General features: G+C 34.4%; 1 protein-coding gene and 1 long non-coding RNA gene across 2 annotated transcripts; both read right to left on the bottom strand.

Annotated features, from left to right (window-relative positions):
• Window positions 1–129,218: 129,218 nt before the first annotated feature.
• On the bottom strand, window positions 129,219–129,843 carry LOC149536177 (uncharacterized). The gene is made up of 2 exons (XR_016357819.1): window positions 129,678–129,843; window positions 129,219–129,551 (listed from the first exon to the last, which is right to left on the bottom strand). It is a non-coding gene; the product is annotated as an uncharacterized LOC149536177 (long non-coding RNA).
• A 976-nt stretch (window positions 129,844–130,819) lies between these two features.
• LOC149536176 (small ribosomal subunit protein eS8-like) lies at window positions 130,820–136,597 on the bottom strand. Its single transcript, XM_089806699.1, has 5 exons — window positions 136,532–136,597; window positions 136,330–136,402; window positions 135,874–136,207; window positions 131,171–131,334; window positions 130,820–131,076 (listed from the first exon to the last, which is right to left on the bottom strand). The coding sequence occupies exons 1-5, from the start codon at window positions 136,533–136,535 to the stop codon at window positions 130,992–130,994; spliced, it is 660 nt and encodes a 219-aa protein (XP_089662825.1). The 5' UTR covers window positions 136,536–136,597; the 3' UTR covers window positions 130,820–130,991.
• Window positions 136,598–288,358: the final 151,761 nt, after the last annotated feature.

Genomic DNA, 288,358 nt, shown 5'->3' with positions numbered 1-288,358 from the left:
CCATTATTTCCCATCTTTATTTCAGACTTGAAGATCTTTTCAATGAAAGAGAATAAAATTTTATTACCACTCATGTGGTTGCTACAACCATTGTCTAGGTACCATACATCAAGGTTGCCTACTTCTCTAATGTTACACATGATGAAGGTTGTGGGATTGTCTTCATTTCTAATGTTCACGTCAGCCACATTTGCATTCTACTTTAACTGATCACCCTATTTCTTCCAGTGTTCACTAGCATAATACCCAAAGATATGACAGTAGTAGCATTTTGCATTGCTCTTATTGGAGTTTTAATTCTTCTTACATCCTCTAGAGTTGTTTTGAGAGGTGCTTGCTCCCTCTTGGTTGTTTTCTTATCCTAAGCTTTCTACACCAACTTTCCTTTGACCTTTCCTTCCATGACCTCTACTTCTTGACTACTAGAGCCATTTCTTCCTCTCCTCTACCTCTTGAATTCTCTTGAGCCTTGAAAGACTGCTCTTGGAAAGTTGTTGATCTATTGATCTGGTGCTCATGGGTTTAAAGAGTTCCCATCAACTCATCCATGGTCAATGTGGTGAGGTCCTTTTCTTCCTCAATGATCATCACAAGGTTGTCATATTTTTGAGATAAACTCCTCAATATCTTTTTCACAATCCTTTCCTCTTCATAATCTTCTCTATTTGATTTGAGCTAATTTATCAAGATGGAGATTCGTAAGTTGAACTCTGCAATAGGTTCATTGTCCTTTATTTGAAGGTTCTCAAACTCTCTTCTAATCATCTATAGCTTCACTACTCTAACCTTATAAGCCCCCTTAAAGTTAATCTCAAGGATATCCCATGCTTCTTTTGGGTAATTTACTACTGCAATCTTGGAAAAGATAGTCTCTGTCATTATTGCCTCAATTAGACTTAATGCTTTCACATCCTTTCTCCTTGACTCTTTCAACTAAGTCTTTTGTGGGTTTTTGAGGGCATCATACGTTGATAGGATGGTAACATCATTAAACCCATTGATCAAAAACTCCTAAAAATCATTAGTTTCTATTATGGCTTTCATCTTCTTTGCCCATGTATCATAATTTTATTCATTAAAGGATGGTGGTTGCTGCCATATCTTTCCTGCATCTTTTACCATGTCAAATATACCTAGAAAACAAATACCCTAACTCATTATGGATGTGGGGCCTCAAATCTCTAATACCATGTAAAGAATTCAACTTCACAACTTCAAATTTCACTCAGCATAAGAGAATGTCAAGTAATAGCTTTGTTCAACACAAGAGGGTGTTGGGTGATAGGAAAATGGTGTCAAGTAACTCAACACATGAAGAAGTCAAGTGAGCTTGGTAGTGAGCTCAGTATTGTGTATGTCAAGTGAGCTTGGTCACCAAAGGGAGGTGGAGCTTAGCTGACACAACACACAACCAACACCTAGCCAGATTGAACTTGATCAACAAAGACACCGAGTGAACTCGATAGGAACAATAGATAGAATCTTGGTGGACTTGGTAGAAACAACCAATCTTATACAAATTGAGTTAACAAAGGAAGAGTTTGGTTAAGGAGTGAACTATATGAATTATCTATAGACTTACAATGTAAAATTTTGCACCATTAAAACACAAAGAAGACAATAATAAAATTTCCAAGTATAAACTTCTCAAATACTAAACATGTAATAAAGAATAGAAGGGAGACAACAATGAGCCAAGTATGCCTACTTGCTTGGTTTCTATTCAATTAGGTTAAAACTATTACAAAATCTAGGAACATTTGGCTTCAACCAAAAACTAAAAAAACCTCAACTGATAAAACTTAAACTTATAACACTAAAGGTTGCATACAATATGCCTAGAGAAATCACTGCTTCTCAAGAAAACCAAAATAAACTTACAGAATAATAGAGAGATTCAACACGTGTTGTGATACTAAACCTTCCTTCTATTTTCTGAACTGATATGTTGATCTTCTTTCTTCTCTACTCTATGCTCTACACTTCTCATCTATCTTCTAACTTCTTGCTTCTCTAATTGAATGAATGAAATTCATCCATTTTTATCTGGCTTCAAAAATGTTCCCCTCTCTTTTCAAAATTCAAACTCACCTACCAAGTTAATGAGCATTAGGCAAGTAGGTGAGTATTTGGCTCTAGGGGCAATAGACCATGTCACCTTAAATTTTTGACAATTCTCCAATAATTTAAAAATATAGTGATCATGAAATCTACTTGTACAAGGAAGCTTCTTGTCTTTTCCTTCATTTGATTCCATCTCTTCCTTACAAGTTGAGCAATAGTGATCATCCTTTGGATTACCATGTCCACTATTAAAATTCACCATGAGGTTGTTGATCTCAATGATGGATATTAGTGGTACTGATGAGGTGTGTCCCAATAAGTGGAAGAGAAAATGGTAGTAAGAGGCACATGTATAGCAATATATTTGAGTTGAAGTTATTGTATTTTTTTAACCCTTTGCCAAAACTTTTTATAGGTGTGCAAAAAGAGGAGATGAGAGTATTTATTCTACTTTTGCTAATCCTTCTAGTGATATTTTTCTACCACCATCATCATGATTGTGTCCATTTCTCTCTTTGAAAAGATCTTGTTTCTTTACTTCATTAGCACTTTTCATTTTCTCCTATTGGAGCTTATAAAATTATCCTTCTTTATATATTCTTGTGAGAGGAGTGTATGTGCATATTACTAGGATAGGCTAATCTCTAGACAAAATACACTAAAAAAAAAACAAAGTCAAACTTTTTTTTTCCAAATTCATGAAAACATTGTATTTTTTTCCAATTTTTTTGTTGTTTTCAACTACAAACTATGCAGATCATGAAAATCAAATGTTAGAATTTTCACGAAACTCCATGATGTTTTCAATTTTTTGAAAATTGGTCAACTGTATAGTTTATAGAGATGATAGCCACATCCTATTATTTACAAGGCCATCTATAAACTATACCATATTATTTTTTGCCTTTTAAATCCTTTATATCTTATTTTCCCCTCCAATGGTTATTTTTTTGCCTCATTAATAGTTCTTTAATCTATTCTGAAATGTGCAACCATCAATTAAATATCTTGCCGAATTATATGCCCAACAAATTTTAGGTTATTTTTGTAATATTCCTTTTCAGTGTCATTTCATACATGACTTGATTTAGCCAAAGGAATAAGATAATCTCAAGATAATCCAAGTAAAGGCAATGATAGGTAGGTAGGTATTTATTCTTTACAGTTGATGCCAACTATATCTATACTTCTTGCTAATATACCATCCATTATTTTGGTTTGTCGATTGTTATATTTTGAATAATTCCCTTCTCTTCTGCTATTTTGTGATTCAAAAATTAAAATAAGATTCATCAGATTGTATGAATGGTGCATGTGATGATGTTGGGATGCATATCCTCTAACTATTAGCCACCAATTTTTAGATCTTTTTGATATGATTTGATTGTTGGAAATATTCAATATATGATAAGTTACTGAGAAGGGAGGGGTGAATCAGTAACTTTAATCTTTCTTTTCAATTTACCACACATCCATTACTACATACATTAGTACTGAAAGATAAAACATTCATCACACAAAAGAACACAATAATTTGGTGACCCAAGTACCTTCCAAATAGAAAGTAAAACTGGGGTGGGGATGATACCCACAAAAATTCAATACTAAAACATAAAGTTGGCCTATTAAGGCTTATATTGACCACTTCTAGTGATATACCATGTTAGGAGTACAAAGGACTACTACGTCCACCTTTGTTAGGATTTGTAAACTTAAAATGAAGTATGCACTCGGTTAAGAGATTTGTACAAAGACTGTTAAATCTACCTTGTTAGAGGATTTAGAAATTGATTCACCTATTAAGATGAAGTAGTGGATCTACTTACAACTAATTGCCGATAAGATCCTTTATGCATTGATCACCTTATGTGATGGATATAACCTTTCTGCCTCTGTAATGACCTTGTTGTATTCCTTGAACTGCTACTGATAATCCTTCGCAGGTACTTCACAAAATTACTTCACTATTGCTTCATACATATGATATTTTACAATAAACCTTACATATATACCTTTCAAATTTACAAAACTACAAGGTTAGCCAAAACACAAGTGAACAACATATTACAAAGTCGGTCAAATAGTAAATAACTCAAGTTCACTGAACTGACTTGGTGACCTTCTGATACATGGCATCCACTGCATTACTCGGCATCATTATGCACTTGGTAGAAGTGAAGGTTCAGTCTATACTAATCACTATATGTAGTTCTGAACTTGGTGACCACTGGTGACTCAGTAGATGTAGTGTCACTCGATAGATACTGCACATTGAGTTTACCTTGCTTCACTTGGTAAACACTACTTCTTCCAATGCTCGGTTTACACTAAATCTTCATGACACAAAATTACTACTCGATAGACACTGCTGATCTTCACATTGCCTAAATTCACCCAATAGCCACTGTCTGCTCAGTGTAAACTACTGAACTCTTCAAAGTTTGGTTAACACTAGAATGCTCGGTGAGTGTAGAAAATTAAGTGTTGAGCTCGGTAGCTATGCTAATATGGATAAGTGTTGTCACTAATGGCAATACTAACTTAATGCCAACAATATCCCCCTTTGGCATTAGTGAAAAACACTTATAAGCCAAAACATGTGTACATAAATTGACTCACTGAATTTTGGTTTTTCAAAATTGATCTTTGTAAAGCTGCTGCATATACATTTTTACATATATTCTCCTTGATGACACATAATGTATATACAAAGATACTTATGTACATAGCTATACACATATACATGCTGAATCTATTGAGTGCTATCTCCCCCTTTCACTTATAGTGATATCTCTCTTTATATATAGAATTTCCCCTTTTCCTTATACTAATATCTCTCCCCCTTTTTGATAGTAATGCCAAAGGGCTACATATACTACCTATATAGTTACACCAAAATGAGAGAAAAATTCTTGATGTACCTTAAGAATGAGGGTGAATGAGGTATCCCAACTCTCTTGCAAAATTTGATAGGTGGAGAGAGAAATCTAAACTTCTACTGATAATTTGATCATGTGATCAGCCACTGAGAAGTTATGATCCTAGACCAATGTTTTGCAATGAGCAATATGTTTCTGCATTGTATCCATTATTGGCAAGATCATGTTCTAAATATCAATCAATGTTTCTCTTATTCTTGCTTCTTCTCTTAGAAGTTCTGCTTGCACTTCTACTAGATATTTCACCTTGGTGTGATGAGAGGAGCTAGAAGAGGGGTCAGCCTGCAACTTTCATGCACTATATTTTATGTCAGCATCAATCTTATTTAGCTTCTCCTTTATTCCATTGGTAAAACTAGACATATCACAAAGTTTGGCAAAAATTTATGCTGCATTATTAAAAGAATTTTCAAAATCACCCAAAAATGTGGACAACTCCACTTCTTTGATTGCAATCTACTGAGCAATATGCTCTAGCACCTTGTTATCATACTTCCTTTTAGCCTTCTCAATTAGTTTCTCTTGTCTAGAGGAATCTTTATTATATTTCTGTACAACCTCTTCTAACTGAATCAAAATATGTTGAGTGGAGTCCACTTCAATACCTATAGCATCTATAATTACATTCTTGGCATTTTCAATTATTTTGTACTCCTTATCCCTTTCAAACCTTAGTTGCTTCTACGTAGCTTTCTTCTCTATGAGTTGACTGGCTAACCTCATTTCTTTAATAGTAGTAGTCTCATAGTCAATCTTAGGTATTATTATCTATGTGTTTAAGTCAATGTCTTCTTCAATTTCTTTTTCAATGAATAGAAGTTTTAATGGTTGCTTTTTTTTTACTTTAGTGATTACAGGTTTGATCTTTGGAACTGACACAATAGTAGAGATAGAAGGGCTAGCAGTGAAAAATGGAATAGGGCTTAAGGATTGAATGCTAATAGAAGTACTAACTGGATAAAAAATTGAAACACTTCCCAAAAATGGTGCCACACTCGATAGAATACTCATAGAAGTGTCTGAACTTACTAGAATCAAAGTATATGCAAACAATGCTAATGAAAACAAAACTATAGAGCTTTCTGGAATTGATGAAGACAAAATTGTAGAACTTACTGATGCACTAACTGAAGATGCATAAGTAGAGGGAGCTAACTCGGTAGCTGAAGAAGTAACAGTCAACTCAGTAGATGAAGTGCTTGACACTTCCATTGCAAACACTTGGAGCTGGGAGGTGGCTAGTGAAGATTGAGCAATTGATGTTGCTATTGTGCTTACAATCTCACTAGTAGAAGTCATCTCCATAGATGTGACAGTATGTGGTGGAGTGTGAGGAAGAGATGAAATTGCTTCTATTGTAATTCTGACCAGATCATCTTTATCCTTTTCTTCTTCTTCTGCTTCTTCCTCCTTTCCTTCTTCATCCATTTCTTCTACTTCCTTCTCCTCTTCTTCCTTTTCCTCCATTAGAGCATGCAACTCTCCTGCAGTAACTGAGATGGAAGGAGTGTTGTCATCATCATCATCATCACTATCATCATCTTTAATTATAACAGTTTCATCTGATGGCTTGTTGAGATGATATACATCTCTCTAGACATCTGAGGCATGCTTAACCATTGATTCTATGTTATTCTTTAATATAAAACATAAGTTAAGCTTTAGAATCATTCTATCTTCATGCTCTTTTATTGCCTTCTTTAATTTTGCATTAGTCAGATTAGGTACTAACTGTCCCTTTTGACTTGGATTTTGGCAAAAAGATCTACATGGATTTGAGGTTGAATTTGAGCAGGGGAGCATTTCCAAATACTCATCTTCTCCATGACTAAGTCCTCAATTTCTTTCTGCTTAGCTGGAGTTCAAGTCTCATATTTGAGAACTTTGAAGTTACATATTACTACTCCAACTCTTAGCTATTTCGTCATTTTCTCAAATGTAGTATCCATTTCTTATGTTGTTAATTAGGAGTGCCTTAGGCAGGATCTGCGATTGAGCTCTATAAGGATCAAGTGATTCAGCAATGGTCAGAATAATTTTGAAGTTTGGTGCTTTCCATTTGATGCCCTTAACCAACATTTTAGAACCCTTCTTTTTTTTAGTACTACTTCCACTGGTAGACGTCATTGCTTCTTGGTAGATGATGAAATTCATGAAGATCTCACTACTAAATCAATCAAAAACACTACAATTCTCTTTCAAATTGCTCTGCTCTTTGAATGTTGTGAATGCGATGAAAAATGAAGTCAAAATTGCCCCTTTTGTTGAGAAATTTTTTATAAATGCTCGGTGCCATTATGACATAATGCATGATAGACTATCATCCACTGACCTAACTTAGAAAGAGTATCAACTCAGTGAATAAACCAAGTTTCATTTACTCCTGACCTTGCTCGGTAAGGTCTTCAACCAACTTTCCTTGGTGGAGTCTGATGCAACTCAGTGAAGGATAACCTTTTTGTGATTCTTATGTATCTGAAATACTGATTAGATCATTTGCATTCCTCATATTTCTTGGAACTGCTTATGATTTTCTTGTTGAGTATAGCTCCAATACATTCTTAGGATTTTAGTTTGAGGGGATGGAGTCACCCACTTCTTGAGTGACTTCACTACCATGATTCAAGCTTGTATCCTCAGTAGATTTAGGAATCCATTGCTGCCTCATGTATTTCCTTATATTGTTAGCCCTTGCTTTCATTTCATCTTCAACTTTGCCTATATTCATACAATTTTTAGCTATATGACCAATTTCACTGCATGTGTAACACCTTATAGTAGTATCTTTCTTTCTTAGGTGATGCCTTGCACAATTTATGGTAGTGTGTCCATATTCTCCACAATAATGACATCTACACTAGGTATTGTAGTCCCATCTGAATATTACCTTTACAAATTGTTCAGCTGGATTGAATGATTTGGATCTTCATTGAGATGCCTTGTGACCATGCTTTTTTCATTTATGACATTTACCTTCAAATTTTGGTTTCTCCTTGCATTCATTGGCTTTGTGACCATGCTGATTACAGTTGTAGCACTTCCCATTGAATTTTGCTTTTCCATTGCTCCAGCATTTGTTTGATGTATGACCAATTTTCTCACAATGATTGCATGAGGGTTTTTTATTTCCTTTTTGCACCTTGCTTGGAAGATTCACCTTGTTCTTCATTGTATCCAAGTCTTGCTTTACCTTTTTGCCTATGAAGATTATGCTCATTTTGCTGAACCAATTAATTCATGTCTTCTTGAGATTTCAACATTTAGGTCATTCTTCAATTTTTCAACGATTTTCTTTTCACATCTCAATTCTTTCACTATTCTTTCATTGATTTCCCTTTCATAATTTAGATTAGTTCTTATTCTTTCATTCAATGCTTTGAGAATCCTGATTTCTTCATTTGCTTCAGTGATTTGATCAATAAGGTCTTCATGATGATTGGATTGATTTTTTTTCTTCATTGTTTCTTGCCTCCAAGTCTTCATTTTCATTATTCCTTTATTCCAAAATTTCACATAGCCTAATTGATTGGAATTCTTGTACTCTTTTGAGTTTCCTTACTTCTTCTTGTAGAGAGCCATTCTTTGCTAGGAGTTCCTTGATTACCTCATTAGCTTCATCTGATCTGCTTGATGGAAAAAACTCTTCAATCTTTTCTTCAAAATACTGATAGTCATCCATTTGTCTTGCAAGTTCCTTCTTTTTAGGGATTGGGAAAGATTCTCCTTTGCTTCTTTGAGTTGAGCTATGGCCATCTCTAGATCTAGCTTTTCATTTTCAATTGCCTTGTCAAGTCTAAATATCTCCATTTGTCCTTAGATCTTTGCTCAAGCTGTCAAACTTTTATCCTGAGAACCACAAAGCTCTGATACCAATTGTTGGAAATATTCAATATATGATAAGTTACTGAGAGGGGAGGGGTGAATCAGTAACTTTAAATCTTTCTTTTCAATTTACCACACACTCATTACTACATACATTAGTATTGAAAGATAAAACATTCATCACACAAAAGAACACAATGATTTGGTGACCCGGAAACTTTCCAAATAGAAAGTAAAACTGAGGTGGGGATGATACCCACAAAACTTCAATACTACAACATAAAGTTGGCCTATTAAAGCTTACATTGACCACTTCTAGTGATCTACCCTATTAGGAGCACAAAAGACTACTAGGTCTACCTTGTTAGAGGATTTACAAACATACAATGAAGTATGCACTCGGTTAAGAGATTTGTACAAAGACTGTTAAGTCTACCTTGTTAGAGGATTTAGAAATTGATTGACCTATTAAGATGAAGTAGTGGATCTACTTACAACTAATTGTTGATAAGATCATTTATGTATTGATAACCTTATGTGATGGATATAACCTTTCTACCTATATAATGACCTTGTTGTATTCCTTGAACTGCTGCTGATAATCCTTCGCAGGTACTCTACAAAATTACTTCACTATTGCTTCATATATATGATATCTTAAAATACACCATATATATATATATATATATATATATATATATATATATATATATATATATATATATATATATATATATATATATATATATATATATATATATATATATATATATATATATATATATATATATATATATATATATATATATATATATATATATATATATATATATATATATATATATATATATATATATACACATTTCAAATTTACAAAACTACAAGGTCAGCCAAAACACAAATGAACAACATATTACAAAGTCAGCCCAATAGTAAATAACTCAGGTTCACTGAACTGACTCAGTGACCTTTTGATACACGACATCCATTGCATTACTCGGCACCATCATGCACTTGGTAGAAGTGAAGGCTCGGTCCATACTAATCAATTGATGTAGTTATGAACTCGGTGACCACTGGTGACTCGGTAGATGTAGTGTCACTCGGTAGATACTGCACACTGAGTTTACCTTACTTCACTCGATAAACACTACTTCTTCCAACACTCGGTTAACACTGAATCTTCATGACACAAACTTACTACTTGATAGACACTATGAAGCTTGGTAGACACCGCTGATCTTCACATTGCCTAAATTCACTCAGTAGCCACTATCTACTCAGTATAAACTGTTGAACTCTTCAAAGCTTGGTTAACACTAGAATGCTTAGTGATTGTAGAAAATTAAGTGTTGAGCTACATAGCTATGATAATATGGATAAGGTTTGTCACTAATGGCAATACTAACTTAATGCCAACATTGATGATAGTTAAAATAGAGAAACTCTCATTGTTTCCCAAGCATAATTAAAGGATAATATTTCCTCGAATATTAGACACCAATTTTTAGATCTTTTTGATATGATTTGATGATAGTAAAAATAGAGAAAGCCTCAATGTTTTCCAAGCATAATTGAAGGATAACATGAGTATTATATGTTGTGTGTTGATATGTTATTATGGGTTGACTATATGTAGATATGCCAAATTGATTATGTATTTTGTAATAAACTCCATTACTAATCTCATAGATTATGAATTGCCTTTTCAACTCCTAAACCTTATATCTATATAGTACAATAACTCCAAGGATTTCAATTGTGTATATAGTTCATGTAGTTATCTATTGATCTATAAATAATTAGATCAAGTCTTTTATGTTCTTTATTTTTTTTCTTTAAAATTTTGATACTTCATAAGATGGCAAGAAAATATTACTGCTAGCATTTGTAATGTTCCCTATCAGGACACTAAATTATTTAATATAAACTTTTCACTTTAATCTTTTACAAACCAAGAATTTATAATTCGTCATATATGATTGATTATCTCTCAATTGGAAAAATTCTATATATATAGTTTTTATTCAAAGAGTAGTGTCTTTTCATATATTATGATACAATATGTATTATAATTTATATTTTTATCATCATATGATTACATAATTTATTTTCATAACTATGTTATATATTTCTTATTTTGGCAAGGATATCACATATGAGCTTGTCATCTCTATAAACATTGATAGTTTTGCTAAGAACCTATGATATTAGAATGAAGAGGAAAGGTGATATGGTGTCTCCTTATCTAAGACCTCTAGAGGGGGAAAAGAAACCCTTACGACTTCCATTTACTAGGATAGAGAATTTTTGGGTAGCTATACATTCGTAGATCAAATTAATTACAAATTTTATGAAGCCAATGGATTCCAAACACTTGCAAAGAAATCTCCAATCCACCTTGTCATATGAATTACTAATATCCAATTTAATTACCATACCAGGTGAAGTACATTTTGTAGAGAGTGGATAGTCTCTTAAGAGCTATAATAATACCATCATGGATGGATCTACCTTGGACAAATCCAGACTGCTCCTTGGTAAATAGGAGGAGAGAAGCTTTTGTCAGAGATGGTTTGCAAGAGCTTTGGAGAGCAACTTATATAGAATATTACACAAGGCAATGTGCCCAGAGCCTTTGTAGCCCACTATTGTTTTAGATTTCAGAATGAGAGCCTAGAGGGTATGATTACTTTCTTTGACAAAACTTTGAGAATTCCTAGCCCCTTCAACTGCTTCAAAAATTTCATCCCCGATAAAAGACCAACATTTCTAGAAAAAGCATATCAGGAAACCATCTAGACTCAGAGATTTATTAATATGCATTTTGAAGAGGGAAGCAATCACTTCCTTTACTGTAAATTTCAAAGTTAGGATCTTATTATGTTCCTTTGAGATTATCTCAGGAATGTCACATAGGAGGGAGTGTTGATCATATAATATTGGATTATTAATAATACTATATAATATTATTATTATATTCTATTATCATACTATATTACTAAAACTTTTATAAAACATATATGCAAATATCATGTATCCGATAAGGATCAGATACCAAAAAAATGGGATACATAATCTCTATAACATTTGAAGCCTAAACCATGGGCATAGTTATCATTTTATGCATTAGTAAATGAATTTAATTTTTTTTTGGCTTTTAGATGCACAATATATATCAAGTATAGGACCAATTTCTCTTAAATTCCCTCACTAATATGCTAGTTTTTTAATATTTTTTTATTTTTTAAAGTTTCAATATGTTAGTTTTTCTTCATTTCACTATATTTAAAATAAATTTCCTATTTTTTTGCTTAAAAATTGGATTTATATTCAATTAATTTAAAATATTTTAAAAATTTAATTGTAGTTGTATTTTTTTCATGTAACCAGATATGACTAACTCAAACCAGCCATAAAACCCTCCTATGTCAAATAATGAATATTGTTGAGTTGTTATTTAGAATGATGGGAATGGCAGAAATGCTTTTTAATCTCTCTCTTGAAAAGTTTATCAATGACCAACTCCAAGGTTTTGGATGGTTATTTCTCAACCTATTGGGTAACTCAATTGAAGATAAATATGTCTATTCACAAGGAGGCTTTTGCTAGTACCAACCAATCTTCACACCTATTGCTGAAATGTAACCACAAAAAAGATATATTTTTTGTATTTTTTATTTTACAATGAATATATGGATTCCTATTTTAATTAAGTGTTTGAAAATAAACTAATAGAGATAGAGTAACAAGATATTTTAAAGCAAATAACTAAAAGGGAACATCGTAGCAAATATAAGTCAAAGTAACAATGATGAAGGCACAACCCAAGATGAAAATGAATGCAATAGGAAAAGGGGAATATTATTATCAGAAGTGATCTACTACTACATTTAGTACTATGAAAATAGACCCAAATATGTGCCCTATAGGCTTACAATGTTGTATGATCCTGGAGAAAAACCCTCCTCTAGTATCTTCTCGTGAACTCCACCAAAAATTGCCTTTACAATGCCACAAATGTCCTTAAGTAAACAAAATTAGGTTTAGGGTTTGGAATACATTTTACAATATGCCATTTGGAATCCACCTCCAAAATAGAATGGTCTAGAAGACACGTCAAAAGTTGGTGTAAAATTAGAAGAATTCAAAAATTGTAGTGCAACTTCTGGGAGGCATAACTTTTGATCTGGGACTCCAATTGACAAACTGTTTACATTTCTAGAAAGCTCCAATCACTCTATAGTCCTATGGACTATATTTTCTCATTCCACATTTTTTGGGCCTACATAAGGTTGTTTAGTTCCTCAAATCTGACTTTGAAGTGATCTTAGGAGGTCTCCAAGCAACTTAAAATTCTAATAACTTTCAAACCGTAAAGCCTTTTGACCTAATTCTTTTTCTACAGTGCTTTAAATTACAAGTATAATCATCCATCCAACTTACACCATCTAACTAATTATAATTATGGTTCAATTACAAAATAACCTATTTTTTACATTGGCACATATCCCAAGGTACTCAAAAACTCTAACCTAGAAAACCAATAGTGGAGCTATGAGAGTTGGAATTTTATTTGACCCAAATGGGTATCTAGGAATGAAAACACTTTAAATAGAAACCAATACTAAGCATATTTTTGGGTGATACAAGATTTCCCTTACACCACTAGATGGTCCTGCATCAGACACCTAGGGTAGATTGAAAAGTGACCCTATCACTTTATAGCTGGCAAAGGAAAACCCAAATGGGAAACCTTTGTTGTGGATATCCAAGTTGAGTCTTCTATTAGTCGTCCTTTCCATTTCACCAAGTATTCTTCATATTGTCTGTTTCTGGTACTCCAACCCACATAACTATCTAGAATTTCTTCAATCTCTTCCTTCGTAGAAGGAATTGGACATGGCTCCAACATCAACTCCTCATCTACACCATCATCATGATATTCTATTAAATATACAATATTGAAAATAGGAGAAATGTGAATCCCATTTGGTAACTCCACCTCATATGCATTCCCTAAATCATGTTTCTTCAAATTTTTGTAGCGGCCAAATTTCTTCATCTTCAGCTTGTTGTAGGTACCCACTAGAAATCATTCCATCCTCAAATATACCATAACCTAATCTCCAACTTGGAACTCCTTATGCCTCCTCTTTTGATTTTTCCTAGCCTTATACTATAGGTTCATCTTGGTAATATGTGTTCACCCCTCCTCATGTAGGTTCTTGACATGTTCAACAAAGTCTTCTCCCTCAACACTTGTAAGAAAATTCTTCTTGTGGTAGAATCAAATCCCATCCCTTGGGTTTATCTCCTATTAAACACCTCAAAAAATTGCCCAGACTTCTATTTGCTACTATTTGTCCATCAGTCTGCAGATGATGTATAGAACTGAACTTCAATTTTGTCTTTAACTTCTTCCACAAAGTCTTCCAAAAATACCTCACAAATTTAGTATCTCTATCAGAAACAATACTTTTTGGGAGACCATGTTGCCTCACCACCTCTCTGAAAAACAAATTTGCAATATGTACTGCATCATGAGTCTTATAGCATGAAATGAAATGTGCCATCTTGGAGAATCTATCAACCATCACAAATATTGATGCATTACCCCTTTGTGTCCTTGGCAATCCACTAACAAAGTCCATACTCATGTCCTCTCAAGGCTTTGATGGAATAGGTAATGGCTGATAGAGTCCAATATTTTGACTAAATCCTTTGGCTATTTGACATACTTGAAAACTCTACACAAAATTCTTCACATCCTGTGACAATTGAGGCCAAAAATAATATTCTCTAATAATGGAAATGGTCTTATCTTAACCAAAGTGTCCTACCCTCACTCCACTTTACTTCTCCTTGATGAAGTTCTCCCTCATGGAACTCCTTGGAATATACAATTGACTTCTCTTGAACAACATACCATCTTGAATCATGTAATCTAGCCACTTGGTCTTGTCTAGAGTAATAGGTTCTTTCCAAGCCTTCCAAGCCTCTGCAAAGTTAGGATCCTTAGGGTAAAACTTCTTGAGTTCATCAAATGCAACCACTTCAACCTAAATTATTGTGAGCAACAACTATCTCCTACTTAATGCATCTGCAACCCTATTAGACCTTCTGCTTCTATGTTTTAATACAAATGTATAGCTTTGCATGAACTCTACCCATTTCAAATGTCTCTAATTTAATTTACCTTGGCTATTTAGGTACTGCAATGCCTAGTGATCAGTATACAAAACAAATTATTTGGGAAACAAATAATGCCTCCATTTCTTTAAGGCTTGAAATATTGCATAGAACTCCTAATCATAAATAGAATACTTCTTTGCATCATTTAATTTTCACTAAAATAGGCAATAGATTTACCTTCTTGGCTCAACACGGCCCCAATAGCACTACTACTAGAATCACAATCCACCTAGAATACTTTTTTGAAATCAGGAAGTGGCAATACAGGTTCCTCTGCCACCTTCTTCTTCAACAATTCAAAACTCCTTGCAGCTCTTGTAGTCCAGTTGAACTCTTTTCTATCCCCCCTCACTATTTCAGTTAGGGGCGCACATATACTACTAAAATTTCTAATGAACTTCCTATAAAGACTAGACAAACCATGGAATGACCTCATTTTAGTGGCAAACCTTGAAGTAGGCCATTCCAAGATGACCTTCACCTTCTCTGGGTCCATTTGAGACCCTTAGCTAATACAAAAGACCCCAAATAGACTAACTCCCTTTTGACAAAGCTGCAATTCTTCAAATTAATCAACAATTTCTCTTCCCTCAACCTTTCAAAGACACTATGAATGTGAAATAAATGTTTATCCAAAGACTTACTAAAAATCAAAATATCATCCAGATAGACAATAACAAATTTTCCCAAAAAATTATCTAGTACCTCATTCATAAGTTGCATGAAGGTGCTTGGCACATTGGTCAGTCCAAAGGGCATGACTAACCACTCATATAGACCCTCCTTGGTCTTGAATGTAGTCTTCCACTCATCTCCCTCTTGTATCCATATCTAGTGATAACCACTCTTGAGATCTATCTTTGTGAAGTATTGAGCTCCACTCAAATAGTCCATAAGATCATCTATTCTTGGCAAAGGTAACTGATACTTGATGGTTATTCTATTTACGGTTCAAGAATTTGTACACATTATCCACTCTCCATCCTTCTTTGGTGCTAAACTATAGGTACTACACATGGACTTAGGCTCTCTCAAATCAAACCTTTCCTCAATAGCTCCTTAACTTGTCTATTTATCTCCTTAGTCTCATTAGAAGTCATCCTATGAGTAGCCTCATTAGGAAAACTAGCTCCAAGGACTAAATCTATTTGATGACTAATTTTCCATATTGGTGGTAACTCTTCTAGAACATTATCAGAGATGACATCTCCACACTCACTTAATAGACCTGAAACTTCAAGTGGAATTTCACTACTACCTTCCTTATCTTTTCTAGGAATTAAACCATAACACATATGTTGATGTTTCATGCCATCTAGAAATTTCCATCCATCAACAAGACATACCCAAGAACTATTGCATACCTTTTCACCCTCCTTTATCAAGGGCCACAATTTGTGGCAAACCCCATCCTTCGTCAGAGAGTATGTATTTACATGACCATCATGTAAAGCATGCTAATAAAACTACCATGGCCTTCCCAACAATAAATAACAAACATCCATTGGAATGATGTCACAAAGAGCCTCATCATGGTAACTTGAACTTTACCAAACATTTCTCACTAACCAGGACCTTATGATCATCCTGCACCCAAGCAATCTGATAGGGTTGGGGGTGTTTCTCTCTCTTGAGTTTTAGCTTTGATACCATCTCCTTTGACACCAAGTTGTTAGTGCTTCCACCATCAACAATCACATCACAACATTTACCCTTGTACTTGCACCTAGTATGAACCAAACTCCTCCTTTGTCTAGGTTTAGTCTCACTACTCAATAAGACCATTTTATTAACTACGATCTCTCCTCTTTCTGCATCCTCTAAATGTGATGATTGTGCATCATCATCCACATGAGCAACCCTTGCTTGACCATCAGCTCTCCTATCTATCCTTCTTTGGAATTGAGGGCACTCAAAGGCATGATGACCTTCTTAATTACAACAAAAATAGGTACCATAGAAGCTTCCTCTTCCTAAACCTTGTCAATGTCCTCTACCTCTTCCTCTCTAATCTCCAAAGTTTTGATCACAGGAGCGGTTGAAACCCTCATTCCTCTAATTTCAGCTAGTACCCACATCTTCATTTTTCTTCAGGTTCTCATTTTGGCTTCCAAATGACCTACCACCACCCCTTCCTCCTTGGTTGTTCCCTCTTTTCCCTCCATTAAATTTTTTGTTTAGCTTCTCCTCAACTTGTATGGAAAATTGGTATGCCTCTTCAATGCTAGTCATTCTAACTAGACTTAACTCCTCCTAAATGCTGGGTCTTAACCCACTTAGGTAATAGGAAACCTTCTCCTTGTTTACTTCTACATGCCTTGCCCTAATAAGGACTCAATAAAATTCCTATGTGTATTCCTGGATAGATTTTCTTTCTTTCTTTAACCCTTGCATCTTTTTGAACAAATCAAGCTCATAATCAATAGGAATGAGCTACTTCTTTAGTTTGTCCTCCATGCGATCCCATCTTGTGATTTTCTCCTTTCCTCTTCTATTTCTTTCCAACTAAATCTCTTGCCACCAAATTTTGGAATGGCCTTTCATTTTTTCCTTCACAAACTTAACCCTATTAGGGTCCCCGATATCCTCACACTCAAAATATTCCTCTAGCTCATTGATTTAGTCGATCAACTCATTCGAGTTTAGATTTCCTAAAACATGTCGACGTTAATTTTAGGTCTTTTTTCAAGCTTGGAAATGGACCTAAAATGCTTCTCCTCTACCTAGTTTAGGAATTCTCTATCTCCTTAACCTTCCTACCCAATATTTCCTTCTTCTTCATTTCCTTCCTCACTTTCGTCACCTATGACAACATTCATCCTTCTACGGATCTCCTCCTGCAATGCCTGGACTAGTCTCTAGAGGGCTCTAACCTTAGGAGTATCAACTCCAACCCTTTACCACACTCCCTTCATGGAGGTATTTTCCTTTTATCAAAACCCACAACCACACAGTTGTAGTGCAAACTACCTCACTATCGGTGCTTTGTCTACACACTCAGGAAAGCCTACTCTAATACCACTTGATAAAGACACAACCCAAGACAAAAATGAATGCAATACGAAAAGGGAAATATTATTATTAGAAGTTATATAATACCACATTTAGTATAATGAAAATAGACCCAAAGATGTGTCATATAAGCTTACAATGTTGTATGATCCTGGAGAAAAACCCTCCTCCAGTACCTTCTCCCAAACTCCACCAAAAATTGCCTTTACAATGTTAGAAATGTCCTTAAGTAAACCAAATTAGGTTTAGGGTTACGAATAAATTTTAGAATATGCAATTTGGCATCAACCTCCAAAATAGAAGGTTCTAGAAAACACATCAGAAGTTGGTGTAAAATTAGAAGAATCCAAAAATGGTAGTCCAACTTCTGGGAGGTATAACTTTTGATCCAGGACTCTGATTGACAAACCATTTACATTTCCAAAAATCTCTCTAAGATCTCTATAGTAAAAAATTTATTGTACCCATTTTTTGGGCTTATATGAGGCCATTTAGTGCCTCAAACCTAACTTTGAAGTGCTCTTAAGAGATCTTTAGGCAACTTAAAATTGTAATAACTTTCAAACCGTAAAGCCTTTTGACATTATTCTTTTTTTAGAGTGCTTTAAATTACAAGCATAATCATCCCTCCAACTTAGATCCTCTAACTCATTACAATTATGGATTTATTATAAAATAACCTATTTTCTACATTGACATGTATCCCAAGGTGCTAAAAAACTCTAACCTAGAAAACCAATAGTGGAGCTATGAGAGTTGGAATCTTTATTTTAAGCAAATGGGTATCTAGAAATGAAAATACTTTAAACAGAAACTAACACTAAGCATATTTTTGGGTGATACAAGATTACCCTTACACCACTGGATGCTCTTGCATCAAACAACACATCTATGAATTAAAATATTAAAAGGATCTAGTAGGAAACTAATAAAATTAGAAGTAGCACTTCCTCAACTCTAGTGATGCAATCTTCAATGGGAACTTCAATAATAATTGAAAGATGTTTCACATTTCATCAAATTATGAGGCTGCAAAAAGTGAACACACGAGACAAAACACTTTGTAATAATAAGATTTTCCTTTCTCTAATTCATCACAACGATAGAATTTGTTAACATAAGGAAAACACCAGAACTAAAAGATCACACAATCATAACAACATAATAAAAATGTTGGCTTCGTTATTATTCATGAACATGCATTCACAAAAATAACTACACTCAGAATGGGAGCACCAATATAATATATTATTGTATCAAAATAATAGCCTAGAATATATATTATATCCATGTATTTAAAGAAATCATCTCATCCCTTTGCGTTAGGAGTAAGAGCTCTTTTAAAGCAAACTCATGTTTAAAAAACTAATAAAAAAAGGTAATTATATACAAGTTGACTCTCTAAATGGTGCTAAGTAGGTCGCCTCCTTGTTTATATCAATTAATGGGTGCATGAGCCTTTACATGACATAAAAGAATAAAATAATGAGAAGATAAGAAGATAAAAGTGATGAGATGATCTAGGAGTCTCTAGGAGCTCTAAAAATGGAAGCCTTCCCTGCTCTACATGTATGTAGGAGTTAAACTATCGTCAAAATGTGTTTTTGATGCATGGAATGGTCCAAAATAGAAAATGAAAGTTAATTTTTGGCACACTTCAAAATTTTCAGTGCACCTCTGAGAAAAGCACACCTTCGCACTTGCACACCTTGCTAATAGGACCCAAAAATTTGAAAAATGTTTTAAGTTTTAAAACTGAATTTCCAACATTTGGGTTTTCTTCCCCTTTATACCAAAATGATGTTTGGATGTTTTCTCTTGAACTTATCTATTATCTCTACTACTTCACTAGCCTCTATTAAATATAATGAATCATGTTTATTCTTAACTACTTATTGGTAGTTGCTTACTTCTATTCTGGTATTTGAAAAATCCCCAAGCTTGGTGTCTAGTTTCAACAACACTTATTCAGTTTTGAATGTTTTTCATACATCATCTTTTGACAAATAATTTTTTAATGTATCTCTAAATTTTTAAACCACTCATCTTAAAAAATCTCAAGATTAGCGGTGTCATAGTGCTTATCCGCTTTAAAAAATTGCTTTTGAGCTTTATTCTTTATTTGTTTAATAGCTTCATGTAGTCCCTCCATAATTTTTTTCCCTAGAGATATTTTCTCTGTCTAATTATCTAATTTTCATAGCTCCTCTACTGAATATATCTCCATCAACTTCTAGTAGCTTTGCCCCTTTATTGATCTAAGTGCTTGCAGATTGTTAGCCCACATACGCACTTTATCCATTAGCCCAAAATCTTGGTTTATAATGGAGGCTAACTTGTCAGCACTAGTTTGGATGTTGTGTAATGGGTTCAAATTTTCTTGTATATTTGCACTCGCCTCTCCTCAAATTTATGATGATATTGCTAACATGCATCCAAAAATGAATCCATATGTGGCCCTCCCTATTTATTTTCCAATGTAGCTCCAAGAGTGATCTTAGGATTACCTAAGTCTATGGATCCCACCACATCTCTTAGGTAGCTTCTTGATGGTTCATTCTTATTTCACAACATTATCTCCTCTAACTCATCTTCATCCATCTATTTGAACAATTGTTTGAGGCCTATAGTGATCGACACTTTTTCTCTATCCACCGTGAGCTTTTCCAATATGATCTCCTTCATCTGATAGTATTTTCAAGTAAATTTTTTGGTGTCGACATGAGTAGGAGGAGGAATATCAATATGTTTAGAAGGTCTTGATCTTGATTCTTCATAATGGAGGTCAGTCTACTAGCACCACCCTTAGGTGGTTCAGGCCTCTTTATTTCTTTTTTCAATTATGCCATTACCTCCTCTTATGTCAGTTACATCTACTTCTTTTGTTAAAACATGACCTCCTTCTTAAGCCATGATGGTGTAGTCTTCATTGGTGACATATATTTCACTGAAGAAGTTGGTTTTGAATCAGGATATTTTCTCGTATTACTCCTCTCTAGAGTCTTTTCATGTCAAAGATGATCTTTAGAGGAATTTTTTGTGTTATGTTGGGATAAGAATATGGCCTTTGTATCTATTGTGGTTTCACAATGCGCAACCTATTTCAGCTAGAAAAGGGGGGCCCCTAATTTTTTTTTTAGCTTTCCAGATTCCTAGTCCAAGGTCCAAGTCTTTTTAAGGATTTTGTCTAGTGTTTTTGGTCAAATCTAGGTCTCGATTTAAAAATGTAGATTCCAAAAATCATCATCTGAGAGGCTAAGTCATCTTTTGCAAAGGAAAATGTGCACCTAGTGCACCTCCTTAGGTGCACTAGTGATCTAAAATAGTAAAGTGGAAGGCATTTTAAATGCTGAAAGGTGCACAGCTATGCACCTATCTAGGTGCATGGTTGCGCACACTTTTTCTATGCAAAACCTTTAAAAAAAGAAAAACCTCTTATTATGGTGTGTAGTAGCACACCTAATTAGGTGCACTATTGAGCACCCTAAATAAGTTCTCAACACTTTTCACTTAAAATTTAGAGGGTGCACATCAACACACCCCACACTTTTTTGACGGTAGAGTTAGGCGCCCGTAGCATACCTTCGAGGTGTGCCAAGTGTGCCCTTTTTTGCATATAAGGGTCATAAAATAAGGTTTTTTGATGTTTTGGGAAAGATTAGGGTTTTCTTAGGTGAGTTTTAGGGTTTGATTTAATCATTTATTTTAGAAACTTTGGGTTAATGTTTGCTTCTTTATGTAGATAAAAAGGGCATCCTTAAACTTGTCAGGGTCATAACTTTTGATTAGAGCTCAGAATTAAAAATTGTTTATACCATTGGAAAGAAGAACTAAAAATCTAATTTTAGTCCCTAAAATAGCAAGCCTTTATCTACCCAATTTTAGGGACCAATGAAAGTTTCAACTTAAAATTTTGAGTAGAAGACCTTCAAAAAAGTCAATTAAAAATGCCTAGAAAATCTTGTGAAAAGTTTCAAACATTTGATCACTTTGGATAATTTGAATCACCTAGTCTCTAACCTAGAAGGATTAGATAGTTGGAGAGAAGAAAAAGATTAAAGATATAGAGATTGGACACATAACCAGAAAAGGTTCCTCATCTTACACAAATATTAATGACAAGATTCAACACAAGTTCCTTGGAATTTTAAATAGAAGAAGCAGAAGGAGTTCAAATGTATGAAAGATTTTGGCTATAAACAAGGTATACATCATCAAAAGGGGAAAAATAAGTACACTAAAGTGATCTAAAACCCCATTTGAGCAAAACCCAAAAACCATTTTCAAAACTAAGAACTTTGATTTTTTGGTGAATTGAGCTTCTGACGTGCATTGCTACACTGTTGCACTTTTTGGCTACAAAGTGTTGGAAGAATTTTGAAAAATTTAGAGGTGTGTAGGTGTGTTGATGCATTTCTTTCGAGGTGCACTTTTCCAGAGGTGTGCTTTATGTTGACTACTAGTGCTAAAAATAGAGCTTTTCATGCATCGAAAATGCATTTTGATAGTAGTTTAACTTCAATAGACGCCCAGTGAAGGATTAGCTTCTATTTTTGACACTTTCAAACACTTCCACATTGATTGAATGATTTCTCCTTCTTCTTCTTTCATAATTTTTTTTTTAATGACATGTAAAGGCTCATGCATCCAATTAATGATATAAAAATGGATGAAGTCCTACTAAGCACCAGTTAGATGGTTAGTTTGTATATAATTAGTTTGTTTTATTAAATTAAGCATATGATTCCATGAATATATCTCTCACTCTCAACACAAATTGAGGAGATGATTTCTTATAAATATGGGATTGTAATATGTAATTAGGGCCATCGTTATTTTGCAATAATATATGTTGTTGGTGCTTGCATTTGGAGTGTAGTGATTCTTGCCTAAGTGTGTCATATTTTTGTGAATGTATGTTCATGGAATTGTGATTGAGCCAAAAGTTTATTAAGTTATTTCTAGTTGTGTGATCTTTTAATTGTAGTGTTTGCTACACGTTTACAAATTTTGCTGATGTACTTAGTTCGAGAAGAGATCATCAATTGTTCTTGCATAGCTTTTTGTCTCACATGAGCACACTTTCTGTGGCCTTGCAATTTGATGAAAAGTGAAATATCTTATGGTTACTAAATTCTCATCAATGATTGCATTAGTGGAATTAAGGAAGCATTGCTCCCATTTTCATTGGTTACCTACCGATCTTTTCAAAAGCTTAACTTGTGTTGTTTTTGTAGTTTATGTTCGTTAGGATTTACTTTCATGTTATTTACTTAAATTCCTTCTCACCTTATCTTTGTTATATTCTTTTCTAACCTTTGGTTAATTTAGGAATTTAAATAGTTGCATTGTTAGATTGCATTCCTTCAAAAATTAGAAAATACTAAAAACATATCTCTTTTGTGGTTAATTTTGAAACAACAAGTAGATTGATCATTTGATTTGAAATTGGTTTGAACCAGCAAAGGCCTTCTCATGAACAAACACATTTATCTTCAATTGAGTGGATTCTAGTAGGTTGCAAGATCATTTGAAACATTGGAGTTGATCTTAGATTAGCTTTTCAAGAGAGAAGTTTGAAAGGATTCCTGTCGTTAAACATCGTGCAAAATGACAACTCAAAAAAAGTGGCGCTAGAAGGAGGGCCTAGAAATTATTTGGCTTGAAAAACCCAAGTTACTATTTGAAAATTCTACAATTTTCAAAAAAAAACTAAATCTATGAAATTTTAGGAGGTGCACTAATGCGCAGGTGTATGCACCCAAAAATGGTCGCCTAGACTATGGGCCCCCATTATTCAATTTATCAATTTATCAAATTTTCTAAATCAATGGTTTGTAATATTTTATTAAATCAATTCAAATCAATTTCCTTGATCAAATTCGATTTATTTCATTTCTAAGATTGATCATTTTATTCCAAGTCTTATTTAATTAAAAGAAAATCTTCTCTTTTAATTAAATAAAATAAAATCCCCATTTAATTAAAAGAAAACCTCTCTTTTAATTAAACAGTTCATCCACATTTAATTAATTAAGAGAAAAACCTCTCTTTTAATTTAATTAAATATCTTCTATTTAATTAAAAAGAACTTGCTCCCTTTTAATTAAATAAAAATCCCACTTAAATATCTCTTTTGATGAAAAAAGAAAATAAAATAAATTCTTTTTATTTAATTTCTCTACACTTAAAAATGTGATCTAAGTGAGATTTATCTTTCTACTTTCTCCTCAATCACTCCTCTTTTCTAATTGGTGGAATCTTGTCTCACATGGATCACCACTTTCTTCTCAACCACTCCTCTTTTCTCATTGGTGGAATTGTGTCTCACATGGATCAAGCTCTATTATCCCATATTGGTTGTGAGAAGCCTCTCACCTCCATAATTTTTTTTATGAGGGAGAGCCCTCTCCTTATGTTAGACACTCATGATTATGCTATCGTTATGCTGCAGGTTTGAAGACCAATTTTTGAAAGAGTTTGAATACAAAAGCTTTTTGTGGAGGACTTCTATTTTCTTGTCTTTTTCTCTCTTGCAGCCATCATGGGCTTATAGCTTAGATCTTGCATTTACAGATTAGATTTTGATTTCATAGATTAGATCTTATTTTCATGCATATTTGAAGATCATGGAGACTAGCATTCTTGCTTTTCCTCTTTGAATCTCTCATCTCATGGTGTACTTGCATGAGCACAAAAATAGGTCAAACTGAGGGCCTCCATTGCAAACCCTTGCACTCTATGGGTAGAGAGCTATGGATCGATTTGTGAGGGCTCATTCTTGAGTTTTCTTACATGTAATGATTCATAGAAGTGTGACAACATTTTAGCACACATTTTTTGCGCCCACTGTGGGGCTTGAATCAAGTTTCTAGCTCCATTTGATTTTATTTTTCATATCTAGTTTTTTACAGTAGCATATTGGATCTAATCAAGTGCTCTTATAAATTTTTCACTTTGGTTTTAAGGCCAACCCATATATAGATTGGTTTGCAGGCAAAAAATCTAGTTGATTTAAAGATTCAATAATATCTTTTAAACCACTTAGAGTTTGATTCTAAAATTTTTTTTGTGGATTGGGTATGTGCCCAATATGTCCCAGTTCAATTTTTAGAGCATTTTGACATTATTTTCGTAAGTTATGAATTTCTCTTTATTTTTCATAAAAAGTCATTTCTGATCGCAAATCAGCGTATTTTTTGGAAAAATTTATATTTTCAGAAATATTTTTGAATTCTAAGGGGGGTTCTTTCTTTTTGTTTTTAATTTTTAGGCCGTATTAAGGATCACAAACTCGATTTGATAAATCTAGCCTATTTTGAAAAATTGGGTCCCTAGGGCACAAATAAAGAAATTTTTTTGAATTTCTTACATTTTTGGAAATCTCTTTAGTTTTTAGTAGGGGTCTCTTCTTTTCATTTCTATTATTGGGTTCGAAATCATAGCAAAAAAAAGGTCTAATCATGTTGACTAGGTTATTCATTTTTTTTTTTTGCAGGGATTTTCGTGTTTTTCTGGTTTTTTTCTGCTAACTGCTCACTGTTTTGGGTTTTTCTGTGTTTTCTGATTTTTTTGGAAAAGCATAGCAGCAAGTTGTGATTTCATTGAAAAAATGTGCTAAAGTTGTTAAAAATAGGTAAGATCTACTAAGCGCGTTGCGAGGACTTCAGGTATTCTTCTTTGGCTGATAACACTTTGATTTGGAACCTTAAAATGAACCTCTCATGTGTCTAGCTTGTGTGTTTTGCTTATGCTTTTATTTTTCAAACACATGCATGATTGATACTAGGTTGTAATCTCCATTGATTTTTATTTAGCAAGCTTGATTATTAGTGATAGATTTAGATAGCTATATTGGGTTATTGGACTCGTTGAATCTGCCGGCCCCTCATTCCACCCCGTGGTTGCAAGATCAGCGCCACATTAAAGGGGAGGGGTCTACAGGATAGAAGCGTTAAGTGCTCCACTTGGCAACCCTCTTGTTCTTTCTAGAACTCACTAATCTTTGAGTTGTAGACTCATTTTGGCTTGTGTGAGGGGTTAAGTGTTCCACATCTTTGGACTCACCTTGCATTAGTTAAAGCGTTAAGTGTACCACCTTGTGCTTTTTGATTATTCTTGGATAGATTTGCTTTTGGGAAATTAACATCTGTACACACATAGTAATTAGGCCCCATGAATACTATTCATGGATCTTGAGGGAGTAAGTTCCTAGTGAAACTCCTCTCAAAGGCGGATTCCTTGTAGGTGGGGAGGATACTTTGAGAATCTCTTAGATAGATGGATCTTCAACTTGGTGATTGAGGCATCCTTTCTCCAGAGAGGTTGATAGATCACTAGGGGTTGATATCATAGATCTTGAGATAATCTTAGTTAGCGTGTCAGATTAATCTGCTTGCTTTGATTGGGCTAAAAGTGAAAAGGTGTCAAAACCTTGGATCTGAAAGCTAAGTCCCCATGTGGTCCACTATTGTGAGTCGGTCACCTTTAGAGAGGGTTAACCATAGCAGATATCCCTATACAGGGCAAACTGTGGACGGAACCTCAAGCGGTAATAGCCACTTCTGTCATGGTTGCAACAATCGCTATATAAATGTCCTCGTGGAAGAAATCTCCATGGGGTATGGTTCATTGTGGGTTGTCAGATCTCCCTAGCAGCTTTTGAAGATTGAGTTCTCAGACTGTGTCAAAACCTCGGTGTGCCGGGATTGGAGGTCACCCCTGTGAATCATAAAAGTTGTAGAGTCAAACCATTACTAAAAACCTTAGAGAGGCCAATTTTTATTTTCTAGGGATGTATGCAATGATTGTGAAACTCTTTGAGAACATACACAATTAGCTCTCCTAGGGATTAGCATAAACTAAGTCACTTGATTGCTCATGCACAAGGTTGCTTTGCCCCTTATTCATTGTTTGAAGACTGTTTGTTTGAAATCCCTATTTTCTATCTTGTGTGCTTGGTTTATGATAAAGAATCTATTGATACATCTAGTTGGATATTTAAAATGAACAAAATCTGAGTTCTTGAGTTGAGACTTTATGATCGAATAACTTTGTTATCCCATTATTTCTAGTCTCCCTAGGTTGGTCCTATTTGGATTAGGCTACTTTTCTCATTGTTAAAAGCCTTTTTGCACCATGGGTTATTGTGCTTTGACCTCTTGAATTAGTAATCATTGATTTCATAAGAGACCTTGTTTGGAGTTGGTAAGTTAGAAACCGTCCTCATTGAGAAAGATATACACTTGGATCCTTTGATATTACACTTGGAGAGTCTTAGTAATCTCTTGTCCATTCACTTTCATCAAAATTCAATTTTAATTAATTAAAATTTGGGTCAATCATCCTCCTGGTCCATATGTGCTAGGGTATTCACCCAAAGTTGTGAGCACCTCTGTGGCAGTGTTGGTTTACACCTATTGCAAAATTCTATCTTATCACATCTATTTTGGACAAGTGAGAGCTTTTACTATCCTAGTTTGGTACCAACATTTCTTAGGGTTATCCTATCAACTAGTACCTTTTCTTTCATGTTGATTACAAGTGCTATTACATGTTGCTCAACATTCAAATGATCTCAAATGGTATCAAATTTCTCAAAATGACTCTTGCTCTTCTTTCTTCTTCATCTTCCATGTCTTTCTAGTCTCTCATTTCCGTTATTCCTCTTCTTCATGTCTTCTTGATTATTTTCCTCCTATTATCATATAGTCTACCTTCTTCTATTCATTCTTTCTCTTCTTCCATACTTGATTCTTCTTCTTCTAGAACCATGGATCTTGGATATCTTTTTAGGGATCCTCATTTGAGCTCAAATGAAATCCACCTCCTTCTTGAATTTGAAAAGTGTTGTCGCTCCAATGGATACATGGATGCTAACGTTACAACAAAAATGATTAAAAAAATGGATAAATCAGACACCTTTGCTAGGATCATGTGCAAGATCAAATCACAATATCCTTCTTCCAAATATTTCCCATCTTCCAAGTCTTATCATGATTCTTCTAAATATCATACAGATTTTCCATCTTCCAAGTCTTATCATGATTCTTCTAAATATCATACAGATTCTTCATCCTCCAAGTCTTATCATGATTCTTCTAAATATCGTTCGAATTCCTTATCTTCCAAGTCTTATCATGATTCTTCTAAATATCCTTCATATTCTTCATCTTCTAAGTCTTACGATAATTCTTCTAAATATCATTCACATACTTCATCTTCTAAATCTTACCATGACTCTTCTAGATATCATCCATCTAGGTCTTCACCTACCTCTTTTTCACGATATCATTCTTCTTCTACTTCTACCAAGAGTCTTATTCCTCTTATTAAGACATATGATAATGAACAACATGAAAAGTCTTGTGATATGCCTATCTATAATTCTTCTAGTGACAATGATTATGATGGTGATGATTATTACATTCCAACAGTTCCTAAAAGTTCTCCTAGTACTATGCTTGTGCTTAAAGGGGATGATTCACGAAAAGATATTGATGGTAATTCACATGAATCAAATCTTGAAAACAACATTGATAAATTTTGTGAACAATACCTAAATGATAAATCTGCATTTTTTGATGAAGAGAAAGCATTTTTTTGTGCTGAAATACAACATCAATGGGATAAGAGTTCCTCTTCTAAGAACCCTCATGCTGAAAATAAAGATTACACTCTTGAGCAAGATCATGTTAATGTTGAACCTTTGTCTTCTGATGCTCCCCTTCCATCTTCTACTTCCTCCACTATCCATACATCTCTTAAAGATTCAGAGTCTTTCAAATCTCCTACCAATCCTTCATCCAAAAAAGATCCTAATGCTTTTCATGCAGTTCCCTATAGTTATCCTCAAGGGCTACCTCTTAAAGAAACTCAAGCTAACCTTTACTTGGCTGCAAATATTTTTGATAATGCTAAACCTAAAGAACCTAAGCCTTCATGCACTATAATGCCCACTTTAGCTAGTCCTTCACAATCTCCTCCAAAGTCTTCCATACAATTCCAACATGCTTCCTTCTCCTTCGGAGTGGCTTCATGTCAAGAGGACTCTAAAAATGATAAAGAAAAGAATATAAAGAAAGATCAAGATCAAGAACCTTCCATGTCATCCAATTATTTTCACAATGTCTCTGGTCCATTTCATGGTTCTTTTGATCCCCTACACCCTTCCTCATTCATTCCACCATGTCTTAAGTCTTCTCCTAAGCAAGATCAAGATACTACTTACACTACTGAGCTTATTGGCAATCAAAATGACCTTAATATAGTTGCACCTTCCAAAGATGATACTTCCATTAAGGTTATTAAAAATAGTGTTGTTACTTACATTGTTGAGCCTATTGAAAATCAAGAGAGAAACTCTACACTTATGCTATCCAAAGATTCTTGTCAAGATCAAAGTATTCCATCTTCTTGTTCTACCACTCCATGTTCCCTTCCACTTTCTACTCTTCCTAAGTCTTCTCAAGCTTTAAGTTCTCCTATCAAAGAAGTTTCTCCTATTAAAGATGATTATGTTCCTATTGAAAATTCTGATGCTCACTCTAAAGATGTTGATGTCCTTGATTGTGAAATGGATGTTGATGAACATATTGATTACCCTTTTGCATCTTCTACATCCATCCTTGGACCTCCCCCACCAATACTAAATCCTTCACATTTTCCTTCCATCTTGGGTCCTTATGTCCCTTCACTTTCCCCTCCCAATTCTCCTAGTTCTTCATCCAATTTGGGTCCTTATGTCCCTCCCTCTCCTATCTTTCCTCAAGATCAACATAGATGCATATCCTTGAATCCTTTTCATCCACCCACTCACCTAAACCATTCATATCATCCTTCTTCTTCCACAAGTCCTAATTATTTTGGAAGTAACTTGAATGTTCAATACAAGAAAAAGAAGCAATTCAAGAATCCATATAAAAAACACCACCATGTCTCCTCTAATCAACATGGGGGCATAAAGTCAAAAGAGATATCTAAGAAAAAAATTATAAGACAAGTATGGGTTTCAAAATCCATCATTGAATATATTATCTCTAAATCATCAAAAAGAAATGAAAAGAAGCCTAAGGCTATATGGATTCCAAAATCTATCTTGAGAGAGTCTAATGTTGAACAACAATTAAATTTGACATTCAAGCTTCCAAAGAATTCCGCTTCATCTTCTTCCAAAAGCATTCTTCCATTCCATGTGCCTAAACTGCAACCTTTTCTATCCACTCACCATATTCCTTCACATATTCCTTCATTCACATTTTCTCCATCCTTTCGCCACCCTTCAAGGTGTGTGTTGATGTTGATCTTGCCTTCATTTCCATTTTTCAATCTCACTCACTTCGCATAAAGCCATATCCTCCATTTTTGTCTCCCATCTTCCTTTCCTTATTAGCATCTTTGAGCATATCATTTGAATTCCTTTTTATATCATGGTTTAAACATTCAAAGAGCATTATCTCAAAAGCTTGACTTCTTCGAAAAAAAAATTGAAAAATATTGAAAAAAAATAAAAAATTTAAAAAATAAAAAATTTGAAAATGTGCCTTGGTGAAAACCTGGTAATCAGGCACCTTGGTAGCAAAAGTAAAGAGAAATAAATTCATCCTATGGTGAAAACCACTCCCTTGTGGTGCCTTGGATAAGTACCATGATGAAAACCTAACAAATAGGCATCATGCGTAGTTCTTCTACATCTTTCATTCATTTCATCTTCTCTCTTTGATCTTGACAGTGTTGACCTATAGACAAACATTTGGCTATCTTGTGAGATATCTTATGATGATCTTGTTTTCATTCCTTTCATGTTTAGCCTTCATATCTATTTTCCTCCATTCATTCTAGTCTTTTGCTACCCTTTTCCCATTTACCCATTTGGTCTTGATCTAATAAAATAGAGTAAAATATGATGCTATAAAGTCTCTTGACATGTCTACTTCTTTGGATTGCATCTTTCCCACTTTTACATTATGCTTTCTTGAATTATCCTATACTGGCCTTTCATTTCTTGTCCAAATGTTCTTTACATGACAAATTTTCCCTAGCTTGGGTACTCTTGAGGAGTCAACCTTTGAAGATCACTTTCACTTGCTTCATACACTCCTTGCTTATCCATAATATCCATTAGCTTATTGCTTCATCATGTCCTCCACCTTGTTAGACATTGACACTACACGATGTGATCTTGCTTAAGAGTTTAATGCCCATTCTGTCTAGGGGCATCTTTGTACATATTTATTGATCCTGAAAAAAATCCAAAAAAATTGATATATTTTAAAAAATCCAAAAAAATTGATATATTTTTAAAAAATCCAAAAAAATGATATATTGTAAAAAATCTAAAAATTGAAAATGTCCTGAAAAAATGATCTTAGTGACAACCTAGCAAAAGGCACTTTGATGTATCTTCAAAAAAATTATATATTCCAAAAAAAATAAAAAATAAAAAATAAAAAATAAAAAAATAAAAAAATAAAAATAAAAAAATTCCAAGTGGTGAAAACTTGGAAACGGGCGCTACTTGAGGCCTTTCCACCCCTGTTTCTTAGCACATATCCTCGACACTTAGCCTTTCTCCACCATGCCTTGTCCTTGTTACCTTGGTTTGGAATTGGTCTTTATCTAGGGGGCATAACTATGTTATCTTTGGTTTCTTAGATGTGTGAGTCTTTAGGACACCTTGCAAATGGTGTTTTTTGACACCCATTGACATCGAGTGTTTTTCAACACTTATTGGTTTGGTCTTACCCAGTATCATCATGTGATCTTACCTTCCTACAAGCATTTGATCCTTGTCCTCAGAACTCAGTATCAGTTAACACACTTAAATTTTTTAACGCAACACTTAATGCTTGACTTATGTCATGATCTTTTCTTTGTGTGTTGACTGTTATTGATTTTTGTTGAGTGTCCTTGTCTGATAAGTCTCTTTGGGATGCATCGCTAGAGGACTTGGGGCATGGGACATGTTTTTATTTGTTTTTTTTTGCTTGTGGGTGTGGTCTTGAACTCTAGAGTGTCTTTTGTTGTCCCCTTGAAACACTTTGGAGATTTGAGACATCATCCTTGATTGTTTTTGCACATCCATTCTTATAGTCATCTTGGCATCTATGCCTTGATGCGAGCATAGTTCTTCTATATTAAATTGGGTAAGCTAACATCGAAGTCATCTTGACCTTTATGTCTTTGATGCTTATGTTAGAATCTTTCCACATTTCAATCCAATATAAATCGCATTCATATCTTCATAGTTACATTTGTAACTAGTGATGATTGTGTAATTTTTCGATGTCCGTTAATAATTGCCCAATGATGAAAATAAGTTCTTTTACATTCTCTAATGAATGATGAACACAAAATCCTATGTTACAATTGCTCTTTTGCAAGTACACCATTGCATTTCATGTAGCTTGCATTATTAGACTTCATGTTAGTTTGCATTTTTAGGCTGCATTATGAGTTTGAGAGGGTTCTCCTTTCATCTTTATTGTGGACATTTAATCAATTGTGGTCACATTTTGATCTTCATTTCCTTATTTTCTTTCATGATCTCAATCAAAATTTCTATCTTAAATAGTTGATTGATTTTTGAAGCATTTTCTTTTCTTATTTCTATTTCTTTCCATATCTTTCAAACTTCTATCTTCCATATTCTTTTTCCCCACTTCTTTTCTTCTAAATCACCTTTGGGGCATAATATTTCATGCTTGATGATCTACCTTGGTTCTATGATTCTTATATCTTTCATCTTACATCAAGAACCTTATCTTTTGTTCGATTTGATCAAATTTATCAATTTGTTGTTTCTCCTCTATCTCATTTTGATTTTGATCACGAGGGGGCAGTAATTATCAATTTCAATCCTTGATTCAGTTTTATCAATTTTATCCTCGACTTTTTCAAGTTAAAATTTATTTTTATTCTTTGTCCTGATGTGTTCCCGAGTCGACCACACATCTGGGTTGTTTTGTGATCCCAAATTGACCTCACACTTCAATTTCTTTCTTTGACTACATGTGTTCCTGAATTGATCACACATTAGTCAAAGAGGGGCAAATGTATGCACCCAAAAATGGTCGCCTAGACTATGGGCCCCCATTATTCAATTTATCAATTTATCAAATTTTTTGAATCAATGGTTTGTAATATTATATTAAATCAATTCAAATCAATTTCCTTGATCAAATTCAATTTATTTCATTTCTAAGATTGATCATTTTATTCCAAGTCTTATTTAATTAAAATAAAATCTTCTCTTTTAATTAAATAAAATAAAATCCCCATTTAATTAAAAGAAAACCTCTCTTTTAATTAAACAGTTCATCCACATTTAATTAATTAAGAGAAAAACCTCTCTTTTAATTTAATTAAATATCTTCTATTTAATTAAAAAGAACTTTCTCCCTTTTAATTAAATAAAAATCCCACTTAAATATCTCTTTTGATGAAAAAAGGAAATAAAATAAATTCTTTTTATTTAATTTCTCTACACTTAAAAATGTGATCTAAGTGGGATTTATCTTTCCACTTTCTCCTCAACCACTCCTCTTTTCTAATTGGTGGAATCTTGTCTCACATGGATCACCACTTTCTTCTCAACCACTCCTCTTTTCTCATTGGTGGAATTGTGTCTCACATGGATCAAGCTCTATTATCCCATATTGGTTGTGAGAAGCCTCTCACCTCCATAATTTCCTTTATAAGGGAGAGCCCTCTCCTTATGTTAGACACCCATGATTATGCTATCGTTATGCTGCAAGTTTGAAGACCAATTTTTGAAGGAGTTTGAATACAAAAGCTTTTTGTGGAGGACTTCTATTTTCTTGTCTTTTTCTCTCTTGCAGCCATCATGGGCTTTTAGCTTAGATCTTGCATTTACAGATTAGATTTTGATTTCATAGATTAGATCTTATTTTCATGCATATTTGAAGATCATGGAGACTAGCATTCTTGCTTTTCCTCTTTGAATCTCTCATCTCATGGTGTACTTGCATGGGCACAAAAATAGGTCAAACTGAGGGCCTCCATTGCAAACCCTTGCACTCTATGGGTAGAGAGCTATGGATCGATTTGTGAGGGCTCATTCTTGAGTTTTCTTACATGTAATGATTCATAGAAGTGTGACAACATTTTAGGGCACTGGTGCACGAGGGCACTGGTGTGCTATTTTGAGAAAGTGTTCTTCTTCAGAGGTGCACTTTTCCAGAATAAACACAAGTTCCTAAAACTCGGTCACTTTCACAAGCATCATAGTGATAAAGAGATTCCAAGAACTCCACCCATTCACATTACACATTACATCATCATTGTTCACTTTACATTCTACTTCACACATTCCCATCATTATGCACCATGTCTTTCTTCAATGCCCAAAGTTCACATTTGAACCTAACTGGACCATTACATGACTTGTCAAAAAATCCTAAAAATTTTTGCACACGATTCATCTATGGAGAATCGATAACAATAGATCATTTTAAAATTTTCAAAGAGATCTGTAATCAAAACTAGATTTAGCATATGGACATGGTATTCTGCCTTTTTCCTTACACTTTGGGGGAAATGGAGTTCAATTGGTACCTCAATTCACCACCAACATCAATAAGTGATTGGAACTCTTTTGAGATCAAGTTTCTAGAACAATTTAACATCTATATTGATCTAGCTATCCTACATCATCAGTTCATCTCAATTAAGAGGGATCCTCACGAGACTATTTCATAGTTTAATCATTGCTTCTATAGGATGTATCAAAGAATGGATTTCCTTACATTGTACCACAAGAGGCTATCATCCAAGTCTATTTTGGAACAATGGATTTATTAACTTCTATTTTTCTAAGAAGGCTTCCACCCACAGACATTGATACTATTGAGAATGTCTTCAAAAAGGCTATTGCATTCACAAAGCAAGTTACTTCTACTCCAATGCCAACAATTACATATTTAGGGCATTAGACCCAAAAGATTTCTTTTTTTTAATAGAAGCTAGTTGCATCCACTGAAGAAGAAAACAATATGTCTAGAGAATTTAAGGCCATTAAGGAGACGATGTCTCTTTTATCCAATGAACTCATCAAAATTGTTAGATTGTAGTGACTAATCAAGGAAGTACTGTACATACTTCATAATTACTAGCCAATCATTTTGGTACTATTTGCCATTTGTAGATTCGCCACTAAAGTTATGGCTAATTATGGCCGACATGTTATAACCCTAAAGTGGTTTAATACTTGTATAAAATGGTTTAGGGTTGGGTATTTTTCATTATGTTGTGATGCGAAATTGGTTTTTGAGGTGGTATTGAGCTATAAGGGATTGCAGATTGTAATTAGGTTGTAATCACTGGATTGTAATAAGATCGGACTTGTTGTTTGGTGGATGTAGCCCAGGGATTAGGTGAACCAAGTTAAATCTTCGTGTCTTGTGTTCATTTCTATGTGATCTATTATTTTCTATTATTGGTTATATTTGCATGTAGTTTTTACTTCTATCCATGGTTTATCCTAACAAATGGTATTAGAGTGAGGTTATCTTTCATTTATCCTCTGCAAGAAAGTCTCATGGTTAAGTGGGAGTCTCATGATTGAGTGGGAGTGATGGAAGATAAGGGTAAGCTGAGGGTTGACAGGTTTAATGGGTAGAACTTCCAGTTATGGAAGATGCAAATGGAAGACTATCTATATCAGAAGGATTTATGGAAGTCGTTGGAAGGCAAAGCCAAGAATCAAGGAACTATGTCAGAGGCTGACTAGGATCTTTTAGACAGAAAGGCACTCAGAAGCATTCGATTATGCTTGGCACCATCAGTGGCATTTAATATTACAAAAGTAAAGATGACAGAAGATTTGATGAAAACCCTAGCGACACTGTATGAAAAGCCCTCCGCTTCAAACAAGGTATTTCTCATAAAGAATTTATTTAATATGAAAATGGTAGAAGGTGGATCTATTGCAGATTATTTAAATGAGTTTAATACTATTACTAGTCAGTTATCTTCTATGGGTATCAATTTTGATGAAGAAATTAGGGCTCTCTTGATTTTTTGTTCTTTGCCTGAAAGCTGGAATGGCTTGGTAATGGTGGTGAGTAGAAAAAGGTGTGAAACTAGGCACCTTATATCTTTGTATAGGTCATATTGTTCCTACTACTTTGATTATTTCAAAGAAAAATGAATTTTTAGGAACAATTGCTACAGTTGAGCAGGGAGAACAAATAGTTGTTGTAGATTCTGATACAGCACTGTGGCACAATAGACTTGGGCACATGAGTGAGAAAGGTATGAAAGTACTTCATTCAAAGAAAGTTTTACCAGGTCTAAAATGTGTTAATATGGATTTATGTGAAAGTTGTGTGTATGGAAAATAAAAGAGAGTGAGTTTTGTAAAGACTGGAAAGGAAAACAAAAAGGAGAAATTAGAGCTTGTGCATATAGATGTATGGGGACCAACTCAGGTATCTTCCCTTGGTGCCTCTCATTATTATGTTATATTTATTGATGATGCAACTAGAAAAGTATGGGTTTATTTTCTTAGATAGAAATCTGATGTATTTCAAACTTTTAAGAAATGGAAATGCTTGGTTGAAAATGAGACTGGTAAGAAATTAAAATGTCTCAGATCTGATAATGGTGGTGAGTATTGCAGTCATGAATTTGAAGATTATTGCTCCACTAATGGTATTCATAGATAGAAAATTGTTCCAAGGACTCCACAGGAAAATGGAGTGGCTGAACGCATGAACAAGACTATAATGGAACGCGCAAGGAACATGAGGTTGCATGTTGGCTTGCCCTTACACATGTGGGTGGAGGCTGTCAATACTATAGTATATTTGATTAATAGAGGTCCCTCTACTCCTTTGGGTTGTGGTATTCTAGAGGAAGCATGGACTGGTAAGAAGGTGAGTTATTCTTTTCTCAAGACCTTCGGTTGTGAAGCTTTTGCTCATATAGACTCTGAAAATAGAACCAAGCTAGAAGCTAAATCAAAAAAATGTATCTTTGTTAGATATGGAATTAATGAATTTGGTTATAGGCTTTGGGATTTTGAAAATTTTAAAATTTTTAGAAGTCAGGATGTCATATTCAATGAGAAAGTGTTGTACAAAGATCTGTTGCAACAACATGAGAAGAAAGAAGATGATTATGTAGTGCTGGATGATACTCCAAAAGTGGATGTTCTAGCCATTCCTCATGATGTGCAACAATTGCAACAACAAATACCACACGCACCAGTGAATGTTAGATAGTCAACAAGGAAAATTAGACCTCCACAAAGATTTTCTCCCTCTTTGTATTCTATTTTACGTACTGATGCTGGTGAACCTAAAAGTTATGATGAAGTTGTGTAGGTGGATACTAAGATTCAGTGGGAGTCTGCAATGAAAGATGAAATGGACTCTTTGCCTGCAGGTAAAAAGGCTTTACAAAATAAGTGGGTTTACAAGTTGAAAGAAGAGGAAGGAGGTAAGAAAAGATTTAAGGCCAGGTTAGTTGTAAAAGGATTTGCACAGACAAAGGGAATTGATTTTGATGAGATATTTTCTCCTGTTGTTAAAATGACTTCTACCCGTACTATTTTAAGTCTTGTGGCTACTGAAGATTTGCATTTAGAGTAGTTGGATGTTAAAACAACCTTTCTTCATGGTGATTTGGATGAAGAAATATATATGGCCCAGCCATGAGGATTTGAGGTCAAAGGTAAGGAGAACTTAGTGTGCAAATTGAAGAAAAGTTTATATGGCTTGAAGCAAGCACCTCAGCAATGGTATTTAAAATTTGATAGGTTTATGCATGAGCATGGCTATAACAGGTGTCATTTAGATTATTGTGTTTATTTTAAGAGGTTAGATGATGATAGCTACATTGTTTTATGTCTATATGTTGATGATATGCTTGTAGTTGGGTCTAACATGGATCATATTAAGGGGTTGAAATGCTAGTTAGCACATGCATTTTCTATGAAGGGTTTGGGGGCAGAAAAACAAATCCTTGGTATGAAGATTTGCAGAGATAGGAAGAACAAAACATTGATGCTATCTCAAGCTAATTATGTTGAGAAGGTGTTGTAACATTTCTCTATGGAGAATGCTAAAGCTATTAGCACACCTTTACCTGGTCATTTGAAATTGACTAAGGAGATGTGTCCCAAGACACAGCAAGAGGAGGATAAGATGTCCAAGGTACCCTATGCTTCAGTTGTAGGAAGCTTGATGTATGCTATGGTATGCACTAGGCTAGATATTGCACATGCAGTGGGAGTCGTTAGCAGGTTTATGAGTCATCCAAGATTCGAGCATTGGAATGCTGTCAAGTGGATTCTTCGATATTTTAGAGGAACATCCAATAAGTGTTTACACTTTGGTGGTTCTACTACTAATTTATAGGGCTATGTTGACCCATATTTGGCAGGGGTATTGATACCAGGCGGAATACTACAAGTTATGTCTTTACTATTGGTGGGGCAGCTGTGAGCTGAGATTCTAGGTTATAAAAAATTAATGCTCTATCCACTACAAAGGCAGAGTATGTTGTTGCTACAGAGGTAGACAAGGAGATGATATGGATTTATTTCTTCTTGGAAGAATTGGGACATCCTCAGAAGGATAATTATTTGTTCACAGATAGTCAGAGTGCCATTCATCTTGCTAAGAATTCAGCTCTACATTCTAAGACCAAACACATATAGTTGCGGTACCATTTCATTCAGTAAGTTTTGGAGGATGGATAGTTAAAGTTGGAGAAGATACATACCAATGACAATCCAGCAAATATGTTGACAAAGGTTGTAACAAGGGAGAAGTTGAACTCCTCTTTAGCTTCGGTTGGTCTTTTAGGCTGAACATGAATAAAAGAATAGCAGATTCCAGGGTGCTTTGATCCAATGGGAGCCCCATTTGGTAGTGGTATTTCTACAGGATCAATCTTCAAGTGGGAGAGTGTTGTTTAGTTTGGAGCCTGATCAGTCCCCAAGTGGGAGATTGTTTAATTGTGGTGACTGATCAGGAAAGTACTGTACATACTTCATAATTAGAAAAAAATTTAATACTATTCGCCAATCATTTTGGTACTATTTTCCATTCGTAGATTCACCACTAAATTTATGGCTAATTATGACCGACTTGTTATAACCCTAAAGTGATTTAATACTTGTATAAAATGGTTTAGGGTTGGGTATTTTTCATTATGTTGTGATGAAAAATTGGTTCTTGCAGTGGTATTGAGCTATAAGGGATTATGGATTGTAATTAGGTTGTAATCATAGGATTGTAATAAGATCGGACTTGCTGTTTGGTGGACATAGCCCAGGGATTGGGTGAACCACGTTAAATCTTGGTGTCTTGTGTTCATTTCTGTGTGATCTATTATTTTTTGTTATTGGTTATATTTGCATGTAGTTTTTATTTATGTCTGTGGTTTATCCTAACAAAAATAAGGTTGAGTTCTTCAAGAAACCAAGGAAATCATCCCAAACAACTTGTTGCCCAAGATAGTTATTCTCAAAATCAAAGCAGAAAACAATATGGCCCCTATGATAACATCATCAATGAGAATAATGGAATTATAGGTATGAGTCCAAGTGAAAATGGGCATGGGCACAATGATGTTTCAGATTAGCCTCCCCATATCATGGAGGAACAACCTTTGGAGTTTAGTGCAAGGATGTTTGGATCATATGATAAATCTAGAGGACAAAATGATGAAGTTCAAGAGGAGTTTTTGTTCCCATTCAATGAAGAAATTCTTCAAATTTTTTATGTTTCAATAAGTGTGGACATGCCAAGAAATTTTGAGGATACAAAAAACTTTGAAGTTCCAAAACTCCATAAATTTGCAAAAAGTGATGGAAATGCAGAAGATTCTAAGGTTGGTGACATTTTTGAATCATAAAGTCATCAAGAAGAAGATGCCAATTCTTCCCACTATGATATTGATTCCTCGTTGGATAATGATAAGATACCTCCTCAAAACAAGATATGTCATTAGAAAGAGATGGATAGAATGCTCAATTTGGTCTCAAGCTTGACTAAGGAAATGTCTATTTGTGGGTATTCTACACATATATGAAACCATGCAATAACTAAGTCATGTAGAATCCATCCATTTGGGTTCCATTCAGAAGAAATTTGTCCTAATTTCTTGTTAGCTTGGGAGATTGCAATGGAGGGAAAGTATGTTTTTGAACAGGCTTCTTTGGGATACGATGCAAAAAACATCTTGATCAATGATATCAATGAATCCTATAGTTTGAAAGGAGGGTTGATGATTTATTTTTCTAGTTCAAAGGAACCTAAAGTGTTTCCATGTGTGTGTGATGTTGTGTACCATGAGATAAGACCACTAGAAGGAGAGATTACAATGTGTGAGTGTACTCCTATGGTGGGAGACTCAATAGATCAAGTGATATATTTCCATTATCCCTCTTAGTTTGATGATTTTCAATTTGAATGTGATGTTAAAGGTAAGAGAACTTGTTTATGGATTAATCATGGTCATCAAGAGTAACCACAACTTCTAATTTTGTATGATTTATGCTCAAAATCTAAAATAAGATCATCCAAATTTTATTTTTCTAAGTACAAAGACAAATCAGCTTTTCTTAGGACTATATGGGGTGGTTCATTAGTATTGCACATCTTGAGAAATCTATTGACAAGCACCCTACTTTCTTATTATTCAAGGTTTTTTGTAGATAAGTTTTTGCTTTTGTTTTTTGTTTTTTGTTTTTATTTTTATTAGTCTTTTTTAGTCTTTCTAGTTAGGTGTTAGTTTTTGTTGAGTCAAGTCTTTTTGTTTGGTTTTTATTTCTTTTTGTTTCTTTTTCTCTTTTAGTTGTGTCAATCCATGGATTTGGTGCAATAAAGACTCATTTTTTATGCATTTTATAAATCACTCCTTATAGTTTTGACTTTTAGGAAGAGCTATTTCTTTGTCAAAATATTTTAATGATTTTTTTTCTTATACCAATTGAGGAATGGATGTTACTTGTAGTAATAGGGGACTTTTAGTCTTGAATTTAGAATCACAAGTCAACAAGTTTTCAACACTTTGCAAATTTAAAGATCAACTATCTTAGGTGTTTTCAAAACAAGGATGAAAGCAACAACGGATAGTCCAAACCCTATTGTTTCAAACAAAAGGATATTCTTGAAGGAATTGCTAAGATCATTGCTTGGCATCAGAGTTTCTAAAAAGTTCTTAAAAGAGGAATGTAAGGGATGTTCACTAAAGATTGAATCTAAGAAATGACACCAATGTCTTGGCCACATAGTCTAACCATAGTTAGGATACAGAAAGAAAATAAAAAAGAAAGAAAGGTATTAGGAATGAAAGATTCTACAAAGTCTAAGAAAGGCAATCTAATTATTGTTGGAAATGATTGAAGAGATCATGAATGAAGAATAATGGAACTGGTAAAGAATGTTTTCAATCATTGTTTTGTCATTGATGTCAAACTTGCTACTTGCAAGAATGACAATCACTTTAGTGATCCAAATACTATCAATTGGTTGATTGACAAGGAGGTGGCAATCAATAAGATGTAACTAGAACACCTAGAGAAAGGTTGAAGTTATGATATTGTAATGAAGTACAAGGATCAGCTAAGCCATTGATGAAATAGTGTATTGATGACATATTCTAAGACATAGAGAATGGACACACTTAAAAACATCAAAGATGTAAAGGTTTAGTGAAGTCATTTGTAAAGCCTAACTAAGTTCATAAGAGAGTGTCGAGTAAGCTAGTTAGTGCTAAACAGATTCTTAGTTGAAGCCGAGCAAGTTCACCTTTAGAGTATGGCGAGTGATCTTTAAGTGTCGAGTAAATATCAAGTGCTGAGTGATCTTCAAGTGCTGAGTAAATATCAAGTGCCGAGTAATCTTCAAGTGTCGATTAAATATCAAGTGCCGAGTGAAGATCAGGTGCCGAGCAAAGATTAGATGCTGAGCAGAATACAGGAGCCGAGTAATATAGAGGGTGTCAAGCATTAGTAAACCAATAGTGTCGAGATGCTGTATTATTTTGAGAGTCAAAGATTTGCCAGATCTAAGCTGACAAGGTTGTTATATAGAATTTTGTGAATCAAATAGAAGATAAGAATGATGAGCTGATGGCATAGAACTCTATGTAAAACATTTTCTATTTGAAGATGAGATATGGGACAGATACATTGTATCCTACCTAATCTATTGAAACCCTAAATATGGAGAGGGAGAATCTAGCGGGAAAGGTATTCCAAATTTCTATTTAAGGAGTCATAAGGTCATGAAACAAGTAGTTGGTCAAGCATGAAAGCATGAAGTGCTGAAGAAGGTGCTAAGGAGAAAGAAAGCATAGAAACTCTATTTTGATAGATGACCACAAGGATGATTGCATTGGTATAATGAGAAAGAAGACTCAAGGAGACAAAGCTTGAAAAGAAGACAAGCTATCAAGAGTCATAGTAATTAAAGCCAACAAAAGGATTGGACTGAAGTGTGATCTATAATCTACAAGATATGTTGTAAGTTATATCAGATCAAAAGTCATTATTGTTACTCTCTAGCAATTGTAATAGTTAGTCTAAATCCTATGGACTTATGTTGGCTTAATAGCCATGTTATAAATCCTTTAACAGGGTGACATTCTAAGTGAATGTTCCAAAGTCCTTTGACCAAGCCCATTCCTAACAGTATGGTAAAATCCTCTAACAAGGTCATATTTAACAATGTGTTGTAAGCCTTTAACAAGGCATCACTTTAGAAGAGTGAGAATTGAGTAGCATGTTACTAGTGGTTTTTCTCAAATTGGGTTTCCACGTAAATCATTGTGTCATGTGTTAATCTTGCATGTTTTATTCCTGCATGTTGATTTACTGTAACTTGCTGAGATGGATGTTTTAAGCTTGGATGGATGAGTAGTTCAATGGGCTCACTATAATTTGAGAAAAAGTACTATTAAGGCATTTAGACCTTGGATAACTGATTCAGCCCCCCCCCCTCTTAGTTATTCTAAAGAATTCTAACAATTGGTATTAGAGGTTGTTGCTGATTTAATTTAAAGGGACTAGAAGCAAAAAAGATCACAATGCCTAAGAGAAGAGTTCTCAAGCTCAACAAAGACAACTTTGTTACATGGAAAAGCTTGATGAAGCTACATCTTGGATCCATAGGAGATTATGCTCAAAATTAAATTGTTACTGAATATGTTGATCCAACTGGTACTCTTACTGCAAAAGATTTGAAAAATAAATAGGAACACAATCAGACAATGCTGGAAATTGCTTCTGCACTCAACTATGCTGAATTTGATGATATCAAAGGATGTGACACTACATTCAAGATGTGGAAAGCCTTATCTGACATTTATGGAGGAGATCAAAATGTCTAAAGAGAAAAAAGAGAAAGCCTCAAAGGAAAGTTCGATGATATGAAAATGGAAGAAAGTGAGAATGTTGCTCAGTATGCCTCTAGAATAAAGGAAGTGGTAAGTGCAATAAGATGTTTGAGTGGTCAATTGGATGAAGATACTATTAATAGTAAGTTCTTAAGAACCTTGCTCCCTATATATGCTATTAGAGTATTTTCTATACAAGAGCTAAGATGTATATCGGGAAACAATCTAAGTTTTGAAAGAATAATGGGTAGACTCACTGCATTTGAGTTATCTAACTTTGACAATTACAGACCTGAGAATGTTGAATCTGCTTTCAAGGCCAAGCTATCACTGAAAGATGTTGAATAGGTGAAATCAAAGAAGGGAAGAAAGATAAAATATGTATCCAGTGATAGTAGCACCGATGAGGAAGATGTGAAACAATTGGAAGCATTACTAGCAAGAAGATTTCACAGAGGCAAAGGAAAATTCAAAGGTAAGTTGCCTATCATTTGTTTCAATTGCAATGAAGTAGGACATATTGCTGCAAGGTGTACACAGAAAAAGGAATACAAGTAAGGTAACAAGTACGAATACAGAAGAGAAGATGATAAGAGAGATTACAAAGAAAAAGGCAAGAAGTGCTATATTGTTGAAGAGGATTCTGATGATAATGATGATGAAGTTGTTTATGTAGCCATGAAGGACCAATCTGATGAAGAAGAATCTACAGCACTGGTAACATGTATGAACAAGAATGATAGATGGATCATAGACATTGGATGCTCACATCACATGACAAGAGACAAAAGTAAGTTTGTTAACCTTACTCAGTATGATGGAAATAGTGTTAGATTTGGAAATATGCTCCATGTCAAATCAAAGGAAAAGGCTCCATTAAACTTATAGAGAAAATTTCATATGACAATGCATACTATGTTGAAGGCCTAAACTACAATTTTCTAAGTGTCTCACAGTTAGGCAATGTAGGATGCAAAGTAGAATTTGGAAACAAAACTGTAAAAATCTATGATACTGATGGTAAATTGATAGGAAAAGGAGATCAAACAAGAATTAATCTATTTTACCTTGATATGGAAAATACTTCTTGTCTTGTTGCAAAATTTGATGATGTATGGTTATGGCATAAAAGGCTATGTCATGTCAACTTTGATAATCTGGTCAATATCAGTAAAATGAAGAAAGTCAAAGGTTTACCTAAACTGAAGAAACCTGACAATACCATGTGCAAACAGTGTTAGCTAGGAAAGATGACCAAGTCAAGTTTCAAGAGTAAAAACTATTCATCTAAAGAAGTACTTGAGTTAGTCCATACTGACTTATGTGGTCCAATAGAAGTACAAAGCTACAAAGAAGATAAATATATAATGTTGTTTGTTGATGACTATTCCAGAATGATGACTGTTATGTTCTTAAAACAAAAATTTGATGCTTTTCAAATGTTTAAGTGGTATGTGGCTAGAGTTGAAAAGGAAATAGGAAAGAGTTTGAAATGCCTAAGATCAGATAGAGGTGGTGAATTCACATCAAATAAATTTGAGATATTTTGCAAAGATAAAGGAATTAAGAGACAAACATCAACCCCTAGAACTCCCCCACAAAATGAAATTGCTGAGAGAATAAATAGATCTATGATTGACTGTGCCAGAACTCTAATGATGGAAAAGACTGTTGCTCTAAAATATTGGAGAGAAGTTGTAAGTGTGGTTGTTCATACAATGAACCAAGTACAAGTCAAGAAAGGTACAAGTGCAACACCTTTTGAATTTTGGTATGGTCACTCACCCAATGTAAAGCATTTCAAAGTATTTGGCTGCAAATGTTTTATCCTTAAAGATGCTAGAAATGGAAAATTTTATGCAAAAAGTGATGAAGGTATATTCCTTGGTTAGTCCACTAGAAGTAAAGCTTATAAGTGTTTAAATACTAACACTAAAAAAATTATGGAAAGTGCAAATGTAAACTTTGATGAGCATATAGAAGTCCAAGTTGAAGAACCAAAGAGAATGGATGAATACAAAACCTTTATGTATTCTTATGAAGGAATGCCTGTTGAAGAGATTGTTGTCAATCAAATTGTGATTCAACAGCAAGTTTCAATTTTAGCCAAATCACAACCAGTGAATGTCAAGTTGCATTCAGAAGCTGAGTTGCAGAATGAAGAAAATGCACATTTTTGGCTCTGAAGCCAATACACATGAAAGAGATGTAGAACTACCTAACAATGAAGTACATAGTGACCCTGAATCTGAAAGATCAAACATGGAAACAAGGACATAACCAAGATTATCCAAATATGTGAAGAGACATCACCCAGCTAAATAGATAATTGGTGACAAAGATGCAAGACCAATGACAAGGAATATACTAAGAAATGGATCATGTCTGTTAAGCAAAATTGAACCTAAGATAGTTTTGATGTGTTGCAAGATGGTGACTGATATAAAGCTATAGAAGAAGAGATTGATCAAATAAAGAAGAACAAAACCTAGAGTTTAGTTCCCAGACTAGCTGAGAAGAATGTAATTGGCACTAAGTGGGTATTTAGAAACAAGCTAGATGAGAATGGTGAGATTACTAGAAACAAAGCTAGACTAGTATGTAAGGGTTATGCTCAAGAAGAAGGATTAGACTATGGAGAAACATTTTCCCCTATTGCAAGAATGGAAGAAGTGAGAACTTTACTTGCATATGCTACATATAAAGGTTTTAAAGTCTATCAGATGGATGTAAAGTCTGCTTTTCTGAATGGTAAATTGGAAGAGAAAGTTTATATTGAAAAACCAGAGGGATTTGTTGATGAGAACAATAGGGATATGGTTTGTAAACTACATAAAGCACTCTATGGTCTAAAACAAGCACCTAGAGCATGGTATGAAAGACTTCACAAGTATCTAGTGCAAATAGAATTTGAAAGAACTGATGATAATAGCAATATGTACATCAAATCAAAAGAAGGTAAGGATATTATTGTATCTAAAATCTTTGCGGATGACATAGTTTTTGGAGGTAAGGAAGTGCTTTGCAAACGTTTTTCTGACAAAATGAAACATGAGTTTGAGATGTCTATGTTTGGAGAAATCAAGTTTTTTGTTGGATTGCAAGTACATCAACTAAAACATGGTATATTTGTGACACAATCAAAGTACATCAAAGAGATACTTAAAACATTTGGATTGGAGGAATCCAAACCAGTCAGCACACCAATGGCAACAAGACATAAGCTATCCAAAAATGATGTATCAGCTAAAGTTAATCAAAAAATGTACAGATCCATGATTGGAAAACTACAATATGTTGTACATAGTAGACCAAACATAGCATTAGTAGTTGGAATAGTGGCTAGATTCTCTACTAATCCTAAAGAGAAGCATCTCATAGAAGTAAAAAGAATAATGAGATATATCAAAGGAACTGATGATTTTGGCCTATATTATTAAAAGAATAAAAAGTTTGAGCTCAATGCATATACAGATGCAGATTGGGAAGACAACATTGATGACAGAAAAAGCACAAGTGGAGATGCATTATTTTTAGGTAAAAGACTAGTTACTTGGACTAGCAAGAAGCAAACATGCACATCTCAGTCCACTGTAGAATCAGAATATGTGGTAGTAGCAATCAATTACAAAAACATTGTGTGGCTCACACATCTATTGAAAAGAATGAAAGAAGAGGTAACCAAACCTATGATATTGTATTGTGATAATACAATTGCTATAAACATATCCAAGAATCCAGTAATGCATGCAAAAACTAAGCATATTGCAATCAAATATCACAATGTCAGAGAATTGGTAGAAGACAAACAAGTGAAGATGGAGTACATTCCCACAAAGGAACAAACTGTAGATATCTTCACCAAACCATTTCCCAAGGATGCTTATGAATATCTAAGAGGAAAGTTGGGGGTAATGCCCCTAACTCAAGAAATTTAAAGCAACAAAGAAGTTGTCCTGCATCTATAGGAACAAATCAATGAAATATCATACGAATGATGCAGAGGATGACAGTAGGAGCAAGAACTCCAAATCAGTCACAAGCATGGTGACAGAGGGAGAAAACATGAGATGCAAAGCTTATATTTTGCATGTTAAAGATGTTACATCTTTGGCATTTATGTCAAAGAGGGAGACATATGCAAAAAATTGATCAATAAAAAGCAAGAGGGAGATATATATGAAAGAGAGAGATATATGAGATCAGTAGTAAGGATGCAGTAGTAAAGAGGGAGAAGCAGAAAGTAGCAAAAAATGTATGTAATTTTGGTGGTAACTAAGTTGATCACTTGATCAGTTTGGTTTCCCATCAATGCCAAAGAGGGAGATTGTTGGAAATGATTTAAAAGATCATGAATGAAGAATAATGGAACTGGTAAAGAATGTTTTCAATCATTATTTTGTCATTGATGTCAAACTTGCTACCTGCAGGAATGACAATAGCTTTAGTGATCCAAATACTATCAATTGGTTGATTGACAAGGAGGTGGCAATCAATAAGATGTAACTAGAACACCTAGAGAAAGGTTGAAGTTATGATATTGTAATGAAGTACAAGGATCAGCTAAGCCATTGATGAAATAGTGTATTAATGACATATTCTAAGACACAGAGAATGGACACACTTAAACACATCAAAGATGTAAAGGTTTAGCGAAGTCATTTGTAAAGCCTAACTAAGTTCATAAGAGAGTGTCGAGCAAGCTAGTTAGTGCCGAACAGATTCTTAGTTGAACCCAAGCAAGTTCACCTTTAGAGTGTGCCAAGTAAATATCAAGTGCCGAGTGATCTTCAAGTGCTAAGTAAATATCAAGTGTCGAGTAATCTTCAAATGTCAAGTAAATATCAAGTGCTAAGTGAAGATCAGGTGCCGAGCAAAGATTAGATGTCGAGCAGAATATAGGAGCCGAGTAATATAGAGGGTGTCGAGCATTAGTAAACCAATAGTGCCGAGGTGCTGCATTATTTTGAGAGTCAAAGATTCACCAGATCTGAGCTGACAAGGTTGTTATATAGAATTTTGCGAATCAAATAGAAGATAAGAATGATGAGCTAGTGGCACAGAACTCTATGTAAAACATTTTCTAGATGAAGATGAGATATAGGACAGATACATTGTATCCTACCTAATCTATTGAAACCTTAAAGATGGAGAGGGAGAATCGAGTGGGAAAGGTATTCTAGATTTCTATTTAAGGAATCATAAGGTCATGAAACAAGTAGTTGGTCAAGCATGAAAGCATGAAGTGCTGAAGAAGGTGCTAAGGAGAAAGAAAGCATAGAAACTCTATTTCAATAGATGACCACAAGGATGATTGCATTGGTATAATGAGAAAGAAGACTCAATGAGACAAAGCTTGAAAGGAAGACAAGCTGTCAAGAGCCGTAGTGATTAAAGCCAAGCAAAGGATTGAACTAAAGTGTGATCTGTAATCTGCAAGATATGTTGTAAGTTGTATCAGATCAAAAGTCATTATTTTTACTCTCTAGCAATTGTAACAGTTAGTCTAAATCTTATGGACTTAGGTTGGTTTAATAGCCATGTTATAAATCCTTTAACAGGGTGACATTCCAAGTGAATGTTTCAAAGTCCTTTGACCAGGCCCATTCCTAACAGTATGGTAAAATCCTCTAACAAGGTCATATTTAACAGTGTGTTGTAAGCCTTTAACAGGGCATCACTTCAGAAGAGTGAGAATTGAGTAGCATGTTACTGGTGGTTTTTCCCAAATTGGGTTTCCATGTAAATCATTGTGTCATGTGTTAATCTTGCATGTTTTATTCTCGCATGTTGATTTACTGTAACTTGCTAAGATGGATGTTTTAAGGTTGGATGGATGAGTAGTTCAATGGGCTCACTATAATTTGAGAAAAAGTACTATTAGTACATTTAGACCTTGGATAATTGATTCACCCCCCCCCCCCAGTTATTGTAAAGAATTCTAACAATTATAAGGATATGCATTCCAAATAAGCTATCCAGTATTAAAACAATTACTTTATTGAAGAAAATCAAATGGCAACATTGTGAGCTACATGAGACAAATATTCAAAAGATTACGCAAGACTTCAAATGAAAAGTGACGACCCACTAAGAGCCCTCAGAACTAATTCTCTCATCTAGTTAGACAAATGATTGATAAATTGCTTTTGTAAAGATTCCCAACGAATAGATTGGAAGGGGTGGAAGATTATTTCAAAGTTGTTAAAAAAATTTGATAGATTGCATTCTCAGATGTTGAAGGAAATGGATACGCTAAACACACATTGAACTTGGAGATTTTGAGATTCTAAAGTTTTGACAGTAAAGTGACTGGAAATATGCTTGGAGTATTCAGAATTCAATTGTTGTTATACACATATCTGAGGAATGTTTGTTGATGAAGAAATGAATTTGTCATTTCTTCTTTTTTGTTGGGGCTATTTGTTGTGGTTTCATAATGCATGCCCCATTTTAGCTAGAAACGAGGGCCCCCTACTTTATTTTTTGGCTTTTTGGATTCCTAGTCCAGGGTCTATCTTTTTAAGGATTTTGTCCAGTGTTTTTGGTCAAATCCAGGTCTCGATTTGAAAACCCAAATTCCAAAAATCATCATCTAAGAGGCTAAGTCATCTTTTGAAAAGAAAAAAGTGCACCTAGTGCACCTCCTCAAGTGCACTAGTGTGCTAAAATAGTAAAGTGGGAGGCAATTTAAACACTGAAAGGTGTCTAGTTGTGCACTTGTCTAAGTGCACAGCTGCGCACCCTTTTTCTACTTAAAACCTTTAAAAAAAATGCAAAATCTCTTGTTAAGGTGTGAAGTAGCACACCTATTTAAGTGCACTACTACACACCCTAATAAGTTCTCAACACTTTTTGCCTAAGATTCAGAGGGTGCACATCAGTGCACCCCATGAGGTGTGTTGTTGTGCATCCTACACTTTTTGATGGTAGAGTTAGGCACACCTAGCATACCTCCAAGTCATAAAAATAGGTTTTTTGATGTTTTCAAGTAGATTAGGGTTTTCTCATGTCAGTTTTAGGGTTTGATTTAATCATTTTAAAAAAAAACTCTAGGCTAATGTTTGCTTCTTTTTGTAGGTAAAAAGGGCATACTTAAACTTGTCGGGGTCATAACTCTTGACTTAGAGCTAGGAATTCAAAATTGTTTACATTGTTGGAAAGAAGAACTAAAAATATAATTTCAATCCCTAACATAGAGAGCCTTTGGATACCTAGTTTTAGGGACCAATGAAAGTTTCAACTTAAAATTTTGAGTAGAAGACCTCCAGAAAAGCTAGTTAAAAATGCTTAGAAAATCTTGTGAAAAGTTTCAAACATTTGATCATTTTGGATAATCTAGATCACCTGGTCTTTGACCTAGAAGGATCGAACAATTGGAGAAAAGAAAAAGATCAAAGATATAGATATTGGACACATAACTAGAATAGGTTCCTCATCTTACATAAATATTAATGACAAGATTCAACACGAGTTCCTTGGGATTTCAAATAGAAGAAGTAGAAGAAGTCCAAATGTATGAAAGTTTTTGGCTATAAACAAGGTATAAATCATCAAAAGGGGAAAAATAAGTACATGAATGTGATCTAAAACTTCATTTGAGCGAAACCTAGAAATCAATTTCAAAACTGAGAACTTTGATTTTTTGGTGAATTGAGCTTTTGAGGTGCATTGGTATGTTGGTGCGTTGCTGCACTTTTTGGCTACAAGGTGTTGGAAGAAATTTGAAGAAGTTAGAGTTGTGAAGGTGTGCTCATGAATTTATTTTGAGGTGTACTTTTCTAGATGTGCATCAATAGTTAACTACTAGTGTTAAAAATAGAGTTTTTCATGCATTAGAAACAAATTCTAACAGTAGTTTAACTCTGACAAATGCTCAATGAAGGATTAGCTTCTATTTTTGACACTTTCAGACACTTTGACATCGATTAAATTCTTTCTCCTTCTTCTTCTTTCATAATTTCTTTGTTTTATGACATGTAAAGGCTCATGCATCCAATTAATGATATAAAAATGGATGGAGTCCTACTAAGCACCAATTAGATGGTTTGTTTTTATATAATTAGTTTGTTTTATTAAATTAGAGTCATATGATTGCATGAATTTATCTCTCACTCTCAACACAAATTGAGGAGATTATTTATTATAAATATGAGATTGTAATATGTAATTAGGGCTACTATTATTTTGCAATAATATATGTTGTTGGTGCTCACATTTGGAGTGTAGTGATTCTTGCCTAAGTGTGTCATTTTTGTGGATGTATGTTCATGGAATTGTGATTGAGCGAAAAGTTTATTGCATTATTTATGGTTGTGTGATCTTTTAATTCTAGTGTTTGCTACATGTTTAAAAATTTCACTGACATACTTAGTTTGAGAAGAGATCATCGTATTGTTCCTACATAGCTTTTTTTTTCTCCCATGAGCGCACTTTTTGTGGCCTTGTGATTTGATGAAAAGTGAAACATCTTACAGTTACTAAATTTCCATTGTTGATTGCATCACTGAAATTAAGAAAGTGTTGCTCCCATTTTCATTGGTTACCTACCAATATTTTCAAAAGCTTAACTTGTAGACGTGTTATTTCCATAGATTATGTCAGTTAGGAATTACCTTCATGTTATTTACTTAAATTCCTTCTCACCTTATCTTTTTTACTTTCTTTGCTAACCCCTAGTTAATTTAGGAATTCATATAGTTGCATTCATTCAAAAAATAGAAAATACCAAAAACATATCTCTTATGTGGTTAATTTTGAAATAACAAGCAGATTGATCATTTGATCTAAAATTGGTTCAAACTAGAAAAGGCCTCCTCATAAAGAGACACCATTTATCTTCAACTGAGAGAATTCTAGTAGGTTGCAAGATCATCCAAAACCTTGGCGTTGATCCCATATCAATTTTTCAAGAGAGGAGTTCGAAAAGATTCTTGTTGTTAAGAATTGTGCAAAAGGACAACTCAACAATATCTAGAGGAACTCATTGAGTTTCTTCTTCTATCTGTCCTTCTTTAGATACTTCATCAGTATGCAACTATACATATTATCCTTCCTCTATATCTTGGCTTTCTATTTTTTCTTTTGTTGTTAGAGGAGGTGGAGCTACTGACCCTTTATCCATTATTATGGCCAAGTTCTATTATGGTGGTAGAGGAATGTCGAGAGGTCCTTGAGGTAGATGAGGAAATTTATTCTAATCCTCTCCTAATGACTCATTTCTGGGAGTATCCCTTATCTTCTCACCCACCATATCAGTTCTACGGGCCTAAAATCATAATCTAAGGGGTCAAAAATGTCAGCTCCCTCACCTTATATTTCCTCTATCCATTTTTTATATTCATCTTTAGAATTTTTAACCTAGATAGGCTCACTAGGGGCAGATGGAGGTGTTTGAGTTGAGCTTCTTCTTCTCTCCTCCTCTATCATAGTAGCTGAGTAAGTTTTTCTGTTCAAGGGGAAAAATTCAATCTATTCCCCTTCTTCCTCATCCTCTACTTTAGGAATGGTTTTTGGAACCTATGGTGAGGCAGTGCTCTTTTCTTGAATTTTCTCCTTTTTACACATATCACCGTTGTCTTTGTTTGGGCTCTCTTAGGAATTGATAGGGAGGCTTCTTCTTCTAATGATCTAGGTGGTGGGACCCCTTTCTCTTTTAGAGGTTCTACATATTATTTCTCTAGCTCAGTTTGTTCAGACTATTGTTGGGCTTTTGCTTCTTGGACCTCTCCCACTTTCTTTCTTTCCCTAGGGGCTACCCTTTTCCTCTTACCCTTTCTTTTTTTTTGGTCTCAAACTACTCAACCTCTAGCTCATTATGATGAACTATTTCTGGCCTCATAGGTAATTTGGCATGGCAGGTCAATATTGTGACTTTGGTTCCTTTTCCTTTCTTGTCCCTAGTTATATCTTGGAGGGGTATGGCCTAAGGAACTGGATCCATTCAAAATGGTTTCCTAATCTAGTCCTTTGTAACTTTCAAATGTCAACCCTAATGATCAATACCATCATTTTCCTCACGCCCTATTTTTGCATTCATAATGGACCTATCATAGATTTTATCCCTATTATACAAGGCATCCATTAGCTTAGAAAAATCCTTGTCCCAGGCCTTTAAGGGTATCTCCATGTTGAGCACTTTTGTTTCTATATGTAGAATCATCCTATAATAGTCCCTAATGCAAACATCATAGTCATCTATTGCAATAATCCAATGGTCCTTCGAGGTTTACTCATGTACAAAACTCTTCCTCACTAGATGTTGCACCTATTAGTTTGTGGTGACTGATTAGGGAAGTACTATACATACTTCATAAATTTGTGAGCCCTAATTTATCAAGATTTTTGCCAACATGTAATTATTAATTATAACCCTAAAGCAGTTTAATACTTATATAAAAGGGCTTAGGGTTAGGGATTGTTTCAAAAGGTGATGTGAAAATTGGTTCTTCTAGTGGTATTGAGTTGTAAGGGATTACAGATTGTAATCAAGTTGTAATCACTAGATCATAAAATATTGAACTTGTTGTTTGGTGGATGTAGCTTAGGGATTTGGTGAACCATGTTAAATCTTGGCGTTTTTTGTTCTTTTTTGTGTAATCTATTTTTTTTTTATATGGTTTATGTTTGCATGTAGTTGTTATTTATGTTTTTGGTTTAATCCTGACAAGTGGTATCATAGCCTACTTGTTTTTTGGTTATCCTCTACAGGAAAGTCTCATAGTTGAGTGGGAGTAATGAAAAATGAGGGTAAGCTACGGGTTGACAAGTTTAATGGGTAGAACTTTCAGTTATGGAAAATACAAATGGAGGACTATCTTTATCAAAAGGATTTATGGAAGCCATTGGAAGGCAAAACCAAGAATCAGGGGTCTATGTCAAATGATGAATGGGATATTATAGACAAAAAGGCACTTGGAAGCATTCAGTTATGCTTGGTACCATTGGTGGCATTTAATATTACAAAAGCAAATACAACAAAAGAGTTGATGCAAACCCTAGCGAAACTATATGAAAAGCCCTACACTTCAAATAAGGTATTTCTCATAAAGCATTTATTTGATATGAAAATGACAAAAGGTGGATCTATTGCAGATAATTTAAATGAGTTTAATACTATTAATAGTTAGTTGTCTTCTGTGGGAATTAATTTTTATGAAGAAATTAGGGCTCTCTTGATTTTGTGTTCTTTGCCTAAAAGTTGGAATGGCTTGGTAATGGTTGTGAGTAATTTTGTTCCTAGATCTAGTAACTTAAAATATGATGATGTGGTCAATGTTATTTTGAGTGAGGAAACTCGTAGGAAAACCTCAAGTGGATATACATCTAGAAGTTCTTTGAATGCACAAAGTAGAGGCAGAACGACTAAGAGAGGAAGTGATTTTGAAAATTGTGAGAAATCAAGAGGAAAGTCAAAGGGGAGAATGTCTCAATTGAGAGGACCAAATGACTACTAGTACTGTGGGAAACTAGGGCATAAAAGAAAGATTGTTGGACTTAAAAGAAAAATGAAGGAGATAAACCAGATGGAGACAAGAAGGAAAATGTGGTAAGTAACAAATTTGAAGAAAATGCTTTGCTTTTGTCTTTAGAAAATGTTGATGTTTCCTGGGTATTAGATTTTGGTGCTTCATTTCATGCTACACCTCATCGAGGATATTTCATTGATTATATCCAAGGGGATTTTGGACTTGTCTATTTGAGGGATAATGAACCCTGCTAGATTGTTGGAAAGGGAAAAGTTAAGATTAAGTTGCATAATGGTAATCATTGTCTACTAGATGAGCTAAGACATATTCCAAGGCTAAGTAAGAATTTAATTTCAGTGAGGCAACTCAGTGATGAGGGTTGTGTAGTTACTTTTAATGATAAAAATTGAAAGGTTTCAAAAGGCTCCCTTGTAGTAGCAAAAGGTGTGAAAGTAGGCACCTTATATCTTTGTACAAGTCATATTGTTCTTTCTACTTTAATTTTTTTAGATAAAAATGAATGTTCAAAAACAATTGTTGTGGTTGAGCAAGAAGAACAAACAACTACTATAAATTCTGATACAACATTGTGGCACAATAGACTTGGGCACATGAGTGAGAAAGGTATGAAAGTACTTCATTCAAAGAAAGCTTTATTAGGTCTAAAATGTGTGAATATGGATTTCTATGAAAGTTGTGTGTATGGAAAACAAAAGAGAGTGAGTTTTGTGAAGGTTGGAAAGGAAAATAAGAGAGAGAAATTAGAGCTTGTGCACACCGATGTATGGGGACCGGCTCAGGTATCTTCCCTTGGTGGCTCTCATTATTATGTTACATTTATTGATGATGCAACTAGAAAAGTATGGGTTTATTTCCTAAGATAGAAATCTGATGTAATTCAAATTTTTAAGAAATAGAAATACTTGGTTGAAAATGAAACTAGTAAGAAATTAAAATGTCTCAGATCTGATAATGGTGGTGAGTATTGTTGTCATGAATTTGAAGATTATTGCTCCACTAATGGTATTCATAGATAGAAAACTATTACAATGACTCTACAAGAAAATGGAGTGGTTGAATGCATGAATAGGACTATAATGGAGCATGCAAGGAGCACGAGATTGCATGTTGAGCTACCCTTACACATGTGGGTACAAGTTATCAATGCTATTGTATATTTGATTAATAGAGGTCCCTCTACTCCTTTGGGTTGTGGTATTTTAGAGGAAGCATGGATTAGTAAGAAGCTAAGTTATTCTTTTCTCAAAAACTTCGGTTGTGAAGCATTTTCTCATATAGATTCTAAAAATAGAACCAAGCTAGAAACTAAGTCAAAAAAATGCATATTTGTTGGATATGGCACTAATGAATTTAATTATAGACTTTGGGATTTTGAAAATCATAAAATTGTAAGAATTAGGGATGTCGTATTCATTGAGAAAGTGTTGGACAAAGATCTATTGCAGCAACATGAGAAGAAAGAAGATGATTATGTAGTGTTGGATGACACTCCAAAAGCTGATGTTCCAAAAATTCCTTGTGATGTACAACAACTGTAACAACAAATACCACACCCACCAGTGAATGTTAGATAGCCAAAAAGGATGAGTAGACCTCTAGAATGATTTTCTCCCTCTTTGTATTCTATTTTACTTACTAATGTTGGTGAACCTAAATGTTATGATGAAGTTATGTAGGTGGATATTAAGATTTAGTACGAGTCTAAAATGAAAGAAGAAATGGACTCTTTGCTGAAAAATAAGACATGAGATTTATGCAAGTTGCCTACAGGTAAAAGGGCTTTATAGAATAAGTGGGTTTATAGGTTGAAAGAAGAGGAAGGATGTAAGAAAAGATTTAAAGCCAAGTTATTTGTAAAAATATTTACACAGAACAAAGGAATCAATTCTGATGAGATATTTTCTCCTATTGTTAAAATGACTTCTATTTGTATTGTTTTAAGTATTGTGGCTACTAAAGATTTGCATTTGGAGTAGCTTGATGTTAAAATAGCCTTCCTTCATGGTGATTTGGATGAAAAGATATATATGACTTAGCCATAGGTATTTGAAGTCAAGGGTAAGGAGAACTTGGTGTGCAGATTGAAGAAGAGTTTATATGGCTTGAAGCAAGCATCTTGGCAATGGTATCTAAAATTTGATAGGTTTATGCATGAGAATGGATACAATAGGTGTCATTTAGATTATTGTGTTTACTTGAAGAGGTCAGATGATGATAGCTACATTATTTTATGTTTATATGTTGATGATATGCTTGTAGCTGGGTCTAACATGGATCAGATCAAGGGGCTAAAATGACAATTTGCACACGCATTTTCTATGAAGGATTTGGGGGCAGCAAAACAAATCCTTGGTATGAAGATTTGTAGAGATAGGAAGAATAGGAAATTGATGCTATCTTAGGCTGATTATGTTGAGGTGTTGCAACATTTCTCTATGGAGAATGCTAAAGCTATCAGCACACCATTACCTAGTCATTTGAAGTTGACTAAGGAGATGTGTCCCAAGAAAAAAGAAGAGGAGGACAAGATGTCCAAGGTACCCTATGCTTCAACTATAGGAAGCTTGATGTATGCTATGATATGTACTAGGTCAAATATTGCACATGCAATGGGATTTGTTAGTAGGTATATGAGTCATCCAGGAATTGAGCATTAGAATGTAATCAAATGGATTCTCAAATATTTGAGAGGTTAATCCACTAAGTGTTTACACTTTGGGGGCTCTACTACTAATTTATAGCTCTATGTTGACTCAGATTTGGTAGGGGATATTTATACCAGATAGATTATTATAGGTTATGTATTTACTCTTGGTGGGGCAACCGTGAGCTAAGTTTCTAAGTTATAGAAGGTTAATGCATTATCCACTACAAAGGTAGAGTACGTTGCTGCTACAAAGGCTACCAAGGAGATGATATGGCTTCAATTCTTCTTGGAAGAATTGGGACATCCTCAGATGGATAATTATTATTTTATAGATACTTAGAGTTTCATTCATCTTGTAAAGAATTCAGCTTTGCATTCAAAGACAAAACACATACAGTTGCGGTACCATTTCATTCGATCTATTTTAGATGATGGATAGTTAAAGCTAGACAAGATACATACAAATGGCAATCCAACATATATGTTTACAAAGGTAGTGACAAGGGAGATGCTAAATTCCTCTTTAGCTTTAGTTGGTATTCTAGATTGAATAGGAATAAATGAATTGCATAGTCTAGGGTGGTTTGATCTAGTGGGAGCCCCATGTGGTAGTGGTCTTTCTACAGGATCAGTCTCCAAGTGGGAGATTATTGTCTAGTGTGGTGTCTGATTAGTCCCCAAGTGGGAGATTGTTGTCTAGTGTGGAGTTTGATCAGTCCCTAAGTGGGAGATTGTTACGTTGTGGTGATTAATCAAGGAAGTGTTGTACATACTTCATAAATTCTTTGGGGCTCAAAGCATCACCCTGAAGAAAAAAAAATTTGGGCCCTATTTTATCAGGATTTTGGGCTAACATGTAATTATTAATTATAACTCTAAAGCAATTTAATACTTGTATAAAAGGTCTTAGGGTCAGGAATTATTTCAAAAGCTAATGCAAAAATTGTTTCTTGTGGTGGTATTGAGCTATAAGGGATTACATATTGTAATCAGGTTGTAATCACTAGATCGTAAAATATTCGACTTGCTATTTGGTGGGTGTAGCTTAGGGATTGGGTGAACCATGTAAAATCTTGGTGTCTTGTCTTCTTTTCTATGTGATCTATTATTTTTTGATATGGTTTATGTTAGAGTAATTATTTGTTTGCAATTATTAATTAAATCACTTTGATTTAATTAATTAAGTTGCATATTACTCTAGTTTCCTTAAGCTATCTTGTAGGTGCATATAATTACTGTTTTATTAATTTTATTGTGCAACCTAGCTTTTTTAGGCTTTAGGTTACCCTTTTCGGGTTTCGATCTCCTTTTATAAGGATTGATCTCTTTGTATTTTTCATTATGAAGATCCGTTGAATAATATTTTCTTCGTCTGAGTTTTTCAGATCAAACCCCTGCTTCTTCTTGTCTTTTTCTTCTCCGTGACAGGTTTTCTGCATGCAAGTTCTCTTGGCCTTCGTGGATTTGTTGTACACTTTTTCTCAAATCCTACATGGTATCAAGCCAAATCTATTGTAGCTTGTTTGGTGTTTCAAGAAAAGGGAGAACAAGGGTTTGGCAGATTAGATCTAGTGTTTTTTTGAGCTTTTTCTAAGAAAACAAGGGGGTCACTAATTTTTAGAGCATTTTGAGTCCAAACAGACCTCACGAATGGATTCAAAAGGCATCAAAACCCTCCTTTTGATATAAAATTTGTCCAATTTGGACAACATTGATTTGGGAGGCAAAATTTGTTTGTCGTACAGGGTCGTATGGCCTCTACATGCAATCCAAGAAGCAGAAAAATTTAAAAAATTTGTGAAAAAATTGCGCAAGCATTCTTCAGCCTGCAGCAGTTAGTTAGCCGCGATGGAACCACTAGCGATTAACCGCTACGATCACCGCTGGTAGTCTGTTAGCGGCCCGCAGCGGCTCCCACCATAGCCCTACTGCAGCTCTGCCCTACTACAGCCCTCCGCCCTCTTGCCACCTTGACCACTGCTCCACCGATGGTGCAGGAGCGGCGCCCTATTTTTTTATTTTTTATTAAAAAAAAAAATTCTTGCATTTCAGAGGGCCTAGTGGTTTTTTCTTCGTTACTTGAGCATACAGACGTATTTTTTTAATCCAAAAAATGTGTCGAAAAGCTGGTTCCGAGACAGAGATATTTGTGTAGGCTTTTTTGGTTTTTGATGAAGTTTGGTTGCCTATTTTGGTAGTCAAAACCAGATGTTCTATTTTGTACTCTGAGAAGCATATCTTGAGCATCCGATCTTCGATTTTGGACTTTTTTATATTGTTGGAAAGATCTTTCTATGCTCTTTCCATTGATGCTATTTTTTGTTCCAGATTCTATTCCAAGCACATCCTATTCAATCTTTTTCATTTTAGCATTCTGGTGGATATCCTGTTTGTTTCAAGTCCGAGGATCGATTTTGTTGCTTCAAATACTTCATTTTGGGCTCTTCCTTCTATTGGTTCAACCTTATATTTTATTTTTATCATTATTGATATTCATTGTAAGCATATTTATGCAATGCACTGAGATAAAGTGCCACTCTTGCATTTCAAGATCCTTTTCATCATTGTTATTCATTGTACTCGCACTATTTAATAAAGTGCCATGGGGGGGATAGTTGTTTGCTACTTATAGGCCCTCTTTCTCTTTTACCTCATGCAATGTCGATGACACATGCCTTTATTGGTGTTTGTACCTCACTCTCGATGTGTTTGGTTCTTGTGTTGTAGGAGATTTTTGGCCCATCTTTTCAGTTGCCTATCACCTCACCCTGTCTGCATTAAGGGGTGGGTTATATTATTGTTCTATGCTTCCTTGGTTCGATGGTTCGTTGGTGTGAGCTATGTATTTAGTACTCGATCTTACATACTAGGAAATTGCAGTGGTTGGCTACCTATTTATTTTGGTGAGATGGATAATCTACCATATAGACACACTTGGTTTGTGCCTTCTATTTCCATGGAGGTTCTACAGATCAACATTTTTCGTAGAGTTTTGTTGTTCTTCATGCTTCAATAATTCTCTTCTGATCTCTTTGTTCCTTCTTCTGGAACATTCTTTGCTATCTCTTTTTGGAGTAGATTTTTTCCCATGTGGTTTTCTCTATTTATCCTCTTTATAGAGATTTTATTGTGATTGGGTACCTGATCAGGCCTTGTTGCCGGGACCAATTTTTCTACTTTCATAGCTGTGCTAGGTTAGCTTACCTCTTCAACTTCACTTAAAGGGGGGTGTTAGAGTAATTTTTTTTTGCACTTATTAATTAAATCACTTTGATTTAATTAATTAAGTTTCCTATTACTCTAGTTTGTTTAAGCTATCTTGTAGGTGCATATAATTAATATTTTATTAATTATATTGTGCAACTAGCTTTTTTAGGCTTTAGGTTACCCTTTTCGGGTTTCAATCTCCTTTATAAGGATTGATCTTTTTGTATTTTTCATTATGAAGATCCTTTGAATAATATTTTCTTCATTTTAGTTTTTCAAATCAAACCCTTGCCTCTTCTTGTCTTTTTCTTCTCCATGACAGGTTTTTTGCATGCAGGTTTTCTTGGGCTTCGTGGATTTGTTGTGCGCTTTTGCTCAAATCCTACAATTTATATTTGCATTTAATTGTTATTTTTGTCTATGGTTTGATCCTAACAACACCATCCCAATATTATCAAAATATGGGTGTGTAGCCTAATAATCTTTTAGGGGATACTGATCTAATTCTAAATTGAAGGTAGGAATATCTTGTTTCTACTTCAATTCAAATGCTCTAATGGTGATCAACCACACTAATTTTTTCTTATGTTTTTTCCTCACTCTGTCATATGTAGAAGTGAGTTTACAAGCTACATCCAATAGGATGAGTTAGTTTGAAGGGTACCTTGGAAACTTCTTGAGGCACAAAAGAGTACCAACTACCCAAATATAGGTAAAGGTCTTGAATTGGATGTAGTAGGCACCTACTTCAATTACACTTTTTGTCGCCTCTACTAACATCCTTTTGGTATAATCATCTTTGATAAACCTGATGATGGTAGCTAGTGAATCCATCATTTACCACCTTGTATTCCACACTTTACAATGGAAGCTTCTTCTTTACCAGTTGTGGATATACCACATAGTGTTAAGCATTTTCATCTTGCATTCTTCCCTTCCTCTACAACCTCAGGTATTTTGTGGTCCTTGCTACCAAAAGATACACCATGTAAGATGTCAGGTAAAAGTGTGGATCATTCTTGACCAAGATCATTTTCTTATCTAGATTGTCACTCAGGATGGTGGCCCAATCAATAGGCATCTTAATTGTTCTGACAGTCTCAATTAAGTGCACCATCCATGTCTCTAAGTGACCCACCATGAGAAATCCCATGGGTCTACTAAGGAGAACAATTAAATATTCGATATCATCTTTCAGGTCCCCTCACATCATATCCACCTTTCCTACTCTCCACCCCAAGGGTGTCCTATCAATTAAGAATGTAGATTGCACCGATTTCTTGGCCTCTTTCTCATTTTCTCTATACCATATGTCTTCTCCTTCATAAGACATCTGAAGGTATTGGTCTACCCTAGGGAGGTGGAAAAACTTCCCAATGTTTTATAGCCTAAGGTCAAGGACTATTTCTTTGGTCATGCTTTTCATCACCTTCTCATCTAATACATAATGTTGAGCCAGTGTCATGATCAGTTTGGAGAATTAAACTGATATAGGGTGTGATATGACATTCACTAACCCACTTCAAATCAGAGCTACACCATCATTGATCTTTCTTTTTGTTTCTTGTAGAGTGTCAAGAAATCATTCCAGTTAATATGTCCTAATTATGTATCTCAAACCTCGATATGTTTGTCTTGGAATCAAGATTTCTTAAGATCTTTATAGTACTTGAATGATACTGGATTTGGTGCCATCTTTTCAATCATGGAAGGCAATGATGATGCCATTATATCTACACAAAAGGGGAAATATTAGTATCTTGATATAATAGGACCACAGCAATACTCAGCTAGGACCTGAACTGCCAAAAAACTAAGAAAGAATAAGATTGACAACCTTGCTTTAGTGCCTAAAATGCACACTAGCACACCTAACATAGTTGCGTAGATGCACATAACACATCTAATGTACTTTTTGTTATACTATAGCACAATGTGCACAGTTACACACATATCACAATTGTGCAAGGTGTGCATGTGCGTAACTATGCACATGCGCATGTGTGAGTTTTGCTTAGGAAAGGGTTGTTTCTTTGTTAAGAAGATGCAAATATTTTGGGGTTGTACACATACATATATGTGTACCTCAAAAGTTGTTTCTTTACCTTGGTTCGAGTGAAGGTTAGGAGTCTTTCAAAAGTGGACCTACATAGTTGCAAAGCTCTAAAGGGTGTGAAGGTGCACGACTAGAGAGGGAGTGGAGACAAGCGAGGAGATGAAAGGGGAGGGGGTTTATTTATAGATCCCCTAACACAAGTGTGATTTATTTTTTATGCACCTATGAGGCTGCCCAGTGCACACCTTTGAGGGTGTGCAAGTGCACTTTTAGCACTTTTGAAGCAAAATCTCCCTAAAAACTAATTTTTTACCCCCCTAACCTATTCAATAGTGTCCAATTTTAGACCATGGCTTGATCTAGACCAAAAGGAGGGTCCTAAATGGTTGATGTGCTAGACTAGGTGTCTCATAAAGGATTTTGGAACTAGGGGGTACCCATTTTGTGACTCAAAATGGGGTGTGTTTTGTGGGACCACAACAAATAGCCCCAATGAAAGGGAAGAAATGAAAAAATCATTTCTTCATCAGAAAGAATTCTTCTAACATGTGTGAAGTGAAAACTAGTTTCCAAATCTTTCAAGCATCTTTTAAGTCCTTTAGAAGTCAATACGTCAGAATCTTGAATCTTTAGGCTTAATGTGTACTTAATGTTCCAATTCCTTGTTGATGTCTCAAGGTGTCATCAATCATGAGTATCTAGCAACTTGGAGAAAATATTTTACTCATTGGTCCAAACATTAGAATTCCTCGTGAACTTGTTTATCCATATCTATTTGATGAAATGAGAGAATCCATTCTGAGGGCTCTTAGCGGATCTCATGTGTTTTCACTTGGTTCTTCCTTGAAGTCTTTTTGTTCATTGTATAAAATAGGATAACCATTCAGGAATGTATATCCCTGTATTTTATTACCTCTTGCAATTATTTGGAATCTTTAAATGTAACACCTTTATGATTCTCTTTTTTCTTTCTTTTCTACCTTGCCCATGTTTAGATTGTGTGGACAAGGCATTGATCTTCTTTTCCATATTGATACTTAGTTTGATAACTCTTGTGTTCCTCTTTTAATGAACTTTTTGGAAATCCTCATGCAAAACAGTGATATTAAGAGAATCCTTGAGAAGACCCTTTACCTAAACTAGTAAGTTTTGAATTATCCCTTGCTATTATCAACCTAGATTCAAAAAACAACCTAGATAATAAATTATTTAAATTTTTGAAGTGTCAAGAGCTATCAATATTTGATTCTAATTTTAGGACCAGAAGTCCTCTACAACTACAAGTAGTACCTATTTTTTAGTTGGTATAAGAAAAAAATCTCTAAAATGCTTTGACAAAGAAATATCTCCTCCCTAAATTCAAGACCAAATGGGGTGATCATGGTTATGCATCAAGAGGGAATATTGATTGCACCTAACCCCAAAACTAACAAGAAAAAAAGATACAACTTTTAACAGAAAACACACGACCAAAAGTAAATACACATGCATAAAGTAAAAAAATTATTATTATTTTTTCATGTTTTTTTTAATTTTTTCTATATTAGGCTTTAAAATAATGTTTTGGAAACTGACCATTGACTGGCAATGGGACCAATTCCCCTTATAAAGAAATTAGCCTAAAAGTATTTTCTCCTAAAATCTATGGAATCTAATAAGAACATATCCACAAGCATTGAAACTTGGTATAATTACCTAGTTTTTCTTTTGCCTTGTCCTACAGAAGAACAAGGTCTGAGATTCTGAAAGATTTGATAGTGGTTCACTTGTCAAAGCAATGTTTTATGATAGGCTAGTGTTTTGACATGTGTTCTAAAGTTTTTGTCCACTTCTCATCCAACTCCAAGAGATTCATCAATCTGATTTGAATCCTATCAACATCCTTAGCATACCCTCTCATGAATTTCAACATTGGAATCTTAAGATTGAGTGGGAATATTGATTCTTGTCCAATTGGGTATGCCAATATTTTGGATTCTTCGTGAGCAAGCATTTTATCACTATAATCAAGTTCTTATTGGTGGACTCAGCCACATCATTCCCTTGGGGATAGTAATTAGAGGAGAACTTGATCTCAACTTGATTGTCCAATGCTCATTGAGTAAGAAAAATTAACGTAAATGATGATTTGTTATCATACATTAGGAAGAATGGAATTTTGAACTTAGTCACAATGTGTTCTTCTAAGAAATCAGTAACAACTTTTATTGTACAATTTCTAAAAATTTTAGCTTTAGTCCAACATGTGCAATAATATGTAGTTGTAAGGATAAACATACACCTTATTGATGATGGTGGGTTTATAGGTCCAATAAAATCTAGCCCCCACTTGGTAAAGGGGTGTACCTCAAAAACTATTTGCAGTGGCATAGCTAGGGCTCTTTCATTATTGCTACTTGTTTGACAAGTGTGGAAAGAGCGTACATGTTCAAATGTGTTCATGAAAACTGTATACCAAAAGTGGCCTAATCTCAAGTTTTGATGGAAAGTAGACTTTGTTGATCCATGTTTAGTGTTGTATTTGTTATGATATTGTTCCATTACTTCTCTTGCTTCTTCACATCCTAAACATTTCAAATAAATCCCCTCATAATTCTTCTTATAGATTTTCTTATCTTAAACATGTAGGATTCATATTTCATCTTGAATCCTCTATGTTGGGAACTATTTATCCAATGAGGGTATTGACTTTGTAAGAAGTAATACACAATATCTTGATACCAAAGATCTATGGTTATTCCTTCATTAGTATCTACTTGAGACACTATGATTTCTTCTTCATCATCAATTCAAATCCTATTGTCAACTACCATCTTGGTTAGCCTCTGTCCTCTCATTAACTTCATTAGTTGAATTTTCAAATCAAATTCTTGTAATATATCCATCTATTTTCCTTTTATTTTACCTAATTCATTCTGCATCAATAATTATTTTACTATAGGATCCAACATGATATCATATACCTTACTCCAAGTATGTAATGGCAAAATTTCTTAACTGCTTTTATCAGGGCGAATGATTGTTTGTCAATATTAGAATAGATAAATTTTGCATTCTTCAATAGACAACTCATGAATGTGATAGATCTCTCATCTTATTTATATTTATTTTGTGTGAGAATCCCTACACATGAGTGTTTTGAAGCAAAATAATATATTTTCAAAGACAACTCATAATCTGGACTTACAAGTACTAGATTCGTGGAAATGGCCACTTTGATATCTTCAAAAAAATTGTTGATTTCAATAACCCATTCATTTTTCACTCCCTTTTTTAATAAGTGATTGAGGGGGCAAACTATCTTAGCAAACCTGCTAATGAACTTTTATACAAAATAAATCTTTCCAAAGAAAGATTTCAACTATTTGCAACTATGGGGAGCTGAAAACTTTAGAATCACCCCTATCCTCTCAATATCAATGGATATCCCAACTTTAGAAATGATGTGACCTAATAGCTTTCCTTTGGTAATCTCAAATGAACATTTCTTAGGTTAAGAGATATATCATATCTCTGACATTGGTTGAAAACTTGTTTCATATCAACAATATGAGTACTTTGATCTTTTGAAAAGATAGTTAGGTCATCCATATAGATAGCTATACGTCTATTTATTAGTCCCTTGAACACTTCATCCATTGCTCTTTGCAATGTAGCTCCTATGTTGATTAATCCAAAGGGAATTCTTTTGTATGTGAATGTGGTCTTTAACTTGTCTTCCTCATCTACCATCACCTGGCTATATCCCAAATATCCACCCAAAAAAGACATCATTTTAGACCCATTTAAAATTTGTAATACTTCATAAAATGAAGGAAAAGGGTAGTTATCTTCTGGGATGCTTGGTTCAAATTGTGAAATTCTACACAAATGTGAATCTCTCCAATTTTTTTCCTTACTAGCACCAAGTTAGTAACCTATGGAGAGTGTTGGATTGGAAAAATAATATTGGCATCAAGAAATGTCCAGACCTCTTTCATTATTAATGGCTTGATACTAGGGTTCATTGGCCTCTGTCTTTGACAAAAAGGCTTAGCATCAGGCTTCAACAAAATATCATGAGTAATAATGTCGAGATCATGTCTTGAGTTCTTCATAACTCCATGCAATGACATCTTTGTATTCTATGAGTAACTAAAGCATAATTTCTCATTCTTGGGGATTACATGCCTTTCCAATTCTCTCCAACTTAGGGTCATCTTTCGTGCCTACGTTATATGAATCACATTCTTCAATTCTCTTTTCTTAAATGGTTCTCTTATTACATGTTGATTCATCTTGATCAATGATATGTTCCAACTCTATCATCCCTGTAGGAATAGTATTAGTTTTCAAATTTATGATCACATCTTCATCTTCTAGTTCATCGTACTTGGGTACATCATCAATCTCTTTTCCTTACAATCGATAGTTGCACATAATGAACTCTAGAATATGTTGATCATCTTAGAAGACTTGGAAGTTAGTAATCTTATCTAGGATAGACAAGGAAGCTATTAGTTCAATTGAAAACATTTTGAGTTTTGTTCTTCAATAGGCTATAATGCATGGGCTAAAATTTTAAGGGCATCAGTACCATATTCCTCCTTCTTGGAATAGACCTTATGTTTAGGGTTTCAAAGTATTCCATCTAGTCCCAAACTCTTTTTTAGTAAGCAAGTAGTCTTCTATCATTGCAAGATTAGATTAATTTAACTTGTCTAATCACCAACTGAGAGTCTTCTTCAATTATGAGAGTTTTGACATCCTTTCTAATGCTAAGAGAAGTCCACAGATCAAGGCTTCATATTCTACAACATTGTTAGTACATCTAAATTGTAAATGATATGCAACATAAAAAGACCTACCTTTGGGATTAATTAGTTCAATACATGCTCCAACTCCTAAATTTCATTTAGAACCATCAAACCTAAGTGTTTATATCAGTTATTGTTTTAGCTTCATTGACTTGTCTTTATTTGTTTGAATCTTTTCTTTCACTTGGACTTTGAAGGATTGATTTTTGGGACCCATTGCATTCTTTTACATGTTGCACTTGGTGAGTTACTATTGTTTACCTTTGATATGGGGGTCATCTTTTTCTTTTTTTAATCTTGAATTTTTCCAATCAACTATGTGAGTTTATTGATTTTTGGTTTAGGTTGAATGACTACCAAATTCTAGCCTTGACCTTTCACAAAGAATCTTCATCTTAAAACTTTAATCATCCCTGGTGGAGGGGAAGACAAAACTCCACCATCTAAAGAGATTTCATTGTATGAATTGTTTAGATCTTTATTTTCCTCTTCTTCATTATTGGTGACTTCAGACATATATCTAGGACTTGAATTTCCTTCTGGTATTTCACTTGGTATTTGATTGTTTTTCAAGTGCATTATTTGAGTCAATACCCAAGCAATCACTTCTTGACAAAGTGAGCACTCAAATTCTGAATGACTTGCTTTGTGCAACCTGCAAATTCCCGGAATGAGCAAGATGTTTGGGTTCACTTCTTCCCCTAAGCATTAAAAATTTGCAACCATGCTATCTATAAATTGAGTCAAAATCTCTTCTCGTTGGGTAGGATTCAGTGATGCTTCATTCAGATTGTTTAATTTCTTAATTGAAGGTATATCAAGAGTCATTACCCTATAACAGTCTAAGTCTAATCGAAGAAAAGCTACTTTTTTTAGTGCATTGTACTCTGTGATCATTGTCTTTAATTTTGGCTTAGCATCTATCTTGATGTGTTTATTCAATCATTTACAAGGTAACCATAATTGAGTGAAATCAACTAAGAACCATGCTCTTAGGCACTGGGTCCATTCTTTACTTAGTAATTAGCCATATGTTTCTAGAATTTCCACCACATGTATGTCTATAATATCTTGAATTAAGGGGTCTATAGTCAACTGTATGCAAACATATTTCAATACCCCAATAACCTTTACTTCAGTTTTGTCAAGTTGAATTAGTATTTGAATTGTGGGTTGTGGGTGACTCCTAGCTTCTGAGCAATCGAAAGTGGCATGACATTGCAAGAAGCTCCTAAATCTATGAGAAAATTGTGAAGGTTTCTTCCAAAAATTCTAAGACTGAGTTAGAAATGAGGCACTTCAAATTTTTCTATATACATGGTAGGCATAGCCTCAGATGTGTTAACATATTATGATAGTATCTTTTGAGGACCTACACCAAGCATTGGTTTTGTATGACCAAGAGTTTTTAGTAGTGCTTTACTTTGATTAGGGAAAATTTGTAGCATATCAAACATGGATATATTAACCTTTATCCTTTTTAACTCTTCAACTACACTGTACTTTTTAGTTGACCAGGTAGGATTCTTCAGTATTGTAGGAATTTTTCCTTGGTTCTAAATTTCTTGTCCAACATAGGGTGCTCTTGCAGGGGATGGATTATTATTCGCTCTTAGATCTAGAGGCATTGGTTACAATCTAGGAGGAATTTCATTAGTCATGGGTTCCCTTTGATTTTGTAAGTTGCAAGTATTTCAGTTATCATTCTGAAAAGTGAACATCTCTACTAGTTCAGGGTCTAGTTCTTGATTGAATGGAAAGACAAATTCTTCATTAACTTGTTCCCTTATTTTGGTATTCTATGGAGAATCATAAGATTCTAACAACATAGCATTGAACTGCATAGGGGGCTCATTATTAGTATATTGTGAATTTTGGTTCACTTCTTGATTTCCATTGAAATAGGGGTTGGCATCATTGCGTATCTTTTGAATGGTGTAAAGTTGATTGATGTTCACAAACTGAGCATTGTTATTATTATCTGCAGAGATACTTCCATTGTTTGGATAGGTATTCCATTGTCAATTCTATCTTTGAAATTATTGTTGTGATCTAGAGGGTTGAAGTTATTCCTTGCATTGTTATTTCCACTAGAATTCTTCTTGTAATTTTGACAATAGTTCTTATTGTAAGGGGTTACATTCGTTCTTTGGAAGTTGTTATTTTTCCCTTGCAACAATCTCAGATGGGTTAACTCATTGGTTATCTAAGACACAGTCTTCTTCATTTGATCTAGCTCATTTTTGACATTATTTTATGACTTAGCAGATGGTGTTGCCTTTTTCTCAAAGAAAGAAACTTTTGGAGGTTCATATCCTAGATAGGTTATAGTCAGAGCTAACATAGCCAGTGCTTATTGTAGTGAGATTGGAGTTAGTGGAATGAATTTACTAGGCATCACTTGTACTCGAGTAGGATATGTTGTTATTTTCATACTAACATGAGTTGGAACCATCAGTCTTCCTCCATTAGGGTTGGCCTACTTAGTAAAAGTTACAGCTTCTTTAAAGACTTTGTCCAATGTATCAATATTTGTAGCAACCAATCTCCTTAGGAAGATATCAGTGAGTTGGTCCATGGTGTTTATTTAAATCTAAACTATAGCCCAACTGGTATAGTGTAGGGTGTTTCCAACTTGCGATATTCCATGTGAAAGTAATAATTGAAATGTGAAATGGTCTCTGCAAGATCCATCTTGATAGGTATAAATTGGTGGTGTATCACAGCCAGATTGATGAATGTTTTGAATTGATTTAAGAGCAAATTTTCAAAATCCACCCAGTTCTAGAATTTTTTTGGTGGCATGTTCACATACTATTTAAATGCAACTTCTCCTAATGTATATAGGAACAAATGAAGTATCACATTCTTTTGTTGAATCTATTTTTTATTGCATATTTCTTAGAAAACCTTGATGTGATCCTCAGTTGTTTGTGTTTCTCCATAGATGAACCTTGGGAAGAATTTTTTAGGTTCTTTGGAAGGTCATTGAGTGGAACTTAGAAATTGATTGGTGAATCTGTCATGTTTGCAAAAAAGCCATTAATGGAGGATTAGGTGGAATTATAGGTGGAGGTAAGTTTGGAGGTGGAACTGAGGAGGATGATAAAATTTGAAATGGGAGAGGTAGAATTCTTGGTATCCCTTTATCACTACAAGGCTTGCAAAAATGACTAGTTGCTAAGAACTTGTGTCCATTAGGTGAAGACCTTAAAGCTCACTAAAATGGAGATGGTGGATCAGGATCTTCCACTTTGTGTATATTTTGGAAAAGCACACCTCTAAAAACCATACCTCAGAAAAGTGCACCCTTTTAAAAAGTGCACCTCCACACCTACAGACCTGCTCACCTTCTAACAATGATAGACTTGGAAAATTTTCTAAACATCTGAAAACTATAGAATTTTCAAACACCAACTTGGGTTTTTTGGGCAAAATGGTTATGGGCCCTCCTTCTAACACCACTTCTATTGAGTTTTCATTTTGCACGATGTTGAATGACAAAAATCCTTTCAAATATCTCTCTTTAAAAACTAATCAATGACCAACTCCAAGGTCCTAGATGGCTATTTTTCAACTTCCATGGTAACTCAATTAAAGATAAGTGTATTTATTCACAAGGTGGACTTTGCTAGTACCAACTAATTTGCACACCTTTTGTTGAAATGTAACCCCCAAAAAGATATTTTGTTTTGTATTTTTTATTTTATGATGAATGCAGTTTATCAATCCAACTATATGAATTCCTATTTTAACCAAGCGTTTGAAAATAAAATTACAAAGATAGAGTAACAAGATATTTTAAAACAAATGATAGAAACGGAAAAATCCTAACAGACATAAGCCAAAGTAACAACATGTCCTTGAATTAAATTATCAAAAGGATTTGGTAGAAAACTAATGAAATTAAGAGTACCACTTCCTCAACTTCACTGATACAATCATCGATGGGAACTTCAATAATAACCAAAAGATGTTTAATGTTTCATCAAATCACAAGGTCATGGAAAGTGTACTCACATAAGATAAAACATTATGTAATAAAAACATTATCCTTTCTCCAATTTTTCACAACAATGGAATTTTTTAATATAAGGCAAACACCAAAACTAAAAGATCACACAATCATAACACTACAATAAAATTGTTGGCTCCATTATTATTCATGAACATGCATTCACAAAAATAACATACTCTAGCAATAATAACTACTCTCAGAATGAGAGTACCAATAGCTTACATTATTGCATCAAAATAATGGCCTAGAGGACATATTACATCCATATATTTAAAGAAATCATCTCTTCCCTTTATGTTAGGAGTAAGAGTTCTTTTAGTGCAAACTGACTCTCTAAATGTTGCTAAGTAGGTGTCCACCCTTGTTTATAGCAATTAATGGGTGCAAGAGCCTTTACATGACATAAAAGAATAAATGAATTAGAAGATAAGAAGATAGAAGTTGTGAAACTATATGGGAGTCTCTAGGAGCTCTAAAAATCGAAGCTTTACCTTCTTTGTGTCTTTAGGAGTTAAATTGTAATCAAAATGTGTTTCTAATGCATGAAATGCTCTAATAGCAACTAGAAGTCAAGTGTCGGTGCATTATTTATTCTTCAAAATTATTGGTGCATCTCTAAGAAAAGTGAACTTGTACACTTGTACATCTACACACCTTGGTGATAGGACCCAAAAATCAAAAAAATCTTGTAAGTGTCAAAAATGAATTTTTAGCATATGGGTTTTCTTCCCCTTTATACCAAAATGATGAATGGATGTTTTCTCTTGAACTTCTCTATTATCTCCACTACTTTTCTAGCCTCTGATAAATCTAATGAATCATACTTATTCTTAACTACATGATGGTATTTGTTTACTTCTATTCTAATATATGCAAAATCCTCAAGCTTGGTGTCTAATTTCAATAATGCTTCTTAAGTTTTATATGCTTTTCATACATCATCTTCTGACAAATCATTTTCAATTTTATCTTTGTCTATTATTATGGTCATGTCCTATGTTGGTGGTGGAGGAATTTTGAGAGGTCCTTGAGGTGGAGGAGGAAATTGATTCCAATCCTCTCCTAATGACACATTTCTATGAGTAACCCTTATTTTCTCACCCACCATCTTAGTGACTATGGGCATGAAATCATAATCTGAGAGGTCAAAAATGTCAGCTCCCTCACCTTCCATTTCCTCTATCCATTTTTTTGTTCATCTTTAGAAATCAACCTAGATAGGCTCCCTAGGGGCAAATGGAGGTGAGTTGAGCTTATTCTTCTCTCCCCCTTTGCTACAGTAGCCAAGTGAGTTATTTTATACCTACCACCATCATTTTTTTTTGGCCTCTCTTAGGCACCAATGGGGAGGAATCTTCCTCTAAGGTTCTAGGTAGTGGGACTCCTTGCTCTTTTGGAGGTTCTACCTATTGTTGTTCTTGTTGTTTCTCTGGCTCTTGTTGGGCTTCTACTTCTTGGGCCTCATCTACTTTATTTCTTTCTCTAGGGGTTTCCCTTTTCCTCTTACCCTTTCCTTTTTTAGTGTCAAAATACTCGACCTCTCGCTCATGATGATGCACCATTTTTGGCCTCACTAGTGATTTTGTAGGGTAGTTTGGTATTGTGAACTTGGTTCCTTTTCCTTTCTTGGGCCTAGATGTAGCCTAGAGATGTATGACCTAGGGAACTAAATCCATCCAAAATGGTTTCAAGATCCATTCCCTTATAATTTCCACCACATGTCGGCCTTGATCATCAATATTGTCATTTTCCTCACACCCTATTTTTGCATTCATAATGGGCCTATCATAGATTTTATCCCTATTATACAAGGGATCCATTATCTTAGGGACATCTTTTTCCTAGGCCTTTAATGGTATCTCTATGTTGAGCACTTTTTCTACTAGATGTAGACTCATCCTACAATAGTCTCTGATGCAGACATTATAGTCCTCTATTGCATTCATCCAATGGTCCTCCAAGGTTTCCTCATGTGCAAATTTATTCCCCACTTGATGTTGCACCATTCCAATATTATCAAAATATGGGCATGGATCTAGATAATCTTCTAGGGGATATCAATCCCATTCTAATTCGAAGGTAGCAATATCTTTTTTGTACTTCACTTCAAATGCTTTGATGGTGATTGACAATACCCATGTTTTCTTATGTTGTTTCCTCACTCTGTCATATGCAAAAGTGATTTGGCAAGATAGGACGAGCTGATTTAAAGGGTATCTTGGGTGCTTCTTGGGGCATGAAAGAGTACCAACTACATAGAGATAGGTAAAGGTCTTGAACTGGATGTAGTAGCTACTTTAGTTATCCTTGTTTTCGTCTCTACTAGCAGAATTTTGGCATAATCACCTTTGATAAACCTGATGATGGAAAATATGAAGCCATAATTTACCACCATATATTCCAAACTTTATAGTGGGAGCTTCTTTACCAACTATGGATATACCACATAGGTTCAAGTATCTGCATCTTTCATGCTTCCCTTCATATACAACCCTAGCTAGTCTATGGTCATTGCTACCAATTGGTACACCATGCAAGATGTCATATAAAAGTTTGGATCATTCTTTATCAAGATCAATTGATCGTCTATATTTTCACTTAGGATGGTGGCCCAATCAATAGGCATCTTAGTTGTTCTAATGGTCTCAATGAAGTGCACCATTCATGCCTCTAGGTAGCCCACTGCAGGAAGGCCCATGGCTTTCCCAAGGAGAACAATTGAATATCCAATATCATGTTTAATTTACTTTCATGTCATATCCACCTTTCCTACTCTTTGACCCAAGGGTGTCCTATCAATTAAGAATGTAGATTACACCAATTCCTTGGCCTCTTTCTCATTTTCTCTATGTCATTTTTTTGTGCCTTCATAAGATATCTAAAGGTATTGGTTTTCCCTGGGGAGGTGGAAAACATTCTCAATATTTCATAGCCTGAGGTCAAGAACTATTTCTTTAGTCACACCCTCACAACCTTCATATCTAGTACATAATATTGAGCCATTATCATGACCAGTTCAGAGGATTAAACTAATCTAGGGTGTGAAGCCATATTCACTAACTCACTTTAGATCAGATTTGATACCATCGTTGATCTTTCCTTTGGTTGTTGTAGAGCATCAAGAAAGCATTCTATTCAATATGTCCCAATTTTGTATCTCGTACCTCTATATGTTTGTCTTGAAATGGAGATTTCTTAAGAGCTCCCTAGTACTTAAATGCTACTAGTTTTGGTGTCATCTTTGATATCATGGAAGATGATGATGATACCATTGTATCTACACAAAAGGGGAAAATACTAGTATCTTGATGTTAGAGGACCATAATGACATTTAGTTGGGACCTAAAGTAACAAAAAACTGAGCAAAAACTAACTTAAACTAACAACCCCCCTTTAGTGCTTGAAATGTGCACTTAACACACCTATTTTTTGCACTATATCACAATGTGCACAGTCACATACATAGCACACATGAGCACATGCACAAGGTGTGCATGTGTGTAACAATATACATGTGCATGTGTGGGTTTTGCTTAAAAGGGGATTGTTTCTTTGTTGTGGATATGTGTATCCTTTGGGGGTGCGCATGTACATATGTTTGCACTTAGGAGTCTTTAACAAGTAGACCTATGCAGTTGTGGAGCTCTCAAGGGTGTAAAGGTGCACAACTGGAGAGGGAGCGAAGCCAAGTGACAAGATGAAAGAGGAGGGAGTTCCCATTACAAGTACATACCTCCAGAGGGTGCACAAGTGCACATCTCTAAGAGCGCAAAAGTGCACTTTTATCACTTTTAAAGCAAAATCTCCTCCAAAACTAATTTTTTACCCCTCTAACTTGTTCGACAACATCTGATCAGAGACCATGGTTTGACCTAGATCCAAAGGAGGGTCCTAAATGACCCAAGAACTAAACTAGGTGTCTTGTAGAGGATTTTGTAACTAGGGGTCCCTATTTTGTGACTCAAAATAGGGTGTGTGTTGTGGGACCACAACAAATAGGAAAATAATTTTCAACCCCTCAAAACAATTTGCAACCACTTGAAGACAATCAACCCATTGGTGAGCCAATCATGAACCTTGAGCTTTAGAAGATCTCATAGGAGAAAATTTAAATCAACTAAGGAGATTCTAGGAAAAATATGCCAATATCCCTACATTATGCCTCTTGTTTTTCACATTGAACTCAATTGTTTAATGCACTTAGAAGCTTACAATGCAATATAATATTTCACTTCATTGACTCAAGTCTATGTATGCCGAGTATGATGATGGTATCTATTATGATAGGGTTCAAATCTTGAATATAATTAAATATGACATATGTAAACATTTGGTGAATCCCAAAATAGGATTAAAAGTGGATGCTACAAATCCCAATTTATCTATAAATAGGTATACTAGTCATGCAATGTGTGAGCACTTTTGAGATTATTGGTTTATGGTTTTTGATAGAATACTCCACAACCTTTTGGAGGTCTCATTCTATTTTATTAAAAAATTATGTGTTGAACTTGTGCTTCTTCACAAAGTTAACTATTAGAGCATAAGACCTAACTAGGGCATTAGGTGCTCCTTAAGATAGGAGAAATCCCACACTTTCCCCCTACTAATGTGTCACCCCCTCCTCTAGTACAACATCCATATATTATTGCAAAGGCTAGATCACGGACTTTTAGGGCCATTTACACCTTGAGCGATGTACTAGTTAGAAAGAGAGTGATATTGTTGTTTCCTTTTTTTGATGATTCTAGCCCTTCAACATCATCCACAAGTTCACTTGTTTATGTGCCTCAAAATTGCATTATGTGCAATAATTTTTGCTTGATTCACATAAGTCAAGTTGATGCATATGACTACGTGTTTGAGGTGGATGATACAACACTAGTTGTTACAAGGACTAAATAATCTCATAGAGAGGTGTCTCACAAGAGAGATGTGGAGGGGCAAGAAGATTTATAGAATCCTACTATTACGTTAAGACTTTAAAAAAAAAATCATTTTTTTTAATTTAAAACATTTATTTTTTAAATAGAAATTATTTATAATGACTACACATTTCTTTCTATATGTGTGTGTACATACATACATACATGTATGTATGTATACACACACACACATCTAGATATGTATATATCTATATATGTATGTATATACATACATACATACATATATATATATACATACATACATACATACATATATGTATGTATATATGTATGTATGTATGTATGTATGTATGTATGTATACATGTGTGTGTATACATACATACACACATGCGCGCACACACAGAGATATATACATATATCATACACACACACATATGTATGCATGCATAAATGTATATATATGTGTGTGTGTGTGCGTACATACACGCACACACATATGTATCTATGTATCTATGTATCTATATATGTATGTCGTCCATTTATGATGATTGATGAAAGAGGAGGAGTTGAAATAGGTAGTGGGTTTTTTTTCCATTTCATTTTTCCTTAACACTTAAATGGTATACGTACTTATGTATTGATTGGTTTCTATTTTTTATATTTGTATACATTTTTATTAATTCTTATGGTCATGTTACTAAATACTTTTGTAAATTTAACCTACTACTATTGGTGGGTAATGTGAGCGGGTTTAGGTATCAGCACTGGCAAAGGGGAAGGCAATTAAGTATTTCAGAGTGTTATGCATTCAAACTTTCCACATTTTCATATCAATGCGTATTGAACATGGGTATTGGACATATGGCCTTTTTTTTTTACAATGTCATGGCACAAGTTTGTGAGCATAGAGTCACAAACATTTTATTTTCAAGGTTAGTCGCATAGTACATATATTTTTTAATTTAGTTTGTATTTTCGTGTTGAGTATATAAATGATCAATTTATGATTGTATCAATTATAGTTTTATTCTTGTAGGTAATCCCTAATTTGTGGGAGGTACAATGTCAATATTTTGTTTCTTTTTTGACCCAACCACTATTGCATGAAGAAAGTTTACCATGGGTAAATTTTAATGAACTAATTCAATTATTTTGTAAATTTATTTTTCTACAAAGGATTTAACATTACAAGATAGCTTGTAGATCAATCTCATGGTTGTAAACATATATAGATTAGAGATGCATTGGTAGCATTGTTCCTTTACTAACAAGTAAATATGTTAGGACTTATGAGTGCATCTGGAGACAAAGAGGTTAGGCACATGAAAGTTTAGTTTTAAATTTTTATTATTTGTTTTTATTGAATATGAATTTGATTTTTTTAATATGCACAAATGATGTAGATTAAGTATTCTAACTTGTGGTTTCAATTTTGTGTTTATGAAGGATCTATTAGAGACAAATAGTACTTCAAAGAGGCTCCATTTTTACGACCCTCAAATACAATAGGATGTCCTACAAATATTTTTAATTGTATTTATTTTGAGATTATATATATGTCACATGTTGAGATGGTATATACCACATTGTATCTTAATGTGCAAATTTCATATAGATTTTGAGATAGAATTGTCCACATGTTGTAAAATAGTTTCACACACACACACACATAGAACATGCTCATTTTTATATTATATATTTTTTATGTGTTACACATGTATTATTCATGTTTATGGAATCATATTTTAATTTTAGTATTAATGATAAGCGTGGATTTCTATGTAATAAGGATGTTATGAGACCATTTATTTTCTTAACAAATAATGCATTTCCAATAACCATTTATGGTTACTTGACAATCTAGTTATAGTTTCCCAGTAGGTAGGCATAATTCTAATAAGGCAAACCATCTAACAAGCATAAATTCCACCATTAAACTGTTTTGATTTACTAGCCACATTCATTTTTCCACTAAATTGTATTATTTACACAGTCTTCCACATGAGGATGCTTGATTGGCTTTCAATCTCTCTAATTTTCGAAAGGACATTCCAAACAAATTATTTTTGTGCCCTTTTGGAATTCCTCAAGACTCCAAACTTATAGAGTAGTTGTTAAGCTAAAGACCAAAAGTTGTAAATTCAATCAAGATTTTTTTGACAACTTTGTCAATTTTGTATCATTATGTTTTCCCTAAAAACTCGTTACACTTGTGATCAATTAATGTATTTTGATAATAAAAACAACCCTAGAGACCTAAATACACACTTTTAACTATTTTCTTGACATTTTACTAGGTTTAACCTAATTAGATTTCAATCATTCATAGTACACCTTTGGGATAGTCCTAGATATTCTATGTGACTCTATGAGAGGAATGAGGTCACAATTTGGGTTCACTCAACTAACAAAATCTAATAGATAAGACCATTCAGTATCAAGGTGAATGGTTTTTAATTTAAGAAATGGTGCAACTTTTAACTAAGCATCACTACAAGTTTTGATATAGAGGGAGATTGCATTGCCAAATTCAAATGAATTGGAATCCCATATAATGGATATATTTTACTCTAGGTCTCACCCAAATGGTCTTTAATCACCTAATAGCTCAATGATGCATATCAAAAGCTCTGAGTTATAGGGTTATAAATATTTTTGGCTAATCACGATTAGTGCATCTTGGGTACATTTTAGTCTACAGTAGCTACAAATATTCTATGTGACTTTGTGAGAAGAATGAGGTTTTCATTGGAGTTCACCTAAGCACTAGAGCTAATGAATTAGATAGTTTGGTGCCAAGAAGAATGGGTTGAGAAATACAAAATGGTGTAACTTTTGACTCATTATCACTATAAGTTCTGGCATAGAGTGAGACCACCCTACAAAATTCAAAAAAATCCAAATATCCCATAATCAAGAAAGGTTATCGTAGCCATCATCTACATGGTTGTATAGCACCTTGCAACTCAATGATACCTCTCACAAGCTCCAAGTTTGAATATGTAAAGAATGTTGGTCAATCATACTTAGTAAACCTAGGGGACTCTTCAATCAAGAGTGGTTGCAGATGTTCTATATGACTTTGTGGATGGAAAAAAGTTTTCATTGGGGTTTAATTGTCCAACTACAACTAATAAAGACAAAATTTTATTGCCAAGATAAATAGTTTGAGACTTACACAATGGTGTAACTTTTGATTGAGCATTACTGCAAGTTTTGACAAAGACCGAGACCACCTTTCTAAATCCAAACAAATTTGAGACTCCTAGAATGGAAAGAGGTTATTATAGTCCTTTCTCACATGGTCTTGTAGCAACTAACAACATTATGATACCTCACATTAGCTCTGAGTTACAGGCCTATAAAGATTGTTGCCCAATCATGCTTAGTGTACCTTAGGGAGACTTCAATCTTGATTGGCTGTGGACATTCTATGCAAATCTATGGGAAAAATAGTGTTCTCATAAGGATTTACCTTACCAACTAGAGATAATAGAGTAGATAGTTCTGTGCTAGGACAAATGATTTTGACAAAATTGATAACTTTTAACAACCATTGCATTTTTTGACACTTTTACAACAATAACACTTATAAGTTTGTTAATGTTACCAATGCAATTTAGATGAACTAAAAGCAAATTTTTATGATAGATCCATCTTATTAGACCATTTTTACCTACCCTTGACCAATAGGGATTAATAGGTCAATTGGTTACGTAATTAGATATTAAAATTAAAAATTTATTGCATGGAAAGACATTAAACAATTTGAAAAATGATATATTTGTCCATATCATAAAAATGATTTAAATAAGTCATATATATATAATATATTTTATCATTATATATACATAACTATATCAAAGAAATGATGTATACCATTGATACAACCATAATATGTATAAATAAATAAGTCAAATATATATCTTTTTAATATATTTTATCATTATATATGTGTAACTATATCAAAGAATTGATGTATACCATTGATACAACCATAATACATATAAATACATCAATGTTATCAAGAGTACTAGATAGAGAACTACCAAAAATTCTAAAAACATAACTGTATAAAAAAATCCTATACAATAATTCTGTCCTTTCTACTCTTTAATGTATAGATAAAATGACTAGTATTCCTCAAATGATGGCATAGTAAGGAGGTTGTAAAATCCCTCTGAGCAAATATTTTGTCTTTTTCTTTTCTAGTTTTCCTAATGGAATTGAGACCACTAAAATATTTCTCACTATAATAGCATTTCTCTTCATTTTCTTATTCATACGAATCTTCAATCTAACTAGTAAAGGTCTCATGTTTTGTATCTTTAATAACTTCACATAAAGGTCACATTTCTTGACCAATTTCTTGACTCTAATTTTTTATCGACAACTTGAAGTCAAAAAGGTTGGCAACCCAATATAGGTTGGGGCATTGGAACATTATAGTGGTATTGGGAAATTTTCAAAAATGAAGACTCCTACTCCTCCCATGACAACACCTACTTAGGCTTTTGTGACTGTCGTGATGGCTTTTGCAATGGCTCGAGCTTTTTCTCAAGCTATTGCTCACACCCAAGTCACTTCAGCCCTTTCTACTCAAGGTTCCTCCTTCAATGTCACTAATTCCCTTTGCCCTCTAGCTATGGTTATTGTGGCTTGGGTTGTTGGTCCTGTAACTGTTGCTCTAGATGTTCATGTTATGGATGCTTCTCCTACTTGATCTACACTCTCTTATGTGGATGTGGTTGCTTATGATGCGGGTATTATTGCTCCTATGTGGAAGGGGCTCAGTTCAATTGTACCTTCTATTACTCATTTGGCTGAGCCTATTTCTGTAAGTAAACTGCTTGTGCTTCATCTTGAACAAGATATTGTTCATGAGATCAATACATATGTGGTGGAGTACACTTCTATGGCTACTATTTTTCATTTTATAGATTTTTGGCCCTCTCTTTTGCATTTTCATCCTTGGATTTCCAAATATTAGGAACCAATCATTTTGGATGTAGTGCAGATTTACCTGTGGCAAGGGGTTTTTTATTGTGAAATTTGCTAATGTTAATGACAAAAATGCAATCTTTTGTTGTGGTTTCTATTAGGAGGAAAGGTTCCTTATGATGGCCAAACCTTGGTATCTAACTATTGAAGCCTTTAATAGGATTCCTATTTGGGTGTGGTTGTTGAATCTTCCCTTTCACTTTTGGTAGGATTCTATCTTGGAGGTTGTAGGGGATGCCCTTGGGGATTTCATATTGGTTGATTCGGTTTCTTCCTATGTCTAGAGGACAACATATGCTCGCATCCTTGTGGAGATGGATATCTCCAAGGGGCTCCCAACAATGTTGGAGTTGGCTTCTCCAAATGGTTCTTGGCTTTAGCCTCTTGATTATGGGGGTATTCCTTTCAGATGTAGGAAATGTCATATGATTGACCATCTTGTTGCCTGATGCTCCTCTAACAAGGTTAGATCAAAGTAATCACCCTTTTGTTGGTTGGGGGTTTCATATGATCACTATATGGTTCAGAAAGTATCCGCAAATGTGGATGGGTCGAATATCTCTTCTCATATTGATCTCACTTTGGCTCAAGATCCTGTTGTTGTTTTTGATGATTCAAATGTTGTCCCTATAATGCATTTGAATTTGAATGTTGTTTATGACCCATCAATTGCTATTATTTATATTGATTTGATTATTTTACCTCTAGTGGCATTGGGTTAGAATGTTAATGTTGTCCCTTTTTCTATTGCTGACTCTATTCAAAACATTGTTGCTGGTGCTTCTCTTGTTGCGAGGGTTTTGGGGGTCAGTGGGGATTGGAAGAAGGCTTCTAGGAAGGTGGAGGATGGTTGGACATCTATTAAAGGGAAAAAAGGCAAATCCTTCAAACCTTCATTTGATATGTCTTTACATTCTCAAAAGACTGGACCAAAAATGTAAATCTTGATGATTTGTGGCTTCTTGGGCTATTTGCCCTCTTGTTGGGAACTTTAGTGTGTCCCTCTTATTTTTCTAGTGGTTTTCCATTTTTTTTTAAGATCCTCATTGTTATATCTTTCTTGTCCTTTGTAAAAGGTTCTAGGTCCTTTTAAAACCTATTTTTACTTAATCAAAATAATTGAATGGTCCTTTGTGGTTTCTTTCCTTTTAAATTATTTAGAATATTCTCCCCAATTGGTCATTTTGGTGTTCTTCAAGGGCTCTAATTTGAATTTTATCTTTCTTCCTCACAAGGGCCTTCGCTTCTCATATAATTTGCAGAAGTGTGATGTTTCATTTGTTTCTTGTGAATTGTTATCAATGCCAATTCGTTCATATTTATTTTGTTTTTCTACATGTATAGTGCTCATCTCTACATTTTAAAATTTGAATCCCTATACTATCATTCCCAATGTATACATTTTCAATGCCCACATCTACATATTCATTATATTACCCTATATTTTCTTCTTTAATCCATACAATCTCATTTTCAAAATTATTCTCATAATTACTTTCAAATTGAATGTCTTCTTTACTTGAAGAAACATTTATCATAGGATCTATAACCTCACCTTCACTAATATTTAACATACCTTGTCTCTTATTCTAGTGATTAACTCTATCTTTTTCTCTATACACTTAAACTTCTTCATTTGTGAGCTTCCTCTCTTGCATTTATGCATTTAACAATTGTTTCTTCACATAATGAGACAAAATAGTTGATACAAAATCTTTAATAATCGACACATTTAAAAAATAATGGTGCATAAAGGTGTTTTTGTTTACAACTTCTAAAATATTTTAATATTCTCTAAGAAAATCATGACTCTTAGCTATAGGGATCCATAGAATATTAATTTGGGCCTTGATGCTGGTAAAATAGATTAGGTAAATGATAGCTATTGGACATCCAATATTACCAGGTGTACGATAGATACTAGATACCTGATAAACCTTATATGAAATTAAAAAATTAGGTGTATGGTGCCAATATATAAAATATAAATGTGTATTTTTTTTATTTTTTTCAATTTTTATTTTTAATACTTCTTTAATGAAATTTTAATATTTTTTCAATTATGATTGTTCTTTTGTGTCTTTTTGGTTTGTTTATAGATTTTTCACTATTTTATTCTGCATTTTGAACATTATATCCATTTTTAAATAAAATATGAACTTTAAAAAATAAATAAGTGTCATAGGTTAGTACATAGGATAGAGATATAAACAACGGAGAGATAGATAGAGAGTAGGGGAAGGACAGAGGAAGTATGTGTGTGTATGAGATAGAGAGAGAGAGAGAGAGAGAGAGAGAGAGTAGAAGAGGGATAAGGGGAGAGGAATAGAGATGGTAGGGGAGTGAAGGAGGGAAGGAGGAAGGGAGAGGCAAGGGGGGAGAGAGAGTGAAGGTAGGGGATAATGAGAGAGTAAGGAAGGAAGAGAGAGTAGGAGAGGTAGAGGGATGGAGAGAGAGGGGGGGGAGAGGTGAGTGAGGGAGAATAGGAGAGAGTGGGGAGAGGTAGAGAGAAGAGAGATGGGTTTTATTAGAGGGAGAGAGAAAAAGAGTGTATAGAAAGGAGGGGAGATAAGGGAGAGATAATGTGTGAGAGGGAGGGAAAAAGAGGTATAGAGAGAGATTATGGGAGGGAGAGATGGAGGGGGAAGAGAGAGAGAGAGAGAGAGAGAGAGAGAGAGAGAGAGAGAGAGAGATTAATACATCCTATGAGACCTTATAACCCCTTAGAAATTGTAAGAGTAGATCTTAGGGATCATAATATCCCTTAAGGGCTCAAAGGACATATTGATGCATTTTATCACCCTTAAGATGAATTTATATGTACTAAGACTCCTAAGATGTATTCTTAAGGTTCCTAAGGGGTCACAAGGTTTCTTTTCAAGACATAGGAAACAATAATGTATTTTACAACCCCTAATGTACAATATGACCCCTTGATTCCTTCATTTCTACTAGGTGTTGTGATGTGGAGCCTAGTTAGACTCAGAAATTATTTGGTACAATTTCTCCATAGATTATTTCTATGGAGGTTTGGGGGTTGTGCCACAAGATGGGGTCAAGGGGTAGTGCCCCCATGGGGTCCTGAGGCAACCAAAAATGACCTTATATTGTAAAAGGTGTTGACTGCTATTTTTTTCTATTGGATGACTTATTCTACCCCTAATTTTGTAAGTGGAAAAATCTTGTATAAAATGGCTTAGGGTTATGGATTTCATAATGTATGTTGATATTGTAGCTTCTTGCTATGGTATTGAGTTGTAAGGGTTTATGGATTATAATCACTGGATAATAATAATATTGGACTTGTTCTTAGTGGATGTAGCCCAAGGATTTGGTGAACCATGTTAAATCTTTGTGTCTTGTATTCTCTTTTGTGCGATCTATTATTTTATAATATTGGTTATATTTGCATGTAATTGTTATTTATGTCTGTGGTTAATCCTAACAAGTGGTATTAGAGGCAAATTGTCATCATTTTTTTTAGCCAGATCATCATCATTTTTTTTTTCTATCCTTTGCAAGAAGGTCTCATAGTTTAGTGGGAGTCTCACGGTTGAGTGGAACAATGGCAGACAAGGGTAAGCTAAAGGTTGAGAATTTTAACGGGTAGAACTTTCAATTATGAAAATAAAAATGGAGGACCATCTTTATTAGAAGGATTTATGGAAACCATTGGAAGGAAAAACAAAGAAACAAGGGACTACGACGGATGAGGACTAAGAGATTTTAGATAGAAAGGCACTTGGGAGTATTTGGTTATGCTTGGAACCATCAATGATTTTTAACATTACAAAAGTGAAGACGATGGAAGAGTTGATGCAAACCCTAGTGAAACTATATGAAAAGCTCTCTACTTCAAACAAGGTATTTCTCATTAAGCATTTATTTAAAATGAAGATGATAGAAGGTGGATCTATTATAGATCATTTAAATGAGTTTAATATTGTTACTAGTCATTTATCTTCTGTGAATGTCAATTTTGATGAAGAAATTAAGGCTCTCTTGATTTTGCGTTCTTTGTTGAAAAGTTAGAATGACTTGGTAATGGTTGTGTGTAATTTTGTTTTTGGATCTAATACCCTAAAATTTGATGATGTGATTGGTGTTACTATGAGTGAGGAAACTCATAGGAAAACTTTAGGTGGATCTACATCAAGAAGTGCTTTGAATGCACAAAGCAGAGGCAGAACGACTAAGAGGAAATAATTCTAGAAATTGTGGGAAATTAATAGGAAATTCAAAGGGAAAGAGGTCTCACTCCAAAGGACTAAGATATTGTTGAAATTGTGAAAAAAAAAAGCATAAGAAGAAAGATTGTTGGACTCTAAAGAACAATGAAAGAGATAAACCAGATGGAAATAAGGAGGCAAATGCGGTAAGTAACAAGTCTGAAGAGGATTTTTTGCTTCTTTCTTTAGAAAGTGTTAATGATTCATGGGTTTTAGATTATGGTGCTTCATTTCATGCTACACCTCATAGAAGTTATTTTATTAGTTATGTCCAAGGGCATTTTGGGTTTGTTTATTTGAGGGATAATGAATCTTATTAGATTGATAGAAAGTGAAAAGTTAAGATTAAGTTGCAAAATGGGAATCATTGGCTACTACATGAGGTAAGACATGTTCCAAGGCTAAGTAGGAATTTAATTTTAGTAGGGAAACTCGATGATAAGGGTTGCGTAGTTATTTTTAATGATAAAAATTGGAAGGCTTCAAAAGGTTCCCTTGTAGTATCAAAAGGTGTGAAAGTAGGCACCTTATATATTGGTATAGGTCATATTGTTCATTCTACTATGATTATTTCAAAGAAAAATAAATGTTCAGGAATAGTTGCTATAGTTAAGAAGGGTGAACAAATAGTTGTTGTAGATTCTAATACGGCTATGGCACTACAAACTTGGGCACATGAGTGATAAAGGTATGAAATTACTTCATTCAAAGAAAGTTTTAACAAGTCTAAAATGTGTCAATATGGATTTATGTGAAAGTTGTGTTTATAAAAAACAAAAGAGAGTGATTTTTGTGAAGAGTGGGAATGAAAAGAAAGATAAGAAATCATAGCTTGTGCATACAGATGTATGGGGACTAGCTCAGGTATCTTCCCTTGGTGGCTCTCATTATTATGTTACATTCATTGATGATGCAAATAAAAAAGTATGGGTTTATTTCTTTAGAAATCTAATGTATTTGTAACTTTTAAGAAATGGAAATGCTTGGTTGAGAATGAGACTAGTAAAATGTTAAAATGTCTAAGACTTGATAATGGTGGTGAGCATAATAGCAAATAATTTGAAGATTATTTCTCTACTAATGGTATTTGAAGACAAAAAATTATTCCAAGGACTTCACATGAAAATGGAGTGGTTGAACACATGAATAGGGCAATAATGGAGCATGCAAGGAGCATGAGGTTGCATGTTTGGTTTCCCTTAAACATGTGGGAAAAGGTTGTCAATACTATTTTATATCTATTTAATAAAGATCCCTCTACTCCTTTGGGTTGTGGTATTCTAGAGGAAGCATGGACTGGTAAGAAGGTGAGTTATTATTTTCTAAAAATCTTCGGTTGTGAAGTATTTGCACATATAGATTCCAAAAATAGAACCAAGTTGGAAGCTAAGTCAAATAAATGTTTTTTTTTGGATATGGCATTGATGAATTTTGTTATAGGCTTTGGAATTTTTCAAATAGTCAAATTGTAAGAAGTAGGGATGTCATATTCAATGAGAAAGAATTGTACAAAGATCTATTGTAGCAACATGAGAAGAAAGAAAATGATTATGTAGTGTTGGATGATACTCCAAAAGATGATATTCGAATAGTTTCTCAATATCTACAACAACCACAAAAATAAATACCACACACCCCAATGAATGTTAGACGGTCAATAGGGCTAAGTAGACCTCCATTATTATTTTCCCTTTCTTTGTATTCTATTTTACTTACTAATGTTGGTGAATTTGAATGTTATGATGAATTTGTGTAGGTGGATACAAAGATTTAGTGAGAGTCTACAATGAAAGAAGAAATGGATTCTTTACGAAAAAAATTGACATGAGATTTATGCAAGTTGTCTGCAGGTAAAAGGGATTTACAAATAAATGGGATTATAGGTTGAAAGGAGAGGATGGAGGTAAGAAAATATTTAAAGTAAGGTTAGTTGTAAAAGAATTTGGACATTAAAATGGCATTGATCTCTCTTGTTGTTAAAATGACTTTTATTCGCATTGTAGCTACTAAAGTTTTGCATTTGCAGCAACCCTTGATGTTAAAACAACATTTCTTCATGGTGATTTGGATGAAGAGATATATATGGAACAGTCACAGGGATTTGAGCTTCAAGGTAAAGAGAATCTAGTATGCAGATTGAAGAAAAGTCTATATTATTTGAAGCAAGCACCTCAGTAATGGTATCTAAAATGTGAAAGTTTTATGCATGGGCATGGATATAGTAGGTGTCATTCAATTCATTGTGTTTATTTTAAGAGGTTGAATAATAATAACTATAATATTTTATGTTTATATGTTGATGATATGTTGTAGTTGGGTCTAACATGGATCACATTAAGGGGTTAAACAGTAGTTAGTACATTAATTTTCTATGAAGGGGGCAGCAAAACAAATCCTTGGTGTATGAAAATTTGCAAAGATGGGAAAAATAGAAAATTGACATTATCTAAGGTTGATTATATTGTGAAGGTGTTGCAATGTTTCTCTATGGAGAACGTCAAAGCTATCAGCATACCTATACCTAGTCATTTGAAGTTGACTAAGGAGATGTGTCCAAAGACACAAGAAGAGGAGGAAAAATTGTCCAAGGTACCCTATGCTTCAGTTGTAGGAAGTTTGTTGTATGCTATGGTATGTACTAGGCCAAACATTGCACATGTAGTGGGAGTTTTCAGCAAGTATATGACTTATCCAAGGCTTGAGCATTAGAATGCAATTAAATAGATTCTCAAATGTTTGAGAGGAACATCCAATAAGTATTTACATTTTTGGGGCTCTACTATTGATTTACAGGGCTATGTTGACTCAAATTTGGAAAGGGATATCGATACCAGGCAGAGTACTATAGGTTATGTATTTACTATTGATTGGGCAATAGTAAGTTGGGTTTCTTGGTTGTAGAAGGTTAATACTTTATTACTATAGAGGTTGAGCATGTTGCTACTACAGAGGCATGCAAGGAGATGATATGGCTCCATTTCTTCATGGAAAAATTGGGACACCCACAGAGGGATAATTATTTTTTTACACATAACCAGAGTGTCATTTATCTTGCAAATGATTTTTCTCTACATTCAAAGACAAAACACATATGGTTATAGTACCATTTTATTTGGTGAGTTTTGGATGATGGACAATTGAAGCTACAAAAGATACATACAAATGATAATCAGTCAATATGTTTACCAAGGGAGAAGTTGACCTCCTCTTCAGCTTCGATTGGTCTTCTAGACTAAATAGAATAAAAGAACAACATAGTCCAAGGTGGTTTGATATTCCAATGGGAGTTACAGGTTTAACAGTGCTATGATCAGTCTCCAAGTGGGAGGTTATTGTTGTGGAGTACGATTAGTCTCCAAGTGAGAGATTGTTGTGATGTAGAGCCTAATCAAACTCGAAGATTTATTCAACATGGTTTCTTCCTAGCTTATTTTTACAGGGTCAAGGGGTAGTGCCCCTATGGGGTCCTGGGGCAGCACCCTAGGTGTGCTCCCTATCACGGTACAGGGTGGGTCGAAGGGAAATGCCCCCATGAGAGTTTTTGGGGGCAACTCCCCCGAAGCCAAAAATGACCTTATATTGTAAAAGGCATCAGCTACTAATTTTTTTCTATTGGACGACTTATTCTAGCCCTAATTTGTAAGTAGCAAAAGCTTGTATAAAATGGCTTAAGGTTAGGGATTACATAATGTATGGTGATATTGTAGCTTCTTACGGTGGTATTGAGTTCTAAGGGATTGTGGATTGTAATTAGTAGATAATAATAATATTGGACTTGTTCTTGGTGGACATAACCCAAGGATTGGGTGAACCACATTAAATCTTTGTGTCTTGTGTTCTCTTCTGCATAATCTATTATTTTCCAGATATTGGTTATGTTTGCATGTAATTATTATTTATTTTCATGGTTAATCCTAACACTAGGATCCCTTATATGTATTATTAGCATTCCTAAGGGGTCCTAAGGTGTTTTCATGGGTCATAGGACACACTAATACATCCTACTACACCTTAATGTGTCCTACAACCTCTTGAGACACCATGTATACTAGGATCTCTTAGATGAATTATTTGGGTTCATAAGTATCTTAAGGGGTCATAGAAAATATTAATGCATCAAAAAATCCCTTATAATACCTTACAAACCCTTAGGAAGCCTAAGAGAATTGTAGGGGTTGTAAGGTGTGTTAAGGATTCCCAAGATACATTGATGTGTCCAATGTCCCATTAAGCAAACTTCATGTGTAAAAGGGCCCTTGAAATGTATTCATAGATTCCTAAGGGGTCACAAGGTTTCTTGATGGGTTTTACAACATGGCAATGCATCCTAAAAATCTTTAGAAAGCCTAAGAATGCATCTTAGGAGCTATAAGTGTTGAAAGTTTATTGGGAAACTAAGATGTTGAGAAGGGGGGAGGTGAATTAGGATCTATAAAACTTTTATCCTTCGAAACAACTTTATTGTATTCACCATGTTAACCATCTCATATCTAGATTATGCATAACATAACTTGGAATAGAAAATGCTTAAATAAATCTAACTATCAATCATAACTATGAAATGTAAACACATAACACAAAATATTTTGGTAACCTAGAAACCTTCCAAGGTGAAGGTAAAACTAGGGTAGGGATGACACCCATAAATCTTCACTAGTGTAGTAATAAAGTTACTCTATTAGGACTACGAATTTGATCACTTTTGATGATCTACCCTATGAGGAGTTTGCCTTGTTAAAAGATATATAAGGCTATTAGGTCTACCTTGAATAAAGTATTTCACACTTACAATGAAGTAAGGACTCTGTTAAGAGATTTACAAAGGTTTATTAAAACCACTTTGTTAAGGGATTTTCCTTGATTCAATCTATCAAAATTGATTGAGTACCCTATCCTTTAGTCTGCATTTACAATTTTTGATTATGGATCTCCTCCTTCCAATCTCTGGTCTCATATCTAATCTAATATGTCTTTACTTTTTCCTTCAGTGCTTCATTAGGTCTCTAACTCTATTCTTCACAACTTTAGCATGTAGCATCCAAAACTTAACTCCTTTGTACAATACTTCACTTCCTTTGCACACTTTGCATAATCATCCATGCTATACCAAAATAGGGTTTGGCTCTACCTATTTAAAGACATCTATAGAGTCTTATAAACACTTCCCTTTTTACCTCTTCATCTAATTCGTTGTTCATCCCTCATAGGGATCGATGATCCACATCAAAATGTATAACAACCTTTGTAACAAACTCTACAATCATTAAATGTTATTTACATGTCAGCTCAAAAATGGTTTACCTCAAAATTTGTACCTTTTCAGACATTTTTGTTCTCTCTTTGTTATTTGGAATACACTGTCTCTGATGCTTAGTTGTAACTATTCTTCCTATTATTTCTTGGCCTTAATTAAACTTGGTGCCTTCTATATAACTTGGCATCTATGTGCACTATCTATTTGGCATTCACTGTAGTCAGCTTGTATTGAAAGTACTCGGTGACCAAAGACTTTCTTGGTTCCTATAGAGCTCGAGTTATACATGATTATTTACAATTCTTTACATGACTTGAGCTATATAGAGAAACTCGATCATAGTGATGACCGACTCTGCCTTATATGTGACTAAGTGTTTTTAACTATTAAACAAAAAAACTTAGTGATAGCAATAATGAGTAGTAAAGGGTACTAAGACACATTAACATCTCTTAGGAACCTTAAGAATATAAACAAACATATTAATGTGTCTACTTAAGACATCTTGTGACCCCTTAGGATCCCTAAGAATACATATTAAAAATAATATTAGATTAATTCATTCTTTTAAATTAAAAGTATTCAATATATACTAAATTATAATATATATTGTTGATCTTAGATTGGTTTTGACAATTGAGTGTCAACACACTTAAGCTTTTTACTAAGTTCATGTCAAGCTAGTAACATATGTCGAGTATTATGTGTATAGATTTTGAGTTGCAATGAGTGTCGAGTCACTCATGTATCGAGTAAATCAAATGCTAAGTAATTAGTAAGTACCAAGAAAGTTCAAGTGTCGAGCTACACAGAATTATAGTATGTGTTGAGCATCAATATTAACAAGTGCTGAGTAACACAAAATTGACCTAGTTGTTTATGATGGCACAAACAACTATGTAAACCATTTTTGAGCCAACATATGGATAGATCTTAAAGTTTTGAAGATAAGATCAAATCTATTTGGCTTCCCTATGTGATCAACATGCAATCAATCAAAAAAATGGAAGGAATTTCAATCGTAGATTCATACCTAACCCGAAGCCACCAAAGTCCTTTTAAAGGGAGAGGAAGCCTTATAATTTAGTATGTGTGAGAGAGCATTCGAGAATGCATGCGAGAAGGTGATACTAGCAAAGATTTGAAGGAAGTGAAAAGGGGTGAATTGATCAATATGCATTCAAGGTAACTTAGAAGAAGGATAGAATTGTAGAATTAGTTATTCGAACAGAGGATCGAGGATACAGCAATTCCATATCATATTAGAAAGGATTTAAAAGGACTGAATTGAGATCTAAAATCAGCAATACCAGATTGTAAGTGTATCAAATCAAACATTCTACTGTACTTTCTTACAATTGTATCAATGGGATGAAATCCTTTGTATTAAGGTTGAATTAACAGTCATTGTGAAATCCTTTAATAGGGTGACATTCCAAGTGAAAAGTCCTTTAGCCAAACACACTTTTAATAGGGTGTTAAAATCCTTTAACAGGGTGGGATCTAACAATCCTTTGTAAGCCTTTAATAGGGTAGGCCTTTCACAAGGAAAATCATTAGAATGATCAAATTATGTAACCTTAATAGGTGAACTTTATTGTTGTAGTAGTGAAGAATTGTGGGTGTCATCCCCACCCTAGTTTTACCTTCTCATTGGAGGGTTTCTGGGTAATCATATCTAGTGTCAAGTGTTTATGTGGATGCTTTTACTTTACATGTTATTCCAATATGTTTATGCATGCATTGTTTTAAAGTTAAAAGTTTTATTGGTTAGAGATTGGTACTTCTAATTCACCCCCCCCTCCCCCCTCCTCAAAAGTATACATTTCCCATTTGTATTTCCAACAATTGGTATCAGAGTTGAGTTCTCATTAGGAGAAGCCTTATAGCTTGGGGAAAAGATCTTGAGATGGAGGTTTACAAATTGGGAAAGACCATTGAGAATCAAGGGATTGAAATACATCTCTTGCTACAACAACTAGATGAAGCCAGAAATGCCTTGAGAAGTTCGCTAAAGAGAAGAAAAGAGATTGCTATAGCAGAAAATGACACTCAATACAAAGAGATTGACACCACAAATTTATTTGCATATGGTAACTCCTATGAATTTGATGCAGCAATTGCAGATCTCATGGACAATAATAGAGCACAAGCTGAGAAAATTAGAAATCTCAAGTTGGAGCAAGAATCACAAGCAATATTGCTATGTGAGGTGACTAGACAAAAGAAGAAAGCTATAGAAGACAAGGCCATGATTGAAGAAGACAAGAGAATTTTGGCAAACAAATTGGAAGGAAAATCAATAGAGCTATCTAGGATTTCAAACATGCAAATGGACATCCTAAGACAAATGATGACTGCTCATCATGAATTGAATGTCAAGGACATTGAGATTACTACATTGAAGTTGTAGAATGAGCAATTGCAGAATGATCTAAAAAGAGAAAAAGTGTTTGCACAAAGTTTCAACAAGCCAAATGAAGCCATCAAGTACTTTGAGAAACTAATAAAATCCCGTAGATCTAGTAAAGACACATCACGATTGAGCTATACAAACACTAAAGAAGGAGAACCATCCAAAGCTACTGAGGAAAGAAACAATAAAGGTAAAAATTCTAAACCCACTTGTCATCATTGTAGAAAGAAAGGACATATAGCTAATGTTTGCAAGAGTAAGAATGCTAGTCAGAATGCTAAGCCAAAGAACTTGACTCATTGTCACAAGTGCAACAAACAAGGTTATTAGGCACATGAATGTAGAACCAAAATCATGCATGCACCAAAATTTGAAGGACACTGCTACGATTGTCAGAAGTTTGGACACAAAGCCTTTGAATGCAGATCCAAGTTCATATGGTCATCAAATAAGGGAAGAAGCCATGAAAAATCCTATAATTGGAATTACAATACAAGACATAGCTGTCATTATTGTCAAGAGTATGGACATATCCATGAGAATTGCATAAGAACACATTTTAGTGGTAGTTATAATAGATGGTTGAGTCAAACTACATGCTTTAGTTGTTTGAAGACTGGTCATATCAGTAAGCATTTCTCAACAAGGACTAAGGCACCTAAATCAAAGTTCAACAAGGTAAAAAGAAAGGTAGATGTTGAGCACATTAGAGGAGAGATGAACAAAATATGGAAGAAGAAATAAGGATGCAACACATCAAATGAAAAGATCACTTCACCTGAAAGGTCAAGTGGTCACACTTCATCAAACTAAGCAAAAAGAGGTATGTGGGACTAATATTCAAATGATTCATCATATATCAGTTACAAGATAAGTTAATACTAAAAAGGATAAACTAGCATGAACAAAGATGCAATTCAACAAGGAAAAACCAAGGTTAGACTTTTAAGTTTTCATCTTACTACCAAGTGTGAAAAGTCCTCTTCAATTCCCAAGTAAAATTCTAGTGTGCACTGAGTTGTTAGCCAAAGCCAGTTGAAGTCAAGCCAGTAGTACCTACTGAGTGAAGGAAATTCCTATTGGAGCTAAGTATGGGTAATTATGATAGATGTCGAGTGATGGAAAAACCAATGGATGCTGAGTGAAATAGAAAATGCATAGAAACAGAGTTTACAGTTGTACATGCACCATGCATTAAATGGTATATTTTGAAAGGGTATAAGGCAGATTTTCCCTCATTTTTTGTCATTGTAAACACAGAGCAAGAGTGAGTAGAGTAAAGAAGTGATTGATGAGTAGAGATTGAAGCTTTTGAATGGATTCTAGCAAAGATCAAGTATCGTTCCATCGATCTAAAGTTATTCTTCACATGTCAAGTTACGTAGTTTCATATTTGTTGAAACCCTAGTTTGCAAAATGGCCTCTAGCTCTAGGAATCCTAAGGATAAGGACCTATTTGAAGTTTAGCTAGTCAATAATGAGGTAAAGAAACCAAATTTTAGGGCTATTCTAGAGATTGCATACAAAAATGACCCAGTAGGAGCATTATCTATTATTCCACCCAAGGTTGTAATGGTTCAGGATGTAAGGAAATGTTATAACTGCAAGGTTGGAGGAATTGGAGACATGAAAATTTGTCAAGCATATGATAAATTATGTGAAAATGTAGTATTGAAATAAGAATTGCAAGTCGTAGAAAGGAAGGGCTTAACCCATGCCCTAGATTTCCCCACTATTTTCAAAATTGAATGGATAAGAATTGTTTTGAGCAGAATCCATGATGGATGCCTATGGCTAGAAGGAGGACCTATCAAATTGTCAAAAAGGATTGTGCATAGGGTTATAGGATATCCAACCCTAGAATGGCCCAAGACCATAAGGAGTGACTCTAAAGAACCAATTGAGAAAAATACATGGGCAAAGTGGAACAAGAGAGGAATGACAATTGATACCATCAAGGATCCACTTCTTGAATTTGTAGTAAGGGTCATATCTCACAAATTCTATCAGTCAAGCCAACTAAATAGTGTGCCATGTATAGTAGTTGATGTAGGATACAAGATTGTGAAGAAAGATCATACTTATGATCTAGCAAAGCTATAGTTTCATGAAATCATTGAAAACCTAGGAGCAATAAGGAGATCTAAAAGTGCTCAATGTAAGTTTGGTTCCATATTGATATGCATATTCTTTTATTTTCAAAATGAGCTTCCCTCTTTTGGTAAGGTGGGATGGAAGACCAATAGGTCTATGGCTATACAAATAAATGAGTACATTGAACAAATGGGAGACAATTTTGAGTCTGTGATGACTAGTTATTTTGAGGATTTCAAGCAATCAATGAAATAGAGGCTGAGAATTCTTGTTTCCCTAGTGGAGAAGTATTATAATGACATATGTTTCTTGGTAGAAATTTATTACAACTTTATCCAAGCTGTAGTACCCAAAGTGAGATGGCTAAGGCCTTTGGGGTATGAAATCAGCATAGATGAGGCATCAGCTACCATCACTACACTACTTGCAGAAGAAGTTGGTAAGTTAGCAAAAATATGTGGTAATTATGATGTTGTCATATCCAAAGTTGAAATGGAGTTGAAAACTGCCTCAACTCTAAAGAAAAAGGATAAAATGATAAAGAAGTTTAAAGCTAAATTTGGTGAGGGAGTTGAAGGCAATGATGATGATGATGAAGAAGAAGAGGAAGAACAAGAATAAGGCCAAGAACCTTTTGCCCTAACCCAAGGCATGGGTGAAGATGAAGAATATGAATGTTTCGAGGAGGAACAAGTTGAGGAAGCACCAGCAAAACAAGAGTCAAAGAAGAGAAAGGCTAAGACACGGCCTACAGCTCAGCCAAAGGGAAAGAAAATTGCAAAACCAAGTACTACAAAGCCTACTACTCTAGCCACAAGAGAAACCACAAGGACCACCACTCAAAAGGCTAAGGAGTAAATAAAAGAGAAGAAGAAGACTATTGAACAACAAGGTCCAGTGTAGAAGAAATTAAGGAGAAAATATTTTGTACAACCTAAATTTGATGATGAAAGGACCGAGTCAAAAGACACAAGCCAATTCAGAGTGGTAAGTCATGCTCCCAAGTCTGAAATAGAAAATATTTGTGATAATATTATGGATAATGCAGACCTAATTGGTTTGAAAAATATTGAATTCAATAAATTAAGTAGAGAAGATCAAAATAAGATTGAAGAATCAATGTATGCCATGATTTAAAAATTCAAGAATACCCCTCTTGAATTTGACACTACAATGCCCAAAGATTTATATTCAATTGTTGAGAACAAATGGCATTATTGCCTAAATATGGAGAAGGAAATAAGAGAGTCCACATTGGCACAAGTGATGCTAGAACTATCAAAAGGGAAAATAACAAAGGCAAACAAGAAACATGGTAGTAAGTTTGCACCCAAGTACAAGGCCTTTAGCATACTTCAAAACAAGATTGAAGATGTTGTGAAGAAATCAACTCAAATGTGGAAGTTGATATATGGCTTGACTACTATCAAGGAAGGTGAGGAGGATCCTTTTGAGGGATGAAACAATGGAGAAGATGAGGAGAATGACAAGGAAGGAGAAGCTGAGAAAGAAAAGGAAGGTGCTACAATGGAGGAGACACAACAAAAGGGAGATGAAATGGCAACAGCTCAGGAGCAGAAAATAGGTCAAAGTGTGTAAGACACACAATTGCCACCATTAAGCCCTCCACATGACACAAACACACCTGCAATCATAGTAAAAGTAAAAGATGTTCCTGACAGCTCAACTTAGAACATCAACCCACTAACTATAGATGATCTAAAGAAGATCCTTGACCAATCCACGTTATAGGAAAAATTGTGTGATAATTCAGTGTTGGTTAGTGTGGATGAGTTACAGAAAGTAGTAGCTGACATAACTAGGGATAAGGTGAATACACAAGAACCACCTTCTGCCATCCCTACAGCTACTAGTGGTCAACCTCAAGAGCGAAAAATAGCAGATACATCAGCAAAGGTTGATACTACAGTCAATTTTTTTACGATTGAACAACAGACTAAGACTATAGAAGAGCCTACAAAGGAACAAACAAGATAGACAAAGGTATTTGTACCTACTGCACAAACACAAGGTGCACCACAAATAATTGTGATTGATCAAGGAAGAGAAAAAGAAGAGAAGGACATTCCAAAGGAAAAGGAGCAGGAAGCCATTTAGACATTGGTCAACTTACCAACAACTGGCACTCCTACCAAAATCCTTTAGAAGCTGAGCACTGATGCAATGCCACTTAAAATTTTAGCACCAGGCTCGAGCTCAACAAAGGTTGCAAGGGTACTTCACTATGAAGACCCAACACTAGATGAGGAAATAGTCATACCAAAATATGACTATGCAACCATGAACCTTGAACATATCAATGAGATGCAAGAGGCATTGGAAAGGAAGAAAAAACATGAAATACTTAGAAAGAAGTATAAGGAAAGGCAAGCACTACATGAGATTAAAGACATCTTTTTGGATGCATTGAGTTTGCAAACACTTGACGAAACCAAGCCAATATTGGAACAATTGTCAAAAATTGTTGAACAGGTGACAAATAAAGACAAGGAAAACCGATGCAAAACTTATGGAATGGTCTGAAAAGAAGTTTCAAGGTAAAGTAAATGAGAAAATATCTAGTGGAATTACACTATCACAAGTGAAGTTGGCTACAAAGATAGAAAAAGTGAAGAAAGTAATTGAGAATATATTCTCATTGTACACTAAATTGTGTGACCCCACACTCTTCACACAAGAAATGAGCCAGAGGATTCTGATTCTGAAAAAAAACTTGAAAATATCTAGTATGAAATTACCACAAAACCCAGCTCAAAGTGAGAAGCACTTTCATTCCATGCTTCACACACAAAAGGAACTAGTTGTATTAACAACAGAAGAGGCTAACACAAGAGCCAAACTAGTCTAGATTCAAGCTTCCCTGACCCCTCACATGGAAATACTACAAAAAGAACTAGCCTATGCTAAAATAGTACTCAAGAAAGATCCTAATATTTCAACACTTGATGGATTAGTTCACCTTGCAACAAAGACAGCCATCCAAATCAAATCATTAGATGTTGCAATAGACAACTGGGATGCTGCTCTCAAGATTGTAATGGAAGTAAATAAGAACTTCTTAGATAAATGTACACTTAGTGTATAGACCTTTTGACATTAGTGTCAAAAAAGGGGGAGAAATATTAAAGAAGAAGATATATGCAAGGGGGAGACATGTGAAAGGAGGAGTTACAACATAAATAGAGAGAAGAAAGGGGGAGTAAACAGCAAGAAAAGCAGAAACATGGAATATCAAAACATATCAAATAAGGAGTATCAAAATGATTGAAGCCAAAGAGAAACATTAGAGGCAAATCTACTTAAAGAAATTTTGGACACAGAAAAGACACATTAACTTGAGGGGAGTTATAAAATTTTGAGGTATATAGTTCTTTACAAAATTTTGAACAATTTTGAAATTTTGTATATATGTCGAATTGGATGTATATTATACTCGAGGAGATTAGATTCATCATGTATAGTTAAGTGTTTTTGCCACTCATGTCAAAGGGGAAGATAGTTGATTCATATTGGTTTTGACAATTAAGTGTCAACACACTTAAGCTTTTTACTAAGTTCATGCCAAGCTAGTAATATATGCGGAGTATAATCTGTATAGATGTCGAGTTGCAATGAGTGTTGAGTCACTCATGTGCCGAGTAAATCAAGTGCTAAGTAAATAGTAAGTGTCGAGCAAGTTCAAGTGTCGAGCTAGATAGAATTATAGTATGTGCCAAGCATCAGTATTAACAAGTGTCGAGTAACAAAAAATTGATCTAGTTTTTTGTGATGGCACAAACAACTATGTACATCATTTTTTAGCTGACATATGGTTAGATCTCGAAGATTTGAAGATAAGATCGAATATATTTGGATTCCCAATGTGATCAACATGCAACCAATCAAAAATATGGAACAAATTGAGCGAAAAAAATGAATGAATCTCAATTGTAGATTTATACCTAACCCTAAGCCACCAAATTCTTTTTAAACGGAGATGAGGCCCCATAATTCAGTATGTGTGAGAAAGCATTCAAGAATGCATCCGAGAAGGTGATACTAGTGAAGATTTGAAGGAAGTGAAAAGGGGTGAATTGATCAGTGTACATTCAAAGTGACTTAGAAGAAGGACAAAATTGCATAATCAGTTATCAGAACAGAGGATTGAGGATACACCAATTCCATATCAGATCAGAAAGGATTAAGAAGGACTAAATTGAGATCTGAAATCAGCAATACCAGATTGTAAGTGTATCAGATCAAACATTCTATTGTACTTTCTAACAATTGTATCAACAGGATGAAATCCTTTGTATTAAGGTTGACTTAACAACCATTGTGAAATCCTTTAACAAAGTGATATTCCAAGCGAGCGTTCTAAAGTCTTTTAGCCAAGCACACTTTTAACAGGGTGTTAAAATCCTTCCATAGGGTGGGATCTAACAATCCTTTGTAAGCCTTTAACAGGTAAGGCCTTTCACAAGGAAGATCATGAGAATAGTCAAATTATGTAACCTTAACAAGTGAACTTTATTGCTGTAGTAGTGAAGAATTGTGGGTGTCATCCCCACCCCAGTTTTACCTTCTCATTGGAGGGGTTCTAGGTAATCATATATGGTGTCAAGTGTTTATGTGGATGCTTTTACTTTACATGTTATTCCAATATGTTTATGCATGCATTGTTTTAAAGTTAAAAGTTTTATTGGTTAGAGATTGGTACTTCTTATTCACCACCCCCCCCCCCCCTCAAAAGTATACATTTCCCATTTGTATTTCCAACATATATTAGATACTATATCATAATATATTATTTAGTATATATTATATAATATAACATAATATATAATAGATATTGTAAATAATATGGACCATATAATATAATATATATTATTAAATATAACATATTATATAATATATCAAATAACCTAATAGGGGATATATAATAGCACATAATATATATTTTTTACATTATTTAAATAATTTTAAAAAGCTAATATTTTAATTAAAATACATTATGTACAAATTTAAAATAAAAAATATTATTCTACAATTCTAATAAAAAAATGTAACTAACAAATTTCAAATCAACTAATAAAAAATTAAAAACAAAAAAATGTTGGTGGCAAACATTGAAATTTGAAATTCATATGGTCCAAATCAGGTATCTAATAATTATCGTATACTCTATTCATTTTTATGCCTAATATGGCTCAGAGTTCGCTTTGGGTTTTGGCTTTGGGAACCAAACTTACTTGGTCAGCCCCAAAAATGTGTTTACCTTGTTCTTTTGATTACCAGATTTCAATTGTGTAGCTGAGGACTTTTTCACTTGAATTCAATGAAATAAAAAGGGTTTCTTAAATAAGATCATCAACTTTCCATCAATATAATATTTGTCAAGTTTTGAGTTCAATAAGTAATTATTACATATTTCTAATTGAGTTGCCTCTAAAGTCCTGATTGATAGGCTGATTTAAAAATAACTATAACTTTCAAACAGTATAATCTTTTTGAAATCCAAAATATGTGTTACATTCTATGCTTTTCCTACTATAAGAAAAAGGAAGAAATTTTCAATTTTGTAAACTTTTTATAATTAGGTAAGGTGATCAAACATGAGATTTTTTAAATTCTGTTAGAGTTGTACTAGAAAAATCATAATTAATTAATTAAAATAATGTATGGCTTCACCGTATTCTAAATCATGTATGGTAGTGTTTTGTTTATTGTAGGATGGAGATTAGCTTGTCCACCATTTTTCTCTAGCACTTTAGAGGAGTGGTCACATCCTCCCTACGTAGTGGTTGAAAACATTTTTGTCCAAGCCACTTGTGGCCCATTATGAGCAATATAATCTCCTAAGTGTTGCATACTATTTGTATGCCCCTTCAACGAATCTTCTTCCCTCTATCATACCTTTCACCTTATTCTATATAAAAAAATGAAATCAATGCATTCCACTCTACTTCTACTTCTACAATTTGCAACAATAAATTATCAGAGACCATATTCTTAGGCTTGTCGAAGTCTTTTAGATCATGTGCATCTTTTAGACTCTCAAAATTGTCCCTAACTCTTATATTAATGTATTTAATATTTTCCCTAGCAATATATTTAATTATCAAATAGTTAATTTTTATATATATTCTACTACCTATGTAATTGAATTTATTTAATTAAATACTTCATTTCTTTAATATACTTGAATTTAATTTAAACACTACCCCAAACAATGTATTAAATTTAATTTAATTCATGTTGCTCCATAAATTGCCTTTTAAATAAATCTTATTTATTTATTTCCTTCACATGACTAAGTTCTTCCTAAATAACTATTAAATTAAATCCTAATCAACCCTAGATTCTATGCTACTAGCATCCCTATTTAGATAGTAGGCCTATCCACTAATCAACCTAAGTTAGTTAGGATAGTTTATCACTTTATAGAACTATTAGTCCTAATTATTTTCTCACACATGTGAGCAAATATCCAAAATTTACTTTTCAATTCACTTATCTTATTTTTCCCAAACAAGAGACTCTTACATCTCTTATGTCATCTCTTACAATGTCAGTGAGTGTACAAGGTCTAAGGTCACACGTGTGAGAAGTTTTAAAGACTGTGAGCCAATAGTGTTGTGTAATTGTAAATTAATTAATTATCTAAATGTGGTCCTATTATAATTAATTTGGAAAGCCTCAAAGCTGACTCAAGGAATTATTTTAAGGATATGGTATAAAGGAAGGTTATTTTCCTTTTGGTAAAGTCTGAATAGAATGTGTATCAAGTACGAAGTGTGCAAACAAGAGAAGAGTATTTGGTAAATGTAAGCGATCCAAGGGATTATTGGATGCAGAGTTGGTGATTTTCTATGGAGATCTAAAGAAGGAATTTGGTTGACAGGATAAAGGAAGTACAATTATAGTTTATAATACAGAAATCAATTGGACAGTGAGTTCGGCAATCTTACCCCTGAAGTTGTTTGGACAGTGGGTCCATCTACTTTCTACAACTCTTAACAGGATTGGGATCTCCTAACATGGATTCAAAGTCTCCTAGCAAGGAATGATATGTATTTAATGTATTTACTGACTCCTAATAGGGTTCATCCTCTAACAAGGAACATTTATATTAGTACATCATTTTGTGGGTACCATTCCACTGGGGTTTTCTCTTTGATAAATGGTTTCCCTAGTTAACATATCTAGTGTTATTGTGTATGAGTATCTTGTTATGGTTGTTGGTTATATTGTTCACATGCATAAGGAGAGCATCAGGTCCTTAAAAAGAGAGCTTAACAGCTTTGGAAGATCAATATCAAGTCACTTTAGAAAAGGAAGTCATAAATTTGATGGAGCTAACTATGACGGCTAGAAGAAAAAGATGATGAATCATTTTCTATGTATGAGTCCAAGATATTGGCTTTTGACAAAGAGTGACAAAGCTATTGCGGTAGAAAGAAAGCTTGAGGAATGTACTAAAGCAAAAAGAGATCTATTTATGTGCAATATGCGAGCCAGAGAAGCATTACTATCAACTCTTCCTGAAAATGAATATTATAAAATTTGGAAAGCTTTAGAATCTACTTTTGAAGGAGATAAACATGCAAAAAGAGTAAGATTGTGGAATTGGATATTTGTTTCAAGATGCTAAAATGATGGAAGATGAATCTATGAGAAGCTATATTGGTAGAATATCTGAGATTGTTACAGGAATTAAGTCTTATGAAGGATATAAATAGGAAGATGAGATTGTATAGAAGATTTTGAGAACCTTAACACCACCATTCAAGCAAGTAGCATAGATGATTGTACTATGTAACTCTAGCAAACCCAAACATGTGCTTGTATTTTGTGTTTTCTCTATGCTATATGTTTTAAGTTTTTGGGTTGACCAGTTATAGGATGTCTACCAAAGGCTCGAGGGTTATGATTGTGATGTCATGATGATGTCTCTTGATCTTGATCTTTTTAAACCCAACCATGGTTATGTGATGGCATGCTCTATGGTGTGTGTGTGGTTTACTGATTGATATTGTTTCCAGTCTTCTTGTGTAAGCTGTGACATATGTAACCATTTATGAGTATCGATCAGTTGTATTTGGATTACTTTCCAATCACCTTGATGGGATTGAATTGTTTATCTGATATTGATGAATTCATGTTGTGACAAGTTTTGACTTGACCATTTAGGAGTCTTCGATCATTATTATTTTGAGAAACTTTTTGGTTGCTTGTTGAGAACCAATTTTTATTGTGATTGTCCTGGATACCTTCAATTGCCAATAGAGAACTGTTGTGGTCATGATTATCTATGGATGCTTTGCAGTTGCTAATGGAGATTTGATGCTCTTATTATGGATTATCTTTTGATATTTTTCTAGTTACTTGTATAGGACTGTGGTGATTTTGTGATTTATGATTCCATGAGCTTAGGGTAGGTTATATACTTTTAGTGTCAGAAAGTGGCTTGCAATGGGGGTCGGGGCCTTAAGAGGCTACCAGGGAAACTCATTGTAAGTTGTTTTAATAAGTGAAAACATTACACCTAATACTGACTTAAATGAACCTAATAAGATAATTGATTGTTCTCACCCATGCCTCAAGTGCTGGTACAGACTAGGATAGGAGTAGAGAGAATGCTTAATTGTGACCTTGTATTCCGTAGTATGCCTCGTCTGTATAAGAGGATACTAGTGGCTGCAAAGGGATCACTAGGGGGGTGAGGTCTATTGGGAGACTACTAGGGTAACTCTAGTGTGATTCGTGCGATGACACTTTTTCGCTTGTATAGTAGGTTTCCTACATGTCTTTGTGTGCCTCTGGGATTATATGTCAGTTTGTGATTGGAACCTTTGAGTTAGTATACTTTTAGAATTCCTTGACTTAGAGAGTATTTGTGCTATGTGATTGATAACCTGTTTGGGACTTGAGATTATCTCCTCAGTGCGTTGGGAGTGGACCATTTAGGTTCCACGCAGTCGGGTGGTAGTGCTTCTTCACTCTTACCCTATGAGATCCGTCTGAGACACCATGGTTGATGCACTCTTTGATTATGATGGTGGACATGTATCCTTATATTGATGATTTGCATTTGTTAGATGATGTTATCTTATGCTTTATCTTGCATGTTAGATTTCTTTCTGCAGATGATGTAGTATGATTTAGGAGTGACATTCCTACTATGTTAATACCAATGATCTCTTCGATGATTTGGAATGTTACGCACAGAGGGATGGCTAGGGCCCACGATGGTCTAATGATGCTATTTATGGTTGCGAGGAATCATGCACTTAGTTAGTTATGTTTGTGATTTATGGTTATCTATTACAATGGATGTTTATATCTTTTATGATGATGTATCATGTATGACATGTGGTTTCATTTACTTTATTTCATTATGGATTAGAATAGGATGATGTACTTTATTTACACATATGTATATTCTTTTAAGCCTTTCATACCCTATGGCATGTATAGTGGATGATCAAGCAATCGAAAATGTAAATTAAGAACGTTGGACTTTTCATTATTATTTCATGTGGACGTAGCACTAGATGGTATTAATATTAATACCCTGCACTGAGAAGTTCACAAGGGAAACTTTGCTTGGAAGATTGGAAGCAGTAGAATCAAGTTTGAGGTAGTTTGGAGAATTAACCAAAGTGGAAATAACTTTTAGTGCATTAAGTATTTGTCCATGTTTTACAAGAAGCGTAAGCACAAATGGAGACTATGCTAGCAGCAATAGATTCAAATCTAAAGAAGATGGGAAGATTGAAGAAGGAATAGCTCTACTTGTGAGAAGAGGACCAAATGGTCAAAAAAAATTGTAATGTTGGACTTGTAATGAATTTGGTCATTCTACTTCTAAGTGTCCTAAAAGAGAGAGAAATTATAATAGGAATTTTAAGCCTACAATACCTAGAGATTGTTTATATGCAAATGAAGATGATGAATCTGAGGAAAGAGTTCAAAGTAAAAGTAATAATGAATTAGGATATGTGGCTATAAAAGAAGAAAATCCTAAAAAATAAATTAGAGAAGAGAAGGCCCTAGTTTCACAAGTTGAAAAGAAATCTGATTGGATTATAGGAAGTGGATGTTCACATCACATGACTGGTGACTAAAAAAGTTTGTTAAGTTCAAAAATCATGATCAAGGAATTGTTATTTGGTAAAAATGCAGCCTGTCACATTACAGGGATAGGATCTATTACTCTTTATGGAAAGACTAACACTGATGATGTTTATTTTGTTGATGGAAAAAAGTATAACACGTTGAGTGTTGGACAATTGGTTGATAAAAGTTATCAGTTGTAGTTCATAGAGAAGACTTGCATTATCAAGGATAGGAATGGTAAGTTGATTAGAGCAGGTACAAGATCTAAAGGTAATGTATTTCAATTGAATCCTACTGAGATAACTTGTTCTCTTGCGAACGTGGATAACAATTGGTTGTGGCATAGAAGGTTTTTTCATATAAAATTTGATAATATTGTGAAGGCTAGTAGTACATTTGCAACAAATATTTACCTAACATCATGAAGCTTACTAATGTTGTTCGCAAAGAATGTATCATTGCTAAGCAAAAAAATGTTCCATTTCCCAACAAGAATTTCAGTTCGTTATTGCAACTAAGTTGGAGATTGTTCATACAAACTTGAATGGTCCTACCAGAATGAGAGGATTCTATGGATAAAAGTACTTTATATTTTTTTTTATGATGTCACTAGAATGATGTGGGTAGCATTTCTTAAAGAGAAGTCTGAAGCATTTGAAAAGTTTAAAAGAATAGAATTGAGAATGAATCTGGTGTAAGGATTAAATGTTTGAGTTCAGATGAGGTGGAGAGTTTACTTCTAGAGAGTTTAACATGTTTTGTGAAGAAAATGGAATTAAGAGAGTTTTCAACACCCAAGACTCCTGAGAAAAATGGAATAGTGGAAAGAAGAAATAGATTTTTATCAAAGGTAGCAAGAGCAATGATGTTTGAGAATGATGTATCCAAGACATTTTGGAGGGAAGTAATCAATATAACATTACCATGAAGAGAGTGCAAACTAGCAAAGGTACAAACAAGACTCCTTATGAACTATGGTTTGGACATGTTGTTAGAAACAATAGTCCACCAAGATAACTAAGGGTGGGGTGAATCAGCTATCCAATAATTAAAACATTTATCAATCTTAGACTATCTTATCCATTCAACCAAAGTAAACAGCAACCATAACAAGATGCACATAGACAATTACACCAGATATTTTAACTAGGGAAACCCTTGATTAGAGGGAAAACCTCGATGGGAGTGATGCCCACAAGATGATGTACTAATATAAATATTCCTTGTTAGAGGATGGACCCTGTTAGGAGTCTATTACAACATTTAGTAAATAAGAGTCCCTGTTAGGAGACTTCGAATCCCTATTAGGAGACTCCAACTCTGTTAGGAGTTGTAGAAGACAAAAGGATCCGCTATCCAAATAGCTTCTAGGGCAAGACTTGTGAACTCAATGTCCAACCGATCACGCAACTATTCCTTGCAAAAATAATTGTGTACTATACTGTAACTTCTTTCCTTTGTCTTGTCAATCGGACCAATCACTGCCTGACCTTGTAGACTAGGTCACAAACCTCAGATCAAAGTATCCAACTTCAGATCACACAATAAAACCTCGGCAATGAAGTTTCCTTCACTTCCACTCTGCATTGCTCAACTTCACATTTCGCTCTTCGTGCTACTTACAATCACTTATCTTACATACTCATGATAAAGGAAAATGTCCTTCCTTTATATCGAATCCATAAAAAAATTCCCTAAGTCAGTTGTTACACCTCAATTAATTATTATAGGACCACATTAAGAACACATTACACTTAGCGATAACATTAACCTTTCACCTTGTAACTTGAATATCTTTTCGTACACGTAACATTATGACCAGCAAACTTAACTACATCATCACCAACATATGTCTTCTTCACATCTTTAACTTCAATTTTTCAGAATAACAAATCTATTAAGAGATATAATAAGTTTACCAGAACATGTCTCTGTAAACTCTATCTTAGAATAGTCTTCACCAAAACTTGCATAACTTCTTCAGACTTAATATTTTATGCTTCTAAGGTTAGTTTCATATACTAGACACTTAGCAGTATCTCTCTTTAACCTCACTACTGAAAGTACTCAACGATTTGTCCGTACCAACTTGATCTTTCTATTGTTCTTCTGTCAGATACCACAGAAAACTGCTATGTTGACATCAATAACAAACACAGTCATGAATGTAACATATCATCATGATAATGATCTAATCATATTTCTACAATAGTCCCCCATGGGATTTTATCATTAGCATTCATGCTTCCAAAAATCTTCCCCTTGGGCATTGATGGCAACATAGATGAAAAAACATCTAGTTCCAAGAATACTAACTGCAAAATATTGTTAATCTTTCTTTTCAAATCCTCTTCATCTATCATTCTCCCCAATTGATATATCTCAATGTGTTTTACATTCTTTTCATCAAACTATTTTTTCATGTTGTACTTCTCCAACTTTATGAACTATTTTTCTATTTTTCATGCTAACTTTTGTTTTTCATGCTAACTTCTCCCCCATTGACATCAATTTCAAAGGTTTCAACAACCATCACTGCAACAATTGATTCTTACTTAGCTCAAGTGTCCAAAGACACTATATAAAAAAAGCGTCCAACAAGATTCTTAGATGACTCTATCCATCACAGATACACCCCCATACAGGAAGCATCAGCATTCAATCTAGAGAAATAATAGTGTTTTGTTACACTAGATTGATGCACTCTTGCATCTTTTGCTCTGATGTAGGAAGGGTCATAACCCTTAGTATACCTTGCAAATACTCAAAAGTCTCTTTGGGAAGAGGCTTAGTGAAGATATATGCAATCTGCTCTTTAGTGCTCACATACTTCAATCTAATTTCCTTTTCTGTAACTTTCTCTCTCAACATGTGATACTTGAGAGGAATGTGTTTGGTCTTAGAATGCAACATTGGATTCTTAGACATATTTATTGTGTTTGTGTTGTCACAATGTGTGACAACAGGTTCGCTAAATTCTATCCTTATATCTTTCAACATTTGCTTTATCCAAACAACTTGATTACAATTGTTTGTTGTTGCAACATATTCTGCTTATGTTGTACTTTGTGAGGTACAATCCTACTTCGTGCTTAGCCAAGAAAGAAGGCTCCACCATTGGTGTTCTTTCTGTCATCCATAATGCCTGCCCAATCAGCATCAGTATAAGCACATAAAATAGAATTGTTAGACTTATCATACAACAATCCAAAATCAGGTGTTCCTTTTAAGTATCTAAATATCCTTTTGACTACTGCATAATGTCCTATGGGATCAGCTTGGAATCTGGCAACAGTTTCAACTGCATTTGCTCAATTTGGCCTTGTGTGAGTCAGATATTACAATCGTCCAATCATAGATATGTGCTTCTTCTACTCAATAGTAGGTGTCTCATCCTTTGTAGATAACTTGTGTCTAGTTACCATAGGTATTCCAACAAATTTACATGTTTCCAAACCAAACCTTTCAGTAAATCCTTCAAATACTTAGTTTGAAAAATAAAGATTCCTTCTTTATCTTGTACAATCTATAATCCTAGAAAATATTTCATTTCTCTTATCATACTAATTTCAAATTCTTTCTTCATTTCTTCTGCAAACTTGTCACTTTCATCATCATTTCCTCCAAATATGATATCATCAACAAATATTACCAAAATCATTATCCATCATCAATTTCTTTCCAATATAGATTACTATCTGTCATACCTTTTCTATATCCAAGCTTTTTCAAATGTTTGTCCAACCTTGTGTACCAGGTTCTAGGTGCTTGCTTCAAGCCATATAATGCTTTCTTCAATCTGCATACTATGTCCTTGTCATTTGTCAAAGGACAACCTTCAAGTTGCTCTATGTATACCTCTTCTTCAAGTTCTCCATTTAGAAATGCTAACTTGACATCCATCTGGTATACTTTGAATTTCTTATATGTTGCATATGCTAAGAATAACTTTATTGCTTCAATTCTAACCACAAGAGCATAGGTCTCATCATAGTCTATTCCTTCTTGTTGTGAGTAACCTTTACATACCAATCTTGCCTTGTTCCTTACAACTTTGCCTTGTTCATTCATCTTGTTCCCGGATACCCATTTAGTTCCTAACACATTCTTAACTGCTGGTCTAGGCACCAATTCCCATGTCTCATTCTTTACTATATGATCTAATAGTCATCTTGACATGCTTCATCTACATTCTTAGGTTCAACTTGAGATATCAAACATAGTTCTTCATTAACTCTGCTTCTTGTCATCACACCTTTATCTCTGCTTCCAATGATTTTCTTGTGTAGATGATTCTTTGTCATATTCTTACCTGAAATAGGAATTGTTATCTCAACTCTTGGCTCTTCTAAAGGTTCTGAGTTTTGTTCCTACCTTAGCTCTCCTTCATTCTGCAAATCATTGTTAGTCTCAAGGAATATTTCATCATTCCTTGGTTTAATAACAACATCATCATCTGAATTATAATAAACTATTCTTTCTTGTATCCTAAATTTCTCAACTCTCACATTTGCACTTTCCATAATAGTCTTAGTTCTCAGATTACAACATCTATAAGCCTTGTTTTTCAATGAATAACCAATAAACATACCTTCATCACTTCTAGCATCAAACTTACCAATATCATCATCTCTTTTGATATAACACTTAGTACCCAAAATTCTAAAATACTTAACTGTAGGTGAGTGACCAAACCATAATTCATAAGGGGTCGTGTTTGTGTCTTTCTTGACATGTACTCTGTTCATAGTGTAAACTATTTTATTTGCAACTTTGTAAGAACCCCAAATAGGCTCTATGCTGATCACTGTTTGTTTCCCTGGGTGTAATAATTGTTTTTGGTTTGTTTTTGAATGTTTTAAGCTGTTTTTGGGTTTTTGAGTTGATGAAAAGAAAATACAAATATTGAAAACTAATCTACCTCAAATTATAACTCAAATCTAATTATAATGCTAATCAAATTCATTTATTCAGATGGCTCCTAATGTTTGTACAATACTTATTGCTGGAAGCATACATTAAAAACATTATCATTAATAGTTGAAAAAAAACATGATTTTTGTCTCCGATACGCAACCACGCTGCTGGTTGCTTCCTCCTTGGGCAGTGCCTATCAAAAACCGCAATATTAAATCTCTGATTTTTAATTCACTGTAGCGTTGTACTGTTCACAGCACTGTAGCTGCTGTTATAACCCCTTCCAACCTGTAAACAGATTCATCCACTTTTTCCCTACTGAAACACAATATTGACTCCAGAATGAAGTCAACTCACAGGAAAAATTCAAGTGATATTTCACACCCTCAAATTGCATCAACTCTGAAGATACTACGTTCTCCACAGTCTGAATTCTTCTTAAACTTGTAGAAACCCTTGTTGCCACAACTTCAAGAAATTTCACAAGGCAAAGTTTTTTAAGCAATTCTCATAACCTGCTCTTGAAGGAAGACAAGGTTTGTTTATAAGGACTCCTCAACTCCAGAATGAGTCTCCACGCTCAATGTGGGATAAAAGATATAATAATAACATAAAAAATGTTATTACATTAAAACTTAGAAAACCCCTTTTAATTTTTCCATAAGCTTGGACCCACAATTAATTGAAACGATGGCCCCTTTTATGATATCATGACCCTCACTTAAGTTATATATTATAACTTAACAATATAGGCTCAAAACCAATAATGTTTATTTTAACTAAATAAACATTAATATCTCCATTATTACTCAACATTTTTGAATGTCGTTTGGACTGGGAGCTAACATGATAGAACTGCATATGACCATACCCCTTTTCTAAAAAATAGCAGGGGTCTATCTTTATAACTCCAAAACTGCTAAAAATAGCCTGACCAAGCCAAACTCAAAGGAAAACTCATCATAAACAAACTCTGGCAACCCAGAAGAGTACTCTGCTCTGGTCCTTGGAGGATCTCCACACCAAGGTGACCCTCTATCCAATCTTATTAGCCTACGAGGGTCTCTGATAGGCTAATCACCAGCTAAAGTGATGTCTCTAGCTAGAAGGGGACATCACAATCCGCCCTCCTTGAAATTGCTTGTCCTCAAGCAATCTCAACTCTGGATGTTGTAAAATCTCCTCGCTCTCCCAAGTAGCATCCTCTACCAGCAAATCCTTCCACTTCACAAAATATTCTCGGATGGTATGTTTCCTCAAGTTCCTCTCTCTAAAATCAATGATAGCCTCCGGTATCAAAACAAGTTTTCCCTCATCATCCAGGGGTGGTAGTACTGTAGAAGGCACAATATGATGCCCTAGCGCCTTTTTGAGGCGTGACACATGAAAAACATTGTGCACCTTGCTCTCCACCAGCAAGTCTAACTCATAAGCCACCTCTCCCACTTTCCTGATAATCCTAAATGGACCATAGTATCGTGGCTTGAGTTTCTCAGCACCACTCTTCTTGAGAGTGGATTGACGGTAAGGCTGCAACATAAGATACACCATGTCTCCAACCTCAAAAGTCCGCTCAGTCCTCTTCTGATTTGCATACTGCTTTTGCTGATTTTGTGCCTTAGTTAGATTATCCTTGAGAGTCTTAACAAGGTCTTGACTCTCCTATAACAAATCACCTGCACTGGGCACTCTACTGTCACTCAAAAGCAGATCCATAAAATTGGGTGCCTCATACCCATACAGGGCCACAAAGGGTGACATCTGAATAGACATGTGATAAGTGGTATTGTAGCAATACTCACAAAGATAAATCGACTTTACCCACGCCCTCTGTTGCCCTGCTATATAATTTCTGAGATATCCCTCCACCCATTTGTTTACTATCTCTGTTTGACCATCTGTCTGAGGGTGGTAGCTAGTACTCGGAGTGAGCTCTGTCGCACACAACCTGAATAGCTCCTGCCAAAAGTGACTCATAAACCTGCTGTCTCTGTCACTTACAATGCTCCGAGGTAAGCCATGTAATCTGAATATCTCTTTGAAGAACAACTCTGCCACCTGTGTAGCAGTGTATGTAGCAGTGATCGAAAAGAAGTGTGCAAACTTCGTAAGGCGATCCACAACCACATATATGCAGTCTCTGCCTTGGGCTCTAGGCAGTCCTGTGATGAAGTCCATAGACAAACACTCCCACTTCCTATCAGGAATCGGAAGTGGCTGAAGTAAACCGGCTGGATAGGAGTGTTCTTGCTTATTCTGCTGGCAAGTGGGACACTCCCTAACATATTGAAGTACCTCTGCTTTGAGCCCTTTCCATGTGAATCGCTCTCTAATCTGTCGGTATGTCTTGTAGAAACCAGGATGTCCTGCCATAGGTCCTTTGTAAATGATGAGCTCATTCACGAGGGTGTATTTGTTGTCCTGAATAGTCCCATCTATGAATCCAGCTGCCCAAGTGTCCTTTGCATACTCTGCAAGGATCAAGTGTCTCCAATCCTCCGATATGTCTGTCAGTAAGCTCAAATGGGGCCTACGTGATAAGGCATCAGCAACTACATTCTGTGTCCCCTTAAAATATGTAATGTCAAAGTCATAGGACTGTAACTTTCTCACCCACTTTTGCTGCCTATCATTGAGATCTCCCTGCCCCAAAAAGTGTCTTAGGCTATTATGGTCGGTTTTGATACAAAATTTTCTACCTACCAAATATTGCCTGAATTTGGCCAAAGCATGCATAATGGCTAGCATCTCCTTATCATATATGCTGAAGCTCCACTCTGGCCCTCTCAATTTCCTGCTCTCATAAGCAATAGGGTGCTTCTCCTGCATAAGCACTGCTCCAATGCCCTCTCCGGAAGCATCACAATGTAGCTCAAAAGGTTTGCTGAAATCTGGTAATGCTAACACTGGACAAGAAGTCATCAACCCCTTAAATTTCTCAAAACACTCTTGTGCTTCAAGAGTCCACAAGAAAGCTCCCTTTCTCATCAAATCTGTCAAGGGTGCCGCATGCCTAGAATATCCATCCACAAACCTTCTGTAGAAACCACATAGTCCTAGAAAGCCCCTCAACTGTGTAAGGTTCATCGGTGAAGGCCACTCCACAATGGCACGAATCTTTTCAGGATCCATGCACACGCCCTCTGCACTGATGATGTGACCCAAGTACAACAACTCTGTCATGCCCAAATCACACTTCGACTCCTTTGCATACAAGGATTCTCTGTCCAATATACCCAGTACCATGTCCAGGTGAACCAAGTGCTCCTCCCAAGATCTACTATATACCAAGATATCATCGAAGAAGAAAAGTACAAATCTCCTCAACTGAGGATGGAAAACCCTATTCATTGTTGCCTAAAAAGTAGCAGGTGCGTTAGTTAGCCCAAATGGCATAACTACAAACTCAAAATGGCCACAATGACATCTAAAGGTTGTCTTCTCAATATCCTGCTCTCTAACTCTTATCTGGTGATAACCTGATCTCAAATCTATCTTTGAGAAGAAGCAAGCTCCATGAAGCTCATCTATCAACTCATCGATCCTGGGAATGGGGTATCTGTTTTTAATCGTCTTCCTATTAAGCACTCTGTAATCAATGCACATCCTCAATGTCCCATCCTTCTTCTTTACTAACACCACTGAAGAAGCAAAAGGAGACTTACTTGGTCTAATGTGGCCCATAGCAAGTAACTCCTTCATGGTTTTCTCAATTTCATCCTTCAACCTCTTCGGATGCCTGTAAGGTGTAATCATGATGGGCTTAGCCCCCTCCTCTAACTCAATGATGTGCTCAATACCTCTGTCTGGTGGTCTACCTGGTGGAATGTCACTGAACACCTTAGAGTGTTTAACTCTAAGCTCCTGAATATCAAGAGGATATTCAATCTTATGCTGTCCCTCCTGTGATGGCATCAACATGCACTCTGTTGCCCACTCTACCTGATCATGTCGAATCAATCTAGCCATTCTACGAAAAGAGACCATCCTGAGATCACTGTCCCTGATTGCCTTAAGAATATGTGTCTTCCCATTCACTTTAAACCTCATCTCCATCTCCTTGAGGTTAAGAGTGAACTCACCAAAATTGTGCAACCAACTCATCCCAAGAACTATATCTGTATCTCCCATAGGTACAACATAAAAATCTGCCTTAAAGTCATAATTATTAACTTTCAATGGGAGTCCAGTGATCCTACGATCACATTTGAGGACATAGCCATCCGCTACCCTCACTCTAATTCCCCCAAACTCCTTTGTTTGTATGCCACGCTTCTCCACCATCCTAGCATCAATGAAATTATGAGTGGCACCTGTATCAACCAAGGTTATGACTCGCTGTCCAGCGAGTACTCCTCTCATCCGGAATGACCCTTCTTGCTTAATACTAGTGAGACGAGCTTCCCTAAGTTGCCCATCTCCTTCCCCATCCTCGGACTCCATTTTAGACAAGTTTTCAGCCTTGTCTTCCTCTTTTTCACCATCTATTTCCTCTATATCAGACTGCTGATCTGAATTATCTGATTTTGATTCTTCATAGTATGCCCACATAACTCTGTTAGCTTTTCCCTTTGGCCTAAGAGGACAATCATGGTTTGCATCATAGGGTCCCTTACAGTAGAAACATAATTTTTTCTTCCTCAAATCGTTTAATGTTTCCCTGTCAAAAGGTGCTGGAGTTTTATCTTTAGAATCAATTTTAAAATCAGTCCTCTCTGGTTTTTTATAAAATGGTTTGTTATCCTTACTAGAAGATGCTCCTTTGGACTGAAATTTGTTTGTTGGGACTGCATGTTCCATACTTCTTGCCTTTCTCATCGCTTCCTGTAAAGAAATAGGATCAAATGCCTTTATCCAACCTCTCAGTGGTTCGGATAGGCCCTCAATGAAAAGAACTATCAATCTATGCTCTGAAATGTTTGGCACCATGACTGCCAACCGCTGAAATTCACCAATGAAATACTCCAAGTTGCCTGTTTGTTTCAGCTGTGCTAAGTCCCGGAAGTAAATCTCTGGATCTTTCTTGTCAAATCTTTCAACCAACCTATCCACGAAGTCCAGGTATTCTATCACTTGGTTATGTTGAAGTGTTACCATACCATGGTACCACCAATCATGTGTTATTCCCTCCAAATGCAAGGTGGCATATTTGATAGCTTCAATCTTTGTCATTGGCCTCAGTGCCAAAAATGTGTCAAGCTTATGAATCCAAGCTTGAGCTGTCATCTTACCACTCCCATCAAATGTAGGCATAGTAAGCTTGCCTGTAGCCCTCTTCAACTCACTATTTTGACCTCTAGGCCTCCTATCTTGTCTGAGTGACCTGTAATGCTCTCTTCTCTGATTTACAAAGCATTCAAAGGTCATCCTCTCCCGAACCTGCGGAGCTAATAATTCCCATTCATCATTTGCAGCCATGAGTGCATCTGTGAATATGGGGTCTCCTGTCGCCTCCTCTACCAGAGCTTCTTCTGGCTCCTCCGAAACAAATGCAGGGCGTGTAGGCCTATCAGCTGTTCTGGAATGGGTCCGTTGTGGTCTTTGATTACCTGTAGCACTCCTGTTATCTCCCTATTCTCCCGGCTCCCCATTTTGTCTAACAGGTGGGTTCATCCTTTCTACCATAGTAGTGAGTGCCTGTAATGCCTGTGCCATCTGCTGCTGCCCTGTAACCATAGCACGGTAGAATTCTCTGGTATCCTGATCATCATTATTCCTCCTGTTTCTAGGTGGACTACCATCATGCCTCTCTTCCATATTTCCTGTTTCCTGTAACTGTTCTCTTTCAATCAGAGCTCTCCTACGAGTATGGTACCTATGTGGTCCAATTTTTGGTGGCTGCATATGACTCCCAAAACCCTCAGGATGGCAGGAATGAGGCTCTGATACCAATGTAAGAACCCCAAATAGGCTTTATGCTGATCACTGTTTGTTTCCCTGAGTGTAATAATTGTTTTTGGTTTGTTTTTTAATGTTTTAAGCTGTTTTTGGGTTTTTGAGTTGATGAAAAGAAAATACAAATATTGAAAACTAATCTACCTCAAATTATAACTCAAATCTGATTATAATGCTAATCAAATTCATTTATTTAGATGGCTCCTAATGTTTGTACAATACTTATTGCTGGAAGCATACATTAAAAACATTATCATTAATAGTTGAAAAAAATCCTGATTTTTGTCTCTGATACGCAACCACGCTGCTGGTTGCTTCCTCCTTGGGCAGCGCCTATCAAAAACCGCAATATTAAATCTCTGATTTTTAATTCACTATAGCGTTGTACTGTTCACAGCACTGTAGCTGCTGTTATAACCCCTTCCAACCTGTAAACAGATTCATCCACTTTTTCCCTACTGAAACACAATATTGACTCCAGAATGAAGTCAACTCACAGGCAAAATTCAAGTGATATTTCACACCCTCAAATTGCATCAACTCTGAAGATACTACGTTCTCCACAATCTGAATTATTCTTAAACTTGTAGAAACCCTTGTTGCCACAACTTCAAGAAATTTCACAAGGCAAAGTTTTTTAAGCAATTCTCATAACCTGCTCTTGAAGGAAGACAAGGTTTGTTTATAAGGACTCCTCAACTCCAGAATGAGTCTCCACGCTCAATGTGGGATAAAAGATATAATAATAACATAAAAAATGTTATTACATTAAAACTTAGAAAAGCCCTTTTAATTTTTCCATAAGCTTGGACCCACAATTAATTGAAACGATGGCCCCTTTTATGATATCATGACCCTCACTTAAGTTATATATTATAACTTAACAATATAGGCTCAAAACCAATAATGTTTATTTTAACTAAATAAACATTAATATCTCCATTATTACTCAACATTTTTGAATGTTGTTTGGACTGGGAGCTAACATGATAGAACTGCATATGACCATACCCCTTTTCTAAAAATAGCAGGGGTCTATCTTTATAACTCCAAAACTGCTAAAAATAGCCTGACTAAGCCAAACTCAAAGGAAAACTCATCATAAACAAACTCTGGCAACCCAGAAGAGTACTCTGCTCTGGTCCTTGGAGGATCTCCACACCAAGGTGACCCTCTATCCAATCTTATTAGCCTACGAGGGTCTCTGATAGGCTAATCACCAGCTAAAGTGATGTCTCTAGCTAGAAGGGGACATCACAAACTTCTATCCAAAACATCTTGGATACATCATTCTCAGCTAACATAGCTCTTGTTGCTTTTGTTACTAACATGTTTCTTCTTTCAGCTATCTCATTTTGTTCAGGGGTTCTCGAAGCTTATAACTGTCTTTCACTATAGAATCATTTAGTCTTCATAGGACCATTGAGACCTGTGTGTACAATCTCCAATTTTGTTGTAGCAGTAAACTTCTTGCAGGGAAAAGAAGTTATGTTATGCTTTGCCAAAACACACTCCTTGCAAATTGTGTTAGAAGGTTTTATAATCTTAGGTAAATCTCTAATTGCAAATATACTACTAGTCTTCACAATGTTGTCAAAGTTTATATGAAAAAATCTCTTATGCCATAACCAATTGTCATCTACCTTTGCAACCAAACATGTTGTTTCAGTAGGATTCAACTGAAATACATTACCTCTAGATCTAGTTCATGTTCCAATTACCTTTCCATTTTTGTTTCTGATCATGCATGCCTTTTCTGTGAACTGCAACTGATAACTTTTATCCACTAGTTGTCCAACACTCAGAAGATTGTGCTTCAAACCATCAACAAAATATACATCCTCGGTGTTAGTTTTATCATCAATAGTTATAGATCCAATACCTTTAACATGGCATGTTGCATTGTTTCCAACTTTGACAATGCCTCCATCCTAAGTTTTAAAATCAACAAACTTGTTCATATCAACAGTCATATGATGTGAACAACCACTATCAATTATCCAATCAGATTTCTTTTCAACTTGTGATACCAAAGCTACTTTCTCTGGACTTTCTTCTTTGATTGCTACAAATCCTATTTCATCATCACTAGAACTTATTGCTTGTTCATCAAATTCATCTTCTTCATTTACATACAAACATTCTCTATCTCTTCTAGGTTTGAAATTTCCTTTATACTTTTTCCCTCTTTTAGGACACTTAGATACATAATGACCAAATTCATTATAAGTCCAACATTTAAAGATTTTCTTACCATCTTTTTCTCTCCTTACCAAAAAGGCTACTACTCCTTCAATTTTTTTGTCCTCATCAAATCTGTTGTTGCTAGCAAAGTCTCCTCTAGCACTTGTGCTCCTTGATAAGCTAGGTCAAATATTCAAGGCATGTAAAGTTGTTTTTGTTTTGGTCAATTCTCTAGACTGTCTAAGCTCATTCTCAACTACTTCAAGTCTTCCAAGCAATGTCTCATTTGTGAAATCTTTGGTACAAGATATCAACAACTATATCATTTGAGTTGTTGACTTAAATGGTGGTGTCAAGGTCTTCAATATCTTCCATATAACCTAGTCATCTTCTTTGGTTCCTCCTTGAGATTTAATACCTGTAGTAATTCCTAATAATTTGCCTACATATGTTCTTACAAATTCATCTTTTATCATTTTAGCACCTTGATATGCACAAATCCAACTTTGTAGCCTCAATTTCTTAGAATGTTCATCACCTTCATTTCCAAATCAAATGTGAAGTAACAAGTGACTTTACCTGATTGTATTCAATTTTAGGAAATGCAGTCAACAGTGCTTCTCTAGCTCTCATGTCGCACATAAAAAGATCTCTTTCTTCCTCGATACAAGTTTTCAAATCTTTTTTAGCAATGATCATCTCTGATTTTTCTGTCAAGATCCAATATCTTGGACCCATACAAGGCAGATGTGTCTTCATCGTTTCCTTGCAACTGTCATAATTTGTTCCATCGAACTTCAGACTATCTTTGTCGAACATGCTTGCCATTGATCTCCCAAAGTTGTTAAACTTTATCTTCAAGGACCTAATGCTCTGATACCAATTGTTAGAAACAATAGTCCACCAAGATAACTAAGGGGATGGGGGAGGAGGGGGTGAATTAGTTATCCAATAATTAAAACATTTATCAACCTTAAACAATCTTATCCATTCAACCAAAGTAAATAGCAACCATAACAAGATGCAAATAGACAATTACACCAGATATGTTAACTGGGGAAACCCTTGATTAGAGGGAAAACTCTGGTGAGAATGATGCCACAAGATGATGCACTAATATAATATTTCTTGTTAGAAGATGGACCCTGTTAGGAGTTTATTACTACCTTTAGTACATAAGAGTCCCTGTTAGGAGACTTTGAATCCCTATTAGAAGATTCCAACCCTGTTAGGAGTTGTAGAAGACGGACCCACTATCCAAACAGCTTTTAGGGCAAAACCACTGAACTCACTATCCAACTGATCTCTCAACTATTCCTTGCAGAATAATTGTGTATGGTATTGCAACTTCTTTCATGTGTCTGTCAACCTAACCAATCACTGTTAGACCTTGTAGACCAAGTCATGAACCTTAGATCCAAGTATCCAACTTCGAATCACACAATAAAACCTCGGCAATGAAGTATCCTTCACTTCTGCTTTGCACTGCTCAACTTTGCATTTCGCTCTGTGTGTTTCTTACAATCACTTATATACTCATGACAAAGAAAAAATTTCTTCCTTTTATCGAATCCATAAAACAATTCCCTAAGTTGGATGTTACACCTTCTCAATTAAATTATTATAGGACCACATTAAGAACAAATTACGTTTAGCGATAACATTAATCTTTCACCTTGCAACTTGAATATCTTTCCGTACATGTAACATTATGACCAGCGAACTTAACCACGCCATCACCAACATGTCTTCTTCACATCTTTAACTTTGACTTTTTAGAATAACAGCTCTGCTAAGAGATATAACAAGTTTACCAGAATATTCCTCTGTAAACTCTATCTCAGATTAGTCTTTACCGAAACTTGCATGACTTCTTTCAGACTTAATATCTTATGCTTCTGAAGTTAGCTACATATACTAGACACCTAATAGTATCTCTCTTTAACCTAGCTACTAAAAGTACTCAACAATCTATCTATATCAACTTGATCTTTTCATTGTTCTTCTATCAGATACCACAAGAAATTGTTATGTTGTCATCAATAACAAACACAGTCATGGATGTAACATATCATCATGGTAATGATCTAATCATGTTTCTACAATAACCTCCATTGGAATATCATCAGCATTCATGCTTCCAACACATGCACCATCAGTAAAGTATTTCAGAATATTTAGAGGTGTTACATAAAGAGAGATGATGATATTGATAAGTCAGATACAAGAAGTGATGATGGTGTGTTCCTTAGTTATTCATTGAAAAGAACATATTATAGATGTTTTAATCAAAGAACTAAGATAATTCTTGAAAGTGCAAATGTAAAGATAGATGCAAATTTTGGAGTTAAAGAGAAAATGTTGGATTATACTTCTAGTGATGAGGAAGATAATTTTATGCTTATTAGAGAAAATATTGAAGTTTTCGTTGAGACTAACAATGATGTACAAATTGATGGGCAAAGAGGAGAACAAAGATCCGAACAAAGAGCAGAGACAAGAGTTGAAGTAGCAACTCCTACACCGTACAGGAATTTGGAAAAGAATCGCTCTGTAGAACATATTATTGGGAGCAAAGACAAAGGAGTAATGACAAGAAACAGAGTACATGAGGAATGGTTCTTAATTTCTCAAGTTGAACCTAAAAGCACAAATGAGGCATGCAAGGACGATCATTAGATCCAAGCAATGAAGGAAGAACTAGATCAGGTTGTGAAGAATGGAACATGGGAATTGGTTGCTAGACCTAAAGACAACAATGTTATAAGAACTAAATGGGTATTCAGGAACAAGATGAATTAACAAAGTGAAGTTATGAGGGACAAAGCTAGATTGCTATGCAAAGGATATTCACTCCAAGAAGGTATAGATTATGAAGAAACATATGCCCCTATAGCCAAAATGGAAGCAGTAAGAATGTTCTTGGCTTATGCAACAAGTAAGAAGTTTGAAGTGTATCAGATGAGTGTAAGGTCAATATTTCTCAATGGAGAATTTGAAGAGGAGGTTTACATTGAGCAGCCTAAAGAATTTCCTTTGACAAAAGAAAAATACATGGTATGCAGATTAAATAAAGCATTGTATGGTCTAAAACAAGCACCTAGAGCCTAGTATGCAAGATTGGATAAGTATTTGGCAAAACTTGGATTTAGTAATTTGTATTTGAAAGAAATTGAAAATGGTTTGTTGATTGTTGTGATATTTGTTGATGGCATAATCTTTGGAGATAATGATAAAGCAAGTGATAAGTTTGCTGAAGAGATGAAGAATGAGTTTGAGATGAGTATGATTGGTAAGATGAAGTTTTTCTTGGGTCTACAGATTGTGCAAAATAGAGATGTTATTTTCATATCACAAGCTAAGTATTTAAAAGACTTATTGAAAAGATTTGGCTTGGAAAGTTGTAAGCTTGTTGGTACACCAATGGTAACTAGTCACAAGTTATCTAGCAAAAATGAGACACCTACAGTTGAGTGGAAGAAGTATAGATCTACGATTTGAGGTTTGCAATATCTGACTCACACCAAACCTAATATAGAAAATGCAGTTAGAAAGCAAGATTTCAAGTTGATCCTAGGGAATCTCATTATGCAACAATAAAAAGGCTATTCAAGGGCAATGTGCAAGGATATGGAAGAGGAGGTTTTTGTGGAAAATGTTTTCATTGTGGAGAAGAAGGGCATAGAGCATTTGAATGCTCCCAACAAGGAAGAACTAATAGAAGAACTAAAGGTCAGGCCAAAGTTGTGCATGTTAATAAAGATCTCAAATCATCACATTCTGAAGATGTTGAAAGTGGAGAAGTTTTGTTTAACAGAAGAGTACTGTTGAGTGGCAAGAATGAACCTGATCAAAGAACGAGTTTATTTCGCACAAGGTGCAACTGTAAAGATAAGTGTTGTGATGCAAATGTAAAGATAGGTGTTTTGATGTGATCATTGGTGGTGGAAATACTGACAATCTGGAGTCAAAAAAGATGGTCACAAAGTTGAAGGTGAAGAGGCAAAAAAACTCATGTCCATATCGTATTTCCTAGGTGTGATAATAGAAATTGATTCCCAGATACTTGTATTCTTCCACAATTTATAATTTGTTGTCCTTAAATATGAAAGTTTGTTGATGTTTTTTTTTTCGCTTCAAGGAAAAGACCAATGATCTTAGTCTTAGATATGTTGGCTTTCATCCTTACCTCGGTGCAAAAGGTCTCTAAATTACTCAAATGTTCCCTCAAACCCATGGGCAATTTTAGCAATGAGGATAAGGTCATCCGCACAAAGTAGCATAATCACATAATCAGCTAACTGGATTCCTTCTCCACTGGCTTTGTTTAGCCACTACTTCAACTTGTCAATATAAAGGCCAAACAAGGTAGGAGACAACAGACATCCATGTTTGACCCCCAAGTTGCTCCCAAAGCATTCTGACATGCCCTCCTTAATTCTGATTTTTCTTTAACATGTTCATAAAGCTTACAAATAGTAGCCTTGTATTCTTTTGGAATTTCCAATTCTTCCATTCTATTCCATGGTTTATCCCTAGGGACTATATCGAAATCCTTCTTAAAGTCAACAAAGCAGCCAAAAAACCTCTTTAGGAAGGAGTAAGATTTAGAGTTCTTAATGTCATCTAGATATTAAGGAGTGGAATTTAGAGTTCTTAAACAACACAGTAGCAAAATCTATTTAGACGAGGATTTGACAATTAACCAACAAAAGGAAAGGAGAAAGGAGTGGAAGAAAGTAAAATCAGCAAGGGCTACAAGCAAATAGGCTTGGATGAGAAATGGTAGAGCACATATTGTTGATAAACCCATGACTCAAAAATAGGAACTTAGGACCCGATGAGAGTATCTAAATGTGGTGAGTTGGAATTGTAGAGGATACCCATGGAGGAGAAGATTGAGGTTGGGGCTCATAGCCAAAGGGCAAGACATTATATGCCTCATAGAAACACATGAACATGAAGGGTGTAGGATTCTAGAATTTGAAAGATACTTAAAAAAAAATTGTGTGGAATGAAGAAATAGAGACAAGTAAATAGAGGGATTACAATTTTGATAAAAGATACACAAAACAACAACATCAAAATAGAGAAAGGAGACTCAAATAAGCAATTTATATGGCTAAAGATTGAGTACGACAAGGAGATGGATTGTGAGTACCGAAGACAAGAAGAGGATGAAAACAATATTAGTAAAAGGCTCTTGTAGGGTAATAAAGGTGGTATGTCCCACTTTGGGGCTAAATTATTGTGGCTTTGTAGCCTTCATAGTCTGATAACCTACAATGGCATGAAGATGTGGCCAAAATCAAACCTATAATGAACAAAGCATAGTGAACTATATGATGTGTTCTCACTCATCTATTACCAAGTTTTTAGATTTCACAATTTAACATTGTCCTACAGAACTAAAATTAGACCATATGTCTCTCTTTACCAAATACAATACTAAAGCTAGAAGGCTGCAAAGTGATCAATACTTAAGTGATAGCACAAAAGGTCGTAAAGAGGGCAAAATACTCATAAATGGTAAGAATAAAGAGATATTTTGCACCGCCCTTGAACAACAAATCTAAATGATTAATGATAACACAAATTCCAATTAATGCAACGATTAGAAATAGTACATCAGCAACAACTCAATAATTCCCCTAATTCTAAGAGCTTTAAAGGATTGCAAGAGGATAAGAACAAAGACAAGCATCTCAAAACAATTTTCCAGCTAATCCGTGGCATGACGAAGAATGCAAGGCTACAAAAAGAGACCTTAAAGGGAGAAAGGAAAAGAAGTTAATCATAAGAGAAAACAAACATTATTCTGTCTTGTCCTCTATGTTGTTTAAAATGACTCACGTGTTTGTTATTACCCATTCTCAAACTTCTATCAATTAAGTTTGCTTGTCATATTTTCCCAATCCAATTTCGCTTGTACCTAAGGAAGTCATGCACCAAAACTTTGTTTTTTCACATTCCCCATAATCTTTTAAACCTTTAATAATGAGGTTTATTGTCACTCTCACGTGTTTGTTATTACCCATTCTCATACTTATGTCAATTAAGTTTGCTTTTCGTATTTTCCCAATCCAATTTAGCTTGTACCTAAGGAAGTCATGCACCAAAACGTTGTTTTTTCACATTCCCCATAATCTTTTAAACCTTTAATAATGAGGTTTATTGTCACTCTCACGTGTTTGTTATTACCCATTCTCATACTTCTGTCAATTAAGTTTGCTTGTCGAATTTTCCCAATCCAATTTAGCTTGTACCTAAGGAAGTCATGCACCAAAACTTTGTTTTTTCACATTCCCCATAATCTTTTAAACCTTCAATAATGAAGTTTTCTTGTATGTTCTTTTCCTCTCTAAATTGTTTCCTAGTTTGTTTTTCAATGATTTCTTTTTGACCTCTCTTATTTGTTATTTTAAATCATTTCTCTCACTACTGCTAGAGCTGCTTGGACCTCTTCTATTTTTTTTGTGGTATTTGATTTTGTCGTTTTTTTTTTTCGAGCTTATTGCTATTGTTGTTTCCCCATCATCCAAAGCTTGTTCGAGACTAACTATCTCTCGCTAACCTTTCTCAATGTGATCTTGAAGACTTAAAACATGCTTTTTCAGCCATTTGTTCTCTCTTTCAAATTCCCAACTAACTATTGTAACCTCTCCCAATTTTTCACTCTTCTTGTCCCTTGCCCTCCAAGGATTCTAGCCTTCTTTTAATGTCTACAAGATAGTTCACGTACAATTCTGATGACCAAACCAAAGGAGAGGATAAGGGGTTGTAAGATTCTTATAGGAACCCCCACTAACTAGTCCCTTTGTCTGCAACAACCTTTATTTTAGTAATCTTTGTTGTAGCCTCCTTGATTCCCTAGGCAGAATCATAATAAGCTTTTCTTCTAAAGTTGTTTTTCCTTCATTCGAATCGATATGAGCTAAACCCCAATGGTAACCTTCTCGATTGAGGGTTGCATAGTGCCCAATGTGCCAATCCTAGGTTGTTCAAGCAATGGTTTAGATTCTCCTTTTGAAAACAAACTTGAAATCACTACCCTCTTGCTTCCCCAAACATTCAGTTTAATATGGATTGGCGGATAACCGAACCCCAGCTTGAGTTTGTGGAGACAATCTTTGGAGACCAAGAATAAAGCTAAAAAGCACACAGCTCAAACCTGATTCTTCCATTGGTCGAAACTCTGCAATCAATCACCGAATGGGTGACCAAAACCCTATTTGAACCAATGAGAACCCATGGCTCATCCACTCAACTACAGCACTAGTCTATCCATTGACATGTAATTTGGTAGAAGCCCCACATTAAGAACCTTTTGACATAACGTATTTTAACACATTTTATTTAAAGCGACCCCATCACAATCTTTTCTACCAAGTGGGCACACGTGACACAGAAGCAATTCCTTATTATATTAATAGGTAATTTATTATAGCCTAAAAGGGAACGGTATTTGAGGGATTTTGATGGCTGGTTCCATTCAATCACTTTTTATACAATTTAGGATGTGTAGCCCTACAAAGTTAGCTTTGGTGGCTACTAGGTCGTTTCACTTAGTGCTTGACTTGCCGCATTTATAACTATGGATTCATAGTCATGAGTACATCAAAACAGCTTCTTGTGCCAAATCAGGTTTGTACATGCTTAATCTTGTCCAATCCACAAAGATCAAACCTCCAAAACTTCACTCATCATAGCAACTCACTGATCTTTAAAGGACAAACCAATAAACATATCAGAATCCTTGCCATTAAATACTTGATCCGTCATTTTAAGACTATTATGAGCTGTCAATATAGCAGGATGCATTCATTAATTGAAGCATTTTTTATAAAAGTTATTATTATCTCTCCTTTGCAAACGTAAACCATGATAAAAATAAATACATCACAACCGCTTATTCTACCAAATTAGATTCTCCATAATTTATCGTGTATCCAACCAACCGATCAGGATCAATTCTCAATTATATCAGAACTCTGCATTTTCAGATCAATTACCATAATAGTTTATCACTCCAATTGAAGTTAAAACTCACTGATTTATAGAGAAACTTAATCGGATTCCTTGCCCATCATAATTTTCATCTCATTTCAAGTTATCAATGTAGCAGACATAGTTGTATGTATACATTGCGTCCATTAATTGAAGCATTCTTCATAAAAGATATTGTTCCTCACCAACAAAACGATACCATTTCAGACTTGTAAGAAGTAATAAATCATTTCATCATTTATCTTATTTCATTAATCTATCAAACCCTTCATATAATTGATTTGCAAAATATAAAAGTAGGCCATCAAATGCAGATAAAATACTCCAATCAGATATTTAATAAAAAGGGTAGTGACAATATTATTATATGTCAGGACTTGGATATATCATGGCATATCATATCCGGTACAGGGGTAATATTCATATCAAATAAAGGATTGTGTACAGTGAGCTAATGATTAGGATTCTTGAGCAAAAGATAAAAGAACGTAGAAGAAAAGTACAAGGAGCAAAGGTCGCTTCCGACTGCATATCTCATTTTAAGTACATGCATCTACTTTTAATTTGTATAGGCAGCGCAAAAAAAAAATTTAAGGCCACATACAGAAACCTCAACTGGGAGAAAACAAAGGAGGGTGTTTATTTTAATTCCAAACAACCATTCTAATAGTTAAAGATAAAGGATTTAACTTACTTTTGTTAGTCTCAACTCTCCAGCATTTTAAAAATGCAACACAGCAACAGTATCTTCTTGTGATTAGCTTTATACTTTAACTTCCTAAAGAGCCCTAATACCTCCAGCTTGATTGGTGTTGAGCTCGTTGTGAATCTAGAAAAAGGTCATTGCCTAGCAAATAACTACAACCGGTCCTCTAGTGACAAGAAAATCGCACTAAGTTGTAATATATACGAGTGTGAGCAAACACCACAAGCATCAAAGCAAAATGCTGATCCCAAAGGATCCTAAGTAGAACCCAGAAACAATATCAGAAAAATATTTGATCATTTGAGGTCTGGCTCCAAATTCCATTGTGAATAAACCCTACATGCAAATAAAACCATCTAAGCGCAAACACACAAATACCAATATGTTTAAGACCTTAAGAAAAAGCATGAACTGATAAAAAATGAAAATTTACATAAATGAGTAAATTATGTCCATATATTGTTCATGGTAAACAAAACCTTAAGAAACTTGATTGTGTTCCTTTAACCACTGCAAACAAACCACACAAAATTTTGATGCTGCTCCTAACACCATTTTAAACACCTAACAAGAATATTGTGATTGTAATATGTTGGGTTCATCACTTTTCAACATTCTGACATGTTTCAAAAACTGTCAAATGATGACCATCAGATTTAGCAGTTTACTCACTTAAAGCCTCATAAACTCATAAAGACGGAAGAGTTTGGCATTTAGCATTAGTTCTTGAACTGAAGCCGCACCAAAACCCAACAGTGAACAGGCAATGTTATAAGAAGTGAGTGGAAAGTAAAAAGAGAGTTAGTGACACTCTCATTTAGTTCCAAACAGATCTACACTTCCAAAAACTTCCAACCAATTTCGAAGCAAGCAGTCTCCTCTACCCTTCCAACAACTTTCGGCCAATCACAAAGCAAGCCGGCTGTCCACATCCATCAAAGCACACCAATGGATTTGTTTTATGTTAATTAATATTGTTGGAAATGCTCAAGTTATGATATGATATCTGCTTGTCGAAACAGCCAAAGGGATTTCATCAAATGGATGCAAATGCTGTTGCAGTAGACTTGTGTGTGAAAATATGGAGATGGAGACCGTGAAATAGAGTTAAGAGGAATACACAATTACAAATACCCCTGCGAATGCATACATAAAATGTAGAAGCACACAATATGCATGCAAGTCGAATGTGGAATCATAGGCAACACATCTACCAGGATTTTGTAAGCCAAAAAAGGATGCTTCCCCCACTGAAAATTCTCAGTCATCTACAACTAAGAACAGTCATGTCATGAAGCAGTCAGAAGGAAATGCGCCTACAAAAATAGAAGAAGCAAGGGGACTTTTGAGAACAATCCCAATAAAGTTCCACAAAATTATGTTTTCCACTCCTCACACACTACAACTTTTGTTGTGCACCTCTAATGAAGGACAGGCAGTCGAAGTATTTTTAGGTAACCATGTCAAAGTGAACTCTTCAACCAGAGAAGACATTCAGACCAGAATAACAACTTTGAGAATTGTGCCAGATCCAATTTACAGTTGCAACATTCAGAGTCCATCCTTTAAAGATAATGATGAAACTGATGCCAGACAATTTATGGTTGCGACTTGCAGAGAAAGCCTTCGAGGATAATGATGAACCCGATAGACAGGATATTCTTTCATCAAATGAGTTTGATTTAACAGATACGATCAGCTTTGAAGAATTCTTCAGAGCTTTGCACAATTCAAATAGAGCAGAATGGGAATCCATGAAGGACGCATTTTAAAGATATTCAATTCGGTGAAAGGAATGGAAAGGAAAATGAATTCAAAGAAAGAATGCCGCCACTTGAACAAGTTTCTTCTAGTTTTTTCTCAAGAATGAAAAGGAGAATCCTCAGTATAGAGAGAAAATGCAACCCATGACACAACCAAGTTTATTGCATTCAGCTGACGATCCTAACATGAATCAGATATAGACATACTGGTTCGATCCACATAAACAATAATTTGTTGATAACATGGTTTTCTGCAAACAAATTTGCCAATGAACATGGGGCTTTTGGCAATGGCATTTATAGGAAAGAAGAGACTACAATCTCAAGGCTAGGGAGAAAATACTCATCTTTTGATGGGCGCAATAATAGGCAGTCACAGGATCATGACTCATTCGGTCCACAACTCACAGCCAGCACTCACATCCATCTTTCCTAAATTCTATTGCCTCGTCAGAATCATCTGCCACAACACAAACTGATCTTGAGCCTAGTGCTATGAGGTCTTGGCAGAAAATGAAAAAGGAAAACAAAAACTAAAAATAGTTGGGATCACGTGATAGGGTTCTTCATCCCGAAGAATGATTACTTTGGAGGTCTTGAACACCATGCTGAATATTTAACATGAGAGATTTGCACTGTTGTGAGCTCTTGATGCTTGAAGGACACTAACAGAATCTTTAGGTAATGGAAATTCATCCCTTACAGAGGCCTTCAATCAACAGGATGCCGTCATTAGTCAATTAAAATATGATCTGGAAAGGCCAAAAGAGGAGATCAATGCTCATGTGTTGGAACTAAATACATTGAAAAAGGAGTTCAACAATGCACAGTTTGGATGTAGTGCTGCAGATGAGCAAGCAAAAATGCTTGCTTCTGAAGTCATTAGTCCAGAAGAAAAGGCACTCAGATTAAGATAAAATGAGTAGAAGTTGGGAGTCACAGACTCGGAGACTAGGCTTCTAATTTCTCAAAACACATTTTAAATGCCTAACAAGAATGTTGTAATTATAATATAGGACAGAACCATGTTAGTTAGCACAAAGTTAACTAACAAAATGGTTGATTGGTAACACGTGAAAATATTTGGCTGTTCAGCCTTCACTCTTCTAATCCATGGTGGAATATCCAAACTATAATCCATGCATGGAATATCCAAACAAAAGCCTCCAAACGAAGTTAACACTGCCTTTACCCTCAAGTTGGATATACCTTCAAAATGGCCACATGGAAGTGCTTCTATGAACTCTAAAATCCTCATTTACAACCAAGATTCTCAGTATTCTGTGTGAGCAAATAAAGATATGCTTATTGGAATTGTTTCACTCTAAATAATGTTAAATCTGAGTATTCTATGTAAAAAAAACCCATGAACCAATAAAAGCATCTTAAGATCAATGCAGCTCCCAACACATTTTCTGGACCTAAAAAGATTGCAGTAGTCGAAATATGGTAAACCACCATCAAAACCAGCAAAAAGTTCTCCTCCATTGAAACATAATTATCAAAATATTTAATGCATGTTCACTCTTCTAAAAAAAATAGGTTCCTGGCAGTACAATATCTGGTACACAGCGGTCCAGCAGTCTGTTTCACAATAGACTAAAGGAAACAAAACTAATTACTTCTTACTAAAACAAGATTAATTCAAGATGCAGCGAATAGATTCTAATAACAGAACTTAAAACAGCATGTTCCTCACATGTGCTATTTTATTTCCAGTGCTAGAAATAAGAGCAACCAGTCATCAATTAAATTTTAAAGTAATATACACCAAGTCAAATATATGATTGAAAGAAAAATTCACCCTTCTCAGCTACCAGATAGTCACCCTAAATCTGACTCAAAATTGTTTACCACAAAACAAACTTTAACAAAAGTCTCAAGGAGCCAAAATCAATGCTTAGGCAGCTCCAGCACCGCCCTTTCCTTTCTTTCTCTGCAATTTTTTAGTGTAGAATTCAAGCTCCTTGCCTTCCAGGATGTACCTGGAGAAAATCAGATTGCTCATTGATAACCATTTTTAAAAAAAACATTTTGCCCAAGTTTCCAATAAGCATATCATTTCAAATGTGCACATACCCATCCGCACGCCCACATTGTCCAGGGCGAGAAGAAATGCAAGCCATAAGCTTTCCCCCTGCAAACTGTTCTTCCATATGAGGGTCTAATTTGTGACCCTCACATCGCTTCTCTACCTTTCTTAATACATGTTTGCTTCGTTTCTCTTCAGCAGCTTCACCCTCCTGCATGTGCACAAGAAACACACAAATAAATTGATCATAGCTCAGAAAGACTGAATAAAATACTTCAATTTCGTAGTCATGGATTATCTGTTATTTTTTATCTATTAGTTATTCAAAGATTATCCGTTTTAATTTTCAATCATGAAGAAAAAGCTCAATAGTTTATTGCTGTTCATATTGTTCTAGAATGTTTTGTTTCGTTGATAGCAAATAGTTTATTGCTGATTATATTGCTCTTGAATGTTTTGTTTTTATTGATAGTTGCAGTCTATGTTCCAGCTAAAGTCAGTCATAGTTTAGACTTACGGAAAAATCCTTGTGACTGCATAGATAAATCAATGCTACAAATTGACATCAATTCCAATAATATCTCTGATCAGCAAAATCTCAGGGGAACTATTTGTTTCCATAAGAATTTAAGACTATGTCCAAAAGCTTTGGAACAGGACACGGGCATGTGTCAATTCATGCATATTGTATTTGTGACTTGTCATATCCCCACCACAGTATGAGTAATCAGAAAGTTGTCTTAATGCTTAAAGACTTCACAATTTCTAACCATCAAACACAAAGATTTATCGTCCTACATAATAAAGGCGACATGTGTAAGATGCAACTTGAAAATAATAAGTCAGCAGCGATTACTCGAAAATTAGTGATAAGAATGAAGAAGCAATCTAAATTAAGACTTTCAGTCAAGAAGTGATTAAATTTAGCCAAGCAGCAGCAGCTAGTTAAAAAATAACAAATACAAGCAAAGGGAGCCTAGGCCACTCATAAAGGAGATGATCACAGAAAGTAACAGGTCTTTCCACCTCAAGAAGAAAGATGTAAATATATCTAAGGGTCGGTTCCAGAAAGGCATGGGTCATAAACAAGAAAAGCAATTGATTTGAAACAAACTTCTGATAAAGGCGACTCATGTAAGATGGAACTTAAAAATAATAACTCAGCAGCAATTACTAAAAAAGTAGTGATCAGAATGCAGCAGAAATCTAAATTAAAAGAAGTAATCAGAATGAAGCAGAAATCCAATTTAAAAGTAGTAATCAGAATGAAGCAGAAATCTAAATTAAGAGTTTCAGTTTCGAAGTGATTATATTAAGCCAAGCAGCAGCAGTTAGTTAAAAAAACAACAAATACAAGCAAAGGGAGGCCACCGATAAATATATATAAGGGTTCCAGAAAGGCATGGGCCATCAACAAGGAAAGCAATTGGTTTGAACACAAATTTCTGATTGGAGAAGCGTGAAAATCATGTATAACTGTGCTATTATATAAATTGATTTATGATACACTAACTTTAGACTTTCAGCTCAACTAAAGTTCTTATGTTTTGATATAAATATACACACACACACACAGTGACACACATACACACACACCACACACACTATCTCTCCATATATGCAGATTCATATTCCTCTTGTTTTGGAAATAAGGTTGATACAGTCAACATTTAATTAACAAGGACAATATCAACATACAACGATTGTGCCAACATCAAAATAATCATATCAAAATATAACCCTTGAAGATTGGTCTTCATTAATATTACAATAAAAAACATTCGCATTGATCCATTTCATGATTGAATAAGAATTATTGTAATTATGTGTGGTTGTAGATCACAATAAATTGCTGCAATCAGACCCAAGCTGAAGCAGCGAAATATTAATCTGTGTATGGTTGCAACCAAGTTGGAGGAGTATGCAATAGGCAGAGGAGTGTGAAGCATAGAAAGTGGTAGTTAAAAGCTTCGTGGAAAACGAAATCTATAAGCTCTCAAATGAGCAATATCAAATGTTGTGTACAGTGGGATTTTACATTAAAAAAACTCTATTTATGACTAGCTTACATGCATCTCCAAACAGTGCTCGAATAAACATAAATTTTAAGGTTGTCAAAAATTTCGGCGAAAATTAAATGTTAAATTGCATGGCCAAGGGGAGGAAGAAAAAACTGTTTGGAATGCATTTGGAGAATATGCCCCTCAATTGCAATATGGGAAGTTTGGAAGGAAAGAAAAAGGAGGATATTTCAGAATAGATCAGAATCAATTGATCGGCTCTTAAAACAAATAGATCATTCTATTGAAGAAGTGGTGAATGCAGCAGTCTTTAGGAAAAATTTATCAAATTATGAGTTCATAAACTCTAATAGGACAATACAGTATAGGTGGCCAAGGAATAAATTTGGAAAGGCAGGAGATACAAGAATAGCAAATTCTAACGCCAAGAAAAGGAAGGAGGTGGAGGGGAAGCTCCTGAAATAGGCTGGCTAAAAGTAAACTTTGATGGAGCATCTAAAGGAAACCCGGGGAATTCAGGACAGGATGCATTGTAAAGGACAATTCAGGCGAAATTGTAGCTTGTGGAGCATTAAAGCTGAATGATGGGTCAAATAATGAAGCTGAGTTCCAACCTGCATTGTTAACTTTAAAATGTATAAAAAGATGTGGGGGGAGAAAAATTATTTTAGAGAAGGACTCAATGGTGGTGGTGCAGGCAGTGAGTAAAAATTCAATCCATGCATGGCAACTAAGAAATTTGTCAGAATCTATTATGGAGGAGTTAAATGGTTTTGAGGAGTTTAAAATATGTCGTGTTTAGAGAAGCTAACAGGGAGGCAAATGCTTTGTCAAAATGGGCAGTAGGTTTAGCAGATGATGGAAAGCCAATCTTTGATTTCTGTAGCCATTGGGAAATGACGGAGCAAGTAGAATTTAACATTGATTAAGTGGTTACCTTTTTAAGGCAGGTCGAATGCTTTGGAGAAAGAAAGGAATGATGACTGACGTCACAAAGGACTGACAGTAAAAGAGAGGAAGAAAATTGGGAAATCGGCAATTATGATTTTCATTATGACAAAAGGTGGCAATTGGCCTGTTCGATATGTGCGGAGGAGCGATGGGACAGTTTCTTCAAAGGGAAGGCAGCGAAAAAGCAATATATATTAATGAATGGAAAGCAATTATAACCACCTAAATAGTAATTGACAGAAGTGAAAGTGACGGATTTGAAAGAAGATGGAGGTGACCTTTACCTTTCAAACTAGTCGACAGCAGAAAGCTCTTTTTGGGCCGGTGCAGAACAAAAAGCTGAAAATGCTGTTAAAATGCCCAATGCTGGGAGTAGTGGAAGCTGTGAAAGAGACAGTTGGTGAGCTTTTTCAAAATTCCACACATCATTGGAAGATTAACGCGGATATTGCAGCAATCATAATGGTGCATGGACTGGAAATTGAAAGCCCGGCAGATGAGGTGGAGTGGGTGATGAAAAACTTGTTCCCTGCAGATTTAATTGTGGGAATGCAATCCCTTTTAGAGTGGGCATGGTTGGGGAAAGGATTTGATAACAGCGAGTGCTACGAAAACTATGAAAAAGGAATGAGAAGAGGCCGAGTGGGATTCCTGTGGTGGCCAACCGGAGTTGATAAGGATGTTTATAAAGCAAGAGCAAACCAGGCTTGGACAAAATTGGTGGCGGAAATTGAATGCTTTCAGGAGGAGAGTGGGCAGAGAGTTAAGAGGTTTTTTCATAAATCACCCAAGAAAGAGGATAAGTGCTGGTGCTTTTAGAGTGGGCATGGTTGGGGAAAGGATTTGATAACAGCGAGTGCTACGAAAACTATGAAAAAGGAATGAGAAGAGGCCGAGTGGGATTCCTGTGGTGGCCAACCGGAGTTGATAAGGATGTTTATAAAGCAAGAGCAAACCAGGCTTGGACAAAATTGGTGGCGGAAATTGAATGCTTTCAGGAGGAGAGTGGGCAGAGAGTTAAGAGGTTTTTTCATAAATCACCCAAGAAAGAGGATAAGTGCTGGTGAAAGAAGGACAAGGAGGATGGATAGAGCAAAATTCATGGTGAGGCTGGACGAATTATGAAAAAGTGGAAGACTCAATTTTGTGGAAAATTTTTGTGGGCAAAATCGACAGGTGTTTTAAGTGATCTAAGGAAGGGAGTTTTTGAGGAAAGCAAAGGAACCAGGCAACGGAGCAGATCAACTCAAAGACTTAAAGGATAGCTTTGAAGGCACACTGGGACAACCGGAACAATGGTGCTGAGGAACGCATGCAGGAAAGGACCAAGCGATAGCAAAGTGAAAGAAAAAGCCAGAAATTTCAGATTATAAACTTTAGTTTCTTTTTGATGTTTACGATGAAGCCAATTACAAAGGGCTAAGATGTATTTGAGAGGGGCTTATCATGATAGGGGGCTGAGGGATATAGGAGTGTCTACTTGTATAAATTAAAAGGTTTCTAGTAAAGAAACGTGAATGTGGAAAGGATGGCTACTTTTTGAAGCCTGTTTGTATTTCTGTAATATTGATATTTTAATAATATATTAAAAAAACTCATTACCGACCCAAAAAAAAAAAAAAATGTTAAAAAATGAATCAATAAACAAAACCTTCTGAATCTATATGCAAACTGAATTTCGAATATAATTATTTTGAAGAAAAAAAAAATTTACACCTTAAAATCCCTTTAAAGGAAAAAAAAAGAAAAGGTCAAATAACAAATTATTGCCTACAAACCTCGGCTTCCTTCTTCCCGGCAGCAGGACTCTTCTTCTTGCGGCCAATATCCTGGCCATAGTGCTGCTGATACCAGATGCGGAAAGGGGCGGCGTCAACTTGGACAATTGCAGATTTGACCAGTGTTTGCGTCCTGACAAGTTCATTGTTCGATGCATTGTAAACTACATCCAATATACGCGTTTTCCTCGTTACGGCCTCCGATCCCCAGGAGTAATTCCCAGTATCGAGCCTCAGAGCCCTCCATTTAACATTAGCTCCCCTGACACGCACACGCCTGACCGTTTTGTTGCTAGATAATTTCGTCATTGCCGGCTGCCTCCCCAGCTCATACCTAGACGAACCCCAAAAAATCTAGACCTTAAAATTTCAACATAATGAAATATTTGATATTGCCACAGTTCCACATGTAATCGGAACTACGCATAAAATATAGAGGGCGAATATGGAACTTACTTTCTCTTCTTTCTCCATTGCTTCTTCTTTCCACCCGTCGCACGTCTCTTGTGCATGGAATCTCGTGAGATACCTGCATCGATACAGCAATACATGTCATATTTGTATCCATTGAAAAAAAAGCTTATACATGAAAAGATTTCCACCAGAGAAAACAGAATAAGCTCAGGAAAGGTCTGAAAATGCAAAATCTCAAGCTTACCCATGATCGCCGCTGTTGCCTGTCCCTCGGCTCAACCTAGATGGCCTTCCTCACGATCTCAAAGATGAGAGAGGTAGTGAAATAGAAAGAGAACTTATAGTTCAACGAAATTAAAACCCTAACTGAGCGTGGGTTTTTAATAGGAACTGCACCTACAAATACAATGGTCATATGAAATACAAAATATGAGCGCAAGGAGCTGTTCGTGCTTGTTAATTTCTTTTATCTATATTTTTTTAAGAAATTAGAATTGTGTATCAATACTACAATGCAAATAAATTAAGGTTTTGATATTTATTATGTAATATATAAATTACTTTTAATAAAAATATATTATATTTTGAAAGAAATTTAGCAACAAATTCTTAAGCTGAGTACATACTTAACTGTATTGTATAAATCCATTCATAAGGTGGACCTAACAATCCTTATTACTCTTACCCAAGTAAGATCACCAGAAGTGATCGATTGTAAGCCTTAACATGACAACTTTATTACTGCAGTAGTTGAAGCATTGTGGGTGTCATCCCCACCCCAGTTTACCTTCTACTTGGAGGGTTTCTAGGTTACCAAATATCATGTTATGATGTTGTTACTTTACTTTCATGTTTCTTGCATGCAAGTAGATTAAACAACTTAAAAAAGTGAATTAAGTGAAAGAAGTCTAAGTGGTTCCTTATTCACTAACACCCCCCCCCCCCCCCACATCAGTCACCTAGTTTGCATTACATTTCCAACATATAGGTCTTTTGGAACAAGTGGAAGTTATTTCCTTGTAGACTATAGGTCTTTTGGAAAAAGTGATGCACAAATAGGTGAATTGGATAGGACTCTTACACAAAAAGGTGAATCAAATAGGACCTTGAACAAAGATGGGGCAAGTAAGAGAATTAAGAGGGATGAGTGTACCTAGTAGATAATAGATCCAAGTTTTCTATGTGTGGCACCTAAAACAGGTTCTCACCATGGTACTTATCCAGAGTGCTTAATTGCCAAGTTTTTACTGCTGGATAATTTGTTTCTCTTGACATTTTTTGAATTTTTGTATTTTTAACAATATTTTTATATATATATTTATATATCACCAAGGTGGCTTTTTACCAGTTTTCACCAAAGTGATGACTTTTTTGCTTTCTAGACTTTCTTTAAGAAGTTTTTATATTATTTTTGAAATTTTTGAACTTTCGGATGTTTTTAAATTATGATGTGCTCAATATTGATAGGAGTCGGGAGTGGGTCTCCCTTTGAGGTAGCAATTTGATAAACTCCAAAGACAAATTTAGTTGTAATGATAAATAATTCAAAGCAATTAGGCTCAAAGTTTCCTTACCTTTCTCAGTTGAGGAGGTTCTTCATGTTATGTTGCAAGACTAGATCACCAACCACAAACTCATAAGGCTTGATCTTCTTGTCAAACTACAAACACAAGATATTATAATACACATGAAGGCAGTTTAAGGATTTGAGGTGCCTCTCATTAAGGAGTTACAGATCTTGCAAGCATGCAACTCAATATTATTCTTTGGAAATCAAATTCTTCAAAAAGATTCTAAGTGATGCGAGCTCAATTTAGATGGGAAGAACAACCTCAATACCGAAAACAAGGAAAAATGGAGTGAAATTTGTGAGAGTTAAAATAGAGGTTCAATAGGCCCAAAGGGTGGGGGTGAGTTAAAGGTGTTAGTCATGGCCAATGTCGTAGATTATCTTTTTTAGGATTTTCAAGATAGTCTTATTTGTAGCCTCAACTTGACCATTTCCTTGGGGGAAATATTTCAATGAGAATCGTTGACTGATTCTAAACTTCTTACACAGTGTAGAGATCTCCATATTTTTCAAAGAGGATATGTTGTTAGTGAATATGTCCTAGGAATGTTGTAGAAATAGATCATGTAGTAAGTATTAAATTTCAAACTTGTTTCTCCATACTATAAGTAAGTGGAATAGCCTTAACCCACTTTGTGAAATACTTTGTGGCAAAAATTATATACTTGTGGTCATTCAAAGAATTTGGATAAATGTAGCAAAAAAAGGTCAAAACCCCAACATGAGAAGGGCCAACATGTTATCGTGGGCTGAAGGGTGTATATCAAACCACCATGTTGTTGACAAGGGATGTGTCATCTCACAAATTAATATGCATTTTTCCAAAGAAGGTTAATAGTATCCTATTCTTAGAAACTTCTTCACCAAAGTGAGTCCACTAGAATAGGCCCCATTGTACCCAACCTAGTGTATTGGTAAACCATACTTTTTGTGATAAACCAAATTAGTGTGCAACACCAACTGATGTAGGGAAGAATGTCTTGGTCGTACAAAATAATACCAAATGAATTGGTATGGAGGAAAGTGTGTACGGAGGATCAACTAGAGGAGAATATGTGTACGGTATGGGAGGGAGTATTTTGTATGAAGGAAGGAAGATGCCCATATAGTATGGCAAATGGAGAGAATCATATATTATGGTAGGTGGATGTACAGTCATTGAAATGGAAAATGGAATATAGTGGAAGGGGATGCTAATGTCTGGTATCATCATGCATATATGAACACCACTACTTCTTCACTTGGTAGATAACTTGCCATCATACAGAAAGTAATCAAGTATGGCATGTAAGTCATACAACATGCATGTTTGATAAAGGGCCACACCACCTTTACCCACTCACAATCAAGAAAGCAACAATATGGAGACCAAGAGAAATAAAAAAAATGCTCCACAAGCAATTTTATTATACTTGAAAATTCTTACAACACCCACAAGATGATATGACTTCTTCAAACATAAGAGAAATCCTAAATAAGAGTCTTCACACCAAGAGCTTCACCAAGAATTTCTACTTTAAGAGCTACACCTTTAGAGCTTTCACACCTTGATGTCTTCACGTCGTCTAGCTTCTACTTCTCAAACTTGATTAGAAATGCTCATATCCCTTGCTTAAATAGGCACTTACCACCCAATGCATGACTTATCCACAACCTTCTACATCTTCCATAACCTTCTAGAATTACAACTAAGCACCACCATGTGGCCCAATTAGAAAATTACATTTCTTTTATGGATCACAACAAATATTAAATGCAAGATTTAAGAAACTTTCCACAAGCTTCTAAGATGCCACCTACACACCTCGAAAATAGACATCCTCTTTTTCTTTCTTTTCTCCTTTTTCCCCCTTTTTTATTTTTTTATTATTTCTCCTCTAATTTTCGTCACTTTCTCTCTCCTCCACAATTTTTTTTTTAATCAAATTTTTTTTTCAATTTTTTTTTTTTTGTCCCCCAATAATTTTTCCATGCAAGATGCTCCTGCATCAGACTCCCCCTGGTAGATAGAAAAGTGTGTCCCACACTTTGATGCCAAAAGAAAGATCTACCACCATCTTCATCTTCACCAAAGGTTTCCACCTCAATGGGGACAACAAAACCACCATGCAAATCTTCCACATTTGCATTACTCTATCAAACACCAGAATCTCAACCATCCAATCAACATGCTCATTCCCAAGAACAAACTGAACATAATGCTTCCGCATAAAACTCCCATCCACATCAGCAACTAGTGATTTCACATCTATAGCAACAAACCCCACATCAACAGCGACATGTAGATCTCCATCAACACATGCCAAACTCTCAACACTAGCAACCTCATTGCTCACAACAAGATGCTCTTCAATACATAACTCACCTCCAACAATCGGATCATCCATGACCAAGTGCTCTGCAACATTCAAGTCACCACCAGCATCAACTAGATCATCCATGACCAAATGCTCTACAATCTCCATGTTAGACTCAACCAATTGATCATGAAAACCAACCCCTGTCCCAACATCAACAACATTAGGAATATCTTCAGCAACAACCTCTAGTTGCTCTGCAGGTTCTGCATCAGACTCCACAAACTGATCAGCAAAACCATCCTCTTCCACCTTGACCTTCTTAGCTTTAGCATCCAACCGAGCAAACATCTTAGAAAAATTCCTCTCCACTATATCATGGATTTTCGCAATCATCTTAGGGTCCAATCCTCTTGGAGCCATCTTCCAAGATCTTCGTAAACCCTCTGCAACAAATCCTTCCCATGCTCCTTGTGACAACCAAATTGTTTGCAAGTCAGATCACAACCTGCCACCTCGCACGAACAATCAAGAACCACATCACAAGTCTAGGACAACAGATTTGCAATCCACAAGCTCTCTATGATCATGCCTCACCAAGTTTAGTCTTCCATCTCCGCATCCATCGATCAATCTACATGTCCTCCCAAGGTCCTAGTGCAAACTGCCTCAGCTTCGACGATCTGTTTACACACTTAGGAACTCCCACTCTAATAAACTTTACCCAACCAAGGTCCTGGTACAAGTTGCCTCACACTTCGGCGATCTACTTGTACACTCAGGAACTCCTGCTCTGATACCACTTTATAGAGGGCCACACCACCCTTACCCACTCACAATCAAGAAAGCAACAATATGGAGACCAAGAGAAATAAAAAAAATGCTCCACAAGCAATTTTATTGTACTTGAAAATCCTTACAACACCCACAAGATGATATGACTTCTTCAAACATAAGAGAAATCCTAAATAAGAGTCTTCACACCAAGAGCTTCACCAAGAATTTCTACTTTAAGAGCTACACCTTTAGAGCTTTCACACCTTGAAGTCTTCACGCTTTCTAGCTTCTACTTCTCAAACTTGATTAGAAATGCTCATATCCCTTGCTTAAATAGGCACTTACCACCCAATGCATGACTTATCCACAACCTTCTACATCTTCCATAACGTTTTAGAATTACAACTAAGCACCACCATGTGGCCCAATTAGAAAATTACATTTCTGTTATGGATCACAACAACTTCAGCAACAACCTCTAGTTGCTCTGCAGGTTCTGCATCAGACTCCACAAACTGATCAGCAAAACCATCCTCTTCCACCTTAACCTTCTTAGCTTTAGCATCCAACCGAGCAAACATCTTAGAAAAATTCCTCTCCACTATATCATGGATTTTCGCAATCATCTTAGTGTCCAATCCTCTTGGAGCCATCTTCCAAGATCTTCGTAAACCCTCTGCAACAAATCCTTCCCACGCTCCTTGTGACAACCAAATTGTTTGCAAGTCAGATCGCAACCTACCACCTTGCACGGACAATCAGGAACCACATCACAAGTCTAGGACAACAGATTTGCAATCCACAAGCTCTCTATGATCATGCCTCACTAAGTTTAGTCTTCCATCTCCGCATCCATCGATCAATCTACATGTCCTCCCAAGGTCCTGGTGCAAACTGCCTCAGCTTCAGCGATCTATTTACACACTCAGGAACTCCCACTCTAATAAACTTCACCCAACCAAGGTCATGGTACAAGTTGCCTCACACTTCGGTGATCTACTTGTACACTCAGGAACTCCTGCTCTGATACCACTTGATAGAGGGCCACACCACCCTTACCCACTCACAATCAAGAAAGCAACAATATGGAGACCAAGAGAAATAAAAAAAAATGCTCCACAAGCAATTTTATTATACTTGAAAATCCTTACAACACCCACAAGATGATATGACTTCTTCAAACATAAGAGAAATCCTAAATAAGAGTCTTCACACCAAGAGCTTCACCAAGAATTTCTACTTTAAGAGCTACACCTTTAGAGCTTTCACACCTTGATGTCTTCACGCCTTCTAGCTTCTACTTCTCAAACTTGATTAGAAATGCTCATATCCCTTGCTTAAATAGGCACTTACCACCCAATGCATGACTTATCCACAACCTTCTACATCTTCCATAACCTTCTAGAATTACAACTAAGCACCACCATGTGGCCCAATTAGAAAATTACATTTCTTTTATGGATCACAACAAATATTAAATGCAAGATTTAAGAAACTTTCCACAAGCTTCTAAGATGCCACCTACACACCTCGAAAATAGACATCCTCTTTTTCTTTCTTTTCTCCTTTTTCCCCTTTTTTTATTTTTTTATTATTTCTCCTCTAATTTTCGTCACTTTCTCTCTCCTCCACAATTTTTTTTTTTTTTTTTTTTTTTCTTTTAATCAAATTTTTTTTTCAATTTTTTTTTTTGTCCCCCAATCATTTTTCCATGCAAGATGCTCCTGCATCAATGTTGTATGATATGGGAGTTGACCTCCCAATTTCAAAGAGATGTATGTGTGATTTTTTGATATCAAACCAAATGTGGATTAAGATCATGATTGGATATATATATATTCACCAAACTTATAGATATACGCAAACACAATTATATGAATTTTTTTTTACTAGAGAGGGATGTTTATAGGATGTTCTAGGACTTGCTATATCCAAGAAAAGTATACCAACAAGCCTAATAAGGTAAGCCTAGAACCCACTGAAATTGAACAAGCCAAAGTGGGAAGATATTTCATGACCAAAATGGTGAACCAATGAAAATCTTGATGGAATTCATAATACCAATGAAAACAAACCAAGTAACATGCCTAAAAATTCCAACTTGAAGAACGCGCGCGTGTGCGCACACACACACATACACACCGTTGGAGGAGAAAAGTAGTGAGGGAAAAGTAACCAACACATGACACAACAAACACCTACATGAAAATAAAATAGAAGCAATTCCAAGATATACTAAATCAATTGGTCCCTCATAAAAAGTTTTAATATTTTATTTAAATTTTATGATAGGATTCTTACAATCCTCCCATTCTAAAATTTTCTTATCCTCAAGGAATTGCAACATTGGTTGCTCCAAGCTCTATTTGCTTTCCCAAGCATCGTCATCAAATGATAAATGTTTCTAACACACTAGGAACTCCTTGATGATGTAGTTTTGTAGTTTATTTTTTCTCTTACATCAAGGATATTGATAGGTTCCAAAACTAGTTCCCCTTCTTTGTTTAGAGGTGGCAGGTCAATTGATACAATGATGTTTTGTCCCATGGATTTCTTTAGGCAAGATACATAAAAGAAATTATGGATACAGTTTCCCTCCAACAACTCTAGTTTGTAGGCAACTTTCCCTATTCATTAGATCACCTAGTAAGGACTGTGAAAATATGGCCTTAACTTTTCCTTGTCATCTACCTTTAAGGATGACTATTGGTGTGACTGTAGTCAGAGATATACCAATGCACCCATCTCAAAGATTCTTTACCTTTGATGCCTATGAACATACATATTCTATTGATTTTGTGTCCCTTGGAGATTTTTCTTCAAAGACCTCAAAATTTATTGTCCTTCTTGTAGCCAATCCTTTCCCTTGGCACCTAACTATATCCCAAAATCATGTCCACAAATGAGGGGGGGGGGGGTGGTCAGATCCATAAAGCTCCTATAAAGGTTCCATCCCAATTGACATGTGGTAAGTGGTGTTGTAGTAGTATGCCCCCATATGCATCCATTTAACCCATTCCCTTTGTTTGCTAAAATATAGTTCCAAAGGTACCCTTCCAACTGTGTGTAGGAAATGTCTACCTGCAGATACAATACACTCAATAAGACATTGCCATATTAGGGGTTAGCACATGAAATATATCAAAGAAAAGCATATAAACCCCAACAATATTGTCCTGTTGCTCTCTAATAAGGAAGAATGTAATTAAATCCTCAATTGCCCTCAGAATCGAGTCCCTAATAAGTGATAATGCATGCCTAACACGAGAGATTCAATGAAATTCAATAGATTTTTTTTTTTCAAATCCTATATTCATTTACCAAATCGAAAGCAATTATGATCTAATTACTAGGAATTGAGAAAATACAATGCAAATAAGATAATGATTCACTATAATGGCAATGCAAATCTAAATGAGAAGGCCTATAAATTCAATAACTTAATAATGCATCTAGATGAGAGGGCCATTTGAGCTTCAAATCCATCTTATTTATAGAAATGGAATCTAAATGGATGGATAAGATTCAAAGTTACCTAAGGGAGGTATGATAATTAGGGCCAAAGGCTCACCTAAGAATCAACCAACCTTGTAGAGTTAACATAATGAAAGCAATTCAACAAAGAGACAATTCTAGAAAGGAGAGATAGTCAACAATTTTTTCTTGATTCATCAAATTTTCATTATACATGCCTATTTGTGAGGCCTTTTGGGTTACAACCAATGCAAAGATTCAAATACACATCAAATATCATTCAACATGAAAGATCTATGATTTCCCTTCTAATTTCTAACCTCTAACTTTGAACTATCAAACCAACTCCCAAAATTGATACTTAGATCTAAAGCAAGACACTCTATTTATACTTTCCAAAATGGCTTATAAGAGATTCTAGATCATCATATGGAAAAGGCTGACTAAATAATGGTCTACATGCACCCCAATGATCGATTCAATACATTAAACTATAACCACAAAATAAATACATAAGTCAACTCACAAATGAGAACCAAACAAACAACTCGATGAAAGAAATCACCAAACACATTAGCAGAGGTCAATGAGTCATTAAGTGAATACCAAACATAAACACTCTGTAAAAGAACCTGAGCCACTCAGTGAATGAAGACAAAATCACCTCCACTGAGCCAATCAACAATGAAGTCACTAGGTAGGTCCACAAGTATAATTGAGCACACATCTACTGAGTACATAGCAATGTAACCAAGGATGCTCCTAAGTCAGACAAATGGGGTTGAAAGTGTTGATCTCATTGTGGTTTTGACAAGTTAGTGACAAAAAAAATAGTCATTATCTAGCACAGTTAGTCGGTCATCACTGTGACTAAGCTACTATTTAATACATGTCGAGATGATATGACAAGTTAGTATGTGCCGAGAAATAGTGAATGTCAAGTCATTCAGGTGCTGAGCAAACAATTAGTGTCAACTCATTTAGGAGATGAGCAAACAATGTGTCAAGCCATTTAAAGGCTGAGTGACAGCAGAATGCATAATCAAGGTCTATTGGTGTAAATATGTATTTACTACTTACACTTACTTAATTTTACTTAGGTTAATGCATTATTTTATTATTTTATTTTGTGAGACTCTTAGGATTTTGTGTACCTTTTTGAGTTGTCATGTTGACAACATAGAAGTACACAACTCTAATTCAACACATGGTGTCTACAACACTAGAGTTTGCATTATTCACTGAGTTGTCATGTAGATAACATGGTTATTCGCACTCCCCTTTTAGCACATGTTGTCTACAACATTGATTTGCATGCTACACCATTGTAGGCTTATCCTCACATCATCACACTTACTTCCGTACTTAATGGAGGATAACCCATATATGGTGGACATGTGCCTGGTTGTATGACTTATCATGTAGCTAATTCTTAGGCATTCTAGATGCATCTTAGAGGTCTTTATATACGGGCACTCCTAGTGTACTTTTATTTATATTGAATAAAATACATTGTTATTCTGATCATAGTCCTTTCTGGTCTACAGTTGTGCTTGTGTTTGAGTTCTTAGTTCCTAGGTGAATTTTGCCGTAAGGAAAATTCTTACATGGTATTAGAGTTTGGAGAATATCTCTTCACATAGTCATTCGAGACCATTGTTGCTTCAACACCTTGGCCCAAATTTGGAGTATCACAGAAATTGGGAGCATCTAGAGCTAGATCTGACCTTACCATTACATCCAAAACATTGATTTGGTGAAGATTGACTATAAATTTGACTACCTTAGCCCAAATTTGACCTTGAGGCAAATTTTTTTAGCAAATCGGCACCTAGAGGTCCCGATTTGCAAGTTCGGGTATGGCCATTTTTAGATTTGCAATTTAATTTTTCAAATCTAATTTTAATTTCACTGTATTTCTATCACAATTTTATTACAAATTTTTGAAAAAAAATTTCCCAGTTAGGCTAGCAGAGAATTGTTTTTTGTAGAACTAGGCAATCACACCCCAGCCCTACAAAGCATATTCCATTTATTAGTGGGCACACTCACTATTTCAGTAGGATTCCCACACCAGGCAATACATCTACATATTCTAACTTATACGACCAAAATTTGGCAACAATCCCCACCGGCTGGGCAAGAGCACTATCTCTCGGTGGCCCTTTGTTTCAACATTGTGGAGGGAAGGCTTTTAAACCATTCAACACTTCGAACCCACAAGTGATGTGGGATTTATAAAATATCTCGACCACCGTCTTCTTCAAAATTCCAGCACCGCGGTCCTAGTCCAGCAACATTCCCAGTGATGGCAAACTTCCTCCCGGCATTGCATTTTCATCAACTACCAGCAAATTTCTCGGCCCGCATAATAGGTATTTCGATCGCCCGTACTGTTAGGCCCTACTAATAGCGGAATTCTAGCACCGCCAAAGGAATCTTGGCCCATGGTTTAAGGATTTTTGGCAACTGCTTGTGAGTGGACACGTGTCTCTCCATGTGGCAACAACTAAGTCTACATCAAACATTGTACCTGTACAGTCAGATTGACACTCAATGTCCCTATCACATGACACATCAGCACTTGTGTAGCACACCATTCTACCACGCAAGATCTGACTCAACCTATAACATCACCCTTTCATACCTGTTCATACTTTGCCACGTGGATTGTCATACTTCCACGTATACCGACTGTACTGCCACGTCAGTAGAGGGGACATTTTTCATTGACGTCAGCTGGACATAAGGTTAAATTTGATAGTCATCTGACCATCATTTCCAGGCATTTTATAACTGTTGTGATGGTCATTTAACTGTCAAATTTAAGCACGCAATTTTTCTTCCAGACTCCTCTTCAAATTGCATTTTGATTGGTAGCCTGATTTTGCGAGCCTAGGACTTGGTCATCTAGACTCTGAATCAAGTGCAATTTTTTTTGAAATTGGGTAGAATTTCCTAAACTTTCTAGTGGTGGTGTTCTTTTCTAGTTTTGGTTCAAGGACTTTTCAAAAATTACATTTTTTGGTGATTGTACCTATTCAATCTTGCATTTTGCAACTTCAAACAGTCCGTACAAGCTCATCTGGTCACCTTTTCAAGTTTCATTTTTTTTGAAAGTGCATTATTTTTCATCTATTTTCTAGATCTGTAGTTAAATTCTAGGGTTCTATGGACAAAAATCTCACTTTCAGAATTAGGGCTTTTTTTTGCATTATAATGCTTTGATTACTTTTCAGAATTGTTGTACATCTAAGATATAGTGCTTAGTGATAGATTTGAGCCTCAAAAGGCAGTTGTAAAAAGCAAAATCAGAAGTCCACTTTGTTCATTTTGACAAGTGGCCTATTGTGCACGCACTACTTATAAAGTGCCAAAAGCATCTTTTTTGGGGGGGTCTTTTGATTGAGTGAAAGGGGGGGTGTACATTGTGTATTGTGTCTCTCTCTTGTGCTTTTAACTTTTATGCATCATGGGTACCTAAATGTCCACTTCTAACTTCATGTAATTATTTTGCATGGAAAGATATTGTATGGAGTAGATTAATGGAAAAAGGTTTAAGTCTTTATGTTCATGGTACAATTACTAAACCTATTGATGCTAAAGAGCTCATTGATTGGCAAAAACAAGACCAACAGGCTTTAGGAATTATAAGGTGTTGTCTTTCACATTTCCAGTTTCAAGGAATCCAAATCTGCATGGGACAAACTTGAATCATTGTATGGTAAGGTGGATGAGGAAAATGGTTTTTAGATTGAGGATGATCTCCTTCTATTTGATCCAAAGAACTTTGACACTATTCAAGATTACATCAACAAAGCCACTGAATATAGGGCACTACTTAAAGATTGTGGAAATCCCGTGAAGGATGACAAGTTGATTCATCACATCCTGAAGAGGCTACCTTTAGAGTATGCTTCATTTGTTTCGAGTTATAATACTCACATGTTAACCATGGGAAGTGCTTACTAGAAGCCTACATTTGATGCATTTGCAAAGATTTTAATTGTTGAACAATCTCACTTGATAGATTTGGGACTTCTCACAACATCAAAGACCAAAGCCTTAGTGGCTAGTGATGAGAACCAGTCAAGTCAAGGAGGGAAAACAACAACAACAAGAAGCAATAGAAGTAGAAATCACAATCTGAGACACAACAATCCTCCTCACAACAAGGCAATTCTTCTTCCAGTAAGAAGGGAAGTAATGAAAAGGACAAACTTTTTTGTGCATATTACAAAAAGCCAAATCATGATGAGCATCATTGCAAGACTAAAAGAATCAATGAGTTGGAAAATCTACTCGAGAAGAACAAAATTCAAGTGCCAAGTACTTCCAAGGATTCAAATCTAAACTTTTCAAAGGGAAAATGGCAAGAACTTATGGCAAATATAAGTTCTTCTTCAAAACGAATACTTGACTCAGGTGCCTCCTATCACATGGGTTCTTCAAAGGGAGACTTTTCTTCATTAAAGCAGTCAAAGGTACCACACATATTTGTGGGAGATGATACCAAAATAGAAGTTGAAGGAAAAATACAAACCTTAGCTCCAATCTCCTCTCAGTTTACCAAATCACTCACCTTGGAGATGGTCACAAAGTTGAGTTCCTTCTAGATTCAGTGATGGTGCGCAGTCTTAGAGATCATTCATTTGTTGTAGTGGGGAAAGTCAATCATGACAAGAGGCTTTATACCTTCTCCCACTTTGTGCCTAAGTCTCCTTCTCAAGCCTTGTTAACTCACTCTAATTCACAAACCAAACTATGGCATGAGCAGTTTGGTCATCTTGCCTTCCACTACCTTTAGCAACTTCACTTCCAACACATTGTCAAAGGTTTACCTAACATCAACTTTTCTAAGGGAGAGTGTTCATCATGTTCAGTGGATATGCATCTCGAGGAGAAGTATGATAAAGGGAAGTCTTCAAGAGCACCAGTTGTTCTTTAGTTGGTTCACATGGTATTAACAGGTCCTTTTACAATGACATCAATCAACTAAGGCCACTAAATCCTTACTTTTGTTGATGACTTGTCACGATTCACATGGGTCTACTTCCTTCATCACAAGAATGAAGTGTTTGATAAGCTTCAAGCCTTTAAGAGTCATGTTAAACAAAAATCAAGGAAAGCCACTAAGGTTCTATGGATGGACAATGAAAGCAGATACGTGAACAAAAGACTCAAGGACCTTTGCAAACTTGAGGGAATTGATCTTCAGCATCCACCAACATTCAATCCACATAAGATAGATGTTGCAACACTAAGGATTAGGACTCTCAAGACCATGGCAAGTTGCATGATAAAAGCCAAGTCTCTTGATCCTACACTTGAAGTTGAAGCCATTAGCAATGCCACTCACATACTTAATAGGTCTCCTCATACTGTCTTAGATGGGAAGACTCCTTTTGAGGCATGGTGCGACAACAAACCAGTTGTGAGTCACTTTAGAGTCTTCGGTTGTCTAGCATAGGCAAACCTATCTTCTAGGGGATGCAAGGCACCAACACCTAGGCCTTGTACTTTCATAGGATATGAAGACGATGCTAAGGTGTATAGACTTATGGATCCAAAGACTCATTACATTTTTGTGGAGAAGGATGTTCACTTTAACGAAAGTTCACCAAGCTTATCCTCTAATCCTCTCTTCACTTCATACACTATGGAAATTGATAGTGACATCAGTGATAGTGCTTCAACAAATTTAGACATGCAGGGTTCTATCAATAGTTGCAGCAACAGGTCATGACATCAGTATCATCCACATGCATACATAGCCACAGTGATAGGTCCAACACAATAGGGTATATGTTGTCTTCCAGCTCTAGCAGCAAAGGATGACTACATGGCAGACATTACAAGTTTGTTTGTGGAATCACACTCCGCAGATTTGGGAGATAGCCTTGATGATTTACATCTTCTCTTTGATGAAGATGATCCTTCTATAGTTGTTGCGAGGGCTCACTCTGACCCTCATGTCCATTCTCTACATGATCAATCTTCATAGGTTGACGTGATTGTGGATCCTTATGAGGTCTTGTTCTTCTCATTCTTCACTATTGTATATACTTGATGTATGTCGTAATGGGGGGGTCTTGATTACTCCATCCATCCATACATCTTGTTTCATCTCTCCTTTTGGGGAGGGTTTCTCCCATGAGGTTTTCCCTCTTTCTCTACTTTATGAGAAATTTCATTTCATTATGTACATGGGTACCTAACATGGCCTAGTAGCCAAGGCCCATCATGCATTTCATTCTAGTTTTCATAAGCTTAAGGGGGGTTTTCCCTCTTTCTCCACTTTATGAGAAATTACATTTCATTATGTACATGGGTACCTAACATGGCCTAGTAGTTGGGGCCCATCATGCATTTCATTATAGTTTTCGTAAGCTTAAGGGCATTCCCCTAAGTTTCACTTAAGGGGGGTTTTGGTGTAAATACATATTTACTATTTACACTTACTTAGGTTTACTTAGGTTAATGCATTATTTTATTATTTTATTTTGTGAGACACTTAGGAGTTTCTATACCTTTTTGAGATGCCATGTTGACAACACAGAAATATGCAACTGTAATTCAACACATGGTGTCTACAACACTGGAGTTTGCATCATTCACTGAGTTGTCATGTAGACAACATAGTTATTTGCACTCCGCTTTTAGCACATGTTGTCTATAACATTGATTTGCGTACTACACCATTGTAGGCTTATCCTCACATCATCGCACTTACTTCCGTGCTTAATGGAGGATAACCCATGTATGGTGGACATGTGCTTGGTTAAATGACTTATCATGTAGCTGATTCTTAGGCATTCTAGATGCATCTCAGAGGCCTTTATATACAATCACTCCTAGTGTTCTTTTATTTATATTGAATCAAATACATTGTTATTTTGATCATACTCCTTTTTGATCTACAGTTGTGCTTGTGTTTGAGTTCTTAGTTCCTAGGTAAATTTTTCCCTAAGGAAAATTCTTACAAGGTCGAGCATCAAAATCCTATTGATGTCGAGCAACCAGTCATGGACATACAAGTTTGTAATGACACAAACTCATATGTAAACTATTTCTGGCTAACATAATCTTTATTTTTCAATATCAAGAGATAAGAAACAAGGCATATCATGCATCCCAAGATTACTTAAGCAACCAACAAGGAAAAAAGGAAGCTTAAAGTTGCAATAATAAAAAACTAGAGTCATTGATTATGACCTAAGATTGTCTCCAAATGCTTATTTAAGGAGGTAAATCCTAAAGGGGAGTTATCAAGAAGTGAAGAGAAGTATTATATGCAAAGAAAAGTGAATGCTAGGTGGAGAGAAGGCATTCATGATGGAGAATATGCTTAAGTGAAGGATCAACAATGCAAAACAAGTTGATAAGAACAAAGTTAGTTAAGAAGACAAGTAGTGAAGGGTCAGAGAAGAGAAATTAGATCAGAAGGATCAAGATACAACTAGTAAAGAGGATATCTATTATCTAGTAGAAGGTGCTAATCGAAGGATCAGGTACTGAATCATTTTGACAGTTGATACATGGTAAATCTTTTAATAGGGTAGTCTTGATAAAATTTTGTAAATCTCCTAATAGAGTGCTTACTTAATTGTGAGTTTAAATTCTTTCACCAAGGTAAGACCTAACAATCTCGTAAGCCTTTAACTAAGTAGACCTTTCATAGGGTATGATCATAGTTTATGATCAAAACTTTGTAGCCATAATTGGCCACACTTTATTGTTGTAGTAGTGAAGATTTGTGGGTGTCATCCCCACCCCAATTTTACCTTCACCTTGGAGGGTTTCTGGGTAACAAAAATATTGTGTTATGTGTTGATTTACATTATGCCACGGATGTGATGCATGGTTAGATATATTTCAGTTTATTTAATAAATTATGAGATGGATTAATGGTGAAAAGTTTTAAAGTACTGATCTATGATGTCAACCCCCCCCCCCTTTTAGAACTTACTTTCCTATTTATATTTCCAATAGAAAGAAATGATTCTCCTGAATCATGGGCGTGTCACAACCTAAGCTAAATTGAACTTAGATTGAGAAATCCACACAACACCTTCAACAAGCATGTCCTTTCACTTTACCAAATACTCAAAGTAATCCTTTCCTTTTGTACTCTTACCAAATCTCTAATCCAAAATCTATTATATCCCCCAAATCTTCTTCTCGGGATAATTACTTGGTACCATCAACTTATCATTAGATTCATGATACATGTACAAATTATCAACATTGAATATAAGAGATATATCCATGTCATCAAGTAACTCAACTTCATAAGTATTACCACTATCAATTTTCCTCGAGATTCCACAAGGACTAAACTTCTTCATTTTGAATTTACTATATGTGCCAACATGAAATCTTCCCTTCTTTAGATGAACCATCACCTCATCACCAAGTTCGAAACTCATATGTCTCCTTGACTTATAATCTACATTCTCCTTGTATTTCTGATTACTTTTTTTCCAAATTATGTTTCACTTCCTCATGCAAATACTTCATAAATTTAGAAAATTTATCACCTTTAACACTTCTCTTCTCTTCACTAACAATATCCCTCAAATTAGATATGCCTTTAGGATGCACTCTAGTAACAATCTCAAAAGGTGTTTTTCCAGTACTCTTGTTCATGGAATTGTTATATGCAAACTCTACTTATGCCAATACTAAATCCCAATTACTCAATTTATCTCCAACTAAGCATCTCAAAAAATTACCCAAGCTTTTGTTCACAAACTTTGTATCTCCATCAGTCTTTGGATGAGATGTAGAACTAAACTTCAACTTAGTATCCAACTTCTTCCATAAAGTCTTCCATAAATAACCAACAACCTTATCATCTTAGTCAGATACAATACTCCTCAGTAATCCATGCAATCTAATAACCTCTTTAAAGAAAATCTCAACAACATGTATTGCATCAAATGTCTTCTTACATGGTATGCAATGTGTCATCTTGGAAAATATATAAACAACAACAAATACAAAGTCATTCCTTCTTGTAGTCCTTGGTAAGCCAAGCACAAAATCCATATTGATATCACTCCAAGGTTTCTTAGGAACTACAATAGGTGTATACAATCTAGTATTATAACTTACTCTTTTGTAATTTGACAAACTCCACAACTTCTTACAAACTTCTAAACATCTTTATACAACTATAGTCAATATTACTCCTTAAGAAAACTAAAAGTCTTATTGACACCAAAATGTCTAGCCAAACCGCCACTATGGTTTTCCTTAATCAAAATTACTGTCACGGATCCCTCGATATACACATTGAACTCCTTAGACAACATACATTCATGAATAAAATAATCTTCATACTTACTAAGTTGATCAAGTATTGGTGCTTTGTACTCTCTCTATGCCTTATAAAAGTCAGGGTCAATCTAATACAAATCCTTTGTCTCACGAAAGCCAATAACTTAAACTTTCATCTTAGACAATAAAGGTATTCTTCTACTTATGGCATCTACAACTTGGTTAGATACTCCACATTTATTCTTGGTCAAAAATGTAAAATTCTTCAAATACTCAACCCACTTCATATGTCTCTGATTCAATTTATGTTGACTTTTGAAATACTATAAAGCCTTAGAGTATACAATAAAAACTCCTTAGGAATCAAATAATGTCTCTACTTCTTAAAATCTTAAACAATAGAATATAACTCTTGATCATACACATAATACTTCCTTTTATGATCATTCAATTTCTCACTAAAGAAAGTAATGGGCTTATTATCCCAAATCAAAACAACTCCAATTACATTACCACTTTCATCACACTCAACTTGAAAGACTTTTTTTAATTTAGGTAAAGACATCACGGGTGATTCAACAACTCTTTATTTTAGAGTCTCAAAACTCTCATCAGCTCCATGTGTTCACTTGAAATCTCTTTTGTCTCCTCTCATTGTGTCAGTCATAACATTACAAATTGAATTGAAATTCTTAATGAAATTTTTGTAGAAACTAGATAAACTATGAAATGATCTTACTCAATTTACATTCTCAGGTGTAGGCCACTCAAGAATTGATTTGACCTTCTTAGGATCCACCTTCAAACCATCACCAAAAATTAGAAAACCCAAATATAAAATCTCCTCTTTCATGAATGAACACTTCTTCAAATTAATCAACTCACAGGTAATCCAATAAGGGTGTGTATATTTATCCCTCTTGAGTTTTAACTTCTCGACCACCTTCTCTGACACCAAGTTGTTAGTGCTCCCACCATCAATGACCACATCATAACATTTACCCTCACACTTGCACCTGGTATGAAACAAACTCCTTCTTTGTATAGGTTGACTCTCACCACTAAAAAGTACCCTTTTACTAACAAGGACCTCTCCTCTTTCTGCATCCTTTAAATGGGATGACTCAACATCATCATCTACATGAGAAACCCTTGCTTGACCTTTAGCTCTTGTATCTTCCCTTCCTTAGCATTGATGGCACTCATGGGCTTGATGGCCTTCTTCACCACAATGAAATAATGTACCACAAAAGCCTCCTCTTCCTAACCTTTTTCCTCTTCTTCTACTTCTTCCTCTTTGGTCTCCATAATTCTGATCATGGAAGTAGTTGAAATCCTCGTTCCTCTAGTCTTGGCTAGTATCAAAATCTTCATTTTTCTTCTAGTCCTCACTTCAACCCCAAAAAGACCTACCACCACCCCTTCCTCCTTGAACTCACCCTCTTTTATTTCCATCCATATTTTTTTTAGCTTCTCCTCAACTCACAAGACAAACTGGTATGCCTCTTTAATGCTAGTAATTCTAACCAGACTTAGATCCTCCTGAATGTTAGGTCTTAACCCATTAAGGTAACAAATGACCTCCTTGTTGGCTTTTGCATGCCCCATCCTAATAAGGACTCAATAAAAATCCTCTTTATATCCCTAAACATATTTTCCTGCTTGGTGAAATGCTTGCATCTTCTTGAACAAATCAAGCTCATAGTTGACAAGAATAAATTGCTTCTTTAATTTGTCCACCATGCAATACCACCTTATGATTTGTTCCTTCCCTCATCTATTCCTCTCCAACTAAATCTCTTGCCACCAAATTTTGGCATGACCCTTCAACCTAGCCTTCAAAAACCCCCTATCGGGGTCCTCAATACCCTCATACGCAAAATATTCCTCCACCTTATTGATCCAGTCAATCAACTCATCCAGCTTGAGATTTCCCCAAAAAATGAAATTATCAAAGTTAGGTCTTTTTCCTAGGTTGTCAATGGCCCTAAAAATATTTTCATCCTCTTAGTTTAGGACTTCTTCTTCTTCTCATTCCTATACAAAATTTCCTTTTTCTTTATTTTCCTCCTCACTTTCACCCCTTACGACAAGATTGATTCCTTTACAAATCTCCTCTTGCAATGCTTGAACTTGTCTCTAGAGGGCTCTAACGTCAGGGGTAAAACCTTCAACCATTCCACCACATTCTCTTTGTGAATGCATCTTCTCACTCTCTTAGAACCCACAACTACAATCCTAGTGCAAACTACCTCATAGTCAGTGATCTGTCTACACACTCAAGAGTTCCTGCTCTGATACATTTTGATAAGGGCACAACCTAAGAAAAATGAACCCAAAAGGAAAGGAAAACTTCTATTAAATTTATTAAAACACAAAAAAACTCAACTACATGCCCTATGGGCTTACAATATTATCAATTTCTAGAGAAAAACCCTTCTCACAAAACCTTCTCGCAAACTCCACAAAAATTGTCTTTACATCGCAAGAATTGATCTTAAGTAACCTAAATTAGGTTTAGAGTTATGAATAAGTTTTACATTGTCTCATTTGGAAGTCACCTACAAACTAGAAGGTTCTATTATTCATATTAGAATTTGGTGTGAAATTAGAAGGTTCCAAAAATGGTAGCTCGACTTTAGAGAGGCATAACTTTTGATCTGGGACTTTGATTGATGAAATGTTTACATTTCTAGAAATATCTCTAAGTAATTTATATGCTTACAGGAGGATCTTTTCCACACCCCGATTTCGGGGTCGTACGAGACTATTTAGTGCCTCAAACTGGGCTCTAATGCATTTTTAAAAGGTCTCCAGGCAACTTAAGCTACCATAACTTCTAAATCGTGAGACCTTTTGACCTGATTCTTTTTCAAGAGCACTTGAAAAGATAATTACAACCTTCCTTCCATCTTACACCCTCTAACTCTTCATAAAAAAATTCTTCGTGGCAAAGAACCCAAATTTTGTATTTGCACGTGTCCTGAGGTACACAAAATACTAACCCAAAAAAGTAAGTGGAACTATGAAAGATGGAATCTCTATTTGGCACAAATAGGTATCAAGAAATACAAACATGTTAAACACAAACTAACACTAAGCATAGTTTTCGTGATACAAGATTGCCCTTACACCACTGGATGCTCTTGCATCACTGAATGCCTCTCTTTACATTTCCATCTAATCACATCTAGGATATCATCTTCTATGATTTATCCTTATCTTCAATTCATTGCTTATGTTATGTTTCATATCAATTACAATGGTGAATGATATATAAATTGAATGATTATTTTATTTGATACATCTATATCCCTATTATGTTGCTCCTAGCTATGTGACATTGCTAGGTTTTCCTTTGGAGGCTCATTGTTGTACTTTGTGAGTAACATAATAGTCATTTCCCTTGTTTCCTCACTCGAGGGAAAAGGTCCCTATTTCTTCTTTCCATCTATATTATAGGATCCATTATTCCTTTGTTGACTTGTTTTCCTTTTATATGATGACATCTTTTTTTTAATTCATTTATTGTGATTACTTATGAAGTAACATCCCAAATGCAATCTTATGTTTGCTTGGAATTACATGTCTAGTATAAATTTAAACCACTTAGGGAGACATAATGTGTCCTCTTTTTCCATGCATCCAATATCCTTTATGAAATTGTGTTCTCTTATAATCTGATGTTCTCTTTTGCATGCATTTATTGTGTTATGCAAGCATTAGCATCATGAGTAGAATCATATGCTTATAAGTACATATTTATTATAGGGACTATACCATTTAGTGCATATATTGGATGTACTTTCTCTTTTATCCCATGAATCCATTATCCTTTTGTTGTTCCTCTTGTGATAACTAAGTACGCTTAACATAATATCCTTCATCTCTCTATCTCTTTTCTCTATAGATTTGAATTGTTTTATGGTACATTCTTATCTAAGGGTATGTATTGCTTTGCTACATGCATGGCCAAGTTTTTTTGCCTAGAAAATATATTTTCATGACTTCAATTCTAATGCTTCCCGTTCAATGATCATCTATAGTCTACTTCATATGTGATATCTTTTCTAGCATCTCATGCTATTTAGAATTGATTATTCTATGAATTTTCTCGATTTTATTCTCTCTATGGTGTTGCATTATTTTATTATACTTTTTGTTGGCTATGGGATGTTTGCACTATGCATGAATATAAGTTTTTGTTTATGACTCCTCCTTATATCCACAATGCTTTTTGTTATATAATCCACCATAGACTTCTTATTCTTCTCTCACGCTTTGATGGAAAGAGTTTTTGTATATTCTTTTTCTCTTTTTCTGAGGATCTACTTTCCCTTAGGCTTAAGTGAATTTTTTTTATAATGTGACATTTTTCTTTCTTTATGAAGAATTATGTCTTGACTATGGATTCTCTCTTTTGAAAGAGGTGTATGTCCTAGGTCATTACCTCTTCTTTATCAAGTAAAGCTATGTCCATTATATACACTTTTCCTTTCTTTAGGTTAAAGTTTTTCATTCTACCACTGAGTAGATTTGTATTTCAACAAAACCCATTCAAAGTGATTCTTGATTACCCAAACACAAAGACACAATCTACAACTAATAATAGGGTTGCTTGCAATTGGAACATCAAGTGCCCTCTGAGTTTTGGGAAGGTACAACTCCCTTCTTCAAATATACAATGAATAAAAACTAATCTACACATGTACATATTTTAACCAGAAAATACATAAGGCTACTCATGTCATTCTTGGTTGAATAGTGTAATACTAAAAACTAAAGCAAAAGAACATGAATTGAAAGAAGCAAAGTTCTCCACAACCTATGATATGGAAATGAATTACCTGACCATTTGTGACTTTTTCTTGAGCAGGAAATGTCTACATGTCTTGAATCAATAGAGACAATACATGACACACAAATAAAATATTTTCAAAGAGATATTCATTCAATGAATGCAAACAAAAAGATTTGAATCTTCTCCATATATTGATTTCAATTATCATTGCTCAAAGACAAATATTTCTAATTCTAAAAAAAAAACATGCAGACATTACTTCCCATTCAAACAAAATTTCAACCACTCTATCTTCCCTCCTTTCTCTAGTAGCTCAAGAACCTTTGAAAAAGCAACCTCTTTTGCTGTCCTTTTACAATAATTAGTTATTGAAAACATTATTCAATTGTCATAAATTTTATGACTCTTACTTGACTATCATTTAACTCCCATGACATTATCTCATTTAAAATTTGAAATCTTTATAAACTATTGATTTAAAAGTTTATAAGGACATAACTCAACATATTAAATTATATTTGGATGAGTGGAACGTTAATACATTGGTTCAAAATTAAAATATGCTTGATGTTGGGTGGATCAAAAATATTTCTGACAACCAAATTGGGTTGTGCTATAGGGGGAATAATGTTTTATCCTACCATTGGATCTTCCCAATTTTTGGATATGTTGGTGTAATCCTAGTTTTTTTCATTCTTAATGGTGTGATTTGAAAAAATATTCTGGAGTTAAAAGTTGCATGCTAATGTGTGTAGGTCTATAAAATTGCCATAAAATTAGACTTGTTGAATTAACTTTTACATTCTTTGCACTCAAACATACAAAATTCACCATTTCCATCATTACTCATTTCTTGGAACTGATATTTTGATGTTCACGTGAATAAAACATCATCCCTTTGAGTTATCTAAAATATTGATCACAATGAATTGGATGAGTTTGAGATTTTCAAAACTGTACATTGTTTCTATAATGTTTCAACACTTTTCTGTCATGCAAACATGATAGTAAAATTGTAATATTTACCATTAATAAAGAGACCTATTAGATACCCATACCAATTATAGTTCATGCATTCTAAAATAATTACATCTCTAAAATACCTTCAACATTCAATGTTGAGATGAAACAACATCACCAACATGAAAGATAAGGGATCATTTCCCTTCATTTTAAAGTTTATATAATGTGTAACACCCCACCAAGGAACCCAAAAGAAATTAACCTAAATTTTCACTAAGTTTGTCAAATTTTTTTTTTTGAAAGACAATAACTTAAAAATGACATATATAAATATAGTGGAAGCAATAACATACACATAAGCACAAACTGTAAAACAAATTACAATTCTTAAGGGTCCCAAGGGTCCCATGATGTTGAATCACATTTAAGTTTAATTAATATTAAATCTAACACATAACAATTCCACATCATGGAATAACTACAAGTATAAATCCATTTAAGTAATATACAATTATAGGATGCCACTTGGCAATAAACAGAATGCACAATCATCTACTATACAGGTCACAGGGTATGTAAGGCTAAAATAAAATACATCATGAAATAGATTACATCATCTTGTAAGATCTATGAAATCAAATATAATACAATAGAGTAACTATTTAACAATAATACAAGATCAGATAGAAAGGAGCATCTGCACAAACACATCCATCAACGACATCCAATGGTATAAGAAAATGCACTACCGCTTGACCTCGTGAAACCCAAAAAGGTCCACTCCCATCGTGCTAAGGAGATAAACTCAAGTCCCAAATAGGAAAACAAACTCAAAAGTCAAAACCAACATCTAGGTTCAAGGAATTACCTAAAAGAAAATTATCTCAAAGGGTACCAAGATACAAGTATCGACTAAACCTAGAGGCATAATAGACACGTAGGGAATCTACTATGCAAGTGAGCAAGTGTCATCACATCAGCCAACTCTAAGGTTACCTGATCTAGTCTTTTAATACTCCTAACCCCCTAGTGACTCTATGCAGCATCAATATCCTTTTGTACAAACAAAGCATACTAACAAGTCAACTATAAGGATACCCTGGTAGTCTTTTATTACTTTGGACCCCCTAGTGACTTTTGGTGGTACCAATATCTTGTTAATTCATTTTAAACCCATTTAATGAAATTTTATTACTTATTAAAATAACCTATAATGGGTTACCCATCAACCTCTTTAGGGTGTCGACCTCCATTGCAAGCCACTTCACAACATGACATACATAGAACCTACCCTAAGCTCCACAAAAATAAAAGATCCCAAATGACCATCAATCACACATCATTTCTTAAACAAGCAACTAAAAAGTACTGAAATATTACTAATCATAATCATAGATTCCACCAATACGATCATCCTAATAGGACTGATCCAAAATCAAGTACACATAAACCAAATCCATGTCATAACATGACATCACCACAAACAAATAATTTAGTCACCTTATTCCTATACAAGTGACTGGGAAGCAATCATAGATAACTGATAAAAAAACTCAAAAGGTTATACTAGAAAAGTCACACCATTCACTTCAATTCTGCACAAGAGATATTGGAAAGCAATAACAATCATCTAAACAAATTCCTCATTGAATACACATGACACATTGCCATGGTCAAGTATAAAAGATCATATAAAAAACATCATCATGACATCATAGACAAACTCCCAAGCCTCTGGTATACATCCTAACTGGTCAAAGCTAACCTGAGCCCTGACATCAATAACACATCGCAAATAGTACATACAATAGTAACTTTTCATAATTCATTAGGTTTTGAAAACCCTAAAGTTCAATATTTACTAAACGTTTAATTTTCACTATAGTTTCAAGCTCTCATTTTCATTTTCAAGTATTACAGTTGATAATGTTTTCAATCTCAATCAGGGTTTTAGTTTCCATTTCTTTAGTTGCTAGATTCACTATGGTTTCCTAGTTCACTAGAATCCCAATCGATTCAACAATTTATATAAAGTTGTTTAAACATTATTTCATAGTTCAATTCGTTATCAAAACATAAGAATTTAGTAAACATACACAACAATTTTCATCTCTTTAAATTATGTTAATTACTAAGGTTTTCGAATAAGAAAATTTCCCTGGCAATATAAATCATTTTCATATATCTGAACCATATAAACACATCCAAGTTTATAAAAGAAAACATTAATTGTCTCGATTGATTTCTTTGATTTTCAATTTACTTTAGAATTATATTTAAATAATAAAGTAATAAATCAAATTTTCAAATAATTAAATTTTAACAATACTTATTAAAATTAATAATAATAATTAGCAATTATTACCATAATAATTTTAAATTAATTAAACTTTGGAAAAAAAAAAATCGAAATGAAAACCTATTAAAAATGGAAACTTTCCCAAAATAGAAACCTACTAAAAATGAAAACTTTCTCGAAATGGAAACCTGCTAAAAAAACTTTTCCAAAATGGAAATATGCTAAAAAATAAACTTTCTCAAAATGGAAACCTACTAAAAATAGAAACTTTCCCAAAATGGAAACCTACTAAGAACATAAACTTTCCAAAAATGAAAACTTGCTAAAAACATAAACTTTCCAAAAATGGAAACTTGCTAAAAATGGAAACTTTCCAAAAATGTTGGTTTCTAATTCTTAATTCATATACAGATTTTTCTCTATCAAAGAACGATAGTCTACATAGAAGGGTTTCAATCTTCATTTATTTAAAGATGTTTTAGAAATGAAACCAATAGATTCACAAGAAGGTTTTAGATTAAATCACAAACAATTCAATAACATAAGTTAAATTCTCAAACAATGGTTTCAACCCAACTAATTCTGAAACAGATCCATCAATCACGAAGAAGACATAATAATTTCACAAAAGAAACTACTGCGCAAAACTCACGAGATCCTGGATTTGATGTTAAAATGATGAACGCAGAAAACACGCAAGAATTTCCTTCGTTTCAAAAATCCTCTTCTTGGAAATTGGCTCCTCCAAACCTTTGTTATTGCAAAATGAGCTCTAGATCTTTGATAAAGAGTTCCCCTAAATTCAGGGCTTCGATTGTGCAATCATGTGAGAAGACTCACTGATCAATTACTTATTGTTATATTTTATTATCTTTTACATTTTCATGCACACTTTTTGCAATTAAAAATATCTTTATTAAATTAATTTTCTTTCTCCCTTTAATTAATTTATTATATTTTAATTTCATGCACAAACTTTATGCAATTTAATTAAAATAAACTTTATTAAATTATTGCTTACTCTCTCTTATTAATTTGCGAGATGTTTTAATAATATATTTATTAATTTAACTAATTATGTTATTCAGAGTTTACTATTAAAACAAACTCCTAAATAAATTATTATTAAATTAAATAAATATAAAATACCAAAATTAGAACTTAACAAAATCTCTAATTTAATTATTTTATTTAATTAATTTCACAATTAATTAAATATTAAATTTCTTTATAAATTTTCCATTAAATTAAATCATTAAATTATCTTTTAATATGATTTAATTAAAATAGAAAATCATTATAGCCCCACCAGACCAAATATGACAACTCAACTGAAGACAAAGAACATAATCAAACTCTAGGGTTCAAAGTCATGAATTCATGTCACTTTAAAGATTTGAAAGGTGAAACTAACTCAGATACTTGTCCTACTTTTTAGGACAATTGGCTTAGGATTTAGGATTCAAACTCAAGAAATATCTCCCCACTTGTACTATTGAAGTACTGCAATAGGGTATGCTCATCCTGACAATTCAAAAAAGTCAATATCTGGTATCTGCAATCTGCATAAAATCCACGCATGTACATATACATATATTTTAAACTAAATAGGCAATGGAAGGAAGTGGTACATCGTGTAGATCCCAACTACTAGGTGACTATGACTCCCTTCCTCAACCATATCATAAATGTCATACATAAAGTAAAACAAACAAGTACACCATACCCATGCAAGTTGGTGTAGAAGCACCTAAAGTACAAGAACATGATAAGGTTAATATTCCTTATATGAGATATTTAAATCCATTTGAGTCATTTATATTGTATTTGGGTCAAGTTGTAAAGGCTATGGAGCCATTTTGTCAAAAATGTAAAAGTTGCATAAAAAGTTGTAAAATGCAAAATTGAGAAAGTTGCTAACATTACAAAAATGATGCAAAAAGGTATATGATTGGTATTGGGGGTAGTTAGGAAGGTTTCTAACTGTCAAATGGATATAAATACCATTGTATGGTTGAACCAAATTAAGATTGGAGAAGAGGAAATACTTTGATACATTTTTGGTGCATTCTATTTTTGTTATTTTGATTGGTGTTTTAGTTTTAGTGTTGTTTCTAGGCCTTGTGTGACCCTTTGTGGCCTAGAAACCATGTAATATAGTAATGGATAGATAGAATGATGAATCGTCCTTCTCATGCTTTTGGTTTGGTTCAATTTTATGAAGAAATGAATATGTTATGATCATTTTGGTGAAAGTGGGTATTTGCAGATTTGGAATTCCCTTAATACAGTCATGTTGCAGCATGTGGTACGAACGCATTTTGGAGAGATGAGACCTCTAATAATATTCATTGAAAAGATAGTGAATATTATTAGAGGTCCTATCTCTCCAAAATGTGTCCGTACCACACACTGTAACATGACTTTATTCAAGGAATCTCAAATTTGCAAATACCCACTTTCACCAAAATTATCATAACATATTCATTTCTTCATAAAATTGAACCAAACCAAAAGCATGAGAAGGAGGAGTCATCATTCTATCTATCCTTAAAGGTTATGAACAAAGGAATCATAAATAGAAATTAGGATATGTGAATGCAGAAGAATTGATATTTTTGTGTTGGAAAATGTTTTGTTTTGCCTCATGAGATGCCTCAAATTATGGAATTTATTTAATGGATTTTGAAGGGATCAAAATGTATCTCACTAATTAGTTGATTTGTAAGATGCTCTGCATCAAATTGGTATCAAATATTGAAGATCTTGAGTGTGTGGGTAGAGCACCGAGGGAGGCAATCCACAGCAAGACCTTGGAGATTTGGTATTTATTTTGATGATGAGTTGTAGTTGCAGGTGCTTATCCATCTTGATGGCTGGGTTGTGTGTACATACATTGAAAGTCTATCAAGGGCCAGGAGAAGGTCTAGGGCCAAGGAGTGGTCCATTTGATTGCCAAGAGACTAGGGAGAGAGGCAAAGAGGAGGACTTCTAGGTGAGGTATAAGGGTGAGTTTGAAGCAGCATGATAAAAGTGGATCTCTAACTAATAATGCACCATGGAAATTGCAGCCATTAATGCTCAACTGATAGGAGCATTTAGGATGATTTTAAGGGTAGTCCTATGTCCTTAAAGGAAGATATGATAGTGATAGAGGTATGAAGAGGAAAATAAGTTGAATGAAGAAAAATGTGAACATTTTTGGTCTGATTTTTTTGCAGGTTATTGGTTCCATGTTTCCAAGAGACTTGGAAACTTTTCAAGGTTGAAAGTATGGTGTAGGAGCACCTAAAGTACAAGAACATGATAAGGTTAATATTCCTCATATGAGATATTTAAATCCATTTGAGTCATTTATAATGTATTTGGGTCAAGTTGTGGAGGCTATGAAGCCATTTTGTCAAAAAGGTAAAAGTTGCATAAAAAGTTGTAAAATGCAACATTGAGAAAGTTGCTAACAGTACAAAAATTATGTAAAAAGCTATATGATTGGTCCCGGGGGTAGTTAGGAAGGCTTCTAATTGTCAAATGGATATAAATGCAATTTTATGGTTGAACCAAATCAAGATTGGAGAAGAGGAAATATTTTGATACATTTTTGGTGCATTGTATTTTTGTTGTTTTGATTGGTGTTTTAGTTCTAGTGTTGTTTTCAGTCCTTGTACGACCTTTTATGGCCTAGAAACCATGTAATATAGTAATGGATAGATAGAAAGATGAATCCTCCTTTGTATTCTTTTGGTTTGGTTCAATTTTATGAAGAAATGAATATGTTATGATCATTTTGGTGAAAGTGGGTATTTGCAGATTTGAGATTCCTTGAATATAGTCATGTTGCAGCATGTGGTACAGACACATTTTGGAGAGACAGGACCTCTGATAATATTCATTGGAAATATATGTGAACTATATTTCATTTTCAATTGGTCTGAATCATTTTTATTTAGACTTGTGAAATTTATGAAGATTTGAGTGAAAACTGGTTTTTAAATGCCTTCAATGGTGTTACAGACAAAGATTTGATCTTATAGAATGATTTATGGATGAGAAAAATAAATGGCTTAAAAATTTTGAAACTAGACTTACAAATGGATAATGTGAAATTATTTTGGGGTTATTTGAATTAGTTTTATGAAAGATATTTGATGCTCTAGGCAGGGTTACTGTTTTTACTTTTGGTTTATGACAGAGAAAATGAGTCTAAGTACAAAGACTATAACTTGCAATGTATTTATTATTTTTAGCTCATCTTTGGATATGTTTTATTATTTCTAATTTTTAAATATTTCACCAATTTTTTTTTCAAGAAGATGTTTAAAAAGGAAGTTATGAATAATGTAATTAGACATAGAAACCTGATTGTGTGAATGAGGATGTTATATTTATTGGTGTATAATGTCAGGGTTCTTTGTTGAAATCTTTGAGATGTTCTTGGTTCCTTGGGGGTGTACCAGCCTATTGTAAATCCCTTGAGTTGAACAAAGATTCCTTGAAGGTAAATATAGAGGGCTCTGCATCACAAGTATGGGGTAAGTAACCATATAACTGCATATAAATCATTTATCTAACTTAATCATCATGAGATAACTAAAATCACTAACTGAACATGCATATATTATCTTCAAAAGGATAAACATAAACACATGAAATAATCAAGTAACTAATCAAATATATTAACTGAATATGAAATACATCTAATCAAACCCAGTAAAAAAGTACTGTTAATAATAAAACATAATCATAAAATGGCCTAAAAGAATTCGGCAATACAATAAAAAAGTCAAGTAGGGGTAGGCATTACATAATGTGATGTTCATGCCATTTCCAATCTTTTTTATAAAGTGTGAAAAACCTTTCTAATATATTCTAAAATAAGGGAATATTGATTTGGCTAAAGTTTGTGTAAGTCACATAATTTGGAGCAGAGAATACACTAACAAAGATGCTCTATGAATTGTTGAAATTGATCAAAATATTGAACCACATCAAACTTGTGAACTTGTTTGAGCCTCAATGAACCTGGTTGTACCTGTGTGAACTTGTCTAAACTATTCTGAATTAACATGAATTGAAATGAACCATCTTGAATCAATTTGAACATCATAAACCAGATTGAACCGGTTTGAACCTGATTAAAGGAGTTCAAACCAATTTGAACCAATCTAAACAAGTTTGAAGGGGTTCAAGGATATCTTTCTCCTCTTCATAAAAGTTTGGCATGAAACTTAGACATAAAATATTCAATGATTCACAAAACATAAGTGAAAATAATATTACTTTTTAAAAATTTAAGTGGGGTCCATATATGGGCCAACACTTAACTCTACTAGCAAAATTCTTTTTATGCAAAAAGAAGAGAACTTCCAACATCTTTGGTTAAAATAAAAAGTGCCTAGCATCGTTGGGTGATAAACTCACAATATCATGGAGAAAAGGGAGCTTCTTGCAGATGGGTGGATGAGAATAGGGTAAATAATAGGCCAAAAAAGAAGACAAAAGAAAAACACTCCTAAAACATGCCAATAACTTTATTTACAAAGGATAGGAAAAGCAACCTTCACCTCTAAGAATGTACCTAACCAATCATGCAAAACCATTAACTAGTTGAGAGAAATATATGCCAATGCGAAAAAAGTTTTTGACCCATAAGATGTACCTTTCCCAACCAACAACCTACAATAATTGTGAGAAAAGACTCAACACAATGTATTACACAAACTATTGAAACAAAATATTGGGTCCAAAAAGCCACTCTATATCATAGAGTTCTTGCTGCAACATTTTGATATCATCTCAGATACTTTGGCTTGTATGGACACCACTAGCACATTTCATCTCAGAAAAATAAGTTGGACATTTTATAGGAGAAATTATGGGGAGATGCACTAGGAGAGTTTCCTTGTCAAAATCTAAATTTTATCTTGTTGAGAAGTCAGCCCCAATGAACGCATCACCAATTTCATCTTCAAAACAAAATGGCACCACCAAGGAAGAGTTATTAAAGAGCTCATCCTCATATCCAATTTGGAACACCTCCATTATAGACTACTTATGTGATAACACAAGGATGAATGAGTTTTCCTCATTTTCCCATTGAATGTCTCTATAATCCAGACTGTAGACATATTTCTTGATAAGACATGCAATCAAATGAAAAGGCTTCATGTTGTATTTTCTTATCAAGGTGAAGTATGTCTCTTATTTCTTCACCATTAACCCCTTCTTTTTTGTGTTCATCCATTAACCTTACTTTATTAGTATCAATGGATGGAATGGCATTAGAAACTTTGAATGTAAAGAACTCAAATTATGGAAAGGAGCATCCATTTATAGGATTTAATTTAACTTGTCATCACCAAGTTCCTTCTCAATAGGAGGCACACCTATACAAGCCATTGAATCAACAGATTGTGAGACATAATCCTCATTACTCTCAACATGTCAAAAATAAATCTCTATTGTATTAGAAAAAATATTTTCAACTATCTTCACCTAGCATAGGCTCTTGAAAATCTTCATAATTTAAAATCATCGAGTTTTGGCAAGAAGAAGATGAGAGCATTGGCTTTGATTTGCATATGACAGATTTATGTTGTATAAGATTTATCCTTGACTAACATTGCTACTCATAAAGACAAATTTATATTCGTAAGTATTTCACACACTTTACCCTGCCTAGAATCATATCATCATATAACTCAATGGCTTCCCTTTGTGTATCTTCTAACCTGTGTACCTTTTGACACTTCAACATGAATATGATCTCAGTTGCACCGTAGGAATAAAAATATACAACTAATTGCTTTCACTTAGCTAACAAGTTTGAGGAGTCTTACCAACACACATATTAAATCTATATACAAAATCCCTCGTAGTTTCATCCCCTTTCAAATGAAATTGAAATAAATTTAACAATAACTTGCCAACATCAACTACTAGCTTAAACCTTTGTTGAATTTTACCTTTAAATCATCCTAGTAAGTGATACAACCATCCTACAAGTTCTAAAACCAAATAATGACATTTTTAATGATGCTCCCAAAAACAATATGATGAAGACATTCTCTTCTCACACACCAAGAATCCCACAGGCAACTACAACTTCTCTAATGTGGTCATTTGAATCATGTGTTTTGTCTCCATAGAGCTTGGGAAGTCATTTTGTTGACCCTTTAGGAAAGGATGAATATTGAGACAAGGCAAAAGGCTTAATGTGGGCTCCCCATGGATGTGCTGCAACAAAAGCCATAATAGAGAACATAACTCTTCAACTAAAAAGGATGTTCAAATGAAGATACAGAGTTACCAATCACTTTACATTAATAAATATTGATTATCATTGATGAAAAATGCACTCATCTTTCATTTCCATCTCCTAGCAGAGTCGCCAAATCTATTAGTGAACAAATTTATTATTCAATTAAATACTTTCAAAATGACACTTGAATTCCCAAACATGAAGACACAATCTGTTGAAAATGATTGAAAAAGATCATGAATGAAGAATAATGGAACTGGTAAAGAATGTTTTCAGTCATTGTTTTGTCATTGATGTCAAACTTGCTACTTGTAGGAATGACAATTGCTTAAGTGATCCAAATACTATCAATTGGTTGATTGACAAGGAGGAGGCAATCAATAAGATGTAACTAAAGCACCTAGAGAAAGGTTGAAGTTATGATGTTGTAATGAAGTATAAGGATTAGCTAAGCCATTGATGAAATAGTGTATTGATGACATACTTTAAGAGGATGGACACACTAAGACACATCAAAGATGTAAGGATTAACTAAGTCATTTGTAAAGCCTAACTAAGCTCATTTGAGAAAGTAGAGCAAGCTAGTTAGAGCCAAGCAGATTCTTAGTTGAAGTTGAGCAAGTTCAACTTTAGTGCGAGCCGAGTGATTATTCAGGTGCCGAGTATCAGAAAAAGGTAATGGAAGTCGAGAAAATTTCTTCAGGTGCCAAGCATCAGTAAATACAGTAGGAGCCGAGTAACACAGAAGGTGCCGAGCATCAGTAAACCAATAATGCTGAGTTGCTACATTATTTGTTAAGTCAAAGATTCGCCAGATCAGTAACGATAAGTTTGTTACATTGAATTTTGTGAATTAGTTGGATGATAAGGATGATGAGTAGATGTCACAGAATTTTATGTAAACCATGCAAATCAATTCAAGGCGAATGTTGGTGGACTTATCATGAAGTTTCTAGAAGAAGAAATTTGGAGGGAAAACAATATCATTTTCTCAGATCAAATCAAGATTTGAGCGAGAAATGAAGAAAAAAAATTCTTTATAAGGAGTTACAGGTCAGAGATGAAGAGAGAGTGTGAGAGGGAGTTGGTCATAAGTGTGGTCATGCAGAGAAGCCAAGAGAAGGCTAGTGTAAAGTGTCAAGAAGAGGACACGGTGAGGAGTTAGGATAGAGCATCAAGACTCTGAGTTGATCAAGTGACCATAGAGTGCATTAGCATTACGAGTGGAAGAACTCAAGGAGATAGATCTTGAAAGGTGAACAAGCTGTTAGCACTGCAAGCGAGAAAATCCAAGCAAAGAAAGGAACTGAAGAGTGATATGAAATCTGCAAGGTTAAAGTTGCAATCTTTATTAGGTCAAAACCTTTCTAATACTTTCTCACCATTGTATTAGATATTGAAATCCTACATTGCTAGGTTAGCTTAAGAGCTAGGTGGATAAGCCTCAAGAAAAGGATAGAAGATCCCCAAGAGAAGGATAAGAGATCCTTAGGAGAAGGATATGAGATCCTTAGAGAGGGATAAAAGATTCTTTTGAGAAGGTGACTGTAAATCCCATGGACTTGGGTGAGCCTAATAGCTCTATGTAAATCCTTTAACGAGGTGACATTCTAAGTTGAATGTTCTTAAGTCCTCTAACAGAGCACACTCCTAATAGGGTGTAGAAATCCTTTAACAAGGTCACATTTAATAGTGTGTTGTAGCCTTTAACAAGGCAGACCATCAGAAGTGGTTGAAATCAATTGCATAGTTATTTTATGGGTATCATCCCCACACCAGTTTTACCTTCTTATTCCTGGAGGGTTTCTGGGTCATCAAAATCCTTTGTGTTACGGTGTGATGCATGTTTACTTTTCATGTTTAATTGTATGCATGTTAAGAAAGTAAAAAGGATAGTACTTCTAATTCACTCCTGTTTTACTAGAAAGTTTGAATTGGACATTACAAGACCTTGAATAACTGATTCACCCCCCTCTCAGTTATTCTAAATAATTCTAACACAATCTGCAACTAATAGTAGGGCTTCTTGAAATTGAAATGTGCAAGTGCCCTCTGAATTTTGTGAAGGTACAACTCCCTTCTTTAGATATACAATGAATAAAGAACTAATCTACACATGTACGCATTTTTAATTAGAAAACACACAAGGTTTCTCATATCATTCTTGGATGAAGAGAGTAATATTAAAAAATAAAGAAAAAGACCACAAATTTAAATAATCAAAGTTCTCCACAACCTATGATCTAGAAATGAATTATATAACCATTCACAACTTTTGCTTTAAAAAAAAAAGTCTACCTATCCAGAATTAATACAGACAATATATGAAACACAAATGAAATATTTTCAAAGAGATATTCATCCTATGAATACAAACACAAAGATTTGAATCTTCTCTATACATTGATTTCAATTAGCAATGTTAAAAGATATAACTTTCTAATAATAAAAAAGAAAAAACATGTAGACATTACATCCCACTCAAAAAAAAAATAACTACTCTATATTTCCTTGTTTTTCTAGTAGCTCACATATCTCTAAAAATGAAGCAACTAGACCCTTATTCTTGGTGGCCTTTTGAAATAAGTAATTACTAGAAAAATTATTCAATTTTCATAATTAAATCTTGAAATTCTGTGACTCTTACTTGACTATCATTTAGCTCCTATGATATTCTCTCATTTATATTTTGATATCTTTATAGACTATTGATTAAAATTTCTATAAGGATATAGCATAACATATTAAAGGATATTTGGGCAAGTGGTACGTGAATGAATTAGTCCAAAATAAAAATACTCTTGATTATAAATATTTTTGATAGCCAAATTTGGTCTCAGTATGGGGTGGATAACTTTTTATCCTATAGTTGGATCTTCCCAATTTTTTGATATGTTGGTGCAATCCTAGTTTTATGTGTTTCCAATAGCGTGATTTGCAAAAGTATCTCTCACTTAAAGTTGCTTTATATCGTGTCTAGGTCTATAAAACCTCCATGAAATCAGATTTTCCAAAGTAACTTTCACATTCTTTGCACTCAAACATACAAAATTTCCCATATCTGTCATTACTCATTTCTTATAACTGATATTGGGGTTTACATGAATCAAACATTGTAACTTCAAGTTATCTAAAATATTCAATCACCTCGTGATCACAATGAGGTGGATGAATACAAGATTTTCAAACCTATGCACAATTTCTACAATGTTTCAAGACTCCTATTATTTCTATCATGCAACCATGCTAGTAAAATTGTAATGTTTACCATTAATGAAGAAACCTTATTAGATATCCATACCAATTATATTTCATGCATTATACAATAATTACACCCCTGCAATAACATTGACCTTCAATTATTGAGATGAATCAACATTACCAACATGAAAGATAATGAATCATTTCCCTTCATTTTAAAGTTTATATCACACGATGTTTGTGTCATTTCAAATCTCTATATAAAGTGTAAAACACCTTTCCAAAATATTCTAAAATAAGGATACAATATTTTGGCCAAATTCTATGTAAGTCACGTAATTTAGAGCAGTGAACACACTAACAATGATGCTCTATAAACTTTTGAACTTGATTGAACTATTGAACCACATCAATCATGTGAACCTATTTGAACCTATGTGAACCTGACTATACTTGCATGCACATTGTTGAACCTTTATGAACTATTTTGAATTGAAATAAATTGGACTGAACCATCTTGAACTAGTTTGAACCAATCTAAACCTCGTGAACCTCTTTGAACCATATTGAACTAGATTGAACTAGATTAAAGGAGTTCAAACCAATTTGGACTAGTCTGAACTAATGCAAAGGGATTAAAGGATCTTTTTCTCTTCTTTATCAAAGTTTGGCATGAAACTTAGAATAAAATGTTCGATGATTCACAAAATGTAAGTGAAAACAATTTAACTTTGTAAAATTTTAAATGGAGTCCTTATGTGGTGCAACACATCCTTTATCCAAGGATCTCTATTCCACCTATATATAGGGGACTAAATAGGTGCATTCTTGTTATGCTTACCTTCTTCTTGGAGATGTTATATTATTCAAGTGCTCATTCTAGGTAGATGTCTTGCCATTAATATTTCTCCCTTTGAGGTTTCTCTTTCCATAAGTAATATATCCTTTTAATGATTGTCTATGTTCTTAGATTGTAAGGGTTAAGGTTCTTCTTTGTAAACATAGTCCACATTGTTGCTTTAAGGATATTTCTTGTTAGCATGAATGCTAATGATATTCCTATGGGGGAGTATCCTAGCATTGTTGGAGCAGTTGAGAGTTTGTTACAGTGGTTACTTGTTGCATTCATGACTATGTTTGTCATTTATGTCAACATACTAAAGACTGGCAAAGTACCAGACAAAGATTGAGTTAACATAGACAAAGGATTGTAGATGAGGTTATGCGGAGTCAAAAACATTTTCTACAGATTGTCCTAATGATGTAGTTAAGAGTGCATACAAAAATTTGAAGACTTGTAATAGTTATTCAAGATTTACAAAAGATAGTTTATAGTCAGAGGTCCTGAGAAGTAGTTTGTGATGTTCAGACTATAGCTCCTAACTAGGGTAGAATCTGGCTATGCATAGTTGTACAGAGATAGAAGACAACCTAATGATGACATCAATGAATGCATGAAGTTTGAGGTTGCACATGTGAAATATTTTGAAGACTATGAGCCAAAAATGCTATATAATTATGAAAAGGTGTGATGTAGCATGTATTGTTTTATCTTAACGAGGTCCTATAATGAAAATGTGTGATATGACATAATTATGAAAAGGTGTGATGTAGCATGTGTTGTTTTATCTTAACAAGGCCATATTTTGAGTGCATACATATGTTTAAATTAGAGAACTAAGACTATTTTCAAGAGTGCAAATCTTAAATTGGATGAGAATTTTGGAGTTCAAGAAAGAACACTTTATTACAATTTTGATGAAGAAGCTAATTCTAAAGCTAACCAAGAAAATGTTAAATTGTTTTATGAAACTAACAATGATTTGAAAAATGATATTCAAGTTGTGGAACAAAGAGATGAACCAATATATGAATCTAAAATAGAAGCAAGAGTTGAAACAATAACACCAAACATGAATTTGACAAAGAATCACCTTGCTAAACAAATTTTTGGAAGCAAGGACAAAGGATTTGTGTAAAGAAACAAGTTACATGGAGAGTTGTGTTTGATTTCTCAAGTTGAACCTTAAAGTATTGATGAAGCTTGCAAGGGTGATTATTGGATTCAAGCAATGAAGGAAGAATTAGAGAAAATTAAGAAGAATAACACTTGGGAACTAGTTCCAAGACTATAATTTGGAATAAATGGGTTTTTAGAAATAAGATGAATGAACGTGGCAAGGTTGTGATAAATAAAGTAAGAATAGTATACAAAGGATATTCACAACAAGAAGGTATATATTATGAGGAGAGATTTGCACCTGTTGCCAAAATTGAAGTAATAAGAATGTATTTGGCCTATGCAACTAATAAGAAATTCAAAATGTATCAGATGGATGTAAAGTCAACATTTCTAAATGGAGAACTTGAAGAATTTTAAAATGAGAAGCATGAAGGATTTCCTTTGATAAAAGAAAGAGATATGCTTTGAAATTTGAAGAAAGCACTATATGGTTTGAAACAAGCACTTAGAGCTTGGCATGTGAGGTTGGACAAATATTTGGCAAAATTGAGATTTGATAAATGTACTATTGATAGTAACTTGTATTTGAAGGAAATTGAGAATGGTTTGTTTATTATTGAAGTATTTGTAGATGACATAACCTTTAGAGGTAATGATGAAGGAAGTGAAGTATTTATAGCAGATATGAAGATTTTTTTTTAGATGAGCATGATTAGTGAGATGAAGTATTTCTTGGGTTTACAAATTGTATATAATGATGAAGGTATTTTAATTTCTCAAACTAAGTACTTGAAATATTTGTTGATTATATTTGGTTTAGAAAGTTGTAAACTTTTTGGCACACCTATAGTAACTGGTAATAAATTATCTAACAAAAATGAGATACCTACTTTTGAGAAAAATAAGTACAGTTCCATGGTTGGAGGTTTGAAATATTTGACTCATATAAGACAATACATAGCTAATGCAGTTGGAATTGTTTCAAGATTTCAAGTTGATCCTAAAGAAGCACATTATGTAGTACTAAAGAGTATTTTTATATACTTGAAGGGTACACTTGATTTTGGGTTATGGTATGATAGATCAAATGACTTTACTCTATGTGCATATACTAATGCAAATTGGGTAGAAGGTATGGATGACATAAATAGTATGAATGGTGGAGCATTTTTCGTAGGAGGAAGATTTATTTCTTGGCTAAGCAAGAAACAATATTGCATTTCACAAAGTACAATAGAAGAAGAGTATGTACTAGCAACAAACAATTGCAATTAGACTATGTGGATGAAGAAAATGTTGAAGGATATTGGAGTTGGGTTTACTGAACTATTGTGATACATTGTGATAACACAAGTACAATAAGTATTTATAATAATCTTGTATTACATTCTAAGATGAAGCATATATCTATTACGCATCATGTTCTAAGAGAGAAGGTTCTAGAGAAAGATATAAGACTGGAGCATGTCAGTACAAAGGAACAAATAGAAAATATATTTACAAAGCCTTTATTGAAGTGTATATTTAAGTATTTGAGAGGTATGCTTGGGGTTATGTCTCTACCTACTACACAGTAGACGATGTAGAGATTGAATCAGTCTAGTGGTACATAACACTATTATTTATCAAGACTAAATGTCAATGCTTCCTCCATGGGAGAGTTTCTATGTTTGAACTGAGTCATGAAGGACTCTTGATAGTTAGTATTGAACAATATCTTTGGACACTTGAGCTTGATGAAGATATTTTTGCAATAGAATGACATAATTATTCCTTTTTCATTGATGTTAATGGGGGAGAGAATACATGAAAAACACCTTCTAGATTTGGGGCAAAGTTGTTCATGAGATGGAGAAAAATATAATTATATCAATGGGGGAGTAGTAGCAATGATGAAGAGTTATTCTTGAGAGATTAAGATTTTGTTGATGATGGGGATTTGAAAAGGAGATGACTACAATAGTAAAACAATTACAGTAGAGCAATTATAACAAAACAATATCTTTGGTATTCTTGGAGCTTAAATGCTTTTCATCTATTTTGTCATCAATGCCAAATGGGAAGATTGTTAGCATGAATGTTGATGATATTCCTATGGGGGAGTATCCTAGCATTACTAGAGCACTTGAGAATTTGTTATAGTGGTTACATGTTGCATTCATGATTGTGTTTGTCATTAATGTCAACATACTAAAGACTGGCAAAGTAGCAGACAAAGATTGAGTTATCATAGATAGATAATTGTAGATGAGGTTATACGGAGTTGAGGACATGTTCTACATAGTGTCTTGATGATGTGGTTAAGAGCACATATGAAAAGTTGAATACTTGTAACAATTATTTGAGATTTACAAAAGATAATTTATAGTCAGAGTTCTTGAGAAGAAGTTTGTGATGTTCATATTATATCTCCCAATTAGGATAAAATCTAGCTATGTGCACTTGTACAAAATAGAAGACAACTTGATGATGCCATCAGTGAGTGCATGGAGTCCAAGGTCACACATGTGAAAGATTTGTGAAGACTATAAACTAACAATGTTATATAATTATGAAAATGTGTGATGTAGTGTGTATTGTGTTATCTTAATGATGTCCTATTATACGTGCAAATTGAGAAAGCCTTAAGGTTGAATCAATCAATTGATGTGAGGACTTGGTATAAAGGAAAGTTATTTTCCTTGTGATTGGTGTGAGATGTATGCGATGCTTTTGAAATAAAATTGTAAGTGCAAATTGTATGTGAGTAAGTGATCTAAGGGATTATTGTTATGCAAGTTTGCGGATATGGTACTAAGATATGAGAAGTATGGTACAAAAAAGACATAATGAATGAACCTAGTGATTACATTTGGTAGAGAGTGCTAGTGTTTAGCTGATCATTTTCTATTATTTGAAAGGAATAATACAAATACCAGTTGGAAAGTGAGTTCAATGGTCTTACCTTTGGAGTTATTTGGATAATGGGTCTTTTTGCCTTCTACAAATCCTAACAAGTTTGGAATATCCTCACAAAGATTCAAAGTATCTTAATAGGGACTAATATGTATTGAATGTATTTCATTGGATCCTATAGAGTGTATCCTCTTACAAGGAAGTTATATATTACTTGATGTAGGAGCATCCTGGGTGTAAGAGCAATCTTGCATCACCCAAAAATATTTCCTTTCATTTGATTCAGTAAGGGTTGTCTTAATGAAGAGTTTTTGTTTGTGGATGCTTGCTACTTAGTAATTTAGTTTATGAGCTTAGAATGTTCTAATTTTAGAGGTGAAGGTTCATTTTATATATTTAACTTGTTAGTGGAGTTTCATGGTCATATTATGTGTATTTGTGAAGTTATTGAAGATTTTTAGTGTGTAATTTTGGTATAAAAACTTTAGGCTTAGTTTTGAAGGCCTTAGAGGTCCTGAATGAGTCCAAAAACTCGACCGATGGGTGCTTATGCAAATTTAAGCTTGTAGATCACGAGTTGAAGTTTCTAAAAAGTGGTTATAATAGCCAATTAGAGTAATGGTTCGAGAGTTATGACCTTCCGAAGTTGGGCTACCCAAAATTTCTAAAATAAATGTCAAAAGTATAATTGGTTGACTCTATATGTATTCTTAGGATCTATTAGCCATAGATATCAAGTTTGAGTGTCTGGACCTTCCCGAGTGACATAAAATTGTCTACTTAAGAAAGGCCTAAACATTGTCTAAGACAACTCTTGGTGATATTTCATGCAATATCCCAAAATTGGCTCATTACCTGATCACCAATTCTGGTCTATTCTGATCAATCCTAAGACCTATTCTAATACACAATTCTCATTCTAATTGTCAGATGCAGAAAACCCTAATCTACATTCATCATATTTCCTATTTAATCCCTATAGTACTCACTCATATTAGCCATATTAAACCTATTTGATTTAAATTTAATTTAATCTAAAGTACTCATACTTTATTAAATTAAATTATCTCCTAAGGCTAATGTACTACAGGGTTAAATTTATTTAATATAATAAATATGCTTATTTTAATTAATTAAACAAAATTATTTAATTAAATAGGAAGTCATTCCTAATTAATTAAATGAAATTATTTAATTAAATAAGAAAAGCTATTTATGAGAGCATATCTCATTTTATTAAATTAAATACTCTTCCTAAATCTCCTCTTCGGTTCTAAATGGAAACTTTGAGTGAACTACTTCTCAACATTAGAATCAATCCAGTTAACTTATTCTCTCACTCATGACAAGTTCAATTGATTACTCATCACACTCAGATCAGGAATAGTTCACTTCACCTGCACAAGGAAGTTTCCATCTTAACTGAATCTTTGCTTCAATCCTGACCATCGATCTGAGTTGGTCTCATCCGTTGATAGATTCCAGGAATTCTATTTAAGGAACTCATAATTCCTCATTACAGAGGTTGATTGGAATTGATATCAAATTGCTATTGAAATCCATACTCATTTAGCTCACATATTTTCATATATTTGCATTTTTAGCTTAATTTCATCTAGTTTAAATATGCATATGTTTAATCTAGTTTATTTTATATGTTCTTAGCTTAATTGCATAATACATTTAGAATAAATTTGCACACTTATATAGGCTAACTGCATTCAAATCCTTCGTTCTTAGAGGGTATGGTCACCTACACGTCAAATCTGAGGATATTAAATAGGTAAAATCCCTCTAGATAGAAGGCAACAGGTCACCTTGTCGGACTATTCTTGGGTTAATAATCTCATGTTTATTCTAGGATGAATCCGCAAATAAGGACCGTGTTGAAGTGTGTGTGTTAACAGAGGCCGCATTTTCATGCATACAGTTCATAGCTTTATCTTGTAGATTATTGTAATAAAGGTGCCCATGTGAGTTAGCATATTGTAATTCTAGAATCTATAATTTCACATTTGTAGCGATAATAAGAAGCCCATATTTTGTTCTCATAGATTGCTATTGTTTGTTTGTCTTTGTTATGTGTATATGGTATTAAGGGGAGCAACCTTCATCAAGTGGTGTTAGAGATGAAGTTCTTGAGTGTGTGGATAGATTATCGGCTGTGAGGCAGTTCACACTAGGACTGTGGTTTGGGATGATCATGTGGAGAAATCACCAATTGTGAGGCAATTTGCACTACGATTTCAACAAAAGCATGAAGATGCCTCCATAAAGAGAGTATGGTGGAAGAGTCATAGGTGTTGCACCTAATAGTTTTAGAGCCCTCTAGAGGCAAATGCAAGAATTGCAAGAACAAATGTGCAAAGGAATGAATCTGATCGTAGGAGATGACAAAAGTGAAGATGAGAGATAAGAAGGAAACATTGATCAAGCAATAAAAGATGAAGTTTTGAACCTAGAGGAGGAAAAACTTATTAAATATATTTGTAAGATTGGAAAAAGACCTAAGTTTGATGTTCCCAAATTCTTGGAAAATCTTGACCCAAAGGAATTAATTGATTGGATCAATGAATTAGAAGAGTACTTTGAATATTAAGATATTGAAGATTCAAATAGGGTCAAATTTGCAAAGGTGAAATTGAAAGGACATGCAAAGATCTGGTGGTAGGAGATCCAATTGAAGTGAAATAGAAGAGGGAAAGATAAAATCACCAAATGGGATTGAATGATAGCTAAAATGAAGTGACAGTATACAAGAGTACATTGAAGAGTTCTATTAAGTTGTCATTAGAACTAGCCATGTAGAAGCTAATAAGGAGAAAGTTTCTCGTTATCTTAATGGGTTAAGGCCAAGCATTTAGGAGTAGTTGAGCCTGGTTAGAATTACCAATATTGAGAAGGTGTACCAATTTCCCCTAAGAGTAGAGGAGAAGCTGAGCAAAAGGTTTGATAACAAAAATAGTGGTAGAGGTTGAGGTGGAATATCTAGTAGACGATCTTATGGAGGCCGAAATGATGATTAGAAGAACACGAATGAGGCTAAAATAGTAGTCATAACTAGAGCGGAAATAATTCCAATTAGTTATGTGATCAAAATAATAGAGATCAGAGGAAGAGGGCAAGGATCTAGAAGAGGTAGTTTCCATGGAAAATGTTTTCATAGCATAGAAGAAGGCCATAAAGCATTTGAATGTTCCCAAGACAAAGGAAGGATAGATCAAAGAATCAAAGACCAAGCTAGAGTTACGCATGTTGATGAAGATATCAGATCATTACATTTTGAAGATGTTGAAAGAGGAGAAGTCCTAATTAACAAAAGAGTCCTGCTGAGTAGTGAGAATGAACCTAATCAAAGAAGGAGCTTGTTTCACACAAGGTGTAGATGTGAAGATAAGTGTTGTAATGTGATCATTGATGGTGGAAATACTAACAATTTGGTGCCTGAAATGATAGTCACAAAGTTGAAGCTAAAGAGGCAGAAACACCCACGTCCATACCGTATTGCTTGGGTGCAAGATGACCACAAGGTCATGGTTAGTGAGCAATTCCTAGTAGAGTTCAAGATTGGAAGCTACCAAGGTGAGGTATTGTGTGGTATTATACTTAATGACATATGTCCTATGTTGCTAGGTAGGCCATGACAGTTTGATAGGCATGTTGTACATGATGGGTGAGCAAATACCTACACTCTGACAAAGAATGGAGTGAAACACAAGAAAAAGTATGTAGTGCTACTAGAATATGTTTCATTGATGGAAAGGAGTTTCTCCAGGTATGAAGCATGAGCATATGTGTTTTTCTATAACTCTAAAAGATGGTAAAGAAGAAGTACCTACAAAAGTTGCAGATATGTTGGGAGCGTATTATGATATTATGTCAAATAATATACTTGATGGATTAGCCCTAGTGAGGAAGATCAGTCACTAGATGGATTTTATTCCATGAGCTAGTTTTCCAAATAGGGTAGTGCACAAAATGACACTAGTAGAAAGTGAAGAGTTGAACAAACAAGTTCATGAGTTGTTGCAGAAGGGGTTGATTCGAGAGAGTCTGAGTCTATGTGCTATACCAATAGTATTAGCACCAAAGAAGAACAAAGAATGGAGGATGTGCTCATATTCCTACACTATAAACAATATCATAATCAAGTACATATTTCCATTGTTAAGGATCAATGATATTATGGATTGTTTGAGTAGAGTAGTGTATTTTACAAAGATAGATTTGAAGAGTGGATACTATCAAATTCACATCAGAGAAGGTGATGAGTGGAAGACTACCTTTAAGACAAGGGAAGGATTGTACAAGTGGTTAGTCATGCCTTTTGGGATAACCAATGCACCAAGCACTTTCATGTGGCTCATGAATGAAGTACTGAAGGAGTTTTTGGGTAAGTTTTTCATTGTTTACCTAGATGATATTTTGATCTTTAGTAAGACATTGAAGGAGCATTTGATTCATCTTTGAAAAGTGTTTAATAAGTTAAGGGAAGAAAAGTTGCTGGTAAACCTAAAGAAGTGAATTTTTGTGAACGAGTTGGTGTACCTGAGATTTGTAGTCTCAGCAAAAGGTCTAAAAATGGACCCAAAGAATGTGAAGGCTATCCTTGAATGACCTAATCCAAAGAGTGCTACAGAGGTAAGATCTTTTTATGGGCTAGCTAGTTTTTACAGAAAGTTCATAAGAGGTTTTAACAATATTTGTGGACCCTTGATTGAAACAATAAGAGGGGAGAGGAAAGATTTTAAGTGGACTGTAGGAGCATATAAGAATTTAATTTTTTGAAACAAAAAGTTATAGAGAAGCCTGTTTTAGCACTTTCATATTTTAACAATGTGTTTCGAGTAGATTATCATGCTAGTGGTACTGAAATAGGAGCTATTTTGAGCCAAGAAGGCAGACCTATTGCTTATTTAAGTGAGAATTTGAATTATGCCAAAAGAAAATATTATTTTTATGATCATGAATTTTATTCTATAGTTCAAGCATTGAAGAAGTGGAGACATTATCTTCTTCCTAAGGAGTTTGTTTTCTATATTGATCATCAAGCTTTGCAATATTTGAATAGTCAAGAAAAATTAAACCAAAGGCATTTGAAGTGGGTTGAGCTTTTGCAAAGTTATACATTTATTTTGAAACACAAGAATGAGAAGTCTAAAAAAGTTGTAGACGCTCTTAGTAGAAGACAACTTTTGCTGACTGAGATGCAGATTGAGATGGTTTGGTTTAAGGAACTTAAAATTTTGTATCTAGAGGATCCTAATTTTGGTGAAGCGTGGAAGGCTTGTAGAGAACCTATTACTCTTGACAGGATGAAGTGGTTGAATTTCATAATCCAAGATGGTATGTTGTTCAAAGGAAGTCGTTGTACATTCCAAGAAGTTCAATTAGAGAGAATCTCATCAAGGAAAAGAATAGTGGAGGATTGGCTATAAACTTTGGGAGAGATAAGACCATTTATTTGATTACTAAGATTGATTACTAGCCACAATTGCAGCAAGATGTGAAGAGGCTTGTATAGAGTCATAGAGTATGTTAGACGATGAAATGAGTGAAGCAGAATATGGGGTTGTATCAACCATTACCTGTACTAGAGAAGCCATGGGAGGATGTTAGTATGGATTTTGTTCTTGGATTACCAAGGACACAATGAGGGCATGATTCTATTTTTGTGGTGGTTGACAAGTTTTCAAAGATGACACATTTCATTCCCTATAAGAAGACTAGTGATGTTGTTTATGTGGCAAAGTTTCTTTTTAGAGAAGCAGTGAGACTACAAGGTCTACCAAAGAGTATAGTTTCAGATTGAGACACCAAATTTGTTGGGTATTTTTGGCATAAATTATGGAAGAAATTAAAGACATATTTGAAGTTTAGTTTATCACATCATCCATAGACTAATGGGAAGACAGAAGTTGTGAATCACAATTTGGGAAACTTGCTGAGATGCTTGGTTTGAGATAAACCAAAAGGATGGGATATGATTTTACCATAGGTAGAATTTTCATATAATAATTTTGTCAACGGAAGTATTAGTAAATCATCATTCTAGATTGTATATGAGAGTAGTCCTAGAAATGCTTTTGAATTGAGGTAGTTGGATAAAGGAGAGATAATTGGTGCTGAAGGAAAAGAATTTGTTGAACATTTGAAGAACATCCATGAGGAGGCGAGGAAGCAAATTATAAAGATGAATACATAGTATAAAGCTAAGGAAGATGTGAAAAGGAGGTATAAGGAATTTCAAATTGGAGATGAAGTCATGGTTCATTTGATAAAGGAGTGTTTTCCAGTGGGTACAAGCAATAAGATGAAAATTACGAAGTTTGGACCATGCGAAATAGTGAAAAGACATGATTCTGGAAATGCATATGAAGTGGAGTTGCCTCCTAAATTGAATATTTCACAAGTATTTAACATTTTAGATTTGGCAGAGTTTTATGAAGAAGGTGATGGAAATGAAGTTGTAGAAGCACAATGGAGTATTCCAGTAGCTAGTTTGGCTACAAAGGAGATTGAGGAGATACTAGATAGTCACGTTTGAAAAAATACAAGGAACATAACTTATGAAGAATACATGGTCAAATAGAAAGATAGGTCAGTAGAAGATTCATCATGGCTAGCAAGGAAGGTGGTTAACCATCTTGGTTTTCCTCTGAATACCTATGACATGATGGGATCACTTCTCAAATTACCTTAGGTGTCTGATGTAGGAGCATCCTAGATGTGAGAGCAATCTTGCATCACCCAAAAAAATTTCCTTTTGTTGTTTCAATAAGGGTTGTCTTAATGCAAAGTTGTTGTTTATGGAGGCTTGCTACTTAGTAAGTCAGTCATACAAGCTCAGAATGTTATAATTTCAGAGGTGAAGGTTCATTTCAATAGATATATCAACTTTTCAGTAGAGTTTCATGGCCAAATTATATGTATTTGTGAAGTTATTGTAGGTTTTCAGTGTGTAATTTTGGTATAAAAATTTAGACTCAATTTTGAAGGCCTTAGAGGCCCCGGATGAGGTCTAAAACCCCAATAGATGGGCGCTTGTGCAAATCTAAACCTGTAGATCAAGAACCAAGGTTTTCGAAAAGTGGTTATAATGACTAGTCAAAGCAATGGTTTGAGAGTTATGGCCTTCCCAAGTTGGGCTATCCAAAATTTCTAAAATAAATTTCAAAGGTGTATTTGGCCAACTCTATATGTATTGTTAGGATCTGTTAGCCCTAGATGTTAAGTTTGAGTGTCTAGAACCATCCTAGGCAACATAAAATTTCCTATTTAAGAAAGGTCCAAACATTATCTAGGACGACACTGGATGATAGTTCATAGCTTTGTCTTGCAGATTACTATAATGAAGGCACCCATGTGGGTTAGCATATTGTAATTCTAAATTCTGTAATTCTGCATTTGTGGCAATAATAAGAAGGCCATATTTTGTTCTTGCAAATTGTTATTATTTCTTTGTTTCTGTTATGTGTTTATAGTATTACGAGGAGCACCCTTCATCATCAGTACATCATTTTGTGGGTACCATTCCCACCAAGGTTTTCCCTTTGATCAAGGGTTTTCCTAGTTAACGTATCTGGTGTTATTATGTATGATTATCATATTATGGTTGTTGTTTATGTTGATCACATGTTTCAAATTTAATAAGGATAATAAAAGTTATTTTGATTAAATTAGCTAATTCATCCCCCTCTCTCAATTATCTTGGTGGACTTTACTTTCTAACAATGTCCTTATTGCATAAAGTGGGTATCCTATTTATCTTCCTTATCGTATCAATTCTATATAGACATGATAAGGACAGGGGCATAAATATACCCTCCTTGTACATAGTTTCTATTGATTAGGTACCAAGTACAAATTATGAGTATGGCTTAGAGTACTTTATCCTTGGATGCTTAGTATTCTTTGTAGGTCATTGTCAAATCTATGCATTGTTATTTCATCTCTTTTGTAGACATAAGTGCATATGCTAAATATTGTGTATGGGTAATGCATACAAGTTCACTAAGTCCCATACACAAGAAACACATTCTAGAAATATACACTAAATCTTATATATGGGTAACATGTACAAGCTCACTAAATCTCATATATAGGTAATGCATTCAAGAACAACATGCTATGTCCCATACACAGTTAGCACATTTTTATAGGACTGTGCCATGGTGATACAATTGACTTTAATCTGTGAATGAAACTTTGGTGGGTTACCTAGTAGGTTACCAACCTGTTAGACTATTTAATACCATCTTTTACAAGTATCTCTTCCTGTGATTCATAGTAGGGTGGCCACCCTACTAGCTGAGGTAATCACCTTTCTCTCCCTTTACTCTTTTTTTTTCATGCTAGTAGAGATAGATCCTGAAGTTATGTTATTAATGATATTACTCTTTCCTTTCTTATGTCATCATTCATGCTCTTGTTATAGCTTTCCAAATATGACATTAGTGGGTAAGCCATTTCTTTAGCTAAGGGCTCTTTCACTGGTTGATTTGGTTTTGTTTTAATGCCAACTCCTTATTGTGTCTTTGTCTTTTTGGGTTTGTTTCTTTTCGTTGTGATTTTCACCCTTGTGAATGGATGTAGACTTATAACCCTTGGTCTTGGGGGCTAATTCCCTTTTGACTAAGTGATGCTCTATCTCATTGTGATTTGTTGGATTCTTCTCTTCTTTGTCCTCTTTACTTTTTCATGAATATGGGTTAACGCATGCTCTTGCTAAAGTGGGAGTTAAATATACTATCTTAAATTGGAAGAACCTCAATTTAATGATGGTTTAGCAACCATTTAATATGATTACATCTTTCCTCCCCTTTCTTCTCCTTTCTCCTAGGTGAAATTAGGGCAGGAGCTAATAGATCCTCTTTAATGCTTCTATTTTAATATTGCAAATCTTAATGTATGATCTAATCACTTAAGTCACCCCTTTCCTTCATCCAGTCACTCAAAATATATTTTTTATGTTGTAGTGATCATATCTCAAAATTACAACTGATTTCTAGGATTGGGGACATGTTTTGAGAACCTGAGGGAATCCTAGTGGTTTTGGGCCTTGGTTAGTAGGGACATAATGTGTTTCCACTCAATCAGGGATGTGGTGTGTCCCTTCTAGGCCAATTGGAAATGTAGTGTATCCCTACTTGGGTCCTATTTTCTATTTGATTCCCATGTTTTGTGTTTAGATTGATCAAGGGTGTTAAATTCTAAGTAAGTCATCTCGCAAGAGAAAATTTATTCTAGCCCTTTATAAACCCATCAATTTTCTCCATTTTGTATATCATGCGTTCTATCATCCACACCCATGCTCTCAAGTTCTTAAGACACTCAAGAATTCTTCAAGCATTCAAGGCATTCAAGCAAGTTCTCCAATGAAGATCAATGATTAAAGCATCCAAGAAATTGAAGGAGTCTATGCAAGATCTAACATTTTCAACATTCAAGATTTTCCTTCATACATTGAAGATCCTTTGTTGCATCTTCTACATTCATCTCTCCAACACCTACATTCATTCCTAAGTAAAAATTTCAAGCACATTAATTCATGAGTTTTTGGTTTACTTTGATTTCCTTTCTAATAATTTTTGAAGTTAAGTCAAGACTATTACATCTACAAACTTGATTTCATTCTAAATTCAAGAGCATATTCATAGATTTACATTTCTTCATGTTAGATCTATTTTTTCTACATGCTAGCATTATCTATTTTCTATCTTAACTCAAGGTTCATTCCTAAACTGGGGTTTGACTAAGGCAACCCTCCCCCCCTACAAAAACAAAAAACAAAAAAAACAACAAAAAACCCTTTTATTTTGTATATTGTAGATCTCATAAAGACGAATAGGTTCTAGATACCCTTTTCATAGAACTTTACAACTATGAAATTAGATTAAGGTTCATACACTATTGATTAGGGCCATATCTCTTCTCTGCTCAAGAAAAAGTTGTCCCTACTAAGAAAAATTGACTCTTCCAAATAAATGAACGAATATTGGGTTTTTTAGATCTCGTCATTTTCGGTCTAGATACTAGGACTTAACCCTTTCAGAGTTTTTTTGACATCCCATTTTTAGGTTTGTATCTTGCAAGGTGTATCTTCCTCCCTTTCATCTCATTTCAACACACTTTATCATTTCTTCATATTTAATCTTTACATTTCATATCTATTTATCCAAAACCCTCTTAAGGTGGAGGTGAGAGGGAAATAAATTCGAGTAATTTAACCTTTTTGCATTAGGTTACATATTAACATTTCCTTTGTTAGGGTGATTGATTCCATTTCCCCCCTACACGGATAGTTGTAAAACTTGAACTCAATTCTCTTAATACAATTTTCAATCTTTTTAGAGATTTCCATTGTAAAATAATATTAAAGAGCTTTAAATTAATGCAAACTTGTACAACTTTCACATATGAGTGAAATAAATAATAAAACTTGGAATATTAAAAGTATTTGGTTGGATATATGATATTAAGATATTTTGAAACTAATAGAGATGGAAAGTAGTAAATAGGGTTCACTAGGAATGAACAAATTAGGAAACTTAGGATTTTCTACTTTTAGATTGGAAAGAAGATGATCTAGTAGACCTTGATAAAGATCAAGTGCTAGGAGGATGAAACAATCATTTATTTTATATTGAGGGATTCTATGTAATTATGGATGGAATAATTTAAGATTGATGCTAAATGAAGTGAATTGAGGGTTTTCTATGTATACAAGGAGATTGAGAATAGACAAATAGGTTTTGGATAGGATCTAAAACTAGAAAATTGTAGCTGGCATGTGATTTGAACATAAGGAAAAAAGTAGGAACATGGTACCTTGGTCAACCTATTTCTATAAATAAGGTGTATGGCTCAATTGGGTTCCAATAGTTTTGAAAAAAATGACTTGCAAATTGTAGCTCTTCACCTAATCTATTTATACCTTTTTTAATGCATTTGTTACATGTACCCACACAAAAAAGAGACAAAATATCGTGTAAAATGGATTTTCCTAAATCAAATCCTCATAAAGGAATTAAATTTTAATTGAAAATAAATAAAAATGTAATTGAAATCATGTTGAAGTAGAAAAGAGATTTGATCTAAAAAGACAAATTGTGTATACCTCCAATTAGGGATGCAATGCTCTTCGAATAAGTTCTTCACATGCTAATGTAATAACATGATTAAAATATCACAGAATCATAAAAAAGTGCTATGTAATTCTTTGAATGATCTTGTTTCTCTTTGAATCAAATTTTATTTTGAGTTCTTGAGATGCAAATGAGATGAGATGATGCTTGATTGATTTTATGAATTGAGAAAGGTAGGCCTTTATATGGGGATCTCAAGAGAAATAACCTTTAGGACAACTTAGAAAAATATTATTTTCATAATAGGGATATTCATAGGGAGTATAAGATCATCAATTCGTACTTGTAAATTTTAGGAGTTACTTTTCTTGTAGGAATGGGTGGACCAAGTGCCTTTTTCTTTCCTAAAATTGACAAAATTTTAGGAGGTGCAAGATAATAGGATCTACTCAAAGATATGATATTGGTGGATGTGGAAAATGTGCCTTGAACTTTAAAATGAGATAGTACTCATTTTAAATTGAGGAGATGGAATAATTTAAAGGTCACATGTATAATAAATGGCCCAAATAGGATTTTGTCGAGATTCAATTAACATGGAACCCATTGTTAATCCCTAAGTCATGTTGTCTATTAATGTCAAACACTTAGCCATTCACAAGGCATGATTATTTGATCATCACTACGACCAAGTCATCCCATATAGGTTGGGAAAAGGAATGAAGACTTGTAACTATTCTAAGTGAATTATCAAGTTGTAGTTATTTTTGTGCATGCTAATGATCACTAAGTACTCACAAGATTGCCAAGCTAAGCAAAGATATCAATGGATATTGAGTTAGTAGAAGTTGAGTGTTATATAGAAAAAAAATTCAATACATGCTAGGCATAGTAAAGGTCAAGGGACAACACGAAGAAACAATTTATGATGAGCGTCAGTATGTTGTAAGTGTCGACTAAGACAAATTCACTTTTTTGTTTGGAATGGCACTAAAATCTATGTTAACCATTTTTGTCAAACTAGAAGGATGTTTTGAAGCATGAGGAGTTGATCAAGGAGGTGATTACATATTTTTTTGAATGTCATTAATCCTAAGGTAAGGGATTTGACCAATCAAAAAATTGCAAGGTCCAAGTGGCAAAAGGATTGATTCTTGATTGTTGATTTGGATCTAGAAGGTTCACCCAATCATCTATTTAAAGAGGGTCTATGAACTAATTCATAAGGTTGTTGTGTGCATGAGAAGTGTGAAGGCTTGGTTGCATGTGAAATTGGAGGTGAATCAGATAGAGTGTAGATACTGAACAACAAAGTGAAGCACAGAGATAGAGACATACTAGATCAAAGAGGTGATCAATTAATGTATAGAGGAGATTTGTTATCAACAGATTAGTGCAAACCAAAGGATCATGTACTGATACATTTTAAAAGGTGTAATCATGGTTTAAATCTCTTAACAAAGTGGTCCTAATAGACCTTTGTAAATCTCTTAACATAGTACTTAGTTGTAAGGTTAAATCCTTTCATCAAGGTAGATTGCATAAGTCTTGCAAGATCTTAACAGGGCAAACCCCTCATAGGGTAGATCATTAGAAGTGATCAAAATTGTAGCCCTAACATGCAAACTTTATTTTTTTAGTAGTGAATATTTGTGGGTGTCATCCCCACCATAGTTTTACCTTCACCTTGGAGGGTTTCTGCATAACCAAATTTTTGTGTTTATGTGTTATGAGTTACTTTACATGTTTGTGAGTTATTCATGCTATTAGATGCTAGATTTGATCATGTATTGCAGTAAATGTTTATTTGATTTATGATGTTGTTCAGATAAGGGTTTATGGTGAAGCTATTAGATTTGATATTTGTGTGAAGTGTTAGTTTTATAGATACTAATTCAACCCCCCTCTCAGTATCTTTCTTTCCCTATTAGATTTCCAACACCCACAATATTAATTTAAATAAATAAGAAGTTGAATAATGTGTAGAGGAATGATAAATTCAAAAAGAAGTTTTAGGAGAGTGTAAGGTGGATACCCTAATTAAAGGTGTACCTTTTACGATGCTACACTAGCCTCCATTTTTGTGGAGTATGATCTTATAGCCATATTTATAGTAAAGTAGATCTAAAGAGTGAGCATTTGAGAGAAAAGAAAAATAGGGATATAATCTTAAGAATAGATCTCATCAATCCATATAATTAGCCTTGATAGAAAAAACAACATTAATACTAAAACACAAAATTCCAAGTCAAGCAGTTGAAGAAACCTCGATACTAAAAATGTCCCAACAACTACTATCATTATCAACATGTTATTGTAAGAGCAGATGTGAACTTATAACAAGAAAAATGATGAACACCAACTAAAGGGATAAGGTATTTTCATCTAACACTATAAAATTGTGTTATGCTTTTGGGATCATGAGAGAGAGAGAGAGAGAGAGAGAGAGAAATCAACTTATCCTTAGAGAAAATTTGATATAAAGAGATTTTATGGTCTAGCAAGTTGTATTATGATAGTCCAATCATCTTGAAAATATGCGTAAGGGAGAGGTCCAATGGTCTAGCAAGTTGTATTATGCTAGTCAAAAAATCCAAAAGATGGTCAAGGAAAGAATTATAACTAAGGAAATATTGCTAAAAAAAATATAAAGAAGAGTCATGAGACCCTAGCTAGTTGTATTATGCTAGTAGACACAATCTAAAATATTTGATTAAGGATAACTAGACAAAGCACAATGTTCATAAGGGAATGTTGTGACATTTGAATCAAGGCCCTATAAACACCCCTCCACCCCTTAAGATGAAAATATAAGACTATAAAATAAGAACAATGATAACTACATTTAAGAACAAGGATATCATATTTAAGCCACAATAATCCAAGAAAAAAAGGGCACAATTTTTTTGAGGCAAGGAAAAGCCAGTTGTAGAGAGATATATGACAAGAATAAATGAATCATTTTGAGGGATGTATAAGAAGAGGAAGAGATATTTTCTTAGATGCATCCACATCCAATAGAAGATCTTGAATAAAAATAACATAATTGACCAAGGGAGGGGGAGGAGAATAGCGATTCACACTTCTCAATTCCAAGTAAAGGAATTCTTGATGAAGGATCAAACACTTAAAGCCCCTATGTAAGGGATTTGTTTATGATAGATATATAATGTTAAGTGAGGAAGTGATTGTGATAAAAAATATATACCTCTTATAGAAGAGAGAATCCCTAAGAAAAATAAAAACTTCCATGCAAGGACATCACATCATAAAAAAATACCACTTATCCAAGGGAAAATGGACCCTGAAAAATGATGGGAGATTAAAACACTACCCTTTCCCCCAGGTGTAAAGATGGGGATAAGTAGGGATATTATGTTGCTTAAAAAGTGTGATTCAACTTGGAATTGTAACATTATGAATGATAATAAGCTATTATAAGATGGGATACTAATGTCACATAGTATGAAGCAACATAATAGGATCTTAAATGTTAATTAAAATTGTTAAGGTTATCAGACTTTTTTAATATTGATTTCAAATCCTTATATATATAAGATGATATATGAATATTTTTTCAATCAAAGTGCAGAGGGAAAGTAATTGAAATAAATGTTTTCACCACTGTAGAAGGAAGAAATAAATTTAGATGAGGTATCATTATGCTGCAATAATCAATATTGCAAAGATTGTCGGCAATGATACAAATATGTGGAAGAAAACTTGTAATTTCCAATGTAGAAGATTGAGGAGAAGTATGTGTTCTATATTTTTTCAACCACAAGGTGAAGGAAATATTAATATTCAAGGGAGGGAGTCATGTCCCCGATGGGAAGTGACTCCACCATGGAGTCACATTCCATCGGGTACATGACTGCTAGTGTGTAGTTAATAAAACTCATATTAATCTTTAATCCCATCAACTAAAATGTAATTAAATAATCACTCAAACATACAATCAGTTAGTCAAACATGTAATTTATTTAATCCATTTCCTTTACTATTATTTTATAATATTTCATATTATTTTAGGTGAGTTATACACACACACACACATCCCGATTGAACTAACACATCAACATTCTCTCTTAGTTTAGAAGGATAAAGTCATGTAAATAGAACATCATTGGTGATATTAAAAAAAAACACATTCATGAAATCTTTGATCAAAATATTTCTAGTATATGATATCATATAAGTATTTACCTATCAGAATATCAACACATGATATTCACCAATTACTATTTGACACCATACTAGGTAACATGAGCATTAGCCTATTAGAACATCAATCAAATGATATTCAACAAGTACTCTAAGTAATGGCCTATTAGCACATCAAATAAATGATATTCACCAAGTACTTAATGCGGTAACAGCCTATCAAAATATCAAGGCAAGATATTCACCAAGTATCTATCATATATCTAAACAAACAACTTATAAACAATCAATTTAATGACATCTACCACTTAGTTGTTGATTTACAAGATAAATCCTTTCATTATTTATTTCAACATTTACAAAAAAATGTATATCATGATTTAAGTTATTGTAAGATCACCACCTTCCAATAATTTCTGTAAATACAAGTGATAATCATTCGATGTCACTTACTCATGATATATGTAGGGGCATGCTCATACATGCATGACATAAATTTTTTACATGAAGTTACCATGGGTACTATTATGTAGTGTTTCCATGACATTCATCACAAAACATATTAGAGAATAAGATTTTCACCTCAAACTTATCTTTCATAGATAAGAATGTAATACAAAGGATTGCACTTGGAAATTCTTCTTAGCAAAGAAACGCTAAACTTTTGACGTCCTTGTCAAGGTTATTTCCAATAAGGTGTCAAAACTCCCTTTGAATCTAAAACATATCCTCTACCTTCTCCCTCTCTTTGTCCAAATTTTCCTCTAGTGAATTGTTATGCTCCTCTATTCAACAAGTATCCATCTATCTAGGAATGTTATAGTCTAGACATTCTTGGTTCACAAGGAACTCCATCCCATGAACTATAGTCATTGGAAATCTAATGGGAAAGTAAGATGTTGAGAGGTGTGGGGGGGGGGGGGGGGTGTGAATCAAGATCTTTAATTCTTTTACCACTTCAAACAATAAACATTATTAAAATTAATTCACCATAAATCTCAACCTTATCAAGCATCATCATGTAAAAATATGTAATATAAGATCTCGTTCTGATATGGAGCCTAATTAGACTCAGAGATTTATTCGGCATGGTTTTCTCCCTATATTATTTCTACGGGGGTTTAGGATGGGGTCAAGGGGCAGTGCCCCTGTGGGGTCATGGGGCTCATAGTATAGGGTAGGGTCAAGGGGCAATGCCCACATAGGGGTTTTGGGGGGCAACACCCTGAAGCCAAAAATGCCCTTATATTGTAAAAGATGTCAGCTACTATTTTTTTTTTTCCTATTGGATGATTTATTTTAGCCCTAATTTTTTAAGTGACAAAAGCTTGTATAAAAAGGCTTAGGGTTAGGGATTTCATAATGTAATGGTGATATTGTAGCTTCTTGCATTGGTATTGAGCTGTAAGGGATTGTGAATTGTAATCACTGGATAATAATAATAATATTGGACTTGCTGTTGGTGGATGTAGCCCATGGATTGGGTGAACCACATTAAATCTTGGTGTCTTGTGTTCTCTTTTATGTGATCTACTATTTTATGGTATTGGTTATATTTGCACGTAATTGTTATTTCTATCTAAGGTTAATCCTAACAAGTGGTATCAGAGATCAGTGGTCACCATTTTTTTGGCAAGATTGTCGTCATTTTTTTTAGCTAGACTATTGTCATTTTTTTAGCTAGACTATCGTCATTTTTTAAAGAAATCCTTTGTAGGAAGATCTCATAGTTGAGTGGGAGTCTCATGGTTGAGTGGGAGAAATGGTAGATGAGGGTAAGCTAAGGGTTGACAAGTATAATGGGCATAATTTTCAGTTATGGAAGATGCAAATGGAGGACTATCTCTATCAAAAGGATTTATGGGAGTCTTTGGAAGGAAAAACTAAAAACCAAGGAACTATGACAAATGAGGAATGGGAGATTTTAGATAGAAAGACACTTGGAAGCATTCAACAATGCTTGGTACCATCAGTGACATTTAACATTACAAAAGTGAAGACGATGGAAGTGTTGATAGAAACCCTAGCAAAATTGTATGAAAAGTCCTCTACTTCAAATAAGGTATTTCTCATGAAGCGTTTATTTAATATGAAGATGATAGAAGGTGGATCTATTGCAAATCATTTATATGATTTTAATATTGTTACTAGTCAATTATCTTCTATAGGTATTAATTTTGATGAAGAAACTAAGGCTCTTTTGATTTTGTGTTCCTTGCCTGAAAGTTGGAATGACTTGGTAATGACCGTGAGTAATTTTATTTCTGGATCTAATACCCTAAAATATGATGAAGTGATTGGTGTTATTTTGAGTGAGGAAACTTGTAGGAAATCCTCAAGTGGATCTACATCAGGAAGTGCTTTGAATACACAAAGTAGAGGCATAATGATTGAGAGAGGAAATGATTTCAAAAATCATGGGAAATCAAAAGGAAAGTCAAAGGGGAAGAGGTCATAAAATAGGGCATAAGAAGAAAGATTGCTAGACTCGAAAGAATAATGAAGGAGATAAACCATAAGGGAATAAGGAGACAAATATGGTAAGTAACAAATCTGAAGAGGATGCTTTGCTTCTGTCCTTAGAAAGTGTTGATGATTCTTGGATTTTAGATTTTGGTGATTCATTTCATGCTACACCTCATAGAGCTTATTTCATTGATTATGTCCAAGGGGATTTTGGGCTTGTTTATTTGGGGGATAATGAACCCTGTCAGATTTTTGGAAAGGGAAAAGTTAAGATTAAGTTGTAGAATGGGAATCATTGACTACTACATGAGGTAAGACATGCTCCAAGGCTGAATAGGAATTTAATTTCAACAACAACTTGGTGATGAGGGTTGTGTAGTTAATTTTAATGATAAAAATTAAAAGGTTTCAAAAGGTTCCCTTGTAGTAGCAAAAGGTGTGAAAGTGGGCACCTTATATCTTTGTACAAGTCATATTGTTCCTTTTACTTTGATTATTTTAGAGAAAAATGAATGTTCAGGAACAATTGTTGCAGTTGAGTAGGGAGAACAAATAATTGCTATAGATTTTGATACATTGCTATTTAACAATAGACTTGGGCACATGAGTGAGAAAGGTATGCAAGTACTTCATTCAAAGAAAGTTTTACTAGGTGTGAAATGTGTCAATATGGATTTCTATGAAAGTTGTGTGTATGAAAAAAAAGAGAGAGTGAGTTTTGTGAAGATTGGGAAGGAAAAGAAAAGTGAGAGATTAGAGCTTGTGCATACAAATAGATGTATGGGGATCGACTTAGGTATCTTCCCTTGGTGGCTCTCATTATTATGTTACATTTATTGATGATGCAACTAGAAAAGTATGGGTTTATTTCCTTAGACAAAAATATGATGTATTTCAAACTTTTAAGAAATAGAAATGCTTGGTTGAAAATGAGACTGGTGAGAAATTAAAATGTCTCAGATCTGATAATGGTGGTGAGTATTGCAGTCATGAATTTGAAGATTATTGCTTCACTAATGGTATTCATAGATAGAAAACTATTCCAAGGACTCCATAGGAGAATGGAGTGGCTGAATGCATGAATAAGACAATAATGGAGCATGCAAGAAGCATGAGGTTGCATATAGGATTGCCCTTAAACATGTGGGTAGAGGCTATCAATACTACTATATATTTGATTAATAGAGATCCCTCTACTCCTTTAAGTTGTGGTATTCCAGAGGAAGCATGGACTGGTAAGAAGGTAAGTTATTCTTTTCTCAAAACCTTTAGTTGTGAAGCATTTGCTCATTAGATTCTGAAAATAGAACCAAGTTGGAAGCTAAGTCAAAAAAAATGTGTATTTTTTTGGATATGGCATTAATGAATTTGGTTATAGGCTTTGGGATTTTGAAAATCATAAAATTGTAAGAAGTAGGGATGTCATATTCAATAAGAAAGTGTTGTACAAAGATCTATTGTAGCAACATGAGAAGAAAGAAGATGATTATGTAGTGCTAGATGATACTCCAAAAGCTAATGTTCTAGTAATTCCTCATGATCTGCAACAACCACAACAATAAATACCACACACCCCAGTGAATACTAGATGATCAACAAGGCTAAGTAGACCTCCAGAACAATTTTCTCCTTTTTTGTATTCTATTTTACTTACTGATGCTGGTGAACCTAAATGTTATGATGAAGTTGTGTAGGTGGATACAGAGACTCAATGTGAGTCTGCAATGAAAGATGAAATGGACTCTTTATTGAAAAATAAGTCATGGGATTTTTGCAAGTTGCTTGTAGGTAAAAAGGCTTTACAAAATAAATGGGTTTATAGGTTGGAAGAAGAGGATGGTGGTAAGAAATGATTTAAAGCCAGGTTAGTTGTAAAAGGATTTGCACAAAAAAAGGGCATTGAATTTGATGAGATATTTTCTCCTGCTATTAAAATGACTTATATTCGTACTATTTTAAGTATTGTAGCCACTGAAGATTTGCATTTGGATCAGCTTGATGTTAAAACAATCTTCTTTCATGGTATTTTGGATGAAGAGATATATATGGCTCAGCCACAGGGATTTGAGGTCAAAGGTAAGGAGAATTTAGTGTGAATATTAAAGAAAAGTTTATATGGCTTGAAGCAAGCACCTCAAAAATGGTATCTGAAATTTGATAGGTTTATGCATGAGAACAGATATAGTAGGTGTTATTTAGATCATTATGTTTATTTTAAGTAGTTGGATGATGATAGCTACATTATTTTATGTTTATATGGTGATGATATGCTTTTAGCTAGGTCTAACATGGATAATTAAGGGTTTAAAAGAACAGTTAGCACATTCATTTGCTATGGAGGATTTGGGGGCAACAAAAAAAAATTCTTGGTATGAAGATTTGAAAAGATAGGAAGAAGAGGAAATTGACTTTATCTCAGGCTGATTATATTGAGGTGTTGCAACATTTCTCTATGGAGAATGCTAAAGCTGTCAGCACACCTTTACCTGGTCATTTGAAGTTGACTAAGGAGATGTGTCCCAAGATACAAGAAGAGGAGGATAAGATGTCTAAGGTACCTTATGCTTTAGTTTTAGGAAGCTTGATGTATGCTATGGTACTATATAATAGGCCAGATATTGCACATGTAGTGAGAGTTGTTAGCAGGTATATGAGTCATCTAGCAATTGAGCATTGGAATGATGTAAAATGGATTCTTAGATATCTAAGAGGAATGTCCAATAAGTGTTTACACTTTGGGGGCTCTACTACCAATTTATAGGGCTACGTTGACTCAGATTTGGCAGGGGATATTGATACCAAGAAAAGTACTATAGGTTAAGTGTTTACTATTGGTGGGGTAGCAGTGGGATGGGTTTCTCAATTATAGAAGGTTAATTCTTTATCCACTACAGAGGCAAAGTATGTTGCTACTATAGAAGCAACTAAAGAGATGACATGGCTTTAGTTCTTCTTGGAAGAATTGGTACACCCTTAGAAGGATAATTATTTATTTATAGATAGTCAGAGTGCCATTCATCTTGTAAAGAATTTAGCTCTGCATTCAAAGACAAAACACATTCAAATGTGGTACCATTTCATTTGGTCAATTTTGCATGATGGACGGTTAAAGTTGGACAAGATACATATAGATGACAATCCAGTGGATATGTTCACAAGGATAGTGCCAAGGGAGAAGCTAAATTCCTCTTAAGCTTTAGTTGGTCTTCTTGATTGAATAGAATAAAAGAACAATAGAGTCTAGGATGGTTTGATATATTCCAGTGTGAGCTATAGGTTTAGCAGTGCCATGATCAGTCTCCAAGTGGGAGGTTATTGTTGTGGAGTATAATTAGTCTCCAAGTGGGAGATTATTGTGATATGGAGCCTAATTAGACTCAGAGATTTATTTGGCATGGTTTTCTCCCCATATTATTTCTATAGGGGTTTGGAGGTAGCGCCCCCCAAGACGGGGTCAAGGGGCAGCATCCCTACAAGGTCCTGGGGCAACGACCTAGGTGCTCTGTGTTGTAGTATAGGGTGGGGTCAAGGGGCAACACCCCCAAATCCAAAGATGCTCTTATATTGTAAAAGGTGTCTGTTTCTATTTTTTTCCTATTGGACAACTTATTCTAGCCCTAATTTTGTAAGTGGCAAAAGCTTGTATAAAAAGGCTTAGGGTTAGGGATTTCACAATGTAATGGTAATATTGTAGCTTCTTGCAGTGGCATTAAGATGTAAGGGATTTCAGATTGTGATCACTAGATAATAATAATATTGCACTTGCTGTTGGTGGATGTAGCCCATGGATTGGGTGAACCACATTAAATCTTGGTGTCTTGTGTTCTATTTTTTGCGATCTACTATTTTCTAGTATTGGTTATATTTGCATGTAACTATTATTTTTGTTTGAGGTTAATCCTAATAGATCTAACATCTAATAACATGAATTACATACATTAAAACTTGTTCAACACATAACCCAAGATTTGGTTACATAGGAACACTCCACGGAGAAGGTAAAATTGTGGTGGGGATGACACCCATAAATCTTCACTATTATAGAAATAAAGTGTGTCTGTTAGGGCTATAATTCTTGATCACTTCTGATGATCTACCTAGTGAGGGGTCTACTCTTTTAAAATATTAAAGGACTATTAAGTCTACCTTGATTAAAGGATTTATACATCACAATAAAGTGAGTATTCTATTAGGAGTTTTACAATAGGCATGTTAGGACCACTCAACTAAGAGATTCACTTGATACACTAGTTAGAATATAATTAATACCATAATCCTTCAGTTTGTACTTGGTTATTGATGACATGTGTTCTCTTTCCAATATGTAATCACCTTAATGTGACTAATATGCAATATCTCTACTCTACATGGCTTGATCGCCTTAGTCCTTCAACCTCTTATTCACTTTCAACTTTACAATCCTCTTGTTAACAACTTCAACAACTCAAAATTATGTCTTAAACCCTTGCTTTATAGTCATCTAAAGAAACATCTAGATCTTGATCAATGTTTAGGATTCGTCCTTTTTAAGATTAGCCCATCCAATTTTCTAATTGGTTGACCATAAAATATAGGGATTAATGATGCAAAATAAAAAATCTAATTACTTCATTGATTCTCTCCTCGAACTTAGAAACACATTTCCAACTCGATAAAAATGGTTTACGTAGGATTTGGTTCCATTCCAAACTCAAATTTTTTTTTTTTATAACTCAACATATATAACTTCTAGTGCTCGACTTTTCTTGTTATTCATGTTGTCCCTCAACATCAACTGCATTCAACTTGAAATGTTCCTTCCTTCTGGTTAACCCAGCTCGTGTGTTGCCCTCAAAAATTCTCAACAATAATTAGATTGCTTAGTGACACTTATGTGGACTTGAAAACTATATTTTCCTTAGCACAAACAAAACTTGTGTACTTCTTCACTTTGTATCTTGACATGTATGGTGGCTTGGTTACAGTGGTGACTCACCAACATTGCTTATTAATGACTAATTGTTTTACACTAATAGACAATAGCCTTTAGGGTCAAAAATCTCCCCCTTTGGCATTAGTGGAAAAAACAATTATCATGATTAAAAAAAATGCATACATAACTAAAAATTCAAAACTTTAACTCCCCCTTAGTGTAAGAATTTTCCTTAGGGCAAAATCACTCAAGATCAAGGAACTCAAGCACAAGCACAAAAATGGACCAAAAAAGTATGATCATAATAACAATATGATATTCAATTGATGTACATACATACTAGGAGTGCCTAAATATAAAGGCCTCTAGAATGCTTCTATAATATCTAGGAGTTAGCAATATGATACGCCTCACAACTAAGCACATGTCCACCAAGTGTGCATTATCCTCCATTAAGCACAAGAGTTAGTGTGATGATGAGATGATAATCCTATAAAGGTGTGTCACATAAAATTATGTTGTAGAACCATGTTCTTAATTAGAGTGTGAACAATTATGTTGTTAATATGAAAACTCAGTTAATTATGCAAACTCCAGTGTTGTAGACACCATGTGCTAAATTAGAGTTGCTTACTTCTGTGTTGTCAAGATGACAACTCATGAGTACACAAGCTCCTAGGTGTCAAACTAATAAATAATAAAATAATGCATTGATCTAAGTAAATTAAGTAAAGTGTAAATAGTGAATACTTATTTACACCAACACTTAGGTTGTGCTCCATTCCTTATCTTGATAACTATATACATTGTCTTGTTTCTCGGTATATTAGATCATATCAAAATTTATCCCTTGTGTTTCTCTGTATAATATTTCTCCCTTGTTTATGTCATGGTTGTCTCATAGTAACATTAAGTTGGGGACTGAGGACTATATCAAACTCAGTTTAAAATGGCTGATGTGTCCTCAAAATGAGTGACATTGTATTATCCCAATTTCTCTTGAGTGTCTCAAGAACATGCCTTTAAATCTCCTATCAGGTAGCTAAATTCACCATATTTTCTACAATAGACAAATTCTAATTACTCTTTATTAGATCTTTGATAGTCTACAAATCTCTTTGCATTACCTCCGTACAAGGTGTCAACAAAGGTTGTATGGTTGTGATCTCTATTCTTATTTTACATTCCTCTTGCATTAAATTAGACTATTTTCCTTGCAAAAATCTTAACTTTGAAAAATGTAGTGAAGTTGAACTTGCATCCAAGGTTAGTGTATTACCACTATGTTGTAAATCAACATCAATCTTATCCACTTGTTCTCTTATCTTATTTGTAAACTTGACACAACTTCATAAATAATGCATTTACATTGAAAACTAACTTTTCCAAATCATTTACAAGATTAGAATTTCTAACCTATTTGACTGTAATTTCTATTGTAATTTACTCCATCACCTTGTTCTCAAATTTTCTTTCTAATCTTTGCATTAATTTTTCCCTTGTATCTATATTAGGGTCATTTAACTTCTCCATAATTTTATTCAACTATTCAATGAAGGGACCCCATTCATTCAAATCTTCTACATCAATAGTTTCAAGAAATATATCTTTGATTTCATGAAGTACCTATTTTTGTTGATGTTCTCTTCTCATATCCTCTTGCTTGGTTTTTCTAGCTAGCAAACCATTGAGTATTTAAATTTAATCATAAGTTGAATTATTTGTGTTCCAATTATGGATCACAATCTCCTCATTAAGTGTAACAAGTTTACCTTTAATACCATGTGTGGAATGCTTCATCTTCTTCTTTAATCTATTTCCTTTAGATTCTAGTGTACTAGAGCTTGACATTACCTATTGTAGACCTTAAGTTTGTGCTTCTAAGATTGGTCTAGAAGTCTCCTCAACTTTTTTGTGCTTCACATATGTTCTTGCCTCTTCAATACCAACAATCTTATTCTCTTCTATACTGAAAATTTGTTGCATTGACTCAATATTCTTCTCCTTGTCTACATAACTAATGAGTTTACTAGTGGAACTCTATTGTACAACCTCCTTAATTCCCTCAAACTGAGGTCTTTAGGCACTCAATCTCTCACCAGTAGTAGGCTACTCTACTTTTTTATTTAGGTTATTTTCTTCCTTCTCACTTGCATTATTTACATTAGTATTGCCATTTGTGGAACTATATTGTTGTTCAAGAACTTGTGTATTTTCTCCTTCATTGGTTGATGTACTCTTTTGCTTGGCATAACCATCATTTCCTTTGCCTTGTGCTTGATCTTGACTAATAGAAATAATAGAAGTAATAGGTGTGGATTATGCCTATTGTGTGGACTCTTGTGCACTAATATTAGGATAGTCTTTAACTTGCACAATCACAATATTTGGATCAATCAATGCCTCACAAGCTAACATCTATACTATCTCGATCTGCAGATGACTTTCACTCTATCTTTCTGGCTCAGCTATGCCATTCTCCCCAGTCAACATATTCCTACCTAGGCTCATTTTAGGTTCAACATCTATTGCCACTGTCTCTGTTTGCCCTTTACTTTGCTTAATAATGTTATGAATTGTATCCACAAGTTGTTTAGTGTCATCATATACATTTTATTTTTTGTCCAATTCAACATGTTCAACCTCTCCTTTTTCTTCCTCATCTTTCTATTCATCATCAGGAATTAATCCAAATATCTTCTTCCATATTACTTTACTTTCCTCTACAACATTTTCTACTTTGCTCTTCAAAATCATGAAAGCTCTCCTCTTAGGAATAAATTTATCATTGTAGTCTTTCATGGATTTGGAAATTTGTTTCTTATCAATTTTGGCATCACTTGGGAAAGTGTGTCATCTCTTATTTCCCTTTTAGTCATTAGTGCAAACTTCCATTTTTTATCTATTCTTCCATATAAATCATTAGGTGTCATATTTCCTAGCTCTAATGGAATATATTTGAAGTTTTCCATCATGTCAATTAATGCTTCTTCTCCTTTTTTCGTATCAAGCTTTTTCAAATTATCAAACTTTATAAAATAAAATTTAGATAAGCATGCACTTCCCTTGATGTTTTCACATACCTCATCAATTGTCTAGGGTTTCTTGTACACTGCAACCCTGAAGTGACTTGTGTCTTATGATTTATTTCTTTCTTCATCATAATCATCATTTGAAATTACGAGCTTTCTCCTTAGCTTCTTCACAGGTTTTCTTGACTCATCCTTATGTGTATCTTTTCTCTTTGTTAACTTTCTTCCTTGTGTTAACTTTGTAAATTTGACTACTCCCTTCTTTTGTGGCTCAATAGTTGTAGTAGTAGTTGCCCTTGTTCTCTGCCTAGTTGTTCTCTGTGTAGTAGGGGTGGGCTTAATATCTTTCTTCTTACCTTTTCCACTTTGTGGCTTGATTAAAACTATCTCTTTTCCTTTTCATTTGGCTTCCTCTTCTTGATTGTCTTCTTCTTCATCTTCATCACTTGATAAGTCTTCACCTTTTCCTTGGGTGATCTCCAATGGTTTCTTTGTTTATGCACCTACTCCAAATGTCCTTTCTAGATTCTCTATCATACCTTTTCTTCTTCTTTGCAACTTAGGAACTTTTGTCTCCATGATAATTTTCACTTTTGTAATCTCATGTGTGTGAAATGACTCGACATCCTTGTTAATAGGATCATCTAGTAATGTTGTAACAACTATTATAGCTTCATCAATATTAATTTCATATCCCAATGGATTTAGCCATGCAATTCTAGGGACGACTACTTGAATTGATGCAAGAGCATCCTGGGTTGCTTTACTGTCATGCTCATCTTTGTACATTCTATCAGTTATCACCAAGTTCCTACAGTGTTGGCTAAATTCCTTCAATGTTGGCCAAGTTCCTATCCTATTCTTCTAAGCTCCTTCATGTGCCGAGTGAGATTACTAGTTAGTTGATGCTCGATTCCTTCTTTAGCCAAGTTTTTCTGTGATTGGTTCTTTGTATCAACCAACTTTTTCATTTAATTGGAATCATGATTTAATGCAAGGATCATGCATTGGGATATGTGTAGACCATTTTTAGGTCAACCTTCTTTTATGTAAAGATATAGAATCTTGTGCAAACTATTTTTGGCAAGTATAAGTAGAGGTGTCTAGGCTTAGGTTTAAAAAGGACTTAGAGAGATTGAAAAGATATGTGAATGATCATAGATAAGCAAGTCCAGAGTTAGAATTTGCAGAGATCATGGATCTTGAAGTTGTAATCATCTTGTATTGGTCAAACCTAGAAGGCCTTAAATTTGGTCATGTTTGTTGATAATTTGATGAATCAATAAAGACACCATTGTTTCTTCTCTCCTTGGTGTTGTAATATGTTATTTACTTTGGTTGTGTTAACTTTGTAGGGTATTTAGACTATTAAGTGTGTATTTGGCCCTAATTTTCCAACCATACCTACATTAGGTGGTATCAGAGATTGAGGTCTATCCTTGGGGAGATTGGATAGTATAGAACCCTGATTGATTTTGGCTATAGGTTGATAGATCTATAGATTTGACTTATCACTAGTAGAAGGTTACACTTTTGTAGGAACTTGTTGTCAAAATGGTTTGAGGTAGAGGAAATGTTGATAATTCCATATTGGACATGTTGAGACAAAGTGCAACTAGATTAGATGCCATGGAGATATCCCAGAGGAGAGAAGTAGATCTTGATGCCATGAGTCATGTTGAAGCAAGGACACCAAACCCTAATAAAAAACCTAAGGAAGATCAAGACAAAGGGAAATTATTGAGAGTGTTGTTTAGGGAACATTCAAAAAATTTCGTGGGATTTGTTCCTTATGATGGAAAGCTAGAAACTAATGTTGTGTTGGATTGAATCTCTAATATGGAGAATTTCTTTGAGTTTGAAAACACTCCATATAATAAGAAGGTGAAGATTTTTGTCACTATAATCTTTTGTAATTCATTTTGGCAAGTATAAATAGGGTGCTTAGGCTTAGGTCAAAGGAATAACTTAGAGGGCTTCAAGAGTTTAGAGAAGATGTGTCTAGAAGTGCAAATTTGAAGTTGGATTGTGGATCTTGAAGTTGCATTTTGTATCTGGTTGTAACCCAAAAGGCCTTATAGCTAGGCATGTATGATGATAATTTGATGAATCAATAGAAGTGTTTTTCTCTCTCTTCCCTTAGTGTTGTTCTCTATGTGTTTCTTTCATTGGGTTTACTTTGCAAGGTGGTTTGGATAGCCAGGTGTGCCCTTGGCCCTAGTTGTCTCAATTCCTCCTTGCATTAGATGGTATTAGAGCTTGAGGCTTATTCTTGTGGAGATTGGATAATGTAGAATCCTAAGTTGAATTTGGTTGTATGGTGAAAAATATGAGGATTTGACCTCTAACTTGCAGAGGGTTACGATCTTGTAGGAACCTAATTATAAAGATGGTTCAAGGTAGAGGAAATTCAGATAATGCCATATGGGATACTTTGAGACAAATTGCAGCCAGATTAGGTGCTATGAAGACAACCCAGAGGAGAGGAGCACATCTTGATGATGTAAGTGACGATGAAGCAGGGTAAAAGCATAGATCTGTGTCACTGTTTACGATATCAAAAACCTATTTTGGTCAAATCTCATTTCACTATCAAAACTCAATTTTTTCAAAAATTAAAAATACCCTTTTATAGATCTCATATCCAATATCATCATTATATAATTTTTTGAGTGTTTTGATTAGTTATAATATGTTATAACTTTAAAATATTATAAGTTGATATTTCAACATTTTAGAAGATTCTCCCTCAAAAAAGGGGAAAAATAGTAAATCCTATCAAAATAAAATAAAATAATATTTATCTCTAGAGGAGAGAGTCCCCTTGACGAATATGTAATTTTTTTCAAGGTGTAGATTTGATAAGGAAGTTTTGACAAGAGGAAAAAATTGTTGGATTCTAACAAGGTCGAGCTTGAGTACTTATAACAAAGAAAATATACATAAAAAATAATTATTTCTTTTTTGTTCCCTAGCTATACATGTCATATATAAGATATTTTCAAATCAGAACAAAAAAAGATGATATTCATATACCTTTTTTGATGGGAACTATGCCCTATGCTTTTTACAGTTAAAAAAGGGACTTCAAAATAAAATAAAATGAATAAATTATTACTCAAAAAAATAATAAAAATTATAGCCATAAAATTCATCCAATTCTACACATTTCATTAGTTTACATCATCTTCAAATTCTAAACACAAATATCAATTTTTTTGTCATTAATGTTGAATTGTCGCATTCTGATATCATGTTTCTTTATAAAAGGCGACATAGGTTTGTGATTTTACCCAGCAATAGCACCAAACCCTAATCTAGAACCTGAAGAAGATCAAGATGAGGAAAGATTGTTGAGAGTATTGTCTAGGGCACATTCAAAGCCTGTTGTAGAAGTTGTTCCTTATGATGGAAAATTGGACACCAATGTTGGGTTGGATAGGATCTTTGATATGGAGAAGTTCTTTGAGTTTGAAAATAATCTTGATTATAGGAAGGTGAAAATTATAGCTACTAGGTTAAAAGGTCATGCTTCATTGTGGTGGATGCAAACTAATAGATAAAGGAAAGGAAAGGAAAAGAACAAGACTTGGTTGAAGATGATAAACAAGGTGAAGAACAAGTTCTTTCCCATTGATTGAAACATGACTGTGAAGGTGTATACTAAGGAATTCTATAGATTGGACATTAGATCTGGATAGGTAGATGATGATGTTGAGAAAATTGCAAGGTATCTAAATGGATTGAGATCCATAATTCAAGATGAAATAAGTTTTGTGAATTTGGAAAGTATGGAAGAAGCAGACCAATATGCCTTGAAAGCCGAGGAGATCTTGATAAAGAAGCATGAACAAAGAAAAAGAGGTAGAGGTGGTAGATTTTAGAGAGGTAGAGGTAGATCTTATGGATAAGGTGGTAGATCTGATAACTCTGTGCGAGATAAAGGAAAAGATGAATGGAAAAGTGATGAAAAAAGAAAGACCTAATGGAAAGGTGGTAATTCTTATTGAGGAGGTACTAGTTCTTATCAAGGAAGTGGTGATTCTTTTTCTAGAGGTAGTTTTCATGGTAATTGTTTTAGATGTGGTAAAGGAGGGCATAGATCCTTTAAATGTAGTTCCTCTAAAAATGAGCAAGATAACAAAATTGCTATGATTCAAGGAGACATTGAGGGTTCATCAAGTGGACCTAAGGCTGGAGAAAATTTGATGGTGAGAAGAACCTTTTTTAATAAGAGAATTGATGAGGAACCTATTTTAAGGAGGAGTCTTTTCAGAACCAAATGTAAGATGGCTGAAAAATGTTGCAAAGTGATCATTGATAGTGGAAGTTCAACAAATTTGGCATCAAAAGAGTTTTTTACAAAGTTGCTATTACAAAGGCTAAAGCATCCTAAACCCTATCATGTTTCATGGATCAAGGATGAGCATAAGATATTGGTAAGTGAAAAATGTATTGTAAAGTTCAAGATTGGACATTACTTTGATGAAGTTTTGTGCAATATTATGCCTATGGATTGTTGTCATATTTTTTTGGGTAGACCTTGGCAATATGATAGATATCCTATACATGATGGAAGATTGAATCAATATACTCTTTGGTTGAATGGGAGAAATAATTTTTTTTTTTTTTGATTGAAAGTCCAAATGAGGTTAATTGTACTACTCTGAGAATTTTCATGGTTAATAGAAAGAAATTTGAAAAGGAAGTGAAAAAGAATCAAATCTATTTTGCCATAATTCCTAGGAGACCGAGTTATACCAGTAATAATTGAGTAACATAAAACAATGTTGATTAAGTGATAGACAGTGGCAATTGAGTGGAAGATCATAATGGTAACTGAGTGACAACCAAAGATGCTAGTATAGACCAAGTGCGAGAGTAAATTGCAAGTTTGCTAAAAAAGTATAAAGATATTATTGTAGATGATTTACTTGATGGTTTACCATGAGTGAGAAGTATAAGTAATTGTATGGATTTGATTCCTAGAGCTAGTTTTTTGAATAAAATACCATATAGATTGACACCTAAAGAGAATGAAGAGCTTAATAGAAAAGTGCATTTGTTATTGCAGAAAGGTTTGATAAGAGAAATTTTGAGCCCATGTGTTGTCCCTGTTGTATTAGCACCTAACAAAAATAGAGAATGACAAATGTGTACTAGTTCTAGAGATATTAACAAGATCATAGTGAAATATACATATCCTAGGCTGAGGATGGATGACATAATGGATTGTTTGAGTGAAGCAATGTATTTTATAAAAAATGATTTGAATAGTGGTTATCATTAGATCAAAATAAGAGAGGGTGATGAATGAAAGATTGCTTTCACAACAAAAGAGGCTTTGTATGAATGGTTGGTTATGCCCTTTTGTTTGACTAATGCACCTAATACTTTCATGAGGTTGATGAATGAAGTTCTCAAGAGATTTTTGGGTAAGTTTGTGATTGTTTATTTGGCCGAAATTTTGATATTCAGTAAGACTAAGGAAGAACATATTGAGCATGCTAGAGAAGTATTGCAAAGATTGAAAGAGAAGTTGATGATTAACTTGAGAAGTACTCTTTAATGAAAGAGGAGATTGTGTATTTGGGATTTGGGATTTCAAATGATGGTTTGAGAATGGATCATGAGAACATTAAAATAATTTTGGAATGGCCTACACCTGGGAATGTGGGTGAGGTAAGATCATTTCATAGTTTGGCTAGTTTCTATAGGAAGTTTATAAAGAATTTCAATTCTATTTGTAATGCTATGTCTGAGACAATGAGAGGAGATAAAAAATATTTTAAGTGGACACATGGAGATGATAAGAGTTTTGAGACTTTGAAAAAAAAGGTTACTGAGTTACCTATATTGGCTTTGTCTAATTTCAATAAGGTATTTCAAGTTGAGTGTGATGTAAGTGGTAGTGCAATAGGAGTTGTATTAAATCAAGAAGGTAAACCTATTGCTTTCATTATTATGAAATTGAATGATGCTAAAAAAAAAATTCTATATATTATCAAGATTTTTATTCTATTGTTCAAGCCTTGAAGAAGTGGAGACATTATTTGATTCCTAAGGAGTTTGTGTTGTATACTAATCATAAAGCTTTATAGTACTTTGGGAGTCAACATAAATTGAATTAGAGACATATGAAGTGGGTTGCATATTTGCAAAGTTTTACATTTGTGATCAAGTATAAAAGCAGAGTTACTCACCAAGTTGCTGATGGATTAAGAAGAAGATGCTCTTTATTGACTGAGATGAAAGTTGAAGTTCTTGGTTTTGATGAGATGAAATAGTTGTATGATATTGGCCCTTATTTTTCTAAGGCATGGAGAGAGTGCAGAGCACCAAATGTATCAGATCACATGAGTAAGCATGCTGAGTATTTCATTCAAGAAGGTATGTTGTTCAAAGGAATTTAATTGTGTATACCAAGAAGTTCTATGAGAGTTAATTTGATTAAGGAAGAGCATTGTGGTGGATTGACTAGACATTTTGGAATTGATAAGACATTGAGTTTGCTGAAGGATAAGTATTATTGGCCACAAATGTACAAGGATGTTAAGAAGTTTCTAAGGAGTTGTGGAGTTTGTCAAGTTGCAAAAGGAGTAAGTCAGAATATTGGTTTGTATGCACCTATTTTTGTTCCTAAGAAACCTTGGAGTGACATCAATATGGATTTTGTTCTTGGATTATCTAAGACAGTAAAAGGGTATGAATCTATATTTTTTGTTGTGGATACATTTTCTAAAATGGCTCATTTTATAGCATGTAATAAGACATCAAATGCTGAGCATGTTGCTGAAATTTTCTTCAAAGAGATTGTTAGATTGCATGGATTACCAAGTAGTATTATTTCTAATAGAGATAATAATTTTGATGGTTATTTTTGAAGGACTTTGTGGAAAAAGATGGGTACTGAGTTGATATTTAGATCTACATTCCATTCATAGATAGATGGACAAATGAAGATTGTGGATAGAAGCTTGGTTAATTTACTGAGATGTTTAGTTGGAGACAAACTGCATAATTGGGAATTGGTATTGGCACAAGCTGAGTTTGCATATAATGGTTCTATGAAAATGAGTATTAGGAAGACACCTTTTAAGATGAATGTAGCCTAAGAGAATATCAGATTTGAGGGATGTTGCTGGTGATGAAAAGAGAAGTGTTGCAGGGGAAGAATTGGCTGATTTTATGAGATCTCTACATGAAGAAGTAAAGTTGATATTGGAACAAAGTAATAAAAATTATAAGGAGAATGCTGATAAGTCTAGGAGACATCATGTTTTTGAAATTGATAATGAGGTGATGGTTCATTTGAAGAAAGTCAGATTTCCTATTAGAACATAGAGTAAGTTGAAGATGAAGAAGTTTGGACCTTCTAAGATCTTGAAGAAATTTAATAGTGGAAATACTTATGAAGTTGAGTTACCTAATGATATGGATACATCTACTATATTCAATATTGTTGATTTGTATAAGTATCATGAGTTAGATGATGAAGTTTTTGTATTAGATGATTATCCTAAGAAGCAGATTGAAGAGGTTGAATAGGTATTGGAGCAAAGAGTTGGTAAAAGCATAAGAGGAAAATATTACTATAAATATTTGGTGAAGTGGAAGAATAGACTAGTCGAAGATGCTACATGGATTTCTCAATCTGAGTTGGATTCAACTTAGGTTGTGATATCTAAATGATTTAGGAGCATCATTTATTTCAACTCTAGTTGTCTGATGTAGGAGCATTTTGTGTTGTCTTGTAATCCTGATCATTTTCGTTCATTCTGCCAGTTACTACCTAGTTCCAATTACTGCCAAGTTCTAGTTATTGCCAAGTTCTAGTTATTGTCAAGTTCTAGTTACTGCCAAATTCTAGTTATTGTCGAGTTCCAGTGATTGTTAAGTTCCAGTTACTACCAAGTTTTAATCCTATCGAGTTGTCCAATGTTGGTTGAGTTGTTCAGTGTTGGCCGAGTGTTCCTTCATGTGCTGAGTGAACATGATATTTGCTAATGCTCAGGTCCTTCATTGACTAAGTTGTCTATGTTTTGGTTCTTAGTTGGAGCTAAATTTCATATTTAATTTGGATGATGAGTTTATTGATAGGATCTTGTCTAGGGATGAGTGTTGATCATTTTGAGGTCTACCTTCCTATTATGTAATGATCTAGAATCTTCTATAAGCCATTTTGGCAAGTATAAATAGGGTGCTTAGGTTTAGGTCAAAGGTAGAACTTAGAGGGCTTAGAGAGTTTAGAGTAGATGTGTCTGGAAGTAAAAATTTAAAGCTAGATCATGGATCTTGAAGTTGTATTTTTTACCTGGCCGTAACCTAGTAGGCCTTATAGTTGGGCATGTATGCTAATAATTTGATGAATTAATAGAAGTGTTTTGTTCTCTCTTCCCTTGGTGTTATTCTCTATGTGTTTATTTCATTGTATTTACTCTACAAGGTGGTTTGGATAGTTGAGTGTGCCCTTGGCCCTAGTTGTCTCCATCCCTCCTTGCACCAAGTGTACTACTATTAGAGATTGTATGGTCATAGAAAAAAAATTAGAAGGAGATGAAGAAGATGCTAGCATGAATGTTGATGGTATTCCTTTGGGGGAATATCCTAAGCATTGCTGAAGCATTTGGGAGATTAACATGTTGCATTCATGACTGTATTTTTTATGGATGTGAACATAGTATTATTTTTGTGTAGAGTGCGAGAGTAGCAAATAGAGAACAAGGTTGCATAGATTGAGTACTAATGATGAGGTCAAGAACAATTGAGGATATGTTCTATAATGTGTCTTAATGATGTGGACAAGTGCACGTATAGGAATTCAAAGACATATGAGAATTATTTTTTATTTATAGAAGACAACATACAAATATAGTACCTGAAATGTGGTTTCTAGTGTTCGAGTTGTATCTCCTAATAGGGATAGAATGATGATAAGAAAAGTTAGATAGTGACATAAGACAACTTGATGATAACAACAACAACTGCACGAGGTCTGAGGTTGTACATGTGAAAAGTTGTGAAGGCTATGAGCTGATAGTGTTTTGTAATTGTGAAAAGATGTAATGAATTGTATTATCTTATTGAGGTCCTATTATAATTGTAATTGGGAAAGCCTCAAGGCTGACTCGATGAATAATTTTGAGGACATGGTATAAAGGAAATTTATTTTCCTTGTGATGAGGTGTGTGTATGATTTGTAAGTAAATTATATTGGATATATGAAGTTGTAAATGTGAGTAAGCAATCAAAGAGATCATTGTTATGTAAAGTTAGAGATCTTGTATTGAGATTTGAAGTGTATTTTGGTGTGGTATTAGTACAATAAGAGGAAAAAGAAAGAGTTTGAGTTGCTGAGATAAGTTGTAGTTCTATTACTCTAGAAGGAATAATAAAGAGGCTAGTTGGACAAAAAATTTGATGATTTTGCCACTGAAGCTATTTGGACAGTAGGTCCTTTTGCCTTCTACAACTCCTAATAGGGTTGGAATCTCCTAACAAGGATTCAACTCCTAATAGGGATCAATATGTACTAAATGTATTTAATTGACTCCTAACAGACCCCATCCTTTACAAGGAACTTATATATTAGTACATCATTTTATGGGTATCATCCCCATTGGGGTTTTCCTCTTATCAAGGGTTTCCTTAGTTAACATATTTGGTATTATTGTGTATGTGCATCTTCTCATGTTTGTTGATTTTATTGATCACATGTTTAAGGTTTAATAAGGTTGATAAAATTTATATTGATCTAATAATTGATTCACCCCCCTCTTAGTTATCTTGGTGGACTTTATTCTAACACTTGATATCAAAGCATTAGGACCTTAAAGATAAAGCTTAATAGCTTAAGGAGATCAATGACGGTTCATTTGAAAAAAGGAAGTCCCAAGTTTGATGGAGTTAACTATGAAAACTTGAAAGGGAAAATTATTATACATATGCTATGCATGGGTCTAGGATATTGTTGGTTGACAAAGAATGAGAAGTCCATTGTTGAAAAAAGAAAACTTGAAAAAAGTAGTGAAGCTAAAATAGATCTATCCATGTGTAACATGCTTGCTAGAGAAGAATTTTTTTTAGCTCTTCTTGAAAATGGATACAGTTGGGTAAAATCCTTCAAACCATCTCACAAAATTTGAACAAATTTAGAATCTACTTTTTAAGGTGACAAGCATGCTAAGAGAATCAGATTACAAAATTGGATATGTTTATTTCAAGAGGCTAAAATGAAGGAAGATGAATATGTAAGAATTTATATTAGTAGAATATCATAAATTTTTGTAGGAATCAAGTCTTGTAATGGAACTAAAGATGAATATGAGATCATATATAGAAGATCTTGAAGACTTTGACACCACCATTCAAGCAAACAACACAAATAATTGAGAAAGTGATACCTTGTACTGATAAATTTTCTAGAGATGCTCTTCTTGGAATATTGGAAGTAGTAGAAGTAAGTTTGAAATAGTCTAGAGATTCAACTAGAGTGAAATTTTCTTTAGGGCATTAAGTGTTCACCTTTCCTTGTCAAGAACTGCAAGCACCAGGGGATATTTTGATAGTAGCAACATTTTTAGATCTGAGGAAGACAAAAGGATTAAAGAAGGAATTTTCTTTCATGTAAGAAGAGAACTAGATGGTAAGAAAATCTTTAAATGATGGGATTGTGATGACTTTGGTCATTATGCTTCTAAATGTCCTAAAAGAGTGAAAAATACAAAAAAAAATTCAAGTCTAGAAGGCCTAGAGAATGTTTGCATGCAAATGAAGATGATAAGTTTGATGTGAGAGTTTAGATTGAGAGAGATGATGACATTGGTAAGTTTGATGCTAGAAGTGATGATAATATCTTCCTTAGTTATTCATTGAAAAGAAAAAATTATAGATGTTTTAATCATAGGACTAATACTATTGTTAAGAGAAAAAATGTAAAAGTGGATGAAAATTTTTGAGTTAAAGAAAGATTTCTTGATTATAATTCTGATGATGAAGAAGATAATCCTAAGCTTATCCAAGAAACTATTTGCATAATAGAATTCAAGTTGTGGAATAGAGAGAGGAACCAAGATCTAAACCTATAGTAGAATTAAGAGTTGAGTTAGTGACACCAACACCAAACAAGAATTTGACAAAGAATCATCGTGCTAATTAGATTAATGGAAGGAAAGATAGAGGAGTTATGAAAAGAAATAGAGTACATGAATAATTGTGTTTAATTTCTCAAGTTGAACCAAAGATTGAAAATGAAGCATGTAAGGATGATCATTGGATTCAAGCAATTAAGGAAGAACTAGATCAAATTGTGAAGAATAAAACGTGGGACTTGATCCATAGGCCTAAAGATAAGAACGTTATAGGAACTAAGTGGGTTTTTAGAAAAAAGATGAATAAAGAAGGAGAGGTTGTGAGAAACAAAGAAAGACTAGTATGCAAAGGATATTCACAAAAATAAGGTATAGATTATAAAGAGACACTTGCACTTGATGCCTAAATTGAAGCAGTAAGGATGTTCTTAGCTTATGTAGAAAATAAGAAGTTCAAAGTGTATCAGATGGATATGAAGTCAATATTTCTGAATGGAGAACTTGAAGAAGAAGTCTAAATTAAGTATCCTAAAGGATTTCCTTTGATAGAGGAAGGAGACATGGTATGCAAGTTGAAGAAATTGTTGTATGGACTAAAGAAAGCACCTAGAACCTAGTATGCGAGGTTGGACAAGTTTCTAGAAATGTTGAGATTTACTAAAGCTACTATAGATAGTAACTTATATTTGTAAGAAATTGAGAATGCCTTGTTGATTCTTTTGATATTTGTGGATGACATAATATTTGGAGGTAATGATGAAGCAAGTGAAAAATATGTTGATGAAATGAAGAATGAATTTGAGATGAACATGATAGGTGAGATGGAATATTTCTTAGGTTTACAATATTATGCAAACCAGTCATGGTATTTTCCTATCATAGACTAAGTATTTGAAATATTTATTAAAAATAGTTGGCTTCTAAACTTGTAAGCTTGTTGGGATAATTGGTCACAAGTTATCTAGCAAAGATGAGACACCTACTTTTGAGAAGAAAAAATATAGATCCATGATTGGAGGTTTTCAACATTTGACTTACACAAGACTAGATATAGAAAATTTAGTTAGTATAACAACAAGATTTCATCCAGACCCCAAGGAATCACACTATGCACTAGTAAAGAGGATTAAATATTTGAAGGGTACACCTGATTTTGGATTGTGGCATGAGAGATCAAATGAATTTACTCTATGTGCATATACTAATGTGAATTAGGAAGGCATTATGGATGATAGAAAGATTACAAGTGGTGGAGAATTTTTCCTTGGAGGAAGATTGGTTTTTTCGATGAGCAAGAAACAAGATTGTATTTCATAGAGTACAAAAAAGTAGAGTATGTAGCAACAACAAACAATTGTAATCATATCATGTAGATAAAATAGATACTAAAGGATATCAGGATAGAATTTTCAAAACTTGTTTTCATACATTGTGATAACACAAGTACAATGTGTATGTCTAAGAATCTTGTGTTACATTCTAAGAAAAAATATATTTCTATTAAGTATCATGTCTTGTGAGAGAAAGTTGCAAAGAAAGAAATCAAATTAGAGTATGCTAATACAAAGGAGAATACAACACATATATTTACTAAGCCTTTGACTAAGAATACATTTGAGTATTTTTGTGGTATGCTTGGGGTTATGCCCCTGCCTACCTTAGAGTAGATGATGCAGAGAGTGCATTAGTCTAGTGTTATAGAGAACTATTATTTATCTAAAATGAATGTTGATGCTTCTTGTATGGGAGAGTGTGTGGTTGACTAGAGTAATCAAGGACTCTTGGTAGCTGGTATGAAACAATGTCTTGGGACACTTGAGCTAGTTGAAGACATTAAGCTATAGATTGACATGATGATATCTTTGTTATTGATGTCAATGAGTCAATGGGGGAGATGATCACATGAAAAACATCTTATGATATTATGGGGGAAATGTGTAACAATGGGAGAGAGATGTATTGAAGAGAGATGAGCACATAAGAATGAGGGAGATGATAATAACATCTTATAGCACATTGGGAGATCACATTGAGTTATATCAATGGGGGAGAAGTATGAACAACTAATGTCCATCCATGTCAACATGGCGAAGCATCGATGAAATGTTGTTCATGTAAGTTTCAGATTTGATTGATAAAGAGGATTTAAAAAGATAAGAGAAGCAACAACACTAGAGTTGAATTTTGTATTCTTGGAACTTAGATGTTTTTCATCTATATTTCCATCAATGCTAAAGGGGGAGATTGTTAGTATGAATGTTGATGGTATTCCTTTGGGGGAGTATCCTAAGCATTGATGGAGCATTTGGGAGACTAAAATATTGCATTTATGATTGCTTTTCATTGATATAAACATAGTATTGTTTATGTACATACTGTGAGAGTAGGAGAGAAAGAACAAGGCCATAAAAATTGAGTATTGATGATGAGGTCAAGCACAATTGAGGATATGTTTGATAGTGTGCCTTGATGATATGGAAAAGTGTGCATGTAGGAAGTTAAAGACATATGAGAATTATTTGTGATTTAAAAAAGACAATGTGCATACAAAGTACATGAGAAGTGGTATTTGGTATTTGGATTGTATCTCATAATAGGAATAGAATCATGATGAGCAAAGTTAGACAGTGATAGAAGACAACCTGATGATGATGTCAGTGAGTGTGTGAGGTTTGAGGTCGTATGTGTGAAATTTTGTGAATATTATGAGCTGACAAAATTTTGTAATTGTGAAAAGATATAATGAATTGTATTATCTTATTGAGGTCCTATTATAATTGTAATTGGGAAAGTCTCAAAGTCGACTCAATGAATTATTTTGAGGACATGGTATTAAGGAAATTTATTTTCCTTGTGAGGAGGTGTGTGTGTATGGGTTGTAGCAAATTGTATTAGATATGTGAAGTTTTAAATGTGAGTAAGTGATCAAAGGGATCAGTGTGATGTGAAGTTAGAGATATGACATTGAGATTTGGAAGGTATTTTGGTGTGGTATTGGCATTGTAAGAGGAAAAGAAAGAGTTTGAGTTGCTAAGATCAATTGCATTTCTATTATTCTAGAAGGAATAGCACAAAGGTCAGTTGGATAATGAGTTTGGTGGTCTTTCCCCTTAAGCTCTTTCAATAGTGGGTCCTTTAAGCTTCTACAACTCCTAACAAGATTGGAATCTCCTAATAGGAAATGATATGTACTGAATATAATTCATTGACTCTTAACAGGCTCCATCATCTTATAAGGAACTTATAAATTAGTACATCAATGTGTGTGTACCATCCCCACTATGGTTTTCCCTTTGATCAAGGGTTTCCCTAGTTAACATATTTGGTGTTATTGTGTATGTGTATCTTCTTATGGTTGGTGATTTTATTGATCACATGTTTAAGGTTTAGTAAGGTTGATAAACATTATATTGAATTGATAACTGATTCAACCCCCCTCTCAGTTATCTTGGTGGACTTTACTTTCTAATAGAAGAACCAAGTTTATTTTTTTGTAATTCCTAGAGGGCTAAGTTGTGATAGTAATGGCCAAGTGATAGAAACTAGTAGAGGCCAAGAAATAGAGAACAATAGAGGTCTAGTGATAGCAGAAGTTGATAGTATTAACTGAGTGCCAATAGAAATTAATTTTTTTTTTGAATGAGTACAAGGAAATTCTTGTAGAAGATATCCCTGATGGTTTGCTACCAATAATAAGTCATTGTATGGATCTAATTCCTAGAGCTAGTTTTTTGAATAAAACACCATATAGATTGACACCTATTGAGAATGAAGAACTTAACAAATAAGTGGAGGAGTTTTTGCAAAAAGGTTTGATCAGACAAAGATTGAGTCCATCTATTATGTTGGGACTCAAAATTGAAGCCCTAATTTTAAGTACCATTCTAAAACTTGAGTCAAATCAGGCCCCTATAAGTGCTTTTCATGCATATGTACCCAACCATCATTTTGAGGCCCATGACATGTTTCAAGTGTTAGAAACCTTTAATTAAGTATATGCATGCATCCTATGATGATAAGTTGTCATTCCAAGTCATTCCATGAAGTTTCATTTTGCGCATAGTTCAAATATGCATTTTTGCCTAAGTGTCAAGTAATGATAGGAAGCCTAGTTTGCAATTGAATATCTTGCACCCGGTTAAGTTTCATGACTCACTGCTTTGGAAGTGTTTAGTATGCATATCATAGAACCTATGTTTCATATTTCAAGATGTTTTAATATGTTTTGACTAGGTTTTGAATCATTCAAAGTTGGTTGTTTACTATTGTCATGCTAATACATATTTCTCAGAATTTTGGGTAGCCCTGTTTGGCCATTCATAACTTTGACCCAATTGACACTATTGAGAAAATTATTCTTGAATTATATTCTAGGGGTTAGACGCATGATATGTTCCAGATTTGAGCCTATGACAAATTCGTTTGACTAGTTTTCAAACACAATTCCAAATGCAATTAATAGTTTTATTGGTGTCTAAAGTGCAGATTGATCAGTAGCCATGTTTGAGTTGTCATAACTTTGAAACTATGATAATTTGAGCCAAATGGATTGTACCACTATGTTCTACTCTAAAAATACTTTAAGTGTGCTAATTTTCAAGTCTTTAAAAATCCATTTGCATACTTTCCCAAGTCCATTCTATTTGTAAAAATTATTGTTTTGCTAGTGTTCGCAGTTCTACAATTCCAAGTAGCCAACTTCACACACTTGCCAAATTTGCCCAATTATTCTTCATGAGCCTAAATAACATTATTATATTCTCTATATGACAATGAACCAATTTTCAAAACTAAAACCAAATGTACTTTTATGTTTCTAACCATGTCGTTTGCAAGAGCACTTTGAAAAGAGTGATTTGGTCAGTCAATATCTTTTGAATCAATGAGCATCATAAGGCAAGGTTTTCCAGATTGAAAGAGTTTATGCTAGAAAATATGAATGCAAAGGTGACATGGTTTGGTTAGGTGGTTTCATCAATTTTTAAGGCTAGTTCAGAGACCTCCTAGCAAAAAATGGATACATATCAAAAGGGGTAAAAGTGAGTTTTGAAAAATTTAATTAGTAGTTTAACTTGTTCCTAATTAGTGAAATAAGTTCAAATATGTAATTTGATAGTTTCATCTGTTTGAAAGAATTTTTTTATAGCAAGACCCACTTTGGGGCTTGACTAATATCATCAGATTGCTAAGATATGGATTGGGGAATAGAGGATGTTAGAGTAATGCTATGATATTCTTAATTACCACATTATCTTAGTACGAGTGCAAAAATTTGCAAATCCAATGGTATGTGGGATTATATACACATTAGGAACAATAAGGAAGGAACTAAAAATTTCACATAAGGACTCAAGGACCACAATTTGCATGATTTTCCTTAGTGTAGACACTTAAATTTGATTACACCGCTTTGGTAATCTAATTTAGCCATCTCTAAAGGCATCATTAATTAAATTCTTATTTAATTAATCCTTTTCCATCCCCTAGCTAATTAATTTAATTAATCATCTATAGTCCTAATTGATAAATCAAATAACCTATTATTTATCAATTAAATCCTATTCTTCTATCTAATTCCAAAAATCCCCATTTATTAAATAAATCTATTTGATAAATAAAATCCTCAAATCCAAAAACTCCTAACTTATCCCTAATCCTCCATTTAGCCTAATCCACCCCATCCACCCATACTAACCAAGCTTAGCCACTAACTCACCCACCCTCATTAATGCCATCCACTTGCACATCTCTAACATCCCTAATCTAATCCTAAATCCAAGCCTAATCCACCCCCTAATGTTGTCACATTCCCTAAGAAAGTTTAAGACTTTTCTAAACCAAACCAAAGTCTCCCCTCAAAAATCCCAACCACCAAGTCATGAGTGCTCTTACAAACCATAAAAGACTCTTACAAGCCTACTCATGACTCTTACATCCATCTTCCGCACTCTTCCCTCTTCCACACTCATTCCTCTTACATCTCTCTTACATACTCAACCCCACTCATCATGCTTTTAACCAACCCTTTACCCTACGCTCTCACACTCATCCTCCTTGTGACAAATGTCACCTTCCCATTGGTGCTAAATAAGCACAATCCATGTGCTCTCCTTTGAATGCATCCTAGCCCTCCTTAAGCCTTCATCTCTCCTTGCATCTTAGCCCTCCATCCCTCAAGCCCTTAGCCTATAAATTGAATCCCCTCCCAAGTCATTTAATCAAAACCATTTGAGTAAAGTTATCATGCCCTTTTGAGAGTCAAAATCCATATCCATACCCTTATAATGCCAAATTGAGAGCTCACAAGGCTACCAATTTGCCATTACCCATCTCCACCATTGAAGCAATTGGGCAAGCAATTGAGCATACATCCACATCAAATGACACATCTACAAAATCAAGAAAGCATGGAGTGTTTTTTCGTTTGAGGTTTGCATTTCTTGTTTGCTTTCTTTGTCTAAGCATATATGTGAATTTAGTTTTAGTTTGTGAATGTTTACTTTATTGTTAATGTTCTTTGCATACTAAATCTTGTTCTACATTTTGGCACGCTTGGTGGGACCCCGCTATGGGTCATTTTTTTCATCCATTTCAATCTACATTTGGCTTTTAAGAACTATCAATCTAATGGTTTGTTGTTGTTTGAGTTGTTGCAAGGTGTTTTTGCTTGTTTTTGCAGGTTGAAGGACACGCTAAAGAGAAAGACATACCCTTTAAAATCCGAAAATAACCAAGAAAACAAAAAAAATGGAAAAAACCTGCGCTCATCGATTCATTACGCGCAGTGTCGTCTCCACAAACTGGCGTCTCTACTTGTCGTTTGCGTAGAATGTCGTTTGTAAATCTTAACTGTCGTCTTCACACACTCAAAATGTCGTCTGCAAGTTTTGGTGTCTCTGCCTATTTTCTGGTAGTCTGCTTCGAAACTTGAATGATCATCTGCAAATTTTGGCGTTTGCGCAGATCAGTGTCTACGAGTTTCAATGTCTCCGCCTGGCTTCTGTCGTCTGCACTACCTTCAAAAGCTCAAACTGTCGTCTCTGCCGCCGCCAACAGTCAATTGTCATCTCCCCCTGGCAACTATCGTCTCCGCCATCACAATCCGCCAATTGTCGTCTTCGATGTCGCCAACTGCCTTCTTCATCAGACTGTCGTCTGCGCGTTTCGTCGTCTGCGAGTTTCAGCATCTCCAAATTTTGACGTCTCCATAGATTGGCGTCTCCACCTGTTGTATTATTTTCTCAGATTTGTCGCCTACTTTTTAGCTGTCTCGTCTAAGTTATTGTCTTTGCATGCTTTCAAAACTCTAACAAATGAACCTGTATGTTTAAAAACACCAAAAAAAAAAAAACAAACAATCAAACACTTCATTTGGAGCTTTTAAAATTGAACAAGACAAATGTCTTTTTCGCATGCAATTTAGGCAAAGTTTGATTTTTGGACAATTAAGAAACTTTGTTAAGTTAAACACAAATTTGCAAAAATCAATTTGAGTAGTTCCTTGGACTCACCTCTTTTCTAATCACCCATCAATTCAACCATTAGTTGCAATCTCAGTGCCATTTATGGGGATGGGTTTACTTGAAAAATGTGTTAAATGTTCCACAATCTAACTAACTCACTTGGTCTTTGAACGTTTGCTTTAACTTTATCAAAATTCTTAAATGACCAAAACTCTAGACTAAATCGATCACATTTCAAAATTTGGATTTTAAAATTGAACAACTCTTGACGTGGAGGGCCTCTGGGCGCGCGCTTGAAATCGAATCTCACACATCTTTGTTTTGGGCTAAAATAAACTCACACTCAATCTTGAATGCCTTAAAGAAAATCAATCGGAACTTGATGTGGAGGGCCTCCGGGTGCACGAGTTTGCATTTTGTTGATCCTAACTCTTCTTCTTGCTTGCATTCTTCGATCGATTTACTTTTTTTGGCGCTTCAAGTTAGAATTGAATATTGTCTCTTAAACATGAGTGCTTGCAAAGTCTAGATTAGCACACATAAGAGTCAGTTGGTAAAAAGAACAAGTGAGTTTTTTAGCCCAAGGTCATCCAAGTCTTCTCTCCCCTTGTCGTCTTTCGAGGCCATCTTGGGTGCATAAGATTAGGATCCAAATTTTTGTTTCTTTTTTTAGGAGGCCTGCTTGGAGATTTCATCACCCCTTGGACAACCTCAACTCCCACATTCCGGCGAAGTATAAGAATCGGGAGGTGAATCGAAAGACACCTCTCTTTGGATCAAGATTTTGTCACTCGGGCTAAGCCTCAAGGAACTTTATACCCTTGAGAAGTGAAAGAGGAGAAGTGGGTTACTGCTCCTCTCGGCTGTGTGACATCTTTTTGGTCTCATCTACGGATTTGGGCCTCACATACCTTGGGTATATTGAGGACTCCCTAGCTAAACCAAATGTCAGCCTTGCAGACAACCACCTAGGATGTTAATGTGTTTGAAGTGACTGATCAAAACATTTGTAGAACATACACTCCTCGGCGCAAGTATCACATTATGAGAACCACAAACTTCTATTTGTGTGTTCCTATCTATTGCTTGATTTTATTTTACTTGTTGAATGAATGTTTGCCAAACTTGGTCAATCCTAGCTTAGGGCACAATTAGCGTAGTCACTGCCTATTTTAGAAGTTGAACAAGTTGAAGCAAAACAACCAGAATCTCCCAAAGCTAAGAAGATTTAGGAATTTATGTTAGAACAACCCAAACTCAAACAAAAGTTTCACAAAGTCAAACTCAAGCCATCTCTGGCATACCAAGAACTTTCAGCCAAGAGAAAAGAAATACCACCAAGCCCGCAAATTGCCAAACTCCACAAAGCAGAGGAAAAAGTTGCCGACGAAGCACTTCAAGAGGCTTGGTTAGAGCGCACCATCAAATTTAGCCAACATCTAGGAATTAATCCTGCTTATGCCTTACCAACTAGGCACGATTTCTATGATTAGACACCCTTGTTTCCTGACATCTTCTTGCATAGGCTTCACTGTTGCATTAGAGTCATCTTTGTAGGAAAGCCAGCCATTCTAGGTCATCCCCTTAAGCATTTTAGCTCATCCATCTCATTTAGAACCAAACCATCTAGCCAACAATCCAAAATCATTCGCATCAAAGCTTTCAAAATTGTTGTCACATTGCCAAAGTTTGCCATTCCTAACATCTTCCAAATCCACCAATCTCACCAAGGTTATCCCTTTGATAGAGCTTTGTCTAGGGTAATCTAGCTTTGTCACTTGTTATCCCTCATCACCTTGAGCTAAAGGTTGGGATCTACAAGTGTTCAATCTCATGTTCTTCCTAAAGGATCATCAATCTATCCTTAAGTTGACACAATCACCACCAAGCATGCACATAGGAAAGCAGACCTTTTGTGCTTTGGCAACATATCTTTGAAGATAGAATCCTCAACCCAATCCTCCTTAGGTTTGGCATATAGCTTTGCCTCAACCTAGGAAATCATTTTCCTAGAGAAGCCTTCCCCCTTTTGCATCCATTAGCATTGTTGCATCTCATCCCTAGGAACATTCTGCATCTTCATGCCACCCGTCACTCGCTTAGCCAAGAAGAAACAAACAATGGAGCCCTATCATTTGGATCGAACATCATCACCCCTCTTGAGCAGTCAGCCATCCTTCAGCCCAGAGAAAGCTATGCCATCACCTACTGAAATTGAAGCTTTCATGAACCAACCATGAAATGCAATACTGGTAAACGTCATTATAGACAAGAACAAAGAGACGATCATGACTAATTTTCGAAGAGACAATGTAGGAACCTTTGACTTTGGAAGACCCCCTCCATTATCAAATCTATCTCACCCATTGTTTGGGTAGCTACCACCACCCATAGGCTCTTATGATCCAAATTATCCTCAATATGTGCCCAAAGAAGAGCCTCAAGCCAATCCTTATGATCCAACAGACCCAAACATACCATCCTCCACCCAAGTCAAAATCTACATTCCGCAAGCCAATCCAGCCACTACCACGCCATCCTTGGTTCATACCTCTCCACTCCAAACCACCTTTACCCAAAACACCTCACCGTTCACTCCCTTCACTATTGCTACTGCTGCTCCCCAACCCAGCCTTCCAAATCCACCCATCTCCCAAATTAGTGCTAGCATCTTTGGCCAACCTCAGCAATATACGACAGGGATGCCACCCATGGGGCCAAGTAATCAACCTTTCATCACCCCCAGCTTATTCACCATAGCCCAAAGCACAATCCCATCATTTCCATTAGGTCCTTGGAGCTCAGTGCCATCAGCCACAAATCCACAAGCTACTACCCTCACTCCACAAAGCTATCAAACACAACAAGCTACCACCAATGTTCTACCAAGCTCTCAAGTGGCCCAAGCTCCTGCCACCACTCTACCAAGCTTTCAAATCCAGCCACCAAGCTATCAAACCCCATTAGTTCCATTCCCAAACTTTCAATTCCCGCCACCTCCACCACCAACTAATCTAGTACCTCCTATTACCAACTACTTTTCAATGCCACTTCTAGGAGGTAATCCACCACCCCAACCAACCACCAATTATTTTCAGATACCATCCCAAATGGGGGCACAACCCACATATATTGGTCAAACTTCTCAAATCCAAAGTCAAGTTGCACAAGCTCCCCGATCCTTTCCCCAAGCTTCACAACCATCTTATACCTTACCTCTACAAAGCAATCCATTTATCCCACAGCCAGCTTATGTTCCTCAATCCCAACCTCAAATCCCATACCAACAACAAGCCTCATAGCACATGCAACAATATGCGCCACCTCCACCTCAACAACCCGTCATCCACCATGCAATTGCCCAAACAATGTACTATCCCTATCAAAAAATCCCTCACAGCCATCCATATTCAGTGGCCCCATCTAGCGCATACCTACCTCAAGGCACTCCTACATTGGGGGCACCCTAGCCATCACCTATCAATTCAAAATGGGAACAAATGAAGACAACTCTAAAAGCCATCCAAGAAGGGAATGATCCGAAGACATTCAAGTTTGAGACTGTGTGTCCTTATCCATTTGATAGAGCCATTACCATGATACCATTTCCCAAACACTTTGAGGTACCCAAATTTGACAAATTTAGAGGAAAAGGAGACCCTGTCACACATATCAAAGAATTTTACATGCACTACCAAGAAGTGGCATATAGTGATGTCTTCCTCTTACGCCTCTTTCCCAAAATCTTGGCTGGACCAGCTCTTGAATGGTTTTACAGAATCCCCTATGACACAATTAAAAACTTTTCTGAATTGTCTGAGACATTTGTAGCCCAATATGCCCATCTTGTTGAAACAAAGCTATCAATAGTTGATCTCATCCACACTAAGCAAAAAGGTGAAGAAAGCCTTGCCAAATACTTGCAAAGATGGAAAACCCTTACCACCCACATATCCTGCACCTTGCCAGAACGCCATGTGGTGAAAATGTTTATTGATAATGCCCATCTCAGCTTGGCTCACCACATGACCATGAACTGTTTGCAGACCTATAAGGATATCAAAGAGAAAGGAATGATCCTTGAGCAAGGACTCATTAAAGATGGTGTGGTCAAGATTTACAAAGAGGCCAACCAAAATCAATCACATTCCAATGACAAGTCTAGGTATTGGAACAAAAACAAGCATGTTGCAACAGATGGGGTTACTGACACCAGACATGTGAATATTGTTGGTCCTTCTCAAAAGCAGTCTAACCCACCATATCAACCAAACAACCAACAAGCTACCAACTACCAGCAATGAAATCACCAAAGCTATCGAAGCCACAATCCAGGACCCAACTTTCAAGGGTCTAGCAATCAAGCTAATGCCATCAATGTAGCTGCAGGGCAAAAACCCAGATTTCAACCTACACCTAGAAACTATACACCCCTTGGTGAGCCATTGGATGTCATTTTTGAGAAATTAGTCAAGGAAAACCTCATCCAATTTCCTCCTACCCAGCAAATTGATCCAAGCCAATCTAAAGCTGCATGGTACAAAGACAATGAGTACTACAAATTTCATAGGGTAAAAGGTCACACGACCCTTAGATGCATGAAACTGAAGGATTATGTACAGGAACTCATTCATCGGAAAGAAATCATAGTTGGAGCACAAACCTCTCCCAATGCAGGCTTACAGATTTATCAAAATGCTTTTCCTCCACACAACAACCAAAATCCTGGGAAAGCACCTATCCAAAACAACAACAACACCAACAACTGCCAACCAAACCAACAGCATGGGAAGAAAAATTACCATAATTCATCCTATATAGACTATGGTAGCCTTATAGGTTGTATATCTGAGAAAGAGCCTTCTGCCAATGTCATCAATATTCAAGGACCAGACAATGAGTGTGCCGTCACCACTCGAAGAGTACGATTTAACATCGCAGGCCCACCAGTTTCACTAGCCCCGTCAGCTTCATCGAAAAGCTAGTACAATATCTTGGAACACCTTGGGAACATGCCAGCTCAAATCTCCATTTTAGACCTTCTCCGGACTAGTCCTATGTACAAAAGCATCCTTGACAATGCTCTCATAGAATCTCGTGTCCCTTCAGATATCAACGCTACTGACTTTCATAATCTCGTCAAACACCTATCCTCCTCATGTTCCCTATCATTCAAACCCACTGACATACCTGTGGTCGAGCCAGATCACACCCTTCCGCTTCACATAGCCATCATGGTATCTAATTTTGCCGTGAAAAGAGTAATGATAGATAATGGATCAGCCTTGATTATTTGCATCCTGAAATTCATAAAACAAGCTAGGTATACTGAGGCAGATATGATCAGTGAGGTTATCACCATCAAAGCTTATGACAACTTGGAAAGAACCATAGAAAGAACTATTTTGCTGCCAATCAAGGTTGGGCCAGTCATCTAAGAGACAGTTTGCCATGTTATTGATTTAAACCTACCATTTAACATCCTCCTCAGTCGCCCATGGATTCATGCCATGAAAGCCATTCCATCCACTTACCATCAGTGCATCAAATTTTCGCATCAGGGCACTGAGGTAACCATCCATGCCGATCCAAAACCCTTTGCTTATTGCAATGTAGTTGAAGCTTCATATACAAACCATTGCCCTGGAATTGATATCGGCTCATCCATCGCCAGCTCATCTGACACTTGTAATGACCTAGAAACCATCCTCGCCTCTACCCTATCTACTGTGAAGATCAATAAAAAAGGCTGTGGAGAGTATAGTCTGTCAGATGCATTTGCTGTCAGGGCACTCCCACTTGATCCACATGCCCATGGATGATTGGCATATCAAAAAGCTAAGGAGATTCCACCTCCTCGATACAAATAGTTTGGCCCCACAACCTTTGTATCCTCAAAAATCCCTCTTCATGAGGAGCTCACTCCAGATATCAACAATTGGTTACATAAGGATGCACCTCAAAGAAATCAAGCACGCCTTGATCACTTCAGCCAGCAGTATCCCTAAGAACATAAGCTCATCACTAAAAAATGGAACTATCAAGGAGGTGGTCTAGGACCAGAAGAAAGGGGCATGCAATGTCCCATCGAAGCGCATAAGGGGGAAATGAAGTCAGGTCTTAGCTTTGGCATACCCACAACTAGGGGCACCAACGAGAATGGTCACGCTTTTTTGAACATCCACCGTGACCTTGTCGAAATTGAAGACATTCCTAAGGAAGTTGAAAAGAGAGCCTACGATGATATCCCAGACCAAATCTCCCTCAGAGACTCTGTTCTCCAAGAGCTATCCATCCATCTCATTGACCTCCCACTCGCTCATCCACAACTCATAGATTGGGACCAACCAAGAATCATACACATTGATGAGTTCACATCAGAGGAAGCGCTTCTAAGATTCATAAGAGCTGAAACACCTCACAAGCAGACAAAGCCAGATTCTGCCTATATCTATAAGCTAGATCCCAAGGGGTATTTTGGAGAAAATCCCCAACCTAGTTCCGATACACCCAAAACTGGAACTAAGGTGAATCAGAGACTAGCTAAGGCAGCGAAGAGAACCCCTCAGCAAGAAAATCCAAAGCCACAAGCAGAACATGAGGATTTAGCATTGCCTCCTCAAGATAATTGACTAGAGGTGTCTTCTATTCTAATAGAGGATACTAGAGAAGTCAACATCGGTTCTTCAGAGATCCCAAGACTTGTTCACATTGCTGCATCCCTATCACAAGACCAAGCTGATCTCCTCTTTGAGGTCTTATGAGAGAACATTGGCCGATTTGCATGGTCACATCACAACATGCCAGGATTGGATCCAAAGCTTGTAGTTCACCATCTTGCAGTCGACCCAAAGATCAAGCTCGTCAGACAAAAGCTTAGAAAAATGCACTCCAAGGTGGCATTACTAGTCAAAGCTGAATTAGAAAGAATGTTAGCTGCTAAGGTTATCCGACCTATCGACTACTAAGAGTGGATTTCCAACATGGTCCCCATCACTAAACCTTTTGGTGACATCAGAATTTGCATTGATTTCAGAGATCTTAACAAAGCTTGTCCAAAGGATGATTTTCCCTTACCCAACATAGATATGATTGTAGATCTTACAGCTGGATATGAAATTCTATCCCTCATGGATGGATTTTTTGGGTATAATCAGATCAAGATTGCAGAAGAGGATTAACATAAGACAACATTCACTACCCCTTTGGGAACCTTTTACTACACCATGATGCCTTTTGGCCTAAAGAATGCTAGGGATACCTATCAAAGAGCTATGACAGCCATTTTCCATGACCTTATCCATAGCATTTTGGAGGATTATGTGGATGATATCCTAGTTAAATCTCACACCTTCCTGGATCATCTCGCTGACCTGGAGAAAGTCTTTGATAGGTTAGCCCAATATCATCTCATGCTAAATCCCAAGAAGTGTGTCTTTGGGGTCACATCCGGCAAACTTCTAGGTTTCATAGTTTCTAAGCGAGGTATAGAGATCAACCCCAAAAAGGTCAAGGCTATCTTAGACATGCCTCCTCCCCAGACATTGCGACAGCTTTGCTCTCTTCAGGGAAAGCTCCAATCCATTCGGCGCTTCATCTCCCAGCTTGCAGATAAGTGTACACCATTTTCACATTTGCTAAAGAAGAATGAGAACTTCAAGTGGGATCCTTTATGTCAACACAACTTTGATCAGCTGAAGCAATATCTAGCCAATCCCCCTATCTTGGTTCCACCAGTTCCTGGTCGTCCCTTGATCTTGTACATATCAGCAATGCCGACTGCTCTAGGGGCACTTCTAGCACAGATCGATGACTGCAGTAGAGAAAGATCCATCTACTACATCAGTGGAACCCTAGTTGGTTATGAACTCAATTATACTCCTATGGAAAAAGCTTGTTTGGCAGTTGTTTTCTCAACTCAAAAGCTTTGCCACTACATGCTAAGTCATACCACCCAACTAGTCTCCAAAATTGATACTCTCAAGTATATGCTCTCTAGAACAACACTCATAGGTTGGCTAGCAAAATGGGTTATGCTAGTAAGTGAGTTTGACATCCAGTATGTGGACAGAAAGGAAATCAAAGGGCAAGCTATAGCAGATCACCTAGCTGATGCACCTCTAATAGATGCATATCCTTTGATCACAAAATTTCTAGATGAGAATATCTGCCTAATTGAAGGACAACCCCCATGGAAGCTTTATTTTGATGGCTCATACACATCTCATGGATCAGGGGTAGGAATATTGTTGGTCACACCTCAGGGAGATTACATTCCAAAAGCCTTCAAGCTACAATTCCCTAGCACCAACAATATAGCAGAATATGAAGCTCTCGTAGAAGGATTAAAAATAGCTGCAGAATGGAACATCACTGAGTTAAAATCTTTGGCGATTCGCAGCTCATCATCAAGCAAGTCCTAAATGAATATCAAACCAAAGATGAAAAACTATTACCCTACAAAGAGCTAGTTGATCAGCTAACCCAGCATTTTACAAAGCTTCAGTTTACACAAGTACCTCGAATGTAGAACAAAGCAGCAGATGCTATGGCTACTATCAGCTCGCTCTTGGAAATTCCCCAAGCAGCTACACAGTATGAGTTTTTAGTCCAGCAGCTCCTCACACCTGCCTATGCGAATGAGGATTCAAACCGTGTTTGTATCTTGGTTGGTCCCCAATCCCCTTGGTACCATGAGATTCATGCTTACCTTAATGATGGTATCATATCCCCTCACCTCACACGTATCCAATGCCAAAACCTCATTCGAAAATCATCCCGCTATGTTATCATAGCCAATACCCTATATTGTCAAGGTTATCACGATACTCTCTCTCGATGTTTAGATGAAAATGAGGCCGCAATGGCGTTAAAAGTACATTCCAGACTTTGCGGTGCCTAGACGAGTGGTATTGTCCTAGCACAAAAAATCCTTAGAGCAGGCTACTATTGGCCTACCATTGAAGAAGACTCCTGTGACTTTGTCAGGAAGTGTCTCCCATGTCAGCAGCATGCAAATCTTGTGCACGCTCCAACACAGGATCTACAGCCTATTGCACCACCTTGGCCTTTCGATTGTTGGGGCCTTGATCTAGTTGGAACTATCACACGTCTCTCATCTGATGGACATAAATGGATAATAATAGCTATAGACTATTTCACTAAGTGGGTGAAAGCAGTCCCCCTAGTCTCAGCTACAGGAGTTCAGGTCTCCAAGTTCATCTTGTACCACATTGTTTGCCGCTTCGGCATCCCATTCACCATCTTCACTGACCACGGAGGTAACTTTGAAAATCTCAACATGGAAGAATTATGCACTTCCCTCCACATCCATCATCACTTTTCTAGCCCATATTTCCCACAAGGTAACGGCCAGGCAGAGGCAACTAATAAAACCCTCCTCAAAATCCTAAAGAAAATTGTCAATGATTCCGGCCGTGATTGGCACCTACAAATAAATCCAACCCAATGGGCCTATCAAACTTCCTTTCGTACATCCACAGGCACAACTCCATACTCCCTAGTCTATGGTGTCAAAGTGGTATTACCTATAGAAGTTGAACTTCCCTCACTACGCATATCTTTGCAAGGGCAAATCTCAGATGAAGAATACATAGTAGCTTGGCTCACCTAGCTAGATCTCTTAGACGAGAAGAGACAACAAGCCTATGACCATCTCAAAGTCTACCAAACTCGTCTCAAAAGGAATTTCAACAAGAAGGTGCTTCCACGACACTTTCAGCCAGGCGACATGGTCCTCAAAGAAAACATGAAAGTCCAAGCAGATCGAGAAAAGAAAGGCAAGTTTCAACCTACATGGCTTGGTCCTTATGTTGTCACTGCATCCTTTGGCTCTCGAGCCTATTAGCTATCTACACTAGAAGGGGAACTCTTGAATGATCCTACTAACATCATTCATCTCAAGAAGTTCTATGCTTGAAGATCTTTGGTATACCTAGCTTCTGAAAAATACAAAAAAAAATAGTAAAGAGAAATAAGCGTCCAGTGGTGAAAACTTGGCAATTCAAGTGCCTTGGATAGGTACCTTGGTGAAAACCTGGTAATTCAGGCACCTTTTGTACTAAGACTAATCCATTATCTATCACTATCCTATCCCTCATCCATCCACCCACCATCCCATAAGCAACCTGCTTGTTCCCTTGGTGTTCCGACCAAATATGCAAAATCTAATGGAGCTTGTAAATACCTCCTGTAAAGCTTGTAAATCTTGTACCTCAGCTTGTAAATCTTGTACCTCAGCTACTAAATCTTGTACCCCAGCTTGTAAATCTTGTATCATAGCTTGTATATTGGAAATCTTGTCCAAAGCTTGTACCATATTCCAGCTTGTAAATAATCTTGTATCCTAGCTTGTATCCTATCACATGCACACAAAAAACCCCATTTTCACTTAAGCTTTTCGCAAACCATCTACCTATCCACCTATCAACTATTATAGACATCCCATCCTTCACAAATATTTCCATCTCACAAAAACCAAAACATGAACAAACTTGTACATTTGTAACATATCTTGGTCTGCCAGCTTGTACATCCTCTTTAGCTTAGTACCATTGTATCTATCCAGCTTTTGTGTCAGTTCCTCCTTGATCAACTTCTTGCACACATCACACAACCCTTGGTTAGCTATTCCAATGCATCCTTTAGCTAGATCTCCTGTCACCAAAGTGTTATCCTTCTTAGTTTAGCTTGCCAGACGCATCACTCATCCAGATCCATCAGCATAGGTGCTCTTCAATAAATCCTTGCACGATATAGCTTTCCTCATGTCTAATCTTGGTTCGTTAGTACCTTGTCCTACCCATGTCATTGGCAAATGACTCTCTTTTGGATTTTCGCTTTCTTTTGATTTAAACTTTTCCCTTTTGGGTCTTGAAGTATCTTTTCCAAGAAATCCTTTTGTTCCCTCCTCAAGGTTGCCACGATCTTCCATATCATGGTATACTGCGAATGGGGCAATCTGAGTGTAAGGTCTTGATCATGTCCTTTGCTTGTTTTCTTTTTCTACTTGTTGGTTACCCAATGTCGTTTCCACGCTGCTTCCTCTGGGATTCATGTGTGATACTAGGGCAATCCTTGCATGTTTGTTTTGAGTCAATTCGTTAGTCCTTTGGATGGTTGGTGAAAAGGCCTTGATGTTCTTGGTAACCTTGGAAATTAACCAACAGTCCTATAACAAATCTAGTGCTCAACTACATGGTGGTACTTCTCTTTGAAGTATCCCCCCCACTCAAAAAAGCTTCAATGGATTCCCTTCATCTCCATTATCCCCCATCCATCTCCAGCATCTGTCACTCCTCCCCCAACTTATGCATCAGTATCTCTTTGAATCACTCCTCACGCTTAGCTTTAGGGATCCACAATCCTAGTCTTAGGGATCCACCAATCCAATCAATCCACCAAGCCTCATCTTTCGAGATCCACAATCCTAGTCTTAGGGATCTCCGAAAACCATCTTCCATCAATCCGACTCTTTGAAATCGTATTGCATCAGCTTTTATCATTCCATCATCCATCTCCCTACCATGGATTCATTTTATAGCACTTTTCTCCTCCATCCCCCCCAATCCTGGAAAGTCTTAAGCTTGTGCATCTGATTTCCCTTTATCATTCTCCTGTAGTGAGAGTTTGAGCTAATTCAACCCCTCCTCTTAGCCAATATGTGTCTCTGCTCATCTCAATTTTTGGTACTTTTCAAGAAGCCATCAAGCCTCATTTGTCTCTCTGCCGCCTTCTTGAGGGGGCATCATCTAAGTCTAGTCTCTCCTCTTCTTATCTGAGACTGTGGCAACCTTGTTGCTAAAAAATCTTCCTCATGTCATCTTCACTCGAACTTCTTTGAAATAGTGTTGTCTCAAAACTATGTCAAAGCGGGGCAAAATGTAGACACCTAAATTTGATTACACCACTTTGGTAATCTAATTTAGCCATCTCTAAAGCCATCATTAATTAAATTCTTATTTAATTAATCCTTTGCCATCCCCTAGCTGATTAATTTAATTAATCATCTATAGTCCTAATTGATAAATCAAATAACCTATTATTTATCAATTAAATCCTATTCTTCTATCTAATTTCAAAAATCCCCATTTATTAAATGAATCTATTTGATAAATAAAATCCTCAAATCCAAAAACCCCTAACTTATCCCTAATCCTCCATTTAGCCTAATCCACCCCATCCACCCATACTAACCAAGCTTAGCCACTAACTCACCCACCCTCATTAATGCCATCCACTTGCACATCTCTAACATCCCTAATCTAATCCTAAACCCAAGCCTAATCCACCCCCTAATGTTGTCACATTCCCTAAGCAAGTTTAAGACTTTCCTAAACCAAACCAAAGTCTCCCCTCAAAAATCCCAACCACCAAGTCATGAGTGCTCTTACAAACCATAAAAGACTCTTAGAAGCCCACTCATGACTCTTACATCCATCTTCCACACTCTTCTCTCTTCCACACTCATTCCTCTTACATCTCTCTTACATACTCAACCCCACTCATCATGCCTTTAACCAACCCTTTACCCTACCCTCTCACACTCATCCTCCTTGTGACAAGTGTCACCTTCCCATTGGTTCTAAACAAGCACAATCCATGTGCTCTCCTTTGAGTGCATCCTAGCCCTCCTTAAGCCTTCATCTCTCCTTGCATCTTAGCCCTCCATCCCTTAAGCCCTTAGCCTATAAATCGAATCCCCTCCGAAGTCATTTAATCACAACCATTTGAGTAAAGTTATCATGCCCTTTTGAGAGCCAAAATCTATATCCATACCCTTATAATGCCAAATTGAGAGCTCACAAGGCTACCAATTTTCCATTACCCATCTCCACCATTGAAGCAATTGGGCAAGCAATTAAGCATACATCCACATCAAAGGACACATCTACAAAATCAAGAAAGCATGGAGTGTTTTTTTGTTTGAGGTTTGCATTTCTTGTTTGCTTTCTTTTTCTAAGCATATATGTGAATTTAGTTTTAGTTTATGAATGTTTACTTTATTGTTAATGTTCTTTGCATACTAAATCTTGTTCTACACTTAGAGTCAAAGAGCCTCCATTGTTAATTTCTTAGCCTAGACCACTCATACAAACAAAAAAAGGCAGATAATTTGTCACCTAGCATTGGCTTATGGCTATAATTATTTTTAATACATGGAGTGCTTGTCTATGAGGGCTCAATAAGACCAATGGACACAAACATTAATGTTCTTGAGTAGGAAGTAGCAAAATTTGAAATTAAAGGTTCACATCCACAATTTGCTCAAACTCCACCCCTTGGGATGAAATAGAGCATTGTCTAGACATGAATCAACAAGTTGTTTTCTTCAACATGGAATCATGAGATACAAGGAAAATCAAATGTGAAAATGGACAAACCAACTTGCCTAATGCTTACTCATACTTTGTAGCTGGATCGATGGAATTAGACATATTGGGAATTGATCATACTTGATTGTAGCCCCAAACATCATTTTATTTTAAGAGAAAACTGTTCAAGATTGAGATATTGGTTAAAATATGGAAGGAAAGTTAGGGATTGAATGAACTCCAGCTAATATGGATACTTTTGACTATCAAAATCTAATCTGATTGATGAGTGATTGAGAATAAAGGTTGAGGGGACATGGTATATTGATCTTTCAAGCAATTGATGCAAGGAGCGACCAATTGAATATGAAAATGCTTGAGTCTGATATGGTTCTTTACTACTTTGCTGTACATGCAAGAGCAACATCAAATGAGGAAAAAGTTGTGTTCCTTATGCATGATAAGAGCCATAAAATTTAGGAAGTTCTAAGTTTTATCCCTTCATGGTATATTGTGAATCTACCAAGTGATATTGGAAGGAAAGATGAGTAGGGTTATGTGAGAGACAAGATTTGTGTAGTGCCATATGTGCAAGGATTTCCATGTATCTTTTTCTTTAATAGAGGAATTTGCTAAATAATTGGAAAATTATCTCACAATAGAAGGATTGGAGTATGGGCAAAGGCTATGTTGATTCCTAAGTGAACAAGCCTCGTGTTGATTTCTAAAAATGATGTAGGGAGAAATATAATTTGAAGATAAATGCAATGTATCATAAAACAAATGGTTTTCTCTGCGAACATCTACCCAATCTCTCAAGTTGTTGTCTTCAGTTGCAAAGTCTATTACTCATGGTGTGGAAGATGTAAATCAATGAATGAATCCCACTTAAAATAACACACAACTTCACTCATGTTCATCTATATGAATTTTTCTTTGTAGAATACAAACTCAATATAACAAAGAATTGTCCAAATATCCTCCATGTGATCTTGTTGTGAATGTTGATGTGTGGATTGAAGGAGGCGTCATTTTCCTTGCGATGGTAGAAGGATAGAGCAATCAACATGGGATATGAACACTGCTTAAGAATGATTATGTGCAAGATTAGTGTGAGGAATATATCCCACATTAATTAGTTGAACTATTCTAGTCATGTTTTTATATGAGAGCGTTTACTTCTAAATTGTCTAAAGCATTATGCTTTATGAGACAAGCCACAAGCTCATGTGGCACCCACTCAGGGTCAGTTGGATGATCATTGAATTTTTTTTGACAAATAATTTGCATAGTATGAAGGTGATGTCAACAAGCTATAAATGAACACAAAATTGAGGTGGGCCTGATAGTTGCGAGATTGCAATAGTTAGATCGTGATGGCATATGCAAGTATCACACATTTTCCAATTAGTTTAAAGGTTAGTGGTTAATGCAGAGATGCCACAACTAACTACTAGCAGCCGCTAGCAGATAGTCATGACATCTCAATGGTTTCCTCGTGGTTAGTGCAATAGGTGGAGAAGTGGAGATAAGCCCTTAACATGACATCTTGAGAGTTTATGTTGAGTAGAGGCTAGGGGTTGTGAAGTTGTGAAATGGTGACAAGTGGCACATTGGGCACACATGGAGATGAGGTAGGGAATCTGAGCCAATCATAGCTTGCCACATGATGTCTAGATGGAGTCAACCCTGATTTGAATAAGATCAGAGGAGTAAGGTTGCTTGAAAAGTTTTAATTTAATTAAAATAAATGTCCATAAGTTTGAATGCACATATTAAAAAATTGAGAAAGCTTAAATATGTGTTTAATATAAAAGTTGAAACTATAGGGTAAAATGAAATATTTTTGATATTTCGAAGACTTGTTCATTTCCAAAGCCTGTAATTTCAAACGCTTGTCAAGAAGGCCATTTTTGTCCTAATATAGAAGAATTATATATCATTTGGAAGGGGAGAAGAAGAGAAGTCCATTTTTGCAATAAAAATATGCACAAATCAAACTAGGCAAAAGATATTATCAATTTTTTAAAACTGGGGCACTCTCAAACAGATTGTTTTGATTTTACCTTGGAGGGTTATTTTCAGTTTCTAGGCAAAATAGTTATTTGGGTTGTCTCAAAATTTGGCATGGATCATTCTAGAAGTGGTATTTTTCCTTGGAAGCCATTTAGTGATGATTCTGGCACATATTTTAACAATAGATCTGGCATCTTTAGTTGTTGGTTTTCTTCATCATTTGGGGACATTGGATCAATTTGTTAAGGTGAATGATCATAATTGATTTTCAATTGGAAGATGGAAGATGAGAGGTGTTTTACAAGAAGCAAGTGGAATATTTCCAAGTGGACAAGTGGTAGCTTCAAATAAGATCCAAGAATTCTTCCTCTTCTACTTATTCTCTTCTTTTCTTTTTCTTTAGGGTTGGTTGGTTCTAGTCTATTGAGCAGAGCTCTAGTTGTGTATAACACATCCTCAACATTTTCTCTATTATGAACAACATTGTAATTTTTTTGAGCATTAGACAATATAGTCATCTGTTGTGCATTTTCTAGGTTATTCCATACTCTTAATGTATTTTATTTCAAGGAAATGATTACAAAGCTTCTTGTTGAAAATTTTAACTTGAATCTTGTCTCCTTTCTATGGGTTTGTGATTTTACATGATATATGAACAAAGAACATATTGTTGAGTTACAATTTGGTTTGAGTTGTATGCCATTGTGTATTTTTCTATTGGGTCAAGGATTTGAGTAAATGTGCATTGACAAAATTTTAGGGTTCATAGAAGGATTTGGTAAGAATGAGTTTTATTTTGAATATTGATGTCTTTTTACAAAGTGAAGGGATAGATCACATTCATAGGTGTATGTTTTGACTGGTTTGATGCCTAATGGATAAGGGACTGATCAACTAGGATATTGCATATTTCTTGTTGTTTCATATGTGGGTATGCTGATTTTAAATGAATTAATCAATACCTTTTCCTTTCATGTTGTAATGCTGAAAGGATTCCCACACCTAGCGTATTAATCTCATACGTTATGTCATTAGCTATTTCATATATATGTCATTTGCATAAACAATCAAAGAATTGGGGTTTCAATCTTCTTTATCTAGATTCAAAATGTATGTTTTGGCAACTATTACCATATGAATGAATTTTAGGTTTACCCACCTAGGTTTTGTAGAGCCTAAAGAAGAAGGAGTCCAACCTTATAGTTGGCCCAAATTTTGTTCATGTGCATTCATCATAGGAGTTATCTGCCCTTAGATGCATTTCAATCTAGTTATTTGGTTATTGAAAAACTATTAAATCAAGTGCCAACATGTTGTACCTACTATATTGGCACCTAAGAAGAAGGGAGAATGGTGAATGTGTACTGATTCCCAAGCTATTAAAAAGATAACAGTAAAGTATAGGTTTCCTATGCCAATGATGGATGACTTAATTTATTGTTTGAGTGGAGCGAAATATTTTACCAAGATTGATTTGAAAAGTTATTATTGTCAAATCAAAATTAGAGAAGGTGATGAGTGGAAGACTTCTTTTAAGATAAAAGATGAATTGTATGAATGGTTGGTAATGCCTTTTGGTTTGACTAATGCACCAAGTACTATCATGAGGTTGATGAATGCAATTCTTAAGAGATTTTTGGGTAAGTTTCTGATTGTTTATTTGGATGATATTATGATATTTAGTAAGACAAAGGAAGAATGTCTTGAGCATAATAGGCAAGTGTTACAGAGGATAAAAGAGGAGAAGTTGCTAAATAATTTGAAGAAGCATTCATATATGCAAGAGGAGATTGTGTATTTGGGATTCGTGATTTTAGCTAATGGTTTGAGAATGGATCTTAAGAAGGTTAAAAGAATTCTAGAGTGGCCTACACCTAAGAATGTGAGTGAGGTAAGCTCATTTCATGGCTTAGCTAGTTTCTACAAAAAGTTTATAAAGAATTTTAGTTCTCTTTGTAATATCATGACTAAGACTATGAGAGGAGATAAAAAGGATTTCAAGTGGACACATGGAGTTGATAAGTGTTTTGAGTCTTTGAAACAAAAGGTTGCTGAGTTACATGTATTAGATTTACCTAATTTCAATAAGGTATTTCAAGTTGAGTGTGATGCAACTCGTAGTGCAATAGGAGCTATGTTAAGTTGAGAAGGTAAACTTGTTTCTTTCTATAGTGTGAAGTTGAATAATGCTAAAAAGAAATATTTTGTGTATGATTAGGAGTTCTATGATATTTTCCAAGCTTTTAAGAAGTAAAGACATTACTTGATTCCTAAGGACTTTGTATTCTATACTGATTATAAAGCTTTATAGAATTTGGGAAGTCAACATAAGTTGAATCAGAGACATATGAAGTGCATTGAGTACTTGTAGAGTTTCACATTTGTGATCAAGCATTAGAGTGGAGTTACTAATCATGTTACATATGCATTCAGTAGAAGGCATTCTTTGTTGATTGAGATGAAGGTTGAAGTTCTTTATTTTGACAAGATGAAGGAGTTGTATGATACTAACCCTAATTTGTCTAAGGTGTGGAGTGGGTGTAGAGAATCAAATCTCTCAAATCAAATGAGTAAATATGAAGATTATTTCATTCAAGAAGGTATGTTGTCTAAAGAAATTCAGTTGTGTTTACCATGAAGTTCTGTGAAAGTTAATTTGATTAAGGAAAACCATTGTAGTGAATTGGCTGGACATTTTGGAATTGATAAGACATTGAGTTTGCTTAAGGATAAGTATTATTGGCCACATATGTATATGGATGTTTAGAAATTTTTAAGGAGTTGTGGAATTTGTTAAGTTGCAAAAGGAGTAAGTCAGAATACTAGATTGTATTAACCTATTTATGTTCATGATAAACCTTGGAGTGACATTAGTATAGATTTTGTTCTTGGATTACCTAAGAAAACAAGAGGGCATGACTCCAAATTTTTTTGTTGTGGATAGATTTTCTAAGATGACATATTTCATACCATGTAAGAAGACATTTGATGTAGTGCATGCTGCAGAGCTTTTCTTCAAAGATATTATTAGATTGCATGGATTACCAAGAAGTATTATCTCTAATAGAGATAGTAGGTTTGTTGGTTGTTTTTGGAGGACTTTGTGGAAGAATATAGGTACTGAGTTGAATTTTAGTTATACATTCCATCCACAGACAGATGGACACACAAAGGTCACAAATAGAAGCTTGGGTAATTTTTTGAGATGTTTAGTTGGAGATAAGCCAAGTAATTGGGATATGGTATTAGCACAAATTGAGTTTTCATATAATAAATTTTGTAAATATGAGTACTAGATTTTTTCTTTTTAAAAGATTTTTACTAGAATATGACCCAAAGGTATATCATATTTGAGGGATCTTGCTAGTGAAGAGAAGAGAAGTTCTAAAGAGTAAGAATTTGTTGGTTTTATGAAGTCTTTTCATGAGGAAGTGAAGTTGAGGTTGGAACAAAGCAATAAGAAGTATAAGGAGAATGCAGACAAGTCTAGAAGACATCACATTTCTTAAGTTGGTGATGAAGTGATGATTCATTTGAAGAAGGGTATATTTCATGTTGGAAAATATAGTAAGCTAAAAATGAAGAAGTTTGATCCTTTTAGAATTTTGAGGAAATTTGATAGTGATAATGCTTATGAAGTTGAGTTACTTGATGACATGGATATATCTCCTATAGTGAACATTGCTAATTTACATAAGTATCATGAGTTAGATGATGAAGTTGTTGCACCAAATGATTGTCCTAAGAAGAATATTGAAGAGGTTGAATAGATATTGGATAAGAGATTTGGTAAAATAGCAAGAGGAAAAGATTACTATGGATATTTGATGAAGTGGAAGAATAGACTAGTTGAAGATGTGACATGGATTTCTCAATTTGAGTTGGATTCAACTTGGGTTGTGACATCTCAATGACTCAGGAGAATCATTTCTTTCAACCTTGGTTGTTTGATGCAAGAGCATCCTAGGTTGCCTTGCTATCGTGCTTATATTTGTGCATTTTGTCAGTTATTGTCGAGTTCTTGTAGTGTTGGTTGAGCTTCCACACTGTTGGCTAATTTCCTTCATTGGTCAAGTTTATTTAGTGTTGGTCAAGTTCCTATTTTGGCCAAGTCCTATTGTTGCTAAGTTCCTTCATGTGTTGAGTGAGCTCACTAGTTTTCTAATGCTCAATTCATTCTTTAGCTGAGTTTGTCTATGATTGATTCTTAGTATGAGCCAAATTGTTGATTTAATTCAAATTATGAATTTAATATAATAATCATCCATTGGAATTTAGGATGCATGTAGACCATTTTAAGTTGACCTTATCTTATGTAAAAATATGGAATCTTCTATAAGCCATTTTGGCAAGTATAAGTAGAGGTGTCTAGGCTTAGGTTAAAAAAGGGTTTAGAGATTTCAAGCAGATATACAAAGGATCATAGAGAAGAAAGTCTAGAGTTAGAATTTGTAGAGATCATGGATCTTGAAGATGTAATCATCTGGTATTGGCTGTAACCCTAAAGGCCTTATAGCTGGGCATGTTTGATGGTAATTTGATGAATCAATAAAGACACTATTGTTTCTTCTCTCCTTGGTATTGTTTTCTATTATTTGATTCCATTATGTTATCTCTATAGGGTGTTGGAGTTTTAAGTGTGACCTTGGCCCTAATTTTCCAACCATACCTACATCATGAATGTAAGTCCTATCTATATTGACTAGAAAACAAATGTTGTCCTGCTACTTATCCACTAAAAATTTAGGGATCCTTGACCTACTCTTCATCTTTTGTTTGAACTCCTCAAAGTAACCATCCATTACTATCTCAAATTGTCTCCCAATAGACTAATGAACTCTTTAATATGTTGTGTTATTGTCTTCTTCTTACTCCATGTGATATCAGCTATGGTAGGAAAATAATTTTGTAAATAGTAGAATATGAAAAATAGTAAGGATCCAAACTTAGACATTGTGTTCTTTTATTTTCTAATGCTTTCCAAATTCTCAACCAATTGTGTCAATTGCAAATCAACAAGGTCGTAGGTATGACCCTTCTTCACAATCTTCCATGTGACATCTATGACCATGCATGGGATGCTATCCAATTGGCTTGACTGATAGAACGTGTGAGAAATAACTCTCACTACAAAGTTTATCTTGACATCTTCAATTGTGGAAATAGTCATTCCACACTTTCTCCATTGTGCCAATTTTTTTCCCTCAGTCACCTCTTTAGTTTGGCAAAAAATTGTCTTCACTTTATCCATAATAGGGTAGTTGTTAACTCAGTGAACAATCTATTTTGTGATCTCAACTAGTCCACCTTCTAGCCATAGTTGCATCTCATGTACTTGGCTTAAATGATATTTATCCACTCTATTTATAAAACCCTAAAACAATCTAGGGCACACATGAATCCTGTCTCGATAATATGTTTATATTCTTCCTTTAATTTCTCATCACTGTACAACTCTTCATATTCACTCCTTAGTTCAAAATCATTAACTTTACCAATATTACACATATAATAAGATCTTACATCATGAATTAGAATTACCTTGATGAGATCAAAGATAAGGAGCTTGACAAATCTCCTTTCACTGCAATCTCTGGATGGCTTGAACTTAAGTGACTTAACAACCTTGTTAACTTTTGATGAATCCACCTTGTCTACAAAAAATGAACTTGATGCCATTTTTACAGATAGGGTTCTATCTTCAAAATTATTCTTCACTCGGTATCAAAATAACTGCTTCAAATCACTTCCAATGTTGATGACACACTATGTGATCTTTGCATAATCGCTCAATTTTTCTCATAAATTACTCAAACTCTATCAGATCTTGAAAATTTGAATGCAATTTTCTTGAAATAATTAATTTTTTTCTATTTAAGTAAAAAAAATAATTTTAGGGTTTCATAAATGTTCCATACATATAGTGGGTGCAATACAACTATCTTCGCCAATACTGCAAAGCTCGTAGTAACACTTCACACTCCTTCAACTTGACCAATGACAAAACTTGGTCAATACTAAAAATCTTTGCATAAGGAAATGAAGTTGAGGTTGGAACAAAGTAATCAAAGGTATAAGGAGAATATAGACAAGCCTAGAAGACATCATGTTTTTGAAGTTGGTGATGAGGTGATGGTTCATTTGAAGAAGGGTAGATTTCCCATTGGAACATATAGTAAGCTAAAATGAATAAGTTTGATCTTTGTAGAATTTTGAGGAAATTTGATAGTGGTAATGCTTATGAAGTTGAGTTACCTAATGACATGGATATAACTCATATATTCAATGTCATTGATTTACATAAGTATCACGAGTTAGATGATGAAGTTGTTGTACCAAATGATTGTCCTAAGAAGAAGATTGAATAGATTGAAAATTTATTGGATCAAAGAGTTGGTAAAAGAACAAGAGGAAATGATTACTATGAATATTTGAAGTGGAAGCATATACCAGTTGAAGATGCTACATGGATTTATTAATTTGAGTTGGATTCAACTATGGTTGTGACATCTCAATGATTAAGGAGAATCATTTCTTTCAACCCTAGTTGTTTGATGCAAGAGAATCCTAAGTTTCATTTCTATCTTGCTTATTTTTGTGCATTCTATTAGTTATCATCAAGTTCCTATAGTGTTGGTTATGTTCCTATGTTGGCCAAGTTTTTGTAGTGTTGGCTGAGTTCCTTCTTTGGCCGAGTTCATGCAGTGTTGGCTGAGTTCCTATTTTGGCCGAGTCCTGTTATTGTTGAGTTCCTTCATGTGCCAAGTGAGCTTGCTAGTTTGCTGATGCTTAATTCCTTCTTTCATCGAGTTTATCTATAGTGGGTTCGTAGTATGAGCCAACTTGTTTATTTAATTAGAATCATGAATCTAATATAATGATCATGCATTGGAATTCAAGATACATTTAGACTATTCTGGGGTCAACCTTCTCTTATGTAAATATATAAAATCTTCTGTAAGTCATTTTGGCAAGTATAAGTAGAGGTGTCCAGGCTTAGATTTAAAAAGGACTTAGAGAGTTTTAAAAGAGATGTGAAAGATCATAGAGAAGAAATTCTAGAGTTAGAATTTGTAGAGATCATGGATCTTGAAGTTGTAATAATCTTGTATTGGCCATAACCTAGAAGGACTTACAACTAGGCATGCTTGTTGAAAATTTGATGAATCAATAAAGACATTATTGTTTCTTCTCTCCTTGGTGTTGTTCTCTTTTAATTTCTTTTTTTGTGTTAACTCTGTAGGGTGTTTGGACTGTTAGGTGTGCCTTTGGATCTAACTTTCTAACCATACACGTGTCATTAACAAAGGTCCTATATGTATCAACTAGAAAGAAAATATTGTCATAGTAATTATCCACTAAAGATTTAGGTATCCTTGACCCACTCTTCATCTTTTGTTTGAGCTTATCAAAGTAACCATCCATTACTATCTCAAAATTGTCTCCTAATTGACAAATGAACTCATTAATCTATTATGTTATTATCTTCATCTTACTCCATGTGATATCACCTATGGTAGGAAAATAAATTTGTACATAAAATAATATGCAAAGTTGGTTAGTACCATAACTCGGTCAATATTAATAATCTTTTCTCAGCCGCTTAATACTTTCATTCTCCAATATTGATACTTGGTCACTACTAACCTTCATCTTGATATTCATACACATTTCTTAGTTCAAACTTAAAATATTTTGTTATGCATCCAAGCATATGCTAATTTGGACTTTCATGCATTCAATATTAGGAGCTAACAATTTGAAATATAGTTCCCTCTTTATTTAGTTTGAGGTGTTGGAATCACCTTATCCATTGGATTGGGTGATCACAACTTCATCATTTGCATTGCTTCTTCCTTAATATTTCTTTTTCCATGTTTGATTCATTTGACTTCTCACTTCTTCAGCATTAACCTTTGCTTTTCCATTGTTCTCTTCATTATTGGATGTTGGTGCTTGGTTCATACAATCTTTTCTTAGGTGACCAACCTTTTTTCTTTTAACACATACTAGACCAAAGATTCTTTAGTTTCTTGATCTTCCTCTAAGGTGTATTCATTCACAATCTGTTTCTATGTGTCCATACTTTTCACATAATTGACAATTGACCCAAGTATTGTAATCCAAATTTATAAAATTGTCTTGCCTTGCCTAGTTGCATTGCCTTGACCTTTAGGTCTCCAACTATGTTTTGCATTAGATCTACAATCTTGTACCTTGTGACAATGCTTCTAACATATATAGAAATAACCTTCATATCTAGATGCAATTGGTCTCTTACTAGTCTTTGTTCTACACTCATATGCTTGGTGTCCATGTTTGTTGCAATTGAAATAATAATCATTGAATATAGGCTTAGGATTGGACTTACTAGCTTTGTTCCTACATACATTTATTGTATGACCTAGTTTTCCATAGTAATAACATGTAGGATTCTTGTTCTTTGGTTTTGCATTACCTTGTTCTCCATGCTTTGATGACTCTCCTTGCTTGGCAGATGATATGAACTTGGTATATCCTAATCTATTAGTGTCATGAGGTCTTCTTTGTACTTTTAATTGTTCATCAAGTTGTCTCAAAATCTCTCAAGATTTGTTCACTTTTTCAATAATTTCCCTTTAAGCTCTCAACTCAATTTTCAATTGATTGTTCTTTGGTCTCATATTTGCAATCTCTTCCACCTTCCTAGAAATCTCATGATTAGCACTTAATAACTGATTGATTATGTCAAACTGATTTCAAGTTATCATTTTTATGTCATTGATCCTCTCATCAAGTCTTGTACCCATTTGTCTTTTTTCTTCATTTGTCGCTACTTTATCTTCTTCAACCTTTTTCTTTTGTTCCATAACTTCACACAACCTTACTCATTGTATTTCATGATCTCTCTTCAGTACTCTTACTTCTTCATTCAATATGTTCTTCTTCAATTACCTTCTATTGTTACATCAGTTTCATTAGATCTTCATCACATAAGTCCTCAATGCTTTCTTCCTAGGATTGAGTGTCATTTTGTTGGATTACCATCTCCTTCTTCTCTTCAAGGATTTATTTAGTTCCTCTTTTGTAGCCTTAACTTGGTCAAATGCAAGCTACAAATCAAGATTTTGATTCTCAACCACCTTTCCCAATTTGTAGGCTTCCATCTCAAAGATCTTTGACTCTAAATTGGTTATACTTCTTTCTTAGAGAATCACGCTTTGGTACTAATAGTTGGAATTTTAATGAAAAAGTAAGATGCTAAGAGGGTTGGGGGGGAGGGGTGAATCAAAATCTCTGAAGCTTTTACCACTTTAAAAAAAAAACCTTGTCAAACTCAATTCACCATATATCTCAACCTTAACAATGCATCATCATGTAACAACATGTAATATTAGATCTAACATCTGATAATGTGAAGAACATGTTAGCATGAATGTTGATGGTATTCCTTTGGGGGGGTATCCTAAGCATTGGAGAGTATGTGATAGTATTGACATGTTGCATTTAGGACTATGTTTGTCATTGATGTCAACATACTAGTAATTCTATAATGATTGGCATAGTAGCAGTCAACGATCGTGGTCATACAAACAAAGTTCTGATGGTTAGCTAATGTGTGGCTAAGGATATATTCCACACAGTGTCTTGATGATGAGGATAAGTGGTGTAAGGAGGACAATAAATAGCTAGGACAAAAGGCATACCCAACTATCCAAACCACCTTGTAGAGTAAACACAACAAAAGAAAATACATAGAGAACATCACCAAGGAGAGAGAAAAAACACTTATATTGATTATCAAACTATCATCATACATGCTCAACTATAAGGCCTTTTGGGTTATGTCTAGATACCAATTACAACTTCAAGATCCTTAATCTGGCTTCAAATTCACATTTCTAGACATATATGCTCCAAAATTTATAAGCCCTCTAAGTTCTCCCCTAACCTAAGCCTAAGAACCCCATTTATACTTACTAAAATGACTTACAAAAGATTATAGAACATTGCATCAAAGAAAGGTTGACCTCGAAATGGTCAACACTCATCCCTAGATAAGATCCTATTATTAAATTTAAAACCTAAATTAAATATAATAGTCATCTCCCACTAAAAACCAAAACCAAAACAACTCAGTCAAAGAAGGAATCGAGCATTAGAAAATATCATGTTCACTTGGCATATGAAGGAATACCTCGGACAACCCTATACAACTTGACCAAAATTGGACAACTTGGTAGCAAATGGAACTCAGTAGCAACTAGAACTCGACATCAACTGGAACTCGACAATAACTAGAACTTGATAGTAACTTAAACTCGACAGTAACTGAAACTCGACAAAAACTGAACAAAATGAGCAAGATTAAAGGTAACCTAGAATGCCCCTACATTAGGTGATTGGGGTTGAAAGAAATGATTATCTTGAATCATGCAAGTGTGACAACCTAAGCTAAATCCAACTTAGATTGAGAAATCCATGTAGCATCTTCAACTAGTCTATTCTTTGACTTAAACAAATATTCATGGTAATCTTTTCCTCTTGTGCTCTTATTAACTCTCTAATCTAATACTTGTTCAACCTCTTCAATCTTCTTTTTAAGATAATCATTTGATACAACAACTTCATCATTTGATTAAACAACTTCATCATCTGATTCATGACACTTATACAAATCAACAACATTGAATATAGGAGATATATCCACATCAATAGGTAACTCAACTTCATAAGCATTATCACTGTCAAATTTCTTCAAGATCATAAAAGGTCTAAACTTCTTCATCTTCAACTTACTATATGTTCTAGTAGGAAATCTAACTTTCTTCAAATGAACCATCACCTCATCACCAACTTTAAAAACGTGATATCTTCTAGACTTATCAACATTCTCCTTGTACTTCTAGTTACTTTGTTCAAACTTTAACTTTACTTCCTTATGCAAAGACTCTATAAAATCAATAAATTTTTCCCCTGCAACACTTCTATTCTCTTCACCAGCAACATCCCTTAAATCTAATATTCCTCTAGGCTGCATTCTAGTAACAATCTCAAAAGCTTTTTTTTTCCTTGTACTCCTATTCACATGATTATTAGATGCAAACTCATCTTGTGCCAATATCAACTCCCAATTATGTGGTTCATGTCTAACTAAGGATCTCAAAAAATTATCCTAGCTTCTATTCACAACCTCTTTTTGTCCATCTATGTATGGATGGAAAGTATAACTAAATCTCAATTTAGTACCCATCTTTTTCCACAAAGTTCTCCAAAAATTACCAACAAACTTACTATCTCTTTCATATATAATACTTCTTGGTAATCCATACAATCTAACAATGTCTTTGAAGAAAATTTTAGCAACATGCTTGAGATTTGATGTCTTCTTAAATGGTATGAAATGAGCTATTTTAGAAAATTTATCTACAACAACAAATATAGAATCATACCCTTTTACTGTCTTAGGTAGTCCAAGAAAAAAATCCATTTTGATGTCACTCCAAGGTTTCTCAGGAACAAAAATAGGTGTATACAATATAGTATTATGAATTAGTCCTTTTACAACTTTGACAAACTCCAAAACTCCTTACAAAGTTCTAAATATCCTTGTACATCTGTGGCCAATAATACTTATCCTTCAACAAACTCAATGTCTTATCAATTCCAAAATTCTAGCTAATCCACCACAATGTTTTTTCTTAATCATATTAACTCTAATAAAACTTCTTGGTATACATAATTGAATTCCTTTGAACAAAATAATTTCTTGAATGCAATACTCATTATACTTACTCATTTGATCTAATAGATTTTGTGCTCTGTACTCTCTACATGCCTCAAAAAATTAGGGTCAGTAGCATACAACTCCATTTCTTCAAAACCAAGAACTTCAACATTCATCTTGGTCAGTAAAGAATGTCTTCTACTCAATGCATCGACAACTTAGTTAGTAACTCCACTTTTATGCTTGATCACAAATGTGAAACTCTAAAAGTACTCAACCCACTTCATATGCCTCTAATTCAATTTATGTTGACTTTCCAAGTACTGCAAAGCTTTATGATTAGTAAACAACACAAACTCCTTAGGAATCAAATAATGTCTTCATGTCTTCAAGGCTTGAACAATAGCATAAAAATCTTGATCATACACATAATACTTCCTTTTAATATCATTCATTTTATCACTAAAGAAAAAAATAGGTTTATCTTCTTTACCCAATACAACTCCTACTGCACTACCACTGGCATCACATTCAACTTGAAATACCTTATTGAAATCATGCAAAGACAATATAGGTAACTCAACAACATTTTGTTTCAATGTCTCAAAACTCTTATCAGCTCCATGTGTCCACTTAAAATCCGTTTTATCTACTCTCATTGTCTTAGTCATAACATTATAAACATAATTGGAATTCTTTATAAACTTCCTGCAAAAACTAGCCAAACCATGAAATGATCTTACCTCACCCACATTTTTAGGTGTAGGCCATTTTGGAATTTCTTTAACCTTCTTAGGATCCATTCTCAAACCATTAGCTGAAATCACAAATCCCAAACACACAATCTCCTCTTGCATAAAAAACACTTTTTCAAGTTAATCATCAACTTTCCTCCTTCAATCTCTATAATACATGTCTAATATGCTCAATATGTTCTTCCTTAGTCTTACTAAATATCAAATGTCATCCAAATAAACAATCACAAAGTTACCCAAAAATATCTTGAGAACTTCATTCATCAACCTCATGAAAGTACTAGGCTCATTATTTAAACCAAAAGACATAACCAACCATTCATATAAACCATTTTTTGTCTTGAAAGCAATCTTCCATTCATCAAATTCTCTAATTTGGATATGATGATAACCACTCTTCAAATCAATCTTCGTAAAATACTTTGCCCCACTCAAACAATCCATTATGTCATCCATCCTTAGCATATGAAACCTATATTTCACTGGATTTGTTAATAGTTTTGTAATCAGTACACATTCTCCATTCTCCATTCTTCTTAGGTGCTAATATAGTAGGTACAATACATGGACTCAAACTTTCTTTGATCAAATATTTATGCAACAATTCATGCTCTTTTTTGTTAAGCTCTTCATTCTTTGTAGGTGTTAATCTATATGGTGCTTTATTTAGAAAACTAGCTCCGGGAATCAGGTCCATAAGATCTATCTTTGCCTCTCTGGAATCTACCACCTCTATGTTCATGCTTCTTTGTCAAGATCTCCTCATCTTTCAAGGCATATTGGTATGCTACTTCCACAATTTCCAATTTCACAAAACTTATTTCATCTTGAATTCCAAATCTCAATCCATTTAGATACCTTACAATTTTCTCAACATCATCATTCACATGTCCAGATATGATGTCCAATCTATATAGTTCCTCCGTATACTCCTTGACAATCATGTATCTTTGTCTCAAATTTTTCATCTTTCTCAACAAGCTAACTTGGTAATCAATAGGAGGGAATTTGTTCTTCACTTTGTTCACCATTTTTAATCAAGTCTCGATCTTCTCCTTTCCTTTCCTTTGTCTATCAGTTTGTAAATTATCCCACCACATTGAAACATGACCTTTCAACCTAGTAATTGCAAGTTTCACCTTCCTATTATTAGGAGTATTTTCAAACTCAAAGAACTTCTCCATATCAGAGATCTAATCCACCACATCATTGGTTCCCAATTTTTCATCATAAGGAACAACTTCTACAACAAGCATTGAATGTGCCCTAGACAATACACTCAACAATCTTTCCTCATCTTGATCTTCTTCAGGTTCTGGATTAGGGTTTGGTGTTATTACTTCATCATCACTTACATCATCAAGATGTGCTCCTCTCCTTTGGGCTATCTCCACAACATCTAATTTGGCTGCAATTTGTCTCAAAGTATTCAATATGGAATTATCAAAATTTCCTCTACCTTGAACCATCTTTACAAATTAGGTTTCTGTAAGATCACGTAACCCCTCTAAAATTCATAGGTCAAATTCTCAGATCTATCACCCTATAGCCAAATCTAACTTAGGTTTCTATACAATGCAATCTCCATAAGGATGAACCTCAAGCTTTGATACCACTTGGTTCAAGGAGGACAATCAATAGCTAGGGCCAAGGGCACACCTAACTTTCCAAACCACCTTACAAAGTAAACACAATAGAAGAAATCACATAGAGAACAACATCAAGGAGAGGGAATAAAAAACTTCTATCGATTATCAAATTATCATTATACATGCCCAACTATAAGGCCTTTTGGGTTATGGCCAGATACCAAATACAACTTTAATATCCACAATCTAACTTCAAATTCCCATTTCTAGACACATATGCTTCAAACTTTCTAAGCCCTCGATGTTCTCCCTAACCTAAGCCTAAGCACCCTATTTATACTTTCCAAAATGACTTACAAAATATTAGAGAATATTACATCAAAGAAAGGCTGACTTCAAAATGGTCAACACTCATCCCTAAAACAGATCCTATTATAAAATTGACTTAAACGAAATACAAGATTCAACTCCCACTAAGAACCAAAACAAAAACCATTTGGTCAAAGAAGGAACCAAACATCATCAATATCATGTTCACTCAACATATGAAGGAACAACTTAGCCAACATTGGACAACTTGGCAGTAATTGGAACTCGACATTAACTGGAACTCAATAGTAACTAGAACTCGATAGCAACTGAAACTCGACAAAAACTAAAAAAAATGAGCAGGATTGCAAGGGAACTTAGGATGCTTCTGCATCAATAAGTGCATATAACTGTAGACACCAAAATTTGTCCAAAACCCATTCCTAGCCAATTAAATAAATATTTATTATTTATTTAATTCCCCTACCTTAATTAAATAAAATTTACATTTATTTAATTACATTTGCCTTACATTGATTTAAATAAACTAAGGTTTATTTAAATCCTAACCTATTCCCACGTACATCTAACCCCTTTCACTTTAATTAAGTATGTCATTTACATAATTAATTCCCTCGTAATCCCACTAGGAATTAAATATTGCATTTAATCCTATTTGAGCACATGGCTCATACCTTTAACCCTCACCTAACCTCACTTCCCTAACCTAACCCATCCTTTTAACCTAGGTCAATCTACTTATCCACTAATTAATCCTAGTTTCCCTTCTAATCACATACTTAATCATTTGCACAATCCTAATCAAAGGATTAGCAAACCCTACCCACATGTGACATGTGACTCTTACACACTTACAACCTTGTCCCCCTTCACATGTGAACCAAGGTGTCTCACACGTGTGTGAGAAACCTTGAGCCTCCAACCCTCTTACACATGTCATTGACCCATCACTTTCAAAGGTGTCTCACACATGTATGAGGAAGCATGATCTTACACACCTCTTACACCTGTCATTGACATGTCACATCAAAGGTTGCTCACACATGTGTGAGCATCTTTCCCCCTTTGAATGGTCAAAACCCTAATCCACATGGAGTCTACTTGGCCTCCACCTCATGGACACCTCATTGATCCTAAGAGATCCTAGCCATCCATCTTGCATTCAATATTAGCCGTCCATTTTCCTATAAAAGGAGAGCTCTCTCCTCATTTTCAAAAAAGCACTATCTACCTTATTGTTATGCTGCTGGACTTGTGAGCAACCACATCCCACAACAATGTGAAATCATCAATCACTTGATGGTTTCACGAAGTTCGCATAGTGATATTTTGAATGCTTTTATGCTCTTTTTTTGTTTCATGTTGCTTATTTACATGTCTTCTTTCATATTTTGAGGTTTTGCATGATAATGTAAGAATGTGTATTAGTTGCTTAATGTTATTTCCTTAGTTACATTTTTATGCAACGCAATAACATAAGTCAAATAAATATAGAAGATATACATGATTTCTAGAGAGTACTGCAGATAGATTACTTGATAATTAGTTTGTGATGATTGGATTGAATCTCCTAACAGAGATATAATCACAACACACAAAGTTGTGTAGTGATAGAGGATAGAGGATAGTCTAATGATGATGTTAGTGAGTGTGTAAGTTCTGAAGTCACATGTATGAGAAGTTATTAATACTATGAACCAATAGTGTTATGTGATTGTAAAATAATTAATTATCTTATTGTGGTCATATTATACTTAATAGGGAAAGCCTTAAGGATGACTCAAGGAATTTTTTTGAGGGCTTGGTATAAAGGAAAATATTTTTCTTGATTCAAATGTGTGAGTGGGATGCAAAGTGTTCAAGAAAGTGTGAACAAGAGTAGAGTGTTTGGTAAATGTGACTAAGTGATCTAAGGAATTATTGGATGAAAAGTTGGTGATATGGTATTGAGATTAGAAAGAGTAGGAGTCTGAATGATAGGATAGAAGAAGAGGAAAAAAAGTACAATTCATTTCTATTATTCTACAAGGCATAATATGGCAATCATTTGGACAGTGGGTCCATCTACCTTCTACAAGTCCTAATAGAGTTGGCACAAATCCTAATAGGGTTGGAATCTCTTAATAGGGATTCAAAATCTCCTAATAGGGACTTATATGTACTCAATATTTTCATAGACTCCTAATAGGATTCATCCTCTAATAAGGAATATTTATATTAGTACGTCATCTTGTGGGTATCATCCCCATCAGAGTTTTCCCTATGATCAAGGGTTTACTTAGTTAACATATCTGGTGTTATTGTGCATGAGTATCTTGTTGTGGTTTTTAATTATATTACTTATATGGTTAATATTTAATAAGATTGATAATTGTAATAATAATTGTGTAACTAATTTACCCCCCCTCCCAGTTATATTCGTGGACTATACATTCTAACAATTGGTATCAGAGCCCCATGTCCTTCAAGGGAAATCCTAACAACTTTGGGAGACCAATGGCGAGTCATTTTAGAAAAGATAGTCCTAAGTTTTATGGGATTAACTATGACAGCTAGAAAGAGAAGATGAAGAATCATTTTCTATGTATGGGTCCAGGTTATTGGCTTTTAACAAAGAGTGACAAGGAAATTGTGAAAGAAGAAAATCTTGAGAATACAATGAAGCAAAAATAGATATGTTCATGTGCAATATGAGAGCTAGAGAAGCCTTACTATTATCTCTTCCTAAGAATGAATAAACTTAGATAAAATCACTAGGTACATCTCATAAAAGGAAAGCTTTAGAATCTACTTTTGAAGGGGATACACATACAAAAAGGATAAGATTGCAAAATTGGAGATGTTTATTTCAAGATGCTAAAATGATAGAAGATGAATTTGTAAGAAGTTATGTTGGTAGTGTTGGATACAATTATTTAATTGTGTGTTGTTTTTGATGTTACACAAATGTCATATCAGTTAGCGAATAGTATCTATCGAGCTCAATTGTTCAACAAAGCAAATTTCAGAGTCTACCGAGCGTTCCTAGAAAATACTCTGTGGAAGCAGTTTCTATCGAGCTCACTCAGGCATTGAAGCTTTTTGTGGCAGAAGTTAGTGGTAACTGAGCTCACAAAGTTAGCAAAGGAAAGTTAGTGTTTACTGAGTTAACTCAGTATCTGAGGGATTTTGTAGAGTTTGCAGTGTTAACTGAGCTTCAGTTGGTTAACACTAGAAATCAGTTCTAGAACAGTGTTTACCGAGAAGGGTCAGACAATGAAGTATTTTATTGTTGTGGGAAACAAAGTTTAATTGTTTTAAGTAATGTTTGTAGCCAACTAAGGTAATGATTATTGGAAATTGTAAATTGTAAATGAGTTGACTTGATAATCTGAAAGATATATATGAAAGGTCAAGTTTTGAATTCATAAGTGTAATGAGCGAGCATGCAAGTGTATTGATTGAAGAAGAAAGTGTGAGTGAATTTTGAAGGATGGTCAGATATCCTTGAGGAGTAGAAAAGTTTTATTCAATCAAAGAGGATCTAGTGGAGTAGAACATAGATTTGTATCAGCAATTCAGTTGCATCTCATTCAGGTCTATACATTGTTACTCTCTCACCATTGTAGCAGTGATGTCTACATCTCTTAATAGAGTTGGTCTAACAACCATTTTCTAAATCCTCTAACAAGGTGATAGCTCTATTGAATTGTTCAAAATTATTCTAGCAAGGCCACTCCTATGAGGGTGATTAAATCCTTTAACAAGGTCACACCTAACAGTGTGTTTTGTAACCTTTAACAGGGTTGGCTCCTAATAGGGCTCACTTTGAAAGAGTAAAAATCAGTAGCTAGTTACTTGGTGGTTTTTCCCAAATTGGGTTTCCATGTTAAATCGGGTGTCTCATGTGTTCATGTTATTTCTTTTATGCATGCATGAATGTTTAAGTTTTGATTAAAGTTAACATACACTGCATCTATTGAGTTACAGCATTTTTTAGTATGGTTACCGAGTGACAATAGTAACTAGTTTTATAAGACATCTAAGGGATATGTGGATTTGTTTTTGTGGTAACTGATTCACCTTCCCTCTCAGTTACTCCATATATATTTCCAACAATTGGTATCAGAGCTTTTGGTACTTGTAGGAAGGATTTCAAGGATCTAAGCTAAAGATCAGGATGTCTTACAAGAAGAAAATTCCAAGGCTTAATAGGGATAACTTTTCAACATGGCAGGGACTGATGAGACTTCATCTGGATTCCATTGGAGATACATGATTGAAATACCTTGATGAATAATATGTAACTCCTTTTGGTACATTATCTGTTAATGACATTGCTAAGAAAAATACTCATAACACCATGACGATAGACATTGCATCTGCCCTAAGCTATGAAGAATTTGATGATATCAAGGACTACAAAACTGCCTTTGAAATGTGGAACAAGCTGAAGGATATCTATGGAGGTGATGAAAACATGAGAAGAGCCAAAGTAGAAAGTCTAAGAGGATAATTTGATTAGATGAGGATGAAAACATTGCCAAATATGTTGAAAGTGTCAAAGCAAGCGTCAATGCAATCAAGGCTTCTGGAAGAGATATCAAAGAAGAAATAGTTGTAAGTAAAGTTCTTAGAACATTGCTTCCCATTTATACAATTAGAGTTTCTGCAATTCAAGAAAGAAGATGTGAAGCAAATCATAAGATAAATTTAGAGGCCATAGTAGAAAGATTGACTGCATTTGAGCTAGATAACTATGATAACTATGTTCTAGCTTCCAAGAATATTGAATCAGCATTTGAAGCCAAGCTTTCGCAGAAAGAAAAGGGCAAGAAGGTAAAGGATTCTTAGTCAGAAAGACAAGAAGAATCATAACAGAGTTTTGACAATGATCTTGAGGTGGTTGAAGCTCTACTTGTAAGGAAATATTCTAAAGGCAAAAGAAAATAAAAAGGTAAAGTTCCTTTAATCTATTTTTCATGTGAGCAAATTGATCATATTGTTGCTAGGTGTCCAAACAAGTAGAACAAGGATGAGAAGAAAGGTCACAAGTGTAATGGGAAGAAAGACTTCAAATCATTCAAGGACAAAGGTAAGAAAACATGTTTTATGGCTAAAGATTCTAAGGATTCTGATAATAGTGAAGATGAAATTGTTTACATTGTTGTGAAAGATGAATCTAATAATGATGAGGAAGATAAGATGGCACTTATCTCTCATGTAAGAAAAAATGATACATGGATCATAGATAGTGGTTGTTCTCATCATATGACTGGTGACAAAACAAAGTTTGAACAATTTGAAGACTATGATGGTGGTAGTGTGAGGTTTGGTAATAATGAACCTTGTTGCATATAAGGAAGAGGAATATTCTCACTAACCATAGAGCTTGTATGTGATAATTCCTATTGGGTTGAAGGACTAAAACATAATCGATTAACTGTGGCATAGCTAATCAATATTGAATTCAAGGTGAAATTCATGCATGGAAAAGAAAGACTGTTGGATCACAAAGGAAAGCTGATTGGATCAGGCATACAGACAAAAGGTAACTTGTTCTATCTTGAACTTGGTGAATGCTCATGTTTTATTGCTCAAGTTGAAGAAAGTTGGTTATGGCACATAAGGTTATGTCCAGTGAATTTTGATAACTTGGTGAAAATAAGCAAATTCAGGAAAGTAAGAGGCATTCCTAGTATAAAGAAACCTGATGTTGGTCTATGCAAGAATTGTTAGATTGGTAAGATGGGAAAGACTAGTTTTAAAAGTAAAAGCTATCAGTCTAATGATGTTTTGGAAATTGTGCATATTGATTTGTGTGGACCATTGGAATTGAGAACTATACTGGAGAAAAGTTCTTCATTCTTTTTGTTGATAACTACTCTAGAATGATGACTGTTATGTATCTGAGAGAGAATTTAGAAGCATTTGAGAAGTTCAAATGGTATTTGGCTAGAGTAAAGAAGGAAATAGGGAAAAGAATAAAATTCTTAAGGTTAGACAGAGGTGGTGAATTCATCTCCCATGAATTCAATAACTATTGCATTGAAACAGGAATCAAAAGATAGGTATCAGCTCCTAGAACTCCTGAGCAGAATGGAATAGCTAAAAGGAGGAACAGATCTATCATGGATTGTGCAAGGACTCTAATGATTGAAAAGAACATTGCTATCAAGTACTAGAAGGAAGTTATCAACACTGTAGTTCCTATCTAGAATCAAGTACAATTGAAGAAGGACTGATTCAAGACCCCCTATGAGTTATGGTATGGCTATAAACCTAATGTAAGCTACCTAAAAGTATTTGGAAGTAAATGTTACATTTTAAAAGAATCTAGAAAAGGAAAATTTGATGTGAAGGGTGATGAAGGCATATTTTTGAGATATTCTTGCAAAATTAAGGCATATAGATGCTTGAATTTGTCTACTCATAAAATCATAGAAAGTGCGCACGTGAAAGTTGATGAGTTTGCAGAAAGAATTGAAGAAGAAAGAAAAAAGGAACTAGAAGACTACAAGAAATTTGTTTTCATTGAATCTGATATAGTACTAGATACATCTATCAATCAAGTAACTTCTACTCTCAAGTCTTCCTTAGTCACCAAGTTGCAAGAAGTTCCAACTGAGTCATAAGGACATGAGTCACATTCTGAAGCTATCAAGCCAATGCCTACTGAGTTTGAAGGACCTAAGCATCAGATAGATCAACCAGAGCTAGAAATTTAAATTCAAAATAAAGATAGTGCGACTCAATCAAGAAGCAAGGAACCTGTATTAGCCAAGTATGTTAGGAGACATCATGCACCAAATCAGATTATTGGAGACAAATCTGAAGGTACTATGACAAGCAGTAAACTAAAAGGTACTTGTTTACTTGCTGATTTTGAACCTAGAAATGTCAAAGATGCATTAGAAAATGAAAGTTGGATTGAGGCTATGAATGAAGAGATAGAGAAAATAGAGAAGAATAAAACATGGACTCTTGTACCTAGGCCTAAAGATAAAAATGTGATTGAAACTAAGTGGGTATTCAGGAATAAGTTGAATGAAGATGGCAAGGTATCAAGAAACAAAGCTAGATTGGTGTGTAAAGGCTGCTCCCAAGAAGAAGGAATTGATTATGGAGAGACTTTTGCTCCAGTTGCAAGACTAGAAGATGTTAGGACCCTACTTGCATATGTTGCACACAAAGGGTTTAAGGTATATTAGATGGATGTCAAATTTACATTTCTAAATAGTATTCTGGATGAAGAAGTCTACATTGAGGAACCTGAAGGCTTTGTAGATCTAGACAAGAAGGACATGGTCTACAAATTACACAAAGCATTGTATGGTCTAAAACAAGCCTCTAGAGCATAGTATGAAATATTGCATAACTATCTTATTTAGGTTGGTTTTCAGAGAACTAATGATAATAATAGCTTGTACATCAAGGAAGGACCAGATAACAAGATTGTTTTGGCAGAAATATTTGTGGATGATACTTCTTTTTACAAGAAATGATGATCTATGCAAAGATTTTTTAGAACAAATGAACAAAGAATTTGAGATGTCTATGTTTGGTGAGATTAAATTCTTTGTTGGTCTTCAAATTCAACAGAGCAAGAATGGTATCTACATTACTTAGTCTAAATACATCAAGGAGATACTCAAGAAGTTCACTATGTAAGATTGTAAACCAGTTGGAACTCCCATGTGTATTGGACTAAAGCTTTCCAAGGATGATGAATCAAAAGAGGTAGATCAAACCTTATACATATCAATGATTTGAAAGTTGTAGTATGTAGTTCATACAAGGCTTGATATTGCTCTTGTAGTTGGTATAGTGGCAAGATTTTCAGCAAAACCCAGAGAAAATCACATGATGGCAATCAAAAGGATCTTGAGATACTTGAAAGGTACTGAAGATTATGGATTGTGGTATAAATTTGGAGGAAATTTGGACTTGAAAGTGTTTACTGATGCTGATTGGGTAGGAAACATTGATGATAGAAAGAGTACAAGTGGTGGAGCATTCTTTCTTGGAAAGAGATTGGTATATTGGACAAGTAAAAAGCAAAATTGCACATCCCAATCTACAACTGAAGTAGAGTATGTTGCAGCAACAATAAACTGTTCTAATATTGTTTGGTTTAAATAGTTGTTGGAAGGCATGAAAGTGGAGATCAAAGAACCAATTATTATATTTTGTGATAATATAAGTGTAATAAACATATCAAAGAATCTAGTAATGCATTCCAAAACCAAGAACATTACAATAAAGCATCACTTTGTCAAAGAATTGGTGCAGGATAAGGAGATCAGATTGGAATATGTCCATACAAAAGAATAGATTGCTGACATATTCACCAAGTCATTACCCAAAGATGCATTCTTGTATCTAAGAGGTAAGTTAGGGGTCATTCCCCTATCTGAAGCTCACTAAAATAAAGTTTTAGTGATGCATCAACATGAACCACATTGAAGATCTATCAGTTGATGTAGCATAGTTATGGGAACATTGCATATGAATCAGTACTTAAGGTACATTGTTACTCATTTGGTATGCATTGTCTTTGGTATGTGTTGTCAAAGAGGGAGAGTTTACCATCATATCATTCTAAAATTTGAATTTGTTTGTGGAGAGTTTATCATTTGGAAAAGAAGCTATGTAATTCCTTCACAGAGGGAGATTACTACATTAGAGAAGTTTGTGGCATAAAATCTATGAGGTAGAAATGTTCTATTAGAAAAAGACTTGTTTTCAAATTTCATTGTGCTATGACATGTTGTGCTGCCATCAATGCCAAAGAGGGAGATTGTTGGATACAATTGTTCAATTGTGTGTTGTCTTTGATGTTACACAAATGTCATATCAGCTAACAGATAGTATCTACCAAGCTTAGTTTTTTACCAAAGCAAATTTTAGAGTCTACCAAGTGTTCCTGGAAAATACTCTGTGGAAGCAATTTCTACTGAGCTCACTTGGGCACTGAAAGTTTTTGTGGTAGAAGTCAGTGGTAATCTAGCTCACAATGTTAGCAAAGGAAAGCCAGTGTTTATTGACTTAACTCAATCTCCAAAGGATTTTGTAGAGTTTGTAGTGTTAACTGAGCTTCAGTTGGTTAACACTAGAAATAGTTCTAAAATAGTGTTTACCGAGTAGGGTCGACTAATGAAGGATTTTATTGTTTTAGGAAACAAAGTTTAATTAAACAAAGTTTAATTATTTTAAGTAATGTTTGTAGCCGACTGAGGTAATGATTATTGGCAATTGTAACTTGTAAATGAGCTAACTTGATAATCTAAAAGGTATATATGAAAAGTCAAGTTGTGAATTCATAAGTGTAATGAGTGAGCATGCAAGTGTATTGATTGAAGAAGAAAGTGTGAGAAAATTTTGAAGGATGGTCAGATATCCTTGAGGAGTAGCAAAGTTTTATTCAATCAGAGAGGATCTAGTAGAGCAAAACATAGATTTGTATCAGCAATTCAGTTGCATCTCATTCAAGTTTATTCATTGTTACTTTCTGACCATTGTAGCAGTGATTTCTAAATATTTTAATAGAGTTGGTCTAACAACCATTTTGTAAATCCTCTAACAAGGTGATAGTTCTATTGAATTGTTCAAAAGTTCTCTAGCAAGGCCACTCCTACAAGAGTGATTAAATCCTTTAACAACGTCACACCTAACAGTGTGTTTTGTAACCTTTAACAGGGTTGGCTCCTAACAGGGCTCACTTCAGAAGAGTGAAAATCAGTAGCTAGTTACTTGGTGGTTTTTTCCATATTGGGTTTCCACGTTAAATCTAGTGTCTCATGTGTTCATGTTATTTCTTTTATGCATGCATGAATGTTTAAGTTCTAATTAAAGTTAACATATACTACATCTACCAAGTTACAACATTTTTTAGTATGGTTACCGAGTGACAACAGTAACTAGTTTTATAAGACATCTAAGGGATCTATGGATTTGTTTTTGTGGTAACTGATTCAACCCCCCCTGCCCCCTCAATTACTCCATCTATATTTCCAACAGGTAGGATATCTGAGATTGTTGTAGGTGTCAAGTCATATGATGGATCCAAGAAAGAAGATGAGGTTGTATGGAAGATCTTGAAAAATTTGACACCACCATTCAAGCAAGTAGCACTAATGATTGAACTTTTGATATACCCTATACTGAAAAATTCACTAGGGAAGTTTTTATTGGAAGATTGGAAGAAATAAAAGTTGGTTTGAGATAGTCTAGAGAATTGACAAGAATGGAGACAACTTTTAGTGCCTTAAGTGTTCATCCATGCTTATCCAGAAGTGCAAACACACATGGAGATTTTGCTAGTAGCAATAGAACAAGATCTGAAGAATATAGAATGATTAAAGAAGGTAGAGCCTTCCATGTACAAAGAGAACCAAATGGTACAAGAATATTTAAATCTTGAACTTGTAATGAATTTGGTCATGATACATCTAAGTGCCCTAAAAGAGAGAAAAATTATAAAGAGAATTTTAAGTCTAAAAGACCTAGAAATTGTTTGTATACAAATAAGGATGAGGAATCCAAGAAAAGAGTTTAGAGTGAAAGTGATGATGATCTAGGATTTGTAGTGTAAAATAAGATGATCTAGATAAATAAATTAGAGAAGAGAAGGCTTTAGTTTCCCAAGTAGAAAAGAAATTTGATTAGATAATAAATAGTGGTTGTTGACATCACATGACTGGTGATATGAACAAATTTTTCAAATTCAAAATCATGATGGAGGTATTGTTAGAGTTGGAAACAATGCAGCTTATCACATTATAGGGTCAAGATCTATTACTCTTGATGGAAAGACTAACATTGATGATGGTTACTTTGTTGATTGTTTAAAACATAATTTTCTAAGTGTTGGATAGTTGGTGGATAAAGGTTACTAGTTGCAATTCATAGAAAAGACTTCTATTATCAATGATAAAGATGGAAAGTTGATTGGAATAGGTACAAGATCTAGAGGTAATGTATTTTAGTTGAATCCTACTAACATGATATGTTTATTTGCAAAAGTGGATAACAATTGGCTATGGCATACAAGGTTTTCTCATATAAGCTTTGATAACATTGTGAAGGTTAGTAGCACGTTTCAAGTTAGAGATTTTCCTAAGATAATGAAGCCTACTAATGTTGTTTGCAAGGAATGTATCATTGCTAAGCAGAAAAAAAGGTATGATTTCCCAACAAGAAGTTCACTAATACAAAAAGTTGGAAATTGTTCATATAAATTTGAGTGGCCCTACCAGGACAAGAGGATTCTATAGAGAAAGGTATTTTATGATTTTTGTTGATGATTTTACTAGAATGATGTGGGTAGCATTTCTTAAAGAGAAATATGAAGCATTTGAGAAGTTTAAGATATCTAAGAATATAGTTGATAATGAATCCAGTGTTAAAATTAAATGTTTGAGATCAGATAGAGGAGGAGAATTTACCTCTAGAGAGTTTAACATATTTTGTGAAGAGAATGGAATTAAGAGATAATTATCTTCACCTAAGACCCCTAAGTAGAATGGAATAGCAGAAAGGAGAAATAAATATGTATTAGAGGCAACAAGAGAAATGATGTATACATGATATTTTGGAGAGAATCAATCAATACAATAGTGTACACCATGAACAAGGTACAAATAAAAAAAGGTATGAATAAGGCTCCTTATAAATTATGGTTTTGTCATACACCTTCAGTAAAGTATTTCAGAATCCTTGGAAGCAAGTGTTACACAAAGAGAGATGATGATGTTGGTAAGTTTGATCCAAGAAGTGATGTAGGTATGTTTCTTGGTTATTCATTGAAAAGTAAAGCTTAATGATGTTTTAATCATAGAACCAAGACAATAGTTGAATGTGTAAATGTAATAGTTGATGAAAGGTTTGGAATTAAGGAAAATCTGATGGATTGCAATTTTGATCAAAGAACAAGTAAATAATGAAATTGTTAGAGAGAATGTAGAAGTTTTCTTTGAGACTAAATTTGACCTGGAGAATGATGTGTAAATTGTTGAGCAGAGAGGAGAACATAGATCTAAACCAAGAGAAGAGATAAGATTTGAGTTAGAAACTCCTACCACTAATAGGAACCTAACAAAGAATCACCCTCCATAGTAGATAATTAGAATCCAAGATAAAGGAGTAATGAAAAGAAATATAGTAAATGAGTAATTATGTTTTATTTCTCAAGTTGAACCTAAGAGTGCATATGAGGCATGCAAAGATGATCATTTAATTCAAGCAATGAAGAAAGAATTATATTAGATTGTGAAGAATGAGACATGATAATTAGTTCCTAGACCTAGAGACAAGAATGTTATAGGGACTAAATGGGTATTCAAAAACAAGATGACTGAACAAGGAAAATTTGTAAGAAACAAGGCTAGACTAGTATGCAATAGATATTCAAAGCAATAAGGAATAGATTATGATGAAACATATGCCCATGTAGCTAGAATGGAGGAAATTAGAATGTTCTTGGCTTATGAAACAAATAAGAAGTCCAAAGTGTATTAGATGGATGTTTAGATGGATGTCAAATTAGTCTTCCTGAATGGAGAACATGAAGAAGAGGTATACATTGAGTAGCCTAAAGGTTTCCCTCTGACAAAAGAAAAAGACATGTATGTAGATTGAAGAAAGCTCTATATGGTTTAAAGAAAGCACCACAAATTTGGTATGCAAGGTTGGACAAGTACTTGGCAAAGCTTGGATTTTCTAAAGGTACTATTAGAGAAATAAGATATTTCCTTATGAATTAAATCATTTTGATTTGATTATTAAGTCACGTATTATCTCTAGTTTACTTAAGCTAAACTTTAGGCATATAATAATTAATTATTTTATTAATTATTATCATGCAACCTAGGTCTTACCTGTTAGCATTTTGATCTCCTTTTATAAGGATTTATCTCTTTGTAATTTATTCATTCAGTTTTGATTACAACAATATCTCTTTTTGCTCATCAATAATGTCTCATCTATGTATCTCGCAATTTAAGCCTCCATGGTTTTTTCTTCTCTCTTTCTGTGATAGGTGTTTGCATGCAGGTGATTCTTGGGAGCTATGTGGTTGATCTTTTATCAACTTAAATATGGTATTAGAGCTCCAGATCTTCATGCCCCTATTCTATTAATGAGAAGTTTGGCTTGGCTTTCAAATTTGTGATTTTTCTTTTAGAGTGTTTTATTTTTCAAAGGGATTTTGTATTGAATTTGGGGGCCATTGATTTTTGGTACACTTTGGACAAAAATAGACATCACCATTGAGCTTAGAGTGCCCAAAAACTCCTATTTTCATATAAAATTTGTCCAATTTAGACACAGTTGGAACTTGAGGCAAAAAAATTTGCTTCTAGATTGGACATGTTTCATGAGGCAACGATTCTTTGATATTTGGGAACATTGTCCGAGTGACAAATTTTTGAGTTTTTGACACGCAAATTGAGATTTTTGTTCAAAAATTGAGATTTTTGGCATGCTTCCTGAGGTAGATTGAGTTTTTTCAAAATTTGAGATTTTGACATGTTTTTTGAGGTGGTGATTTTGTGCTTTTTGGCACAAAAATTGAGATTTTTTGGGCACACAAATAAAGATTTTTGGTTATGAAAATTGAGACATTTTGGCACAAATCTTGAGGTAGTATTTTTTTTTGCTTTTCCAAGGCTTTTTTGACATGCATGTGGTTTTTTGGCCATAACTTCTCATCCAAACTCTATTTTTCGATCTAAAAGAAGCACCAGAAAGTTGATTCTAAGCTCATCATGATAGTACAATTTATTTAGATTTTTGATTCTATTTGGTGGCCTATTTTGGTTGTTAAAGTTAGAATTTATAATTTTCACTCTGAGAGACATATTTTGAGACATTCTATTTTCTATATTTTGCTCTAGGCACATCCCATTCAACTTTTTGGTTTTCTGCATTCTGATCGATATCTTGGTTGTTTCAAGTTTGGGGAACAATTTAATTATTTTAAATGATTTTCATGGGTTGTACTATCTATTGTATTAGCCTTATGTCTCTTTTGATCTTTGTTGACATCCTTTTGTAGTATTTTTGCAAATGCATTGAGGTAAATTGCCACTCTATTCCATTTCAAGATCTTGCACATCTTTGTAATTTTGTTGTACTTACACTACATTATAAAGTTCTTTAGGGGATATCATGTTGGCCATAATCACCATCTTCCTTTGTCAATTTAGTGTTCCTTCCATGATATTAGCCTCATGATGTGTCGATGACACGTGCCATTATAGGTGCTTGTACTTTTTTTGCACTCTTGATGTTCCTGGTTCTTCCTTTTGTAGAAGATATTGCATTCAGTTTTAATGGTCATGTCTTACCTCTCAGCATTACTGGGGGTTTATGTTAATTTTATTATTATCTTGGTTTGATTGAGTGAGCTATGTATTCAATATTTAATCTTATGTACTAGACGATTGCAGTGGTTGGATACCTACGCATTTCGGTGAGATGAATCATTTACCATAAAGAAATTCTTTCATTCTTATTTTTGGAGGCCATGAAAGTAACTTCCATCTTTGATTGATTAGCTCTTTAGACTAAGTCTTCTCTACTTGGTCATGTTCTATACAGTGGAGGTTCTTTAGATCAACAATTTGGCAGTGTTTGCAGCTTCATACTTCAGTGGTGTTCTTCATGATCATCTTTTGTTCCTACCTTCTAGAACATTCTTTCCATCTCTTTTTGGAGTAGGGTTCTTCCCATGTGATTTTCTCTATTTCTCCTCTTTATAAAGATTTGGTTGTGCTTGGGTACCTCATCAGGCCTTGTTGCTGGGACCCAATTTGCTTTTAGTAGTAGTTTCTAGGGTTTTAGCTACTCCCTAAGTTTATCTTAAGGGGGGTGTTAGACTAATAAGATATTTCCTTAATAATTAAATCATTTTTATTTAATTATTAAGTCATTTATTATCTCTAGTTTACTTAAGTTAAACTTTAGGCATATAATAATTAATTATTATCATGCAACCTAGGTTTTACCTATTAGGTTTTTGATCTCCTTTTATAAGGAGCGATCTCTTTGTAATTTATTCATTCACTTCTGATTACAACAATCTCTTTTTGCTCATCAAGAATGTCTCATCTATGGATCTGGAAATTTCAGCCTCCATAATTTTTTCTTCTCTCTTTCTATGACAGGTGTTTGTATGCAAGTGATTCTTGGGAGTTTTGGGGTTGATCTTTCATCAACTTCAACAGGTACAACATATAGTAACTTGTAATTGATAGAAATTGAGAATGGTTTATTGATAATAGTGATATTCATTGATGATTTAATTTTTGGAGGTAATGATGAAGCAAGTGATAAGTTTGTTAAGAAATGAAAAGTGAGTTTGAAATGAGTATGATAGGAGATATGTTTTTTCTAATTTTCCAGATTGTGCAAAATAGTGATGACATTTTCATTTCACAAGCTAAATGTTTGAAATACTTATTCAAAATATTTGTCTTAGAAAATTGTAAGCTTGTTGACACACCAATGATAACTAGTCATAAGTTATCAAGCAAAGATGAGACACCTACAGTTGAGAAAAAGAAGTATAGATCCATAATTGGAGGTTTGCAATATCTAACTTACACCAGACCAGATATAGAAAATGGAGTTGGGATTGTAGCTAGATTTCAAGATGATCCCAAGGAGTATCATTATGAAACAATAAAGAGGATTTTCAGATATTTGAAGGGAACATCTAATTATGGGATATGGTATGATAGATCAAGTGATTTCACTCTATGTGTTTTTACTAATGTGGATTTGGAAAGCAATATGGATGAAATAAAAGGTACCAGTGGTGGAGCATTCTTTATAGGAGGAAGATTAGTTTCTTGGCTAAGAAAGAAATAAGATTTCATTTCATAGAGCACAACTAAGGTAGAGTATTTAGTAGCAGTAAATAATTGTAATCAAGTCATGTGGATGAAGTAGATGCTAAATAATACTAGGATACAATTTTCAGAACCTATTATCATACATTGTGATAACACAAGTACAATAAGTATGTTGAAGAATCCTATATTGCATTCTAAGCCTAAGCATATATCTATTAAGTATCATGTTTTGAGAGAGAGAAGGTAGTGGAGAAAGAGATAATATCAGAATACATCATAACTAAAGATCAGATTGCATATATCTTTACAAATCCCTTGCCTAAAGATACATTTGAGAACTTGAGAGGTATGCTTGGGGTTATGCCCCAGCCTACTTCAGATTAGATGATGAAGAGATTGCATTAGTCTAGTGGTATAGAGCACTAATGTTTGACTAGACTAAATGTTGATGCTTCTTGTATGGGGGAGTATATAGTCAGTAAGGACTCTTGGTAACTGGTCTTGAGTTGTGTCTTTGGACACTTAAGTTGTTATGAAGACTTGGAAAAATAATTGACATAATGAGGCCTTTTTCATTAATGGCAATGGGGAAGAGAATGCACAAAAAAAAATCCTAAAAATGGGGGAGAGAAATTTGAAAACATCCTTTAGAGAATGGAGGAGAGATAAATGAGAATATTAGGGAGATTTAGAAAGTTTCACATAAGGAGAAGGAATGTCTCTATGGGGGAGATATACAACATATAGAGTTATGATGTATGGGGGAGATATACAACATATAGAGTTATGATGTATGGGGGAGAAGTTGAGAGTTGTTTAGTATGTGAACAACTAATGCCAATCCTAAGAGATACAAAATAGAGAAATGTTCCACAATTTTTAGATTTGATTGATGAGGAGGACTTAAGAACATGAAAACAAAAACATCAACAACAAAGCATTTTTTTGATATTCTTGGAACCTAGATGTTTTTCATCTATGTTTCCATCAATGCCAAAGGGGGAGATTGTTAGCATGAATGTTGATGAAATTCTTTTGGGGGAGTATCCCAAGCTTTGGAGAGTATGTGGTAGTATTGACATGTTGCATTCATGACTATGTTTGTCATTGATATCAACATAATAGTGATTCTATGAAGACTAGAAGAGTAGTAGTCAGAGTTCATGGTCATATGAATAGAGTTTTGATGTTTATGTGACACGTGGTTAATGATATGTTCCACACTATGTCTTGATGACAAGGATAAGTGTATATAACATAACTTGAATAAATAAAAAAGATGTACGTGACTTACAGAGAGTAGTGTAGAGACATCATGTCTGATACACAATTTATGATGATTGGATTCAATCTCCTAATAGAGATATAATTAGGGTACGTAAAGTTATATAGTGCTAGAGGATAGTTTAATAATGACTTCAACAAGTGCACAAGTTTTGAAGTTGCATGTGTGAAAAGTTGTTAAGACTGTGAGCCAACAATGTTATGTGATAGTGAAATAATTAATTATCTTATTATGATCCTATTATAATGAATTGGGAAAGCCTCAAGGTCAACTCAAGGAGTTTTTTTGAGGACTTGGTATAAAGGAAAATATTTTCCTTGATTGAAATGTGTGAGTGGGATGAGAAGTGTTCAAGAAAATGTGAACAAGAGAAAAGTGTTTGGTAAATAGGAGTAAGTGATTCAAGGGATTATTTGATGTGAAGTTAGTGATCTGGTATCAAGATCAGAAGGAGCAAAAGTTTGACTAACATGTATTAGAGCTTGTGTTTCAACACTAGGAACCTAAAACCATTACACTTCTAAAACTTAAAATAAACTTTAAATTGTGTAGGATGCCTCCTATTACTCAAAGCAACCGACGAGGCAGAGGTCATAGGGTAAGAGGTGGTAGAGTAGGACTAGAGGATGGACCACCTCCACCACCACCACCACCAAACCTAAAGCAAGACATTTTGGATGCTCTATAGACATTGATCGGTGTAGTCCAACAAAGGGTAGTACCCGTAGTTCAGCCAGGTCAGCAGATTCTCGTAGTCATAGTAGAGGGACCTAGAGGAGGTGGACCTAGAGGCAAAGAGAGGACTAGGAGTCCTCCATCAAGGTAGGTCAAGGGTCAGGGTGAGGATGAGGGTGAGTCAATACATCAGAGAGGACCACCACTTGACAGACCTCCTAGACATATAGGAGATGATATTAGGGAGTTGATACAACTCAGACCACCACACTTTATCGGTTCCATAAAGGGGACAATAACAAAGACCTGGTTACAGAGTCTTTAGTGATGCTTTGAATTACATCCTTATGGGAGTAATCTGAAGGCACGTCTTGCAGTTCATCAGTTGAGAGAAGATGCCTCCAATTGGTGGCATCAGGAGGAGACTATAGGAGGAGTGAGCATGGATACCCTCACATGGGACTCATTCTTAGAGAGATTCAGGGAGAGGTACTTGTCTGAGCACTTCAGACAAAAGCAAATAGAGGAGTTTCATTCTCTATATTAGAGGGGCCTTACAGTGGCTCAGTACAAGAGCAAATTTCTCGAGCTCCTTCCTTATGTTGAACACATGAAGGACGAGAAATTGCGAGTGCATCACTTTATCATGGGTTTGAATTTCTCACTTCAGGGTCCAGTTCGTATGGCCTTCCCTACCACCTTCAGACAGGTAGTGGAGATAGCACTAGTTGCTGAGGACACTCGAGGTAGACAGGAGTCACAGGATTAGTCCTAGAACCGAAACTCTCCCCGATAGAAACCCCCTTGGAAAGGGAATTAGAACTATACACCAGGGTCCTCTAAGGGCCAACAATCTTCACAGTAGTAGCAGCAGGAACCCTTGTAGGGTTATCAGGGCTCTAAGCCCAAGCAGTGGCAGTCACATTAGGATTAGAAATTACATGCCCCACAGCCACAGTCAGAGCCGACTCAACAGTCTTCCAGGGGTGGATACAGTGGGTCTTACAGGCCAGGAGGCCTACAGTAGTCTGGATCATAGGGTACACGATCTTATACATGAGGACCATGTTACACTTGTGGTGACATGGGTCATATTGCTAGAGAGTGTCCTCAAGGACATTCATCCAGTGGTTAGAGGGGGGCTTCTTCAGAGATGACAGTTGGAGACATGGGCAAGTCCCACAGAGTTTTTACAGTGGTTGACAACCGCCAGATTGAGCATCAGGCTATAGTTATTGAGGCTACAGGTGGAGTTCAGTGGCTAGTTAGCACTGGAGCCTATCCATATTATTGCTCAACAGGCCCTAGCACTTTGAGGTTGAGAGCTCGACCAAGTTAGGGTCCAGTGGGATTGCTATGATGAGGTTACGACTTCATGGGAGGATGCGGCACAGATGCGATCTCAATACCCATATCTTTTTGATGATCTCCAGGAGGAAGTTCATGCCTAGTGGGGGAGGATGTGAGGCCTCGCCCCGACCCATCCTAGCATCGATGATACATTATTATTTTGATACTCATGACTCGATACATCAGAACATTATTTGATGCACTAAACATTATTATGATATTTATGATGTGTGATGCTTTACTTTTAGATATTTGATTTTGTCATTTAATGCTTTACGAACATGTATGATGATAAAGTAAATGAATGCAAAACTAACACTTTGATTATGAAATTCTAATGGTAAAAAATATAAGTAGAATTAGATAAATAATTGATCATTAGAAAAAATGGATGTTTTAATTTATATGATTTTTCTGATACATAAATTACATAATGCATGTGATTTTTTGAACCTACTAATGTGTGCAATGAGTATGCATGACATGTAGCCGAGAAACCTAAAGGAAAGATAGAATTGAACCCCTTGTTTAAATGTGTTATCCTTGCATTGTCTATCTTTAAAAGGTTGTTATTTGATTTTATTATTCTCCTAGCTTTTATTTGTTCCTATTAAGTCTTTAAGGCTTAAAATCATTAAATTTAAGTGCCCTAGGGGTAAGGGTATGGGTGGGGAGTACTTTCCACCCCTTAGCCTCTTAGTTTGACTTTTAGGGTCACTCAAAAGCCCTATTTTTAATGGATTACGAAAATAGATTGTCATCTACTTGAGTTGTACTCAAAACTCCATCTTGAGTTACATGAAGCCTAGTTGAGTGAAGAGATGATACTTAGAGGAATTTTGGAGTAGTTTTGGGGTTGTTACCCAATCTCTAGTTTAGAGAAAGTTTGAAGATTGAAGGAAGAAAAGGGAAAAGCTCTTCTCAACTTACCATTTTGCCATAACATTTTGTGAAGGTAGGAGTTCTTCACTCTTTTGGTTTTGTTCTTCATGTTTTTCATGCTTGAATCTTGCATAAAGCATTGTGTTGTTCTTATTTTTGCTTTCTTTTGTGTTGGGATGGATTTTGAGGGATTTTTGTTTGTTCTTGATGCAATCTTATGCTTGTCTTGATGATTTGTTTTTGAGGGAATTTCATGGGGATTGTTTTGGCATTACTCACCCTTGGATAGGGAAGAAGTGGCCATGTATGGGGGTAGGGCCTTAGTTGGACCTCAATGGTGTAGAGTCTCATCTCATGGTGAGAGGAGGGAAAGAGGGTAGGGTGTATGGGCCCCTACTTGTCATCACATGCCTTGTTTGATATTGTGAATTCTTGAATATGGAAAGGAGTGAAAATGCTTGTGGTATTAGCCTCAAAAGACCCTTGTAGAAGAACATAAGTTCTTGAAGTTTTAGCCTCGAAAGGACTATGTTATGGCATGGTGATTAACATCTCCCATTGAGAAAATCCACCTCCCCCTAGGCAAGTTCTATGTTTGGATCTATTGTGTAAAACCAGGTTAGGGTGCATGCTTGAATTATTTTTGATGTTGTGAAGATTCATCCGGGTCAACTCTTGTCTTCTCCTTGTGTTTCCTTGAAGTTTTGAAGGTATTGGAAGAGAGTACTTGTGAAGGATTTTGAAGAGATTTCTTTTGAATTGTAATATTATGTAAAATGTATTTGAATTTTGGATGTATTGGCAAAGACATTGGGTTTTCTTACTGGTTCTTTCTTGATGGAGCCTTGAACTAGGATGAATAATAGAGAAAAAGAAGAAGAAGAGATTATGAAAAACTCTTTGTATTGCTCTTATGTAATTTCAAATTATGCATATGTATGTGAGAAAATAGAATGATAGATAATGTCTTTAAATTATGAATGTTCAAGTTTTCAATTATGCCAATGAGAAGCTATTTGATATGTTGAGGTTTCCAACTCGATGTTTAAGCATTAAGAAGAAATAAAATTCCTACATTGTGATCACAGAGTTAACTCTCTCCTTGTTAAATCTCGTAACTAACACAATCAAATTCGATTAAGAATTATGCATCACTTTGAACTCTGAATAAAAGGGAACATACACCTTGTTGTAGGATGATTGATTATCTATGAACGATAATAGAAGAGAAAGAAATAACTCTATTCAATTCCTTGTATTAGTTTATTGTTCATAGGAAAATCTATGCTGACATTGGGTTAAAATTCTCTCTTAAGTATTAAAAAGAAAATGTACATATACATCAACACTTAGAAAATGGACTTTCAAAAATATGCATCTCCAGGTTTAAAAAGACCTCTCTGGAAAATGTATGGGGAAAAATTTAATTTCTCCATGTTATAGAGAATATTCCCCCTAGATGCTCCTTTAAGAAAATAAAATATATATAGATATATATCATTGTTTCATTCAAACAAACACAATCACTTAATTGGCAAAATGAAATAAGTGCCTTTTAACAAATACCCTAGCTAAGCTTATATCTAATTTCCACCAAATTAACTTTTTGCAATAACTATTCTACCCCATTCCTAACTTGTTTAAGCTTTCCCATTTAAAACACTAGCCGTGGGCAATCCCAACTAGGCTTGTTCTTTATTAATTTTAGATAATTTTATTAATAGTTTTAAATAAGATTAGCCTTAAATGGTTATTAGATTAGTAGTCTTTAACAATACTAGGAAGTAATCTAGTATTTTTATGTTAGTAACGATGTTAATATTAAATAGTGTTTTAGAGGTTAGAGTATTAAATAAATTTTAATTTTTAAAAAAAAGGGTTTTAACTTGAACTTAGAATATTTTAATTAAAACAAATTTTAATGTTCTATTAATTAGTTTTATACTATTGCGAGCGTTGTCAGTTTGACTTTAATATGGACTCTATTAATGTGGATTTAAATTTATGATAGTTTCAAATGAAGCTTAGATTAAATTATAGATTATTGAATTTATTCTAGACATCTATTTCAATTGTAAATGATAAGTTAATAAGTAGATTAGGTTTTGGATTCAAGTTTTAAATGTGGTTAGTATGCGTTAAATAGTTAAATTTAATTGACCTTCTAGAGTTTCAAATCTTCTTAACGTTAAATAAATTCTTTGGTAATATCGATCAAGTTATCAAGTTAATGAAAGGTCTAGCTAATTAGATCATCTTTAGGGTTAGTGGTATATTACTCGTAATTAAATTGTATCATTAAAACAAATTGATGGATTATGACTTTAGTTAAATAGATTAGTCATTTAGTTTCATTAATGGATTTACTAAGAGACTTTCAGTTCACTCAAATAATCTCTTTGATGTAATGCACAAACTGAGTCTTAACCCTGTTAATTGTCAATGGTGATCTCGCCTCTAGCTTCATTGTACCTATGGTTATCTGAATCTTAAACCCCTCTGACAATTAACTCCATTGTAGTTAAACATCTAAACCTTTTCGACCATGTTATCTTATTTAATCATTGTTCTTAATTTAAAAAACTAAAATAAAATTTGTTGTGTGTGTTTTTACCCTTATATTTTTGGGCATGACAACATGATAGAGGAAGAGGAAACAAAGTACAGTTCATTTCTACTATTTTCCAAGGAATAATACAAAGATCATTTGGACAATGGGTTCATTGGTGGGTGAACCCACAATAATGGGTTCCACTTTACTGGGACGAAGGAAAAACAAAAAAATTGCAAAAAACAGAAATCATAATTTTCATATGTTCACTTTGAACACTTAAAATATGTTCGCAGCGAACATATTTTAAAATGTGTTCGTTGCGAACATACAAAACAAATTTAATGGATGTTCGTAGTGAACATATGAAAAACATAAATTCGGCAATAAAATTATCATTTTTACCCCTTGAACTATTCATTTTAACTGCATCACAGAGGTTAGAGCGAATGTGCAATATTGGTGAGCGACCCCTCGTCATTTTCCTTTAGATTCTCGTCCTCACACTATTCATGTATGTGTATATATTATTATTTTAATGTTTTTTTATGTTTTTAGTGTTTTGAAAGCATATTTTAATGTTTTCAAAGTATATTTTAATGTTTTCAAACCATATTTTAATGTTAATTTAATATTTTTATTCTTTATTTATGTTAAACTTAATTATATTAATTTAGAAAACATTAGAAAAACATTAATTTTTTTAATAGAAAACATTAGAAAAAAATTAGAAAAAATAAGAAGAACATTAGAAAATTTATAATAATATAAAATTTAGAAAACAAATTTAGAAAAGACATTAGAAAAACACTAAAATTTTTATAATAAAATAAAATTTAGAAAACATTGGAAAAAAACTTTAGAAAAACATTAGAAAATTTATAATAATATAAAATTAAAAAAATAAATTTAGAAAAACATTAGAAAAAATATTAGAAAATTTATAATAATATAATGTTAGAAAATAAATTTAGAATTTAACATTAGAAAAAAAATTACATTTAAATATTAGAAAAATATTAGAAAATAAAATAGTTTAGAATTTAATAAATTAGAAAACTATGAGAAAATATTAGGATTTAAACATTAGAAAATATTAGAAAAATATTAGAAAAAACATTAGAAAAATATTTTTAAAAATGTTAGTCTTGAAAATTAGAAAACATTAGAAAAATATTAAAAAAACAATAGTGTAGAAAATAAAATTTAGAAATGTATTAGTTTTATTACAAAAACATTAGTTTAATTAGAGACAACTTTTTAAAAAAAATTAGTTTTATTTATAAAAACATTAGAATTTTTTTTTTTTTTTTAAATATTAGTTTTATTAGAAAAACATTAAGAAAAAAAATTACATTTTTAAATATTAGAAAAACATTAGAAAATATATTTAAAAATATTAGTTTGAAAAATATTAGAAAACTATGACAAAATATTAGAAAAAACATCAGAAAATATTAGAAACATATTTTCAATATTCATATAAATTTATTAATGTTAATGTACATGTTATTGATTTTGTAATACATCTTAATATTTTATGTTTACGTATACGTTTTATTCATGTTTTTGTATATCTTATTCATCTTAATGCCTTATTCATGTTTTCAATATTCATGTTTTATGTATATGTTATTCATCTTTATGCCTTAATCTAAACTGTGTAATTAACTATATTTAATGACATACATCTTACTTGGGGAGATCCTAAATTATACATAAGAATGTAGATTAAAATGTACATATTTTATTTCATAGATATATGTATATATGTTCATGTTAAATGTAGACATGTATGTTTTCAATATTCATGTTTATGTATATGTTAAAAATTCATCTTAATGTATTAATCTAAGTGTAATTAAATGACATGTCTTAAGGGTCCAGATCTTAAATTATACATTAGAATGTAGATTAATATGTATTTTTTATTTTGAACATAGATGTATGTATATTTGTTCATGTGTTAAAAGTAGACATGTATGTTTTCAATATTCACATTTTTATATGTACATATATTATTGATCTTAATAGTCTTTATCTAAGTGTAATTAACTATATTTAATGACATGTCTTAAGGGGAGATCCTAAATTATACATAAGAATGTAGATTAATGTATATTTTATTTCATAAATGTACATGTAAATATGTTCATGTTAAATGTAGACACATTTATGTTTTCAATATTCATGTTTATGTATATGTTATTATTTTTAATGTCTTAATCTAAGCATATAATTAACTATATTCAATGACATGTCTTAAGGGGAGATCCTAAATTATACATATATAAGAATGTAGATTAATGCATAGGTAAGAATTTTACATACATACATACATAAGAACATATAAAGAGTATGACCTAAAGAATACATGTTACAACATTTAATTAATAAATGTTAATTATAAGAACACAACTTGATTATTTACAAACATAAAGAATGTACATCATATAAGAACATAAAGATTATATACATAAATACATAACAACATTAACAATCATAAGAAAACATAAACAACACATTTAACCCTAAAACCAACTATAACTAGGCTAAAAGATAACACTGACCATAACCCTTTAACCCTAACTCAAACTCTAACCCTAATTTCTAACCTTAACTTGAAAACTCTAACCCTATTTTCTAATGCTAACCCTAATTTCAAACTCCTACATATTTACACTTTCTTAAGACCAATTATATATACATCCACACTAGTAGCTCAAAAATAAAGAGAGGTACCTAGATCTACTTCTATTAAATATGTTAACAAAAAGAAGGAAGATATTATACAAGAAGTTCATGCAAGGTTCACAACATTGTCTATCCATTTTAATTCTTTTGTATCTACCTAACTTAGTCATCACCATCATACCCATGGCTCTGAATGATCTAATTGTAAAGTTACCAGTGTTATGTTGCCCCTAGAAAAATAATAGTAAAAAAGGAGTATGCACATGAGTTTTATTTGATATATACCTAATCATTCACCAAAGACCATAATTCACAATTCCTTACTGTAAGTTTCTTCAATCCTCAATTAGATTCAATAAACATGCTTTGATACCAAATGAGAGAGCTATAGTTCAATGTTTTGAATTGCACTTCTTAGAAAATTATTAAAACATATTACTTAAATAAAATAAGATGAACCCTTTATATTTCTTATATGATTAGTAATCAAACTACAAAATAGGAAGACTATATATATTTTAGAATATAACTACAAATATTTGATGTAGGGGATAAAATAAGATCTAATATCCTTAGATCATGTTCTTATTTTATATATATTTTAAATGATGGATTATGGACCGATGTGTTCAAATTAATAAGTAATTACATGTTTAGACTAAATTTAGAAGGATGACCAAATTCAAGTTATGAAAATTACAAACATAAATAATCCACCAAGATTTTGGGAGTGTATAACTTCTCCTAGTCAATAATAAATAACCTCTTCTTGAATCTTTAACTCCTAGCCAAAGGAATATCCTTTTTATCCAAAATTGAATCCAAAATTTTTATATAAAAGGTGTTTTCCTCCTTTCACTTTCAATATGTTCATGAAATCAATAGACCAATAAATTCAAATATTCCATGTTTTTTTCAAGTTTTTGTGTAATTGAAGACTTGTACTCAACATTTGAAGGAAAACACCCAATTAAAGAACTCGAAGTCTTCATTTTTTTAAGATCCATTCAAAATATAAAAATATTCTACATCTGATGTACATTTTTCTTCATACATGATTACCAATTAGAATAATTCTCGAGGAATAAAGAAGATCCAAATTTATCCATTCTTCTTATCTCTTCTTTTCCATTGACGAACATAAAGAATACTAATATTCTAGACCTAAGATTGGAAAGTGTATATATATAAACATGCATTTAAAAAGGAATCCTTGATTCAAAAATACATTTCAAGCACATGTATTCAACCATACTTATGGATTCTATTTATTTCTTATTACTTTAAGAAGATACCATTTCTAGGTTCAAATTGATATGAAATTACTAAGAAACTGTCTATACCAAATTTCTTAGTTGAAATCTTTAAATTTATTCTACGATTAGGTTGACTAGACGTGATCCATCTCAAGGTAAGTTTACTCTTTCTATCTCACCTACTACACACCTACTTTTATACATTAGACATAATATCATACCTTACTATTTTCCAATTTCCTTTGTAGTATCACAAAATACTTTAATAATTTTATATATCATAAGAACATATTTATCTTGAAAGGAATACATCCTTGACTCCCCCATCCTTGAATCTATATCTTGCACTAGAACCCCTCTATTTATTTTGGGTTATGATAATTCACTTTTGGTTTGAGTGTGAGCCTCTTGAGGTTTTTATGTTTTTATCATACCTAAAATTTTGTGAGTGATCATCACTCATATAAATTCTCACCATTTCATACTTCTCAAACATTCTTAGTTTTTATCAAATTTTCATCCTCAAATAATTAATATTTTCACAAATACATTTCAATTGTAATTCCAGTACGATGACCTATCATTGATATATTGTGATGCTAAGTTGTCACACAATCAACAAAGGGTATAAGCGTCAAATATACCCCTTGGTATGACTTATATGGATGATGATACTATTGCACAAGTGCAACACCATTGATTGTCACAAAATTCACAAACTATAGGATAACCAAATTTGTGACACCACAGGTGATGTCTCAACAAAATGAAAACTTAGAAATTATCACATCAATTACGCAATATTTTGAATTGTTCAAACTTTTAATTGCAATATTTAGCAAGTTTTGATGAAGGACCTCACTCACTAGCTACTTTGAATCTTCATTAAAAATGACAAGTCTTAAAAACAATTTGTTTGCATACAATTAATTTGAACCCTAATCTAACTCATGTTGAACCATGATTTAAGTCATTTACCTAGGTACTAATGTTTAATTCCTAAAGTTCTGAATACCCAAGAACTCCATAAATAACTCTAACTCTAACTCTAACTAGATCATGTATGTATATGCATGATCATATTTAAATTTTATCAAATATGTACCTGTTACAAATTATCTAGACATGTGTGATGTACATTCAATTACATGTATAATTTTTAATTAAAATTTTAAAAAATTGTGTACATACAGTAGACTTAGCTCTTGATACATTTGTACATATATGACTTCAAATGATCAGCTTGCTATGGCTCTTGCTACAACTCTTGCTGCGACTCTTGATGCGGTTCCTGTTACAACACCGGATGCAGTTCCTATTCCGACTCCTCATGTAGTTCATCGTGTTGCTCATGGTGGGGCTCGTGCTGTAGCTTGTGGTATACCTTGAGGTAGGGCTTGTCGTATAGCTCATGTTCTAGCTCCTAGTGTGATTCCAGGTGGTGTAGGTCCTGGCATGGCTCTTGGTGCAGCTCCTATTCCAGGTTAGGCTGCACCTGCAACTCCTACTGGAGGTCCTACTGCACCACCTCCATGCATCAATATCGATGTATTATTTACATTTTCAAAGTAGGAGGTTGCTAGACTATAGCAGCCTATATTATCCTCTAACGATGATATTTATAGAGACATATGTGCTACTATATGTAGGAGTTTACAAGATTTGACAGTTAGATTTAGAGCTCACCATTCATTACTCCTAACATATTAGCTTCCATATCTAGGGAGCTTAGGGCTGAGATTTTAGTAGATACATCTTTTGATGATGTCAAGAGGGTGGCCCCCAAAGATGTCATCAAAAGAGATCTATGTCTAGGATATGAGGGACCACAGGGTAGGGTGAGAGGCTACCAAGTCACACGATGTAGAGATCCTGTTATTGCTAGCATGATCTATCCTTAGTTTTTAGCTGCACATGGTTGTTATCCTACTAATGACCAAATACCTCTTTATTTTGCACAGCAGTTGTACGTTGAGTTCTGCATGGGGCTCAACATCAACTACTTGAACATTCCAGATTATTTTGGACAGGGGCATGGTTGGATCATAGATTGTGACTAGTATCACAATGCACATCGTCTGCCACCTCTAGATGTCAGATAGTTTGTTGGACAAAGACTACCGCTAGTGACTCTAGCACATGTGCCTATTGCAAATAGAGTTGTCATTGCTTCCCAGAGGGGAGCAATTGACACTATTGAACACATTGCATCTACAACTGCTAGTGTCACATTTGATTCTCTTGGTTGTTATATTCATAGTCGACATCCTCATCCACCTAGTCGACCATCTTTAGAGGCATCTAGTAGTACTTCAGGAACCTCCTCTGATGATGCATATAGAGCTACTAGGATACCACTACCAGGTGATGTTCGTGCTCTTTCAAGACATCACACACATATGGATTTGGCACTATATTTTTTGGAGGATTTTTTGTAGAGTATCAGTTATATTTTAGATACACAGGGGATGCCAGTTCACTCAGTGATGGATGCCATTAGACAAAATTAGAGCCCTGTAGTTCCACAGACACAGGCTACCACACTAGTGATAGATGATACACCTATGCATAGCTCATAGCATTCAACACCAAGCTCACGAAACTCTAAAGATGACTAAGGCATATGAGTTGGAGATGTTACGATCACAGCTGAGGGTCTTGATGATTTTGGGGAGTAGTTGCGAGGCCTGTCTGAGATTGAAACTAGTTCGAGCATGGGTATTTCATCATACATGGAGATGTTATTCTGACTTGATAGCCATTATTCTACACCATTACCCAGCCGGTTACATAGTCTACTTCACTCATCATTACTAGCAGTTGGACATGGTGCTGAGGATGGTCCAGTAGGTGTTGGATTTTCAGGAGGTGCATCGATAGATGATATGATGGAGTCTATTGATCATCCTCCACCTTCAAAGACTCAAGTACATATATATATAATTTATTTTTAAATTTAAATATACATGAAATTAAAAAAATTGAATTTATTTAAAAATTCAATTCAAATAGATATTTAATTTAATCTTTAACTATAAAAAATATGCAGGCATAGGTCACTGAGCACATGGTTACATCTAGTGTTGGTTCAGGGCATCATGTACATGAGAGAGATGATTCTATTAGGGCACCCGGTAATGCTCAGGTATAAGTTTTAAATAGTTTGTTTAAAGTTATTTATGTTTCAAACTAGATATATATATGCACTCATATTTAATTTGAATGTACACACGTATATATATGTTTAGATCTAGAGCTCTAATGTGTGTGTATATATATATTTGCAGGGCTTAGTTGATGCACCTCGGTGAGAGGATGTACAAAAGACTCGGTCAGAGGGTCGTTCTGTTCATATACGTCTTGAGTGGTCTCTCTAATAGTAGTATATCTTTATATATTTTTTGATGCATTTATATATTGGAAATAGTTTACATACACATATGTGTATTTTGTTACCTTGACATGACACATGTATACATATGTTTTACTATTTATTTGATTATTTAGTACTTCAGTAGTTAGATGGTCACATGTATATATGACTTTTTATTTTTTTCTATGTACATGTATTTATTCGAGATTTATAGTTTGCATATGTATGCATTTCAGTTGTAGAGATATATTAGATGTAGATGTTTATTCTTGAGATGTGTATATGTGTATGTGTTTTTTTTTTATAGTATTATAGCTATAGAATGTTCATATTCTTTAGACCTGTACATGTGTATATCCATGTGTTATTTTTTTTGTATTATAGTAGACCATGTATAATTTTTAGATTATAGCTTTTAAACTTTAAATTTATCAAATCAACTTCTCTAAATACCTACTCCAATAGTTAAATAGTCAAAGAAGTTCCAAATTGATCTCTATGAACGTAATTAAATTTTTTGAAAAAAAATAATAATGTATAGGGTGATTGAATTGAATTAATATAGGTGCTTAAAACTACTAAATTAACCCAAATGATTTAGATTAAATAAATTTAAAACATTATATTTATTTGTAATCATTATATGAAATAAACAATTAGTAGGACTAAAGATATGTAAATTTAGTAAATCAATTAATAGGAATAAAGATACAAATTTGTTAAATATATTAGTAGGAAGTTAGAAAGATACATATTTCTTAAATTATCAATTACTAACCTGTTAAAGATAAATATTAGTTTTATGTGGATAAAAATATGTTAATTAGGTAAGCCAATACATTATTTTAGGAAACTTTTACAAAATATAATATTTAAAAACATATTAATTTATACTAATTTAAACTAAGAGTATGACCGTAGATGTAATAAACTAACATTAAAATATATAGTTTTTAAATAAACTAATGATCTAACTATGAACTTATTAATCTTACAATTTTAAAAGCACATTTAATTCAATTATGAAATTCAATGTTTGAAAAAAAAGTTGATAAATGAATTTTTATTTTTTTTAAATTATATTTGATATATACATATCTATCTCTAATTATTGTGTAAGTTCGAACTAACTTGTACTGCCTATTTATATCAAGTTGTTAAATTATTAAATTCATCCATTGTACAATTAATTTATTATTAAATTATATAGTTTTTTAATAAACTAATGATAATTAAGAACTTATGATCATACAATTAAAAACACACTTAATTCAAGATGAAATTCAATAGTTTGAAAAGAAGTTGATATTTAAGAATTCTAACATATTAAATTATCTTTGATACATGTATCTATAGATAATGATTGTGTAAGTTTGAACTAACTTTAAAGCCTATTTATATATCAAGCTGTTAAATTATTAAATTCATCCATGGTACAATTAATATTATTAATTTATATAGTTTTTTAATAAACTAGTGATAACTAATCTAGTATGATCATACAATTAAAAACACATTTAATTCAAGATGAAATTCAATAGTTTGAAAAGATGTTGATATTTAAGAATTCTAACATATTAAATTATCTTTGATACATATCTATCTAATGATTGTGTAAGTTCGAACTAACTTGTATTGCCTATTTATATCAAGTTGTTAAATTATTAAATTCATCCATGGTACAATTAATATTATTAATTTATATAGTTTTTTAATAAACTAATGATAACTAAGAATATGATCGTACAATTAAAAACACATTTAATTCAAGATAAAATTCAATAGTTTGAAAAGAAGTTGATATTCAAATTATTATAAAATAAATTTCAAATGTCAGTTCAACTATGATGTACACTTATAACATGTAATATCTTCTCATGATCTTCACTATCTAATCTCCACTTGTGATGTGCACGCTTAACTTTGACTGGATGTCGACAAAGCTCGGTAGTAGCGACTAGGTGGCTCTATTGTAAAACCTTGTTGTTAGGTTGATAATCAACAAAGTTTATTCCATGTTGGACTATTTTGTCTTGCTTCAAATATGTTCCCTCTATCACAACAGAACTTGCACCACAAATTTAAGTATTTTAAAAATTGATAAATATAAAGTTACCCATATATATATGGGGAACAACATTCCATCACTTTCTTTAGGGTCATATAACTTTGTCCTCTCTGCAGTACATCACAATAAATAATAACTGACACCTTCATGATTTCCAGGCTTAACAATCACTGCAAAGACATCTCCTGCATAACAAGTATACATGTGTATGCGTATAATACATATATAAGACAATTCAAATTGATAATTAAATAACACTTGTTGAGATTAATTTTTATGATACTTACCCACTTTAGCAATCTAGAGATATGATTATAATCATCAGAAATTGATGGAATATCATCAAAATTTTCATCATCTTTATCAAATGTATAAGTAACATCAAGTGGTACCAAAATCCATGCATTTGTATATCCACGTGCTTGATTGATGCATTCTTGATAATCTTCATCAATGCAACTATCACAAAAACATGAATATTCTCTTGTCTTCAATGTTCAATTGCAATTATCTATACTCATGACTGAATGCAAGGAATGTGTCTTTTCTATCCTCTTGCAATCATGTATGTTTTTTTCTATTAACACTTGAAAGTTCATTAAATTGAAAATATGGAAAAATTAAATTTAAACTTCAACGAATTAAAAAATAAATCTTAACAATAAAATTTTATAACTTAATTGCATAAAAATTAAATAGATGTATACATCCATACCTGTTATCTCCCAAAAGATTCTATATGGTACCTGTCAACTCATTTTTGATGATGTCCCAACCTCATCTAATGCAAAATGTGTCTTACACCATTCAATAATGTCATGTGCATCATTTACACGAACTCCCTCATAATACATTTGATACTTTCACAGAGCACATTTGATGCAAGCTCCAACACCATCATGTTCACCTTTTCCATGGCCACTCTTGAAAAAATTCCATATGTGTTTTGTATTCTCATTGCAATGATATCTACATAATGCATAAAATGGTCTAGATGATTTGAACTGTGCGACACATCCATCAGACAAAACATAATGTTTATCAACATTTATGCTCTCAAATAAGAAAAGAAGATATTGAAGCAATGTTCGACATAGTGAATGTCATGTTCTTTATCATCACTTATATAGAAATGATATTTCTTTTTAATTACTCATGCTTGAACTGTACTCTGAACACCATCCAAATCTAACTATACATGTCTATAACTAACATGTACCATAATAGTGACCTACTTAGAAAAGTAATAATATGATTGAATTGCTTTTTGATAAACAAAGGAATAGTTCTTTGCAAAATCAACAATTGATACAATCATTCCAAGTGGGAAATTATCTCTCAAAGTTTGAAACTGTTGTGCTTGCTACTTTGCAAAAAATGTGTGACGAATATAAGGTTGAATCAAATTCTTAAATCTATCCATAAATGTTAGAACACACAACTCTTCTTCAACATATTCCAACCTTTTTGTCTCTTTCCCCAACTTTGTTTCATTCTTGGCATGCTTGTAACTTTTGCAATTCAATTTTTTTGCTGCATCAATATTTTTAATTTGTAAACGAAATAGAGCCAATTCACCACATGTTTCACATAATCCTTTGATGCAATTTATTTGACCAGCTGGATCATCTATTTTGTCACGTAGAATGGATGATATAAACTCACTTTTCCTACTTGGAGGAGCAACATGAAAACCATATGTGTCTTCTACAAACTTTAATATTTGATAGTGGAGATCAAACTCAATATGATGATGACAACAACATGTTTCAAACACTTTGCTTGACCTCACAAAGTATGGATTCAATTTTTCAAACAACATTTGCCCAACTTTTACATTAGGATGTTCACTACAAAATGACACATATAACTCATGTTGCGTTGTGTCCAACTAATGTTTTGTATGATGTTCATATTGACCAAATGCAATCCTATACTTGATAACATCTCTACTATTTGATGAAGGATGAGTGTTATCAATCCAAAATGATATGACTAAATTTTTTAATGACTCTTCAATCCTATAAGAATGAGTTGTGCTACACATGATTGCCCAATTGCCCTCCATAGTACTGTCATCCACAATTAATCTTCTCTTAACATATTTTCTCATTGCTTTCCTACTAAAACCCATTTTAGATGAAATTGAAGATATTTGTCTATTTTGGGTCATATTCTTATTTACAACAGACATCAACATCACTTTTCTTGCCACAGACTTATCTTTAGTTTGAGAGTATTTTCTTATGTTTCTCAAACCTTGTTTAACATTTTCAATCAGATCAGCTTGCATGCCAAAAAATCTTCTCTTCTTTGATGTTGTGTCTACAACTAACAATTTCAATGCCTCTTGCAACTTCTTTTGTGTAAGAAAAAGTGAAAGTAACTGAGCTTGTTCAAAGTGTTTCAGTGTTATCAAATTGAGTCATAATTTCTCTTATCTTCTTATTCATTGACCTTTTCTTAAACAAACTTAATGGTTGAATAGTAGCTGCAAGTCTTCTCAATTTATCCACATCCATTTTAAGTAAATGATCTAATTTTTTTTTTGGAGAAATAGCATTCTTTACAGATTGGGCAATATTTAAGAGTTCATCCATACCAGTTCTTGCACCTGATCCTGACCCTTCTCTAATTTCTGTTACTGGAATTTCTATAGGGAGCGATCTTGAGCCTTCTCCAACATTCATTATTTGAAATTCTGCAGGGAAAGATTCTGACCCTTCTCCAACTTCTATTATTCGAACCTCTGTAGGAGCGATCTTGAACCTTCTTCAACATTCATTATTTGAGATTCTGTAGGGAGTGTTCTTGACCTCTCTCCCATATCCACTTCTTCTACTTTTGTCAAGCCTTCTTCAACATTTCCTTCACCTTGTTGATTGGCTGCAAAAAATTTATAAATAAATTAAATTAGATAAAAAAAAAAGATTTTCTTGTTTCCCATTATAAAATTATTAAAAAAAAAATTTACTCCTTGCCTCAAGATGAATTTCGCGCAATAACTATATAAAAATGTTGCTGTACGAATTTGTAGTATGGCCTCACTATTTTTAAATTGACCTGTTTGAAGCCGACATAAGCATTTTTGCTTTCTTACATGTTCGCACAAATGCCAAGAAGTAAACATGTTCGCGCGAACATATCTAATTCAATTTCGAGCTGTCAAAAATTTTTGGACCGCATGTTCATTGCGAACATGCAAAATTAATTTTTTTTGGGCCCTTTTTTCTTTTAATTTTTTTTTTTGCTCTTTTGACACCCATAATTGTAGATAAATGATCTCCTACTGTAAAATAAAAAATGCCAAAATGTGCTGCTCAGAGAAAGCTTTCCAATGACTATAATTGTAATACATATTTTAATCATTAAGACTTTCAAATATGAGTTTAACTCATCATAGGTTCATTACTGACTAAACATCAACTGACTTCAACTCTTCGAAAAAATTAGTAAATTAGGACAATTTTTAAAAAAAAAATATCTAAGAAATAGTTATTGAGATAACTTTCTATTTATCTATGTCAAAATGAACGTATATTTGAATTACAATTGGTGTCACTTCAAAACTTCATAAACTATACAATATTCAACCAAATCAAATAAGATCAAATGCATCCGCTGGATATTGATGTTACAAATCCAACACCAAAATAATTACCTAATTATCTTTTTTAGAAAAAAAGTTATGTGTGTCAAACGGACTGTCACTCTTTAAAAATATTGAATTTTATTATGTACCACTTTTTGGAAGAGAAGAAAAAATTGACATAAATAATTTTTTTTAAGATTAAAAAATATGGTTACAAAGTAGGAATAGAGTACTAAAAATCACTAGTTTATGTCATCTTGAAATTATTTATATATTTAGAGATATACTCACTCGAACATGAGGTTTATTTCAAAAATATTGATTTCAGTGTCAAAATTGGTCAAAAAGTGGAACCCATTATTGTGGGATTACCCTGAGTCTTTCCCCTGAAGCTATTTGGATAGTGGGTCCATTTGCCTTCTACAACTCCTAACAGAGTTAGTACAAATCCTAAAAAGGTTGGAATATCCTAATAGGGACTGATATGTACTAAATATTTTTATAGACTCCTAACAGGGTTCATCCTCTAACAAAGACTATTTATATTAGCACATCATCTTGTGGTACCATCTCTATTGGCATTTTCCCCCTGATCAAAGGTTTCCCTAGTTAACATATCTAGTGGTATTGTGCATGAGTATCTTGTTGTGGTATTTGATTATATTTCTCATATGGTTAAGATTTAATAAGGTTGATAATTGTGATAATAATTATATAACTGATTCACCCTGCTCTCAGTTATATTGGTAGATTATATATTCTAACATAACACACATAAAAAATTGATAAACACATAACACAAGATTTGGTAACACAAAAAAGCTCCAAGGAGAAGGTAAAACTATAGTGGGGATGACACCCACAAAATCTTCACTACTACATCAATAAAGTGTGTCTATTAGGGCTACAATTTTTGATCACTTCTGATGATCTACCCTGTAAGGGGTTTGATTTATTGAAAGATTAAAATACTATCAACTCTACCTTAATTAAAGAATTTATGCATCACAATAAATTGGGCACTCTATTAGGAGATTTACAATAGGTTTGTTTGGACAACTTTGTTAAGAGATTCACCTAATACACTAGTTAGAATGGAACCAATACCATGATCTTTTAATTTGCACTTGGTTGCTAATGACATATCTTCTCTTTGCAATATACAATCACCTCAATGTGACTGATATTGTAATGCCTACCCCTACTTGACTTTTCTAAATTGTTTTGACTTGATTATTTTAGGCCTATTCTATTATTATGTTTTATGATTAGCGGTGTTGGATTACCATAATTGATTAGTTGTATTTCATATTCAGTTGATATATATATGTTGAGGTATTTAGTGCCAGTTATTTTAATTATTTAATGATGTTAGTTAGATGAATGATTTTTGTGCAGATTCTATGAATACTTACCCCATACTTGCATGTGTATGGTGTGCGTGTATGTTTTCTTTATGTTTGATGTTTTTGATGTGATTGAGGAAGGGAGTCATAGTCACCTGCTAGTCAGAATCTACACAATGAACCACTTCCTTGCATTACCTGTTTAGTTGAGAATATTGTGTTTGTACATGTGTGAATTTTATGCAGATTGTAGGTACTAGGTATTGACTTCCTTGAATTGCTAGGATGAGCGTACTCTATCACAGTCTTTCAATGGTATAAGTGGGGAGATAACTCTTGAGTCCAAATCCTAAACCCTAAGCCAATTGTCCTAGAAAGTAGGACAAGTATCTGAGTTAATTTACCTGTCAAAATTTGTCAAGTGACGTGAATTCATAT

Source organism: Cupressus sempervirens, chromosome 10 (assembly GCF_028749045.1).
Source record: "Cupressus sempervirens isolate cs-2001-9-10 chromosome 10, ASM2874904v1, whole genome shotgun sequence".
NCBI lineage: Eukaryota > Viridiplantae > Streptophyta > Pinopsida > Cupressales > Cupressaceae > Cupressus > Cupressus sempervirens.
Note: the sequence above shows the minus strand (reverse complement) of the source record. Positions and strands in the feature narration are given on the sequence as shown.

Excerpts from the sequence above, each read along its gene's own strand:
- LOC149536176 (XM_089806699.1), bottom strand. Across the intron at positions 136,208-136,329 it reads CAATGGAGAAAGAAGAGAAA|GTATGAGCTGGGGAGGCAGC; the intron begins GTAAGTTCCATA and ends GGGTTCGTCTAG. Across the intron at positions 131,335-135,873 it reads CCGGGAAGAAGGAAGCCGAG|GAGGGTGAAGCTGCTGAAGA; the intron begins GTTTGTAGGCAA and ends GTGCACATGCAG.